The sequence below is a fragment of the Oryctolagus cuniculus genome, chromosome 9, assembly GCF_964237555.1.
Source record: "Oryctolagus cuniculus chromosome 9, mOryCun1.1, whole genome shotgun sequence".
Taxonomy (NCBI): Eukaryota; Metazoa; Chordata; class Mammalia; order Lagomorpha; family Leporidae; genus Oryctolagus; species Oryctolagus cuniculus.
Genome location: NC_091440.1, coordinates 134,802,308 through 135,084,197, shown reverse-complemented (window position 1 = coordinate 135,084,197; position 281,890 = coordinate 134,802,308). Strand labels below are relative to the sequence as shown.

Here is a 281,890-nt window from a genome sequence, read left to right as displayed (position 1 = left end):
TCCCCCTCACTCTGTGCACCCTTTCTGGAGTGTGAGTTATAAATCACACCATCTCTTCCTCCTATGCTTTCCGTGGCTATTTCTCACTCTCCCTCTTCTGTTTCTCTGCCGAGCCAAGACCATCCTGACTCCCTCACAGGTCACAGAGGCTCATTCCCGAACTCTGAACTGGGCTACCGTTCACCACTTAGATTCAACATTTCTAGTTTTCGTCTCTGCAAGCTGTGTTTTGTTCTCTTTCAATCATCATTTTCCCCATCGGCACGGGGACGGGCTGAATCGCATCTCCCTCTTCACACATTCACGTGTGCAGACAGAGAGAGAAAGAGAATCTTTCATCTGCTGGTTCACTCCCCATACGGCCACAACACTTGGGACTGGACCAGGTCGAATCCAGGAGCCAAGAACAACATCCTGGTGTCACAATCAGTGGTAGGGGCCCACGCACTTGGACCATCTTCCACTGACTTCCCAGGCACATTAGTGGGGAGCTGCATCAGAGGTAAAGCAGGTGGAACTTGAACCAGCACTCTGATATGAGACGCCAACATCACGACTGGCAGCTTAACCTGCTGTGACACAACGTTGGCCCGAGAAAACAACAGCTAATGTCTAATTCTCCATCCAGTTACATTATCATTCAAAAAAAGCAGACAAAGAAAAAAGCAATGGGATAAATTTCACCAAAAATTTAATCATGATTTCTTCTAAGTTTAATTTTAGAAATTTTATTTCTTCTTTATATTTTTCTGTATTTTCAAAAATGTTTGTAATGAATCAATGTTTTGCTTTTAACTTATAATATTTTAACATTCATTAGCATTTAAGTAAAAAAAAAAGATAAATATGTATTTGTTAAGACAATTGTAAAAATAGCTGCATAATCATTTTCTCTAGTTTAACCAAAAATCTACATTTTTTTGGTATATTTGGCGAGCCAAAGGCAGTCCTGCTGGGATCCCACACAGTGCACTTGAGAAATTACCTTCTCCTAATCACCTGTGTTTTTTAGTCTGGAGCATCTGCTCATCAACATCTTGATTATTTTTATTAACTTATCTGGTACAAGTTATAAACTAAGTGTTGTTACTAAATATTTTCCTTCCAAAACTGGCTTTATTCAACACAACAGCTGAGAGAGAACAGCATTGTGGCACAGCAGGTTAAGCTGCCGCCTGCAGCACCAGCATCCCATTTGAGTGCCAGTTCGAGTCCTGGCTGCTCCACTTCTGATTCAGCTCCCTGCTAGTGCACCTGAGAAAAGCAGCAGAAGATGGCCCATTGCTGGGCCCCTGCCACCAATGTGGGAGACAAGGATGGGATTCAGACTCCTGACTTTGGCCTGCCCAGTCTCAGCCATTGCAGCCATTTGGGGAGTGAAACCAGCAGGTCTTTCCCTCCCTCCCTCCCTCCCTCCAACTCTTTTAAATAAATAAATAAATAAATCTTTAAAAAAGAAAATCAGCAAGAAATAACCATACCAAAATTACATTTCATAAGCACTTTTAAAAAGAAAAAATATCAGAGTTAACCCCTAGAAAGTTATGCTTGTCAGTGTAATTTCTTAAATTTGGAATAATTCTCCAAAAAATCAAGATAAACAGCCCAACAATTTAGTTTTTCAGCCTTTCTTGAGAAATTGGTCCCATTTAAAAACTGTGTCATTTTTCATCCTAACATTATTTTCATACCAACGCAAAGCTTCAACCTTGCAATTGTCAAGGTGTCAGTGCATTCTGACTAGTGTGTCGGTTTTGTACAATCCTGCTGCTTCCCTGGCAATAAAACGGATTTCAAGTAACTTTGCAGCCCACACGTGGCTTGGAGAGCGGCGGATGCGTGTAAGAGACCCTGCCCCATGCATCTAGCACGCTTGAGCATCTCCTGATCCCAGTCCTCTGCCGGCAGACACAGGGCCCTGCCATTGTTCACTGTCAAAGGCTCCCTGGCTCACGGAGGCACAGTCTTCACTCATCCTGGGCACGTGAAACAACTCACCTCAAAGGACAGGCTTCCAGACAGTCCATCGTGCAGGAGTGTCTTCGGCTCAAGCACACTACCGTTGGAAATGCTCCTACTCTGATATGTCTCTGCAGGTCTCTTTCTCTACCAACATTCAATGGAATGGTTTCATTTTGCAAATAAAAGAGGACATTTCAGTCCACGTACTGACTTTAAAATGAAGATTCCATTTTGCTTGACTGAAGAAAAATGAGATTCACAGGAACACTGTGCTGGACTGTGACCTCTGCAGACACAATCTGAGCGACAGCTCTGTTCAAACCCGGGGCACAGCATCCAAACGACTTCTGTGCCTCCTGCGGTCTTCACCGGCTTCTGGGTCTATCAATAAGGGAAATTTATGTTCTCATTTCTCTCTTCCCAGAATTCACATCTCTCCCTAAGGTCATGATTTTCTTTAAGTCACAAAGAAATGCTGGTAGACGCTAATAAAAAGAGATCACCTGTGGTGGAGGTGGTCAGGTGTCCAACGCAGTCTCCGTCAGTGACGTCACAGTCAAGGTGCACCCCTCAGATCAGGCAGCAGAGGCAGGGAGTGGCAGGGGCACCCTCAGATCAGGCAGCAGAGGCAGGGAGTGGCAGGGGCACCCTCAGATCAGGCAGCAGAGGCAGGGAGTGGCAGGGGCACCCTCAGATCAGGCAGCAGAGGCAGGGAGTGGCAGGGGCACCCTCAGATCAGGCAGCAGAGGCAGGGAGTGGCAGGGGCACCCTCAGATCAGGCAGCAGAGGCAGGGAGTGGCAGGGGCACCCTCAGATCAGGCAGCAGAGGCAGGGAGTGGCAGGGGCACCCTCAGATCAGGCAGCAGAGGCAGGGAGTGGCAGGGGCACCCTCAGATCAGGCAGCAGAGGCAGGGAGTGGCAGGGGCACCCTCAGATCAGGCAGAGACAGGGAGTGGCAGGGGCACCCTCAGATCAGGCAGAGACAGGGAGTGGCAGGGGCACCCTCAGATCAGGCAGCAGAGGCAGGGAGTGGCAGGGGCACCCTCAGATCAGGCAGCAGAGGCAGGGAGTGGCAGGGGCACCCTCAGATCAGGCAGCAGAGGCAGGGAGTGGCAGGGGCACCCTCAGATCAGGCAGCAGAGGCAGGGAGTGGCAGGGGCACCCTCAGATCAGGCAGAGACAGGGAGTGGCAGGGGCACCCTCAGATCAGGCAGAGACAGGGAGTGGCAGGGCACCCTCAGATCAGGCAGCAGAGGCAGGGAGTGGCAGGGGCACCCTCAGATCAGGCAGCAGAGACAGGGAGTGGCAGGGCACCCTCAGATCAGGCAGAGACAGGGAGTGGCAGGGGTACCCTCAGATCAGGCAGCAGAGACAGGGAGTGGCAGGGCACCCTCAGATCAGGCAGCAGAGGCAGGGAGTGGCAGGGGCACCCTCAGATCAGGCAGCAGAGGCAGGGAGTGGCAGGGGCACCCTCAGATCAGGCAGAGACAGGGAGTGGCAGGGCACCCTCAGATCAGGCAGCAGAGGCAGGGAGTGGCAGGGGCTCCCTCAGATCAGGCAGACAGGGAGTGGCATATTTATTTTTTAAAAAAATATTTACTTATATATTTGAAAGCTGGAGTTACACAGACAGATGGAGAGATAGAGACAGAGATTTTCCATCCCTTGGTTCACTGCCTGCAATACTCAGGGCTTGGCCAGGCTGAAGACAAGAGCCAAGAGCTTCCTCAGGGTCTCCCAAGTGGGAGGCAGGGGCCTGAGTACTTGGGCCATTTTCCAATGCTTTTCCAAGGCCATTAGCAGAGAACTGGATTAGCAATGGAGTAGCCAGGACACGAACTGGTGTTCATATGGGATTCCAGCAACATGGGCTTTACCTGCTATGCCACAACGCTGGCCCAAAGTTGTGGCATATCTCGAATGGCCCCTGGTTCTGACCATTCTGGTTTCATATACTCACAGAAGGCCACATAGAGAAACAAAATAGCTTACAAAAAATTGTTGGAAAAAAAACAATCCAAGGCAGGAATTCTACTACACACTATGATTCAACACACTAAGTCAAATACCGTTTATGAAACAGTGACCCCCAGGCCGGCGCCATGGCTCACTTGGTTAATCCTCCACCTATGGCACTGACATCCCATACTGGGCACCAGATTCTGTCCCGGTTGCTCCTCTTCCAGTCTGGCTCTCTGCTGTGGCCCGTGAAGGCAGTGGAGGTGGCCCAAGTCCTTGGGCCCTGCACCCGCATGGGAGACCAGGAGGAAGCACCTGGCTCCTGGCTTCAGATTGGCGCAGCGCTGGCTGTGGCGGCCATTTGGAGAATGAACCAACGGAAGGAAGACCTTTCTCTCTGTCTCTCTCTCTCTCACTGTCTATAACTCTACCTATCAAAAAAAAAAAAAAATCGTGACCCCCTTCATGTGTAATCCCTGACTCGAGAACGCTGACTACAGCGTGGCCTCGCATGAGCTCCCTGCTCCCCCTCACCTGTCTTCCCCCAGGGTTTAGGCAACAAGCTCCCTGTGCAAGGTTCTTAGCACTTCTGAGCACCACTGCCTGCTGGTTCTCTCCTTTCCAGACCACTCTCTCTTCTTTATATAAAGTCAACCCTCACTTTATGTTGACCAAAACCCAAAAGTAAATGCAACAAAAAAGCAATCAACAAGTTTCCACACAAACGGTGACAGGCGGCTGTCATCACACCTTCGAGCATCACACCTCCCTGCACCCACGGTTCTCACCTAACAGACTGTTGGACAGACCATGTGATCTGCTCTGACCAATGGACTATCAGCAAACATGACAAACACAGCAACGCGTTAGTGATGCCTTATGCGCTGGGACTGTCCCCCTGGTGCTGGAGACTTTCTCTCTCACTGCTCTTGGCATACTGCCTGTGAGACACCTGTACCCAGCCAACAATCCGAACAACAGACAAGCGTGTGAGGGAGACCATCTGAGAGCAGGCCAGACCTCAGGTGCCTTTCGTGGGCAGAGGAATGCCCAGTGAGACCAGACACCGAGCAAATACAGCGGGCGGCTGCTGCTTGAACACATTAAATGTTGGCATGGATCATTACACAGTCCTTTCAATGATAGGGTTATTCTCAACATTTTAGTAGGAATTTAAAAGCAGGATTTGTTAATCAGCTTGGGAAGCTACACAGTAAGGAAAACCTTCGCTAGGGAAAACGGTTTAGCATGTGGAAAGGGCTGGAAAGACTTTATTCAGGAAAGGGATATAACTCAAGTCCCTGATGAGTGAGCTCCTAAAAAAAAAAAACAAGACAAAACTACACACAATAAATGAATACTCTATTTTCTGAGTGGGAGCATCACTGGATAAACTGAAAAGGCTCGGTCTATGTCCAGTTTCTATCCCAGGAGAGACTGTGAATGAGCAGTGGGAGGTGTGACTCTTCCCCAAAGGCGAGACACAGACAAGATGGCCTAAAGGAGCCTTTTCCCAATATGAGTGAGAGGAAAACATCAAGATTCCATCTCAAAAATTTGTCCAGCATGGATAAGGAAGTAAATTTAAAAATTAACTAAACATTAATGCAAGAAACTCAAATAAGTGGGCCATCAGTTGAAGAAAAGTGTTTCCAGATATTTTCATTACTAGACCCTTCCTGAGGATAAAGAAGTTTTAAGATATGGTTATAATATGATACTTCATGAGAAATCTGGGATATAAAACACACACAAGACACGAGGAGAATAACTAACATATGTTAAAACGAACAAGGTAGATAGAAGTCCATGGATTTGATGTCTTGGTCTACAGAGCTCTTTACTTCTCAATGTGCTCAGTGAAAAGGAAACCGTGTGGGTTTCTGGGCAGGACCCTTCTTTTCCTGCCCAATGCCACACACCAATGAGTAGGATGATCTGTGTACGGCAGTGCTTTGTGTGCAGGTGGACACACTGGATACTGACGTCATTAACACTCAATAAAGCACAGTCAGTGGTACTTCAGACTGGTCATGGGAGTGGAATTAAAAGACAAGTTTATTTTCGTGCGTGCAGAAATTCTGAAATCCATACATGCAAGGATCTTCAAAAGATTCACGGAAAACGTGTCTTATAAAAAACAGCTCATGGATGTCAAAATGTCTTGCTCATTATAAGGGGCTTCCTGATGTTTCATGCACATGACCGCAGGCCTCTCCGATCCTCTTCTGTCCCTCAGGGAGACCAAGCTGACCCAACCACCCGCCTTTCCAGACATCTACAATCCCATCCTAAAATAACAAACTCACATCTCCTTTTGGAAAGGTACCGTCTATGTGGAACTCACGTTCCTCTTCACTTAGAGTTAATTTCATGGGGTAGCATTTTGCTCCGATGAAAACATCCACATCAGGACACTAGAGAGTTCTGGAGCTGGCAGAAGTATCCCAGGTCGCAGGTGCAGGCACACACTAAAAGCAGCAACCGCTCCTCCACTCTCCCAGACTCTCAGGGGGGGCTCAGACTCTTCTCCCGGCAGCGAGCTCGGCTAAACCAAAACACAGGCACTCTGGCTTCTGATGGCTCTTGCAGTTCAAAGTTCCTGCGCATACACTAATTCCAAACCGATGCTCTGTAGCTGTGATCCACATCCCCTCTCTTTCTGCCTGGCGGCACTACGCTAGGAGTAAGTCTACTCCCAAGTGCACATGACAATTTTAAGTATCTGAAGACACCAACAATATTCCCAAGGCCAAAACTTAGGAACTCTTAACAGTTCCTCAAATAGAATTGTCAGGGCCGGCCCCGCGGCTCACTAGGCTAATCTTCCACCTTGCGGCGCCGGCACACGGGGTTCTAGTCCCGGTCAGGGCGCCGGATTCTGTCCCGGTTGCCCCTCTTCCAGGCCAGCTCTCTGCTGTGGCCCGGGAGTGCAGTGGAGGATGGCCCAAGTCCTTGGGCCCTGCACCCCATGGGAGACCAGGAGAAGCACCTGGCTCCTGCCATTGGATCAGCGCATTGCACCGGCCACAGCACGCCAGCCGCGGCAGCCATTGGAGGGTGAACCAAAGGCAAAGGAAGACCTTTCTCTCTGTCTCTCTCACTGTCCACTCTGCCTGGAAAAATAAATAAATAAAAATAAATAAATAAATAAATAAATAAAATTGTCAGGAAAACCTTTTTATCAGTGTGGCCAGATGCAAGAGAACAGACAGTGAGCCTTTGAGCACGGGTTGAGAGCTGGTCCCGGTGTGCCGGATCTGAAGGGGTGTTTCAGAATACCGTTGGTTTCCTGGTTTTGGACAACAGTGCCAGGATCGCCTAACTGCTAAGGGTTATGTCACACCAGTGGCCCCCGTTCATCTCCAGGCAACCCATGCTCTAAGAACTTTACCAAAACAAGCCGTTGTCAAGAGCACACACTCCATGTTTCTGCCAGATCTTCTCATTCAAGCATAGGATTTAAAGTCGTAATTTCAGTCTTGGTGCTTCTGACCTACTACTCACTCCTCTGGAGGTTTTCTCTACTGCTGATTCCTTTAGCTACTTCCCTCTACTTCCTCACCATCACCCAACCACGCACTGGCTGTGAGAGTCAGGACACCTTCAGAGACCGGCGGCTCCCATCAGACACCGCTCCGTGTTACTCAGCTGCCGGGGTTCCTATGTGAGCTCCTCCATGTCGTCCTAAAACCAGACATATTCTGCTTTTCCTCAGCGTCAAACAAACACCTTGGGATTCCAACAAAGACCACTTCTGTTTAATGGAGAAGGCAATGCACGCCGGGAGTTTGCTGTGTTTGGTACAAAAAGAGTGACCTTACACAGAGAGACATGTGTCTTTCGGACACTGTGTTACTCAGTCGCCAAGCTAATTCAATACGGGGGTTATCAGGCTCCTGACTTCACCACTGGCAAAGCCCACTTTGGAGAGGCAGAGTGTGCTTGATTCCCAAATCACCACCAACACAGACAGTCAAGGACGCGATGAGCCGGTTTTATGCTTCCTGCAGCAAATACAATTTGTCTTCCATATCCTCTGATACGATAAAAAAATGGAATTTTGAGACTAATAAAAGAAACAATGCAAACAGACACAGCCCACTTAGAAGCTGTAGAACACCAGCCTGAAAACCAAGCCAGGGTCAGAACTAGGTCATGGAAAGGAAGGTGGACGTTCAGGACGGGACGTGCGAGAGGCAGCAGCAGATGCCTCTGCTGTATATCTGAGGGAAAATGCCAAACGGGATTCTGACTGTCACAGGTTAAACACACTGTCCTGGTTTTGAATCCCTTCCACTTTCATAAGCAAAGGCATAACATTCAGGCAACTGGTCTACTCATTAGCATGCTTTTAGCTGACACAGCAGTACTATTAAGGATATAAACACAGCAGTAGATATATTTGTCTACTTTATGGATTTTTAATAAAAATCAATTTCCATGTTACAGCAAGGTTGAGGTTGTATTAAATATGTGATGACTGGAATAAAACAGAATGAAATCTGGAGCAAGAGAAGGTAAGATACATGGATAGACCACAAATTTACAAAGTTATTAGATAAAAGGTAGAACAGAAATGCCAGAAAGCATTTTTTTCACCATCAGGCATTAATGAATCTACAGTTTTTTTTAAGGAATAGGCCTTGGCACAGCAGCTAAGATGCCTCTTACAACACCTGCATCCCATCTGGAGTCCCTGGGTTCAAGTCTGAGCTCAGCTTCAGATTCCAGGCTCCTGCTAAGGTGCATCCTGGACAGCAGCAGCTGATGGCCCAAGTACTTGGGTCCCTGCCACCCATGTGGGAGACCCAGAATGAGCTCCAGGCTCCTGGCTTTGCCTGGCCCATCCTAGGCTTCTGCAGGCATTTAAGGAGTGAACCAGCAGATATAAGATCTCTATCTGTCTCTGCCTCTCAAATAAATAAAAACAAATAAATGATAAAGTGTGTTTAATCAGTAGGCACTCTTTAAGGATACACTGAAGAAACAAGTTCTCAGAAACACAGCAATTCTTCACACACATACTTTCTAAAGAGTACTGTCCTGCTCCACAGTCCTTAATTTTAAACATGCAATATTAATGTTCTCCTACACAATGAAAACATTCCTAAATAAAGTCAAATGTGAAATGCTGACGTTTACGAAAACGACTGGGACTCAGCCAGAGCTCAGTGTTTCTCCAGTCATGCAATTCCGGGCAATCGGGCAGTGAGAGTGCCACAACCCTAGGTCACGTGAGCCACGGGTCGACGCCAGGGACAGGACTTTCTGGCAGCCTGGCAAAGGCAGGAAACTGTTTCCTCCCACCACGGCTCACAGACAAATCACCGAGGACCGGACAGGCCTGCCTCCTCTAGTCTGAGGACTAGACAAGCCTCGTGGAGAAAGTCAAGTCAGGTGCAATTCTGGCAGACTCCCTGGGCATCCTGTTGTTAATATACCTGAGCTGACAAAATAGATGCAAAATGGTATTTTTCAGATTCTGGAAACGTCTCCCCACTCAAATAAACATCATCACTATTTTAAAAGTGAGAGGCACTAAAATCTGGTAAATGAAACTACATCATGAACTTGCTGAACGACTATGCAAAGAAGCTCACCTGCAGCTTCCTCACAACACCGGCATCTAAAGAAACAGTCCGAGAAAACTGGACGATGCCCAGGACCCAAAACTGCCCTAGCAGCTTCGAGTGGCAAACCCTGGCGCACTGAGCATCGTGACGGTCTTAGACAGATGACACTCTTGTTCTAGAATGTTCACTCAAATACACTTAAAACTAAGAACCACTTCTCAGTGTGTCAGAATGGCCACCGTCATTTCATCGCGGCGCTGCAGTGACTGGAGGCATGCAAGGTTTGACCCACTGCTGTGCCCACATTAGTACTGCTCCTGGCCGACTGAGCTACAGCAACACGGGGCCCAGAGTAGAAACCTCATTCCACCCGGACAAGTCTGCATTTCAGACTGTAGATATCAAGGCATTCACGTGAGACAGAAAGTCCTGTAACGTAAGAAGGTGTGCGTCCATCCTGTACCTCAGAGTAGCAGCTCCTGGGTGGAAAGCAGGTGCACGTCCTCTTCCTGTCCGCAAGCTCCCATCTTGGAGCAATAACGGCATAACGACGAGTGAGCTGAGTTTCGCAAGGCAAGCCAAAGAACCAACAGTGAAATGCCACAAGCCCACACGGCCACTCTACAGATGCAACCCTCCTGGCACTCATCCAACGGACACACGCCATTATCACATTATCAGCAATGCCATCTTCTCACAGACATGCTATGGCAGGGCACTCACACTGAAGTCCTGTACGATTCCCCTACAGCTGTTGGTTGTACATCCTTGGTACCAATACAGAACGATGTCAACTCAGCTCACTTCAGTTCCATTGAAAATATCTTTATGATGTGTTATGTAATCCATACACTGGAAATAAAACGCAGTGGGTCCAATCAGTCCACAGGTATTCACTGAGCACGTATTAGGTAGCAAGTGTGATACTATACTGAGTGACGGCAGCACTGAACGGAAGCAGACGCAGGCTCTGCCTACTGTGCTCAGACGAGAATCAACAATGCTGCACCAGGGAAACACCAGACACCTCAGGGCTTCCACAGAGGCGCACGGCAGTCCTGCTCCACGTTCCACACGGCCTCACTGAGCTGAGCTGATGGAAGCTGCTCAGGCGCAAGCTACGCCTTCCTCAAGAGGAGGTCTCCTCACCCCCACAGGAGGGTTAAAGAACAAGAGAAGCACGTAGGAGGGAAAGGCCTTGGGAAAGAAAACGGTGCATGGACCTGAATGTCAAACACATACATATTCTTTTTTTTAACTTTTATTTAATGAATATAAATTTCCAAAGTACAGCTTATGGATTACAATGGCTTCCCCCCCATAACATCCCTCCCACCCGCAACCCTCCCCTTTCCCACTCCCTCTCCCCTTCCATTCACATCAAGATTCATTTTCGATTCTCTTTATATACAGAAGATCAGTTTAGCATACATTAAGTAAAGATTTCAACAGTTTGCTCCCACACAGAAACATAAAGTGAAAAATACTGTTTGAGTACCCAAACAAACCCAAGATTAGGATGAAAGAAATGATTAAAATTAGAGAAGAAATATACAAAATTAAAACCAAAAAAATAAAAACTAGTGAAATGAAGAGCTGGCTTTTTGAAAAAAAAAAAGTGATAAAAAAGAAAAGACCCAAATTAATAAAATTAGAGATGAAAAAGGAGCTGTTACAATGGATACCACAGAAATAAAAAGAATCACCAGGAATTACTACAAACAGCTATATGCCAACAAATTGGAAAATCTAGAAGAAATGGATAGATTTCTGGACACATATAATCTGCCAAAATTGAGTCATGAAGATAAACAAAACCTAAATTGATCAATAACCAAAACAGAGATTGAATCAGTAACAAAGACCCTCCCATAAAACAGCCAAAAACCAGATGGCTTCACTGATGAACTCTACCAAGCCTTTAAAAAAGAACTAACCCCAGTTATTCTAAAGCTATTCAAAATAATTGAAAGGGAGAGAATCCTCCCAAACTCCTTCTATGAGGCCAAAATCAACATAATTTCAAAACCAGAAAGAGATACAACAAAGAAAAAGAACTAGAGACCAATATCCCTGATGAACATAGATGCATAAATCCTCAAGCTAATCGAATGCAAAAAACACATCAGAAAGACTCGCACACCAACTGGAATTTATCCCTCCTATGCAGTGATGGTTCAACATATGCAAATCAAGAGATGTGATACATTATATTAACAAATTGAAAAATAAAAACCATATGATTATATCCACAGACGCAGAGAAAGCATTTGATAAAATACAACATCCATTCATGATTAAAAAAAAAAAACCTAAGCAAAGCAAACTTGGTACAGAAGTAACATTCCTTAAAACAATCAAGGCAATGTATAACAATCTCACAGTCAGCATCACATTGAATGGGGAAAAGTTGGAAGCATTTCCACTAAGATCCAGAACCAGACACAGATGCCCACTTTCATTATAGCTATGCAATATGGTTCTGGAAGTTTTGGCCTGAACATTAGCAAGAAAAAGCAATCAAAGAAATACAAATTAGAAAGGAAGAAATCAAATTATCTGTGTTTGCAGATGACTTGATTCTATACATAGAGAAACCAAAATACTCCACCAAGAGACTACTGAAACTCATAAGAGAGTTTGGTAAAGTTCCAGAGTATAAAATCAACAAGCAAAAATCAATAGCCTTTGTGTGCACAGATAATGCCATGGCTAAGAAAGAACTTCTAAGATCAATCCCATTTAAAATAGCTACAAAAATAATCAAATACCTTGGGATAAATTCAACAAAGTAAGTCAAATATATCTATGATGAAAATTACAAAACATTAAAGAAAGTAATAGAGGGAGACACCAAAAAATGGGAAAATCTTCAATGCTGATGGATTGGAAGAATTAATATCATCAAAATGTCCATACAACCCAAAGCAATTTACAGATTCAATGTGATCCCAATCAAAATATCAAGGATATTCTTCTTAGATCTAGAAAAAAACAATGCTAATTCAGAGACTCTGAATAGTTAAGCCATCTTTAAAAATAAAACAAAGTCAAGACATCTTAATACTAGATTTCAAGACATACTACAGGGCAGTTATAATCAAAACAGCCTGGTACTGACACAAAAATAGACTTGTAGACCAATGGATGGGAACAGAAACCCCATAATTAATCCACACATCAGCATCCAACTAACTTTTGACAAAGGAGCTAAAATGAATCCCTGGAAAAAGTGCTGTCTCCTTAACAAATGGTGCTGGGAAAATTGGATCTATGTATGCAGAAGTATGAAACAAGACCCTACATTACACTTTAGACAAACATAAACTCAAAATGGAGCAACGATCTAGATCTACAACCTGCTACCATCAAATTACTAGAGGAGAACATTGGGAAAATTCTGCAAGACATTAGCGTAGGCAAAGAATTCTTGGAAAATACCCCAGAAGCACAGGGAATCAGAGCAAAAATAGAAAAATGGGGCCAGTGCCGTGGTTCACTTGGCTAATCCTCCTCCTGAGGTGCCCACACCCGGGTTTCCAGTCCTGGTTGGGGCACCGGATTCTGTCCCAGTTGCTCCTCTTCCAGTCCAGCTCTCTGCTGTGGCCCAGGAAGGCAGTGGAGGATGGCCCAAGTGATCGGGCCCTGCACCCACACGGGAGACCAGGAGGAAGCACCTGGATTCTGGCTACAGATCGGCGCAGCACGCTGGCTGCAGTGGCCATTTGAGGGGTGAACCAACAGAAAAGGAAGACCTTTCTCTCTGTCTCTCTCTCTCACTGTCTAACTCTGCCTGTCCAAAAAAAAAAAAAAAAAAGAAAGAAAAGAAAAGAAAAAGAAAGAAAGAAAGAAAGAAAAGAAAAATGGGATTACACCAAGCTAAGAAGCTTCTGCAATGCAAAGGAAATATTCAACAAAGTGAAGAGACAACCAACACAACAGGAAAAATCATTTGCAAACTACGCAACTGATAAAGGGTTAATATCCAGAGCTCAAGAAACTCAACAACAAAACAAACAATCCAGTTAAGAAATGGGCAAGGGACACAAGCAGACATTTTTCAAAGGATTAAATTAAAATAGCCAAAGACACATGAAGAAATGCTCGGGATCACTAGCCATCAGGGAAATGCAAATCAAAACCACAATGAGGTGTCACCTCATCCCCATTAGAATGACTTTCATACAAAAATCAATAAACAATTAATGCTGCCAAGGATATGGGGACAAGGTAACCTAATCCACTGTTGGTGGGAATGTAAAATAGCACAGCCACTGTGTAAGACAGTATGAAGATACCTCTGAAATCTGAAAACAGATCTACCATATGACCCAGTCATCCCACGCCTGGGAATTTCTCCAAATGGAATTAAATCAACAAATGATTTATTTGGACCTCCATGCACACTGCAGCTCAACTCACAATACCTAAGCTATGGAATCTAGCAGATGTACATCAACTGATGACTGGATAAAGAAAATATGGTATATATACACTATGGACTACTACTCAGCCATTAAAAAAATTAAATGCTATCTCTTGCAACAAAATGGATGCAACCGGAAACCAGAAATAAATAAGTCTCAAAAAGACAAATATCATGTTTTCTCTGATATGTGACAGGCTAATACATAATACACAAACATGCATAGGAATCAAACAAACATCGTGTGATATGTTTGTTGTCTTTAGCCCTTGTTTGTACTCCTTTGGAATTATGGACTTTATACTTTTTGTGTGTGTGTGTGTGTGTGTTTTGACAGGCAGAGTAGACAGTGAGAGAGAGAGACAGAGAGAAAGGTCCTCCTTTATGGTTGGTTCGCCCTCCAATGGCCGCCGTGGCCGGCGCGCTGCGGCTGGCGCACCGCGCTGATCTGATGGCAGGAGCCAGGTACTTATCCTGGTCTCCCATGGGGTGCAGGGCCCAAGGACTTGGGCCATCCTCCGCTGCACTCCCGGGCCACAGCAGAGAGCTGGACTGAAAGAGGGGCAACCGGGACAGAATCTGGCGCCCCGACTGGGACTAGAACCCGGTGTGCCGGCGCCACAAGGCGGAAGATTAGCCTAGCGAGCCATGGCGCCAGCGGACTTTATACTTTTCACTTGTTGAATATTATGGTTAGGGGTGAATTAAGCTTGTGATTATAGATTGGATTGAAATTCTATATTTGCAAGGATTGCTGAAGGAAAAACAGAGGAGAGAAGAAGGTGATTTGGGGGAGACAGAGGTAGAGGGAGGGAAGTATGGTTATCGTCTCGGAACTGTATCTAAGAAATACATGAAATCTGTTCTCTTTATATGAATAAAAATTTTTTAAAGGAGTAAAAGAAATTTCCTGAGACAAACAAAAGCTAAAGGAATTCATCACAACTAGCCCTGTATTACCAAAAACACTAAAAAGGAGTTCATCAAGATGAAATGAAAGGACACTAAACAATAATACAAAATATATAAAAGTGGAAAATGCCCTGGCAATAGTAAGTATATAGAAAGTAAAAACTAGTACAATACTGTAATAGTGGTTGGTAAATCATTTTTGATTCTGGTATAAAAGTTAAAAGATCAGAGTATTTAAAATAACTATAAATAGGGGTTGGCATTGTGGCACAGCAGGGTAAGCCACTGCCTGAGGTGCTGGCATTCCATACGGGCACTGGTTCAAATCCAGGCTGCTCCACTTCTGATCCAGCTCCCTGCTAATGGCCTTGGAAAGGCAGCAGCAGACGATCCAAGTGCTTCAGCACCTGCCTCCCATGTAGGAGACTTGGAAGAAACTCCTGGCTCCTGGCTGTTTTGGCTACCTGGAGAGTGAACTAGCAGATTTGGCGATCCACCTCCTCTGTCTCTTCCTCTCTCACTCTGTAACTCTTTGAAAATAAATGAATCTTAGGCCGGTGCCACAGCTCACTAGGCTAATCCTCCACCTTGCGGCGCCAGCACACCAGGTTCTAGCCCCGGTCGGGGTGCCGGATTCTGTCCCGGTTGCCCCTCTTCCAGGCCAGCTCTCTGCTGTGGCCAGGGAGTGCAGTGGAGGATGGCCCAAGTCCTTGGGCCCTGCACCCCATGGGAGACCAGGATAAGTACCTGGCTCCTGCCACTGGATCAGCGCGTTATGCCAGGCGCAGTGCACCGGCTGCGGCAGCCATTGGAGGGTGAACCAACGGCAAAAGAAAGACCTTTCTCTCTGTCTCTCTCTCTCACTGTCCACTCTGCCTGTCAAAAAAAATAAAAATAAAAGCAAATACAAAAAAGAAAATAAATGAATCTTTACAAAATAACTATAGGGGGCGGCACTGTGGCTTAGTGGGTAAAGCCATCGCCTGAAATGCTGGCATCCTATATGGGCACCAGTTCCAGTCCCTGCTGCTCCACTTCTGATCCAGTGCTCTGCTTATGGCCTGGGAAAGCAGAAGAAGATAAATCAAGTCCTTGGGCATCAGCACCCGCGTGGGAGATCTGGATGAAGTTTCTGGCTCCCGGATTTGGATAGGCTCAACTCCAGCCATTGCAGCCATTTGGGCAGTGAGCCAGCATATAGAAGACCTCTCTCCCTCTGCCTCTCTGTAATTCTGCCTTTCAAATAAGGATATCTTAAAAAAAAAAAACTATAAATAAAACACAAGCTAGCTATTATAAAACATAAAAAGATACAAATTGTGGCATCAATAAAACGAAGTTGGAGGGAACAAACAAGTAGAGTTTTCATGTGCAATTGAAGTAAAGTTTTTATCAGCTTAAAACAGACTGTTACAACTGTCCATTATTGTATGTAAGCCTCATGGCATTCCGGAGGAAAATAACCATGGATGATAGACAAAGGAAAAGGACAAATGATTCAGTCTATCAATACCAAAAACAAGGAAACACCAACAAAAGTGATGACAAAGGAATTATAAGGCAGAAAGAAAACAATTAGCAAAATGGCAACACTATATCTTTGCCAATCAATAATTATCAATGTGATAAACTCAATAAAAAAAGCTTGAAAAAATTAACAAACAAAATCCAATTCTATATTATCTATAAGACTTTGGATTCAAGGATACATATAAACTGAACATGAAAGAATGTAAAAAAAAATCATGAAAATGGCAAACAAAAGAGATCAAAGTATCTATACTTACATCAAACACAATAGATTTAAGTAGAAAATTCTCAGGGGAGATTAAGAAGGACATTATATAATAATAAAGGGGTTAATTCAGCAGTAAAATATGTTATAAATACATATGCATCAACATCAGAGCACCTAAATATATAATGCAAACACTGACAGAACTAAAAGGAGAAATGGACAGCAATTCTTTAATAGTATGAAACTTTAATATCCCACTTTCAATAGTGGAGAGAACATCCAGAGAGAAAATCAATAAAGAAAAAGTGAGCCTGAATAATATTACAGATCAAGTGAACCAACAAAACACACAGAACATTCTACCCAGCGTCAGCAGAATACATCCTCTTCAAAAGTGCACATAACTCTTTCTCCAAAATACTCCATAAAACAAGTCTTAACAAATTTAAGAAGATTAAAATCATTCTAAATGTTTTTAGCCCTAATACAATAAAGTAGAAATGAAAAACAAAGGAAAATTAAACTATCAAATGCATGAAGATTAAACAGCACACTCCTGAACAATCATTAGACCAAAGAAGAATTCAAAATGGAAACTGTAAGTATTTCGAAATAAGTGAAAATAAAAATCCAATATACCAAAATTTATGAGATGCAGCCAGCACAATTATAGGGAGGAACTTTACAGCAATGAATACTTACATTAAAAATGAAAGAAGGGCTGGCACTGTGGTGTAGTGGGTAAAGCCACCACCTGCAGTGCCAGCATCCCATATGGGCGCCGGTTCTAGTCCCGGCTGCACCACTTCCAATCCAGCTCTCTGCTATGGCCTGGGAAAACAGTGTAAGATGGCCCAAGTCCTTGGGCCCCTGCATCCAAGTGGGAAAACTGGAAGAAGCTCCAGGCTCCTGGCTTTGGATGACCCAGCTGTAGCCATTAGGGGAGTGAAACAGCAGACGGAAGACCACTTCCTCTCTCTCTGCCTCTGCCTGTCTGTAACTCTGCCTTTCAAATAAATAAATAAATAAAATCTTTAAAATAAATTGAAAGAAGAGGATTTGGAATGTTTTCACCATACAGAAATGCTAATTGCTTGAATAGATAGCTATATTTACCCGAGCACATGTTACAAAACATATACATGCATGAAACATTATGTGGTATCCCAAAGGGCACAGAATTTTATGTCAGTTAAAAATTTCTAAATTATATAAATGAAGAAAGATCTCATGGAAAAACCTAATTTTAAACTTCAAGTAACTATAAAAAATAAACTTACCCAATATTAGCAGAAGGAAAAAAAGTAAGAAAATGGAGACTATAAAAACACCACCAAAGAAACAAGCTAAGACTGTTCATCTTTGAAAGAAAAATGAAATATTTTTGCCTAAGCTGAGAAAAAAAACAGCATTCAAATACTAAAATGAGAAGTGAAAGAGAAGACATCATAACTAACATCAACAAAATAAAAGTATATGTAAGACTACTATGAAAAAGTACATACCAACACATTGGATAACCTAGAAAAAAAATCGATAAATTCTGAGAAACATACAACCTGCCAACACTGAATCAGGAAGAAACAGAGTATCTGAATAGACTTGTAACTACTAAGGAGAGGAAATGTCCATCATAAATCTCTCAAAAAGAAAATTCTAGAACCAGGCAGTGTCACTGGCGACTCCTACCAAACACTGACAGAACACTAATGTTTTCAGTTTTCTAAAAGTTAAAGAGGAGAGAATGCTTCCAGAGGGGGATGAACAGAAGATTGCAGGCCCGTGACCTGGCAAACACGTGAGGTCAGATCAGGTCTTTGCAAAAAGATCATTTTAGCTCTTCCTTCCCAATCTGGAATCTTTTATTTTTCTTACTTAGCTGCTCCAGCTGAACTATTAATATAACAAATGCAAGGGGTGAGAACGAGAATATTTGTCCTATTACTGAAAACTGAAGAAAAACTTACTGGTTTTCAACAAAGAGTATGTTGCTATTAGCTTTCACACACTCATAAGACTGCACAAAACACATCTATTAGAACTAATTAATAAATCAACGAGCAGGATACAGCAGCCAGCACATGAAAACCAGCTGGGGTTCTTTACACTAACAACAAACTATCCAAAAATGGAATTCACAATCTCAACAGCATTATTACAGAGGTAGAAAAATTCATGTAATACCACAAATGACCCTGAGTGGCCAAAACATTTTGAGAAAGAAAAATAAAGCTGGAGACATCACATCTCCTGACTTCCAAACATATTACAAAGCTACTGAAATTAGCTGGATGGACGGACATAAAGACCAAGGAACCAAACAGAAAGTCCAGAAAACAAAGAACATACATACTTGGTCAAACGATCTTCAACAAAGGTATCAAGAATATACAAGGGGGGCCGGCACCGCAGCTCAGTAGGCTAATCCTCCACCTTGCGGCGCCGGCATACCGGGTTCTAGTCCCGGTCGGGGCGCCAGATTCTGTTCCGCTTGCCCCTCTTCCAGGCCAGCTCTCTGCTGTGGCCCGGGAGTGCAGTGGAGGATGGCCCAAGTCCTTGGGTCCCTGCACCCCATGGGAGACCAGGAGAAGCACCTGGCTCCTGGCTTCGGATCAGCACGATGCGCTGGCCACGGCGGCCATTGGAGGGTGAACCAACGGCAAAAGGAAGACCTTTCTCTTTCTCTCTCTCTCACTGTCCACTCTGCCTGTCAAAAATTAAAAAAAAAAAAAAGAATATACAAGGGGAAAGAATAGCTTCTCCTTGGGGCCAGAGCTGAGGCACAGCAGGTAAAGCCGCTGCCTGCAGTGCCAGCATCCCATACAGGTGCCGGTTCAAGTCCCAGATGCTCCCTTTCTGATCCAGCTCCCACTAATGTGCCTGGAAAAGCATCGAAGATGGCCCAAGTGTTAGTGCCCCTGCACCCTTGTGGGAGACTCAAAAGAAGCTCCTGCCTCCTGGCTTTGGCCTAGCCTAGCCCAGTAGTTGTGTCCATTTGGAGACTGAACCAGTGGAAGGAGGATCTATTGATCTCTCTAACAAATAAATAAATTTTTTTTAAAATTATAAAAAAGAATAGTTTCTTCAACAAATAGCACAGGAAAACTGGATATCAGTTTATATCAGATATATGCAAAAAGATGAAATGATAAATCTATCCTACCCAATACACAAAATCCAACTAGAAATGGGCTAAGGACTCACACCTGACAGCTGAAATTGTCAAACTCCTAGACAAAGACACAGAGGGAGAGCTCTGTGGTCCCCGCCGTGGCACCAGAAGCACGGACAGCCAGGGGACCTGCAACAACCTAGAGGTTCTGCACTGGAAAAGGAAACAAGAAGCAGCAGTCTATGGGCAAGATTCCCAACCCCTTCAAGTCATTAGCAAAGAAAATGAAAAATAACCTGATTTTTAAAAGGACAAATGACTTGAATAGATATTTCTCTAAAGATGACATACATGTAGACAACAGGTATAATTAAATAAATAACAGTGAAGCATCACTAATCATCAGGCAAATGCACATCAAAACTACACTACTATGCAAAACAAAAAGATAAGAGCTGATGAGGATGCAGGGACAAGGGGACCCTTGCACACTGCTCCTGGGCATGGAAGCTAGCACCTCATCACAGGAAGCAGTATAGTGTCCCATCAGAAAACCAGGACTGCTACATGACCCAGCAGCTGTGAACTGGGTATGCATCTGAAGGAGAGAAATGCAGCACCTTAAAGAGAAGATACCTGCACTCCCGGGTGCTCCAAAGCATTTTGCACAGTGGTCAAACATGGAAACCATCTAAATTTCCATCAAGGGATGAATGAATTAAAAAAAAAAACATGGTTGGGACGCTGTTATGCACAGAAGATCAAGCCACCGTTTGTGACACCTGCATCCCATGTCTGCGCATCTGGTTCGAGTCCCAGCTACTCCACGCATCTGACCCAGCTTCCCACCAATGTGCCTAAGAGGCAGCAGACGATGGTCCAGTAGCTGGATTCCTGCTACCCACATGGGAGACCTGGATGCAGTTCTACGCTCCTGGCTTTGGCCTGTCCTGTCCCTGGCTACTGTGGGTGTGTGGGGAGTGAACCAGTAGATAAAAGATCAATCTCCATATCTATATCTATCTACTTCTCATTCTCTTTCTCCCCTCTGTCACCCTGCCTTTCAAATAAATAAATAAATTTTTTTTTTGACAGGCAGAGTGGACAGTGAGAGAGACAGACAGAGAGAAAGGTCTTCCTTTGCCGTTGGTTCACCCTCCAATGGCCGCCGCGGCCGGCGCGCTGCGGCCGGCACACCGCGCTGATCTGATGGCAGGAGCCAGGAGCCAGGTGCTTTTCCTGGTCTCCCATGGGGTGCAGGGCCCAAGCACTTGGGCCATCCTCCACTGCACTCCCTGGCCACAGCAGAGAGCTGGCCTGGAAGAGGGGCAACCGGGACAGAATCCGGCGCCCCAACCAGGACTAGAACCCGGTGTGCCAGTGCTGCTAGGTGGAGGATTAGCCTAGTGAGCCGCGGCGCCGGCCCTAAATAAATATTTTTAAAAGTAGAAGGAATGTGAGGGGCTGGCACTGTGGTACAGCAGGTAAAGTCGCTGCCTTCAGTGCCGGCATCCCGTACAGGCACCAGTTTGTGTCCTGGCTGCTCCTCTACCAATCCAGCTCTCTGCTATGACCTGAGAGAGCAGTAGAAGATGGTTCAAGTCCTTGGGCCCCTGCACCCATGTGGGAGACCCAGAAGAAACTCCTGGCTCCTGGGTTCAGATCTGTGCAGCTCCAGCCATTGCAGCCATTCGGGGAGTAAACAAGTAGAAGGAAGACCTTTTTCTCTGTCTCTTCCTCTCACTGTCTGTAACTCTACCTCTCAAATAAATAAATAAAAAATCTTAAAAAAAATAGAAGTAGAAAGAAGCATGAAATATACAGATAGATGAGTTTAGATATAAATGGAATATTATTCAATTAAAAAACAATGAGATCCTGACACCCACAGCAAAGCAAATGAACCTAGAAGTCCTACAGCAGTGACAGGACACACACAGCATGATTTCTCAGACGGGGGTGTTTCTACAAAAGCCACACAAACATGCATACGCACAACAGCAGTTGCCAGCAGCTAGAGGAATGAGGGAAGCAGATCACCAATCAACAGGTGTAAAGACGGCTCCTGTGGCCAGCGCTGTGGTGTAGCCGGTAAAGCCACCAGCTGCAGTGCTGGCATCCCATATGGGTGCTGGTTTGAGTCCCAGTTGCTCCCCTTCTGACCCAGCTCTCTGCTATGGCCTGGGAAAGCAGTAGAAGATGGTCCAAGTCCTGGGGTCCCTGTGCCTGCATAGGAGAACCAGAAGAAGCCCCTGGCTCCTGGATTCAGATCGGCGCAGCTCTGGCCATTATGGCCATCTGGGGAGTGAACCAGCAGATGGAAGACACCTCTCTCTCCTTCCCTCCCCCTCTCTCTGTAACTCTGCCTTTCAAATAAATAAATAAATATTTTAAAAAAGAAAAGACTTTAGACCAGACAGCAAAAATGCAGTCAATTCTACCGTTCACAGAATAACTTGCTAAGGGGCTAGGTCTCCTGTTGATGTTCTTAACACAGCAAGTACAATAATTTTCCTGAGAAGAGTACCAAGAGTTTTTCATCTGGGTCTAAAACGTCACGTGGTAAACGTTAGATGTGGATCACCCATGGTGCTACAGGATCATTTTACCTGACCTGGAAGTACCGGGAGAATCTTGGCAGAGGAAGGGACGTGAATGTGTGAATTCTCCAGGGGATAAGTGTGGGAGGGGTGGGGGGGAACTGGAGGGACCCAGAGGCAAGAAGGAAAATGTTCTACTCTTGGCACAGGCAATGGAAGAGCAGGACAACGAGAGGAGCTGAGCCCGTGCTGTGGCCTCACCAGCCATGGAAGAAGGTGGACTCTGCTGGGAAGACGATGGAAAGCTGAGGAGCTGGCGCAGGTGTCCAGATGTTGTACAGGAATTGCCAGCACCGAGAGATAACGAACGAGCAACAGCAGCTGCAACAGGAATCCAAGGAGGAGACAGGAAGAGCAGTGGCCGTGAGGACAGGGCTCAGCACAGCAGAAGGAGCCACAAGACGGGAACAGGTGGAATCAATGGACCTTTGTGATTTCCTGTGTACATGATACATACAGAAGGCAAGAAAGAAGCAACAGATTAAGGGTCTGGCCTTACGCGCTGGGTAGATGCTTGTGCCATTCCCTGATGTGGAATAGAAGGGCTAGTGCTCTGGCATAGTGGGTTAACCCACCACCAGCAATGCTGGCATCCCATATGAGTGCCAGTTAGAGTCCTGGCTGCTCCACTTCCAATCTAGCTCCCTGCTAACGGCCTGGGAAATCAAAGGAAGACAGCCAAAGTACTTGGGTCCCTGCCACCCAAGTAGAAGACCCAGATGAAGCTCCTGGCTCCTGGGTTCAGCCTTGCCCAGCCCCCGTCCTTGTGGCCATTTAGGGAGTAAACCAGCAGATGGAAAATCTCTGTGTCTCCACCCCCCCACCACCTTTCAAATAAAAAAAGGCATGGAACAGAGAAAGGGAAGTGGAGATAGAGCAGGTCCGATTTGGATTACTGAGGTTGGAGTATCCTAATGGATACTTCCAGTAGCTACTTTGCTATTCCACTGCAGAGAAAAAGCAGGGATGTGTCCATTTTAGAACCACCCATGTGGACACAGTCAATGAAGCCAGGGAGGTGAGCTTCAGACAGGAACCTGGACAGGGTAGGAAAAGGTGAGAGCCCTGAGCAATGACATGTGAAAGAAAACTGCAAACAAGTCCTGGAGAAGAAAGGAAGAGGAGACTAGGGTAAGAAACGAGGACACGGAGCCTCTCCAGGAGCCGGCAACGGTGAGGAATGTCAGGTGAGAGAGGGACGGTCAAGCAGGATCCAGACTGTTCTGACAAAGCAGCCGCCCAGGACAACGTCGGGACCGGCAGCAACGGCCGAGATCAGGGGGCGGCACCGCCGCCTTCCTGTGAGCGAGAGGGCTGGCAGGCAGGGGAGGAGACACGGTGGATTCCAGAGGCCGCCCCTCGGAGGGGAGGAGAAGATAACTGAGAGTGGGGTGCAGCTTTAACTTTTACTGAGATGATAAATCCGCTCTGCACGGCAACAAACATCTACCGCAAAAGATGCTGCTGCTGTCTTTTCCTGAAAGCAGCTAAAGGGCATCTTCTACTTTATCTGTAAAGCCCAGGGTAATCCCACGCCTCTGTCATGCTTTATTTGATTAGTGATGCTGGGACATTAGCAGTTGAATTGGTGTTATCGTATCATTTTATGATTCCTCCTGCAGTGTAATTCCTACCTCCTGAAGTAAAATTCAAACTCATTTCCTACTAAGAGACGTGCATATAAATCCGTGTGTCATACCAGGCCTACTAGGAAGAGCAAGTGATTTTAGTGAGAGTGATTTGTCCGTGCACAGGCTGCTCTAAAAGCTGCCAGCTCAGGAAATGGTTTTAAGCACAGGAAGTTGCTCCCGACTGATCGAAGCAGGCTTACGCTGGTCTTCCTAACTGAAGCTGGCCCACGGCAATCGTACATATCTGCCCTGGGAGAGAACGTCCTGCTGAGAACCCCAGCGAGCCCTGACGTTCACGTGACAGAAGTCACCTGGACGTCACAGTTTTCTCCAAGCTGAATACTCATCTTTCATCTCACGAATTCTGGGGGGTGGGGGGGGGGACAGAGACAACAAATCACAGAATTATTCTGCTATGGATAAAAAGGAAGATGTTACCTTCAATTCCTTTTCCCTTCCTCATGAATATAGCCATCCCCAGAAGACGGCCACCATCTGTTGACGAAATCCGACAATCTCCTGTGTTGGCGGAGAAGGGGAGATGAGCAGGACTCTCTCCTCGGGGCTGGCACTGTGGTGCAGGGGGTAAGCTGCCCCACTGGGACTGCCGGGCTGAACCCGGCTGCTCCGCTTCCAATCCAGCTCCCCGCTCCTGCCTTCCATGTGGAAGACCCAGATGGAGTTCTGACTCCTGGCTTCAGCCGGGTACATATCTGCATGATGGAGCCATCTGGCGAGTTAACCAGTGAATGGAATCCATCTCTCCCCCGCCTCATCACTCTTTCAAATGAATAAGTACCTCCTGAAAATGCAATGTTCTCCTTGGAGACTGGTAAATCCCCCTGTGTGCTGCACCGCCAGCCAGGCCAGGTCTCACACCCCAACTGAAGACCACACTGACAACTGGAAAAAAGAGAGGGGGCTGGCATTGCTGTCTACTGAAGGGTCGCGGTTGCCAGTGTCACAGGAGATGCAGTGCTTTATCTCTTACGGGGTCTGCTTTAGGGAAATCCCCCAGTTTCAACAAGAAGGGTCACTGATGCTTCCCCCAGAACCCTGCGTGTGCTAATATGAGGAGACTTCAACAGGTTCATGCAAAATAGGATTCAAAGCCAAGTTGATTTGGGTATAAAACAAATTTGAAGCCCGGGTACGGCTGTGTTGTACTCTTCCTTTTCCAAGAACATCCTGAGTGCCCTTGTGTCACCTGTGTCTTGAGTGTCCTCTCTGCTGGTCCTCTGTGGGCTGCGTTAAAGTCCCCCCAGGGTCAGCAAGGAGGAAGAGGCGCGGAAGCACCCAGAGGAGAGCGGGGCAGGGAGCAGAGGGGCGGCCGCAGCCATCCTGGGGGCCGGTGTGTGCCCGATCTTCCCTCTGCACATCTGAATCACACACAACACGGCTTTGCCTGGTTCTTACCATATACTTAACCTGTTACAAGTTATTCCTGGAAAAGGGCTTTTTTAAGAAGATAATCACATGGCCCTCATTAGATGCTGACTGTGGCGGCAGCTTAGGTTCGGCAGCCTGCAAACACTGAGTGTGCATCAGGACCAAGAGTTCCTTCCAAAAGCTTCACACAGCCTGGACATCACAGCCCACGCCTTTTCTCCTTGCCACCAACAGTTCTCCCTTTCACTGGCATGGACAGGAAGTGTACAAGCCACCTGATTTTTAGGCAGGGTTATTTGTTGTCTTTATTTGTATCCTGTTTTTTTTTTTTTTTTTTCTGGATTTGTTTGGGGTGAGGTACAGAGAGCAGAATAGAGGGAGAAACTCTGACCTCGTCTATTTCTAGTGGGCAGGGCTCAGGGAAGGAGGAAGAGGCCTGGGAAGAGAGATGTCATCACTGACTCCCTAGCGTTCATGCTCCAAGCCCTGGTGTGCATTTGACAGCTGCTTAATAAAAGCACAAAAGGTTCAGACCATCATCAAGCAGAACTGGAGCAGATATATTTGGCAAGGATAAAATACACCTAAGGACAACATTAAAGACAGTAAACAGAATTCACAGAAAAACACAGGCCAGGCTGTGTTGACCTCACCTTGGGCCTTCCTGAGCAGACGAGAACTTTCCAGCCAAGGATACGAGTAGGTAGAGCCGTGCAGACCACAGGTCATGACGTCCAGCCCAAGGTGTCTCCTGGGCTGTGACAAGAGAGCACGGCCAGAGAGCTATGCAACCACGAGACTGACCTACCTCACCCAAGATCACGGAAGAAGCAAGCCGCGTGCAGTACTGTGTCCCAGAGCGTTCAAGCTTAGGCTAAGAGCAACCTCTGCAGCCCGGTTTCTTCCCTTCATCACTCCATCCTTCTGTTTTCAGAAAGTACCTCCCTGAGTGACTTCAACACTGGGGTGTCTCGTTCCAGCGATGACCTTATACTGTGACGGTGCCACACAGGCAACCCACACGGGTGCAGCACCCACTGGGTCCTGAATTCTAACCGACCACACTCCACCCGCAGTCTTGACTCAGTTACATTCTGGAGATGTTAGAAGGTGCGATACTTTCTAATTCCTCCTATTACACGTTTCATCCATCTCTCTCACAAGGTCCTTAGACCTGGCCCTCCTCTCCTGAATTCATTAACCTCACTCATGTCCTTACACCAACCAGGGATGACATACAAAGTATGGAGAGCAAACAGAGCAGGCGAAGAGCCGGTCAGAATGGACGTTCTCACCAGATCTGAATGTGTGCTAGCTGTTGCCAAGGCCAACACAGAGCGGTGCTACCAGCCACCAGCACAGCATCCCACTAACCTTGACACCCTGCCTGTCTCCCAGAAAACAGGTCTCTCCTGTGATCAGTCATACAGCATGTCCTGTCTGGCCCTTGATGCTACCACCACTCACACTTGAGTAAGAATCGGGTTCTGACATGAAATGCACTCACACCTTGTAACCACAGATACAACGACTTTTTAAAACTTCTGAGTATTTCCTTCACAGAAACAAAGACGCTGTGTGCTGGCAAACAGCAAAGGATGTTAACCGCCTCACAGCGAGGAAGGAGAAGCAGGCTACAGGAATGGTCCTGGGATCCTCTGTCCCCGATGCTTTCCCCAGATGCTCCTGTTTCTCCCCATTGCAGGCCACTTTGCGACTCCTCCTCCCAGCTGTGTTGTGTGTGGTGGGCAGCTGGGACACGTGGTGAGTTCCAGTCTGAGCTGTGAACAGACATGACGTGTGCTCGTCCAAGTGGAGTGTGTGATCCCTGCTGGCCGCCAAGGGGCAGCTGTTACAGCTGCTGCTTCAGCCTCGACCCAGCAGGAAGTCCTTCAGCTAACACACAGCTAAAACGCAGTATGAGCGAGAAACAGACTTTTGTCTGAAGCCTTGGATTTTTGGATGTGATTGCTGCCGGGGCACAATCTGACTTATCCTGACTGATACAGTCGAGTTTTAAAACCTGTCTAGGGTCTCCTGTTTGGTGACCAATGATGATGGAGGATATAAAATCTCAATTACAAAATCCAGGAGGCTTGGGGAAGAAGGACCGCAGGGCTCATTAAATTCTCCAACGCTTCTGCCTTGAGCCATCTTGCTGCTGGTTTCTGAGTAACCCATGCATTTGGTCTACACAGACACAATGACCTTGATTCCATCCCCAACCCTGCCAACCTCTATCAGATGTCCTAATCTCAGATCTTCCCCCATCACATAACCTGTTTTCTTGTCTGGCTGTAACAGAAATCCATGGCCTGCTTCCTGAACAAGCTCTAGAAACAAGTCTGACCTCACAGACTTGTCTTTATAACTGGGATTGCTGCCCAAAGCACACACTCAAAATATAGGTGTCTTTTGTCTTTTTTTTTTTTTTTTTTTAAGTCAGCAAGGCTGAGCTCAGAGACAGCAGCACTGTCAACACCGCTGGCTCCGTCTCAGACTCTGCTCCTAAAACACAGAAGAAATAGCTCTTGTGGATTTTAAGATCCAAGAGCCTGGCAAATAAGTGAGATCTCTAGAAGTAGTTCTCCAACGTGTGCGCTCATCCAGCTCCTTTTTCAGTTCAGGTCACTGAGTTTTCTCAAACGTCTGCTAAATTGATCCCCTGGAGCTGACGCAGTGAAGTAGTAACCAGGGCTCTGTCCCTGGACACCTCAGTTCCCTAGCTCACCCCTCATACTGAGATTCGTATGAACTTGGTAGGATCCCAACTGAACTAGCACAGCTCTTAAAGACCTACTCTGTGCAATGCTGTGTACTCCTTGGTTGTATTTACAAGAAAATCCGCGTGTTCTAATAAATCTACCACCACATGGTCCAGAACATGCCTCCAAGCAGTTACTCAGTGATTTGCTTTGGATATTAGCTTTAAGTTTGTATGTTAAATACTCTAAAAACAATAAATTGCTGAAATAAACAGGGATGATTATCAAAAATGGATGTCTTACATATATGCATATAAATCTAATGTATAATACATTAAATAATATACACTATTACACACTTTAAAACACATTAAAAAAGAATATATAGAGATAATACTTTATGGCTAGTCTAGAAGCAAGCAAATGCATTAACTTTTTGCTGAAAGAACATAGGCATTGTTTGCAGGATATATACGAGTCTTCAAAATGTTCATGGAAAATGCACGGCATAAAAACGCTACTCATGGACACAAACGGCCTTGGAATTTCATTTCCCCATGAACATTTTAAAGCAGCCTCTTCGTCTCCCCTGCTACACTCAGGGGGCTGCACAGTGTAAGCAGCACGCCCCTCCTAACCTCTGCTGTAGGAAACAGATGACACAGTGCCGGCTGCAACACATCCATCACAATCCATAGCCCCTCTTCTCCTTTCTTGTTCTATGTTTATATTATTGATCTTTTATTGTGAGGGACATAGAGTGGTGTGGGCTTTTGATTAGGTAAGGGTATTCAAGTAATCAGTTGACTCAGTCAGGACTGGTCTTTGTCTCATTTCTAAACTATACAGTCCTCCAAGTACCATAATTCTCTGTCTTCTGACACTAATTTATTCAATTACATTCTCTGGAAAAAGGACACGTGGAGCTCCAGGGCACCCTGGTGGTGAAGCTGAGAGACGCCAAATGGTCCCCATGTGATTCTCACGTAGGAAGGCACGGGAGCTCCCTCAGCCTCCGCCACAAAGCCTTGATCCTCCTACGCTGGTGCCCAGTGTATCGGAGGGAACAGAACCTTCCTCACTCAGCAGCAAGGACATGGTGTAACTGTGCTGCAACTGGTGACGCCACAGCAGGAAAACCCCTGGATAATAAAACCCATGAGTAGACCGCTGGTTTTCATCAGTCCCTCAGGATTAACTATGGGGTTGACAACAGTCGGGACGACTGGTCACTAAAATGTCACTTCCTCAGCTGGTGCGAGGCCTCTTGATAACTTGTCAAATGAGACTACGCAACTTCCAGCAAAACCTGAATGTCACCACTCTCGCATGTTCATCCCTAAAAAGAAGGAACTGAGATGGAACTGAAAGATCTCCATTGTTACACGAGCTGCAGACAAAGATACACACATACGTGTACACGCAGGGACCATGTGGGATCAGTTTCTATGCTGCAATCCATAATCCCAACAACTGCCCTTTCTTGTGACGGAGTTGAGCAGCATTTGTGTCCCCAAAGCATATGCAGCTGTGTACACTCTGAGGTCTTAATGCTAGTGGTTGGTTGGCTCCATGAAGGTGGCTGAGAAGTGGGGCCAGTGGGAGGCCTTGGGGTCTCAGGGGCTTCTCCCTGGAGGGTGGTTCTTGTGGAAGGTTTGATTTCAACTCACGTTCAGCCTAGCTGCTCACTCCTTCCTGCCTCACAGGTGATCAGTCCTCTGCTCCCACCAAGACCAGCCTCCAGAGACGCTGGAATCTGGGGCCACCCAACACTGAACTATCACCTCCAAACTGCAAGCTTCAATAAACCAGTTCTTTCTCGAAGCTCTTCTCAGCTATTTTGGTTAAAGTAAGGAAAACCAGACTAACAGAACCCTTCTCAAAATCTAAGTTACCAAGCAATCATTAGTAACTCAATGTTCTTCATACTGACAGAAAACAAAGCAAGGAACAGCTTGTCTAGGGTCGTCAAGATGAGGTCCAAAGGCATTCGAGCCAAGTGACATGTAGTTCATGCATTAGTTTTGCTTCATAAGTCAAGTATATTTGTGATAATATATTGTGCTTTATGACATAAAGATTTACTAGTGCCAGCTAGTCCCTTAAGCATTTTGCATAAAAGTAATCATAATGATCATAAATGCATGATAAAAATGTAATGAGACTTTTGCCATAAATTAGATAACTTCATAAAATCGGCCAAAATACATAGTGTGTAATTATAAAAATGTATTTGCTGAGCGCTAAAGTCTCTGGCACACTAAATGTCACATTTCCTGTGACTGTAACGGCAGCTCCCATTTACAAGAACCCTATGACAAGGCCAACTGCTTTCCATACTTCGTCTTCCTTGATCCCCACCACCATCCTATGGTGGTATGAACATCCCCAGGGCACGCTTGGGGAAACGGAAACTGTTCACATGGCAGAAGGCTGTCAGGGCCAGAGCCCGTGCTGTCTCCATGACACCACGCTGCCTCCCGCGCGGAGCAATGCTGGAGGCAGCCAAGAGTCTCTGCGATGCCAGCTGAGTTTGTTTTGCACAGTGCGGCATTGCCCACAGGCACAAGGGTGAGGATGGGGATGAAGACTGATGCTACCAACGACCCTTGGACACCAGCCCTTCCTAAAGGCTGAGGAAGCCCTCTCCCTCTTCCACACGCCAGGAATGGCGTTCTCCATCCCGTACCAGAATTTTCCCCTGGAATGTTCCATGGGAGAGTGAGGGTGAGCAATGTGGAACGAGGACCACAGAAGTGTGCCAAGTCAGCATCGACCATGGCAGATGACAAAGCACTCAAACAGCAACGGGTGCAGCACTGACCACACCTAAACCAGCATTTTAAAACCTCATCAATTCAGATCACATGAACTGTACTTGTGATAACCTGGATGAGCGGCACGATTTTATCTCTGTACTGTCAAGACCAAGTAATGCAAAATGAATGGTGTTCAGAGCTACGAACTCTATCCTGCAGCTGCTTCCCCTGCTAAATAAGTCTCAGTGTCTCTCTCTGCCCCCCTCCCCCATTCCCCCTTCCCTCCCCCACCCCGCCTCGATGGGGCCTCCTGACCACACCCCACCACACATTTCCAGCTTCTCTTCCCAGCAGCCCTTGCACCACCACCAGCTCTGCCCCTTACTTCCAGCCTTGGTCATTACTTGTGCAATTACTGTGAATTAATCACACAAGCAAGGCAGTGTTTAGCGTAATTAAGAGTGAAGAGTGAGGCCAACAAATTACTCACAGCACCACTCCAGCAGAATTTGTGTGCAGCCCTGTGTCAGCAGCAGTGAGCCTGCCCAGCTACTGAGGGAAGTCCGCGAGGCTGCACTCAGCCCCACAGCTCAGCTCCGGAGCCCTCCCCAGGCCTCCACCCTCTGCCTCTCAATAAATACAGTGTTTCCTTACAAACCTCTGCAAACAACAGCATATCTCTTTTTTTTAATTTGCCACAATTCAAATCAATAGCTTTGTACTTCAGTGGTTTTGTCAGTTCAGGCCTCACCAAAATAAATTTATATTTTAACATTAGTAAAGGATGTTTAATGTTTTCTTCCCATTACTCGGAATAAATTCAGTACCTTTAAAAAGAAATAAACACATAGACCTTCCTTCCTTACAAGGCGGCTACCGGTGCCCCCCATAACAGGCCAGTGGGCACTGGCAGGCTTGCAGACCAACAGGAAACAAAAGCCCCAGCTCTCTGGTGTTGTTTGACCGACTTTTCAGAGAGGGAAAGGGAGAGAGAGAGAGATCTTCCACCCACTGGTTCACTTCCCAAAAGGTCATGGCTGGTCCAGGCCACAGCCAGGAACCAAGAGCTCCATCCAGGTCTTCCACACGGGTCAGGGGCCCACGCACTTCAGCCATCATCCGCTGCTCTCCCAGGTGCATTAGCAGGGAGCTGGATCAGATGCAGGCAGCCAGGACCTGAACCAGCGCCCATGTGGGATGCCGGCGTCACACACAGTGGATTAACCGGCTGCACAACCCTGCTGGCTCTGAAAGTCCTGGTTCCTGACAGTGCAGACCTGCACCTGGGCTCCCGCACCGAGATGGCCAGGGGTCTGCAATTCCTGAAGGCACTGAAAACCCCACCCAAAAGCAGCCACAAAGACCAGGTGGACCAAAGTTCAACCCAAATTCTGCCCATCAAAGGGTAGTTCAGCCTTGGGAAGAATGGCATGCAGGAAGCTATACCTCTGGCCACAGGCTCTGAGGCTGCCAGTCGGTCTTCTCTGACAGGACTGTGGACACAGCACAGGGTACAGGTTTAAACACAGGGGCCAACACAGACACTGAAGAGGCCAAAGCCAAGGTCAGCAATGTGCCCGGACTTCACAGAGCATCAGACCTCGTCCGGCTTCACCCCGCTCCGGGCCTGCGCTGCTTTCTCGCCAGCTCACTCCGTCCGTCCATTATGGCTCACTTTGGATGCCCCTCTGTACACAGAACCCACGTGCCTTACGTTTCTTTAAAGGTGTCTGTTTCAGACTTTTGCTCCTCTCTCCTGCCCTGATCTTAGCAGACTTGTCAGATCACTCACTGGGGTTCTCACACCCTGTGTTTCCTACACAGCCCATGAAAGGATGGGGAGAGGGGCCAGCGCTAGGGCTCAGCAGGTTAAGCCTCCACTTGCATCACCAGCATCCTATATGGGCGCCAGTTCATGTCTTGGCTGCTCGTCTTCCAATCCAGCTCTCTGTTATGGCCTGGAAAAGCAGTAGAAGATGGCCCAAGCCCTTGGGCCCCTGCACCAGCATGGAAGGCCTGGAAGAAGCTTCTGACTCCTGGCTTCAGATTAGCTCAGCCCCAGCTGTTCCAGCCATTTGGGGAGTGAACCAGCAGATGGAAGATCTCTCTCTCTCTCTCTCTCTAACTCTGCCTCTCAAATAAATACATCGTAAAAAAGAAAAGAAAGAAAGAAAGGAGGGGGAGAGACACAGCCCATTCCATTGTCCTCAGGCACACTGCTCAATCTGTCGCTTTATTGCCTGCCAATGCTAAACATTTACTTTGCAAATTGCAATTATTCCTATCTTAATTCTCAGTTCCTCTCGGTGCAATTCTTAATGCGTATTAATGTGTGTTAATTAAGATTTGCACAAATTCTCCAGGACAGCCTTTATCTCTTTGTGATGAGCACGAGAAAACCTCTGCTTCTTCCCATTCTGCCCTAAGTAGTATTCAAACTTTGGAAACTCACTCCAGTCCACAGAGAAATTCTCATCAGTGAGTCAAACATGGTGACACTGGAATAAGCCTATAAACAAGTACATGCATATGGACACATGTGAGTTTATATATACTGTTATTTAAAACTGTTTTAGAACCTAAAGTCAAAAAGGGCCCAGCACATCACAAAATAATCAGTATTTATTACAGCACTTGCTAACTAGATTTCTGCAAAAAGCCCCTTAGCAATAAGGCAGAAGAATCTCAACACCAAGTTTCAGAATTCAGAAGGGGGAAGATTCCCTTTTTTCCCAAGGAGAAAATCTGACTGCTCCTGGCAAGATGGGCAGGGAAATCATGCCTTCTGCTGCCCTCCAGTGGCTCTGCCTGGGATATTCCTGTGACTTCATCCTCAAGGATGACCCATGGCTCATCCTCTGCAGGGTTTCTCCAAAGACCAGGCAGGTCTTCCTGGGACTCAAATTTTACATCACGGACGCTATAAAAATGACATCACTAGGAAATTCTGCAGAGAGATAACTTCACAAGGCATTTGAAGTGCCCGCAAACTGCATGTCCCACTCAGTCCCGTGCAGGCTCGGCTGCACCCTGGAGCACTGCACGTGCAGAGGCCTGGGGTCTCAGAGCATGCAAAGGGAACCAGAAAAGTCACCCCGGGTCACCTTCAACCCAGTCAACCCCTCCAGGTGGAAAAACAGAGCTGCAAGGCTCCATTCAGGCCTCAAGCACCCAATGCTCTGGCCTGGTGAGCAAGGACGGCCGTAGGGCAAGGTCACCAGGAGGGCTGACCCTGATGACCACATGACCAAGAGTGCAATCGAGTCTAGTGCTCTGCCCTTTTCCTTTAAGTACCTCCCCTTTTCTTCCCAAAGAAATGGCATTAAAGGAACACGGAGAAGAGCTGCTTTGACAAAACAAAGCCAGAACGCTGTGTCAGCAGCGGCCAGGGCAGCCCTCACCTTGTGAGAAGGCAGGGACACTCATCCCAGACTGTCAGCTCTTCGGGTTAAAAAGTGCATTCGTGCGGGCTGACACCGTGGCGTGGTGGGCTAAGCTGCTGCCTGCAATACTGCAACGCCAGCATTCCACAGGCACGCCAGCTCAAGTCCAGGCTGCTCCGCTTCCCATCCAGGTCCTTGCTAATGCACCTGGGAAAGCAGCAGGAGATGGCCAAGTGCTTGGGCGACTGCACCTACATGGGAGACCTGGAGGAAGCTCCTGGCTCCTGGTGTCAACTTGGCCTGGCCCAACACCCCTGGCCATCATGACCATTTGGGGAGTGGACCAGTGAATAGAACCGCTCGCTCGCTCGCTCTCTCTCCCTCCCTCCCTCTCAGCCTTCCAAACAAAATAAATAAACCTTTTTAAAAAAAATGAAAAAGAAAAATACATTCATGTGATGGTGGTTTTACAAAGACCCAGCTAAGGCAAAGCGGACAGAAGCTGAATCCAAGTGCGCTGCACAAGAGAACAGAGGGGTGCTGCAAGTTGTGGGTGACTCCAGGGCAAAGCAAGACCCTGAAGCAGGGAGAGGAGTCCAGCCAGGGGTGTCTGGGGGTTCCTGTGTCTAAGGAAATGGATGTGCAGAGCACAGACCACCTGTGCTCATGAGGTCCCTGGGAGAAGCCAGCCGAGTTCCCGCGGTGCCGCCCTGTGCCGTTTTCCACCCATCCTTCCTTGGCTGCCCTGTGCAGGACCGGCTCCTGTGGGGACTTCTGCATCAACTCCTCACTTCACACGAGCCCAAGGCCTGTCTCGGGTCCTAGCGTGAGGGTGCAGACTCAAGTCCTAAGCCCCTGCTTCTGAGCACCTCTTCGTGGGCCAGCCAGCCTAAGTGCCAGGGCCTTCGCTATCGTCCTGGGGCGGGGGCTGGTGGGGGGGGGGTCCTTACCCTTGGGCAAGCTCCCCAATGTATGTAAGGAGAGCCCATCAGGCAGCGTTCGACTGCAGAAGTTCTAAGGATCTGAGTGAAGGGGCGGCTGCAGGCTAGCTGACGTGCCATCTGCCACCTTGTACAGGGACACATGAGCGGCCCCACCCACAGCTAGCTCCTCAGCAGTGGACAAAGCTGTGTGGAGTTCCCTGGTGGTGACTTAAAGACAGAAGCAGGCCCGACGAGGAGCAGGTCTTACACGCTGTGAGGTGCAGAACAGTGAGCAGACTCAAGCACCGGAGGAGGCTTCCCCTGGGATGCTAGCACGTGCAGACTCTCTGAGAGCCCTGGTCCCCCTTGGTCCACGCACCTAAGTCCCTCTTTCCCACCACACGGCCAGGCCCCCGGATGCCCCTGACACTGCGCGTTAGAGCAAACTTCAGGGGATTCTGTGCTGAGGTAAGCAGGACCTGGGCCACTGACTCCCCGGGTCTGTTCAGCTAAAATCCTGGAGGTGTTCAGGGCCAGATAAACCCACGGCTTCTGCCCTCTGCAACCAGGGACCACGGGGCCCTAGCTTAGCCAAAAACCATACCCCATCCAAAAACAGGCCCAAAAGACACACTGGGTGAAAGATACTGCTTCCTTCTCTGCATCCTGCAGCCACCGTGACTCAGTGGCCCAATGTCCCTGGAGAAATGGCTCTTGGCTAACACTGCCCCCAAGGAGTGCACACCAGAGTACTTGGCGCCAGTCACTCAGTGCAAACAATCAGGACCGGCCCCGCCTCCAGCTACCTCAGATGCCAAACCAGCCATGCCAGTGTATGTGCTCACCGTCCCCTCTGCAGCCTCAGCTCCAACCCCCGGCCCCGTCCCCCACAACCCCTACACACACAGGATGAAGCAATGCCTCAGAAAACACGGGTCTCCTGAGAACCCCAAAGCACAGCTGCACCCGTTTGCTCCAAGAACCAATTTTCCTCCAGGCTTGCATCCCTACTTTGAGGCGTTTGCTGGGTCCAAGGAAGGGACATGGAGGTTGGCATTGCATCTGTTACAATGTTAATGTTTTCTTCTACACACTAAACCATGTGTCCCCTACTTTGGATTAAAACAAAGTGGAACCTTACCTCTCAGAAACAGTTCTCTCCCAACAAAATGAGGCAGAATGGTGAAGGGTCCAACAGCTACATCTGTATGACGGGGCTGGTGTTGTAGCATTGTGGGTTATGCCACCAATTGTGACGCTGGTGTCTCATACAGGAGCTGGCTCGTGTCCCAGCTGCGCCACTTCTGATCCAGCTTCCTGCCCACCTGCTTGAGACAGCAGTAGAAGAGGGCCCAAGTGCTCAGGTCTCTGTATCCACATGGGAGACCTGGATGAAGTTTCTGGGCCCTGGCTTTTGTCTGGCCCAGGCCTGACCATTGCAGCTGTTTAGGGAAGTGAATCAGCAGATAAAAGATTGATTCTCTCTCTCTCTCTCTCTCTCTCTCTCTCTCTCTCCCCTTCTATGTCTTTCAAATAAATAAATAAACCTTAAAATAAAAAAGCAGCAGCTAAGTGATGCTGTACTTAGCATAAAAGAGAACCAGTCTCGATTTTAGTTATGATATTACCATAAATTCTAAACTGCTCTTATTTCCTGGACATACCTGCTGCTTCCTTCAATTTTAAAATTCAGCTTGAATGAGCAAAGGGCATACGTGGGCTTTGGTGAACGAGTACCAGCACCAGCCCTCACTCAGATCTACGCTAGCAGTGCCATAGCCGCATCACCAGAACTCACCACCGAGCGGTCCGACACCCCCTCTACTGGGGGTAAAAATGGAGATTCCATCAGCTGTCACCTTGGACTAGGGCAAACCCTCTCTGGGCCTCCATTTCTTCATCTGGGAGATGGAGATAGAAGCACGCATGGCCCAGGTTTGCTGTGAGACTTCCCCGAGATTCTTCATGACAGCTGCTAGGACTCATTAAGATTTTTTTATCATCTATTGACTGACTTGTGGAGTACAGGGATTATTTATTATTGTGTTTAATTGATAGCTTTTTGATCTGCTTTCTTCCTCAGAATAAACATTTCTGGCTACAGACTACATTCACAACATAAAAACAAGTAGAATTAAGACAGGTCAGCTCCTGAGTAGAGGGTATTTCTCATAGATGACAGAACTCACTATCTCCAGTTTCTAAACATGCCCTTTTCTCACAGTCCCTGTATTTCCCAGAGACACACCTGCTTGTGTCGGACAATTCCCACCACCACCACATCTCCAGGACAGGCGCTGAGGTGTGTGCTCCATCACGCGGCTCACAGTCTGCACCCCAACATGGAAAAACAGACTCCACATGAGTGTCGTCACGCCAAGTCCACGGAATAACTGCAGGCACAGCATTTTAGCAACTTTCTAAAGCCTGAACATTCGGTCTAACACCACATCCCTGAACGGACCACTTGTTAGCCTGGGCTGAGGCAGAAAACCCTTGGGCAGTCTCGGCTTTACCTCTGCAGTTCATGCCTTCAGTGGTGGGAGAAACTGTCTTCCTCCTGCACTGAGTGGTGGTGGCCAAAGGCTCGAGGAACATCCACACGGCTGCAGCTGATGCAGCTGCACGACGACCCTGCCCGGCCCTCGCTCAGGAGGCAGCAACACTGCCTGGATTTCCAGAAGAGACAGCAAACCTCCCTCAGTCACGACTTTGGCACACAGCAAGCATCTAAGGTAGTTTGTCATGATCACTAGGATAATTTTCTTTTTGCCCAAAGAAATCTTTCATTTAAAGAACACAAACTTCATGCATTCCATAAGTACAACTTTGGAATACAGCCATTCTTCCCACCCACACTCCCACCCCTCCTCCTCCTCCCTCTCCTATTCCCAGCCTTATTTTTTACTAGGATCTAATTCTTTTTTTTTTCAACTTTTATTTAATAAATATAAATTTCCAAAGTACAACTTTGCATTATAGCAGCTTTTCCCCCTATAACCTCCCTCCCACCTGCAACCATCCCATCTCCCACTCCCTCTCCCAACCCATTCTTCATCAAGATTCATTTTCAATTATCTTTATATACAGAAGATCAACTCAGTATATACTAAGTAAAGATTTCAACAGACTGCACCCACACAGACACACAAAATATAGAGTACTGTTTGAGTAGTTTTACTGTTAATTTGCATAGTATAACACATTAAGGACAGAGGTCCTACATGGGAAGCAGGTGCACAGTGACTCCCATTGTTGATTTAACAACTGACACTCTTATTTATGACATCAGTAATCACCCGAGGCGCTTGTCATGAGCTGCCAAGGCTATGGAAGCCTCTTGAATTCACCGACTCCGATCTTATTTGGACAAGGCCATATTCAAAGTGGAATTTCACTCCTCCCTTCAGAGAAAGGAACCTCCTTCTTTGATGGCCTGTTCTTTCTGCTGGGACCTCACTCACAGAGATCTTTCATTTAGATTGATTGATTTTTTTTTTTTTTTTTTGCCAGAGTGTCTTGGCTTTCCATGCCTGAGAAACACTCATGGGCTTTTTAGCCAGATCCGAATGCCTGAAAGGCTGATTCTGAGGCCAGAGTGCTGTCTAGGGCATTTGTCATTCTATGAGTCTGCTGCGTATCCTGCTTCCCATGTAGGATCATTCTCTCCTTTTTAATTCTATCAATTATTATTTGCAGACACTGGTCTTATGTAATCCCTTTGACATTTAATCCTATCTTTTTGATCAATTATGAACTTAAACTGATTACTTCAACAAGTAAGATGGCATTGGTACATGCCACCTTGATGGGATTGAATTGGAATCCCCTGGCACGTTTCTAGCTCTACCATTAGGGGTAAGTCCAAGTGAACATGTGCTGAACTGAACATCTCCTCCCTCTCTTATTCCCACTCTTATATTTATCAGGGATCACTTTTCAGTCAATTTAAAATGCCTAAGAATAATTATGTGTTAATTACAGAGTTCAACCAATGATATTAAGTAGAAAAAGAAAATACTAAAAGGAATAAAATAGTAAGTTGTTCCTCGACAGTCAGGACAAGGGCTGATCAAGTCATTGTTTCTCATAGTGTCCCTTTCACTTCAACAGGTTTCCTTTTATGTGCTCAGTTACTTGTCACCGATCAGGGATAACATATGATATTTGTCCCTTTGGGACTGGCTTATTTCACTCAGCATGATGTGTTCCAGATTCCTCCATTTTGTTGCAAATGAATAGATTTCATTTTTTTTACTGCTGCATAGTATTCTATAGAGTACATATCCCATAATTTCTTTATCCAGTCTACTGTTGATGGGCATTTAGGTTGATTCCATGTCTTAGCTATTGTGAATTGAGCTGCAATAAACATTAAGGGGCAGACAGCTCTTTTATTTGCCAATTTAATTTCCTTTGGGTAAATTCCAAGGAGTGGGATGGCTGGGTCATATGGTAGGGTTATATTCAGGTTTCTAAGGAATCTCCAAACTGACTTCCATAGTGCCTTTACCAGTTTGCATTCTCACCAGCAGTGGATTAGTGTCCTTTTTCCCCATATCCTCGCCAACATTTGTTGTTCGTTGATTTCTGTATGTGAGCCATTCTAACTGGGGTGAGGTGAAACCTCATTGTGATTTTGATTTGCATTTCCTTGATGGCTAGTGATGCTAGGATCTAATTCTTAATGCTGTAGGCTGAGCCACGCTCCTTAAATTCTACCCTTAGAACTTACTGAGAGCACACCAAGAGATAATCGTATGAATGAACAATCCTCATATTTGGTTATAAGGACGAAAGAACTGGAGAGAATAAAAGAATCCCACAGCCTACCTGGGAGCACACACGCATGCCATGGAGATGTGTTAACCATGGATCACAACCCTAGAATTAATACAGCATGGGACACTTTTTAAATGATCCATATATAACAAAATTCTCGGTTGGTCGAGAGAGAAAGCCAGTGTGTAATCTGTAATCGGATGCTTTGCCTGAGTCTAGCCTTAGCAGAGCACAGACTGCAGTCCTGGAGCCACCCTCACCTTGCTGGAACACTAATACCCATCAGGCGACTGTAAGCGTCAATAAGATCGCATACTCTCCTACTCCCGGGCACTACAATGAAGTGCCACCTGCCCACCAGTCACTCCACAGGAAAGTCCTAAAGAATAAAGAATGACATTTACCCATTGTGAAATGCTGTGTGCTCCCTAGGACAAAGAACCTCAAAGGTGCTATGTAGGGAAGCACAGACAGCCCTCCTTGGGCTAGAACGTCCTGAGCAGGTTTGCACGACTGAAGGGAGAAATCCTGCACCCCTTCCGCAGCTCAAACCTAACAGCAGCGGCGGAAGGGGGTGGCCACCTACCCCATGCTTCCATCCATCAGAAGAATCGTGTTGTAGATGTGGGAAAAAATGAAGAGGAAGAGGATCGTGCTGAAGAACATCGTCATCCACGACCCGTGGTCCTCCCGGAACATCTTCAGCCGCAGCAGCTGACCTGGGACAGGAGCGAGATCAGAAATCAGCGTGCGTCCTGACTCAAGACACAGGCACCTCTGCCTCCTCTCAGCGACCCCCAGCCGTGCGGGGGCCCTGGAGTGGCTGCCGCAGGACTGCCTGATGGGCTCGGCCGCCACAGCCCCTCCCGTCAGCTGTCTGTGAGTAACAAGTATGAAGGACTTCCAAAAGCACCCATCCACGTGTTTCATCCTGGAGCAGACAGGGCTAACGTGAGGATCTCACATACAGAGACGGCTCAACCCGCTGGCACGGAAAGACCAATTACAACACTACCCGCTCCCTGCTGTTTTTTATCTCATGAACATGCATTGGGTTCACACTGAAACTGTTCAAGGAAAATGGTAAAAAGGTGGCGTAAATCCCACGTCACTTCCTTGGGCTTGCACAGCCCCATTCCCAGTGTTGCCAGATGATCAAGGCCGGGCCAAGCTCCCTTACGAGATCTGTTTAAGGAAAACTAGAAGGGAGAAAAACAGGGCGTCTGCTCTGCCACACGCCCCCAGCCCAGAGCATGCACAGGCTCCAGTGCACAGGGCAGGAGGCAGGGTGCTCCGTGTGGCTGCTGGCCAAACAGTCTTCCCCTGATGCCTCAAGTTCTTTACAAAGACAAGTGCTAACACCAGGGTGTAAAAAATATAGTAAGATGAACACTAAGGCAAGCAGGACTAAAGTCCGAGTTAGACCAGAGAAACACTTTGATTTATGGTGAAGAAGAGAAATGAAGAGACACCAAATGACAAGCAAGATGAAAACACTGGGAGTCAGAAGAGAATGCAGGATACCCTGGCTCCTCACTGGATATTTGTCTATTATGCTCATTGACATACCTGGAAAGTTGTATCTAAAAAAATATTAATTAAAATAAAGTAATTAAAACATGGTAGACCTGGAGGGGACCTGTGACTGGGACAGGGATTAAGATGTCACTTGATGCCCCTATATCATGTACTGGAATGCCTCATCGAGTCACGGCTCCTCTTCTTCACATTTCAGCTTCCTATTAATGCATACCCTACAAGGCAGCAGGTTAATGCTTGAGTAATTGGGTCCCTGCAACCCACATGGGAGACACAGGCTGCGTTCCTGTCTCCTGGCCTCAGCATGGCTCAGCCCTGGTTGTTGTGGGTATTTCAGGACTGAACCAGCACACTGAATATCAATATCTGTATCTTTCTTTTTCTCTGCCTTTCAACAAAATAAAAATAAATAAGCCTCTTTTTAAGAAACAAAGTAGGGGCTGGCGCTGTGGCGTAGCAGGTAAAGCTGCCATCTGCAGTGCCAGCATCCCATATGAGTGCCAGTTCAGGTCCTGGCTGATCCACTTCCAATCCAGCTCTCTGCTATGGCCTGGGAAAGCAGTGGAAGATGGCTCAAGTCCTTGGGCCCCTGCACCCACGTGGGAAACCTAGAAGAAGCTCCTGGCTCCTGGCTTTGGAACAGCACAGCTCTGGCTGTTGCAGCCAACTGGGGAGTGAATCAGTGGATGGAAGGCCTCTCTTTTTCTCTGTCTCTCCTTCTTTTAAATAAATAAATAAATCTTTCAAAAAGGAAACAATGTAGACCTTAAATCTTACAATAAATTTTTCTCACTAAATATTTCCTCTTTTCGATGCTAGGTCAAAATTATGAAAGACAGGGCTAGGAAAGCTATCTCCTACAGCTCACTAAGCATAGGAACAAATAATGTTTTACTATTTAACTCCTAAGTTTCATCATATCTCATTTTTATAAAAATGGCACTTCAGATTTGATTTGGAAGCCAGGTTCACAGAGACATTATCCTAGCTAAATTCTGGGTGGGAGATCTGTTGCATCACCTGGAGAGAAGCTGAGGTGAGCCCAGGTCAGAGAGCACGGTTGTGCAACTGCAGGAGGAAGGGAGAGCCGGTGCTGAAGCCGTGACACCGGCCCCTCGCTGCCGACAAACCGACTCAGTAGGTACGGAAAGCCGGTCTTCTAAGCCTCCACACAACACAGTGACTAAAGCAAACAGATGCTGGGCAAGGAATGTCTGAGATTAAGAAACACAGCCCTGGGCATCTTGAAGCAACCCGTAAAGAATACCAGGTTGAGCAGGTGTCCAGTGTGGGCCTACTGCCTACATGCAGGCTCGGTGCTGGGCGCTGGGAGCCCGGTGCCGGCTGCCAGTGACTGAGCTGGCAGCACACCAGGGAGGGCTCCAGGTCAGTCCTGATACTGGGGGAGTCGCTGGGAAGGTGACCTCATCTCAGGGGCTCTTTGTTCGGGTTCCCCCTGTTGTCGCTACTTGCAACTTCAAACCAAGATCCATTTGTTGAATTAGCCAGCTGATAATGAAAAACCACAAGGACTGGCAATCAGAGTTCCTTTATGGTTGAAACGTAAATTCTCTCTTCACATTTAAACATATGCACAGGTTCAAAAAAAAAACCCACTAACGGATGCACTTCAAGAGTCAAATAATACTGCCTGTGATTTAAGAGCGCGTTGCAAATAAAACAGTGGCTTAACTGTCCACAGGCTGACAGAACACAAAGCCAGCAAAAAGGGAAATGTGACAGCGCCTAGAATGCTGTCATTACTCAACCCATTGTCTGGAACCAGTTTCAGCCGCTGGAGTCACAAGAACAAAACGACAGGTTAACAGGACTCGAAATTGACATGAAGAGCCAATAAAAGGGCTGCAGTGTATCAACACCTCTCTCTCTCCTTCTCCTCCCCCCTTCCCCTGGGCTAACGAGGACAAGACAGGGACTGAGGCTGTCTCTCTACTTCCTTCCCCATTCTTTTCCCTTCCTGGCACACTCTATCCCCAGCCATGCTCATGTGCGTGTGCGTGTGCAGGTGTGTCTCATCTTTTAAATAAACTCTGTATCGGTGGGCACCACTAAAAAGAAAAAAAAACTATAAGACCATAACTGGTGTGACCCAAGTGGTGAGTCAAATCACACTATATAAATTCCCATCCAGGGTCAGTATTGCAGCACAGTGGGTAAAGCCACCACCTGCAGCTTTAGCATCCCATATGGACCGGTTTGAGTCCTGGCTGCACCACTTCCAATCCAGCTCTCTTAATGGCCTGAGAAAGCAGCAGAAGATGGCCCAAGTGTTTGGGCCCCTGCACCCACATAGAAGGCCTGGATGAAGCTCCTGTCTCCTGCCTATGGCTCGGCTCAGCCCTGACCATTGTGGCCATGTGGGAAGTGAACAGAGGATGGAAGAGCTCTCTCTGTCTCTCCCTCTCTAACTCTAGCTCTCAAATAAATCAATATATCTTTTTTTTAGATTTAAAAATTAAGATTTATTATTTATTTATTTGAAAGACAGAATGACAAAGAATTTTTTCCATCCACTACTTCACTCCCAAAATGGCTGCAACAGCCAGGGATGGGCCAAGACAAAGAGCCTTGCACTCCATCTGGGTCTCACAGGAAGATGGCAGGACTCCAAGGACTTCCACTGCTTTCCCAGGCGCAAGAGCAGGAAGCTGACTGGGAAGCAGAGCTACAGACTGAGACCTGTGCTCCGACAAGGGATGCTGGCGTCCTGGGCAGAGGCTTAACCTCTGTGCCACATTACTGGCCCCAGTGAAAGTGTTTTGACAGTGCATTTTCCATGGGCCTTGTATATGGTTAAAACTACTTCTGTTTTTTCTTTCTTTTTTTAACTTTTATTTAGTAAATATAAATTTCCAAAGTACAGTTTATGGATTACAATGGCTTCCCCCCCATAACTTCCCTCCCACTCGCACCCCTCCCATCTCCCGCTCCCTCTCCCATTCCATTCACACCAAGATTCATTTTCAATTATCTTTATATACAGAAGATTGATTTAGTATATATTAAGTAAAGATTTCATCACTTTGCACCCACACAGAAACACAAAGTGTAAAATACTGTTTGAGTACTAGTTATAGCATTACTTCACATTGGACAACATATTAAGTACAGAGATCCCACATGAGGAGTAAGTACACAGTGACTCCTGTTGTTGACTTAACAATTTGACACTCTTGTTTATGACGTCAGTAATCTCCCTAGGCTCTAGTCATGAGTTGCCAAGGCTATGGAAGCCTCTTGAGTTCACTGACTTCGATCTTATTCAGACAAGGTCATAGTCAAAGCGGATGTTCTCTCCTCCCTTCAGAGAAAGGTACTCCTTCTTTGATGGCCCCATTCTTTCTACTGGGATCTCACTCACAGAGATCTTTCATTTAGGGTTTTTTTGTTTTGTTTTGTTTTTTGGTTTTTGGTTTTGTTTTGTTTTGTTTTGTTTTTGCCAGAGTGTCTTGGCTTCCCATGCCTAAAATACTCTCATGGGCTCTTCAGCCAGATCTGAATGCCTTAAGGGCTGATTCTGAGGCCAGAGTGCTGTTTAGGGCATCTGCCATTCTATGAGTCTGCTGTGCATCCTGCTTCCCATGTTGGATCGTTCTCTCCCTTTTTGATTCTATCAGTTAGTATTAGCAGACACTAGTCTTGTTTGTGTGATCCCTTTGACTCTTAGGCCTATCAGTGTGATCAATTGTGAACTGAATTTTTTTTATTTGAGATGTAGAGCTACAGGGAGAGGGAGAGGCAGAGAGAAAGGTCTTCCATCTGCTGGTTCACCCCTCAAATGACCATAATAATGTCGCTCCCCGTCTTCGTGGAGGAACGACACAGGACCCTGCGCTGTTCTTTTGTCTGCTCGGCCCTCCCTGGGTTTGCTGCTGGTTCTTCCACCTCCGTGGAAGGGTGGCTCCCCCTGCCACTTTCCCCACTTCCGCGGGGGAGCGGCACACCGCCGGCCGGCTCTCTCGGGGGCTGCTCAGGTGTTCCTTCAGATAGATGTTCCCTGGTGCATGTTGTCTCTCTCCTCCTTTATAGTCCTCTTCCACCAATCCCAACTCTGTTACCCACACACTGAGTACACTGCTCTCCTGCAATCAGGAGCAGGTCCTGCTGTTTATTGGTTGAACTGGAGGCAGCTGTGTAGAAGCTGTTTCCTCCTCTCCCAGCGCCATATTGTGGGAGAGCAGATGCATAGAATAAGTCTTAATTCCAGTAACTTAGTCTAGTCCGAGTTGCTCCCAGTTGCTCCCCACAAATAACTGGAGCTGAGCCAGTCAGAAGACAGGAGCCAGGAGCTTCTTCTAGGTCTCCCACATGGGTGCAGGGGCCCAAGCACTTGAGCCATCTTCTGCTGCTTTCCCAGGCCATTAGCCAAGAGCTGGATCAGAAGTGGAGCAGCCAGGACCTGAACTAGTGCCCATGTTGCATGCCAAGGCTACAGGCAGAGGCTTAGCCAACTATATCACAGCACCAGCCTCCATCAATACATCTTTTAAAAAAAAGTTGCCATCTACTGCTTAAGTGTTAACTCAATGAGTGACCTATCAAATTGCTAGAAAGAACCACACTCAGACCCACCAGTTGGTTGCTCTGGCAAATGACTTTGCCCATACTTTCTAACTAAACCACAAACCTTGGAGCTCTCTGAGGCCATCACATGGAAATCAGGTTCCTGGGGCATTCATAGGTTACCACTGCTGTTCCGACCTAAGTATTAATACTGACCCCTCTCTTGCATGAAGTGTGCTGGTTTGGACAATAAATTATACTTTACCTTTCCTATAGGTCACAGAATTCAGAATTTTATAACATTTCTTTGTTATTTTATTTTTATTTGTTTATTTTGAGACATAGAGTTACAGAGAGAGAGAGGGAGAGACAAACAGAAAGGTCTTCAACTACTGGTTCACTCCCCTAATGGCCACAGTGGCTGGAACTGGGCTGATCCAGAACCAGGAGCTTCTTCTGGGTTTCCCATGTGGGTGTAGGGGCCCAAGGACTTGAGCCATCTTCCACTGCTTTCCTAGGCCATAGCGGAGAGCTGGATCAGAAGAGGAGCAGCCAGGACTCGAACCCATACCCATATGGGATGCTGGTGCCATAGGTGGAGACTTTAGCCTACTACACCACAGCCCCAACCCCCTTATAATACTTCTTGGAGGACCTTTGGAGATAAGTGAGCACAAACATGCCTTGTAGATCCACTCAAGTAAACATTCGACATGATCAAAGTGACTTATATTTTGATGATAGATAAATCTATAAATCCCAGTGTATATTTATGTTGTTAAAAAAATCCACCTGGACTGTATAGACCATGACCCCTGACACCGCCAAGGTAACTGACAAAATCCCAGCTGAAAACATAACGGGAGATGTTTGCCAGAGGGGCAGGTGGGAGGGTCCAAGGACTGACTGACAGTTAAGAACGTTGGTGAATGTCAGCAGGAAAGGCCCAGAGCTTCAGAACTTCAGAACTTCTCTGGGAAATGCAGTAGGGTTAGGACCACTAACATGTCGTAAAAATTCTAACACAATTAATGGTCTACAGGCACGTTTAAAAGCGTGGCGAGCCCACACCGCTTGTGGGAGCGGAAGGCAGGCGGACAGAAGAGGGAGCGTTACGGAGAATCCCTCCCCAGCCCAAACCCACTCCTACCTCTGACTTTCCTACCTCCTCATCATCAACAAGCTCAAGGCAGAGCCGCGTTTACTCTTCCCTCCTGCCTACCTGCCACCTCAGCCAACAGTCCTGTCCTGTTCTTTTTCGTCCTCACATCCACACTCCCCTCACACTGGGGCCACAACCTTTGAAAAGGCTGTTTGCCACCTCCAATCCACCTTCTACCAAGCCAACAGCTGGCACTAAAACATGAACACAGTCCCATCACCCTTTCATTTAAAACACTTCAGTGGGGGTCGGCGCTGTGGTGTATCGGGTAAAGCCACCTGCAGTCCCGGCATCCCATATGGGTGCCTGTCCAAGTCCCGAATACTCCTCTTCTGATCCAGCTCTCTGTTGTGGCCTGGGAAAGCAGTGGAAGATGGCTCAAGTCCTTGGGCCCCTGCACCCACATGGGAGATGCGGAAGAAGCTCTTGACTCCTGGCTTTGGATCGGCACAGCTCCGGCTGTCGTGGTCATCTGGGGAATGAACCAGCAGATGGAAGACCTCTCTTTCTCCCTCCCTCTCTCTCTCTGCCTCTCTCTGCCTCTCAGTTACTCTGCCTTTCAAATGAATAAATAAATCTTTAAAAAATGAAACACTTCAGTGACCACTACCCCCCAACATCATAAAATCCAAGTCCACTAACACAAGCACACCAGGTATTGCATGACCTGCCCACACCGCCTCTCCCCTCTCTTCACTCTGTGTCCAGCAACACTGCCTGCATGCTAAACCCTCTGCCAGATGCTCTTCCTTCCTTCCTCACCACCGAAGTACCTCTGTCCTTCCACAAAGCTTCAAGATGCTGGTCGGAGAGGCGCTGGGTTACACTGCCCCTTGCAACACTGGCACAGGTTGGATACAGGAATCAGAACAGCGGTTTGAGTCCCAGCTGCTCCACTTCTGATCCCAGCTCTCTGCCAATGCACCTGGGAAGGCAGCAGGTGATAGCCCAAATGCCTGGACACCTGCCACCCACATGGGAGAGCTGGACGGAGTTTCTGGCTCCTGGGTTTAACCTGGCCCAGTCCTGTGAGTTGCAGGCATTTGGAGACTGAACCAGCAGGTGGAAGATCTATGTCTCTCCCTTTTTGTTACTCTTTCAAATAAACAAAACTAATCTTAAAAAACAAAACAAGATGCTAGTCACAGGTGATTCCAAAAAGTCTTCATCTTACATGTTTCATGGAAGGGAGCAATGATCCTAAGGAGTTTGTAGAACGTGTTTTCTCCAGAAGAAGTCATGGTATCATCTAAAGGGTTGGATTATTACTTTTAAGCTTCAGTCTAATTCCAGGATTGGATTACTTATTTTGACAGTGAAAGATGAGCTCAAAATCTGGGAACTCAAAATATTATTAAAAATGATATATCCTTATATATTAAAAGTGTTCCTCTTTAGAACTAGCAGATGCAAAATCTGTCTGTCTCTCTCTCTCTCTCTCTCTCTCTCTGTCTTTGCCCTTCTCTCTGATTCTGACTTTCAAAATAAATAAATGAATCTTTTTTTAAAAATTCTCCTCTTTAATGTTTTATCACTGGTTATTCTCTCTAATATATGAAATGAAGCCTGAAGTAGCACCCTGGTAATATTCTTTAAATGTCAAGATGATATTTAATATGTTAAATATTAGAACACTTGACAATAAATGTAAGCCCCATTTCTTTTGGATGGAATAAGAAACAAAGATGAAATGAAATTGGATCACAGCACTTGAAGATTAATTAAAACTTACTTCCAGCGTAAAATACATATATGAAGCACTCATTACAGTTACATGTTAATTTATAGTCTATAAAATCCTGATTTTTTTTCTTAACATTTAACAATTTTAAAATGACAACAGAAGAAAAACAGCTAAAATAGGGGAATAATTCCATGGCTGATACATCAACAGAGAACATTATTCTGCCAACCCACCGGAATATCATTAGGGAGAAAGGTCACCCTAGTTAGACAAACAAGGCTTTATTTAATAAGTATAACATCATAAAACTTCTGTGCCCCAAGGGCACCAATTCATTAATATTCACATCCAACTTTGGTAGCTCAGTGCACCGAGCAGATGGCCATGAGCAGTAACCGGGAGTAGGAGCTCCTCACAAAATGCTTGCTAGTCACTGAATGTGGCAGACCATCACACACTGAGAACTCAAATATAATCCCACCTAACACTGAAAATACTATCACAGCGTAGAAACAGAAGTGGTTCCAGAAAGAGAAAAGAGTAAACGTGCAGTCAGAAACCCAACAGCGTCGAGTTTCCAGATCTAGAGCTTACCGTCCATTTCAAAGCGGCATGAATTAAGACGAATGTCAGTGGAGCACGAGTCCACACAGAGGCCGTGAGATACATTATTCTCAGTAAAGCAGTCACAAGTCTTCATTTGTTGAGAGTATCCAAACATTCTATTTTTCCCTCATAACGTGGTTCTTCCCACTCCACCATCCTTAGGCCTAACTACTTTCAACTGCCTATTGTTGCTCAATAGGAAAAAATTACTCCAAATGTGATATAGAGGTATTGTTTATTATCACCTATTACTTTTCATTTTAAGGAAAAACTAGCCATCTAATAAAAAGAATGCTTGATTTCCTTTATAGCTTAGTGGATAGCTGAAGATGAGATTCCACGCCTCAATTTATGCAGACACATGATTTATATGCCATAATTTTGACGGAATCAACTGGTCCATATTTTAAAGATATGTGCTAAGTACAATTACATGAAACAGCATCTGAAGGTCAAAACTAATCAATTATTGAAGAATTTTGTGTTGTTCAGACTAAAAAGACATAATAAACTATCTTGAATTTTAAAAAATGATTTTAGTAACATGATTGTTTTATTATCTAATAATCAAAATTCTTTTATCTTGCATTTTGAAATGGGAAACAGGATATATAGTTCCCTATTTTTACAATACTGAAGAGAACAAAAGCAAAACGAAGAAAACAATAAATGGGTTGAAGACACTAACAAAAGGGGAAAAGATGATTACAAAAATTCACCTGCCAAGGCATTAATATCCAGAATACATACGAAACTTAACAACACAAATCCAAATAATTCTATTTTTAAAAGTTTAAATGAAGCCAAATAGGAGGCATAACCTCCCAGCTTTTGTTTTGATCTTCCCTCATTCTTAAAATCCCTGTGACAAATACCTTGTAACTGGAATATTTTCTAGTCCACTTGTATAATCACCGATATTTGGAGGTTTAAAACTACCATTTTGTTAGACTCATTTCCTTGATTTTTGTCTTTCTTTTGTTCGTTTGCCTTCTGTTTTGCTTTTCTTCAGTAACCCGAGTATTTCTGCTACACGTCCCACTCTGTCACCTGTAGTGCACATACACTTCTTTCTCCTGGTGACTGCTGCAGAGTGCAACACAGAACTGCCCAGGAAGCCCAGCGCCCGGCAGCGTCACCCTCAGTGTCCCAGAACCCGCGGGGCCTGCGAGCGTTTACCTCTGCATTTCCACCTGCTCATCGTAAACTCCTTCTAAACTTCATGAAAAGACAGCATGCTTGTGTTTTCATTCTGGCAGCTTTGTTGAGGTGTGAGTGACACACGGTAAAGTGCACACATGTGTGACCTGTGTATGTGTCTGTGAAACCATGATCACAGGGAGGATGCAGAGTGGATTCCGGCTCTTTGGTAAAATTCATACCCTTTCCACGCATGTAGTTTTACAGCACCAGTAGCTAGGATGTCACCGAACCTACTCATATCATCTATTTTCACTCTTGGTTCTCAGCGATATTTGCCTGGTGCTTTTGCCTAATTTTACTGCTGTTAGAGCTAACATGTGAAGAAAGAGAGGATCACAATGCTAAGACCAATCTTCCCTAGATAAAGTCTAGTTTTCCCCGCATGCAGACAGGAAGTGGATTCCTGGCTTTCTTCAGGCTAGTCTGTTTCTGGTCAGTCTTTACTCCTGGGACACAGCCCTTCATCCCTCACAACTCCAAGCCTGGGCTCGGCCAGAGTTCTTGTGCTCTCATGCCCCCTGAGGCCCGTGTTAGGTTCCTCCAGGTTATGAGGCTTCCCGGATCTGTGCTCAGCTTCCTCCTTGCTGTCAGCCTCTCTCTGCTGGGTCTCACTTTCCCTGATACAGCTCTGGTCACAGCAAACTCTCTGCAGAAAACGCGTTCGAATTCTGAGTCACTTTCCGAGCCTCCCTGTTATGTTATTTTGGTCCCTCGCATCGCGATTGCATTTGGAGTCCAGAATTTGAATTTCTGCCTCTGGCTACACTGCCTAAAATTCTTACCAATCTTCCACGTGGGCCCTCTGTGGCAGTGAACACCAGCAAATCTCCAAGAGCAAGAGCAGCAATGAACATGCCTCGCCTCCCTGCAGCTCCTGCTCGCAGCGATGGGGCCTCCCACGCGCTGGCTGCCTTCAGACACCTGCCTTTATTAGGACGAAGAATTTTGCTACAGGCACTGTTCTACAGGGACAGCTACTTCCTATCAGCCCTTGAAAGCACTGTCTTATGACATCCCCTGTTGCTGTTGGAACAGTCCTTGTTCCTTTCACTGTCCTGTCTTCACCACCCAACTTTAAGAGCTTCTTTCTCTTTCAGGATATGCGAGCCCTACAACTACTCCAGTGCAATTCTAGTGTCAGAGATGGGGGGAAACGAGGCAGAGGCTGGGGTCCCCCCAGGTTGAAGGGACAGAATCGGCTGAGTGGGAGGCCCAGGCAGCTGGAATCCACAGCAAGCCCCAGAGAGGAGCACAGAGAAGCAGCTCCGGAGACTGGCAGCTGTCTCCTGAGCCTCCCGCTGAGGCATGCTGGGGTGCAGCCACTCGACAGGGACCCGGGAAAAATCCCTAGAGCTCACACAGGACAGGAACTAGTTTGTGTCCCCATGGGGCAGAGAGACAAAACCTTGTCATTTCTGATGCATCGGGCTAAGTACTCAGAAGCTTGGAATGGGATCAAGTTCACACTACCTGAAAGGCTCCTCTGATCCTGCCTAACAAGGCTTGAAAGTGCGACTCAGTGAGACCCTACTGCTCCCAAGTACACAGTGCATCCAGACCAAGACTCAAGACTGCTTGAAGGAACAGAAAAAATCCAGCACCTAAAGAGGAGAAAACCCACAGTGTCTGGCATCCAATCCAAAGCTACCAGGTACACCAAGAAGAAAGAAAACATGACCCATAATAATAAAAAAAAAAAAAAAGTCAGCAATGGCACTGCTGAAATAATTACCAGGTGAAGATATCAAGAATAATAACCATATTCTGAGTGTTTAAGAGGGCAGAGAAAAGCTCAAGTGCGTTAAATTGAAACCTAGCAGATTTCAAACCCCCCCACGACCGAACAACCTTGTATTGTCTAAATTCACTGTTTGCTATTTCTGTCAACTCTCACTCAGGGCAACATGTCTATCTGTTTTGGGGGAATTTATTTGGGGATCACACATTAGTAATATGCCGAGAATCTGAATTGGGCCTGGTTTCCTGCAGAAAGCATTGGCACTGGCCAGGCTGGAACCCAGGAGAAGACACAGTTTTCGACACCTTGGATTCTTTGGAGGATCCTGACTGGCTGAGGACGACTCCGCCTCCTTGAAGCACCCCCAGACTAAGTTTTATTTTATTTTCCCAGGGTTTTTATGGACATCTGTACCCAAAGTAACACCAGGTTTTAAATTTGCTCTTTAAATTTTAGGTCACTAATCTCCTTGCCCCCTAACCCTCTATGCATGAAATTTTACATGTGTTGTCCTTTCATACTCACTACTACCTGTGTTTACCTGTGATGCTGTGCTTGTGGGTCTTTTTGAAAAAGATTGATTGATTTATTTGAGAAGAGAGGGGTCTATCATCCACTAGTTCACTCCCCAAATGGCCACAATGACCAGGGCTGGGCCAGGCTGAAGCCTTGAGTTTCATCCGGTCTTCCACATGGGTGCAGGGGCCCAAGCATTTGGGCCATCTTCTGCTGCTTTCCCAGGCCACAGCAGGGAGCTGGATCAGAAGTGAGGCAGCCAGAACTCGACCTGGTGATCATATGGGGTGCCAGTGCTGCAGACGGTGGCTTAGCCCTCTGTGTCACAAGACTGTCCCTAACTTTTGGGGTCTTACGCAAAAAAAAAAAAAAAAATACACACACACACACACGTATATAGAGAGTCTATACCAGTGTGAGAAAGGGTTCCCTCTATTTCCATCCAGGAGTCTCGCTGTTTCAGATCCTACATTTAAGTCATGGATATATGCTGAGTGTTTTGTTTTGTTTTGTTTTTTTTCTTAATCATGTCCAGGGAGTTTGATATGGCAATTCTTGTAAACATACCCTAATTCATTCCAATCCTTCACAAATTCTTTTCCCCTAACACATTGTAATTCATTCCAAATATCTATTTTAAGATGTAGATATTTAAAAGCATGACTAACACTAATTCAAATCTGAAATTCGGGCACTGCAATTTGTATTTCTCTCAAACATTTTTCAAAATTTATCAAAACATATCTCAGAAGAACTTAGGCACTGAACTCCTGAACTTCCATCTGAGGACAGCTTGGGAGGAACAGTCAGACTGGCGGTGGAGAGGTGAGGGCTGAATCCCCAGCTGCGTCTCACTCTACAGCACGTGGAGGAAGCACCAATTACCCGTAACGAGGAGGGATGTGCCAGCCAGGGCTGAGGACCGAAGCTCCCCGCTGATTCTACTGAGTTTAGCTAAGAGCTTCACACAGCCCATTCTGAGCTGATTCTTTTCCATTAATGTGGTAAATGTTCCTTGACAGATGTACGCAAAGAACATCTTCAAGATCTATGAAAACAATACTGAGCTATATTGAATTTTTCTCCACATCTATGTAATGAGTATACATAGTAACAATCTTCTAACTTCAATGTTTTTCAGCAAATATTACTTCTATAGCTAGTAAAGGTGCTGGGGCTGTATTGTTAGACATGTTCTGGTCACACGGATGTGGCGGGTGCCTGGTTTGAGCCCCACCTTGGGATTCACTCTGGTCTGATAAAATGGAAGGAAAGAATTCCAGTGATTTCAATAACATGCTTGCAAGGCCAGCGCTGTGGCACAGTGGGTAAAGCCACCACCTGCATCCCATATGGGTGCCAGTTCCAGACCTGGCTGCTCCACTTCCTATCCAGTTCTCTGCTCCATGGACATTTGTGGCCTGGGTACACAGTAGGAGATGGCCCAAGTCCTTTGGCCACTGCACCCCAACGAAGCAGACCCGAAAGAGGTTCCTGGCTCCTGGCTTCCGATCAGCCCAGCTCTGGCCATTGCAGCCATTTGGGAAGTGAACCACTGGATGGAAGATTTCTCTCTCTCTGCCTCTCCGTAACTGCTTTTCAAATCTTTAAAAAAGAAAGTGCTTTCAAGAGGGATTCTGCCTGGATGTGATACAAAGCAGGCAACACCACAGGATGTTGGCAATGCAATGGTGACATTAAGCTCCGTGGCCCAGATACGACCCCACAAGACAGGAGCATGCTTTCCTGGTACCTGGGAATACATACAAGTGTTGTTGGAAATGTCCATGGGGCAGTAGTGCGCATTTGGTGCAGCAGTTAGGACCACCTAGCACAACCACATCCCATATTGCAGCGCTTGGGTTTGAGTTCCAGCTCCTCTGCTTCCAACCCAGTTCCCTGCTGACAGGCATCAGGGAGACAGCAGGGAATGGTTCAAATGCTTAGGTTCCTGCCACCCACACAGGAGCCCCAGGCGGAGTTCTGGGCTCAGGGCTTTGGCCTGGACCCCTCCAGCTGTTGTGAATATTTAGAGAGTAAACCTACAGATGGAAGATCTCTCTCTCTTTCTCTCTTCTCTCTCTCTTTCTCTCTCACTGCCTTTCAAATAAAATGAAAATAAACAAAACTTTTAATGTTCATGGAAAATGGAATTAATAGATGAGTTTATTTTCGTACAAAGAAATTTTGAAACCCACACATCGTTTTGGCACACCATGCATTTCCCATGAACTCTTTGAAGACCCTTTATATACAGTTCAGCAGTGGGAAAAAAAAGAACATTTATTTCTACTTCTGGGTGGAAATCAGGACAGGTGTGGATCAGGACAGCTTTCATGGAATCCATCTTTACTTAGCAGCTTGAGTGTTGTACATTTGAGAACATCGGGAAGCCCACCTCTGGCACGGGTCACTTACCTGGAGGGACCCTGGAGCAGTGGCAGTGGTGAGGCATCATTCCCAAACAGCCCCAGGGCTGGACGTCAACAGAGGCATCAGAACACTATCACAAACTCCCATCAGCCCAAATGTGACGTCCCCAGGCACTGTGTGCACAGGTGACTACAGACTGGGCCTTTGGTCTAACAGCTGGGACACAGCTGGGGCACTCAAGTCCCGTTCCAGGAGCCTGGGTTCAAGTTCCAGCTCCACTCCTGAGTCCAGCCTCCTGTTACTGTGCACCTTGGGAGACAGCAGCGATTACTCAAATAGTTGGGTTCCTGGCAGGTTCTGAGTTCAAAACTCCTGCCTCTGCAGGCATCTAGGAAATGAACCATGAACTCACATTCCCTTCCTCTCTCTGATTCTCCAACAAATGATTAAATACAATTGTTATAAAGGCAATGTTTGAGCTTGGGGTAGGCTAGAAATTAAAGGTTGCAAAGAGTCGGTGAAACTGGACTATGTATATAAATGTGGCCCTCTAATTCAATTCAACATTTAACAACCAAAAAATAAAATGAAATTGTAAAGTCAACTCCTGTCCTGCACCCGCCCACACTGAGCTATTCCTGGCCCAAGTGACAATGAGTGACCCCTAAGGCAAGCTGCAAAAGGTCAGACAGTATCTTCTTTGGTCCCTGCCTCTGATGGCTTCCTCTGGAGCAAACAGCTACCATAAGACAGTCAAGGTGTCCGAGGAACAAGGGCACACGGTGAGGAACGCTCCAGCCAACTAAGCCAGCGGGATCACGTTCAGCGAAGTCCATCTCAATGAAACTGCAAGCCAAAGCCAGCCACGCTGCTCCCCATGCCTAAGCCACAAACACCTGCTGGTGAGACCCTGCTTCACGGGATCGGTGCCTGCTCTAGTTTTAGACCAGAGCTGCAGGTCGACTCTATGGAGCAACAGACAACTCTCTGCTCTGTAGTAATTCTGGACAGTAACAGAGGTCACCCGGGGATCTGAAGCAGGGGACTACTGCGATGAAAAATCTTCAGAAGGAGAGATCTGAGACCACAGACCGGAGTAAAAGTGCAGTAGTCAGAGTGGCGAGAGCTTGTTCCACCTGAATAAAATGCTTGACATGATGAATACAGAGTAAGAGAACTTGTGTGAAAATAACCTTCGTAGCTTGAGAGCCTTGAAATATTAAATAACCTCAAAGGGCAGCTTCGACGCTGCAGACAAAGTCACTAACGACGTTCTCTTGTCCCTGCTGCAATCCACAGTGTCTCTTATTTTTCTGACCCTATTTTACAGCCCTGTAGTCAGAATGCTGATACCTACATTACAATAAAACAGCAGACACAAGAGTTCCTTGCACAGTGTGTTGTCTGCGTGGACTGCGTGACTAACACAGCACTGCAATTTTGATGTCCCGGGCTCTTGGGTCAATGTGGCCTCCGAATTTTATTTATTTTTTTTTTTTTTTGACAGACAGAGTGGACAGTGAGAGAGAGAGAGACAGAGAGAAAGGTCTTCCTTTTGCCGTTGGTTCACCCTCCAATGGCTGCCGCGGCCAGCACACTGTAGCCGGCGCACCACACTGATCCGATGGCAGGAGCCAGGTGCTTCTCCTGGTCTCCCATGGGGTGCAGGGCCCAAGCACCTGGGCCATCCTCCACTGCACTCCCTGGCCACAGCAGAGAGCTGGCCTGGAAGAGGGGCAACCGGGACAGAATCCGGCACCCCGACCGGGACTAGAACCTGGTGTGCCGGCGCCGCTAGGCAGAGGATTAGCCTAGTGAGCCGTGGCGCCGGCCCCAAGTTTTATTCTACCAACGGCTGTGAGTGCCCCTCGTATGGAAATATAAAAGGAAAACCATGCCACATTCTACATAACCCACAAATGGGATTTACAGAAAACAAAGGTTTTAAAAACCTTAGTGAGATCCACGGTTCCACTGTTGCTTGAAATCCTTCTCCTATAGAATTCAGGGTTTTATTTCTTCCTCATCTATCAGACATTACACAGTACAACTATCAGGCTTTCTCATAAGTGTTTTTATTAAACTGTAAATTACTTGGCCACTATTCTAACTTATGATAGCGACAATTTAATGTTTATATTCTTATCATGTAAAAATTATATTAACTTCTTGAATTTCACAAATATATCTGTGGGGAGCAAACCGGACTAGACTGAGTTACTGGAATTAAGACTTATTCTATGCATCTGCTCTCCCACAATATGGCGCTGGGAGAGAAGTAAACAGCTTCCGCACAGCTGCCTCCAGTTCAATCAATAAACTGTAGGACTTGCTCCTGATTGGGGAGCAGCGTACTCGGCGTGTGGGCAGCCGAGTTGGGATTGGCGGAGGAGGACTATAAAGGAGGAGAGAGACGGCATGCACCAGGAACATCTAAGGGGAACATCTATCTGAAGGAACACCTGTGCAGCCCCCGAGAGAGCCGGCCGGCGGTGTGCCGCTCCCCCGCGGAAGTGGGGAATGTGGCAGGGGGAACCGCCCTTCCACGGAGGTGGAAGGGACGGTAGCCAACCCGGGAAGAACCAGCAGTAAACCCGGGGAGGGCCGAGCAGACGAAAGAACAGCGCAGGGTCCTGTGTCGTTCCTCCACAAAGACGGGGAGCGACATATATCTATGAATTAAACACTGCTAACTATCTTTTTAAAAGATTTATTTAATTATTTGGAAGTCAGAGTTACAGAGGAAGAGGGAGAGACAGAGAGAGGGAGCTTCTATCTGCTGATTCACTCTCCAGGTGAGCACGATGGCAGGGGCTATGCTGCGCCAGGCCAAAGCCGGGAGCTTCTTGCGGGTCTCCCACCTGGTGGCAGGAGCCCAAATACCTGACCATCTTCTGCTGCCTTCCCAGGTCATTAGCAGGGAGCTGGATTGGAAGTGGAGCAGCCAGGATACCATCCAGTGCACAGAAGGGATGCGGAGACGCAGATGGCAGCTTTACCCACTGCGCCCTATCGCCAGCCCCATGGGGCTTTGTTTTCTGTAAATCCCACTGTTGACTATGACTGACATTATTTTTCTCTATCTGAGAGCATGGCTGTTGACTGTCAATACTTTTAATTACAAAAACCATCTGCCTTCAATGCTGTTATATAACTATAGAAAATGAAATTATTTTTATAGTATACTAACTTGAAATTAAGACAGAAAAACTACAACTTTTATTTTATCAAGTACGTAAATCAGCAACTTTGGATTTCTCAAGATGAAAATCCTTCCAAATGTAGTACCAGTCTCACTAGCACCATGTACAGCCTGAGAAACAAGGACTTGCTGGCTCCTGGGGAACATGGACCGGCAAGGAGTTGGCAATGAAGGACATAGTGCCTGGTCGCCACTGACCCACCAAGACAGGGGGTGACAGGCATGGTGACAGGCTGGCCACTAACCCACCATGACAGGGGGTGATGGACATGGTGCCAGGCTGGCTCTGATCCACCATGACAGGGGGTGATGGACACAGTGCCAGGTCAGCCACTGACCCACCATGACAGGGGGTGATGGACACGGTGCCAGGTCAGCCACTGACCCACCATGACAGGGAGTGATGGACATGGTGCCAGGCTGGCCCTGAATCACCATGACAGGGGGTGAAGGAGATGGTGCCAGGCTGGCCTCAACTCACCACAACAGGGGGTGACAGACATGGTGCCACATTGGCCAATGACCCACCACGACAGGGGGTGACAGACATGGTGCCAGGTTGGCCAATGACCCACCATGACAGGGGGTGACAGACATGGTACCAGGTTGGCCAATGACCCACCACGACAGGGGGTGACAGACATGGTACCAGGTTGGCCAATGACCCACCACAACAGGGGGTGACAGACTTGGTGCCAGGCTGGCCCTGACCCACCACGACAGGGGGTGACAGACATGGTGCCACATTGGCCAATGACCCACCACGAGAGGAGGTGAAGAAGATGGAGCCAGGCTGTGCAATGACCCTCCAGGACCTCTGCTGTAGGAACACCTGGGTACTAGCATCACAATGTGAAACTGTCAGTGTTGTGACCAGGCTTCCCCAGGCTTGTGCATCTTCTATGTGGAAATCATTTTTTGTTTGTTGTTCAATGCAAAACATTCCTGGAAACCTCAAAACTTCCATTAGATGAATCTACGTCACCCAGCCGCGCCCTCTGCTCTGACAACCAGCGCTTCCTAAGGGATCTGCACCGCGGGGGTCACCCCCAGGTAGAGAGCCGCCCACCTGCCTGGAAGTTCAAACCTCTCTGCGCTCCCAGGGCAGAAGCAAGGATGGAAGAAGCACACCGGTGCCCTGGTGCATTGCCCTCCTGCTCGCCCCTCCTGGGGGCAACACACAAAGGCGACTGCACTCACACACCTCCAGCCACCTGTCCCCCAGACCCTCAGTGAGTGCCTTCCCCGCCTGAGCATGCGCTGCAAAGTCAGCAGAAAGGAGACGTTGTCCATGTTTCTGAAGCTTCCGAGCTAGAGAATCATCACTAGAGGCAAAGCAGGTGCTGTAACCAATGCCACGCTCAGGAAGGAAAGCGCCACGGAAACAATGCAAAGGGCTGTAGGGTGCAAAGAAGGAAATATTAAATATTGTCATTAAAAAAAATGGGGGCCGGCGCCGTGGCTCACTTGTTAATCCTCCACCTGCGGCGCAGGCATCCCATATGGGCACCAGTTCTAGTCCCGGCTGCTCCTCTTCCAGTCCAGCTCTCTGCTGTGGCCCGGGAGTGCAGTGGAGGATGGCCCAAGTGCTTGGGCCCTGCACCCCATGGGAGACCAGGAAGAAGCACCTGCCTCCTGGCTTCAGATCGGCACGGTGCTGGCTGTGGCAGCCATTTGGGGAGTGAACCAATGGAGGGAGGACCTTTCTCTCTGTCTCTCTCTGTCTGTAACTCTACCCGTCAAATAAATTTTAAAAAAAATGGATGGCAGTGGCCTTTGTGGTGTGCTGCGTTAATCTCATACCCAAGTGCCTGGGAACAAGTCCCACCTCTGCTTCCAACCCAGCTCCCTAGTAATGCGCCTGGGAAAGCAGCAAATGATGGCTCAAGTACTTGATCCCTGCCACCCGAAGGGAGATCCAGATGGAGTTCCAGGCTCCTGCTTTCGGCCTGGCCCAGCCCTGGCTGTTGCAGGCATTTGGGAAGTGAACCAGCAGACAGAAGATTTGTGTGAGTGTGTGCGTGTGTGTGTGTGCAAGCCCAACTCTTTTAAATAGATAAAAAAAATTTTAATGCAAGCATAAGCATCTTTATAAAATATGGAGCCACAGACTGCAGTTACAGAGGAGAACCAGAGGGGGAGTGTGGAGGCAGACGGCACCAGGGAGACCAGGGACTCCCAGAAGCAGGGGTGTGACGGGCTGACTGAAGCAGGTGACTCACGGAGGGCCGCGGCAGCTCAGGGAAGAAGGGCAGGACTGGGTCAGCTCAGGGAGAAACTCCGGTACCGGCCACACGTGACACTTAATCAGCTAAGACATTATATTTCATCTTGAACACAAGGAACACTGGGCAGTCTCCAAACGGTGCTTAGAGACAAGGTTGCACATAGGCACCCACACTCCCCAAGGAGGAGCTTTAAAACGAGACTGACTGCACGCAGTGAGAAGTGCTGTAGGTCTGAAGTGCTCCCACGGCAAGAAGGATTCTGCAAAGACGTGAACACGTGCAAAGTCCTTGGAGGGACTCGGTGTGAAGGCAGCCCAGGATCTGGCAGCAGGGGAGGTCAGAAGATGGGGTGGGCATTTTAGACCAGGAACGAGGGAGATGGTAACTGCAGGGGTAGGGAGGGGAGTGACAGAACAGGCTGCTAGAGGTAGGGGTGGGGCATAGGGGTATACCTGTGGTGGGCAGCGGGGGAAGACAGGGGAGGAGTCTGAATATGACGGAAGGGAATGACAGAACAGGCTGGTAGAGGCAGGGTGGGGAGTAGGGGTGCACCTGTGGTGGAGGGGGGGAGGGTAGACAGGGGAGGAGTCTGAATATGAGACCAGAGAATCCCAGAAAGCGACAAGAATATCCTGGGTGCTGCTGGGCCAAGAGATGCAAACTTAAACAGCATCAATTTAGAGCTGATTGGTGAATTCCTAAGAGTAAATAAAGTCAGCAAAAGACGCTGGCACCATGGCCTAGCAGGCTAAGCCTCTGCCTGCAGCACCAGTATCCTATATGGACACGAGTTCACGTCCCAGATGTTCCTCTTCCAATCCAGCTCTCTGCTACGGCCTGTGAAAGCAAAAGGTGGCCTAAATGCCTGTGCCTCTGCACCCACATGGGAGACCTGGAAGAAGCTCCTGGCTTCCGATGGGCCGGTCTCTGGCCGCTGCAGCCACTTCAGGAGTTAATCAGTGATTGGAAGACTTTTCTTTCTCTCTGTAACTCTGCCTCTCAAATAAATGAATAAAATCTGTTCAAAAATTAAAAAATAAAGTCACCAAAAGAGACAGTATGCAAATGAGATGGTGAGCTGTCACGTGTCAGGAGAAACGAGCAAAGCCACACGCAGCAGGTGTTGGTCAGGAGGTGGAGGACCCTGGCACACTGTTAGTGGGGACACAAAATGATGCAGTCACCATGGAAAACAGACTCGAAGCCCTCGCCTGCAGCCCGCAGGGCCTGCATCCGCAGGGAGCACGAATCAGAGTGAGACTCCATTCCTGGCACTCCAGGACGGTGTAGGGGGAGCCCAGCAGGAATCTTTACCAGTGTCTTCACTGCTGGCTCCAACGCCGGGCCCACATCTTGGAAACAGATCACTGTAATCCACCTTACGAGACAGTTAGGAAGAATAAGTGGGGGAAAAATCTGTAGCACCTGCCATTGGCCTTTAAAAAAAAATATGGCACAATGGAGGTTCCTCAAAAAACGAAAAACACACCACACATGCATGACCCAGCATCTCCACTTCTGGACACTGGGCCAAAAGAACTGAAATCAGGATCTCAGAGAGACATTCGCACCCCCATGTCCACTGCAGCACTGACCACAACAGCCAGACAGGGAAAACACCAAAGCACCCATCCGCAGGTGAAGAGATCCAGAAAGCACGGCACAGGTGCACAGGGCCCCACTGGGCAGCCTTTAACAAGAAGGAAACTCTGCAAAACAGAAAAGACAGCCGAACCCTGAGGACACCGTGCCATGTGAAATCAACCAGTCCCTGTAGGAAAACGATGCCTGGGCTCCTGCAAGACTCTAGCACAGTCAAACCACACCATCAGGGGCCAGGGGCCAGGGTGGGGAGCAGCAGTTACTTCTCTGTGGGTGCAAAGTTTCAATGTAGCAGAACACCCAGTACCCCAAACTTCATCAGGAGACTAGGCCTCACACTAGGTATTCTCCCTGCAACAACAGCAAGAAATTCTCAATAGAGAAGGAGAGCACAGAGTGAGGTGAGGAGACAGGACACAGGGCTGGAGACCAGAGAGTGGGGCCTTGTATCTGTGGAGATGGCTGTCTCGGGTGGTGCACCCAATACCTGGAGGAAATGAGAGGTAAAGAAGAACCCCTGGGGGCCGCCGTGGCACAGTGGGTTAAAGCCACTGCCTGTGGTGCAGGCATCCCATGTGGGCACCGGTTTGAGTCCCGGCTGCTCCACTTCCAATCCAGCTCTCTGCTGTGGCCTGGGAAAGCAGGAGAAGATGGTCCAAGTCCTTGGGCCCCTGCACCCACTGGGAGATCCAGAGGAGGCTCCTGGCTTCAGATCAGCTCAGCTCTGGCCATTGTGGCCATCTGGGGAGTGAACCGGTGGATGGAAGACCTCTTTTTCTCTCTGGCTCTACCTCTCTCTGTAGCTCTTTCAACTAAATAAAACAAATTTAAAAGAAGAAGAAGAACCACTATGGGGAGCCAGTGCCATGGCGCAGTGAGTAAAGCCACTGCCTGCCACACCAGCATCCCATATGGGCACCAGTTCTGGGCCTGGCTGCTCCACTTCCTATCCAGCTCCTTGCTAACAGCCTGGGAAAAGAAGCAGACAATGGCCCAAGTGTTCAGTCCCCTGTACCATATGGGAGACCTGGAAGAAGCTCCTGGCTTCCACCTGGCTCAGCCCCGGCCATGACAGCCATCTGGGGGGTGAAGCAGGAGATGAAAGTGCGTATACACCTAAGATTAATTCTGTTAAGTGAAGAGTTCAACCAATGGTATGAAGTAGAAAAAATAATAAAAAAGATAAAATAATAAACTGTTCCTTGACAGTCAAGACAAGGGTTGTTCAAGTCATTGCTTCTACAGGTTTCCTTTTAGGTGCTCTGCTAGTTGTCACAGATCAGGGAGAACATATGGTATTTGTCCCCTTGGGACTGCTTGCCTATCCTTTATCAAAAGGAATTCACTGTCCTGAGGCACTGGTCCAGCTGACCTTACAGGGTTCTAATCACTGGACTCAAGGAGTCTTTTGCTTCTCCAGTAGGTAAGAGCCTGATGGCCACTGCTGTCCTGAGGTGATCCGTGTAGAGGAACTCCAGGTCTGAGCAGAATGTAGCTGCCACTTTCACGTAACCCCCAGACCAACTGGAGTCCGCCTGGCCATCATAAACTCCCTAATGAGCATGCATCACTAAGCAATCTAAGAAGGGTCGTGAGCTCCACCGACCAACCAGAAACTTGGACACCAGCTGATCACGCACCTCTCAGCCCCAATTTCAATGTCGAAGAACCTTCAGTCCTAACTCAAGGAGCTCGGGAATTAAGCAAGAGCTGCCCAGCACCTGCTCTCTTCCACCAGCCCAGTGTCAGCAACTGGCTTTCTGCACTTCGCACAAGCGGACCCATTTCGGGTTTTTACAGCAATGTCTACAACCAGACTGGGGTCTGGTTCAGTAACAGTTGGTGACCACAGAGGGACCATAGTCCTGTGTGGAATTTTCACCCATGCCACATGGGCCCCTGGCCCACAGTCACCCTTGGGACCTGTCTTGCAGCTGCCTGAACATGTGTTTGCTCAGAGACAGCCTCAAGTAGCTGACTGTTCATGCAGTGTTGTTGCACTAAGGCGCTGGCTGGGTGGAGGAAACCAGGCATAAATTCCGCTTAAGATCTAGAGAGACATCTCTGGTGAGTGGAAATCTCAAGCACGATGATTCTCTTGGGTTCCAGGGTAACAGCTCTCAGGCTAATTTGGTTCAGCTGGGACTGAACGTTGGCTTTTAAGGGATTTCTCCCTTTTGGAGCTACAGAGGTCACTGCCTTGAGAAATCGCTTTGTAACTAACCAAACTTGTTTTGTATCTTGGTTCAACAGGCTTGGTGCTGAAACGGCAAGAGATGATCAGAGCTCTATTCTTATAGGCCACTAGGGTGTATTTTGCAAACATAAGAAATTTTGGTTTAAATCTATCAAATAACAGGATGGTGTTTTACAGCAGGACTGCCTGGCCTCTGCACTCCCTGAGAAGGAATCAGAAATGTAATTAATACATCTCTGGTTTATGTCACTGTTTTCTTACTAGACTTGGTTAATGAAGAGAAAATGAGAGTAAATTCAAATATACGGCTTTTATGCTGTTATACCAAAGTGAGCCAATACACAGTTCTGAAAAATTATGCTAATCCAAATGCCTGTGGTTCACATAACTTAAGTAAATCTTCAATTATCTGCTTTAAATTTGTAAAAAGAAAAGGATAAAGATATTTTCAGAAGTGTTAATATACATTTGTATTTGTGTTTGCTGGTCAGGAAATGTTATACTTATCCCCACTAGCTACTTAAATTGTAAAAATGTAGTTTTAAGCTAAGACAAATAATTCAGATGAAGCAATAACATTGCTTGTATTCTGTGTACTAAGTGCAATGAACTATAATTTAGAGTTTTCTTTGACAGGAAAATGGTTTTAAATGCTAGCTATGCTCATCTTGTATGTTTCTTAAGTCAACTATGTACAGTAGCTAAGTATCAATAGACAAAGGTAAATGAGATAAATGTTTCTAAATGTAAACTCAAGAAATCTTAGCATCTTAAATTCTATGAAAAAATGCTATTTGTTTCTAACAAATGTTTTCATAAATTGTCCATATATGAAAATAATTTGGGGCTGGCACTGTGGCGTAGTAGGTAAAGCCACTGCCTGCGGCACCAGCATCCCATATAGGCGCTGGTTCTAATCCTGGCTGCTCCTCTTCCAGTCCAGCTCTCTGCTATGGCCTGGGAAAGCAGTAGAAGATGGCCCAAGTCCTTGGGCCCCTGCACCCACATGGGAGACCTGGAAGAAGCTCCTGGATCTAAATAGGTGCAGTTCTGTCAGCTGCAGCCATTTGAAGGGTACACCACCAGATCGAAGACCATTCTCTCTCTCTCTCTCTCTCTGCTGTTGCCTCTTTGTAACTCTGCCTTTCAAATAAATAAAATAAATCTTATAAAAAATTCAAGACTGCTTGAAATTAATTAAGGATGCAGTTTTATCTTTCATTTAGAAAATGTTGTACCCAGGTTCTAGTCCCAGTTGGGGCACCGGGTACTTGTCCCAGTTGCTCCTCTTCCAGTCCAGCTCTCTGCTGTGGCCTGGGAAGGCAGTGGAGAATGGCCCAAGTGCTTGGGTCCCTGCACCCACATGGGAGACCAGGAGGAAGCACCCGGCTCCTGGCTTTGGATCGATGCAGCACCAGCCAGGGCCGTGGCGGCCATTAGGGGAGTGAACCAATGGAAGGAAGACTTTTCTCTCTGTCTCTCTCTCACTGTCTGTAACTCTACCTGTCTAATAAAAGACAAGAAAAGAAAATGTTGTCTTCACTTGGAGATTTTTAAAGGATTATTTCCAAAATTTAAATCAAGGAAATTAGCAGATGGGCAAAAAAAGGTTGGAAGCGTGAAAATGTGTTCTTGGTAAGGAAAGTTATGGAAGAAAGAATTTTTGTGGATAAAGAAAAATTTTTTGATTGAAAAACAATGTCCTATAAGAGAATGACTATACTATTCTAGACTGGAAAAACAAAGATAGGACAAAGTACTTAAAGGTTTAAGTAAGTTGGGGCTACCACCTGCAGTGCTGGTATCCTACATGGGTGCCGGTTCAAGTCCTGGCCACTCCACTTCCAATCCAGCTCTCTGCCATGGCCTAAGAAAGCAATGGAAGATGGCCCAAGTCCTTGGACCCCTGTACCTCCATGGGAGACCCAGAAAAAGCTCCTGGTTCCTAGCTTCAGATCAGTCCAGCTCCAGCCTCTGCAGCCATTTGGAGAATGAACCATCCTATGGAAGACTTCTCTCCCTCTCTCTGCTCTGTCTCTCTGTAACTCTGCCTTTCAAATAAATAAATAAATCTTTTTTTAAAAAAAAGGTTTAAGTAAGTTGCAGAAGGGGTTCAGGAAGTCACAGAAGACAGGAGGAATAAATCTTTTAAGATTTCTGATTGATAAAATTGATTGTTTACAGAACTTTCTAAAGTTGAGCATTAAAATCAAAGATACAGTGACATAGAATCTGATCTGTTGTTAAAGCAACAAAGCTTTGTGTTTCTGTTTTTTTTTTTTAATTCTATTTATTTATTTGAGAGGTAGATCTATAAACAGTGAGAGGGAGAGAGAGAGAGAAAAGTCTTCCATCTGCTGGTTCACTCCTCAAATGGCCACAGTGGCTGGAACTGAACTGATCCGAAGGCAGGAGCCAGCAGCTAGTTCCAGGTCTCCCAGGCGGGTTCAGGAGCCCAGGCACCTAGGTCATCTTCCACTGCTTTCCCAGGCCATGGCAGAGAGCTGGATGGGAAGAGGAGCAGCTGGGACTAGAACCAGTGCCCATATGGGATGCCAGCACTGCAGGCAGAGGATTAACCTACTGTGCCACAGCACCAGTCCTGCAACAAAGTTTTTGTAATACAGATATGTTAGTGAATATTTAGAAATAGTCTCAATCTCTAATTTTGAAATCTGTTTAAAAATTTCAATATCTCCTTTAATAGTTTTTGTTTAATTGGTGACTCTTTATCAGTTTTCTAGCCAAGTCCAGTAAACTGTCTTCTCTTCATTAGATCTGACTCTGTTACATTTTTGCACATTATGAGATGATTTTATGAGCTAATCAACATTTTTATTTTCCCTTTTGGTGACTGACCAAGAAAACACACAATTTGTATCTTAGTAAGGTAATCTGCTGTGTGCTCTACTGTATGTGTTAAGTTCTGATTACTTAGAAAGAGCTGAGTATTAATAGAGTTAAGGCTGGTTTTGGATAGGTACTTACTTTGAGACATTTCGTCAATCACTTTATAACTCTGAGTAAATCTGATCTATAACTTATTAAGGGGTCGATGACATGGTATAGCAGGTAAAGCTGCCGCCTGTGGTACCACCATCCCATTTGGGTGCCAGTTCAAGTCTCAGCTGCTCCATTTCTGATCTAGCTCCCTGCCGATAGCCTGAGAAAGCAACAGAGGGTGGCCCAAGTGCTTGGGTCCCTCCATCCACATGGGAGACCTGGAAGAAGCTAACCTGGCTCCTGGCTTGAGATTGGCCTAGCTCTGGCTATTACAGCTTTTTTGGGAGTGAACCAGCAGATGAAAGATATCTCACTCTCTCTGTATTTCTACCTTTCAAACAAATAAATAAATCTTTAAAAATTATCTTTATTATAAAATACTTAGATGTAATGTGGGGTTCACTAAGAAATTCCCATTCAGAAGACAAAGATGTTACTTGACACTAAAAACAATCACGCGCAACAACAACAAAAGTTGTATATAAGGAAACTTTACAAAATTGAGTGAACTAATGACCAAATCTTTCATTGCACGATTCTCTGGAAATCAAAAAATCATTCCTCGTTATCTGTGCAGAAGCCCAGCTGCTGATGCAAACTGATCTTCCAAAACCCAATGCTTCTTTGAAGTGATACTATCTGGCAAATCGACCACGCATCCACTTACAACCCAGGGCTGGGTGACTGTGCAATCCTTAAACAGGGTCGTGAGGACAAGGGAGAATCAGGCATTGTTTGGTTCTGAGGAGGAAAGTTCAGCCCCCACAATGAGGGTATTGGAGAATATAAAGCAGCCATTGAGGCCAAGGCCAAGTCGCCCAGCCAGCCCTTGCGGTGGTGGTAAGATTAGACAGGCAGGACTCCTGCTCAGAGAGCCAGATAACGTGAGAACCAAGGTTAGCCACGTAAATGGTCCAGGCCAAACCCAGGCGCAACAAAGACTTCTCCTTGGGCTGAACCATCCCTGAGAGAGAGAGACAAGAAAAGCCACATGGCTGCATCCGACAAGCAAGCCCATGTCTCAGACATAAATGTTCCCCTACTGCCCACTGACAGCTTCCTCTTGTCCCTCTCGAAAAAGGAATCAACCAACTTCAGTGGACTATCTTTTCAAACCTGACAATCAGGTTTAAACCAAAGAAAACGCACATTATTGCTGCAATGCACATTATTGCTGCAACACGTTGAAACCATTCTAATGACATTGCTATGCTAATGTGCTCAGGAGCTGGGAGAAGAGAGCTGACATCCTTTCAGCTACTTTGTAGTTTCTTTATTCCTATTCAAAACCTCCCTCTTCTACCTGACCGACCTCCAGTCTTCAACAATTTCCTTAAGAAATCGTTAGTTGAAAACCCACAGATGCAGTAATTAGTGGTACTTGGTAACATTTTCCTAACTAGCACTAGAAAAACCTAATTTATCTTTTCATAATTGCATGGTATCCACTTTCCTTGGCTTGTTGCCAAACCTGATAACAATAATATTAACATCTTACTGAATTTTAGGATATTTTCAGCTTGTCTAGAAAAAAATTACAAAAGCCAGAGTTTAAAAATTCATTCGATACCACATGAGGTCAACCAGAAAACACGGTCTCCAATCCTCTGGCCTGTAATTTAGAGTAAATAATTTACTCACAGCATTTGCTTCCCTCTTTAAACGTATTGTTGTGTCTCGGTCCTCACCAAGCTCTATGAGGCCTTAATCACGTACCCGGTTTTTAAGGTGATGCTGAAATCTTATTTTTTATTTAATGTCATTTGAGTAATTAATGGCTGTTTCTCATTTATCAGTCCAGCGGAAGTGTTGAATAGCACTGAATGTAGGCCTGGCTCCTGTGAGTCCCCACATATCCCTCCCACCTCTGAAACATTAATAGCCACCTCTGGCTGCTCCTACTCAGTCTGTCTGGCCCAGCATCCTCCTGCCCTACGCCTCTCTCCCCACAGTGGGAGCCACTTAATCTTCCCTGGATGTTGAGTCTTATTTCAGGTGCTGGACCACAGCACCCTCATGAGAAGGGAACTCTAGCTCAACACAGAGCACTGGGTATCAAGTCAACCTTGCTCATAGTCCAGCTCAGATACCTGACTCTTTGGCAAAGTTCTGACAACAGAGTTCTGCCCAGTTCCTGAAACTAAGTCCCAGCCAACGCTCTTTATGGGGTAACTGCTCCCTGATCCTCTCCCTCTGATATCCTGGCATGACCATTATGTTTGCCCTGCACACTGTAGAACGCCTCCCTGAATGTATTTTCCCCAGGGCCTAACAGTTACATCCTGGTCCACATCCATTCCCTCTCCAACCTCCCCACTCAGGGCAGGTCTCATCCCAACTTCCAGGCTCCCTGAATGGCCTCTGTCCCCATGGAGTTAACACTGCCATGCCTGACTCTCTCTCAAGATAAAAACAACCAGGAGTAAATTCATCAACAGAATGTGTACCTGACCAAAAAGGACATCTAGCAGATTTGCAAACTTACGTAGGCTGAGTACACGAAAGTCTTACCAAGGCCATATCTTCAAGTGCAATGAAGCACAGGCCTACCGGGCTTCTGTTCTCATCTAATGCCTTCATAAGTTAGCAGGGCTGCTCTTCCAAAAGAGGCCTTGCCACCACCCTGACTGGCCGTGCTCAGCTGGAATGCTAAGTACTGGGCTCCAGTCACTGAGCGCGGTGAGTACTGGGCTCCAGTCACTGAGCATGGTGACTGCTGGGCTCCAGTCACTGAGCGTGGTGAGTACTGGGCTTCCGTCCCTGAGCGCAGTGAGTGCTGGGCTCCAATCTGAGCATGGTGAGTACTGGGCTCCAGTCCCTGAGCACGGTGAGTACTGGGCTCCAGTACCTGAGTGTGGTGAGTACTGGGCTCCAATCACTGAGCGTGGTGAGTACTGGGCTCCAGTCCCTGAGCGCAGTGAGCAATGGAATACAATCTGAGCATGGTGAGTACTGGGCTCCAGTCCTGAGCGTGGGGAGTAATGGACTCCAATCTAAGCATGGTGAGTACTGGGCTCCAGTCCCTGAGCGTGGTGAGTACTGGGCTCCAGTCCCTGAGCGCAGTGAGTAATGGACTCCAATCTAAGCATGGTGAGTACTGGGCTCCAGTCCCTGAGCGCAGTGAGTAATGGACTCCAATCTGAGTGTGGTGAGTACTGGGCTCCAGTCACTGAGCGTGGGGAGTGCTGGGCTCCGGGCAGTGAGTATAGTAAGTAATGGGCTCCAGTCACTGAGCGTGGGGAGTACTGGGCTCCAGTCACTGAGCGCGGTGAGTACTGGGCTCCAGTCACTGAGCGTGGTGAGTACTGGGCTCCAGTCACTGAGCGTGGGGAGTGCTGGGCTCCAATCTGAGTGTGGTGAGTACTGGGCTCCAGTCACTGAGCGTGGGGAGTACTGGGCTCCAGGCAGTGAGTATAGTAAGTAATGGGGTCTGGTCACTGAGCGTGGGGAGTGCTGGGCTCCAGTCCCTGAGCGTGGGGAGTACTGGGCTCCAGGCAGTGAGTATAGTAAGTAATGGGGTCTGGTCACTGAGCGTGGGGAGTGCTGGCCTCCCCTGGGTGAGGATGCTCAGGGGCTGTGCTCCTCCTCTTGAACACACCAAGTCCCTCGCTGTCGACCACCTGACTTCACCTCTCAAAGCTCCTTTCTCACTGACGACTTCACTGGAGTGGCGTTCCTAATTAAACAGCTTGAGGACCACACTGAAAGCAACACGAGTCCACATAATGCAGCACATCACCGAGTGGGTCTCAGGAATTAGACAGCACTGTCCTGGAATCTCAGGGAATGAAAGGCTCTTGTACCAGGGAAGCGGTCTCACTGCTAAGGTCTCTCTGAACTTGGTTATCAGCATACAACACACACTGGATAGACAACTACTGACCACCAGCTGCCCCACCCAAGTGGAAAAGAACTGCCTTCCTCCCTGGAGTGAGAACCTAGAAGCTCTCTCATCAGTCAGACAGGTTACTTCTCCACCTACCCGTAAGACTGCTATTGTCCCAGAGCCGGTCCTTAGACTGCCTGGTTCTACTGCAAATGTTAACAAATCCGTGCAGGCGTTGAATTTCGAGGCAAGTGTTATGTAAGGGGAGCAGCCTATTGGAGCACAACCGACCACTGTGCTGCCCATTGTGAAGCCAGTTACTTAACACCAGCATCACATGGGGCTCTCACCCATGCAACACTGCCTAGGAGACACTGTCATTAGTAGGTCAAGGAGATCAACTCACTCCCGGGACTTCGCAGTCACTTGTGTCCTGTATCACAGACATCCAAGTGGGCTTACAGATGAGATGACCGCCTCCCACCTCACAGCCACATCTGTGTCCAAGCAGGGTCTACTATTCATCATCATTCAACGGGGTCTGTGATTAATGGTCACTAATCATAATAAATCCTGAACTTCCAGCATGACACTGAACAGACCTAGAGGCTTATAAAATGTGTGTAGCTAGGCCGGTGCTGCGGCTCACTAGGCTAATCCTCTGCCTAGCGGCGCCGGCATACCAGGTTCTAGTCCCGGTCAGGGCGCCGGATTCTGTCCCGGTTGCCCCTCTTCCAGGCCAGCTCTCTGCTGTGGCCAGGGAGTGCAGTGGAGGATGGCCCAGGTGCTTGGGCCCTGCACCCCCTGGGAGACCAGGAAAAGCACCTGGCTCCTGGCTCCTGCCATCGGATCAGCGCGGTGCGCCGGCCGCAGCGCTCCGGCCGTGGCGGCCATTGGAGGGTGAACCAACGGCAAAGGAAGACCTTTCTCTCTGTCTCTCTCTCTCACTGTCCACTCTGCCTGTCAAAAAATAAAAAAAATAAAAAAAAAAAAAACACAAAAAAAAAATGTGTGTAGCTAGATTACTAAGAGAAAAGTTAAACTTACTAACAGAAAAATAAAAAGTCAAAATAACTCAGATAAAAAGATTTTGAGTGAGAAAATACCTATAAAATCTAACCAAAGTCACCAAGCAGGGGAGGGAAGGGCAGAGATAAGTGCAATTGAATTGGCATTGACTTGTTAAATTTCAGATGCTAACATATTAGCAGAAGTAACAAAAGAAGCCAAAGCTAGGAACTCTGTGTGTGTGTGTGTGTGTGTGCTTGACATGCATAGACAGGAGTGTGTGTGAACGTGTGTGTGAGTGTGTGTATGTGTGTGTGGACTCACATGCATGGACAGGAGTATATGTATGAACAAGAGTGAGTGTGTGCGTGTGTGTGCTTGATGTGCATAGACAGGAGTATATGTGAATGTGTGTGTGTAAGTGTGTGTATGTGTGTATGTGGACTCACATGCATGGACAGGAGTGTACGTATGGACAAGAGTGAGTGTCTGTGTGTGTATGTGGACTCACATGCATGGACAGGAGTGTACGTATGGACAAGAGTGAGTGTCTGTATGTGTGTGTGTGTATGTGACATTTAACAGTTGTGCTCACAGAGAAGACAGGCAACACCATGGTAACAAACAAGAGCTGTGAGGAACAAGGGTACAAGAGAGAAAGGCCGAGAGCAAGATCTTTGGGGAAGGCCTCAGGTACTGCATATTTTATTCAACAACACTAGAATAAAAGGATTTTGCATGCTTTCACAGTAAAAAAATAATAAGTATTTGGGGGAAAAATACGTTTTCACTGATTTGAATATTACACTATGTGTGTGTGTATGTTTATGCATCTCAAAACATCACATGGTTCTCTACAAATTTTCTGTGTCAGCAATTTTACCAACAGAACAGGTTACACAAGGCGAGCACAGAAGGATCTGCCAGGTGAAACTGAACTAAAGCAAGTTATTATCATAAAGCCGAGGGAAGTAAGCATGTCAAGAAAGCCGCCCTGAGCAGGACTTTAGCATATGAGGACAAGGGGCCAATGCTGTGGCACAGCATCTGAAGCCTCTGTCTGCAGTGCCAACATCCCATGTGGGTGCCAATGTGAGTCCCAGCTGCTCCACTTCCAGTCCAGCTCCCTGCTAATGCGTATGGGAAAGCAGTGGAGGATGGCCCAAGTGCTTGGGCTCCTGCACCCACATGGGAGACCCTGAAGAAGCTCCTGGTTCCTCGTTTCAGCCTGGCCTGGCTCCGGCTGTTGCAGCCATTTGGCGAGTGAACCAACAGATAGAAGATCAAGCTCACTCACTCTCTCACTCTCTCCCCCCTTCTCCTTATGTATTTCTGATTTTCAAATAAATAAATAAAATCTTAAAATATGAGCCGAGAAGATGGAAGGTGTGGATTAAGAACAGAAGACTGAATCTGGCAATGATATGGTCAATGAATTTTGGGTTTCGAAAGTCACTCAGAGTAGTCCCGATGAAGGAGGATCCACTCACTGATCTGAGAACAACCTCACAGGACCGAGGTCGCACATGGAGTTCATGTGATCAGTTCCACCTTCTCCACATTCACCCTTCAAAAAATTACTTATTTAATTGAAAGTGAGAATTACAGAGAAAGTGAGAGAGACAAAGAAAGATCCTCCATCCGCTGGTTCACTCCCCAAATGGCCACAAGGACCAGTGTTGGGCCAGGCTGAAGCCAGCAGCCAGGAGCTTCATCTGTTCTCCCATGTGGGTACAGGAGCCCAGGTACTTGGGCCATCCTCCGCTGCTTTCCCAGGCCATCAGCAGGGAACTGGAACCGGCACCCATGCAGGATGCTGGCGCTGCAGACAATGGCTTAACCCGCTGCGCCCAGTGCCGGCCGCTCCACACGTGCCCCTGAGTGGGCTCCTCTCCACAGGCTCAGACCGGGACTGCTCGTGCACTCAAACTGCAGTAACTCTAGGGCAGGCACGACCCAGGACCGCTGGAGACGTTGAAGAGCTGGCAAGCTGCAGACTGGCAACGCGTGCTCTGCTTGGGTCATGAGCACATTCCTGTCCCACCAGGAATGTGGGACAGGGAGGGAGAGGGCACCATCGTGGCAGACAAAGCCTGCAGCAGACACTATGGACTGGAGCAGGATTCAGAAAGGGAAGGGGAGAGCCACTGAGCATTGCACACACACTCGTGTCAAGCACGCTGGCAGTGAGTCTCATGTACACAGTGTTCAGGACATGAGGGCCCCCTCCACGCCGTGCTGGGTGCTATAAAGTGAGCTCAGTTTGCTTCTTGCTGGACATCAGAAAGTAAAAGACCGGGAGAAGGTGAAAAAGATCACACAATGACAAACCAGGAGCAACAGGATAACTGCCACGTAAGAGGGGTTAGATGACCAGAAGGCGCCGGCACTGTGGCACAGCAGGTAAAGCCACTGTCTGCATTGTTGGCAACCCATGTGGGTGCTGGTTTAAAGCCCAGCTGCTCCACTTCCAATCCAGCTCTCTGCTATGGCCTGGGAAAGCAGTAGAAAACGGCCCAATTGCTTGGGCCCCTGCACCAATTTGGGAGACCTGGAAGAAGCTCTGGGCTCCTGACTCCTGGCTTCAGATCAGCCCAGCTCCAGCCATTGCCGCCATTTGGGGAGTGAACCAGCGGATATAAGTCTTCCCTCTTTCTCTCTCTCCCTCTCTCCCTGCCTCTGACTCTCTGTAACTCTCCCTTTCAAATAAATAAATAAATCTTAAAAACACACACACACACACACACACACACACAATAGAGACCTCTCCCTTTAAAGAAAAATGACCATAGGACAGAGACAACCTCAGAGGAACTACATTTCTGCTGGCCTCTCAGAAATGAACAGGATTTCAAGAAGAGACAAAGAGGAGAGGGAGAGGAGGTAACACAGTCTCCACTGCGATGCTGAGAACACCTCAAGAGCCGGGTATTTCCCGCTCACCAGTGTCTCTAGCAGCTGGCATGGTACCTGCCTCAAGTAACATTAACGCTTTCCTATCAAACACGGTGTACGTTCACAAGGGGGACAGAGAGCGAGACATGAGCCCTACTTCAGGAACAAACAGGAGCATCCACAACTCGAGACTGGAGGGAGAGAAGAGGAAAGGGAACTGCAAGGCCACGCGGTGGAGGGCCTGGGATGCCACCTAAGCACTGGACCCGTGGCACAGAGGAAGTGCCACCACGCTCATAGCCCAGACCTGCCTCCCTCATCGGCACCGACACCAGCAAACCCTGCCCCCATCTCAGAAGTGTGGGTGGCACAGAGAACCCATCCCAGGTCTATGCCCACTCAGCGGTTTAACAGCTCTCACTTACCTGCAGACTAAAACCACTCAAACGTCAGAATGCCCAACCCCTGCAATTCACAAAGCCTCTGAACTCGGTGGATATTCGATGATTACCTGTTGGACCGAGTGACCTGCTATTTTGCTGTATTGTTTCTAAGAAGACTGCCATACAAATTCTATCTGAGAGGCAGGCACTGGAATTCAGTGACGTAAGACTTGGGGGGCAGACATGAAGCAGCCATCACCCCCGGCCGAGAGAACCAACTCCATAAGGACTGGATCCCGAGTGACAGGTGGGCAAGGCAGCTGTCCCCAGAGTAGCAGACGGGAACTCCTCTCCTCCCGTGTGCCTGCCCTGCATCCTGGCCAGGAGTCCAGTCTGTTCCTCACTCTCCTGAATGTGGACTGCCCTGTCAACTCCACCATCAGCACAGAATTGTGGAAATGATGGACGCCAGTCCCAGATACAACCTATAAGAGGATGGTGCTTCCACCTTGCCCTGTGGGGCCTTCGTCCTGGAAAAAGTCGCCATGCAGGAAAAAAAAGCATAGCCCTGAAGTGCAGGAGCCGTGTGGGGGCAGGGAGCCCAGGGCGCAGCCAGGACAAGGCACCACCTGGAGAGCTGGCCCCCGCCCCGGCCCCTTCAGCGGTGATCCTTCCCATGGACCCATGGACGTGCAGCCAAGCCCCTCGTGGAATTCTGCGTCACAAAAGCACGGTCCAGTCACACTGGCATTTACAGGGGCTATGCGGGCTAGGCTTCAGGCAGCAAAGCCCAAGTGAAATGCATCAGACCACGGAAGAGAAACCAATTCCAAAACAGGAAACAGGGAAGGACGCACGAAAAGGCGGTTCTGAAGAATGAGTGACACACAGCTGGAAAAAAAAAAAAAGGCTAAAATGGATGACAGTCTTTCACAGAGAGATTTGAGTACAAAATAAATCATGAAAGAAAGTTCTAGAAACTTTAAGTCATGGCCACAGACTTGGGTTGACTTAAAAATACACCGAATAAAACAGAACGTTGAGGGTGCTGTGTGAATCTGTGTTCAAAAGCTCAAAAATCGCCCTGAAGGTCAGAGTAGCATCAGAACCACGTGCTGGAGCCAGCTGGGCAGCCCAGGCGCCGAGCAGTCACGGATCAGCACCTCCACTCTCGCCTTCCTCCTAGTCAAGACTTCTAGAACAGCCGGCATCTGCTATCCTGAAACTGACAGGATCGCCTTGGAGTCTGAATCACATCATTCATTCCATTCCCGGCTCAGAACACACAGAGAAGTTTCTATTCCACTTGGGAGAAAACCCAAACTCTGCCCAGGGCCTCCTGCGAAAGTCATGGCACCTGGTTGCTGCCTCTCTCTCCACCCTCGTCCCAGGGTCTCTTCTGGCCACCTGCCCCTCCAGGTGCCCTGGCCTCCCTGGTTCCTCTCACTGCTGGGCTCCTGTCGCAGGAACTGGGCTCTCCTCTTGCCAAGGCTCTGCCCAAACCCACCCCTCCCCCTCCGACAGGCCCGCTGGACCTCAGCCCACATGCTGCCCCCAGCTCCCCACTGCTCTTCCCCCACTGCACCTCTTTATGTCACTCAGGGTCCTGATGACCCCCTGTCAAAGTGCACACCATCTATTTCTTTCTCTTGGTAGTTGATCTTTACAGCCCAAAACACAACAAGGGGATTTTACCTGCTGGTTCACCTCTACACCCCAGTGCCTGAAACAGTGCCTGATGCCTTGTGACCTTCAACAGATACCCCAGGGGAGGGGCGGGGAGGGGAGGGGAGTAGGGAAAGGGGGGAGGCCAAAGGGGAGAGCGGAGGGGGCAGGGAAGGAGAGGAGAGGGGAAGTACAGGGATGGGGAGGGGAGGGGGAAGGGAAGAGGAGGGAGGGGGAAGGAAGGGAAGGGGAAGGAAGGGAAGGGGAGGAAGTAGAGGGGGGAAGGAGGAGGGGGAGGGAGGAAGGAGAAGACGACTTCTTGGGCCCTGGCTGGCCCTGGGCACCTGGACTGTGCGGGGTGGGGTTTCCCAGCATTCCACCCCCACTAAGGCTGGCTCCCTGCGTGGAGACTGCTCGCATTAGCAGCACAGCGTAAGCTGAGCAGCTGCCTCCCTTCCAGAGTCTGGGATTTGCTCTGGGTGGCAGCGCATCACAGGCAGCGCCAGCACCTCTCTGGGAGCAAGCGTGCAGGTCGGTGCCTGGCTTCCCAGGGATCTGCACCTTGTCCCTTGGCTGGTCCTTCATGGGTCCTTCTGCCATATAACGCGGAGCCATGCATCCTAACATACTCCAAGAACTGTGCGCGCACCCAGTAAAGTATCAGAACAGGGCGGTGCTGGCCTCCCGCTGTGACACTGCTTCCCAGCGCTCACCTTTGCCCCGGAGGCTGGAGAAGAAAAGCTAGTACAACCGCCCACGGAAGGAGCAAGGACAGCAGCAGCGCAAGCACAGCGAGGGGACAGCCTCTCGATGTCGGATGGAGACAGGCTGAGGACAGGGGAGGAGGAAGGAAGCCGAGAGCGAGAGCGGACGACTGCGGGACGATCGTGAAGGCGCGGTGGGCTCACGGGAACCTGCGCCACGGCCGGCCGGCCGGCGGGTGTGAGCACATCCGGACAAGACTCAGTTTCCACAGGGAGCGGCAGGGAAGTGAGATGAGGAGTGTGAGGCTCAGTTAGACTCGGACAGGCCCAGGGCGTCTGCGGGCTTGTTCAGCAGCCAGGCCCAGGGCTGCAAGAGCAGCTGGCACAAGCCACGCACTCAGCCGGTACTGGCCGCAGGGACAGCACGGAAGGGGTCGCACAAAACACAGACACGGCGTGGAGCATGCAGGAGCGACGCAGGCAGCAAACTGGGCAACCTCACCTATCTGTGTAAGGCAAGAAGCCCACAGGTGCAAATCTGGCCATCTCAGACCCCTCCATTAGGCAAGGAGCTCCCAGGTGCAGACAATCGACAGTGGTCCCCCAGAGGGGGAGCAGGCATGCCTGACCACCACTCTGGGGCAATCAGTGAGGAATCAATCGGCAAGGAAGAAACATAGAGAAGCACTCTCCTTCCCAGCTTTCCTTTGGGGAGGAAAAGAAAAATCCAGACGGCTGTTCCAGCCACACAGCATCTTCTTCAACGGAATTTGTAAGAAACGAAGATTTGAGTGCAGGCCTCATCTCTAGTCCTAAAATCTGATGCGAAGCGGGAGGAGGTCCTGGCACGACAGGACGTGCCGGCTATCTTCCTCTGAGGGAGGGGAGGAAGGCTCCGTGCAGCTGGCCTGGGGCAGACACACTGACAGATCTTCACATGTGGTCTTAGAATCCAGCCCCAAGCAGGGAACCAGCCAGCCTGGTGTGCACGCTGCACAGGAACTGCTAGCACTGGGAAGGAAAATCACACACACCTGGTTCATAACTGCCACAAACACTGCACACTCAAAGTGCATCCAGGGGCTGCAGTGGTGGCACAGCAGGCGCGGGCACCTGCTCACACCTCCTCTCACACTGCCCGGGGTTTCAGTCGCGCCTCCGCTTCCAGCCAAGCCTCCTGCTAATGCCAGCAGTGATGGCCCAAGCGCTTGGGCACCTGCCACTCATGTGGGAGACCCAGACTGAGTTCCTGGCTCCTGGCTTCTGTCTGGCCCAGCCCTGGCTGTCATGAGCATATGAGGAGTGAACAATGGGATGGAAAGATGTGTGTGTGTGTGCGTGTGTGTCTCAAATAAAGGCAAACATTTTTACAATAATTCTTACTCCTGCACGGTTTCTTTCCCACTGTCTCACAGAGGCTCTGCTCCACTGCCCAGGGCCGCTTCAAGACAAGACTGACTTCCTTCCATCAGCTGACCCTCTCAACCCTCCACCTTCCTGGGAACCACCCTTGTCTGTCTCTCACCCTGCCCAGAGTGGCCCTCAACCAGTGGTGTGGGGATAAAGACCACAGCCTCAAGGCAAGGGCCCAGCCAGCCTAAGGGCTGCAGTGTGCGCTGGCCGGGCCCTTGCCACGCCTGTGCCCTCCCCGGTCTCTACTCTGCTCCCTTACACTCCCCAAGAGCCCTGCCCATAGAGCTTCGGGCACCTCCATCCCAGCACTACCACGCAGGGAACATGCACAATTTGACCATCTTTCTAAGGATGAAAGGTACATGGGATTCTTTCTTTCATCATTTCAGCTAAGAGCTTACAATAGTCTATCCCTCAAAAATCCTCTGATTTAAAGATAAATGTTGGGGTCAGCATGGCAGCGCAGCAGTTAAGCCCATTTGCATCCATATGAGCGCTGGTTTCTGTCCTGGCTGTTTCCAACTTAGCTCCCTGCTTATTCACCTGGGAAAGCAGCGGAAGATGTTCCAAGTACTCGGGCCTCTGCCACCCATGTGGAAAAGCCGGTAGAGTTCCAGGCTTCTGGTTTCGACCTGGCCCAGTCCTGGGCATTGCAGCCATTTGTGGATTGAATCAGCAGATGGAAGATCTCTCTCTTTCCCTCTCTCTCTGTAACCGCCTTTCAAATAAATAAATAAATCTTGTTTTTAAAAAAATGCAATGTGAGTGCCGGCGCCGCGGCTCAATAGGCTAATCCTCCGCCTTGCGGCGCCGGCACACTGAGTTCTAGTCCCAGTCAGGGCGCCAGATTCTGTCCCGGTTGCCCCTCTTCCAGGCCAGCTCTCTGCTGTGGCCCAGGAGTGCAGTGGAGGATGGCCCAAGTCTTTGGGCCCTGCACCCGCATGGGAGACCAGGAGAAGCACCTGGCTCCTGCCTTCGGATCAGCGCGGTGCACCGGCCGCAGCGCGCCGGCTGCGGTGGCCATTGGCAGGTGAACCAACAGCAAAGGAAGACCTTTCTCTCTGTCTCTCTCTCTCACTGTCCACTCTTCCTGTCAAAAAAAAAAAAAAATGCAATGTGACATATCAAAAATGTCTAAATCCCAATCCCACACAAAACCATTCCAGTCCCACCATTATCCACATGACCTTGAGAAATTTAAGTCTTTGACCCTCAGCTTCCTAGTTACTGAAGAAAATGCCACCTATCTCATTATGTCGATGCAATGATTGACTAAGGTTATCTACAGGACCTTGAGAAAATTCCTTAACCCTCAGTTTCTTATTCATTGAAGAAAGATAACAGCACTGATATCGTGGCTGTGATACCCAACTAGGGCAACGCACACAAACACAGCAGTAAGGGTGCAGCCACGGTCACTTCTCCTCTTCCCATTCTCTATCAGCGGGGTATGGGTTCAGGGCTGCCTTCCTGTGACAGCCATGCATGTGCACTGGTGATGCAACCTCCAAAAAGGAAGAGCAAAGGTGGCTGACCGGTGGCACACCAGATCGGTAAGGTCCAAGCAGAAGTCTTCCTACCTAGAAACAAACGCAGCACAGTAACTGCCCCACCCCCAGCGGTTTCAGTACACCAAGTCCACCCTGCAGCATCCCATGGTCTGTTTAATCCTCAAACACTGTAAGGTGGGCTTTGTGCTTCGGTAGCAGACAAGAAACTGGTGACGCCCAGAGAAAGCTGAATCGCTCCCAGTCACACATCTCCTGCCTGGCAGAGCCCATGAGCTGGGCTGCTCTGCCTCTGCACTTTGGTTCCCATGCAGGCTCTGCTTTCTCCTTCTCCAACACACTTGGCCCAAAAAGGGGCTGCCTCGGACCACCAGCTCTCCAGAGACACCCGGAGCCGTCCTGGAGACACAGGGGCTGCCTCTGACCACCAGCTCCCCAGAGACACCCAGAGCCGTCCTGGAGACACAGGGGCTGCCTCTGACCACCAGCTCCCCAGAGACACCCAGAGCCGTCCTGGAGACACAGGGGCTGCCTCTGACCACCAGCTCTCCAGAGACACCTGGAGCCGTCCTGGAGACACAGGGGCTGCCTCTGACCACCAGCTCTCCAGAGACACCTGGAGCCGTCCTGGAGACACAGGGGCTGCCTCTGACCACCAGCTCCCCAGAGACACCCGGAGCTGTCCTGGAGACACAGGGGCTGCCTCTGACCACCAGCTCTCCAGAGACACCTGGAGCCGTCCTGGAGACACAGGGGCTGCCTCTGACCACCAGCTCCCCAGAGATACCTGGAGCCGTCCTGGAGACACAGGGGCTGCCCCTGACCACCAGCTCCCCAGAGACACCCGGAGCCGTCCTGGAGACACAGGGGCTGCCTCTGACCACCAGCTCCCCAGAGACACCCAGAGCCGTCCTGGAGACACAGGGGCTGCCTCTGACCACCAGCTCTCCAGAGACACCCGGAGCCGTCCTGGAGACACAGGGGCTGCCTCTGACCACCAGCTCCCCAGAGACACCCGGAGCCGTCCTGGAGACACAGGGGCTGCCTCTGACCACCAGCTCCCCAGAGACACCCGGAGCCGTCCTGGAGACACAGGGGCTGCCTCTGACCACCAGCTCTCCAGAGACACCTGGAGCCGTCCTGGAGACACAGGGGCTGCCTCAGACCACCAGCTCTCCAGAGACACCCGGAGCCGTCCTGGAGACACAGGGGCTGCCTCAGACCACCAGCTCTCCAGAGACACCCGGAGCCGTCCTGGAGACACAGGGGCTGCCTCTGACCACCAGCTCTCCAGAGACACCCGGAGCCGTCCTGGAGACACAGGGGCTGCCTCTGACCACCAGCTCTCCAGAGACACCCAGAGCTGTCCTGGAGACTGCAGCTTTCAAAGCACGGCAGAGAGAAGGAATCTGGCACCCCCAGCTTGGCAATTACTGCAAACGAAGCCACGGGCTCATCTCTAGCCAGACATGTGCACGGCAGGCCACATGCCCTCCACTTCCATGCCCAGTCGTGGACTCCATGCTGTCCTTACATAGACCACTACATGATCTTTCCCCACATAGTGAAGCCACACCAGCCCTCAGTGTGATTCTCAATGTGGGACTCTGCCGACCTTCCTGGCCCAGAGGACCTGAGGGAGAAGTGGAGCTGCTGGAGCCAGTGCATCTGTCACTCACACCACCAGGGCACTGCTTTAAGAGACAGCTCGGGTCTGCTCTGCCTGGGCAGAGTAGTGACCAAGCAGAGGGAACCCTCTGCAGACGCCAGCTGTGCCTTCTTAGAGAGCACCCTCAGCTTAGCTTCTTGTAAAAGCTCCTACATTCGCCACAAGGTTTGTCTTCCAACTGTTCAATTTTTCAGGACACTATTTTAACAACTGGCAACAATCTGTTTTAATAAGCTTTGTGTACACTGCAGGATACAGCAGGAAATAAAAAGCACACTTTTTATGCTTAATCCATGTGTATCACTGACCTCCCCAGGTTATAAAGCACAAACTCTCACCCAGGACACCTCCTCCCTCATGCATGGTCCCCAACAGGAGCAGCCATCTAACCCCTCTGTGGACACAAGTGAGGCCCTTAAACCTCTATGGAGAGGGCCAGTGCTGTGGCTCCCTTGGTTAATCCTCCGCCTGCAGTGCAGGCATCCCATATGGGTGCCGGGTTCTAGTTCCAGTTGCTCCTCTTCCGGTCCAGCTCTCTGCTGGGGCCCAGGAAGGCAGTGGAAGATGGCCCAGGTGCTTGGGCCCCTGCACCTCCATCGGAGACCAGGAGGAAGCACCTGGCTCCTGGCTTCAGATCGGCGCAGTGCACCGCCCTTAGCGGCCATTTAGGGGGTGAACCAACGGAAGGAGGACCTTTCTCTCTTTCTCTCTCTCTCTCTCTCTGTCGAACTCTGCCTGTCAAAAAAATAAATAAATTAAAAAAAATAAAAAACACCTCTATGGAGAGCCAGAGAAGAGGAGGACATGCTGTCCTCTGGGAAGTGCTCATCTGAGGACAACAAGCCTAGCTGGGCACCGGGTGCCCTACTCTTGGGATGCATCCTTCCAGCCCCTGCTTTCACCTGCACCCAGAACACAAAACTGCGCTGCCCGCACCCAGAGAGGCCAGGCAGCCACTGTGCTCTCAGGAGCCTGGGATTACTTAGAACCCAGAGCTGTTTCCTGGCTCACTGCCTCGCTCCTGCCTGTGGGATGGGACAGGAGAGAAGAGGTGAGCAGGGAGCAGGCAGATGGGAAACGGTCAAGTGAGTGGTCTGGAAGACTTCACTGGAACGGATGTTTTCCCAGCAGCAGCCATGGTTGCAGAGAGGCTACTGGGTGGGGACCCTCCTCAACAGGACCCTCAACTGCAGGCCACAAGGCAAGCATCCACTCCCGGCACCAAACACGCTTCCCACCAAAACCAACATGGCAAACCTCAAAGCTGACTTTTTAGGAAAGAGGACTTGAATGAATTTTTTTATTCCATCAACAATTACTTATTTAATAAGGAATAAGAAGAAGTCACTATATAATATTAAAAAATCTGAAAGGCTACTGCCATATAGAAACCAAGAAAGGCTTTTAATCAAAACGCAATAGACAATACTGTTTCCTTAAGAATAAAAAAAATCCCGGCTCTTTGCTGTCAATGTGCACAGATAACTGCTGCTCTCTCACTGATGGAGTAGACGCCTTCTTGTTTCCTCCTGAGGATAGATTTTGTTTGGTTGTTTCTTCATTTATTCTTTCATAAAAACAAAAACTGGTATTTGTGTTACATTTTCATATTCAGAGTGGCTGTTCACATTATCATGGAGTTCCCAGAGAATGATTATGCATAAATCAATCACAATTTCATTTTATAAGATTTATTTATTTATTTGAGAGTCAGAGTTAGAGAGAGAGGGAGGAACATAGAGGTCTTCCATCTGCTGGTTCACTCCCCAAATGGCCTCAACAGCCGGAGCTGGGACGATCCAAAGCCAGGAGCTTCTTCCAGGTCTCCCCTGTGGATGCACGGGCCCAAGTACTCGGGCCATCTTCCACTGCTTTCCCAGGCCATAGCAGAGAGCTGGATCAGAAGTGGAGCAGCCAGGACACAAAAACGGTGCCCATGTGGGATACTGACATTGCAGGCAGAGGCTTAGCCCACTCCAACCACAGTGCAGGTCACAAACACAATTTTAGAATGGGCTGCCAGGGTCTCCATGTTAGACGGGTACTGAGCAGAGCCATTCCTTTATTAAATAGCTATATTTATTAATATAGCGATTCCTGCATCAGCCTGGAAGATCAGGACATGACATGGAGACCTTGCTGAGCTCACTGGCTCCTCTCTTAACTGTGCGGCAGAATTTGGTTAACCTCATTCCTTTTGTGCTTTTGTCCTTCACATGATGATCTCGGGGACTTAGGAGTTACTTTTGGCAGGCTTGCATGTAAAAGGTGGTAGTGAGAAGACATGAACTGAATCTTTGGTCCACGTGTGTACCTGTGATACACCAAGAAGACAGACAACAAACAAAGGGCCCAGAGCCTTCCACCAATGCCTCCCTTTTTGAAATCTCCAAAGGAACTCAAATCAGCTCTTGGGAAAGGCAAGTTGGTTCATTTCTACCCCTCTTCCTCCTCCTTTATCTAAGGAAGCCGACTTGTGTGTATGAGATTGTTTAAACAGCCTTCGGTTTCACATAGAAAAAGACAAAAATGCAGAACTCTTTTTCTTTTCTGTAGTGGATACAAAGATCTCAGCTGTGAATTCTTGGAAGAAAAACAAAAATCTGAGTGAGAGCTTTGCACGTTAAACAGCGCGCCACAGCAGGACGATCTTAACCAGAGAATAAAGTCCCAGACCTGCGCTCAGGGCTCATTAGCAAAGATGCTGCAGGCAGGTGAACATACACTTGGGAAAGCAAGGGCTGTGAGACCACCACCACTCCCCCCACCGCCTCCACCCGCCACGTGGCTCAGCTCTGAGCTCAGTGCACTCCCCAGACAGTATCCCTCCCCCAGGCAGAGCCTCCTTCACACTCAGGCAGAGCCTCCTTCACACTCAGGGCTCCACTGCAGGACACCGCGCCCACCAACCTCCAGGGTATGCAGAAGTAAGTGAAGCCCCCCACAGATGTGCAAATTCTTAAGTAATCCTAATGAAACTGCTAGACCACCAGATGTGAGGGCAGGAACACTGAAGTGTCCAGAAAGTGCAGACAGCCCCAAACTGTCCTCAGCATCCGAGGTAACGTGAGGTCAGTTGGCAAAGAAGGAGGCAGGATCTGCACAGCACCTCTACTCCCAGCCTGTCCGAGCAGCTCCGAGCAGCAGGAACTCAGTGTCTGTTACATACTCCAGCAACCACATTTAAAGTTAGGAAAACAGTCTTCATTCACTTTACTTAACCCAACCTATCCAAAATACTGTGAATCCAACCTATAGCCAACATACATATTAGTAAAAGGTTTCGCACTTTCCTTGTACTCATCCTGGTGCACACTTAGCTCACGGCTACTCAACTAAACTTGGCTCCAGAATCCAACTGTTTCACCGAAACAAGCTTTGCTTTTGGATACGCAGCCTCTGTTTCTCAGGTCACATCATATGTATTGCAGAATGGATTCTTTCTTATACTTGCCACTGACACAAAGGAGTGCACAAATGCTTTTTTGCAATGCTTCATAACATAAAAATAAATGAGTCCAAGTCCCTCCATCCCTATAATTTTAAAGTTAAATGATAGCCTATAAACAAACCCTGGTCTCTTATAATAATTTTCTGTGTTACTGACACAGCCAAGCACAAAATATTAAGAAAAATTAACAACCCCCAAGTCCAAGTTCTCACATATATAAGGATAGCATACAGAAAATGGATAGTAAAAACAAGCATTAAAAAGTCTCCATATTAAGACTTCTAAAATTCCCTATTTAACCAGCTCCACTACTAGATTTTTCCAAATCACGGATACCAGAAGCATAAATGGCCTATTCATCCATCTTCTCCTTTCATAATAATTGTGCTCCCACATGAAGAATAGCAAGCTGACACAAAAGCGTTCCAAAAAAATAATAAAAAGGCTTGACTTCTGTTTGGATCAGAATTCCCACAAACAGGCTGGGTTTCATTTTCCTCATCAAGTTTAAAGAAAACCGTGTTTCTTTTGCAAGATGTGTTTATGAGAGTAGTGAAATAGGATCGCTTTGAGAACCTGCAGCAGCGCAAGGTTACACGGCACCAGCTGTGTGGGACAAGACTCAAGGGAGATGCGTCTCTGGTCCACGGCGACTCCTTGGAGATGCAGCACCCAGGGCCAGGCCCTGCTCAGTGACGCAGAGACCAACGTGACTGTCCCTGTAGGAACTGCACTCACGGAGGAGCAGCCTCCACCGGCCGTGCTGCACCCTGCCCAGACTTCTGCCGATTTTGAACCTGGACATGAGCAACAAACAAGTTGCTTTGCTTTTTATGCTGGAACAACAGAAGGGGAAACACTGCCAAGTGAATCCTAAAACTCCAAGTTCTCCAGCCACGTAGGTTGCTCGGCTTCTTGCTGTGTTCAAGTGACGGGACACAGGTGAAGAAGTAATGAAAAAAACGAAAGCCGCCGTGGTGAGAATCCAGGCCGTGCAAGGAGTGGCCCACGGGAGCTTCACCGCCCTGGCAGAACTGACGCCAGACGTGCAGCATGAGGACGGGCGTTTGCTGTCCACTTTATACCTGACAACACCAAGGCTTAGAGAACTTCCTCCTAAACGTTGATGAAGCATGGAAAACGCTAGCTGAAGTGCGAGGGCCACCCAATGGCTTGGGGAAGCTTTCCTGTGACCCACTCTCGCTTGGGGCAAACAGGTGTCCTTCCTGGGGGCCTGTTCCAGCCTCGGCCGGCTGGAATCCCTTTCACTTTCACTGCAGTGCAGGAGCCCTGGGAGGCCTCCCAGCGGCTTCTGCACAGAGCAGCTCTGTGGACCAGCAGATCTCAATTATTCACAACAGTGCAGAAAGCCTGGGGACAGATGACCCCTAACACGTAGAAACAGCTTAGCGGTGAGCCGACTCAGGTGAGGGTGAATGAATGAATGCTTTAGCTGTGCGTGCTGCCACAGCTAACACTGATGGAAACTACAGGGCTCTCCTCTAGACACGGAAATTGGGGACAACTGGTGTCTGGGAACCCAAACTCCACGCAGAAGCCACTGCCTGGATCTGGTCACAAGTGGCCCCTGTCTGGGAGTCAGCTGCCCATGCATGACTCACCCAGCAGAAAGGTGGGGTCTGTTTGCTACTTTGGGGGCTACCACAGTACAACTCAGCAAACAGCTCTCATACTGACCTCACCAGACTGGAGCAGGGATTGCCTACAGAGTTACATGCTGAAACTCTCCCATGGTGGACACCAACGACTCCCATGGTGAGCAGGGACAACCCCCGCGATGGACAGAGACGACGCCCACGGTGGGCACCAACGACCCCCACAGTGGGCATGGACGACCCCCACAGTGGGCACGGACGAACCCTCACGGTGGCACTGATGACTCCAGCAGTGGGCACAGACAACCCTCACGGTGAGCATGGATGAACCCTGTGGTGGGCACGGACGACCCTCACAGTGGGCACCAACGACTCCCATAGTGGGCAAGGACAACCCCCACAATGGACAGAGACAACCCCCACAGTGGGCATGGACAACCCCCATGGTGAACACAGAAGACTCCCACAGTGGGCACGGACAACTCTCACGGTGGGCACCGATGACTCCAGCAGTGGGCACAGACAATCCCCACGGTGGGCACCGATGACTCCAGCAGTGGGCACAGACAATCCCCACGGTGGGCATTGACAACCCCCATGGTGTGCATTGAAGACCCCCATGATGGGCACTGACGACCCCCACGGTGGGCATGGACAAACCCTGTGGTGGGCACTGATGACCACCATGGAAGCTCGTCGTCTCTATTCCAGCATTCAGTTCCACTGACCCTGAACAAATGCTTTATATATTTTTTGATGACAAAATAAAGCCTCCCTTATTCATTAACCTATCACCACTTTGACGTATGGCCTTTGTAAAAATCACAATTGAAATGAAATTCTGAAGAATTACAGGAATAATTTCAGCATATGCTGTACTTAAGACTTCTTATGCACATCCTAAATACACCCATACTAAAACAAGGTGAATATTATAGAATTTTCAGATCTCTAGTGTAAAAAAAATCCTTGACAGATTACCAGCACCTATGATTACCGCTGTAATCACTGAACTCCAACTTATTTGGGTCAAAGTAGAAAACAGATTCCCAGAATTCCTTTCCTCACATATCTCAGTACACACTTGGTACCCTTTATAAATTGGTCCCTTCCATATTTAAGCCACTGTGTCACCATCTCTGTCCAGTCTTCAAGGAACAAGGCTTTTTTTTTTTCCATGAGAAATAACCAATTTCACTTTTCTCAATACAGTCTCATTTTACTTCTGTTCTCCAAACTACTATACTTTCTCATTTTGAAGTAATTTTTTTATTAAAGATTAATTTACTCGAAAAGCAGAGTGACAAAAAAAGAAAGATACAGAGAGACCTTCCTTGCACTGGTTCACTCTCAAAATGGCCACAACAGCAGGGCTGGGCCAGGATGAGGTCAGAGCCCAGAACTCTATTCAGGTCTCCCAGTGGGTGGCAGGGGCCCAAGTGCCTGGGCCATCATCTGCTGCTCTCCCAGACCCATTAGCAGGGCTGGGACTCAAACCGGTGCTGATAGGACTGCCAGCATTGCTGGTGATGGCTTAACCCACTGCACCACAATGCCAGCTCCTAAAATGATTTTTACATACTGTTACCAGGCCTTCAAATTTCTCACAGAGTTACTGCTCTCCCTGACAAAGATAAGATTGCAGTGACGATCACTGGATGTCTGGAGACAAAAGCACACCATATGGTTTCCACCTTACTTCATTCTATCTTTTTAGCTGCCACAAAAATTGTTCCTGGCCGGCGCCGCGGCTCACTAGGCTAATCCTCCGCCTAGCGGCGCCGGCACACCGGGTTCTAGTCCTGGTCGGGGCACCGGATTCTGTCCCGGTTGCCCCTCTTCCAGGCCAGCCCTCTGCTGTGGCCCGGGAGTGCAGTGGAGGATGGCCCAAGTCCTTGGGCCCTGCACCCCATGGGAGACCAGGAGAAGTACCTGGCTCCTGGCTCCTGCCATCGGATCAGCGCGGTGCACCGGCCGCGGCAGCCATTGGAGGGTGAACCAATGGCAAAGGAAGACCTTTCTCTCTGTCTCTCTCACTGTCCACTCTGCCTGTCAAAAAAAAAAAAAAAATTGTTCCTTCCTCTTGGCAGAGAAGCGTATTTCTTCAAACGACTTTCTAAACTGGTTACATTTGCTATTCCATTCTCTATGTCCTCCTCATAAAATCTGGTTGCTTGACATGAATCGGGTCAAGATGGGAGCTGGCCACACTCCTGCAGCCTCTCTGAGAATCATTACCTCAGAGAGCATCCACAGCTGGAAGTGTAAAATAATCCAGCAACCGAGTTATCAGCCAAAGCCAGCCACTGCCTGCTGTGGAGCCCACGAGGGCAGAAAGTTAAGAGCAGCTTACTGGGGCCACGGCTATGGTGTAGAAGGTTAAGATTCTGCCTGTGATGCCAGCATCCCATAGGGTCGCCAGTTTGGAGTCCTGGCTGCTCCATTTCTGAACAAGATCTCTGCTAATACGCCTGGGAAAGCAGCAGAAAATGGTCCAAGTGCTTGGGCCCTGCTCCCATATGGGAGGCCCAGATGAAGCTCCTGGCTCCTGGATTTGCCTTGGCCTCAGCCCTGCTGTTGCAGCCATTTGGGGTGGGGTGGCGGTGAACCACGGGATGGAAGATGTTTCTTTCTCACTTTCTCTCTCTCTCTCCCTCTCTCCCTCCCTGCCCCCATATCTCTGCCTTTCAAATAAATAAACGAATCTTAAAAAGAGTGGCTTACTAAGGCCAGGAGCTCTCCTCCTTCAGCTTTGTCATTTTTTATTACAAGACTAAAACATTCTCCTTCCACCAAGAGAAGCAATACAATGCTATGGGCACACAGACTAAGATACAGTTTTAACTGGAATCTTTTCACAACCTCCTCCGTGTTCAAACACACACATATTCAAAATGTGCTTATGTGGGTGTTTTGTTTTTGTTTTGTTTTTTGCTTTTCTTTTTTATAAAACCTGAGTCATCCTACTCACATTACTCTGCAGCTGCTCCTCCCACTTAGCATCCTGGGCTAATAGATGCAGAGCCACAGCTAACGATACCTCCTGGCCCAGAGCTCATGCTTCATGCTTGTTAGTGACCATTCACGAGGGTTTCAGCTGCTTGTTCCTACATCTATGTCCAGATAAAACCACTTTTATTTCTATAGGAGTGATTCTCCCAATGAATGCGTCACTCATTATGGATTCGTTTTGTTAGAGATTTATTTGTTTACTTGAAAAGCAGAGTAGCAGAGAGAGACAGAAAGAGAGAGTCCATGTTTTGGTTCATTCCCCAAATGCCTGCCATGGTAGGGCCAGGCCAGGCCAAAGCCAGGAGCTCCACCCAGGTCTCCCACAGGACTGGGGCCGTCATCTACTGCCTCTAAGCACATTAGCAGGAAGCTGAACAGGAAGCAGGGACCAGCCAGGACTTGAACCAGGCACTCCGATAGGAGATGTGAGTGTCGCAGTGGAGGTTAGCTAGCTGCTCCACGACATCGGCCCCAAGTAACTACAGATCCTTTGTGTAACCATAGAAGTGACAAGATAACACCAGGGGAAACCAGGACCCGAGCCCACAGCCTCGCCCAATGGCAAAGCAGAGAAGGGACCCAGGTTAGGAACCCCCAGATGAATCTGAGACCCCAAGAGCACAATCAGCCAGGGAACACCAGCCCACCTGACCAATTCTCACGGAATACACTCACTGCTGCCCTTCACCCACGCACACGCCAAGAGCGACTGTCACAATGGACAGGACAAAGCCACGGGCCAGGATGAATCATTCAACGCCACCCAGATCAGGAGGCGCACTCTCCCTCACCGACACATGATATCTTGGAGGAAAGGGAGAAGAAATCCGAGATAACGAGTGTGTGACCCAAAGGGACTACGTGCATAAGCCTTTCCGTTTTGAAGACAATAAGTTTGACCCGGGGGTGGGCATTTGGCTTGTCAGCCGGGGGGCTGGTTAACACGCCCGTGTCGCAAGTTGGGGTGCCTCGGTTTGCCCCAACTCCAGCCGACCACCACTGCCACGCACAGAGGTAGTGGTGATGGCTGAAAGCCTGCGTCAAGCTCCTGGCTTCTGGCTGTCGCCTGCCCCGGCCCTGGCCTTTGTGGGCACTTGAGTAAGTGTGCAGGTGGGAGCTCTCAGTCTCTCCGTGTGTCTCTGAAACAGACAGACAAATAATTTTCAATAAAAACAAAAGTTTAAACCATTCGAAGTATTCCACATGAGTTTATCAAGTGGGACTAAAAGCAGTTTCCCAGTTACACGGTGGATGGGGCTTCTGGACTCAAATCACTCAGAAAAACAATCAGAGGGATGCATAATGGGAAGGCAGCTCGGCAGAACGGGCTCCAGTTCTTCCCCTCTGCGTGCCGACAGCCTAGCTCGGTAACTGTGATAATCTGTCATTCCGCCTCTCAACAACAAACAAAGCAGCTCAGCACCGCGCTTCTGCTCCAGGCTCCGCCCCAAACAGGACTCTGAATCTTAAGCAGCTGGATCATCAACCCAACCAGGGCCACAGGCAGGGAACAGGCAAAGAAAAGCCAGGCACCACAAAGTGAATGTGCCGATCAGAACCGCAGGGACTGACACGCTAGCCAGGTCGCTTGCGGTCCCGAGAGCGCAAAGCAGTGGCACACCTCAAATCAGAGTATGAAGCCATCCCAGACCCCCAGAGCACAGGTGCAGACCCCTAGTGAGGTCAATCAGGCCCAGGTACTGAGGGCCTGGGACTGTTGCGGTGGAAGCCACATAGCACACGGCTGCCTCCAGGACGCTTGCAGCTCAACTCTTTCTGTTTAGCCTCAGGCCTGGTCAGACTCTGACATCTCCCTGCCCCCACCCCCCCCCCCACACACACACACATCCCCTCCACTCCTTTCTGACCCCCTGCCCTGGGTTTATGCACATCATATTTCAATTTTTTTTAATTTTATTTATGTATTTATTTATTGACAGGCAGAGTTAATGAGAGAGAGACAGAGACAGAGAGAAACGTCTTCCATTTTCCGTTGGTTCACCCCCACCAAGTGGCCGCTGCGGCCGGCGCACCGCGCTGATCCGAAGCCAGGAGCCAGGTGCTTCTCCCGGTCTCCCATGGGGTGCAGGGCCCAAGCACTTGGGCCATCCTCCACTGCACTCCTGGGCCACAGCAGAGAGCTGGCCTGGAAGAGGGGCAACGGGGACAGAATCCGGCACCCCAACCGGGACTAGAACCCAGGATGCCGGCGCCGCAGGGGAGGATTAGCCTAGTGAGCCACGGCGCCGGCCTATATTTCACTTTTTAAAACCATGTAACTTACAAAATTATTTGAAACATTTTTTTTATCTGTTGCTTGCAGCCCCAAGCAATTGATGCCAATGTGTCTTTTACAAAGGAGCCTTGCTGCCGATTGTACTAACCAGGTCAGCTCCCCTGGGGGTCTCCTATTACCTGAGAAACTACAGGAAAGAGCTTCTCCAATATCAGATGTTATTTACTGGTGAGAAGTGGCATACCCACCTGCATCCCAGAGCAGCTCTGGCCTGCCTGGCCTCACTTCATCCCACTGGGTCCGATCTGGTAACACTGTTCCCCTTCCAGAAATGGAAGATTTGAGGGTGTGCTCAGAAGGTGAAGCCATCAGTACATTAGGTGTGAGTTCGCATTAACTCAGCTGACATGCACAGAGCGCTATGTGTGCCTTTCTAACAAGGGAATTATCTGAAGAACAAGTCACATTAAAAACAGCACTAAAGGTGTAGGTCAATGACCCAGGAACCTGTTTACACTGAAAACAAATCAAGGACCTAAAGCCTGGGGACAACAGACCTGATGAGGCCACCTTCAGGACTTAAGATGGCATATAAGTCTCTTGGAGCTCTGACTTCTAATTAAAAAAAAAAAAAAAAAAGATAAGTTCAAGTTCAAGTTCATTATTGCTCCCTACTTGTGATCAACAGCAGACTGTCAGCATCCTCCTTGCCCTGCCATGTCACGGAAGGGCGAGTGTGCAGGTTTACTTCGCCACAGAAAAAAGCACCAACAATCACCATAGTGGGAAACACCGGCATAGGAAAACAGGAACCAAATAAAGAAATGAAAAGGAAGAGAAGATGAGAGTAGAACAAGTGAAAACAGATATGGATTTTCAGGCTATAAAAAGCAAACTGCAACAAAAACAACCATACTCACTGCTGCAACAGTGGATGATTCCAAGGAGGTCGGAAGAGCAGAAGAAGCCAGAGAGAGACAGGCACTGCGTGTGCTTAAGCTTTAAGGTTCGGAAAACAGAAGGCAAAACGCAAACACTAAACAGTAAAAGCTTGAGTATCGATGTCAGTAAATGGCAAAAACAGAAGTCCTCAGAGTCCACCAGAAAAATAAATAAATAAAAGCCAGTTAGAAAGAAAGAAGCAGTGAAAAATAAGTAGCAACATACAAAGAGAAAACATTTAAAAGATTAAAATGAAGTTAGCAGTCTCTCTTTCTTTTGAAATCACACACAGTTACCAGGCAATGTGTTCCTGCCTCAGATTCAAGTCCATGATCATGCTGATCAGGAACCGCCAAGTCCTTAACATTATGTTTCACTATCAAGGTCCTTCCGGGCACCGTGAGCTTCTGCAGGTTGGATTCCTTGTATCACACATTAGTGTTAAGAGAACTTCAGGTTTCTTTGCACATTGTAAACACACTAGCATACACTAAAGTTTTAGATTACAGGGGATTCTCAAACGAGTAATTAATTTTAAATAATCCCTACACTGCACACGGCGCTTGTTAAATGTGCCAGCTTATACTGGACTGAGCCTGTTAACGAGAAGAAACATGAGATTGGCTTTGCTGTTTGAGCTGTGGGCTAACACTGGAGAATTCACAGCTGAACAGTGCTCTCATCCATGAGGCAGAGAAGGGAGGCGGTGCAGACTGCAAATGGTGGCCTCCCGGATCACAGGCACCGGCACCACTCTGTTCACAGCACCCCTGCGCCTCTCCTTGCACACTCGCACCCCTTCCTCACAAGCTGTTTCCCACAGCATCTGTGAGGCAATCCTCGGCCGGGCTCCTACACCTGCCTTGACTACTGCTGCTACGCAGGAGACTGAGAATCTTTTATTGGGGATATTTCCCGGCACAGTAAAATACCCCCATTTGTATAATCATTTCTTATCTTTCTCTCTTTGCCAAAAAAATAAAAAGAATAATAATTAGGGGGAGGAACGGCAAGCTATAATCTGTGGATATTACAGAAATTTAATAATGCCATTAAGGGTGTTAAGAATTCAAAGACCAGCTAAATTCTGATTTATGACACAATTTCTTCACATCACGAAGCCAGACATACTAGTTGAAGGTAGCGTGGGAAAGCACATGATGGTCGTAACCGGAAGATGAAGACTGGACACCACCCTTGCACCCGGGAGAGCATCCACACAGCGCACCCAGCCCCTGCCTTTGCGGGGTACCGTGCAATTGTTCATGATTCCACTCTTGCACAAGCTGATTTTCTGACAACACTGAGACCACACACACACACACACACACACTCTGCAATAAGCATATTTAGAATTTTTGACTAGTAGTTAGCAAATTAGAAGCCCCAAGAAAGCATCTTGAAGCAAAGTTCCCTGCTTCTTAATGCCTGCTGTGTCACTGGGGCCCACAGCAGCCAGTCAGCCACAAGGCCTTAGTCATAGGCACTCTGCAGTGAGCAGCACGGGAACTGTTGTTGTTTATTTTTAGAAAGTATTGGGGTTCATAATGGCGACTGGCGCCAACACTGCCGGCAAGCCAAGCCCTGATCACTGCAGGGGATGAGCCAAAAACAGGAGGCGAGGACTTGCTGGCAGGTGGCTCCGAAGACAGATCACCTGAAATGCCTTAGTCACAGCTCGCTCCACTGAGAGCAGGGACGACCACCCTCCGTATCAGTGACCTTTGAGCAACTGCCATCCAAGTAATGCAAGTATTCCTGTAATAATTAACCAGTGTGTTGACCAAGGAAGGAAGGAATCAAGATAAAGTTCAGCAACTGAGATGAGAGCCCTGGGGAAATATAGCAAACCTCAAACATTTACGGACAGTGGAACTGAAAGATGAGTTTATCTCAGTGCAAAACAATCTTGAAATCCATGCATGGATTTTTCTAATATACATGGTCCATGAACTTTCTGAACTCTCTCCATATATTCTTTTTTTTTTTTTTTTTTTTTTTTTTTTTGACAGGCAGAGTAGACAGTGAGAGAGAGACAGAGAGAAAGGTCTTCCTTTGCTGTTGGTTCACCCTCCAATGGCCGCCATGGCCAGCGCACCGCACCGATCCGACAGCAGGAGCCAGGTACTTATCCTGGTCTCCCATGGGGTGCAGGGCCCAAGCACTTGGGCCATCCTCCACTGCACTCCCTGGCCACAGCAGAGAGCTAGCCTGAAAGAGGGGCAACCGGGACAGAATCCGGCGCCCCGACCGGGACTAGAACCCAGTGTGCCGGCGCCGCAGGCGGAGGATTAGCCTAGTGAGCCGCAGCGCCGGCCTTCCATATATTCTTATATCCACCCCTCAACACACACAAACATACTCCTGTGTAATATATGGGTCTGTTTTCATCAGAACCATAGCTGGAAGAACTTCTGAAGACCAAACATTGCCTAGTACTGTTCTGTGTACACAAGAAAACAGATTCCTCCAAAAAGCTTGAAAACTTCCTCTAATCAATCCTTTCTGAAGTTGTAGCTTCTTGTTGGTACCCATCAATGGTCAAAACTTATAAAATCAGATCCAGGACAAACCCATCCACTCTCCAGGGGCTAGAATAGCTCTGTGGTGGCTTGCACAGCTGCACTAAACACAAATCAGTCAACAAGAATCACTCATGTGCAGAAAACCAGAGGTGGGTATTTTCTTCAAAGTTAACTCCAGCTACAACACGGATCCCAGAGAAGTCAGAACTGCAGAGAGGAGACAGCGTCTGTAGATTAAGATCCTCGTTCATGGAACCCAACCCAGGGATGTTTACTAAATCCTTAAAATGAGCAAGATAACAAAGGTTTGGGGCCAGCACTGTGGTGCAATGGGTTGAACTGCCGTCCACAATGCCAGTATCCCATATGCATGCAAGTTTGATTCCCAGTTTCTCCACCTGTGATGGAGCTCCCTGTTAATGCACCTGGGAAAGAAAGCAGAGAGAGCCAAAATCCTTGATCTCATGCCACCCACATAGGAGACCCAGGTGGAGTTCCAGACTCCTGACTTCAGCCTTGCCCAGCCCTGGTCATTGCAGCCACAGGGGAGTGAACCAGCAGAGGGGAGATGGATGTGTGTGTATGTGTGTATGTGTGTGTGCGTGTGTGTGTAACTCTGCCTCTCAAATAAGTAAATAAATCTTCTTTTCAAAAGATGATACAGATTTGTACAAAGAAAAAGGAGGGAGTAGCATGTAAGATAAATTTCAGGGCATGGATAAGATTTGAAACGTAAGAGATACAAGGGAACAGAGATGCATATGTTTAAAAGATAGAAAACTACACCAGATCAGGGAACAGAAAGTGTTCCCACTTGACCTCACATTCCAGGTTTAACAGGCAGGAAAAGAGAGTGAGGCCTTTGCTGTTAGCTCTCACCATCAGAGCCGTGTTTCAGTTGGCCAACAAACCTCCACCCCAGTGGGTAGACACCCTTTCACACACATTGTAGGAAGTTCTTACTGAAAATGCTCCTCGCCCCTTTATATCCTATGGTACTGCATCTCTGATGAGTTATTTGTGAAGCACTTAGCAGCACCAAAGTAGCATCAAATAAGAAAGTCCAGCCTGATTCTCCTTTTTGGTTGGAGAGGGAGAGAAGCTACAAGTCCCCAGGAACACAAGCTAGGAACGTTTCACACTGGAAGTTTGCAGGGAGGTTTCTGATCATGAAGTCAATTTCTTAAAGAAAAACATGGCTATTTAGATTATTCCTTCTTGGGTCAGTTTTGACAAATTATTCCTATCAAGAAGCATGTCTGGTCATTTGTGGGGACTTTGGGGTGGGTTTATTGGCATACATTAGCACTGTCCGCTCTTCCTCATTTCAGGAGTGTGAACTGTTGTAATTGCACACACACGTCTACAACGAGGTGAAGTCACCGCTTCACCACTTTGAAAGGTGCTCCCTTTGCGACTCTGTCCAAGAGTAACTCATGCACACTGCTTTTCTTAAAGTTTATAGGATATGTTCCTCGTCCAGCCTGTTGGTTCCCACTGCTGTGTGGCGGCATTTAAAACATGCATGGTCCCTGCTTGGGTGAGGATCTCTGCCTTGCAATGGACCATTCAGCTTCTCTTCATGCAATCAGGGTCCATCCCTGTGCATGTGATCCTTGGGTTTGGGGGCGCCCTCTGCATGCATTTTTATCCTGGCTTGTCTGTGTACCCTTCCTCTGATCTTTCCTACCTGCCCGCTTCTGACAATTGCAGGACTCCAATCGACTTCCCACTGAGATTTCTCATCTGTCCTCTTTAGATTACTTTTTTTTTAACAGGCAGAGTGGACAGTGAGAGAGAGAGACAGAGAGAAAGGTCTTCCTTTGCCATTGGTTCACCCTCAAATGCCCGCCGCAGCTGGCGCACTGCGGCCGGCACACCGCGCTGATCCAAAGGCAGGAGCCAGGTGCTTATTCTGGTCTCCCATGGGGTGCAGGGCCCAAGCACTTGGGCCATCCTCCACTGCACTCCCGGGCCACAGCAGAGAGCTGGCCTGGAAGAGGGGCAACCAGGACAGAATCTGGTGCCCCGACTGGGACTAGAACCTGGTGTGCCGGTGCCGCTAGGCGGAGGATTAGCCTATTGAGCCGCGACGCCAGCAGGTTACTTTTCAATGACTGTTCTAGCGATTGTGACATGGCTGCTTAGAGCGTCACCGTCTAATCAGAGTTAACGCCTGCACTTCAGAGAAAAGAATCTTACAACAGGGTAACTCCAGTTACCTCCTCCCTTGGGATCAGTCCTGCTACGGCATCCTACCTTTCCTCTAAACAACAGTGTCTTCAAGGACAGTAAAAGAAGGAAAGGACAGCCTTTGCATTTAGCCCGTATTTATGGGTTCTAGTCCTCTTCCTTCCGCGCTGTGGACCTGAGCTTCCTTCTGGTCGCCGTGACCTGAAGCCTGAAGTACTGCCTCCGGCACTCCCCAGAGAGCAGGTCTCTCGCCGACCGTCTTGGGAATGCCTGCAGAAACATCTTCACAGTGCCTTCCTCTGGAAGTGCACGCTGGCTGCACACACAGTTCCAGGCTGGAATTCTTCTTCCATGGCTTTAGGGCTGCCTGCTGGCGACACTGCCAGACACCAGCATGCATGCACTGACCCCACTCTCCGACGGCCTCAGGATGCCCTTTGAGCCCCTGCCTTGGAAGTCTGCCTACGGAAGTGCAGGTGGCATTCCAGGAACAAGCGAGCACTGCACTGAAACCCTTGTCCACTAATTCCAACAGCCGGTCATCTAAGTGTGTGTCTCTAACAACTACTTTTCCTCTGGGCCACTTTGCCCAGGGTTTATTTCAGGTGCAGTGCATTTCACTCAGAGGTGGACATTACAGATGGTACATCGTTCCTTATTTATCTTAAACTGTGTTAACCTTTTGTTTTCCCGGACACTTAACTTACTGGGTAATCACCTGCGTGGAGCTGCTGTGACTCTTGGTCAGTGTGTGTCCCTGGCAGGGCTGAGGCAAGTCTCAAAGTCCTAAGATATAAATGTTTTATTTCTAAGGAACACCTTCTGGGTCTCAATGGAAAACCCATGGTGTTCAGCAAACCTTCTACTCCCTCGGCACGACTCAGACTCCCAACCCCATGCCCCTGCAGCAAAAGCCAGGGACATCTCCTCTCCCTCCCACCAGGGCTGTCCCTAGCTTCCTGGAGACTCCCCAGAGTGAAAAGCTCGGGTCAGAGAGGGTGCAAAGAGTGTACACATGAAATTTGGGGCTCCCCACCCTGAGGGCCTGCACTTTCTGGAACTGCCATGGTCACATCCCAAAATGCTTTGTGCCAGCCCTCAGCTCTACATTCTGAGAGCCCAAATCAAGAGAACCGCAGTGTTCCACCAGAGTTGGGGCTGCCCCATTTCTAACAGGCTGTGGGGCATCCGGGGTTAAAGCAAAGGACCTCGCCACCCAGCTCCCTTAACCAAGGCCCAGTCCTTGCCTTTCCTGCCATCATTTGGGCTTTCTCCAATGCCTTAAAATAGTTTCCATTTGGCTCAGAGGTGGTCATTTTATCTCCAGGAAGCTTATTCTGATACCAGCTACTCCCATCACTTGAACTAGAATTCCCAACGTTACCCACCTTGTATGATGGGCGCAAATATGCGGACAGGCATGGCATCCCCAGCATGTCAAAACAGTAATCTCTATCATTCTCCCCAAAATCTGCTCTTCCCCCAATCTCCCTACTTCATTAAACAGCAAGCTGAAGTACCCACATGCAGACAAAAACAAAAACATGTAAGATCCACCCTTCAATCTGTGTTTCTCACCCATGTCTGATCCATCACCCAATCCTGGGGGATAAGCTGCAAAGGCACCCTAAGTCCACCCACTTGTTCCATCCCTGCTGCCACCACCCTGCATCAAACCCCCGAGCCTTCTCCAGGTCACATCTCTACAGCAGCAGCCTCTTAACTGCCAATCACGGCTGAGGCTCCCCGCCTCTCCTTCTCCCCAGGCAGCCACTGGTGAATGGTCACCACGAAAACCTAAACCAGGTCTGCCCCAACCCTGCGGTGGTGCACTCCTGAAACGAGGCAAGATGTGCTTACCGTGACCATGAAGACCTCCATCACAGTTCCTCCCGACTGCTCCTTCCTCCTCATCCTTTCAGCCCCACGAGCTCCCCTGACACTTCTCAGACCACGTCTGGGCCATCAAGGATTCTGGCTGTACTGCTCGTCCCGTAGGCAGCACACTCTTTGTGGCTGTCCCTGGGCCAGCTCCTTCTCATTGTGCAGGTCTCAGTTCCAAGGCAGCCTCCTCCAGGTAGCCAAACTGAGGACCCTGGTGAGAGCGGCCTCTGAGCTCCAGCACAGGCACAGTCTGTCCCACACTCTGTCTGGTCTTGTTTATGGATCGTCCCACTGTGTGGAAAGGCTCCCTTTAAATTCCTCCATCAGCCAAGACGAGCTACATTATGCCATGAAAACTAAAAACAGGCCAGCACTGCGGCTCAATAGGCTAATCCTCCGCCTTGCAGTGCCAGCACACCGGGTTCTAGTCCTGGTCAGGGCACCGGATTCTGTCCCGGTTGCCCCTCTTCCAGGCCAGCTCTCTGCTGTGGCCCGGGAGTGCAGTGGAGGATGGCCCAAGTGCTTGGGCCCTGTACCCCATGGGAGACCAGGATAAGTACCTGGCTCCTGCCATTGGATCAGCGTGGTGCGCCGGCTGTAGGGCGCCGGCCGCGGCGGCCATTGGAGGGTGAACCAATGGCAAAGGAAGACCTTTCTCTCTGTCTCTCTCTCTCACTGTCCACTCTGCCTGTCAAAAAATAAAAAATAAAAATAAAATAAAAATTAAAAATTAAAAAAAAACAACTCCCAGATCTCAGTGCCCTAAAACAAGGTAAGCTTGCCGAGTGCCTTCCCCCACGACAGGTCCACTGAGCACCTGTGGGGACTCCACTCCATGTCGCCTTCACCCTGGGACACGGGTAGAGGGAGCAGCAACCACTGGGAACACTCTCCATGGAGGAGAGGAAGCAACTGGAGTGACAGGTGTGTGTCACCAAACGCTCTAGCGCAGAAGGGCCGCCCTTCTGCCCCCCACCAGCCGCAGCTGGGACCAGGAAGGACAACGGTGTCGAGCAGCAGAGACAAAAAGGCACAGCTCTCTGAGGAAGTGAGTGGACAGTGGCAAGTGTGTGTTTGCTCCACCAGAAGATGCGCACAAGACCCCGAGGGGGACTGCTGCTGTCACAGGCATCACCGCTCCCTGCAGCAGCCTTCTGGAATGAGTGCAGTGCACCTCTCCCGTTAGCTGTCCGTGCCCATCTGAGGATACACTACGTCTAGACCTGCTCAGAGCACCGTGTCGAAGGTCTTCCTCCACCCACTGCTGATGGTTTTAGGAGAGGATAAAATGCTGCACTTTCACATTGAGTTCGATCTCCCATCTAGAACTCAGCTGTTAAGTCAAGGATCTGTCCTGTTTTTAAACATGAATTGTGAAGCACCTGTGTTTACAAAATTCAGTGGAGGGAATAGAGTTCAGGAATGTGTTTAGGCTTCAAACAGAAGCAGGCAAGCAGCCAAGAAATTAGCCCACGGGGTCATTTTTGTGTGCCTCCATGGACAGACCCTGGCCAGGAAAGCTGGGAGCCTCTTCCATCTCCCCCCACCAGTATAGACTGGGTGCCTACTCAAATCTGGAGGAAGGGAGGGAGAGAGGGAGGGAGAAAAGGAGGAAGAGAGGGAGGGAGAGAGGAAGGCAGGGAGGGAGAGAGGGAGGGAGGGAGAGAGGGAGGAAGAGAGGGAGGGAGGAAGGGAGAGAGGGAGGAAGAGAGGGAGGGAGGAAGGGAGGGAGGGAGGAAGAGAAGGAGGGAAAAGGTGGACAGCAAACAGGGCAATGTATTGTTGTGTGTTACATGATGACCAATCAAATAGGGGCATTTCGGGAGGCACCCTGGAGGCCGTGGGGTTTCCTCCCCGGCAGGATGACTTCTGGACGAAGACCCAAAGGGGACAAAAGGGCAGCCTGTGCAGTTCTTGGGGGAACACCCGGGAAAGGCGGGCATCACGGCCCCCAGGCCATGGCCGCAGAGCGGAGCAGGGGGAGGGAGGGAGGGAGGGAGGAAGAGAAGGAGGGAGGGAGGGAGGGAGGGAGGGATTTTTTTTTACTCCACAAGATACCCGAGAATCAGAACCTTAAAGACAAACAACTGTGATGACGCCACAACTGCCAACTCCAGCAGAGGTTTCCACCTGCACTGTGAAAAGCGCAGTTCCAGGATCAGCACGGCTCCCACCACAGCCAGCAATGGGGCCAGCACAGGGCAGAGGTGACATAAAGCTGTGGCCACTGCTGGAGACACCTGCATCCTACGTGGGATCCAGTCCCACACTTCCATTCCGATCCACCAGGGAGGGAGGCAGCAGTGACGGCTCGAAGGGCTTGGCTCCAGCCCTGGCTGTTGTGGGCATCTGGGAAGTGAACAAGGAGAAAGGAACTCGCTCTTGCTCTTTCTCTCTCTCTCTCTGTCTCTCTGTCTCTCTGTCTCTCTGTCTCCCTGTCACACTTTCTAAATTACCATAAAAACTGGTTTTCTCCACCTCCCTGTTCCACTGAAGGAGGGGGTTGGGAGGAGCAGTAACAGAGAGTCCAGAAGATGGAAAGAACTGCCGGAAAGAAAGTCACCAATCGTGCAACTGTGTGTCCCTTGGGAGCAAACTCAGATGTGTGGCTTTCCCTAAAACGCCCACTGTAAATGCACTCAGACGCATGCCTTTCCCTAAAACGCCCACTGTAAATGCACTCAGATTAGAAACTAAACAAAGTCACACAGATGTGCTCGTTTCCCTCTACTGTTTCTCCTAAACCCCGTGATCTTGCTGCCCCTCACAACCCCTGCTCCGCTCTGCGGCCATGGCCTGGGGGCCGTGATGCCCGCCTTTCCCGGGTGTTCCCCCAAGAACTGCACAGGCTGCCCTTTTGTCCCCTTTGGGTCTTCGTCCAGAAGTCATCCTGCCGGGGAGGAAACCCCACGGCCTCCAGGGTGCCTCCCGAAATGCCCCTATTTGATTGGTCATCATGTAACACACAACAATACATTGCCCTGTTTGCTGTCCACCTTTTCCCACTAGAAGGTATGCTCAGAGCCTACTGAATGAACAGAACCAAGACCTGTATCTTCAAGGCTCCCATCCTTGCAAATGAGCTGAGACCAGTCCATGTCTGTGCTCCAAGAAAGGGGACAAGTTCAGGCAAAGGCAAAGCTTCAGACAGAAGTCAGCAGGGGAAACCCTCCCAGCTTCTCTCTCTCTCTCTCTCTCTCTCTCTCTCTCTCTCTCTCTCTCACACACACACACACACACACACACACACGTGAGCAGAGGCTGCTGTTCCTCTGACTCCTCGGTGGTTACAAATCACCAGAACGATACCTTTGCTTCCTCAGCAGATTGGGAGAACAAAGTGCGATGACCCAACGGTACTGTAAGCTTCCAGTCTGGGAGACAGACTGAGATTCTTCATGCGTACAACAGGAAGGGAACAGACACAGCGGAGTCGCTGGAATGCAGCTGCTACTGGGAAGCACTGGGGGTGGGGGGAGCATGTCCCAGCACCACCAGGTCCTCCCCAACACTCCCTCCCTCCCCCTCCGTCTCCTCCACTCCATCCTCACCACCTCCACTGCAAAGCACAGCCTTGGCCACTGAGGCCAGGTGCACCCCGCTGGCCAGCCAATCCTGCATTCTGTTCCTACATGCTGCTTCAGTCTTGCCATCCTCTCGACCAAAACCTTTCCATTTTCTTCTGGGACTTTTTTCTTCCATATTTCATTTGTACTCACAATAAGCTTGCATGTTTTAAAGTGAAAAGGGGAGAGATATCTTTCCATGGCTTCCTACTGTTTTCAGGATGGATTTTAATCTCCTGAACCCAGAATTCAGGATCTTCCACAATCTGTCTCAAAGCTCTGTCCACTCAGACCCAATGTCCAGGAGAACCACCCTGGACACACTCCACTCCTCATTTCCTACTTTCTTTCCCCCCACAACTTGGAGGGTACCCTCCTTCTCCCTCCCACAGACTCTCCTGGGGCCACCGGGCGCAGCTTAGACCAGATCCAAAAGGAGCTGGGTCACGGTGGCAGGACGCTGAGCGCCCGGCGGCAGAGGTGCTCAGAGCCTGGCTGAGCATGGAGCAAGGCAGGCGCACCGCAGACTCCCGGCTCACCGTGACACTGCATCTGAGCACTTGTGCTGTGAATGACACGTGGGCCCCGTCAGAACACGTGGTCCATCTGCTGACCCAGCCTTGCAGTCCTGCCACAGCTGTGCTGTCTGCACCCATGCCTAACCTCCCTGGCTGGATGGTGACCCCCAAAGAGACAGGCTCACGGCCCTGGCACTGCCCCTTGCTAAGGATGGGTGCTCAGTCCCTTCATCAGCGATGCCGTGGTTCCAACAGGAATGAACTAAGGACAGGAAAGACTGTGGGCACACAGGTCACAGGACAGCAGGAAGCAAGAGCCTCCTAGTTTTCTGCAGAGGAGGATCAAACTCGCCGAGGAGGTTCAAACCACGTATGAGCTGCTGGCTGGCTCGCTCACCGCAATGGGCACATCCTTGAGCATACACAGAGCACCACGGCAGCACGGCCGGCGCAGAGACACCAGATGGAGAGGTGTGCCCCAGCCTCGGTCCCCAGGGTGCCGCCGAAGGCCACATGTGCTGTCCCACCAGGCTAAGGCTCAGCAGACACAGCGGCCTTGGTCCTGGACGTGGAAGACGTCTTGCTGGGTCAATGACACGACTTTCTCTAAGCCAAAGGGAGGGCTGGCCAGACGGGAGACGGCGCCAGGAGACTCCCAGATGATCAAGAGCAGTGTTGCAGGGAGGGGCCCGGCACACCACGGGCCTAAGCAGACAGGGCTCGCCGGCTGCCAGCACTTCATCTGCCAAGCCCGGGAAGGCAGCCGTCTGGCCATCGGCAAGGTGCAGCCTGTGTTCCAGTTTTACTGCCGGCTGCTGCTGTGACCTTGGAGCCAGCAGGCCGACCCTGCACACACTCCTGTCTTCCCATCAGCAGTAACTCCGCAGCACATTCACGATGAGAACACGAGTAGAAACAGCACAACTGCTTCCACCAGCACAGCTCTAAAAGCTCAGACACATGGCGCCACGGCTACCACCTAAAGCACCCAGATTGTCTCTGGGGAGCCCCTTGTTCCAGTCTGACCTTCAGTGTGCCCTAAAGTCCCTGTCCAGACCCCCGCACAGCCATGCACCCACACCCAGCCACCCTGGGGCTGCACTCCTGCCAAGGCCAGCTGGTCACATCCCAGCTGCACCGTTCCAGCCAGGCAGCGTCCCTCAGCCTGGTGACAATGACTCTACTAGCAGGAAGCAGTAGAGAACAGAAAGCAATCCCGGAACTTAAGATTCTTCAGCATTCTCTCCAGTCACGCAGGGATTATTACTTGGGCAACAAACACAAACTTCTACAGATGTGACTTCAGACAAATCAAGGTGTGAACCATTCACGTGCAGCCTGCCACACACTGTCTCCTGAGCTGCACGGCCCACCTCCCAATGACAGTGGCCCCGGAGTCATTCCTGCTGCAGTGCCACGTGACAGGTGCTAGCAGCGACTCTGACGGGCGCCCTGAGGCCACACCTCGCCCCTTGCCTCGCAGAACTGGTGTAAGGAGGGACCTAGAAAGGAAGGAGTGCCCCGGCCCTGAGTGTCTCTTCTGTGTCAGCACCATCAGAAGTGCCCGTCAGAGCCCCTGCTCACAGCTGCTTAGCTGCAATGCTCTGACCGGTGCAGGCGTCAGGCCCCTGAGCTCCCCTCACAGGGACTGCATCCTCTGGGCTACAGGAACATGGCAGCATCACAGGGCTGAGAGCTGCAGCCGACCGCCTTTCGGGGCCAAGGCGTGCATGGGTGACTGCGCTGCAGCCCACAAAGGCTCCTGGTGAGCAGGTGTGGGAGGAAACGGCCTCCCCCGTGGGAATTCCAGCCTCTCCTGCTTCCTCTCCTGCTCGCAGAGGGAAGAGCCTTAAAGGAAAGGAAAGTTTTCTGTAAATGGCTTCGGGGTTCAGTTCCTCACGCACCAAGTCCTCTGAAGAAGGCTCTCCCTGGGGAGTTCCCAGAAGCACCAAACGTCTGCAGTTTTCCAGCAAGCCTTCCCTGTCTTGTTTTTATGTTTTATGCCACAGGGCCACTGCAGGCTTTGGAATCACATCCGCTCTAACGTGAATTCTGCATTCACTTCCGGCCCTAGAGCTATTCACTCTGAAAAGGAGCTGAGTGTTGACAGTTCAAGCACATGGCAAAATGAAGACTCAAGCACCCAGGACACAGAGAAAGAAGCCGTGGCAAGACATCTAAATAACATTCTTGGTGTGTACAAGATAAATGTTGAGAGGACAAAGCCTGCTTATAAAGCATTTGTTCAGAAAATTCCCCCAAAATGAAATCCTTATGACCTTGATAATGCGATACTAAAAGTAATCAATATTGGGGCACCAGTTCAAGTTCCAGCTGCTCTGCTGCGGCCGGCACACTGCGCTGATCTGATGGCAGGATCCAGGTGCTTCTCCTGGTCTCCCATGGGGTGCAGGGCCCAAGCACTTGGGCCATCCTCCACTGCACTCCCGGGCCACAGCAGAGAGCTGGCCTGGAAGAGGGGCAACCAGGACAGAATCCGGTGCCCCAACCAGGACTGGAACCCCGTGTGCCGGCGCCACAAGGCAGAGGATTAGCCTGTTGAGCCGCGGCGCCAGCCTGCTCTGCTTCCAATCCAGGTCCCTGCAAATGGGCCTGGGAGGACAGAAGATGGCTCCAATGCTTGGGGCCCTGTACCCACACAGGAGACCCAGATGAGGCTCCTGGCTTCAGCCTGGCACAGCCCCAGACACTATGGCCATCTGGAGAGTGAACCATGAGGAATCAATCTCCCTCTCTCCCTTCCTGTTACCTGGCTTTTCAAGTAAGCGAACAAATCTTAGAACAACAACAACAACAACAACAACAACCAATCATTGACATTCACCCTGAGTAGACATAAACACACTTCTTAAAAATCAACTACTGGGGTGGGTGTTGCGGCACAGCCGGTTAAGCTGTTTCTTGGGTTGTCCTTATCCCATATCAGAGTGCCTGGTCTGAGTCTCAGCTACTCTGCTTCTGATACAGCTTCCTGCTAACAGATTCTAGAAGGCAGGAAATAATGGCTCCAGTGCTTGGGACCTTGTCACCCACATGGGACATCCAAATAAAGTTATGGGCTTTGGCCTGGCCCAGTCCGGGCTGGTACAAGCATTTGGAGAGTGAAGCAGTGAATGAAAAACCCATCTCTCTCTATCTCTCTCTCTCTCTCTCTCTCTCCCTGGCCATCTGCCTTACAAGAAGATGAAAATAAACAAACATTTTAACAGATACCAATGATAAAATAAAATATGCTATCAATAGGGCCATTTCTGCTATTTACCTATTAAGACCTCAAATGAACACAAAGTCAACTCCTTTGTATACAACCGTATTAGAACAATGGTTTGTCTTTCCTAAACATCTGATTCTCCATGTTTCCCAATTATTTATCATCAGGACTATCTCACCCATGCTTTCTGCAATGTCTGAGTCTTTCTTATTTTGAAATGACCAAAGTCATTTGCATATCTGCATATACAAAGAAGAAAAACTTCAAACTCAGCTTAAGGCAAAGATGATAGAACACAAAGAGGCATTCAGGTTTATTAAATTCATTCAGTGGGAGATAAAACAAACAAACTGGAATTTGTCTTCTCAAACCCCAAATGTCCTGAGAAGGCTTTCCCCAAAAAGCTAAAACTGATGGAGATACACAGAAGTTAGCAAACTCTTCAATACTTTGCCTAACAGAAAATTACACGTTTCTATACGTATTAGTCAGTGTTGCCATCTAGTTCTCAAACCTTTCTTTTTTTTATCTCCCCCTTTAAAAAAGAATTGTGATTTTTATGCGATGGATGATACCTGGGGTTGGGGTCGAGAATATGCACATGACAGGGTCCACAATACAGCATCTGGGATTCTGAAACGCAAAGGGCTCTGAGCTTTGGAACTCATTTACTGGCAAGAGCAGACCACCTGTGAGTTCTTCCAGCAGCATAAACTCGCCTGAACCTGCCTGTGGCTGGCTGTGGTCTTCACTTCTCCGCGTCATGTGAGTACACTCCTCTCTTCGGCTACAGAAACGGGAACACGTTTGGTGATGGGTTATTGAGCAGAGTGACCTACTAAATGCAGGCTCACTCATTCTACCCTGAAACAAGCTGGCCTCAGGGTCTTGCAAAGCTGTAAAACGCACACAGGGTGCTTTCCTGAGCAACCTCCAGGTGACTGGGCCCTCTCCTGTGTGTTGCCTGGAGTCACCACTTACTCACCCACAGCTTCTCTAACTGGGTTCACCCTCTTTTTCTCCTGCAGTAAAATAATCCCTGGGCTGTGACTCGCAGTCCCCTGCCTTGTCAGGTGCCATCTGCCGTGGAGGGACACTCTCTCAGGGATCATGGCCTCCCCCACCCCATTCTGCCGGACCTCCCACCCCCAGGAAAGACGACCCGGGACAAACTCCAGCCTGAGTTATTGCAGGTGGGCCAACATTTCTTCTGCTTTCTGCTCACTTCTCCAGTCTCTCTCCCTTCTCTACACCCCTCAGCCCCTGCTTCAAGATGAACCTCACCACTTCCCAGGCTGTTCAAATGCTTTCCTGGATTCAGAGACCGTCAGGGAAGAGACAGGATCCAGAGTCAGCATTCCAACTCAGCTCGCCTGCCCCGCACTGCCGGCTCGGGCCTCACTCACCTCTTCATGGCCTCCAGCCAACGCAGGCCTGCCGTCCTGGGTGTGTCCCCACCCTGCGGTAAGCCAGGGAGACTTGACAGGCTCTGCTCCCACCACCGCCCAGAACCTGAATTCAGAACCAGTTCCCGGCAGCATGTCTCTCTCATTCCCCTTGTGCTTTGGGCTGATCAGAGACGAAGCTTCCTTCTGCTCCCCGGCACTTACCACTCACGGCGACCCCCAGGGGGAGTCAGTCCCCCAGCACACAGTCTGCACTGTCCTGCAGACACGTGGCCTTGAATCATCAGAGCATTCATTGCCAGGTGCAGGCGCCCTGTCTGCTAACCAGACTTCAAACTCCTGGAGAGTACAGACCCTTCTTCAGCTCACCAGAAGAAGGCAGTACCCACACAGACAACACGTTAGAGGAAGAAACGCCAACGTATTTACTCAGTCAGATGCACCGAGCACACCTGTGCCAGCCATGTTGCAGGCAGAGTATTATCGATATAACCCCATCCTCACGGGTCTAAATGGCAAGGACGTCGACCTAACCCCTGCCTTCCTATCACCTACGGTGTAGCCAGGAGATGAGACGTCAGACAACCATGCAAGTAACCACGGGCTTGTGAATGTGCGTTTGGGAAGGAACTGTATGGGAGTAGCAGGGTGGGGCCACGTGCAGATGCCACGCCACTCCACTCGTCCTGAGCCCGCCTGCCTTCCAGCCTGTCTTCTAGAACTACACAGGAGACCCGCCTTGCTGGAACAGGCTCAGAGCTCCTTCCAGTGCAGTGCACCAGCCAATGCACTAAAGCAGGTACAAACAATTCTGTCACGAGCCGAGGCTCCTTGCACGCATCAGAAAACAACAAACGAGGGAAGACAAGCAAGAGAGGAGCAGTTTGAAAAACGTCTGTCATAACCTTGACGTTCTAAGATCCATCCTGGGACAATGTGATTCAACCACGAGGCACGGCTCAGATCCTGGCTGCTCCGCCCTGAGTGGAATTTCTTTCATGCAATAGAGCGTCACAGAGTTGTTCTCGTGTTTACTCTACACTTCCATGCAGTCTGCTTTAAGATACAAGAATATTAAATCCATTTCTGTTCCCATTTCATCATTCAGATTCTCCTGTACAAAGCAGCACAGAAAAACAAATTCTTTACCAAAATTTAGTGCAAGAAAATTCTAGAGCTCAGGGCAAAAAAAAAAAAAAAAAAAAAATTTCTCCTGTGGCCCTCGCAGCTGTCACTATTGTTGCACTTCCCTCACCCAGGCTCCAGGGACGTTCAAAAACCAAGCAAGGTAATGGCTCATGAATCAGAACATACCTGATTCCCCTCTTCTCTGCGGCCCTGATGTTCTATTCCTATTGTCTTATACATACATGCTGTAAATAATTCAACTCCTTTTGGAATACAAATGTACTAAATAAAAATTTGGAACAAAAACTTGCTTCAGTAAGCTCAAGAAACTGACTTCTCCTTGTCTGTAAGGCCTTATCAGCACAATAACTCTGGGTTTGTCTGTTACTGGATTTCTATGAAGGATAGTTCCCCTAAAACTAAATCACATTTGTTAAACACCTATTTATAAAAAAAAAATCCAGGCCAGCGCCGCGGCTCACTAGGCTAATCCTCCACCTTGCGGTGCCGGCACACCGGGTTCTAGTCCTGGTCGGGGCACCGGATTCTGTCCTGGTTGCCACTCTTCCAGGCCAGCTCTCTGCTATGGCCAGGGAGTGCAGTGGAGGATGGCCCAAGTGCTCGGGCCCTGCACCCTATGGGAGACCAGGAGAAGCACCTGGCTCCTGGCTTCGGATCAGCGCAGTGCGCCGGCCGCAGCGCGTCGGCCGTGGCGGCCGTTGGTGAGTGAACCAACGGCAAAAGGAAGACCTTTCTCTCTGTCTCTCTCTTTCACTGTCCACTCTGCCTGTCAAAATAAATAAATAAATAAATAAATATCCAGAGTCATCCACACAACTGGAAACCAGAAGCACAGAAGTGCAAACTGACCCTCCAGTGGAACCTAATTCGTGCAATTCTGAATCTAATACTCACCTTGTCAAGATTTAGCTTTAAAACTGAAGAAGTTATTCGGAATGCACCAATAGTTATTTCACTTGTATTCCTAAACTATGTTAACTAAATGGTCACAAAATTGCAATACTTATGTCTCGCAGGAAAATAAAATCGTTAACCACTGTAACTGAGTTTGCTGAATCAGGTGCTCCCAGGACCCGTCCCTCTCCCGCATGCGTGCCTTACGTGGGCAGCAGTGTAGCATCTTTTTGAAGCCTTCTGACGAGAGAATTCCCGTAACTGAGGAAAGACACATTACTGAAATGCAGTATCATTATGTATGCAGTATGCAGTAGCCATCCATTAATATTCATGTCTGGCATTTCATTAGGTATTTATTAAAAAACATTCAATTGATACTAGCATGTTATCCTGTTCACTTTGCAAAAGATTCCAATATCTGCTACAGAAATTCCTTTGCTTGTAATTAACAATCCCACTCCTCTCAAAACCAAACCCACCAGCTGCCACAAGTAAGCACCTACACCTTGCCCAAGGTTCAAATATGGCCCGTTAAAAATGAGCTATGTACAAACACAGACCACTTGGGAATGGGGTGCAAACACTGACGCTGAGCAACCCAACAAGAAGATGCAGCTTTGCATCCACTTTGGGATCATGCCAGAGCTGGAACTCGAAAGAAAAGGAGAAGTTAGCCCGGTGGACAAGGAGGGGAAACACAGGATGGGCTGGGAGGGTGTGTGCGCAGGGTGCAGAAGCACACGGCAGGTTTGAGAGCTAGTAAGAGGCTCCATGGTGTGGGACGTCCAGGGCCAACCTTGGACTTGGGCACAGCAGCACCAACGAAAGGAGTTTGGATTTTCTTCCCTAGGTCACAGGAGCCCTTTAGCAACACAGAGAAACCATTTCAGTGGCAACATCTATTCAAATAGGAGGAGGGAAAATGAAATGATTTAAGAGTTCATGAGCCACAGAAAGACCAATGGCCCTGGAGGAAGAAGGGAGTAGAGGCAGAAGACCAGCTTGGAGGTCCTCAGGACATGGAATCAGGAGCCCATTTATCACACACCGAGAGATCGGTTCTTCTCCGACAACCCCCACAGGTCTAGTAAGGAAAAGGGAGAAGCAAAGTGCAAAATACAAGTGACAGCATCGTAGAACCTCCTCCACTATAAGCAGAAAACAAGAAGATACACCTTTTTTCAGTATGAATTCAAAACTACCTGTACCATCACACCCCGTGAGGTCTGGAGTGCTCATACAGGAATGAGATGCACGCCCTAGCAGAAGTGCAATGCTGCACTGAAATGTGACCTCCAGGTAAGTGTGCAAAAACAACTTCATGAAGAATGGCCGTGGCAGAAGCAAATGTCTGCTGTTTGGGTTCCTACATAAACCATACAGTTCCCAATCGGTCCCTGATAAAGGCAGATACCGTTTCTCCAAATGGGATATTTTGGTCTGCTCACCTCAGCTCTAAGCTTACTGGATGGCTCATGAGCACACCTGGCCCTTGCTGCCATCGGGTCTGCTGCTCTATGTGCACCTACTCTCCCCATCTGGGGAACGGGCCCCTCTCTCTCTCCCCCTCCCCAAGCTCACGTAAGCACGCTCGGCAGACAACCCGCCTCACCTGCGGTCCTCAGGGGCACGCCCTCTGTGTCAGTGGCCATCTCTCCAGCTGCCCGAGAATCCCTGTGTCACCGGCCACGTCCACCGTCCCTTCCCTTCTCCTTACTCCCGTGTGTGCTAGCCAGCTGTATACAAACCTCCATGCCCCTGCCCACTCCTCCCAGGCCATCATCTCCCTCACCTCCTTTCCACATCCAGCCAGAATTCTTGTTAAACAACTCAAAACCCCTTTTACTAGCACTCTCCACGGCTGGTGCACCCTTTGAGCAACCCCCACCCAGATGACTCACCCTCGAATTCTGTTCCAGGTGACTGACCTCTCGGAGAGCAAACTGCTGAATGCTTCAGACTAGTGTCATTCGAAAGCACAGAGGCTCACTTCCAGTCAGCAACAATCAGCAACCCTCTGTTTTGTCCCCAGTTCGTTCACCCCACACATTCCAGGGTCACTGTGCCAACCCTTGACCCCTGACATCCCCGAGCCCCTCCTGTGTGCCTCTTCAATGCCTCTCATAGCAAAGCAAAGGTTATGGGAAGGGGAGGCACTCGCCTCCTACATACCTGGCAGGATACCCACCTGCATCTCCCCTCTGGTGCTTGCTAAAGCCACCACTTCCCAAGCCAGAGAAACCTCAGGGACGTTAACTTTCTTCTTTGTCTCTTTAACTGGTCTGCCATTCAATCCAGCCCCTTCTCCCACAGCCACAGGCAGGTCGATTAATCTCCCTCCTGAGAGTACAAGGTAGCCACCCCCACCAACACCAGCATGTCCCTTGGCCCCTCTTCCATTCGTAGCCACTTGCCCATTTCTTTCTCCTACTGCCCTCAAAACTCCTTGAAGTTACGTACATATAAGTACGTGTGTTTACTATATATACTCCCATAGACGATGACTGTAGAATATGTGCGTTCCATATACTAATGTAAGAGACAAATAGCAACGGTTTGACGAGTGAATAGACTGGAAAGAACACAGAGTAACCCTAATATTATACGTACAAGGGTACTCCAGAAAGCTTGTGGAAAACAGAACTCTAAAAAGAAGCCTGTGTTGTGCACAAGAAAATTCAATCCATATGTGCCTATGTATATGAACATGCAATTTTATTCCTTAAAACTTCGGCATTTGGTTTCTAACCCACTCCTAGACCAAAAATACCTGCACCAAGTGTGCTACCACCTTAGCACTGTTAAAGCCAGGTCCCTGTCCTGGGAGTCACGTCAGCCTGTCTGGGTGGACGGAGCCTGATCTTCAGGTTCGGAAGAATACAGCAGACACAGGATGGACACTGCCCATCTGACAGAACACAGGCCCCAGTCCCACTTCCACCCGCGTCCAAATGAGTCCATCCTTGTCCTGAAGTGTCCTAATATCCTATGGCAACTTTCCCAACCCAAACCAGTGGGCCTCCAGCGGTGTTTCATGCCACCGAGGGACCCCTTACCGATACACTCTTGTGTGGGTGAACAGACTCAAAAGGAAAACATGCTAAAGGCAACGTTCAAAACAAGACGAGAGCTCAAGGCTAGTATTCTGGTTCTAATTTCTGACACAGACCCCACACCTACGTTACAGACAGCAGTGTGATGTGGAGGCATCCTGTCCTGGTTTGCAGACTCTTAACTGTGCCACACTGACACACACATCCGTTTTACCTCAAAAGCCACTTTTTGGAAAGGAAATTTGGCTCTCATTTTGCCACATGCTGATTTTCTCAGTCTGTGGGCAAAGGGGTCCATCACACAGAGAACAGCGGGGACCCTCGGCACCGTGCTTCCCACTGGGCCACAGGGAAAAGGCAAACGCAGAGGGGCAGCAGAGCTCTGTCTCGGGGAACGGGCGTCGGACCCCGGGCAAGGCGCACTTCCTGGGCCGTGTACTCACCGAACAGACGCTGGTGGAAGAGAAATTTGCCAGCTACGAGGCCGGTGAGGATGGCCAGCAGCCACAGCAGCACCTTCAGCACCCTCCAGCCAAGCCCTCTGGGGTATTTATTGGTCACAAACGAGAAGCAGTTTCCGACCACAATGACATTGGCTTCGGTCTGGCTGTGAGAGACCGGGTCCTCCGCGAATATTAAGAAGTTGAAGAAGATCACCAGGTAAGCCACAATCATGCGCGACCAGGGATGCTGGAAGTAGTAACGGAAGTCTTTACCCATCCTTCAGAGCTTCAGGGCCGGAGCGCACCTGCACAAGAACAGAGAAGCAGGGTGAGTGCAGGAAAGCAAGCGGCAGACTCCGTCTCTCCCGTCACCTGCTCACAGTCACAACAGCTCAATAAAGGGAGCCTGTGGCCAGCAGGATGCTTCCTGTTCCTGTTTACGGCACCGAGAGCAGCCCGCGGCAGAGGAGAGTCCACGCTGTCCCTTCCCCCTCGCCTCGTCATCCCCTGATCACTCAGGGATGTAAGAAAGGAGAATAAGGGCAGAGTGGTGAGGAGGGACGGGAGGGCAGAGTGTGGGGTGGCCTGCAGAGGTCATCCCGGGAGGAATCCAGACTTCTTCTATTTGCTCACTGCTTCTGTCTTACAGTCAGAATGCAGCATCTTTTTTTTTTTTTTTAATATTTATTTATTTACTTGAAAGTCTGAGTTACACAGAGAAAGAAGCAGAAGCAGAGAGAGGGAGGTACTCCATCCGGTGGTTCACTCCCCAATTGGTGCAATGGGCGGAGGTGAGCCCATCCAAAGCCAGGAGCCAGGTGCTTCTCCTGGTCTCCCACGTGGGTGCAGGGGCCCAAGCACTTCGGCCATCCTCCACTGCACTCCTGGGCCATAGCAGAGAGCTGGATCAGAAGTGGAGCAACCGGGACTCGAACCAGAGCCCATTTGGGATGCCGGCACTGCAGGTGGGGGCTTTACCCGCTACGCCACAGTGCCAGCCTCCAAGCAGCATCTTTCAGAATTAAAACATTGCAGAAGGGAGCTGTACACACACTAAGAAACACCGCACAGCAGACATGCTCCCAGTGCCAGCCCTCAGGTCCTGGGACTCAGGGTCCTTCTTCACTTGCTGCGTGCCGTGTGAACTCTGCAAAACGGTCACCACCTCCTCACCAATCACAGTCAGCACGGGATCCACTGTACGGAGCAGTGAGTTTAGGACAGAGTTGCTGCCCCAGAAGGGCATGGGCCCTGGTGGATGGCAGAGGCTCTCCCCATGTGAGACAGGCTCCCCCTACATGGGCCAGAGCAACTGCTTTCTGGGAGAGAGGACAAGGAAAGAATTCACAGAGGAGAAGACATACAAGTTTGGGGTTCACCAGTAGGACTTTCCTCCAGTAAGGAAGGCATCACTGGACGCCCATCTAGAGGTGGGCCAGAAAAACACAAACACCCAGGCCCTGCATCCGAAGTCTGTATCTACTGGGGGAGAGTCTCCCCCATCCACCAGTGCCCCTCCCATGTTGGGAGAGCCTCCTCCATCCACCAGTGCATGCATGAATGAGTCTAATTCTGGGGCTGGCTCTGGTGAGACCATGTGGCTCTTAGTCCATGCTATAGCTATTTTTTTCCTCAGCAACAAAACTGGATAAATCTTGGATAAGACAATTCCTAAAGCCATTTGCTAATTCACTTTTCTTCTTCCTCAACTTATGCAGGACTTTCAGCGGGATGAGAGACCCTTGCAAGGTCTACAGTGCTGCATAGGCCAGGCTCCAAGCCAGACATCTACGTGCATGACTATGTCACTGATGTCACCACAGTCCCCTGAGCACTCTGAACCTCGGTCTCATCTCTGCATGCTACAGGGAGGGAACACAATTTGTGTGAGTTTCTCAAAGGCAGACAGCTGGCCAGCTCAGACCTGAGTTCCTGAGATCTGACCACAGGCGACCCCACAGGCGGTCAGAACTGCTCTGGACGGCACTGGCTTACGGGGAGCTCCAGGACCGGGTCTCAGGGACGCCATGCCCTGAGCCTTCTGGAGGCACATTCTTCTCCACAGCGTTCTGTCCGTGCCGCAGGGCTTGCTTCCACAGCCCAGGGAACAGTGACCTGTGGGAAGGAGTGCTGCAAAAATCCCAGGCATTCTGGGGAAAATGGTATCCATGGACAAACATCCTTGCTTGACACACAGCTGAGAGAGCTAGGGTCACGTGTGGGCCTGATGTCTTCCCCGTTCATGGATGGTCAGAAAAACACCTGGGGAGCTCCAAGGCTCCCAGTCCCACTCCCAGTGTGCTGGCTGATGAAGACTAACAAAGCTCACGATCAGCTGATGAAGACTTACTGTAACTATGTTAGCAAAACAACATAACCACACAAAAGGCGACAGAACTCAGCCAAACGGTCACAATGCCTCCAATTCATGAGGCTTGTCAGCAATTTCAAGTCCCTGGTGATCCTGGTGCACACTGGGAAATACTCGTTCCGCTCTGATCACATAGGAATGGTGACTGTCGCAAGACCCTTGCTTTTACGTTTGCTTGTTAGCACCAGGCTCACTGCCATTGCAGCAGCAGAGATCTGCAGGTATGGCTGTCCCAGCAGAGAGCCCAGCAAGTGAGTAAATACACACAGAGAGATGCTACACATTTGGGCGATGTTTGATGCACAAGAATGCCAGGACGGGTCTGTTGTCAATTTGGCTTCATGCAGCACCTTTGCAAGTGTCCACACACCACCAGCACTGAGAAACTCTCAAAAGGCATCTCAAGGACCAATGAGTCTTGCCTGGGACCTAGGTAGGCATGGCACTGAAGAAGCTGTCACAGTTACTAAGTTGCCGCAACCTCCCTTCCCTCCACCTACAGGAATCAAGGCAGCAGGAGGTACAGCACTGGATACACATGAGCCTGATTCTTTTTCAAATGAACGCCTGGTAGAGGACTGGCATATGCAGATTTTATTGTTGTTTTTAACTTTCACATTTTGCTCTGTGGGCTCTGGAACATCCACATACGCAAGTTAAATTAGAACATTGTGAAATTCTTGGAGACACTGGTTCCTCTCCAGCTCGGGCTATTTCAGGAGCGACAACCACAGTACTGAGTGACAGCTCCAAACCAGCACATGCTCTAAGTTAACTCCCACGGCAGTACTGAGAATGCTACTATCACACCCATGCTGCAGGTGAAAAAACGAAGGCTCAGGGCAGCTGCTGCCTGTTTAGTTCATATTTCCAGTGAGACTAACAGCAGGATTGTGGCACATCTACGCCACACCTTGTCCTTTCTAATGTGCCCCAAGTGCTTCTTCAGTAAGTCATTTCTCATTGTGCTCACAGCTCATTCCTTGTTTCCACTAACAGTTTCCATCCCTTAGACACCAGAAGGAAACAGGACCCTGTTATTGATCATTTGGTCTTTTCGTTTTAAGCTAAACACAGCTGGTATTTATTGCTGCCTCAGAATCAAGAAGCTAAAGTGCTGTCTTCAGTGAGTCCCAAATTTCTCACAGTAAGTCGAGCAGAACCCCTGCCCATCCCCACTGCCTAACCTCCTGCACAAGGCTGCCACGAGTGTGCCTGGTCATCTTGGCCCTGCTCCCTGGCCTCTTATGTGTCCTGACGCCACCCAGAATACCCGAACCATTTTTGCCACTTTTGTTCACGTGGAGTCCCTTATAGTCAACATGATCATTGCAGACTCCACTGCTAAAAAATCAGGACCAAGGTTTGAAATTTGACTCTGCCACACAACAAACACACACACCCTTTTTGACAGGCAGAGCAGACAGTAAGAGAGAGAGAGACAAAGAAAAAGGTCTTCCTTTTCCGTTGGTTCATCCCCCGGTGGCTGCTGCGGCCGACACACTGCAGCCAGCACACTGCAGTCGGCGCACCGCGCCGATCCACAGCCAGGAGCCAGGTGCTTCTCCTGGTCTCCCATGCAGGTGCAGGGCCCAAGCACTTGGGCCATCCTCCACTGCCTTCCTGGGCCACAGCAGAGAGCTGGACTGGAAGAGGAGCAACCGGGACAGAATCCAGCACCCCGACCGGGACTAGAACCCGGGGTGCCGGCGCTGCAGGTGGAGGATTAGCCTAGTGAGCCGCGGCGCCAGCCCCTTTTCAGTTTTTAAAACCCTTGGCCGGCGCCGTGGCTCATTAGGCTAATCCTCCGCCTAGCGGCGCCGGCACACCGGGTTCTAGTCCCGGTCGGGGCGCCGGATTCTGTCCCGGTTGCCCCTCTTCCAGGCCAGCCCTCTGCTGTGGCCAGGGAGTGCAGTGGAGGATGGCCCAGGTGCTTGGGCCCTGCACCCCATGGGAGACCAGGAAAAGCACCTGGCTCCTGGCTCCTGCCATCGGATCAGCGCGGTGCGCCGGCCGCAGCGCGCCGGCCGCGGCGGCCATTGGAGGGTGAACCAATGGCAAAAGGAAGACCTTTCTCTCTGTCTCTCTCTCTCACTATCCACTCTGCCTGTCAAAAAAAAAAAAAAAAAAAAACCCTAGATACGGATGTGATTTCATCCCTGCTCCCAGCTTGTAGAGTGGAATTGTGGAATCATCCACAAATCCACGTGTCTGTCTCCAGCACTGGGAGATCACAGTGCAGTGCCGAGCTCAGGGCAAGCCCACAGCAGGCATCTACTGAACACCCTGGACAGGACCCTCAGCAGGAGAAGCCCCTGTTGTCTGTGGGAGGTCAGAGGATGGACTCAGCCTCCACTAAGAAGACAGAGAGCAGCGGGTGTGTGGACTGCAACAGCCCCCCGGGCCAGGGGCAGAGCTGAGGCACACCCTCCCTGTCTCCCAGCAGCACAGTCCGCATTCCCCACGTTTTTATCGTCTAACATTTACTGAGTGCTCACCACAGACCAGACTGTACGCGAATGAGCTTTCCAAGCATCTCCTCTAAATTTTATGGCTGCCCAAAGAGGATAATACTCTATTTTCTCCATTTTAGCAATGTTGAAACTGAGACTTGTAGTTCAGCAATCTGTACAAAATAACAAAACTAGTCTGTGGCAGAGCCAGCATTCAAAACTCAGCCACCTGTCTTCAACACTCTCTGTAGTTCCCTGCCCCACCAGAGTCCAAAATCCTGCCCTGCACAGATGTCTCGAGCATTTACAATGACATCAACGACTCACAGTGCTCCCAGCATGGACAAGCCTACTACTGTTCTCTCACTGACCTCGGCCTGGGGAGACCGCGGGGTCGCCGCAAGGGCGGGCGGCTTCTCTGAGCATCAGCGTGGGCAGCTGAGTGGATCTCCTCACCTTTGCAGTGCATCCCTGACGTCCACTCAGAACTAGACTGACCCACACTGTTCAATCCCTCTCTCGGCCATGACACTATCAAGCAGATGCCACCGTCAGCCTCCTGGAAGTCTTTGTCTGGAACTAAGGCTAAGACTGCAGAGGAGCAGAGGGAAAATGGGAGGGATGGGGGACACTGCAGATGGGGGACACACTGCCCAGGACCACTGGAAGGACGTACATTTGGTTCCATGAGGAGAACATGCAGGAGCCTGGGCCTGTGTGTGAGAGGTAAAGACAACGTGGGACCAGTTCCAGGCACATTCCATAGAAGTGTCGGTTCAGGGCCTCACTGAAGGCCTCGGAGCAGAGCAGCGACACATCCGTTCCTCCACTGGCTCGCTCAGCATTTGCTGAAGGCCCATTTGTGTCCGGCCTGGCCTTCGGGGGAGGGGTACTGACAGCCAGGCCCCAGTGCCATGCATCCGACAGTCTCCTGGGAGGAAATGGACAATGAACAGGTAAAGCTACATGCACAGTGCTTTAGAAAGTGGACAGAGACGAGTAAAGCAAGGCCAAGTTAACATGGACTCGCCAGGAGCGGCCGCAGCTGAAGAAGGAAGCCTCAGTGTAAGGCAACCTTGGAAGGCAGGTGTGGAAGAAAGGAGGGAGGCAGGCACATCGCAGGGCAAAGGGTGATCCAGGCGAGGGACGGAGGTTGCAAAGCTCCGTGCTGGGTGCCTGCTGCCTGCACTGAAAAAGCTGGAGGTGGCCAGAGTGACTGGCGGTCGTGAGTTCTGGGAACCAGTTCTGTCAGGAGCAGGCCCTTGGGCAGGCAGAGGGCAAGGCACGGAAGCAGCTCGGCCTCTGAACTTCCCAGAGGCCGAGCTGACAAGCCTTGCTGGCAGATCCCAGATGGAACTCCGCTTCTTGAGACAGCTGATGTGTGTCCTGAGGGGAACAGGGCTGTGGCTGACAGACACAGCCCTCAAATAACTAACAGGCTGATGGCTTCGTGAGCTCTGGGCTCTGGGAAAGCGCTTGTCAAGGATCCCCTCAGGGAGTCCCCGTACCAAGCCTCTGCACTGACCAGGGAAGCAGCAGAGATTCCGAGAGGTCACCACCTACCCCAAGTCTACCACCACCCGGCGGCAACAGGCACAGTGACCTCTACAGAAACCCAGAGGTAGCAGTGCTCCCGACCCTGGGAAGGAGGAAGCTCCAGTTCCCAGGACAAGGAAGGAAGAGGCAGGACTAAGTGATGACACACAAGGACTATTTTCTGATGGATGGATAGAGACATGGGCACGTGAGGGACGGATGGACAACAGACCCACATAGGGTGAGAAAACACAACAGCACCAGGCTCCACTCCACAGAGTGCAGACTGGACAAGGGGACGCCCAAGTCTGTGAGAAGAGGAGAAGCCAAACGGAAGTCTGCCCGACAGGTCTTTGTCATCTGCAACCACCCGCAGCCAGATGGCCTGAGCAGAAGGCGCCAGCAAGGGCTCAGTACCTTCTAAAAACACCAACAGCAACAATGTCAGAAGTGAAGCCACAACGTCTTACCTCTGATCCGATACAAAGACCACACAGCCTTTTAAATAAAAAGCAACCTTTTAAGCCAATCAATGAAACCACTGTAGTGGCTCCCAGCTGCTGAGAGGGTCCCTCCACCTGCCAGTCACTTCCCGGGCATCCTTGTCTCCGGTTTCAACCTTTCAGTGCGGTTCTTCCCTGCTGTCCCTGGGACCACCAAGTGATGAACCCACCCACCCCCTGTTTTTAAAACAACATCCTCAAGCAACCTAACTGGGGGTCCCTGAACACAGCCAACTTTCCAAGGAAGTGACAAAGCACTCCACATGTATAAAGTGAAAATACAAGCAGCCACGAAGTATCTTCAAAGTTTAGCCCACCGCTCCAGGTTCTGATGGAGAATGGGGTGCCAGGGTCAGGCTAAATGCAGGCTGAGCGAGCAGCATGGCAGGGGTTAAAGAAAAAGCATTCACCTCCGAAGTCTGGGTGAATGACTGGCAGCTTGCAGAATAAGCCTGACCAGCCTCAGACGCAGGGTGGGGAAACCCCTCATCACCGCTGAGTGCCGAGGACTGGGGGAAAGAGAGAAGGCCTGTCCACGCTGCAAAGTCAGGGCTCCGCGGCACCGGCTCGACTACTTTTCAGGTGCAAGAAATTGGAAGGCGTCTAGAGGAACACAAACCGCCCCCCGCCCCGAGGCGCTTCCTAGAAGCCTGGCGTGGACTCGGGTAGCCTAGTCACCGGCCACTCCAGGACGCTCGCACTTGGCCCTCCGCCGTGGGTCGCCGCGCCCCTACCCACAGACAGGCGCGCAGGCAGGCAGGGCAAGGTTTCCGCCCCGCAGGCGCACAGCTCCCGGCTCCGCAGAGCGTGGAACGCGAGCCCGCGGTGGCCGCACGTGTGGGCCCCGGGCACGGTCGGGGGAAGGGAGCAGACGGTCGCGTCCACTCGCCGCCAAGTTAGCCAGCACCCCGCGCCCACGTCGCCCTGCCTCTCTGTTTAAGCAGCATATCTGTGGGCGGCAACCTGTTAGTTCAATTAACCCAAGCTAAGGGCGCCGGGGCTCCGGCCCTGCCTCGCCCAGGCCAGGAAGCCCACAGTCCGCCCGCCGCCCCTTCCCCGGGAAGCGACCCTGCCCCGGCCGCGCCGCATCCCCGGGGAGCGCAAGAGGGCGCGGGGCTGCGGGGCCGCGCACCGTACTCACCGAGGGCCGCGAGCGACGCGCGGGGGACCGGCCAGCTGGGCCTGGCGGCGGCCCTGCTGCCACCGCTATAAATACCGGGCCCGCCGCCTACGCCGCGCCCTCGGCGCCCGGCCCTGCGCGCCGGCTCCGCCGCAGGCCCGCGGCCCCGCCGGGGCAGCTTGCGCGCCTCCCGCCGCACCCGCGCCGACTCGGGCCGGGGCCGGGGCCTCCCTCCCCGCCGCGGCCGGGCCTCTGCGGAGCGGCCGCTGCGGGCCCGGAGCGCGGGCGCCCGCCTCAGCCCAGTGAGCCGGCTGCAGCCCCTCGGGTGGCCGGCGCGCCCCTCCCGCCACCAGCCATCCTGCAGCGCCCGCGACCCTGGCGGGGCTCCACGCTCCGCAAACTTTCAGGGGCGGCCTCGGCCCAGCATCGTCCTTGCCACTTTGGCATCAGAGGTGGGGGCGGGGCGGGGACACGGCCCAGCAGGACCGGGAGGTCCAGTGCATCCTCCCCAGCTGCACAGCCATCCACACACGCCTGCCTATGCACGCGTGTCCACATGCACGTTACGTACATCACACATATATGTGCGCGAATGCCTTCACATACAACCACACACACATGCACATACCTTAGGTACATAAATAGGTAGCCACACGTGCACGCAGTTTATATATACGTGTGCACAATGCACACATGCCTTTACACAGTATGTACACATACATATGTGCACACATACATCACATACAAGTGCAGACACGTGCACACTTTTAGCCTTTTTGTGGAGGAGAGGGGGTCCGTGGTTCTGCAGGGCTTCGGGATTCCTGGCTGTGACTGCATTTGACAGCGTGCTATCCCCCTGCAAGCTATGTGTGTGGCTATTTCCCTTCATATCTGAAATAAGATTGCCTCTGTCTACCTGCAGCTTGTGGTGTGCTAATTATGTACTTATTGTGCCACTGTGCAGCTGACACTGCAGGCTGACATTTCGTGTTGATGCAGGTGACCACTGTTTCGTACAAATGGGAAATGGGACCATGCATATGCCTGCTGGAGGCGGCTCTAGAAGGGAGACCCCAGGCCTCTCCTGGGCTAAGAGGGCAGAGATGTCGGCAGGTGTGCAGAGGGAATGAAGGAAGCCATTCCCAGCTCCTGCAGGGAGGCAACCTCCATGGCACAGCTAGAAGCTCTCAGTCACACCTCCCACTAGTCTGACACCTTTCTCAAGAGGACCACCTGCAGATGCACAAGATGCCGTCTGTACCTATCTTACAGAACCCTTGGTAAGACTGACGTGGCCATGTGCTGACAGGTTTCCCAGAAAGATTCCTTTCCTAGACTTGCTTGTTGCAACTTTTACCACTATACATTTCTGGTTTTTGTTTTTTGGTTTTGTTGCCACTTATTTTTCTCCCTCAAAGCTGTAAACTCTTTGAGGGCAGAGACTAAATCTCCCCCTGGCATGAGCAACACCTGATGTAGTAAAGGTACAGTCCTGGCTCAATAGACAGATCAACCTTCAGATTCTGCTAGACTTCCAAAAATCACAATCAAGACTGTTTTCCAAAGACTGTTAAACTGTGTAACTGTTTAACATGGTTCCGTGTCCCATGCATCCCTTGGATTTCTGTCTTAAAGCAAGAGTTCTTCAGTCTGTTGAGACTGGACACTATTAAAGCACAAATTATACAATAGAATACTAAAGTCTAGGGACCACATTGTGGCCTACTGGGTCAGGCAGCCACCTGTGATGCTCGCATCCTGTATGAACACCTGTTCAAGTCCCCACTGCTCCGCTTCCAATCCCGCTCCATGCTAATAGACCTGGGAAAGTGGCAGAAGATGGCCCAAATGCTTGGGTCCCTGCCCTCCATGTGGGAGTCCTGGATGGAGTCTGGCTTCAGCCTAGCCCAAGCCCCAGCCGTTGTGTCCATTTGAAGAGTGAACCAGCAAATGGAAGATCCCCCCCACCTTTCAAATAAGTTTTTTTCAAAAAAGAATACTAAAGTTTCTAGCTCATAGTCCCTCTTGCCCCAAAGCAAAACAAAGCATAAGGAGACAGAGACATCCCCATTTCACAGAGAAACATGGAAAATGCATTGTCCTGCAGCAAAGTCCTCTGTCTCCTTGAGAGACAGACCCCCCACTCCATGGTCAGTGGAAGCTCATGGGTACCTCCTAACGGGAACTTCAGTTCAGCAGGACTGAAAGGCCTGGCAGCCGTGACAGGGAGTGTGCTACCTGCCTTGCATCTCTGCATTTGCCCTCAGGAAGCCTCAGGGTCTGAGCAATTCAGGCATCCAGCACCACTGTAAGGCCCAAACATGGGCAAAGTTTGCGTCCAGTGCCACCGTCCCTTTCTGGCCACTGATTGAGGAGTTTGCGTCCTTCATTTTGTCAGCCACCCAGGGGCCCCAGCATAGCCGCATTTCAGCACGAAGCAGAGAAACGGTGTGGACGCTCAGGTGTTTGTCACAATAGCATTGAACGGTACAAGTTCAACTCACTGAAGCTCCGTGTGTGCAGCAGACCTGGAGGCTCACTGCTGCCCAGGCAATAGTCTCCCCTCCACCTGTAAGGAAGAGCTCATGAGACCAAGGAGTTCACTCAAACTCTTGCAAGAGGTAAAGGCAAGGCTGGGAGCCACACTCTGTGGCTATGGGAGGCCATATTCCAACCCTTCCATGTACCGGGACATGGATGGGGCTGTCATTCTGCTCCCACCACTTGCCAGCTATCACCTTTGACAATGGCTCCTGTAAAACCACAAAACCACAATTGGAATTCTCAGATCCTGCTTTCTTCACCAAGGAGGTGGCAAGATCTCAGATCAGGATGTGGCTGTAGGGCCAAGGTACACAACTCAGCCATCTGTTCCATCCCAGTCACTACCACACATTAGTGTGTGAAAGGACCTGGCTGTACCAGACACATACCAGGTGGTTCACAAAGGCCATGCTTTGTTCTCATCAAACTTACTCACTAAGAAAATGCTCCTCAGAGTCAGAACCTGCTGGTGCAGGACACAGGAGGTGGCTTCTTTCCCACAGAGATGGACCATTTCTCTGGAGCTGGCCAGCAATGGCTCTCCAAGTGTGCAGAGGAGTTCCAGACAGGAGACAAGTGGTGGAGTTGTGGCACGTCCACTCCTCCTGCACCTGCACTAGAACCTGGGCAGCTGCATTTCTCTTGTCCTCGGGAGATCAGCAGACCGAGTGTCAGGGTGACGAGATGGGGACACTCTCAGAAGGATGCTATAAGTCACACCAGCCAGGCACCTTCCTGCTCCACATCCACGTGCAAAGTCAACCCTGGACCGGCGTACAGCCGTCTTGTTTACATGCAATTCCTTTGCAAAACCTGGCCCAAGAGTTCAAAGTCAGCAGGAGCCACATGAGACACAATGTTTTTCTGCTCACCTCACCAGTCCCTGGAGATTAATAACACAGTTAACTCTCTCGTTTGGAAAAAGAAGAAAACAGGGTCATTACATATTTCCAAATAAATAAAAGGTGAAAACTCGATGACCAAATCACGTCCTGCTGAAGTGATCCTCGTAAAGCAAGAGGGAATCATGGCTGGAATAAGGAACCTCCTCCAGCACTTTTCTCAGGGATTTGACCAACTCTGAGCAAAACTATTCTTTACCCCTAGGTCAACAGGGACGATGCTGATGATATCTGAATATAAACAGCACGAGCTCCTCACTGCCAGGCGGGCAGGAACAGAAACCTGAGCAAGAACCTAATTTGCTTTTGGTATTTTAAGGGCAGTGACTCTACTGACAGGGTTTTCCTCCACAGTCCACATTTCCACCCTCCACTCCCATTGAACCCAATGTGCACTGACAGGTTTTAGGCCACTCGTCCTGAATTCTGCCTGGGAAGAGACAGCAGTCCCAGGTGTGCTGCCTGGAACTGAGCCTGTGCTCTGGGGTCCTGGATGAGCCCCATAGTGCCTCGTGTATCCCAGAGCCTGCTTGCCAGGCTGTTCCAGGGGTTAAGCAAAGCATGCTACGCTGTGAGCATATGGCCCAGTACAGGCTTATCTCTCCACGAGCGCTCTTTTCGTCATCACCCCTGCCCTGCTCAAGGCACTTCCCAGAGCCTCTTTAATGAAAGGACAGGTTCACTTTGCCCTCACACCATGCTACAAATGGCCATGAAAAGGTCCTTTTCTGAACAGATTTTACCTGTGTGCAGAGCGAAGAGCAGACATCTCGGCAGAGGTGGAGCTGGCCCCGCCCAGAGTCCCACTCCTGTGAGGCTGAGGGAGGTCAACCGTGGCACTGCCCACTGCCTCTTCTTGCTCTCTCCTCTGCCCCGTGCTCACCGCCCCCCCCAGCATGAACCCAGGCAGTACCTGGTGGGGGTTAGTGCTGACCTCAACCACAGCCTTGTGGATGCTGAGTTTGTAAATGGCAAATTTGCCTACAGGCAGTTTTGGACCTGGTTTGGTTTCTCCTAAAACAAATGGCCTCTTTCTTTGATAAAACTGCTTCCAACAGGCCCTGCTCAGAGCTAGCGGGCAGGAGGCTTGATTTAGGGGAATACATATACCAGCTTCTGAGAGCTCTCAATGCCACGGGAGGCACCAGACATCCCAGCCAGTCAATAAAACCTCCGCAGCAGCCAGTCTGCCAAAGCAGGGCCAGGCGCAGAGCTGTCAGTGACAAAACAGCGCAGCGTCTGCTGTCCGGGGACCTCAGGACCTTGGCAAGCAGGGAGAGTCACGTGCATCTTACTGACCATACATGTTACGGAAACCCACCCAAACAGAGACAGAAAGAGATCCTCAGGAACTGCTGGAGGAGACCAGATGGGAGAAGATGGGATACTCATGGGAAAGACATGAAGGGAGGTAGGCATCTGGTACAGTGGCTAAGACATGGCTCGAGTCGCCCACACCCATGTCAGAGGGCCTGGCTTTGAGCTGTGGCTTTGCTTTCCTGCTAATGTGCTCCCTGGGAGGCAGCAAGCAATGGCTCAAGTTGTTGGGTTCCAGCCACCCACAGGAGACATCCAGACTGAGTTCCAGGTTTCCGGTTTCAGCCTGGCCTCGCCCTGGCTACATTAGCTCAGGAGCAAATGGAGGATCTCTGTCTCTTTGTGTGTCTCTGCCTCTCAAGTAAATAAACATTTAAAACTGAAAGAAAAGAATGGAGACTTTAGAGACACAGAAAAGGGAGAAGGAAGGGATTTTAGGCCAAGTAGAACAGCACAAGGACCACACCCATTTCCCAGGGGGCTCTGGACAGACAGGGTGAATGCTGGTGCTGAGGAAAAAGACCAAGGAAGGGGAGCAGAGGAAGAAGGGGGGAAAGAGCAGGAGCTGTGGCTTGAAGCAACAAAAGCTTAATCTTCCCACAGTTCTGGGGGCCAGAAACCCTGGATGGCAGTGCCCCCTCTGCAGGCTCCTTGCCTCCCCCAGCCCCAGGGGGCTCTGGGAGCTTCTTGGCTGGCACTCACATCACTGCAGCTCTGCCTCCATCTTGACAGGGCCCTCTCTTCTGGCTGTCTGTGGGTCTGAGCCTCCAGCTCCTTTCTCTTAGAGAGATGGATCCACAATGAAAAGATGGACGGATGCGTCATGACTGACTGCATCAGCAAAGACCCTGTTTCCAAATAAGATCACGCTCTGAGGTTCTGCATGGATACGAAACTGGGGGTCCACTATTTAACCCTCTGCATTCACATTCTCAAATAAGCAACTATCTTCCTTGTAAATGTCACATAGCATCTACCAGTACCAGGTTGTATATCTAGTACAGAGTAAAAATACAAGGGAGGGGTTATTATTTAATGATAAAACTAATGTATTGTTTAAAATATCCCTGTAAGCAATGTCACTCGACTTTCCCCAGCACTCTGTGGCACCGGGCTCTCCTGTGCTTCCGCTTGCAGCAGGCATGAGGTCTCTGGACGCCAAAGCACTGCACGGGTATGGACACTTCCATCCTAAAATGTGAAGCCGCCACTTTCTGGAAGCCCTTCTGTGTCACACACTTCTCGGTCGCGGTGGTATCAGGGGGAAAGTTAAAGTCTGTGCTCATACACTGCTCATAGCACAGCGACGACTGGCGGGCAGTGCCCTCCACACATGTCACGGAGGCCCAGCTGCAACATGGACTGCGAAGAAGTAGGTGGAAGAGAAGGACACCAGCACGAGCCAGGGTCACGGTTTTAGGGAGAGTGGTCTGAGATGATGGCTATGGAAGGTGACTCAGCCAGTTCCTGCTGCCACAATTTGGGGTCTCTACTCCAGTGGATTCTGACTAGAGGAAGCCAGTGGTCCACACACTACTTCAGAGTCTCCCTATAGTTGGAGGAGATGGTTCTTACTTAACAGTACAAAAACCTTCAAAAAGTTCATTGAACATACATATTTCAGAAAACTTGAGGGTCTGGCGGTGTGGCGTAGCAGGTTAAGCCACTGTCTGTAGCACCAGCATCCCATATGGGTGCTGGTTCAAGTCCTGACTGCTCCACTTCCGATCCAACTCCCTGCTAATGTGTCTGGGAATGCAGCAGTAGACAGTGTAACTACTTGGGGCCCTGCACCCATGTGGGAGAATCAGAAGAAGCTCCTGGCTTCAGATGGGCCCAGCTCTGGCCATTGTGGCCATCTGGGGAGAGAACCAGTGGATGGATGACCTCTCTCTGTCTCCTACTCTAACTTTGCCTTTCAAATAAATATATAAAGATCTTAAGAGAAAGAGAAGAGGAGAGAGAGAAAACTGTGCATGGATTTCAAAATTCTTTTGTACCATAACAAACATCTTTCAGCTCAGTTTGCCCACAAGCATTCGCGCAACCTGGCACTTTCACAGTGCGTCACTTCCTAGAGGTGTTCTGCTCATTGCAGGGCCAGCCCACCACAGGCTGATTCATCTGTGGCTGCCCACCCACAGCCTCCTGGGTTCTAGAAACCGTCAGACGTGAGCCCTTACAGAGAAGATAGCCACAAAGTCTCTGGTGTCAAATTCATCCCGCCAGAATGGGGCCTGCCAGTGTCAGAGTGGAAGAGAAGCCTCTGTGGTGTGACCCCTACCCAGCTCTAACTGTCATTCTCTCTCCACCTTCCTCAATCACTTGATGGTTCTCGGACTCTGTCTCCAAGTCTATAAAGTAAGGAAATTAGAGTAGTAGTCCGTCTCCGAATTCCCTGCTGGCTCCCACACTCTAGTGTTTGGGGGTGACAGCGGCCTAGTGAACAACAGCTAAGGACACAGCTAATCATGCTCACAAGTGCTCCCGCATTTGTGAGCAGAATACAGCACAGGTGAGGGTCTCATCCGTGGAATAAAGCGACATTGTCTACCGGAAGCAGAGCTCTCAGCTGGCAAACGGAAATCTGGGAAGCAGATGTAGCTGCCAGGGGCAGAGCTCTCAAAAGTTGGGGCACCCAGTGGCTTCCAGAAAAGACGGGATCAACACCTGTGGAAATACCTAGGGGAGAGTGCCAGGCGGGGGAAATCTCAGACCACAAGGCAGCTGCTGCTATCAGCTGGTGCCGCACAAACTGGGTGACACGCAGAAGGCCAAGGGCAGAGTGAGCAGACATGAGACGGCATGGAGAGGAAGAGCGGGCTGAAGCTAGTCCCACCGACCAAAGGCACAAGTACGGCTTTCTGGCCTGTGCTCTAGGCCAACAATGGTGCACTTCAATGAAACAAACAGAAGTCTGTGTGCAGGCTTTGCAAGAAAACAATACCCTTGAGTTTATTTTGGAAAACGGTCAATTTGCAGGATAACAAATAGCAATCTTAGGAGGACAATAACCAATCTGAGTTACGCAGGTAGAGGTGGTGATTCCTAGTGGGCAGTTGTATGCACGGACAAGAGTCTAAAGCTGGGATACCAGCCACCCCAGCCACCATCAGCAGTGAGTCAGTGTTTCTCCAGTGTGGTCTCGGACCATCTGTGCTGCAGTCAATTACTGTGGGTGTTGGGGAACGAATTCCAGAGCCCCGCCTACTCTTGAATCAGAATCCCTGGAAAGGGAGGGGAACAATATCCATATAAGTAAGCTCCTAAGTGATTCTGATTCACCAGAATCACAGCTAGGGAGATTTATGGTTCCAGCTCAACAGGTTAAGTTACCTAAGGAGAAGGAAGAGAGAAAGCAGGCAAGCCATGCTGATATGGCAATGACAATACCACCACTCCTATACCACCTGGTGGGCAGGGCTCAACCTCAATGACATGTTAGGAGGCACCATACTTGGGACCCAGCTTAGACCACTGAAATCTGTGATTTTACCACCACATGACTGAATGAACATACAACCGAAAGCACAAATAGGGAAAACTGTTCAAAGGCATCAAGGAAGAGGAGGGTCAAGTTGCTTGGTCTCTCATTGGAGGAGTGGATTGCTCCAGAGTAGGGGACAGCTGCCAGCATGCAGGTCCAGCTCTCATTCAAAAATGGACAGTTATCACATGAGAACGGCTGCAGGCTTCTGAGCACAGGGCTGTGTCTATTTCATTCATCTTACTGCCTTAACTTCCATTTTAGTACCTGCTCATGGAAGATGTTGCGTTAAATGTTTGCCTTCATCCTTCCATGTTCTCATCTTTGCCTTCCCTATAGCAAAAATAGCTGCTGTTTTCACATTCAGAATTTCTTACTCAAGAATAACATCAGTAATGTAACTCCTAAAGAAAGTCATAAAAACTTTTTAAAATTATTGATTCATTTGAAAGAGTAATGGGGGCGGGGGAGGCAGAGAAATCTACCATCCGCTGGTTCGCTTTCTAAATATCCACATTAGGTTTGGGCCAGATCAAAGACAGGAGCCAGGAACTCCATCCAGCGCTCCCACACATGAGTGGCAGGGGCCCAACTACTTAAGCCATCCTCTGCTGCCTTCCCAGATGCATTAGCAGGAAGCTGAATCAGAACAGAATAGCCAGGGAACTGGCGTTGTGGAACAGCAGGGTAAGTGGCTGCCTGCGATGGCTGGCATCCCATATGAGCACCTGTTTAAGTCCCAGTTGCTCCAGTTCTGATCCAGCTCCCTGCTAATGTCCTGGCAAAGCAGCAAAACATGATTCAAGTACTTGGGCCCTGGCTATCCACATGACAGACCTAGATGAAGTTTCTGGCTCCTGATTTCAGCCTGGCCCAGCCCTGGCAGTTGCAGCCATTTGGAGATCAAACTAGCAGATGGAAGATCTCCCTCTCTCCCTCTCAACTTTGCCTTTCAAATAAATAAATAAATAAATAAACTTTTAAAAAAGAAAATAAATATAATAGCTGTGATGCAAGCCAGCACTCTAATATGGGATGCAGGTATCTCAAGTGGCAGCTTAACCCACTGTGCCACGATACAGGCCCAACACTCAAAATTCATAGCAAAGTGTTACACAGGAATACTTCACCAGAGTTTTAATGGAAACATCATCTTATCCTTTGGGTTCATGACTTCTATTTCATATCTGTTAAACATTTATTATGGGTTCAAATTATTGTACAACAGGTCTAATACTGTTATTATCACTATTAAATAGAATTGTCTGTATAGAAAATTACTTTCAAATTTAAATATATTGCCACTTATTTCAAACAATATTTAACTCATCCTTTTGGCAAATATTTAGTGTGCTCTCTGAACAACTATAAAGACATCATCCCTGCTCATTTTACAGAGGCAAATGACAGCTAAATAGATCACCGTTCCGCTGTGACACAGACACTGAGGCACAGTGTCTTCTGTGAGCGCTGAGCCCTGAGCCACTGGCTTTGCCTGGTGATGTGGGAGCAGTCACAAAGGCAGCCACATGCTGCAGAATCTATGAGATCAGAGCGAGACCCTGATCTGGTGCCATTTCACTTGCATACTGCTTTGCATGAATTTGCGTTCTCCTCTGTAAGTCTGTGGGCTGCTTTTTATGTGAAGGCCATATCCCAAAATAGACTCACTGCATTTAAGAGTGATACATACAGGGATCTGTGTTTGAGCTTAGAGGATAATGCCCCCACCTGTGATGCCGGCATCCCATATGGACACTGGTTCTCATCCTGGCTGCTCTACTTTCAATTCAACTCCCTGTTAATGGCCTGGGAAAAGCAGCAGAAGATGGCCCAAGAGTTTAGGACCCTACACCGTGTAGGAGACCTGGATGAAGTTCCTGGCTCCTGGCTTCTGCCTAGCCCAGTCCTGGCAGTTGCAACCACTGGGGAGGGAACCAGAGGATGGAAGATCGATTCCTCTCTCTCTCTCTCTCTAACTCTGCCTTTCAAATAAATAAAATAAGTTTTAAAAATATTTTCTACATTGAAAATTTTTAAGTATTCCTAAAGATCTTTAACGATTTTATAAACACTAAACTATGGCCATTTATAAAATTGTTAAACTTAACTGTCTCTGAGCTCAACTAGCTACAACTGCTGAAAAGCGTTGATCATGATTCACTTGAATCTGCAAAACCAAAGTTTCTAAAGCCGCCTGGGAGCTTTCCCACAAAAGTGACCAATGAGGAAAGAGAGAATTGCCTGGAGGCGGAGGTGGGGTGGGAAACAGGCCTCACACAGAGCTCAGCGACCAAAGCCGTTCTCTCATAGAAGTCAACTCCCATTTTTGCCTTGGTGAAAATACACAGAAGCCTTGGAAGCCGGCGTAATAGGTCCTCACCCACCAACATTTAGATCTACTCAAGTTTTTAAAACATGCATTGAGCCCCACCATCTTCTACCCCTTTGTAGCTATCTTTGCAGGCATCTCTGTGAAAGAGACAGACAGGACCACATCCCTAAGGGGCACACCCACACCAAGGCCATGAGACCTGGAACTCCACGCCCTCGAGACTCACCCCTCAGAGCTGCACAAAATAAGATAAACTTTTGTGAAATCTTCTCTTTGTTGAGGGTCTGTAGCGGCCAGGGTTCACCAGAGACAGAACCAACAGGACACAGCTACACAGATGACAGGGGCTTCAGCCTTCAGCGGGAACTGCTCAGGTGGCCATGGAGACAGATGTCCCTTCATAGGCCCTTCGCAGATTGGCTCAGTGCAAGCCCTAGGGCCTCAGAACCAGAGAAACTGAGGGTGTCCCTCTCAGTTTGAGACAGAATGCCTGGAACACATGGGGCTGCTGGTTCAAGTCCTGGAGCCCAAGGCCAAGGGGCACTCAGAGGGCCAAGGACAGGAGAGGCAGCACACCCCAGATCCAGAGGGAGACACACTCACCTTTACTCTGTGTGTGTATGTATTATTTTTTTTAAGATTTTATTTATTTGAGAGGCAGAGTTACAGAGAAGGAAAGACAAAAATGTCTTCCATCTCTGGTTCATTCTCCAAGTGGCCATAACGGCCAGAACTGAGCCGATCCAGAGCCAGGAGCCAGGAGCCAGGAGCTTCTGGATCTCACATGCAGGTGCAAGGACCCAAGGACTTGGGCCATGTTTTACTGCTTTCCCAACCCGTAAGCAGAGAGCTGGATTGGAATTGGAGCAGCTGGGACCCAAACCGGTACCAACCTGGGATGCCAGTACCACAGACAGAGGTTCAGCCTACTGCAACCCTGGCTAATGGTGTGGTGCCCACTCACATCGATGCCAGCTCTTCCCAGCCAGCTAATCTGCTCAGACTCGCCAACCAAATGCTCTCTCACACACACTCGAAATAAGGCTTTCCCAGGTTCCGGGGTATTCCTTAATTTGGTCAAGTTGGTACCTAAAATGAACCATCCCTATCCTTTCGCACAAAAGAAGCACAATCATTTAAGGGCTGAAGGCCTTGAAAACAATTTTGTGGGCATTGAGTTGTTATTCAGGATTTCAAGACATCTCTAGGAGCCCAAGTTTTACTCCATGCACTTGTGTGTACTTTTACTAAGGCACAATATTTCTTCCTTAAAAAATAAGGGTATTGGAAAAAAAAATCAAGTGTATTTTATGTCTGAAATTCTACAGCTCTAAGTAAATGACATCAAGTGATACTGCGTGCCTATGTTACTCATTTTATTCATCCTTACATCTCTCATAGAAAGACAGGTTTGGTGAAGATTTAAGTTTTTATTTTTGCATGTGCATTTGAGGTTAATTGATCTTGCATTTATGAACAGTTTCCCTCCTGTCTTCTGACTTTGAGACAATAAAGTGGGCAGGATGCATTAAAGTACAGATCTTCAGCCTAGAAAATGCTTGCTGTATGTTTCTCTACAGCAACGTTCAATTGTGCTCGGAAAAATGCACCTGTCATCACAGTCCATGAGACCCAGAGACCTGGAATATCTGAAAATTAACCTAAGGGAAAAATCACAAGCTTTGTTCCCTTCTTTTTCTTATGCTATTTGGCTGTCGGGGAACGGGACAGCCTGGCCAGCTGTGCCCCTCCCGACATGTACAAGCACAAGAAGTTTAGTGCTGGGCTTTTTCCACCCTGCCCGTTGCTAATTGCAAGATCCTGTTTTGACTTTAAGCATCCTGTTATTGCATGTTTCCCACACTTAGTTGGTAACATGTTTTCCGTGAATGATATCTATAAATAGGTGGACGGTGGGCGGGGGTAGTGAATGAACGCTGGTAAAAGACGGAGGAATGAATGAACGCTGGTAAAAAGACGGAGGAGTGAATGAACGCGTCTGGTGTCTCCGAGGTCTCGCCGGCGTTAACCTATCCGGAAGGTGTACGCCTGCATTTGGCCATGTTTATTCATTTGCCTTTATCTGGGTAATGTAAGTGCAGTTCTTTTCCATATGAAGAAAAAAAAAAGGCTCCAAGCACCTATTTGCTAAAATTCAGTCTCAGCCTTCAGAGTTGTGCTTTGCCATGCTGCCTGTTCCTATTGAAGCCTTGTAGCCACGGCTGTGATAACAGAGAAAGTCAATGCTGAGATGCCATAAGGGGAAACTCAACACCACTCTGAGAAACACAAGAGAAAAGATCATCTTACAGCGGAGTCTGCCAGCAACCATGCTTTAGAATAGAAGATTAGAAAATCCTACAGTTAAGAATGGGGCCATCAAAGAAGGAGGTACCTTTCTCTGAAGGGAGGAGAGAACTTCCACTTTGACTATGACCCTGTCGGAATAAGATCGAAGTCAGCGAACCCAAAAGACTTCCATAGCCTTGGCAACTCATAACTAGAGCCTAGGGAGATTACTGACACCATAAACAAGAGTGTCAAATTGTTAAGTCAACAACAGGAGTCACGGTGTACTCACTTCTCATGTGGGATCTGTCCTTAATGTGTTGTCCAATGTGAAGTAATGCTATAACTAGTACTGAAACAGTATTTTTACACTTTGTGTTTCTGTGTGGGTGCAAACTGATGAAATCTTTACTTAATATATACTGAATCGATCTTCTGTATATAAAGATAATTGAAAATGAATCTTGATGTGAATGGAATGGGAGAGGGAGCGGGAGATGGGAGGGGTGCGAGTGGGAGGAAAATTATGGGGGGGGGCAATGTAATCCATAAACTGTACTTTGGAAATTTATATTTACTAAATAAAAAAAAAGTAAAAAACAAAAAGAAAAAAGAAAATCCTACAGTACACAGGAAGGTTCAGAGGCAGGCCAACCTCTCTGTTCTTGTTGTTTTTGTTTTTGTTTTTGTTTTTTCTCTTTAGCAAAGCCACGGAGCAAGAAGAAAATACTTGGCATTGAGCGTGTCTGCAACACTCATTATCAAGTGCACCTAAGGTCCACAGACAAACCGCAGGCTCAACATCTCCCCCACACTGCTACTTCTCCCTGCAATCCTGTGTCGCTGGCTCTGAGTGAAGCCTGCTGTGCATCACAACTGTGGTGACCCAATAAGTGATGCTAGAGCTAGGAGGAGACGGGGCGTGTCAAGCCAAAAGGGTAAATTATAGGGACAGTAAAGGAGAATTACAGGAAAAGAACTAAAGGGAAATGTATGGCGGTACGCAGCTCCTTTAAAACATGGGGGATACTCAATTCCTTCTCATCTCTTTCCAATCCCATTTCAGAAGATCCCAAAATCTAAATGAACACCAAAAGGATGGTAGTAAAATGTGAAGATTGATACAAAATCAAGAAGAGAAGCAAGCTAAGGTTGGTAGTGGTGGAGCAGTGGGGATGCAGATAGCTTATAAATTAAAAAAAAAAAAAAAGTACTTGAAAGTCCATTTTATTTTCCAGCAAATAGAATGGGGGAACAGAAGAGAAAATCTGTGTGGCCTTCTCCGCAAGTTTCAAAGTGCAGTTAGGGAAAAAGCCCAGTATCTCTCCCTCTTTCAGTAACACTATGAAGGTGCACTGCCGATTCTGTGAATGACAAGACAGGCCTCCTTGCAAAGTCAAGCCTTCTCCACACACGTGTCCAGCTGCTGGTCAAGTGCAGGCCTGTGCCTGAGCCGTCACTGGGTGCACCTTCTCAAAGAAGGGAAGTTAGAAGACGACAGCATCATCACTCAGGAGGTACACAGGGAAGCAGTCTGCAAAACTACCCCGCCTGACCAGGAAAGCTCTTATGTTTGCATGGATGCAACGGATAGGGGTGAATTTTATGCAAGGAGGAAGCAGTGGAATAATTCACGGTCTTTTCTTGAGCTTAGGACTGGGCAGCGTGCTCGTTTTTTCACACTGAATGCTACGTGCCGTCACGTCATCTACTGGCTTCCCTGCAATAATGCTGCAGGACAACTGTGTTCTGACGCCAGCACAGCTCACAGTCTGAAAAAGAAGCAATGCTGCTTCTCAACCAAGGAGCGCCTCACTCTCTCACCACACTCCAGACTACTCACAGTGGCCTCTCTTCTGTGGTGGAGGAGCTTCCCAGTTGGTGTCAAAGTGTGTGAAAACCCTCAGCTCCTTGCAGGCAGTTAAGGCCATAATTCAGATCTTGCTATCGTCAAGTCAGGGCTCCAACTGGAAATAAACAAATGCATGTTTTCTTCCCAAGCCCAGAAGGGCAGCAGTTCTCCTTGCTCACCCTGTCTGCTCCCAGCAGGAACTTGTACTCCAGCACCACGCCGTTAAAAGGAAACTGGCCCCAGTGAAAACACGGGTCTGTAACCAGCCTGTTACTCCTGCAGGCTAGAGATCTGAAACGGAACTGTGAAAGTGATTCTTCCAACTGTAGATGAATAGGCACAGCTAGCACACAAACTGCATCCCCTGACATTTTAAAACCATGCACACTTTTACTCAACTCTATTACCTATTCTTGTTAGAAGGACATACAAGATTCAATATTTGTTCATTAATTTATTTGAAAAGCAAATTGAGGGGTGGCAAGGAGAAGGGGCGATACAGAAAAAGAGGGTCTCCTATCTGCTGATTCACTCCCCAAATAGCTACAATGGCCAGGGCTGAGCCAGGCCAAAGCCAGGAGCCTGGAGCTTCCTGCAGCTCTCCCACATGGGTGCAGGGCCCCAAGCACTTGGACCATCTTCCACTGCTTTCACAGGATCATCAGTAGAGAGCTGGCTAGGAAGTGGAGCAGCCAGGTGCTGAAACCAGCACCCCCATATGGGATGGCAGCATGGTAGCCGGTGGCTCTACCCACCACGCCACAGCACTGGCCCCAAGACTCAATATTTATATCCATTTCAATGTGGCCTTTTCAGAGCAGAGGTGAACGAGCCACTGGGGAGGTGAATGAGCCACTGGGGACAGCTGTATCCTGTATCAGAGAGCCTGGGCTGGAGTGCTTGCTCTGCTCCAGCTGCCTGATAATGCACACCTAGGAGGCAGCAGGTGATGGCTCAAGTAGTTGGGTCCCTTCTACCCATGTGAGGGACTGGATTCAACGAGCCACTGGGGACAGCTGTATCCTGTATCAGAGAGCCTGGGCTGGAGTGCTTGCTCTGCCCCAGCTGCCTGCTAATGCACACCTAGGAGGCAGCAGGTGACGGCTCAAGTAGTTGGGTCCCTTCTACCCATGTGAGGGACCTGGATCCAGTTCTGGGCTCCCAGCTTTGGCCTGCCCCACCCTAGCAACTGTGCGCATTTAGGGAGTGAATCAGCAGACGGAAGACCTCTGGACCTTTCAAATACATTTTAAAAATAAAGTATTTTTAGAAAGCCATGTCACATCAAAAATGTAAACAAAAATCAATACGGGCCTTTCAAAGGTCTTTCACCCACTAGAACACTGAGGAACACAGTGCACCTGCTGAGAGCTGCAAGGCCTGGAAGCTGGCTGTGTCTGTTCCCAGCGCCCAGTTCCCAGGTGCTGCAACTTAGTCTAAACTCTTAATGGACTTCAGGTGGCATGACATCTGAAGTATACCTCTTTGTGTATAGTTAATTATGTCAGCTGTCAGAGAAATTAATGCTGATATCGTATTACAGTTTGAGTTTCTAGTGGTTTGTTTTCAAGTTCAATTACTTCAACAATATTGGTTTCCCTTTAAGGAAACTTTGGCCCATGACAGATGTCATTTTTTTTTCTTCTGCAAAGATAACAAACATAGTGCAGCTGACTTTGGAAGCCTGATCAAATGGGAGGATTCTGCTTGAATCGAATCACCGAAGGGGAACACTGGCACACGATGCTAATCTTCTTTTTCTTTGCAACTAGTTTCCCAGTGTAGGGCTGACCAACACTCACTCTGCCAGCTGTGGTTTAACCTCGGCCAGCACTGCAGTGCCCTAAACTGCCACGGGCTGTAGTGAGGCGGCGAGTAAAGCAAGGTGAGGAAGCTGTGCAGTAGAAGGGACCCAAGTGACACTGACTGATGGAGCTGGAGAGACCACAGCTGCTGTCCACCTCCTCCTCAGCCTCCACACGGACAACCACAGGTGACGGATGGCTCAAAGGCCATCTGAAGTGATGGCCACAGGCATTCAGAATCCTCACAACCCACACACAGAATATTTCTAAAAGCCCTCCCTGCACATAAACACCCTGTAATAGCAGAAGGCCTGCTGAACACACCAGGACACACAAACCAGAACTTTGTTCGCAGCGCTCCAAAGCGTGACACACTGAGTGCAAAGCCATAGATGCCAGAAAAGCACAACGCGAACCTGAGTGACAAACAGAAGCCACAGTAAGCTACCCTTCCTTCCTCTGCCTTACTGCCCATGCAGAGCCAGCTGTGTGGTCCCTGGTCCTAGTGTCACGTGTGTCCACAGTGAAGCTGGCACAGCCCACCATATGTTCTGCCCATGTACACTCGCCCTGTGTGGGAGAGAAGCCATTGGGTTCACGGCTGCTATGCCAGCAGTCACAGGCAGGGACCATTCCCGGCTCTGGGCTCCTCACCAGCATGCTGCCTGGCACTGTGACTCCAGATGAGCAACCTGTCACTTCATGATCTGTGTTGCTCATTGCTGGCATCTCACAGCCAGGCTGCCCCACTTTCACAACAGCCCTGCTTCAGCTCCAACCACTCGGCTTCTGGCCCTCAGGTGGGTGACACCAGGGTCATCATCTTGTCACAATGGGAATGGTAAGGTACTGATGACTGACACCCATGGTTAAGGCATTCAAGTCCCCGTAAGTGACACATGGAATGAGTAACCAATACTACAGTAGCAGGTTGCATTTACTTAACATCAACTATGCACTACCCACTGTCTACAATTGCCCTTAAAACTCCCTCAAACTGTTCCCATTTCAGAGATGAAGAAACCAAGACTTCCAGAAGGGCCCAGTAACTTCCTGCAGTGCACATCTAGCAAACGCCAGGGTAAGGTGCAAACCAAGGATTGTCAGACCCTGAAGTCCAGGGTGGTTACACAGAACACTGAAGGCACAGCCAGACCTTGGTCAGCTGCACAGCCAGCAGAGATGCTGGGTGCTCAGTAAATGTCTGCTGAGTCAGTGAGTGAGCACCCTGCTGTGAATCCATATACCAGACTGGCTTTCAGTTACCTGGCAAGTATTCTGAGCAAGTGCAAGCCTGGGCAGGTGAGCTATGGCAAGAGAAGCGAGACGGAAGGCGTGACCCAAGCCTGAGGGCCCAACACAAGCCAGCCAGAGTGAGACATTATCCAGAGAATCCAGGGGAAGAAAATCAGAAAAACATCATCATGGTTGTCGCTCCCCATCTTCGTGGAGGAACGACACAGGACCCTGCGTTGTTCTTTCGTCTGCTCGGCCCTTCCCGGGTTTGCTGCTGGTTCTTCCCGGGTTAGCTACCGTCCCTCCACCTCCGTGGAGGGGCGGGCCCCTGCCACCTTCCCCACTTCCGCAGGGGAGCGGCACACCGCCGGCCGGCTCTCTCGGGGGCTGCTCAGATGTTCCTCAGGTGTTCCCCTTAGATGTTCCTGGTGCATGTTGTCTCTCTCCTCCTTTATAGTCCTTTTCCACCAATCCCAACTCTGCTACCCACACGCCGAGTACGCTGCTCTCCTCCAATCAGGAGCAGGTCCTACAGTTTATTGGTTGAACTGGAGGCAGCTGCGTAGAAGCTGTTTCTCCCTTCTCAGCACCATATTGTGGGAGAGCAGATGCATAGAATAAGTCTTAATTCCAGTAACTTAGTCTAGTCCGGGTTGCTCCCCACAATGGTGGGTGGGGGTGGTGGGGAAGAGACTAGGAAGAAACAATGCAGCAAAGAAGAGAAGTGGGTCACACAGCAGACTCATAGAATGATAAATGCCCTAAACAGCACTCTGACCTCAGAATCAGCCTTTAAGGAATTTGGATCTGGCTAAAAAGTCCATGAGAGCATTTCAGCCATGGAAAGCCAACATACTGTGGCAAAAAATGGCCTACATAAACGATCTTTATGAGTGAGATCCCAGTGGAAAGAAGGGGCCATCAAAGAAGGAGGTACCTTTCTCTGAAGGGAGGAGAGAACTTCCACTTTGATTATGGCCTTGTCTAAATACTGATGGAGTTTGTGGACTCAAGAAGCTTCCATAGCCCTGCCAGCTCGTGACAAGAGCCTCGGGTGATCACTGACATCATAAATAAGAGTGTCAATTGTTAAATCAACAACAGGAGTCACTGTGCACTTGCTCCCCATGTAGGACCTCTGTCTTTAATGTGTTGTCCTATAAGAATTAATGGTAAAATGTGTCTTTAAACAGTACTTTGTACTTTATGTGTCTGTGTGGGTACAAACTGTTGAAATCCTTACTTAGTATAGAGTTGATATTCTGTATATAAAGATAATTAAAAATGAATCTCAATGAAGAATGGGATGGGAAAAGGAGTAGGAGGTGGGATGGTTTCAGGGTGGGAGGATGGGTATGGGGGAAGAATCGCTATAATCCAAAAGTTGTACTTATGAAATTTATATTTATTAAATAAATGCTTTCTATTAAAAAAAAGAAGCCTCCAAGCAATCCCAGACCAACACTGCTGCTGGGGCCCCTTCTCCCCTCCTGACTCTCATCTCATGCTGCTCACCTAGGCAGTGTTGGGAGGGAACATGACCCCCTAGGAAACACTGACTCCTGCTGCACACTCAAACTTTAAATTCTAAAGAGCAATTTCAACTCACCCAGAGCTGTAATTTTCTCATGAATATTACCCATTATTTCAAATGTATTTCTGTTCTAGCCCTGTGCCATAAAACAGAAGGATACAGATCCTTCTGAACACTTTGTTCCATTCCCATCACAAAGATCTGAGCTGTGCTGTAACAAAAAACATACCTGAGAATCCACTGGGGCTCTCTCTCCCCTATTCCACTTAACTGGTAAGGAGCCAGGGAACTGATGAAAAGTTGTGGAATAAAAAGAGAAGCAGGCCGGCGCCGCGGCTCACTAGGCTAATCCTCCGCCTAGCGGCGCCGGCACACCGGGTTCTAGTCCCGGTCGGGGCGCCGGATTCTGTCCCGGTTGCCCCTCTTCCAAGCCAGCCCTCTGCTGTGGCCAGGGAGTGCAGTGGAGGATGGCCCAGGTGCTTGGGCCCTGCACCCCATGGGAGACCAGGAAAAGCACCTGGCTCCTGGCTCCTGCCATCGGATCAGCGTGGTGCGCCGGCCGCAGCGCGCCGGCCGTGGCGGCCATTGGAGGGTGAACCAACGGCAAAGGAAGACCTTTCTCTCTGTCTCTCTCTCTCTCACTGTCCACTCTGCCTGTCAAAAAAAAAAAAAAAAAAAAAGCAGAGAAGAGGGGGAAGAAAAACAGTCTTTAAAAACAAAAACTCAGAATAGAGAACTTGAAGTTATCTGGATAGAGGCAGGGAAAGCAAACTCTGAGTTAAGTGAACCCGTGGTATTTATTCTGTGAGAAAAACAATAGCTAATGAGGAAGGGCCTTAAAGGGCTTCTTGGAGTAATGTAAGGACCCCTGACAAGACAGATGGACTGACAAGAGTCAGCTGTGCTGGCCAGGCCAAAGGGCCAGACTATGAAGAAATAAACTAGAATTGATCTCAGAGAAGGGTGGTGGGCACAGAGAGAGGATGCCCAGTGTCCCGGGAAGGCGGGGCACAGAGGTACCATGACAGCAACTGGGAGAGAGACCAGGTCAGAGAGTCTGTGGCTGAATCCTGTCGTTCCACTGTAACACCCAGCAGAGAAGTGGACTTGTGAGGCAGAGTTGCTGTCTCAGATGCTTCTGACCTTTATTCATTTGAGAGGGAGAGAGGGTGCAAGAGAGAGTGCCCATTTGACATTTGCTGATCACGCCTTAAATGCTTGCAGGAGTGGAGGGTGGGGGCAGGTTTCAAAACCAGAATCAGGGGACCAGGAATTCAGTCTAGGTCTCCCTCCTGGGTGACTCAGACCAACTAATGGAGTCATTGCTACTGCTTCCCAGAATCCACATTAGCAGGAAACTGGAGTCAGGAGCTGGGAGGCAAATACAGGCCCTGGGACGCGGTATTTGGTCATTGTAACTGCTAGGCTGAAGACCTGCCCCTTAGCTTTTTAATGAGAAAGTTCAGCCTACCCCTAAGAGTAAATGCAATTGTCTGAACAGGAGTGGACAGAATTGCCAAGTGAAAGAGCCACCAATGGATGAGGCGGCAGAACAAACAAGAAGTACCTGGGAGAATCTGGTTGACTTGTAAAATTTTGCTAACCTGATAACTGAATAGCACAAAAGAAGTTGACATTTCTCTCCATATGAATACAGTCTTCACTTTGCTCTCAGTGTAGAGTAAGCAAGGCATACTACTTCTCGATAGTGAGTGAAAAGAAGCAAGGGTGGGGCGTGCTCCAAGTTTCTGTGATGTCTCTGATCTCATCAGACTCAAGCCTCTCACAGGCTGGCTGCCCAGGACAACACGTCTGAAGCTAAAAGGAACCACCAGGGAGTATGGGTTCCCAGGGGCTTTGTCTCCCGGGAGCAGTCCCTGAGACTCCTGTAAGAGGGAGCAGATAATAGCACACACCCAGGCGGTAGGTAAACAAGATCAGAGTGCACACCAGGGCTGTGAGAGCACACCAGGAAGTCACCTCTAGCTGTGCTCAGCTGCTCCACAAACCAGTATCTTAAACACTTTTTAAGACGGTGAAGACTTTGTGAATGTTTATGTATCCCTAATATTAACAAGTCAATATTCAAGAAAATATTCAGATTCAGAAAAAGATACATATTTTATGCTTTTAACTACTTTATAAATAATTTAATTAAAGTTGAAAACTGATTTTTACACAGAAAACTATGTACATGTTTTGAAAGATCTATTTCTAAATCTGATAAATACATTTATCTACTTTTGAGAAAGGACTATGTTCAGGCTCAGGTTGATTTGCTTCTCTATTTGACTAAGCTATAGGAAACAGTTGCCATTTGTATAGAGTCCTTACACAGGAACAGTTCAGGTGACATAAAATTCCTCACTTACAAAACACACTAGACTTCTAGCGACAGCAACAGGAAATAGGACAGAATTTTTTTGTTGTTGTTGTGATTTTTTTGGGGGGGTATAAAACAAGGCTGCAGGTGGCTGTGCGGGTCTCGAAAGAGGGAGCCACAGTCAACAAGCGCCAGGTTCCTTTCCATTTTTTCTCTCCTCCCATCTTAATGCGTGGTTCTTATCACTGAGCTTGTCTCAGGTAGAACACAGTAGCTAGAACTCCACCTTCACATATTCATTAGGAAATCGTAAGTCAGACAGGGAATAAAACAAACAGGTCCTCAGGTGCATCCGGCTCCACTTTAGGGAGCCCTTCAAAAAAAAAATAAGACTCAGCCAACTGTTGATTCCCATTAGTCTGAAGTTAATCACATGACCACATATAGTTGCAAGGAAGAAGAGACAAACTTTCAGCTAAGCACCTTGTGCACCAAAAAATAAAAAATAAAATCAGAGTTTTGTTGTTAAATAAGAGTATTGCATAGTTAACTGTCTATCCCACCAAAACCTATTACTGAAGCATTAAAAATACATGTGTTCCAATAGAAGTATTTTAATGACTTTGGCACAGTCCTTTTCTGAGATTCACTCTCCTACTGTTGCCATTAGTGGCATCAAAAGTCTTCACTCTGAAGCAGTAGTGAGTCAAAGGTTAATCCAGGCTGGATCCCGATCATGGGGTTGCAGTTTTCAGGCAGTTCCAAAGAGGTTAAGGAACTACAACTCTCATATCCTCACCGAGAATCTTGCTCCCCTACTCCACCAATTACTTCTTATGAATGGTTTTTTTCACTTTTTTTTAAAAAGGTTTATGTATTTATTTGAAAGGCAAAGTAGGAGGGAGAGGGAGAGACAGAGACAGAGAGAGAGAGAGAGAGAGAGAATTATCTTTCATCTCCTGGTTGACTCTCCAAGTGGCTGCAAGGGCAGGTTTGGGGCCAGGAGCTTCTCCTGGTCTCCCACTTGGGTTCAGGGGCACAAGCACTTGGACCATCTTCCACTACTTTCCCAGGTGCATTAGCAGAGATTTGGACCAGAAGTGGAGCAGCCTGGACTTGAACTGGCACACATGAGATGCTGGCATTGCAGGCCGAGGCCTAACCTACCATGCTACAATGCCAGCCCCACATCATTTTAAAAGCAACAAAGCAAACCAAACCCTGTCAGACAAAGCGTGGCTTCCCAGTTCTGCTTGCACCGTCTTCCAACCAAACTGCAGAGTCCAGCCCTGTGTCCTACTACCAAGGAAAGCTACAGCTGTCTCTGCTTTGAAGACAAAATACTTAGAGGGTATGGAAATTTGCTTCCCTTCTGGACTCAGTATTGGGGAGCATCTTTTGCACATGCCACTTAAACATCAATGAGGCTTTTTAGGTGTTGGTGAACATCAGTGAAAAGATAGATAAATAATGAGAGAAAGCACAAAGTGTTCAAGCGGTTTGTGAATATGCCTGTTAGCCATTTAAATAACCCTCCCCTACATGAGATGTTTGACTAGAGAGTAAGAGAGAGCAGCAAGCATGCGTGCCACAGCTGAGGCACTTTTCCAACCCAGACTGAAAATCCCACCATAAATAACACATTAAAATGCTGGTTGCTTTGTGCTGGTTTGTACTGTGATTTCAATATGCATCCTTATCAATTCTTTTGAGCCAAAATGTTCCCTGTTTCTTTCATTAGAAAGTACCTATCATTTATTAAGATGACTTCAGTCTGGGATCCACCAGCGAGAATAATAAAGAGATATTATTTGATGGAATTGATCTTTAACCCAAACTCTTTGTTCTGTTCCTTTGGTGACTCACTCCTTCAAGCACCACAGTCTAATGAAAATGAATCAATCTTGTTATATATTTCATTTTGTTAAATTGTTAAAGCAGTCTTGCCAGTGTTTTATTGTGGATTGTTAGGAGTTGTAATTACCTGCATATAATAAAAGTTAATTCTAGTCATCTATGTTTCTTAATTGCTTGGTCTTTTTTATGATTTGGAGTTACTTTTGTCATTTGATACTTGATAAATCTAAGGACAGTACTTCAAAATACTCATGGGGAAATGGAAACGAAAATCTTTTGGGTAAAAAAAAAAATCCATGTATATGAAGAGCCTTCAAAAAGTTTGTATAAAATGCTTATTATGAAAAACTACGCCTGGATAAAAAAAAAAAAAAAACTATGCCTGTAGATCAAATTTGAAGTGTATGTACAGTTCTTTCTTGTTTTGACAAAACACCTTGACAGCAGGTACTCCATTTTAGAGCATCTGAGCCTCCATCTTGAGAAAGCCCTCCCACTGTAAGACTCTGGTCTGAAACTATGATCTAAAAACAAGAGCAGTTCACTACATCCCACTAAGAAGAGCATACCGACCCCCTAGCATGATTGTTCAAGCTTAAAAACAGATAGGTGGCACCTGGGTTAATGATAAGATTGTGATTTGTCTATTTCCCACATGTGATTTAGGCCAATACCTGGATTAATGTCAAGATTATCAATGGAACTGTTAAGACTGTAACTGGAATCATCAAGACTGTAATTGATATTAATTTTGCATAGGCCTTAAATGGTTAGTTTGATCCCAGTAACCATTTCCCCCCTTCCTGTTTTTGCCTTTATAATTCCTATCACTTTGGGGTAGAGAGTTCTTTGGGGCATGAGCCTACTCTTGGCCACCAGCAATAAAGGACTCAAAAATGTATCAGTGCGTGGCGCTCCTCTGTCAGCACTCGCTAAGGAACAAGTTTAACACAATTTAGAGACTTCACATGAAATATCAATTTCTGATAGCACTTTAAAATCAGCAGATGAGTTACCGTGGGCTTGAGCCTGCATACTTGGTCAGCTGCAGCTGACCTGCAGTGGAAATGAGTCTCTATCTGGGTACCGGTGTCATTTCCTTCTATTATTTAACAGCCCTCGCATGAGTTTAAGTTTGTGACCCCCAACACAGGTTAGGGTTAGGGTTAGCTCCACCAAACTGTAGAGTGGGAATTCTAAGCCTGTTTTTCCAAACTCATGATCCACCTTCTTTCCTCTGTTAATTACTGCTGTTCTTTCACGGGCAGTAAGTATTGAAAAAACCAGCCAGCTTGGCCAAAGATGATTCGACAGTCAAGACAAGTAGTATAAACGGTTTTCTGCCAGTAATTTTGAATTCAGATTTAGAAAATCTATGTAACCTTTGCATATAGCTAGAACTTTGATTGCCCTTTTGGGAGGTGTAGGGTGGGCTTCTTTTGACCTCACAAGTAGATCTCGTTTGAGAAAGAGTGGGAGAGAAGCAGAGATAAAGCCAGGACCCAATACTGGGATCCGTAAGATTGTCCTGAGTCCTTACAATAAAGACACCTTAAAACAGTTTCTGTGCCTTTAACAATCGTCTGAGCCTTCAAAATCCACTGACTCCGCTTCTCTATGCCTCAGTTTCCAAATCTTTCTGAGTTAAAGAAAAAAAAAAAAACCTGATATACTTCAGCTCGTCAGTCAGAACTGTTTATGCTCAAGTCTATGTATTTTTTGAAAGCTGTAAACCATTCAAATCTAAGGCATATGTCCAACGCCTGAGAACCCAACAGATGAGAGAGTGGGGACAAAATTGTGGCAAAAGGAGAGCAATGCGCCCCAGGCTCCTGCAGCTCTGAGGCCCGGGGGTGACGAGCGCCTTCCAGGGGATGCCACCGTGGTTCCAGCTGAAGTGGACGTCGTTCTCCTCTGGGACGGATGGACGTAGGAGGGTCGTTTCCTCAGGGCCAGGGCTTTTACCAGCTTTCTGAAACTTCACGTCAGTCGGGTAAAAAGCCGCAGGAGAGCTCCGCGAGGGGCTCCGCGCTCGGCGACGCCCCCTGCCCCGCGTCTCTGAGGCGCCGTGCGGGCAACAGCACGCAGCGCTCCGGCCCCAGCGGCCAGGCCGCTGCTCGGTCACCAGCGACTTCTGTTGCTCACCGCACCTGACGCTGCGGGCCCGAGCCAAGCGCTTCCTCCTCGCCGGGCTGTCTTCTCTGCCCGTCAGTCCCCGGCCCCAACGCGGGGCTTGCTGAGGAGAAACGGCAGAAAGCAACTCCCGGAGGCCGCTCCTGAGCGAACGCAGCTCCGGCACGGCGAAGCACCGTCCCTAAGCCTTGCCAATTCGCTCGGCCGCGCTGACTGAAAACAAAAGCCCGCAGCCCGCCTGACCCGAGCTGCCGGCCTCCGGGACACGGTGGGAGGCGGCCCCGCTCTCCAGGTGCACCCGCACGGACGGCAGCGGAGGAAGCCAGGGCGGAGGCCACGCGCGCCCCACTCTGAGCCGCCATCGTGTGTTCGACGGATTGTCGTGCGGGCGTCTCATTCGCCACAGGCCGTGCGTGAGGCATGGCTGGCGCGCAGGCCCGAGGCCGAGCGCCGCGTGTCTGCGAGGCGGGACACGGCGGGGCGGGGGCGGCGTCGCCGGCGGATGACGCGTAGGGCGCCGGGCTTCGCCGGGCAGGACGGCTGCCGGTCGCAGGCGGTGACGCGTTAGGGCGGGGAGGCGGTGCGTCGTGGAGAGATGACGAACGGGGCAGGAACGCCGCGGGGCGCAGGAGGATGACGAGCAGGGCGAGGCGGGGCGGACGCCGCGGCCGCCACTTCCTGGGGCCGCCGGCCGGGGCGCTCGCCGCACTCGACGCCGGAGCTGGCAGTCCGCGGCCGTCGCCATGTCCCACCAGACCGGCATCCAAGGTAACGGCCTCCGGCTCCGCCGGCGGGGAAGGGGCTCCCCGGGGACGCTAGCGGGGCGGGCTGGCGGAGCCGGTGCCCGGGCGGGCCGGGCTTCGGCGGGCGGCGCTCGCGGCTCCCCGGCGCCCCCGGCGTGCGACCCGCGTCCCGGGCGCCGCCACGTAGCGGAGGGACCCGCGCCGGCAGGCGGAGCGGGCAAGCAGGTCCTGCGCGCGGGCCTCGCCCAGTGTCCGGCCGGCCGAAGTCGTGTCCGGATCGCGGGTCGCGCTGGACACCGCCCGGGGCGGCCCCCACACCCGCCCGGGGGCGGCGGCATCTGGCGGCGTCGGTGCCGGCCGCCGAGCAGTGGACGCGGCTCCCGAGGGCCGGCGACCCCCGCGCCGCGGCTCCGCACCTGACAGGGGTCCCGAGCGCGGGTCCTGAGGGCCGGCGACCCCCGCGCCGCGGCTCTTCACCTGACTGGGTTTCTGAGCGCGGCTCTGCACCTGACACGGGTCCCGAGCGCGGGTCCGCACCGGACAGGGGTCCCGGGGGTCGGCGACCCCCGCGCCGCGGCTCTGCACCTGACAGGGGTCCCGAGCGCGGGTCCTGAGGGCCGGCGACCCCCACGCCGCGGCTCTTCACCTGACAGGGGTCCCGAGCGCGGGTCCTGAGGGCTGGCGACCCCCGCGCCCCAGCTCCGCACCGGACAGGGGTCCTGAGGGCCGGCGACCCCCGCGCCCCGGCTCCGCACCTGTCAGGGGTCCTGAGGCCGGGCGCGGCCGGGCCAGCGGCTCGCTGGGGGTGCGCGTGTGACGCCAGGGGAGCTTTCTGGCTATGTCAGCCCAGTGCTGGCACTGTAGGTTTTTTGAGATAGAAAACTGTAACCAGGAGCATAAGACGGCTTGCATTTTATTGGCTTTGTCTTTGGAATTTACTGTTGTTTTTCATGGAAAAATACAGTCAGCTGTCGAGGGAAGTGTCTCTGTCCTAAGCTTGAACCTGAACCTGAAGAGAATCGAAGGAAGTTTGCAACATTGCAAACGAGCGTCCAGGGCGTTCTTCAGAGTTGTGATCCCGCCGATGCTGGGTGGGAGTCAGTGCAGTCCATCCACTCCGCTGTTACTTCTGCCGCAGAATTATCTAGCTCAAGCGGATTAGAATGAATATATTTTTAGAGTATACTGCTGCCTATGTGGTGACCACTGTCCTTTGTCTTTGTCATACCCCTAAGAGGATGCTACATAATCTAAATTTTTCTTTGTATTCAGTTTTCTCCCTTATGTGTGTAGCAAAAGAAAGTATTCCCAGCTAACTGTAAAACAATAGGGTTACTTTTCTTTATCTTTTCCCACAGCAAGTGAAGATGTTAAAGATATCTTTGCCAGAGCCAGAAATGGAAAGTACAGACTTCTGAAGATATCTATTGAAAATGGTTAGTTAAACATCCTAAAGTCCTGTTTGTCTCTGGGTTCTTGCGTGTTGTTTTCAAACTTTACGTGTCAGTGATTTGCAGTAGTAATTAGTGTGAAGCAAATTCAGAGTTTGTGAGAGGTAACTTGAATTCCTCATGTCTCCTGTGTTCTTAATTCTGAAGCTGACTGCCAGGAAACACAGATGTTTTTGGTGTGACACATGTCTTCCTCCTTGATTTTTTGTGTCTTGGTTTCTACACTACAATCCTTTTGTAATGTCCATGCCTACAGGACTGAAAAAAAGTAAATAGGTGATTACCAAAAGCAGCAAAACACACACATAAACTAATAGTTATTTGTGAATTATTTTTCAGTTAAAAAATTGTTTTGATGTAGAAATATAAAATTTCAGACTCTCCCATTTTGATCACCTGATTGTAGCTGTGCTCCAGAAATGATTACCTTGTTTGGGGAAGTGTTGAGAGCTTAAGGAGCTGTAATTTGATTCTTTGAGAACCAGTCTGTAAGCTGGGAAACCGGTTAAGTAGAAGAATGTTTTAAGTCAGGTAGATTTGAAGTTGAACAATTACATTATTACTACTTGATCACAAATGAATATGTGAAAATATTCCATTGGCCTCATTTCTTAAATACTGTGAAATATTTGCTTTGAGAAAGTGATTTGTTCTTTCAAAATCTAGAAGTAAATCTGTTTTCCTTTTTTTATTAAAAAAATGCCAAAATAGTTTGTAAAACATGCAATTGTCCTTCTATACAATGTTTACTAAAAAGCAGCATATTTTAGAAATACTGAGCTAATATGTTGAATGCCATACTCCCCAAGTAACTAGTTAAGTAACTCAGGTGGAAAAGTTGAAGTTGCTATTGTACCTCTGAAGAAGGAAAATGCCACTTTTACTAAATATTTTCTGGCTTTACTTTTTGTTTTAAGGGAAAATTTTAAAATAAGGAAATTCTGAGGAACAGAATAATTTGGTCAATGCTTATACCTCCCCTTAATATCATTTTGTAACAGCTGCTTCCAACCTTTTCTTAAATTTAATGTTTTTCTGATACAGTTCCATTTCCTGACCTGTTCCCCCTGAGACAGCGGTGGGAGTTTTATATTTGTGCCATCTCCTTTTTACATAAATCCCTAACTAGCTGTTGTACTGTTCGTGTTTCTAAGTTCACATAAACCACATTATCCTCTATCACTCTGAATTTTCCTTTTCCTGTAAATTTTGTAATTGGCTTTTATGGAGCACTCATTAGTTGCTGTGCACGTATTACATGTCCATGGTTTTCCTGATGAATAGTCATTCCCAGTTTTCACTGTTGTGGCATACTGCCGCAGTGAACACCTTTGTGCAAAAGTCCGACAGGTTTTCTGTGCAGGTTCAGTTACACTTTTACCTCATTCTGCCAAATATCACCACACAGTGATTGTACCAACTCAGGCTTCTGGGTAGATTTTAAAATCTATAGCATTGTGCTCAAACAGGAGCTAAACCGACTTTATGTAATACACCTTCGTATATGTAGTTAAGTGTTAATTTCAGAAATGGTGTTTTTGGCTGACAGTACAGTTTTGTTTATTAAATTTATTTGACAGGTAGAGTTATAAACAGAGAGAGACAGGTCTTCCTTCCATTGGTTCACCTCCCAAATGGCTGCTGTGGCCGGCACTGTGCCATTCCGAAGCCAGGAGCCAGGTGCTTCCTCCTGGACTCGCATGGGGTGCAGGGCCCAACACTTTGGCCATCCTCCACTGCACTCCCGGGCCCCAGCAGAGAGCTGGACTGGAAGAGGAGCAACCGGGACTAGAACCCGGCACCCACATGGGATGCCGGTGCCACAGGCGGAGGGCTAACCAAGTGTGCCATGGCGCTGGCCTCGGCAGTACAGTTATTTAAATATATCTTGTTGATAATTTATAGCCCAGACATTTTGGAAAGTAGAACTGTATTCACCCATTATTTAACCATTCAGCTTAACTGTTAGGATCGTTTTTATGTGTTCCTTTCTTGTGCTGTATATTAAATACTTCAATCATGCTGTTCGTAAAATCTTAATATCTGTTTTAATAGTACTTTATATTGTAATTATATTCTGTTACCACCTTTTTTTTTCAACTTTTGGTGTAACAGTAATTTGGAAATAACTACATATTAATTTATTCTCCTAGTGTTTATCAGACTACCACTTGGTATTTCAAACCATTTATATATCTTTAAATACTGCTTTTCACAGAGCAACTTGTGATTGGCTCCTCTCGTCAGCCTTTAGACTCTTGGGATAAGGATTATGATCCTTTTATTTTACCCCTGTTGGAGGACAAACAGCCATGCTACATATTATTCAGGTTAGATTCTCAGAATGCCCAGGGATATGAATGGATATTCATTGCCTGGTCTCCAGATCATTCTCATGTAAGTAATTTTTAAATTTGTTTATTAAATCATAGAAGGACATTTTTCTGAATGTTTCTAGGCCAAGTCAAGGTTAAGAAGCAGTAGTCATTTCCCATAGAAGGAAATGCGCATAGAGAAATTCTTTGAATTGCTTATGTAAAATCAGGATAATGTACTTAGATTCGGAAGTCTTGCCCTTGAAATCAAAATAATTAGCATTTACCTAAAATTTTTAATTTTACTGTCTGGTATATTAAATGATATGGGCCTCTGAAGAATGAAGCTATTTTGTCCTGAGAGATAATTGTATTAAATCTGAGGACTAATTGAGTATTACATTTTGTTATTATTCCCCATACATTGTTAATGGACATGTGCACAGCAAGTATTTCTTTTAGGATTGTAGACTTGGTAAATAGAACAGAAGATAAGATGAGGATATGATCCAGCACACAGAAGTGATACATGTCTTAGTGACAGCTCCACTCCTTACTGTGACCAGATCATTGCACATGTATCCCTGGGTTAAAATGCTGCCTGGTGGCTGGTGCCGCGGCTCAATAGGCTAATCCTCCACCTGCCCTGCCGGCACCCTGGGTTCTACTCCCGGTCGGGCGCCGGATTCTGTCCCGGTTGCTCCTCTTCCAGTCCAGCTCTCTGCTGTGGCCCGGGAGTGCAGTGGAGGATGGCCCAAGTCCTTGAGTCCTGCACCGCATGGGAGCACCTGGCTCCTGGCTTTGGATCGGCGTCTCAGCTGAAGCACACCAGCCGTAGCGGCTATTTGGGGGGTGAGCTAACGGAAGGAAGACCTTTCTCTAACTTTGCCTGCCCCCCCCCCCCAAAAAAAACAAAACAAAACAAAACAAAACGCTGCCTGGTGGTACCCTCTGAATGGACAAGTATTCTGTGTCAGTTAAAGAAATACAAACACTGCCCACAAAGAAATACTGCATTTGACCCTGCAGGATTATGAAATTATTTCTATTAATTGGTAGCTTTTGTTAGCAACTTGCCATAGATCTCTCCAGACTCTGTTTTATTGGTGTGTAGTATATTTCCCTTTATCCCACATCCCTGATAGAATGGTATATGCCATAAGTGAGCCCTGGATAGTTGATGCTTGACAGCCTGATTAGTAATATCTGATCTAGCTTTGAGTAAAATGTTGCCAGCAAGGTTACTTCATTTCAGTGTTTTCTCTTTAAGACCCTATTTTAAGTAGGTTGTTACTCTTGAGCTCATTTTATGCTTTGACAAATGAGGAGTTTTTAAGAATTTATATTTTTTCCATTTTAACAAAGTTACATAGATTGAAATCTACCTTAATAGTCATCGATAATGTGGAGGCTCATGTTTTTATGGTTGTTTGTACACGTTTAGCATGTTATGGTCAGTGGGCTTCAGTTTTAGCACAGTTTATTTTCAGTGTACTTGTAGATTTTTTTTTTACATTCAGAATATTCCTTTTTTAATGATGTCTTTTCATGTCTAATTGTGAATTTTCTCAACTGAATAGGTTCGTCAAAAAATGTTGTATGCAGCAACAAGAGCAACTCTGAAAAAAGAGTTTGGAGGTGGCCACATTAAAGATGAAGTATTTGGAACAGTGAAGGTACAAACCTAGGTTTTCAATGATACAATTAGAATGACTGATGAAGAACTCCTAGGTAATGCATAATTGATATGAAGCTGCATGGATGAATCTATAAACCTAAGACTAAAAGAAAATGGTGGTTTTTTTATATATCAGACAAGTTAATGCTAATATATCACTAATTTTGAATTCATTCATTTGTACCTTTGACATTGAGGATAAAAGGTATTGAAATACACTTATCCTAAAATACTTACATGGTAATGACATGTGTTTAGGTATACATACAAAAATTAAGAAAATTGAAATATTTTTGAACAGTTTGTGTGTGTTTAGAGCTTTTCTGATTCAGAACGTAATGTAATCTAGTGGGTAGGACACAATTCAAAATGGGAATGTGTTTACGATTGATTGTAAGGTGGTCTTAATTTAATTTTATAAGCCTCAGTCTCAAACTGTGGTTTTTTTGTTTTTGTTTTTTTTTTTTAATAGGCAGAGTGGACAGTGAGAGAGACAGAGAGAAAGGTCTTTCTTTTGCCGTTGGTTCACCCTCCAATGGCCGCCGTGGCCGGCGTGCTGCAACCAGCGCACCACGCTGATCCGAAGGCAGGAGCCAGGTGCTTCTCCTGGTCTCCCATGGGGTGCAGGGCCCAAGCACTTGGGCCATCCTCCACTGCACTCCCTGGCCACAGCAGAGAGCTGGCCTGGAAGGGGGGCAACCAGGACAGAATCGGGTGCCCCGACCGGGACTAGAACCTGGTGTGCCGGCGCCGCTAGTTGGAGGATTAGCCTATTGAGCCGCGGCGCCAGCCAACTGTGAAGTTTTGATAGGTAGACCACTTTTGAGTTTTTTTCTCTTTATATAAAAAGTGTGGTAATTTCCTCTGAATAATTACAGAAAAATTACTTAAATAATCATATAACTCAGAATATAAAGGTTGATTATTGATAATTATAGGGCCATTCCCCCTAAAGGCTAATTACAGTTGTTTTGTAGACTTGAGCATGACCAGGTTCATTGGCTAGCATCACCACCAACAAACTTCATACAAAAGATTTTCTGATAAAAACTTCAGCAAATGAAGAGTAGGTACTCTTCTCCCTTAAAAAGTTTTTTTTTTTTTTAAAGATTTTATTTATTTATTTGAGAGGTAGAGTTACAGACAGTGAGAGGGAGAGACAGAGAGAGAGAAAGGTCTTCTTTTAGTTGTTACCCCCCCCAAATGGCCGCTATGGCCGGAGCTACGCCAATCCAAAGCCAGGAGCCAGGAGCTTCTTCCCTGTCTCCCATGTGGGTGCAGGGGCCCAAGGACTTGGGCCATCTTCTACTGCTTTCCCAGGCTATAGCAGAGAGCTGGATTGGAAATGGAGCAGCTGGGACTAGAACCGGCGCCCATATGGGATGCTGGCGCGGCAGGTGGAGGTTAACCTGCGCCATGGCCCCGGCTCCCTTAAAAAATTTTGAAACTTTTAAGATAAATGATTAAAGAAAAGTAAGAAGAGATGGTAAATGATTTGTTTTATTTCTAGATAATAACTTATCCAATTCTGTGCTCACAGGAAGATGTATGCTTACATGGGTATAAAAAATACTTGCTGTCACAGTCTTCGCCTGCCCCACTGACTGCAGCTGAGGAGGAGTTACGGCAGATAAAAATCAATGAGGTAAATTAGAACTTTGAAGCTCTTGTAATATTTAAATGTTTGAAGATACCATATTTATATACATATGGGGTTAATAACTACAGGAATGAAATTATATAGCTTAGCTTTATTCAGTTTAGTTTAGAGACTGTTTAATGTTTTCCAGAGAGGCCGGCGCCGTGGCTCACTAGGCTAATCCTCCGCCTAGCGGCGCCGGCACACCGGATTCTAGTCCCGGTCGGGGCGCCGGATTCTGTCCCGGTTGCCCCTCTTCCAGGCCAGCCCTCTGCTGTGGCCCGGGAGTGCAGTGGAGGATGGCCCAGGTGCTTGGGCCCTGCACCCCATGGGAGACCAGGAAAAGCACCTGGCTCCTGGCTCCTGCCATCGGATCAGCGCGGTGCGCCGGCCGCATCGCGCTGGCCGCGGCGGCCATTGGAGGGTGAACCAACGGCAAAGGAAGACCTTTCTCTCTGTCTCTCTCTCTCTCACTGTCCACTCTGCCTGTCAAAAAAAAAAAGAAAATCAAATGTTTTCCAGAGAAAGCTGAAAAATGAACAACAAACTACGTACCAATTTCCAGAGTTCTAGTAATGTCTTATCAGGATAGTAAATCTTCCTACTGGAAGTATAACCGTTAACTTTATATTTTGAATAGTTTGTGAATGGGAAAAGTGTGTGTTACATATTTAGTGCAAAGAGTATGTTAAATAAGTTTACCTGAAGCAGGTTGTTTTGTTATTTCAGAAGCAGTGATGATTTAAACACAATGAAATACAAATTATATAGAGTGTTCACGTTTTCTTGAAGCTCTGTGAACACTGCTTCGATGGAGACATGTATGGAAGATAATTATTTGAGTCCAGCGTATTAGAATCAGTAACTTTCAGCCATATTATTATTACCGTATCTGTAATGTGCTTTTGGTAGCCATTCTAATTGTGCATTGGAATAACTACTATTTTTTTACTGAAATTTTGTAGAAAAGTCGCCAAAACTAACCAGGCTAATAGGAGTCAGTCTGGGAAATGGTTGACTATCATCTAATAATAAATTGGTAGCAAAGATCTGTCATTATATTATTGTAGCTCAAGTCATTTGAGTAGAGCTTTATGTGATTTTTTTTACACATTTGATAGTTTGTTTTATTCCTTGCAATCAGAGCCCAGAGGATCGTATTGGGGTATGCATTTGCATATGTTCTATGATGTTCTCATTATCCAGTATCATTTATGCTGTAGAATTTCCATTCATTTTTTTTAAAGTAAAATTTCAATTTGACTTTCTGTTGCAACACTGCAAATGACACCCTATGCCAACTATCATTTATCAAATATAAAACCTCAGACATGTGCCTTGAAAGCTTTCTTAAAGTCTCCCTCTCCTAAACCTGCACAACTATGTTCTTAGTAAAGAAAGCTCTAAGTCTGGACCTTCTGCAGTAGTATACCTTGTTAAGTTGTGTTGTGTCTTTGTATACTGTTTGTACTCCTTGCAATTCAGTGCATGTTGTTTGTGTTGCATTTTATGTCCTACAGAACAAAGTAAAAATCTATACATACTGTTTGTATATCGTAAAACTAAAGGTATAATCTAATGACACTTTGAAGAGCTTATGTAGCTCATTGAAATGTGCCAGATCAAACACACAAACCCTCAGAGCCCCACTAACCCTGCACACTAATTCAGACATTTACTCCCACATTTTCCTAAAGATGTTATCATGCACTCTGCATGCTTACACATTGCTAGCAGGACCATGAACAAATGTGAAAAATGATTTGCTTTTTAAGTTCGTAGTGTTGTAGTATTAATTTTAACGGTAGGCTGGGCAAGGGTTGAAGGATGCTCTTTTGCAGAGATCGAGTTTTCATATTTTTGCAGTTTGATGCTGCCAAATGCTAAAACTTTGCCAGTCAATTAAATCTGTTATACCCAGGTGCAGACTGATGTGAGTGTGGACACTAAGCATCAAACACTACAAGGAGTGGCATTTCCTATTTCTCGAGAAGCTTTACAGGCTCTGGAAAAGTTGAATAACAGACAGCTGAACTACGTGCAGTTGGTAAGCAGTGTGCATGACTGTTGACTTACCTTGCATAAGGTTTATTTGTAATGGGATGTAAAAAATTAAATTTGCTTCCTGATTTAATTACAAAAGCAACAAGTGTTCATTCATTATGGAAAAGTCATACATCCCGTGTCTGTTTTTTTTTATTGTGAAATTTTAACTTAATTTCTACCTGTGTCTTAATGTATTTTGTTTCTTATTGTCAGGAAATAGATATAAAAAATGAAATAATAATTTTGGCCAATACAACAAATACAGAATTAAAAGATTTGCCAAAGAGGATTCCTAAGGATTCAGCACGCTACCATTTCTTTCTGTATAAACATTCCCATGAAGGAGACTATTTAGAGTCCATAGGTAAAAGATACATGTTTAACAAGTTGTCCTCGGTTTACTTGTTGATATTTCTGCAGTATATTTGTATTTCGTTCCCAGAAGGCTTAATTGTACTTTTATGAGATTTATGAACTTGCTTTAGTTGATATGCTAATCATATGTTGGTATTTTAACTTGCAGTTTTTATTTACTCGATGCCTGGATACACATGCAGTATAAGAGAACGGATGCTGTATTCCAGCTGCAAGAGCCCTCTGCTGGAAATTGTAGAAAGACAACTACAAATGGATGTGATAAGAAAGGTAGACTTGCCTGTTTTAAATTTGTCAGTTTTTGCTAGATTTTTCTTGCCACTTACATGTAGTAGATGATGTATAATTGTGATTCATAAAAATGACAGCAAACCCTTCAGCACTCCTCGCCATGACTAAGGCTGACCTGGGAGGCTGCCACCTCTGTAGCTCTGGCCTCACTGATTCAGTAGCTACAAGCCTCTTATACTGTTTAAATTTAAATGTAAATTCACATCAAGTGTGGACTTCAGTTTCTCAGTTCTGCTAGCCACATTTCAGTGCTCCTTTAGATACGTGGCTTGTGATTGCTGTGTTGGGTCGTGCAGAGTCCTGTCCATTGCTGCTGGACCTGTTAGTAACAAGGAAGTGCAGTCTCCATTTGTAAACCTGAGTCACGGGGTGGTAAGGGATCTTTCCAGTTGTTAGGGAGGAAGGGAACAAGCATAAGAACTTGGATTTGGGGAACTAAGAAACCAGTTTCCTTAAATTTAGTTTCTTAAATTCAAATAACACATGGGAGAGATGGTTTATTCTCGATCCCCTAACTCTGAAGTACTACCATGATTTTAGGTACTGAATCCTGCAAGCCTTTGATCTTAAGAATCACTGTAGCATGGATAGAAACTTCTACAGTGGGGCACCTGACCTTTTTCTATAAAGAACAAAAGATAAATACTCTAGGCTCTGCCTAGCCACAAATGGTTGGTCATGTGTTCTTTTAGGGTCTTTTTTCTCCCCCCAATCTTTAAAAACATGAAGCACTCTTAACTTGCACTTCAGTTAACCTGTAGGCCATAGTTTGCCGACTTCTGGAGTTATTTCAGGGACACAAGTGATGAAGTGGACCATGAATAATGCTTCTGGGATACTCACATGTAGTATATCAGAATAACTGGAGAGTGAAGTGGTGCCTTCTCTTTTTAAACACTGCTTAAATTGGAACAGGAAGAAGGAGCCAAGTTGGAAGTGATAATAGCTGGGCATGTATGAAAGCAACTCAGCCTTCTCCCTCAACCCCTAGAAAAGATGCAGTATGTAAGATCATTGACCTCAGTTGTTGGAATGAGAGTTGTGTCTTGGTCAACATTCATACCTGAGAACTGGCTTACTGTGTGTGATGGGTTTAGAGTACCATGCTTGTTTATATTGTATCTCACTGCTAATCTCATCCTTACAGATGGAGATAGACAATGGGGATGAGCTGACTGCAGACTTCCTTTATGAAGAAGTGCACCCCAAGCAGCACGCACACAAGCAGAGTTTCGCAAAACCAAAAGGTCCTGCAGGAAAAAGAGGAATCCGAAGACTAATTAGGGGTCCAGCTGAAACAGAAGCCACTGCTGATTAAAATTGTTGCATTAAACATTGCAATACTAGTTTTTTAAAAGTCCAGCATTTAGTACAGGAGAACTGAAATCATTCCATGTTGCTATAGAGGAGGGAAAAATTGTACTTTTTGAAAAACGGCACTTTTCACTTCAGTGTGTTTTTAAAATTAATGTTATAGAAGACTCATGATTTCTATTTTTGAGTTCAAATTAGAAAAGCGTTCAACATAGTAATATTTAATTTTGTCACATTGTTTTCATAGAGTGTTGATTCCACACTTTCACATAATTCTTAAAGTTTGTATAGTTGAGCCAATTCCAGAAAAGTCTAATGTCTTAAAATAGAGTATACTTCTTGTTACTCTTCAGTGAGTCAGTGAGTCACTTTTTAATGGAGGAAAGACCTTAAATTGTTCACACTGCGTGATGAATGTGTTAGGGGCCAGGTTCGATGACTTTGTAACCTGGAATGTTGGTGTGCCTGTGAAGGCGGGAAGTTGCTCCCTTGAGGAGTGGTGTGGACAGGCTGGGATCACGGCTGCAGCTGTGGGGAGAGTGCTTGGTTGCAGCAGTCTTTTTCTTCTTGACTTTTTTTTTTTTTAAATGGCATTAACACTTCAGATCAGCTCACTCTGAAATTTGAAGGGTACCAGGTTTTTTCTATGCTGCAGGATTTCTGATGACAGTGAAAGACTTTGAACACAGCCTTAGGAAATTCTAGTGCTTTAAAAAAATGTCCATTTTCTAAGTCATTTTAAGTACTGTGAGGCCAAATATGTACGTTCAGATTGAAGTGTAAATTAATAGCTTTCAAAAGGAAGCAAAGAGTCTTGGACATCAAGATTGATGGTTTTCTTCATGGAAAATACATTTTTTGAAAAGCTTCCTGAAGCCCCCTTGTATTTAGAGGCAGTAGTGCTCTGTTTTGAGAAAATACTGAGATTTTAAAATGTTTTAAAGTCCTACTGTTTATCAGCCTGATATGGATAAACACTTAAGAATGTTATTTCAGTTAAAATCTTTTCAAAACACATTTAATTGTTTTCTAAAGCTTCATTTTCGGTTACAACCTAGAAAGATGTTGAGCCTCATCTTTACTTTGATACTTGAAATTGAGGGAGCAAGGGCAGTTCACAGTGAACCTGTTGAGCCTGCTGCGGGGCCATGCCTGTGTGGAGTGTGCAGAAGGAACTCTGGGTATCTGCGATTTGGACTTTCTTGATCTAAACTTTATGCTGCGTAAAACAGATCTCAAATGCACATTTTATAGTATGAAATATGAAGCACTCATTTCCAAACCTTATCATCTAAGGTAATATATGCACCTTTCAGAAATTCAGTGTGTGTTGAAGTAAAGCATATTAGAATAATTATGGGTTGACAGATTTTTTTTTATTAGAATTAAGAGTGTGTGGGGCTTTTTGTTTACAAGTAATCAGCCTAATATTTACATGTGCAAAATAACTGACAATGTTGCACTTGTTTACTACAGATAGTTGTTCCATGAGTGCAAACATGAGCGCTCTCAACACACAATCATTAGGAAAGGAGGAGCTGTGTTGCAGACGGCAGCTGCAGCTTGTCACTTCTGCCAGGAAGCCTGACTGATGAGACGGAAACAATAGTGTTTCCTGTACCATCCATGTGCAATTGTACTTTAGATCCCACTACACTACATCAAAGTAATGGACATTCCAGGATATAGATGTGATTATATAATCTTAAGTGTTACGACACCAATGATTGCTAAAATCAGTGAGTATAACTCATTGTTTACAGTATGTTTTAGCTGGCACTAGGTGGTGAATAACATATTCCCAGTACCTTTATAGCAGTGAAGAGTTAACATGCCTTCTGTGGATGTTTTATAAGTGCATTTTATATCACAATAAAATTTTTTCTCTTTAAGTTGTATATGTTTTGTTCTGCTTTTCTTCTATAACTTTAAAAAATATTTTGGATAATTTTGCATAGTTGAATATGTTGTTATAGGTTACAAATCCCTTTCATTAATTAGCCTGCTTAAGTTCAGAAAAGATTTCAATTGGGTTAAAACCTAGGTAAGAACAGTTGTGACTATAGAATGCTTAAACTGGGATTTTCCCAGCATGGTGGCAGGAATAAAAATGTCATGAATTAACTCATACTGTGATAGAAGCACCCCAGTAAGTTAGGGTGACCAGCTTACTTGACAGTAAATTCAGGTGACTTGCTGTTCTTTTGAAAAATGTTGATTGCTATCGTTTGTGTGCAGCTGAGTACCACATCATTTTTATTAGGGACACACTACAGAATAGATGTCTTTGGTAACAGTGTAGGAAGACAACATGGCTGTTGGATGAGCTGTAACAAGTGCAGGGGTTACTCACCATCTAGGGCTTGGACATCTCCACTGCAGGGTACCTGGCAATGATCAGTCTTTGAAGAATTTGTGCTTATGCTGTCAGGAGACTTTGGAATAAATTAGAGTGTGATTTATGAGCTGTACAGAGACTGCAATAGAAAGAGCTATAGAGAGTTATGTAAGTGGCAACAGACGTATCTTCTACATGGCCAATCAGGCAGAAATCAATGAAAAGAGAAGCAGAGATAGTGAAGGTGAACAGGTCAGATAACCTTACAAGCATCTTCACCCCAGTAAAAAGTACCTGATGCCTGGATGGCCAATAGAGAAAAATGTCTGTCATACACCCTTGGATGTAATACTGTGTCACCAAGACAGACGTAGAAACCCAGGAAGAACGTCTCATCTTCGGTCTATTGCTGTCTCAGAGTTAAACACAAAACATAATTTCAGTTTGTAATTTTTTTTTCTAAGTCACAGTACATGATAATTGTCACTGTACACTCGCACCCTTTCTCTGTAAGTTTGGATGTTGTCAAAACCTTTTAGCCACAAACATAATTCAGTGTGTAATACCACCACCTAGCACTGCCTTACTCATTTGTACATTTCCATCTACATTTGAACACTTTGTCCTGCAGTTTCTAGAGAACACAGACATTGTCTCCTATTCATTGTATTGTATTGCATTTGCTTTTATAAATGCTGAGCCCATAGAGAACAATCTATAAATACTTGCTCAATGAGTATTTTAGGCAAGAGTATTTCCTAAGATGAAATTCCTGATTTCCTCAGAGGAATGAAATCTCAGCATTAACTTCGGAGATTGTTGCTATTGTCTCTACCTTGACCATCTCTGAGGTGAGAATCTGAAGGATCAAAAGCCATTTCTCCATGTTCATCCTTGTAGTAGAATAGTAACCTAGCAGGTCCATATGGATCTGCGGCCATTTAAGGCCATGGAACCAAAAAGTGGGAGGAATAACCGCTTAGAAAGTCTTACACTTCTCCCAATGATGATGTCAGAAAAGCAAAACATTCACTAAATACTCCTTCTTTTTTTTTTTTTTTTTTTTTTTTTGACAGGCAGAGTGGACAGTGAGAGAGAGAGACAGAGAGAGAAAGGTCTTCCTTTGCCGTTGGTTCACCCTCCAATGGCCGCCGCTGCAGCCGGCGCACCGCGCTGATCCTGGCAGGAGCCAGGAGCCAGGTGCTTTTCCTGGTCTCCCATGGGGTGCAGGGCCCAAGCACCTGGGCCATCCTCCACTGCACTCCCTGGCCATAGCAGAGAGCTGGCCTGGAAGAGGGGCAACCGGGACAGAATCCGGCGCCCCAACCGGGACTAGAACCCGGTGTGCCGGCGCCGCAAGGTGGAGGATTAGCCTATTGAGCCACGGCGCCGGCTCTAAATACTCCTTCTAACACCTGCTTGTTCCCCACAGACTATATTGAGGGCAACTCAGAACTGTAAAGCTTTATTTGGCCAGCTGGTTAGTAATCAGTGGGTCAGAAACAGGAAGAAAAGACAGTTGTTCCCCTAGGAATGGGCTATGCCAGCGGTTCTCAACCCTGCTGTTGCAGCACAGTGTCTTGAAGGCATCAACAAGTCTCCAAGTATGCAAACCTCTATCAAAAAAGTCTTTCAAAAATCATGCTCATTTTTTTTGTTTCTATAATAGACTTTAGTAAGCATATTCCAAATGAACTTATCAATTCGATACCACCAGAGGCCCTTAATTTCTGCCTTGAGAGGAACAGTGCAAATCACACCCAGTGCAGGCTGAGGACGGCTGCTGTGCTGTTTCTTCCCACAGTGGAGAAACTCTCATAGGCTTAGGGGTCTGTGACGGAGCCGACACACCTGGTGGAGGGAAGGTGTGACAGCAAACCACAGCAGCGTCACAGTGAGTCACCCTTGGCCCACTTTGCTCACCGTAACGTTCAGGGGCTACCAGAATAACAAGTCGGGTTCTGAGCCCCAGGTCCCCTGTGATTTGCACGACTGTACAACTGTGCTGCTGCTGATCTTCTGTGCGTAGAAGCCTTGCTGCCACGTTCACGTACTCCAACTGCCCATCTGTCGTGGTCTGCAATCCCACATCTCAGTCGTCTGAACACACTCGTATTCTGCTATATTGCTTTCTGCTTCATTCGTGGGTCTAAAGTTCTCAGTTATGGGTGCAACTAGCCAAGAAGCCATGGTTAATGCCTGCTTGGGATTACTGACTTAAAAAGAGGTAAAGTTCAGTTGTACCTGAGAGTGTTGCTGAACCTAGTTTTCATAAATCTGATGTTAATTTCATTCGATGAAATGGAAACATCTACCAGATTATATATGTGCAATTTTCAAGATAGTAAAAGTTTACCTTCCTAATTTTAATACGGCTTGGTCATATACCACAAGCAGAGTTACATATATGGAACTTTACATGTAGGCTTTTTTTTTTTTTTTTTAGATTTTTTTTTTTTTTTTTTTTTTTGGACAGGCAGAGTGGATAGTGAGAGAGAGAGACAGAGAGAAAGGTCTTCCTTTGCCGTTGGTTCACCCGCCAATGGCCGCCACAGCTGGCGTGCTGTGGCCAGCGCACCGTGCTGATCCGAAGACAGGAGCCAGGTGCTTCTCCTGGTCTCCCGTGGGGTGCAGGGCACAAGCACTTGGGCCATCCTCCACTGCACTCCCTGGCCAAGCAGAGAGCTGGCCTGGAAGAGGGGCAACTGGGAAAGAATCCGGTGCCCTGACCGGGACTAGAACACGGTGTGCCAGCGCCGCTAGGCGGAGGCTTAGCCTAGTGAGCCGCGGTGCAGGCCTATATATAAGCTTTTAAGAAATAGTTAAGGGGGCCAGCACTGTGGCACAGCCCGTTAACGCCCTAGCCTAAAGTGCCGGCATCCCATGTGGGAGCCGGCTTGAGACTTGGCTGCCCCATTTCCGGCCCAGCTCTCTGCTATGGCCTGGGAAAGCAGTAGAAGATGCCCCAAGTCCTTGGGCCCCTGCACTCATGTGGGAGACCTGGAGGAAGCTCCTGGCTTCAGATCAGCGCAGCTCTGGCCGTTGCAGCCAATTGGGGAGTGAACCATTGGGTGGAGGACCCCCCCCCACCCCGCCTCTCCTCTAACTCTTTCAAACAAAAATAAATAAATCTTTAAAAAAGGAAATAGTTATCACTTTTTAAAAGACATTTATTTGAAAGAGTTACAGAGAAGGAAAGACAGAGACATAGATAAAGAAGCCTTCCATCCACTGGTTCACTCCCCAAATGGCCAGGGCTGGGCCAGACTCAAGCCAGAAGCAAGGCGTTTCATCTGAGTTTCCATGTGTGTGCCGGGGCCCAAGCAGTTGGGCCATCTTCCACTGATTTCCCAGGTGCATTAGCTGGGAGCTGGATTGGAAGTGGAGCAGCTAGGACTTGAACTGGTGCTGATATGGGATGCTGGTGCTGCAAACAGCAGTTTAACCCACTATGCCACAGTGCCGGCCCCAAATCATCATTTTAAAATAAATACTTATGTAAGCATTATCAGTGTCATAAACCATGCTGTATCCCAAATTCTGTGGGTTCCTGTTGAGATTAATTTTAATTAAGTCACTTACTTTATTTTCAATTAGCAAATGTTTCTTTTAACACTTAATTTCCAAGTGATCTAGTACTCCATTTTCTAGGAAGGCATTTTGGGAAGATCTACATGGACACTGAAGACAGTTGGCATCTATAGCCACGGCTCACCTTATCAACTTTTTTTTCCTTAAGATTTATTTATTTGAAAGGCTGAGCTATGGATAAAGAGACAGAATAACAGATCTTGAACCTGTTGGTTCCCACCCCAGCCAAGTCTGGGCCAGTCTAAAGCCAGAAGCTAGGAAATCTGAGTCTCCCACAAGAGTGGCAGGAGCCATACTTGGGCCATCATCTGCCTTCCCAGGCACATTAGCAGGAAACCAGATGAGAAGCAAGGCAGCTGGCTCTCAAACTGGCATTCTAATATGAGATGTTAGCATTGCAAGCAGCTGCTTAACTGACTATGCCACAACCTCGGCCCTTTTGTGGAACACAAAAGCCATCGTGTGGGGTCCAACGCTGTGGGTCAGCAGGTAAAGCTGCTGTCTGCAGTAATGGCATCCTGTATGAGCATGGGTTCAAGTCCCGACTGCTCACTTCCAATCCAGCTCCCTTCTAATGCACCTGGGAAAGCAGGGGAAGACAGCCCTGGCTCCTGGCTTTGGCCTGGCCCAGCCCTGGACATTGCAGCCATTTGGGGAGTGACCAGTGGATGGAAGATCTTTCTGTCTCTGCCTGTAACTCTGCCTTTCAAATAAATAAGTAAATCTAAAAAAACAAAAACAAAAACAAAAAAACCACCATGTGAATGAACAATGGCAAATACTATGTTTTCCTTCTATGTATAATTTTTCTATCAATGTTCATGCTTACATAAATCCCTTCTTTCTGTTCAAAGCTATAAAGTGAATTTTCAAAGAATATAAATGAATTACAAATTTTAAGCTTAGAACAAATAGTTGAAAATCATTTAAAAAATCAACATCACTACTTTCAAAAATTTTCTCCCTGTTTATCGTAAAATGAACTACTAGGGACTGGTGGAGTGTTCAGTGGAGACCAGTACTCTGCAACCCCCTGCCACATGAGCTCTTTAATGCCACACACTCCTTAAGCAGGGGCACAACCTGGAATGTGATGGGATTATCAAAGGAGAATAAGTACGGGCGTATCTGTACTCATTTTCTATTGCTGTATAATAAATACGGCACACTCAGTGTTTAACGTAATTCGTTTATTCTCTCACAGCTGGGTATGTCAGAAGTGGGCACAGCTGAGCCACGTTCTCATGCTGAGTCTCTCAGAGCTGAGATCCAGGTATCACCCCAAGCTCGGAGGACCCTGCTGTGCTCACTCCGGCTGTCAGCAGCCTCAGCACCTTGCTGCTGTTCAGCTGGGGTCCATTCTTCCCTCCTGGGGGCAGCTGGAGAGTGCTCAGCTTCAGAGGCCACTCAGGTTTCAGCCAGCATGGCCCTCTCACAACACGGTTCTTCCTTCTTCAAGGCCCATGAGAGAGCCTGACCCTATGTAGGGGTTCACCTGACCAGGTCAGGCCCCTCCCATAGTCTCACTTTGATAGTCCAGGTCAGCTGGGGCCTCACCTACACCTGCGAAATTCCTTCAACTTGCCTTAGCAAAGGGAAGCCTGGTTTGTGGTGAGTGACTGCTAAAATAGCACGCTGTGCACGTGATGCTATAAACATACGTCTGTAACAGCTTTCATCATTGCTCCCATAAACTTTAAATTATCACTGCAGCATTCAATTTTCATGAGTGCCTGTTCGAGAGGCACAGCAGACCAAAGTCCGACATTACAGGTAAAAACAAACAAAACCAAGGCTCAAAGCAGCTGAGTTTGTCTAAAGGTTTACAGCCTCTAGTAGTGGAATCAGCCAGGCTTCTGACCAACGTCTTTGAATCCCAGAGCTCAGTGCTCTCCTGCTGATCCTGTACCCACTGCAGGAGTTGAAGTGACACTACCCACTGAGCCCTAAGTGCTGATGACGTGGCTCTCCTCTTGGTTATTCTCAATGTTGCAGGCTCAACTCTATTTTGCACTGCACTCTGCTACCATGTTAAAGGAATCCATTTGGAAAAAAATTGGTTCAAAAACAGTTAAGGAAGCTGTATAAAAAGAAGCCAAGCATCCATTCAAGTAAAGATTTAGGAAGGTATCATCTCTTGCAGCAACTGTTGAACCTTATTAAAAAAAAAATGAAAAGAAAAACAGAAAACAAATGGCACTACATTATACTGCAGTCTGAAATATCCATAATCAAAAATGACAAATCCCACCCTTCTCACTTCTTAAACAAGTGTAAAAAATTAGTACCTTCTTAATATCTGGTCTCTTATTTTTCTTTTCATGCAGACACTGACAAGCAACAGAGTACATACTTTCAACTGAAGAGGGCTCAGCATCACTCATCTTCGTATCCACATAATCTTCAATTGTCTTTTCTTCATCTTCAATTTCTTCTTTAATGTCTAGCTTTAAAATGAGTGTTTTTTGTTAAGGGCATAAAATAAAAGTGAAAGAAGTTAGAAGACAATTTTAAATCATTTGTTTTCAACACGTACTCACATTTTCCTGCTTTTTAACAGCACTGAGAATTGAAAACACACAAGACAAACTAAATGATACTTACACATGTTTGCATTCGCATTTCTGTGTCCTTTGTGTGTCGTGTCGTGTGCTTACTTCTGGTGCTGCTGTTCATGGGAGGAGGAGTCTGTCCCCATGCTCCCTGTGTCTACTAGGCTGGCAGCACAGGTGCTTGTTTGGGATATACCTGAGAGTGCAGCTCCAGGGTCTTTACCCACAACCCCTCTCTGCTCCTGACAAACTTCTCTAAGTTTGCAGATGTTTAACCAGAGAGAAAAAAGGAAGGGGAAAGGGCAAAGGGCCATGCTGACAAAGCAATGAATAGAGGCAGGTATAGGAGGATGGGGCAGTGGGTTGAAAAGCAGATGCCAAAGCATGTCCTTCACTACTGGACCCACTAATCCAATCCACACCCAAGGTTTCAACAATATCCACACACTGACTTGTACAGACCACCTCTCTGCCCAGGCTTCTCTCCTGACCTCCAACAACCAATAGAACAGGGAATTTTATTTTGATTAAGATGAAATTTTACATTTTAATGTATCACTGTATAAATCTAAATATTTAAATAATAACTCATCCCAATATGTATCTTCTGTAAGTATACTCTAAAGTGTTTTACAACATTGCAAATGATATTGCATGATTATTTTCCCACTACATCATGGAAAATTTTATAATGCAGTTAGCTTTATGACACATACTTGTAACAGTATTCTAACATGCTGCATAAGAGTATGGCATTAGACCCTTAAGCAAATAATTATATATTTTGGCTTTTTAATCCTCATTCCAGGGAAATAATCTGGTATAAAGAAATTGTCTGAATTTGTCACAGATTTGTTTCACTAGAAAATATAAATTAGAATAAATTCAGAGTTGTTATTTAACTAATTTTAATAAAAACTGTTATACATGCTGGTATATATACCATAAATCTTCATTTATTTCCATAAATTTTAATTTTATAAAAATATTCTGTTTTTAAAATTTTTTATACAGGGGAAAAATAGGTATATTTTTATTTGTCATTCATTTCATCTATTTTATATGATTGTCAAGGAATGCCTAATACAACCAATTAAATAATGATTTCTATAATAACCTTATAAATAAAATATTCCATAACAGAAACAGATAGAGAAGGCTTATTAGGAATTACGCTCTGAGCTCTGATGCAAATTTGAATGGAAGTCAGATGGTTCCTTTCTGGACTAAAAATGCTGTTAGCAACCACCTAGAAAATAATAAACTCAAGAGGCCTACAAGAATCCTTTAGTCCATTCTCACTTTACCCACAAAGGGATCAAAAAAGATACAGTGACTCTCTGAAGTCCACTAGTCCCCACGGCAGAGCTGACATCAGAAAGGCTTACTGCTCTTTCAAGATGCCACTGTGGGACTTCCAGCAGAAATTGCTACCTCTAGATGCCAAAGTCACCCGTATACACTGAGACTGCACACGCGAAGAGAAAATGAATTTCAATTACTAGTAACTGAGGTTCACGGTGTTCATCCACAGCTGGAAGTCCAGTTATTATTTCCAGTAACACCTGTGAAGACAGAAATGGTCCATTAATAAAACACCCGAGAAAACAGAGCAATTGGAAGGAATATGGATCTTCATTAGAAACTGATGAGCTATTTGTGTACAAATCACATCTTTTAGGTATTAAAGCAGAAAGAACATGAGCTGTGGGACTGCTTCACCATCTTTCCTCAGATACCCTGCACTCCACCACGCCCACAACAGTCCTGTTCTTATTTTTTTTTTTTAAGATTTATTTTATTTATTTGAAAGACAGAGTTAAAGAGAGAGGTAGAGAAAGAGACAGAGAGAGAGAGGTCTTTTATCCGCTGGTTCACTCCCCAGATGGCCACAATAGCTGGGCGGAGCTGCGCTGATCTAAAGCCAGGAGTCAGGAGCTTCTTCCAGGTCTCCCATGTGGGTGTAGGGGACCAAGCACTTGTGCCATCTTCTACTGTTTTCTCAGGCCATAGCAGAGAGCTGGATCAAAAGATGAGCAGCTGGGACTAAAACTGGCGCCCATAGGGGATGCTGGCACTTCAGGCCAGGGCATTAACCCGCTGCACCACAACACCGGTCCCAACAGTCCTGTTCTATTAAGAGTCAGCTATGGGGGCAGCATTGTGGTGCAGAGGGTAAAGCCACAGCCTGCAACACTGGCATCCCATATGAGAGCTAGTTCAACTCCCAGATCTCTACTTCTGACCCAGTTCCTTGCTCATGTGCCTGGGAAAGCAGTGGAAGACAGACCAAGTCCTTGGACCCTGCCACCCACATGGGCAACCAAGATGGAGTTCCAGGCTCCTGGCTTTGGCTTGGCCCAGCTCCTGTCTTTGCAGCCATTTGGGGAGTGAACCAGCAGACAGAAGATCTCTTTCTGTCTCTCACTCTCTAATTTTGCTTTTCAAATATATGTGTGGGGCTGGCGCTGTGGCACAGTGGGTTAAAGCCCTGGCATGAAGTGCCGGCAGCCCATATGGCTGCCAGTTCTAGTCCTGGCTGCTCCTCTTCAGATCCAGCTCTCTGCTATGGCCTGGGAAAGCAAATGATGCCCCAAGTCTTTGGGCCCCTGTGCCTACGTGGGAGACCTGGAAGAAACTCCTGGCTCCTGGCTTCAGATTTGTGCAGCTCCAGCCGTTGCGGCCATCTGGGGAGTGAACCATCAGATGGAAGACCTCTCTCTCTCTCTCTCTCTCTCGGTCTCTATCTCTCTCTGTAACTCTGTCTTTTAAATAAATAAAATAAATCTTTAAAAAAATGTGTGTGTGTGTATATGTATATGTAGATACATATACATATATAGTCAGTTCCATCACACAGGTTTTTTTTTTTTTTTTGACAGGCAGAGTAGACAGTGAGAGAGAGAGACGAGAGACAGAGAGAAAGGTCTTCCTTTGCCGTTGATTCACCCTCCAACGGCCGCCGCGGCCGCCACACTGCGGCCAGTGCACAGTGCTGATCCGATGGCAGAAGCCAGGTGCTTCTCCTGGTCTCCCATGGGGTGCAGGGCACAAGCACTTGGGCCATCCTCCACTGCACTCCCGGGCCACAGCAGAGAGCTGGCCTGGAAGAGGGGCAACCGGGACAGAATCCGGCGCCCCGACTGGGACTAGAACCCGGTATGCCGGCGCCGCAAGCCAGAGGATTAGCTTAGTGAGCCGCGGCCGGCCTACACAGGTGTTCTAACCACTTCCTGTCCTGCAGGAGATTCTTCACAAGAATAACTTCCCCAAGCTCTTAGGAGGAGATCCATTTCTAAACACAGCATATTCTACAAACCTGTGCCTCAGCTCCACAGAGCTAAATTTCCATTTGTGAAACACAGGAACATGTAAGACAAAGAAAAAGTTCCCCTTCTCCAGCCACTCTCACTTACCCTTAATTCTCTTATTATATGACATGATTCACTTTACTTATTTAATTTAAATTTCATTCTAATTCATGAAGACAGGTGACAAACTCTTGCAGTAATTTCAAAAGGCAACTCAACGGTTTCATACAGTGGGGGATGTTGTATACACTCACAAATAACTAGAGGTTAATGTGAACAGTTTATATCTTTTTCAGAAGATAGCTGAGCAATATAGTATCTTATAGAATCCTGGAGTTTCACAACTAGAGCAGAATGAATACTATTATTAATTACATATGAGGTGGAACTCACCACTCCAAAGCTGTAGATGTCAGATTTGGGTGTTATTTCTCCTCGCAAAGCTTCAGGCGCCATGTAAGCTGTTGTTCCCACAATTCTGCTGGTCATCACTGTCTGGGCAAACTTCTCAGATGCACGTGCAAGCCCAAAGTCAGAGATTTTGGCAGTGAAGGCTTTGTCTAGTAAGATATTTGCACTGAAAAAGTTGAAGGTTTGGAGAAAAAGTGTTTTTCTTACCAGGGAAGTTAAATGGTTCCTTACACTGAAGTATGCCTGCCTACACATGTATACTGACTGAGTGTGCCATTTTGTAGAATATTTCACGTAAGCCTGAATTTATGTAAATAAATCCAGAATTCAGATTACAAAACAGGGAGATAATTATCTTTTGTTTCTTTAGGATAAATTTTTAAGAGAATAAAAATGGAATAAAACCTCCCACATTAGAGGCAAACATTTGTCTTATTCTACAAATAATTTAGGTTCCTATGGTCTTTCAAAGAACCCTTTAAAATTACTTCCTTGACATTTCTGAATTCATTTTTTAAAATATTTATTTATTTATTTGAAAGTCAGAGTTACACATAGAGAGAGAGGTGTTTCATCCCCTGGTTCACTCCTCAAATGACCACAATAGCCAGGGCTGGGCCAGGCCGAAGTCAGGAGCCAGGAGCTTTATCCAGGTCTCCTATGTGGGTGCAGGAGCCCAAGCACTTGAACCATCCTCCACTGCTTTCCCAGGTGAATTACTAGGGAGCTCCATTGGAAGTGGGGCAGCCAGGACTAGAACTGGCACTCAACTGGGATGCTGGCTTTGTAGATGGCAGTTTTATCTGCTACACCCAATGCCAGCTCCTGACATTTCTCAATTCATTTAAAAAATGAGTTTCCAGGGGGCCTGCACTGTGGCATAAAAAGGCCTGATCCAGCTCCCTCCCCATGTGCCTGCAAAATAGTGGAAAATGGCCCAAGTGCTTGGGTCTCTGTGTCCATGTGAGAGAAGCTCCTGGCTCCTGGTTGCGGCTTGGCTCACCAGCTGCTGCGGCCATTTGGGATGTAAACCAGAAGATGGAAGACCTCTCTCTTTTTCTCCCTCTCTCATTCTGTATAACTCTGCTTTCAAAAAAATCTTAAAAAAAGTTTCCAATCAAAGCATCTCAATTATTCATTTGTTTAAACTACTTTGTCTGTCCCATATGTACTCTTTTGAAGCTGAAGATTAGGGCCAAAAGCTCTTCATTCTATATATTCATAGTCTCACTAAATAAAGTCTTACTGAAAACTTCTCATCTTTCATAGTATTTAGGCTCAATGCCTGGCATGGAGCAGGCAGGAATCATAGAATCTTGTCTGTGTCAAAGGCATTTGAGTAATATTTTTAAAATCAATAAATGTTATATAATTGTAGCAGTAGGTATGAAATGCTGAGAGAACCATGTGTCAGCAAGAATTGGGGAAAATTCCAAAGAGAAGGTGAAAGCTTAGTTTGGAGGAATTCCCTGAAGCTGATGGTTGTGCAGAAAACAGAGCAGTGCATTGCAGAGTCTTGTAAAGAACGATGACATCATGAAAGCATGTGGTGTAAAGGACCAACATCAAGAAACCAGTGTCCACGGCCATGCTGGGCATTTGAACTTCATTCTGTAAGCAACAGGAACCAGCTGAAGATCTCACAGTACACATCAGACTTAACTCTTAGGAGGACACTCTGGCAAGGCTGCAGTGAACAGATGAGAACTGGTATAGACTGGCTTCAGGTTCACAAGGAAGTTTTATAGTAAAGCGAATGGAAGATAATGAGGTTCTGAACAGAGGCAGAAGACTGGGCTGGCAACCTGGAAGTGCAAAATTCGAGGCAGCTGCAGGACTGTGTAATCTGTATGACACAGGCAGTCAATCTTTAGCTTGGGGGACAGCGCCTTAGGGACTTGACTGATCAGAAAGGAAACAGGAAGGTTTTGACTGAGGGTTGCTGAAGACAATGAGTTTGATTACTGACGAGTTGATGGGAAGGCTCCGGTGGGACAACCAAGTGAGGTACTACAGACATGGGGTCCCTGAAAACACAGGACTGGAGGCTGTGTACAGACTTGAGTCTCTTTGCCTACAGAGAGAGAGTTAGAGTTAAGATAATATCATGCAGCAAGAACACGGGATAACAAGGCAAGGACATGAGGAAAAACCAGTTCCTAAGGATGAGAGTGAGATCAGACCCTCTGCTTGGGCTCCTTCCTACATTCTTAGGAACCTTACTCTGCAAGCTGTCTCATCTCTGTCTTCCACAGAATCTTTTCCTGCTTTTCTGGACCCTGAGTATAAGCATGCTTTTATCTCTGCTATCTTAAAGCATTTCCTGGGTGGTGTGTCTACTTGCACCTAACACCCATCAGCAGCCAAAGGTCTGGGAGACTTGTCCTCCCTCCTGGGCTCTCGCCTCCCACTTCCTCTGCAACCCCCAGCGGCTCTTCTGAATGCTCCCTCTTGGGACACCCCTCCGTGTTTCCAGGGACTCACTCTGGTCCTGTTATCATCTCACCTTTGTGTGCAGGTACCTTCTGAGATTACTTTTGGGGATCTCTTCCTCTTAGCCACTAATTCTTAGGGTTCCTTGGGACTTAATCCTAGGCTGTTTTCTTAATTTCTCTCTCCCTCCAGGTGAACACAATCATACAGCAACTCTTAACTAGTATCTCTACACAAGTAATAGACATATTTATGCCTTCGGCTCAGCTGTCTTTCAGCTCCACACCTGCACAGCCCACTGTCTAGTTAACACCACCACTCCCACACCTTAAGAAAACAGCAAACACAACACGCATAAAGAACTCATATTTTCCTTCCACTCCTAACTTTCTCCTCTTTCATTCCTTTCTGCACATGTCAATCAGGCCACGTGCATTCCAGACTGCAGGTCTGGAAGCTGTCATTCCAGGAGTCATTCTTAAAACACTTCTCTCATACAACCCTCCCTTCCCACAGCCAAGCTATCAGCAAGCACTGCCATCTCTCTCTCGATCTATGCACTTCTCTTCCTAGGACCTGCCCCCACCAAGACTGCTGATCGCCTACTGCCTGGCCATCTTACACACTGTTCCCCTCTCTCTAGGGCTTGTGTGGCAGCACAGCCAGCTAAGCCAACACCTGCAATACCGGCGTCCTATATTGGAGCACCTGTTTGAGTCCTAGCTGCTCTGCTTCTGATTCAGCTTCCTGCTCATGCTCCTGAGAAGGCAGCAGGTGCTGGCCCCTGCTGCCCACGTGGGAGACCAGGATGGAGTTCCTGGCTTCTGCCTACCCCAGCCCCAGCCCCTACTTCATTGAGAAATGAAGTAGTAGATGGAAAATCTTTCTCTTCCTCTCTCCCTTTCTGTCGTTTTGCCTTTCAAATATATAAATCTTTAAAAAAGAAAAGAAGTGATCTCTGCAAAGCTTGGACATGACACCACATCCCAACATAGTCTTGGGTGGTGTCTCATTACACTTCTGAGTCCCACAGCTTGCAGCTCGTGCCCACTCCCATCATCTCTCCTCACATCTCCTGCATTTTCCACATGCCAATCATGCTGATTCACTTCATGGCTTAACCCAGTATATTCCAGGATTCCCTTCACTGCTAAAATCACAAATACAGTTCCTTCAGCCTAGAATGTTCTTTTCTTCTTCTTTCATAGCTGCCCTCATGTTATGAAGACTTATTTCCTGCTCATTTTTTAAAACTCAGCTTAAATATCACTTCCTTGGGAGCCCTCCTTTATACTAACACTATTTCAATACAATAAAATTCTATAATCTTGTGAAGATCTGATGGAAGCCAATTCTGTACATGATGCTTTTGCTATCTGTTCCATGTACATTCCCTACTGTAGGGAAATACTTAACCAGAGAAAAACATCAGCAGGAGAGCTGAAAGCACTCACAGAGGATGACAGTGATTCAGAAAAGAATATTGACCCACAAACCAAGAAAGGATCAAATCTACACAAGGTGAAATGGTCAAGGACAGAGTAACACGCTCTTTTTTTTTTTTTTAACTTACAGATACTTTATTGCTCACCTTTCACACACAGCACACCTCTAACCATTTTCTTTCACAGCTTGACAATGTTTACGTACACAAAAACCCAGCAAGAAGCATCATGTCACGGAGAAGTCAGTAAGAGAGAATGTAAATCATCAACTCAGCCAGGCTTTTGTTTTCTGCAGCAATAATAAAGGCCGCCTGCACTAAGCAAAAATGTTTTACTTCGTAGCGCATTTCTTCCATTACAAAAAGTCTCCTGCCTAGAGCAAACTAACTTGTATTTGCTGATCCAGTGGTATTAGTAACACGCTCTTAAAACATAGAGCCGGCTGGCGCCGTGGCTCACTAGGCTAATCCTCCGCCTAGCGGCGCCGGCACACCGGGTTCTAGTCCCGGTCGGGGCGCCGGATTCTGTCCCGGTTGCCCCTCTTCCAGGCCAGCTCTCTGCTGTGGCCAGGGAGTGCAGTGGAGGATGGCCCAGGTGCTTGGGCCCTGCACCCCATGGGAGACCAGGATAAGTACCTGGCTCCTGCCATCGGATCAGTGCGGTGCGGGCCAGGGTGGCCATTGGAGGGTGAACCAACGGCAAAGGAAGACCTTTCTCTCTGTCTCTCTGTCTCACTGTCCACTCTGCCTGTCAAAACAAAACAAAACAAAACAAAACCAAAGAGCCAGGCTAAGTGGGGCGAGTCCTAACAGTCGGTCACTGGGTTTGTGGGAGAGGAGACTACAGAAGTCCTTCGTGGAAAGTGCTCTCCTAGACTGATGAGGAGAAGGCCCAGGGGCTCTAGGTTGGGGCACACATGTCAGCAGGGAACAGAATGACCGAGAACATATTCTCTGAAGGTGACTGTCTCTAAGCTCTTCAATAGCAGCATTTACCTTTTAATATCTCTATGAATATGATGATTTTCGTGTAAAAAGCTGATGCCAGCTGCAGCACCCTGAGCGATGTTGCATCTTGTGTGCCATGAAAGTGGTGCTGTATCATCCTTACAAAGAAACAAACCAATTAAAAAGAGGAGGAAAAAAGAAAAAAAAATTATGGAAAACATTTAACAGAGAACATAATGGCACTTTAACAGGTTCATGGAAATGGAATTATTTTTTGCACCAATGTAAATTTATGCCTTAATTCTGCTGTCCTACAAACCTGTTGACATATCCTCATATTATTTTGGCAACAATGAAAAATGATATTATTAATAAGAATTTATGATGAAAATTTTTTGAAGTTCTTAAATATCCAATGTGGTTTAGCATTTCTCATTTGAAGATCAAAATATGAAACAGAATCTTTTGAGACTGGTGCTGTGGTGCAGCGGGTTAAAGCTCCAGTCTGCAGCGCTGGCATCCAATATGGTCAATGGTTGGAGTCCTGGCTGCTCCATTTCCGATCCAGCTCTCTGCTATGGCCTGGGAAGGCAGTGAAAGACAGCTCAAGTCCTTGGGCCCCTGCACCCAAGCAGGAGACCCAGAGTAAACTCTTGGCTCCAGGCTTCAGATTGGCCCAGCTCCAGCCGTTGTGGCCATTTGGAGAGTGGGCAAGCAGATGGAAGACCTTTCTCTCTCTCTCTGCCTCTGCCTCTCTGTAACTCTGCCTTTCAAATAAATAAATAACTCTTAAAAAAAAAAAAAAAAAAAAAAAAAAAAAACAGAACCTTTAAAGTCTAGCCTCCGTGGATAATTTCACATTTTAGATCATCACCTACAGAAATGGCAACTCAGTCGTTTACATATCACTTGTACAATTTCCTACAGGAGGAGAAACACCAATTTAAATGTGGTTTAAATACCCTAGCACAGAAACAGAAATCCTCATGGCCTGATGAACAGGGATCTTACCAGGCACAACAATCTGTCCAGCAATGAGCCATTGGGCATGTAGACATACACGAGGCAGAGATCATCTCCATCCTTTGAGAAACCAAGCAGTTGTACCAAGTTTTCATGCTGGCACCTGTGACAAAGAGTTTGCAGAGAAAAATTTCTACATTATATACTTATACACTCAGCTGTAGATCAGAAGTTATTTAATTTAGAGCTTTAACAGAAGAACAGGAAAACAGTGTTCTATATCATTAACAATATGTTTATAGTATCTGTATATTTATTCTAGCTGTTCTAATTTTCTGTAGTTATTTTTTCCAGTCAATACTGATCAACAATAGAAGCAAAACCTTTCAATTTTGTAACAAAAGCTCAGTGATTCAGACCACTGGAACTTGCCACAGTTTGGCTAAGGGCTAGGTGATGGTTACCTTTGAATAGCAAAATTTTCAATGATGGCACAAACAAAAATTTCAGTTCTGTTCAAAGTTTTATGATAACACTTTCAAGAATTCACCAATGCTCTAAAAGAACGGATGTATAGATGCAGTCTTTAATTTATATATTTCTGATCTCCAATCATACCTGATTATTTAGGCCCTAGTTTGAGTTTCTTTATATAGTTGACAGTAGAGAAAAAAGAGTGTTATGGTATGACAGCACAGATCTGGGTCCAGAAGGAAGCAGACTAGGCTCAGAATGCAAAGTCCCCCAAGAGAGTCAAGCTCACGACATCCTGGATCAATCACCCTCACTGAGCCTCTTCCTTTACCTACTCTATGTAGAAAATACTATCTGTGAGAATTAGATGAGCAAATAGACATAAATGACCATTACTTATCTATACAGTCATCTGGGTATATATTTGGAAAGTCCTTTAAAAATTGTATGTATTCTGAACTACTGATTCTTCTTCTAGGAATTCATTCTCACAAAATAAACAGAATTGTGTTTAAAGACTTACATACTGGCTGGCGCCATGGCTCAACAGGCTAATCCTCTGCCTTGCGGCACCAGCACACAGGGTTCTAGTCCCGGTCGGGGCACCGGATTTTGTCCCGGTTGCCCCTCTTCCAGGCCAGCTCTCTGCTGTGGCCAGGGAGTGCAGTGGAGGATGGCCCAAGTGCTTGGGCCCTGCACCCCATGGGAGACCAGGAGAAGCACCTGGCTCCTGCCTTCGGATCAGCGCGGTACGCAAAAAAAAAAAAAAAAAAAAAAAAAAAAAAAAAAGACTTACATACCAAGAGCTTTAAAGGAGCTTTAATTTATAATACTGAAAATTAAAAACAAATAGAGTAGGGTGATGGTTACTCAAACACGACCCTCATGCTTGCTATAATACTATATGATACTTCTAAAAGTTTTCAAATTTTTATGACTAGGGAAATACAACATCATAAATAATTCATCATAAACCAAAACACTGAAATATTTGCAATGGTTCTCAATGATAAACTCAAGATGGCTTCCACTGTTGTAAAAATATTTTCCTGCCTGTATTTCCAAGATTACCTACTTTGTACAAGTTAGTTTTAGGATGGGAGAGTGAGGGTAAGGGTGAGAAGAATAAAGTCTTGGAAGAAAAAAGAGTTTTGATGGTTCCATTGTATAATATTTTACTGTGCATGAACCAACTCCATTCTATTAATTCTTCTTGCAGTTAAAGAAGCAAAACTGGTGACTTACAGACAGGACAATTATGGGTGAAATTTGGCAAATTCCATTAAGATTCAGATTAGAAACAAAGAACTGGGTGGATCTGGATTTGAATCCCATCTAGTGGCTTTGTGACCTTGGCAAGTTACTTTGCAGTCTCAATTTAAAACACAGAAAGATGGCTGGAAGAGTTTTTGTGAGGATTAAGTAAGACTATGCATATGAAGTACACAGCACAGTGTCTGAGGAACTGGATGCACTCAATTATCAACCATGTTAATTATGAGAGTAATCATCCAGATCTGTCCCTCCTCCCTTCCTGATGGTGCCAATGATATCCCACTCTACGGGGTGGACGCTTTCTCAGCAACCCTGCACCTAACCCTTCCCTAGCTCCTTTATGGCCATCAGCTTCTATCAAAGGGCCTACTCTGTAAATGGGTCTTTTAAAATTCTCCCTACAATTAGTATCTCATGAATTCTGGAAGCAGACAATATGATAATGGAAGACAGTTTGAATTCCACATAAATTCATTATGCTTTAAAACACTGCTATGTAATCTACAGGCATGGGAGCTGAGTAGTCAGAGAAATATACAGATAGAACTACTTTCCATTCTTTTCATCTCAATGCTATACTTCAATCTCATGTTCTTGCAAGATCACTAGTTCATGGCACACTCTGGGTAAGAAAGCATGTTCCTTATACGTGGTCTTGTCTTCTATGACTCCCCACTACCAAATGAACACTTACTTTGCCATTACTTTTATTTCTTGTTCAAACTGTTGTTTCAGTTCTTCAGTACTAATATCAACCATCTGAAGAAAGAAACAAATGTATGATATAATACAACACAATTATTCTTGGCTCATGGGCTCAGCTGATTAGCTCTCATTTCATAAAAAAAAAGTAGGGTTTTATTCTGCTAATTGTGTAGAACAAATGAGATAGATAAATAAATATTAGTGATTTGCCCAAGGTCTCATGGCTATGAAAAGAAAAGTAAAAATTAAAAAAAAAAGGACCTCACTGAGATGAAAAACAAAATGAGATTTAACCACATCAAAAATATGAGGAAACATTATGTTACAGAAAAAGTGCACAAGCAAATTTGAATGCAAAAGAAAACAAAACCTCCCAAAGTATTTGCCACATACGTGACAAAGTGTTGCTATCTTCATCATCTACCTTTGGATTCCACTGATATTTTTAAGATCTAACTGCAGATTTAGAATAGAACAAGTCAATAAATAACAGCAAACATTCAGTAGAAATAAGTAGAAAAGTCACAGACAAGAAACGTTTCAATCTGTTTTCCTTAATTTGTATTTTCTAAATTATTTTTAAAAGAGAAAAGTAATGCAAGCCAAGTTTTATAAATTTTTCTTTGGATCTTACCATTTTAACTTTGATTATACATGAAGAATCATTGAAAGCAGGGCTTCTCTACTAAAATTAGAAGTATGATCATATCTGTGTCCATACCCACATCTTTTCAAATATTAAGGGTTAGGAAACTGGCGCAGATGGCCGCAAGGCCCAGCTACCTGAGCCAGGCTCCACCCCCACCCTAATGTGATTTGCTGTTCCAGCTTCCCTTCCTGCCATTAGGCAAAGTTTTAAAAGGGCCTGTTCCTGAACACATGCTCTCTCTTGGCCCTTCTCTCCTGCTCTCTTGGTTCCTCTCTCCAGCCTCCTCCTCTGGGCTCTTGGCTCTGCACTCCTCTCTCCTCTTCTCTGCTTTATCTTCTCTCCTTGCTAGCTCTTCTCCTCTCTGTCTCTCTCTCTTACAGTCTCCCTCCCTTTTTTCCTTCGCCACCCCTTCACTCCAGTCTGTAGGTTGTTCCCCAATAAACCCTTTCCCTTACTCCGGTGTCCCGTGTGCTTTGCGACGGCTAACATTAATATATAACATTAAGAACTATGAGAGATCAGAGTTGTGGCTCAGGGGCTTAATTAAGCTGCTGCTTATGACACTGGCATCCTGTACTGGAGTACTGGTTCAAGTACCAGCTACTCTGCTTCCAATCCAGCTCCCTGCTAATGTGGAAAGCAGTGGATGATGGTACTTGAGGTCCAGTGCCTCATATGAAGTTCCTGGTCCTGGTTTCAGTCTGGTCCAGACCAGGCCACTGCAGCCATTTGGGGAATGAGTCAGAGAAGGGAGGCTCTCCCTCTCTCCCTGTCTCTTCCTCTCTCCCTGTCTCTTCTCTCTACTGCTCTGTCTCTTAAATTAATATTTTTCTTTAAAAAAACAAACAAGAAACTATGAGCTTAGAATGACATTATTTATAAAAATACACACTGAAATGCTGTATTTCTTAAGATCAGGTTTAAACTTGTGACACAGAGCTAGTAGAGACCCTCCTGATATTCCTGAGGATGCACTTACTGCTGCGAGCTTCTTCACTGCCACGGGAGTGTTGCGCAGGCAGCCTTTGTACACCACGCCAAAGCCCCCCTCACCCATCTTGTTACCACCACGAGCAATGGGTCGTTCGTCAAAGTCATTAGTGATGCTCCTCAATTCATAAAAGGAGAAGCTGTGAAAACCTGTAATGTCAACAGGAGAAATGTGCTTCAGTAAAAAAGAACTTGCTTTCAATAATTCCAGTATTTTCTCTACTTGCAGATTCCCCATCTTTTTGCAAATATTTTACACTTTTAGACTAGGCAAGATAGGAGAGGGTAAGCCATCATTAAAATATGAATAATGTACTCTAGCTTGAGAATTCTGTTTGCTGATCCCACTCACCAAATAACTTAGTCATGCACTGAGAATTCTAGTTCCGGGTTAGGGTGTTGTTGTTAAGAAACAACTCTTTCAAGTTGTAGATAGAAACATGTACTTACATTTTTGATATGTTCTATAGTTGTTTGCCTGCCATATTGCCCACAATCACTGATCATAGAGTAATTATAATATAATGAAGAAAGTACTTAATAAACGAGGAGGGAAAACACCCACAACAGAGCTATTGCTCCTGCCAGAATAGGAGAGACTGATTTTGAGTGATGATACTCTTTTAAAAGTATTATTTACTTACTTACTTTATTTATTTATTACTTATTTATTTTCATTTTTGTTTGAAAAGCAGAAGAGAGAAAGAGAAATGCAGAGAGAGATCTTCTGTCTACTAGTTCATTTCCTAACTACAACACACAGAACTGGGCCAGGCCAAACTCAAGAGCCTAGAACTCAGTCTGGGTCTCCCACATGGGTGGCATGGATCCAAGTACTTGAGCCATCACCTGCTGCCTCCCAGGGAGCACACTAGCAAGATGCTAGAATCAGGAGATGAGTGCGGACCCAAACCTATGTACAATGATATGCAATGTAGATATCTCAAGCATGGTCTTAACCATTGTCCCAAATTCTCCCTCTGCACCCCAGCCCCAAGAATGACAGCCTTTCAAATCCTCAAGTGGAAAGCACTACAAACATTACTTACGTGTATCACTAACTCCTAGACTTTTATTTTCTGGACTTGAGGAGTCAGGAAGTACACAGTTTTTTTCAAGATTCTGTACAGGTATCACTGATGTCTTGCCTTTGTCATGAAAAGGAATCAGTTTCTGCTGAACTGTTACAGCCTCCTTAGCAGGTAATGTGTTGACAGTTTTGGGGAGAGCGTCTGCCAGAAAAAACAAGATACAAGTTGTTCTTCCAACAGAAAAAATCATTTGTGAAAAAGTTAAACCAGTAACTCAAGTCATTTAAAATCACTCCAGTTCTCCTGGGTGGGCGCTATACTGTTACAGCACACACCAGGAACTATCTAGGAAGGGCCTGTAAGTTATGACAAAGATGGGTAGAGAGAGTAAGGCAGCATTTTCACCAAGCGGTCCATGAATCACTTGCATCAGAGGCCCTGAAGTACCTGTTTAAGAACACAGGCCTTAAACCAATCCCAAAATCCTGACTAAGTATATCTAGAATGGCACCTAGAAATAACATGTTTAACAAGAACCCCCAGTGAGTGTTACACACCACAAAGGTTGAGAACCACTAGTATAAACAGCATCCAAAAGGAAAAAGTGAGGTTCTGGTGGAAAGTAACAAGATACTAAGTTACCAGAGACACAGTAGGGAGGTAACCATCACAGAGTCCCCTCAGAGGAGAAGCCAAAGACAATAAAATGCAAGAGCTCAAAAGGAGAACTACCTTCCTACACCCTTAACTAGGTATTTGGGGACTACATCCTCCTGAACTTTCCACAGGCACAACACTACTTCATTGGTGCGACACAACTCAGTCTTGAAGCTCTCCCACCTCAACGGGAAAGTCTGCAGGGGCCGGGGTCTGCTGTGGTTCCCAGAGGTGAGGAGAGTGCCAAAAATGAAGAGAATCTGGAATGTAAGGCTTTTCTACTAGAGAAGCAGAAACGTTTCTGTTGCTGCCATTCATCTTGCCACCTGAATTGACATCCTGGTCACACTCAATTTACCTGGTAGCAAAAGACTTGCAGGAGCGAAAAACTCATTTTGGATCAAAAGATCCACAAGATCACCAACTGTGCAATTCGTCGTGCCCCAATCAAACAGTAATTCGCACGTGGGACTTTTTCCAGTTTGAAGTAATGCTTCAAATCTCCTTAAAAGCAAGTAACAAAGAAGCAAAATGAGTAAGTGAATTGAGTCCATATGAAAATGGGAGTTATGTCCCCATGCCCCTGTCTCACTCATAGCACCTGCTATGATACTCAAGGAAAGAGAGAATTAGGCAGAAATACCCAGAGACAGAAAAGGCAGAGGGAAAAGGTGCGACAAAGTTAATGACGCAGTTAACACAAACTGAGCACTCACTGAGCATTCACACAGCAGCTCCAGGATGCACACGTGGCTTTATTGGAAGCTAGCATGATCATCATGCTGACCAATGAGAAAGCCAGGCTCAGTGAGGTCAAGTAACCAGCCCATAGCCACACAGCTAAAAAGATGCAGCCAAGCTGAGATAAAGATTTGGATCTCGCTTGACATAGGATGCTCATTACTTAGCTACATTACTCCCTACTTGACTAACTCTGCAGAAAAATTTTAAATAAATCAGCCTATATACTTGAAGAAACAGACTATGCATAAACTTAAAAAAATCCCTTTGATCTTAACTGTATTCCTACTGAATTGATCTTTCATTGCATTTTAAAAAGTTAACAATTAGTTTTGAAATGCTTTAAAAACCAGCACTGTTTTTCTGTTTTTGAAGTTCACAGGAAAGCTAATAACATCATGAAAAACCATTTACCTTTCACCCAGATTTGCCACTGACTGAGTTGGTAACAGTTTGTAATTTCAACGCTCTTGGAGTTCTCTCTTTCGGTCAGTGTGCGTGTGTGTATGTGTGTGAGGAGAGTAGGCCAGATGTCCTGTGCAGCATAGGCCTGATGGCTGAGACGTATCTGAATACTTTCTCACGGTTACATTCAGGTTAAAATTCTGGCAGAGACACTGTGCAGGTGATCCATGTCCTCTCCACCTCACCATCTCCAGAGGCATTTTGTACAGTTAAGTGTGATGCTGTCCAATCACTTTTTAGGGAGAGTACCTCATACTTTGTCTTTACAAAAGTCCCTTTTCTCTCTGTAATTTATAGCCTTGGAATATTCTGCCTGTCTCATTCGCTAACAACCAAAGAAAGTTTTTGACATAGGTTTTAACTGCAATGACTAAGTAAACTCTGCATTTATATCTTACACTACAACAAGCAGAGAGGAGTGGAGAAGAAAAAAATGGAAATCATCTGAAGACAGAGTCAGATACCCAGCTAAGATCTAAGGATTCTGTTCTTGGGTATGTTCTCTTTCCAAGCAACAACTTTCAAATTCAATTAGAACAACTCCCCAAACATGCTGTCAAAACACATTAGCAATTCACAGACTTGGAAATGCAGGCTCCAGAACTTAATAGTTCCTGTAGCAATCTTCTGTTCCCTCTATCTGGAAATGAGAAGTGTGAGGCACAGTGAACTGTTCTGGGCTTACCAGCCCAAGCCCATGAGCAAAGGTGGGAATCTTGATTCTAAAACAAAACACTCATTTGCAAGATCACATTACCAGCTTAGCTGATATAGGAGAATAAGGCAGTAACTGCACACAAAAAGAGGTTTCCCATCACCACGATCTCCTCTACTGTAGAGTTTACTTTCTTCAGTACATCATCAAAAAGTATCAATATCTACAAACCTCTCTAGATCGTGATGTAAGAATTTGAGAAGAAAAAGAATCTGTCACCTGATGTGTAATTGATTGTATCTGTCATCCCCAGATGGTTTCTTAATAGCTGCGGCTAATTTCTTCCATCCTTCCTGAGGATCAATAAAATCTGACAGCTTCCGAATCAATCCAACATTGAGGCAGCGCACATACGTTGATGGTGATATGGGTTTGTTCATCTTTTATGCCTAAAACATGGAAAGTACTCACTAGGATTTCACAGTTTTAGAGACAACATTCATAAACGTACACCTCACACTGTGTTGCATCATATGAAATGCTGGCAACAGACTATACCAATGTCAACTAGCTGACATCCTAAGAAGAAATTAGAACTGTAGTTTATTTGTCTAATTGAAGGACTTTTTTCTGACACTGAGATTTTCCAATTGGATCTTAGACAAAGGAGCAAAAACTTAGATTTATCAGAAAAATTCCTATGAGCATACTCAGAAATCTATTTTTAAAAGATTTTTATTTATTTATTTGACAGATAGAGTTAGACAGTGAGAGAGAGAGACAAAAGTCTTCCTTCTGTTGGTTTACTCCCCAAATGGCTGCCACGGCCGGTGCTGCGCTGATCTGAAGCCAGGAGCCAGGTGCTTCCTCCTGGTCTCCCATGTGGGTGCAGGGGCCAAAGCACTTGGGCCAACCTCCATTGCCCTCCCGGGCCACAGTGGAGAGCTGGACTGGAAGAGGAGCAACCGGGACTAGAACCCGGCGCCCATATGGGATGCTGGTGCCGCAGGCAGAGAATTAACCAAGTGAGCCACGGCGCCGGCCCCTCAAATCTATTTAAAAAAGAGATTTGCATTTCAACTTAAAATATTTCTCTCAATCAGTACTTATTAACTACTAACAATTTATACAACATTCCTTGGTACAAGTAAACAAAAAATGTACTAGCATCCAAAGATAAGGCCTACCCACTTGCTTTTGACACAGCATGCACTCCCAGAGCCCTGAAGCTATTGCTGAGTCTGGGAAATCTGCCTGACCACCACCAGTTTTTCCTTATCACGCCCAAATCTGTGGTTCACCATGAGCTTTTCTCTCAATTTCCTTAATCCGTTTTTTTGCTATTCCACTCTGGAGAGCTGCAGCCAGGGATAAGTCTGACAACGTGACTTGTACATCAGAGCTGCTGAAAACAGCTGTAAAAGAACTTACTGTCTGAACAGACTGGGTGAATACAAATTCATGGGGATCCCTTTCCAGGGGGCCTTCCACGTGCTGTTCATACTTTCGTTCCTTCTCCCTGCCCTCAGTGACTGTGTCCTGCCTTTCCCTCTCTCCAAGTGGTCGCTACTTGTCTCCATGTTCCTCAGTCTCAGTATGTGGTGATATTTCCTTCCTATTAAAGTGGTCGCTACTTGTTCTCCATGTTCCTCAGTCTCAGTATGTGGTGATATTTTCTCCCTATTAAGACAGATTCAGACTTTTGCATTATTTCTGCCTCCTTATATGTTTTTATTTTCAAGAAAACGCTTTTTGGAGTAAATAATACATTCATATGGCACAAAATTCAAAAGCTAGAAGAGCAGAGGCAGATCTCTGTATCCTAGGTTTCCAAGTTAGTAGGTTTTCAGTCTTCTCTTTGGTCTTCCTTCTTTGGTCAACGTCCCTTCCATCCAGAGACTTCTCATCACTACACACTGTACTGTAATCCTGTATTTGCTTGCTGACACTTTAACTATCTATCTGTCTCCTCCATTAGACTTTAAGCTCCATGAGCTCAGGGATCATGCCATTACTAACAGATACATCCTGACCTGCACACTGCAGACACTGGTGTTGTTAATTATTTACTTCAGGAATGAATAGACCATTGCCAAGTATCATACTAGGTGACATATATTTCACTATATATATTTATATAGTTTTTTCCCCATTTCTATGGACTTTCTGAAGACCCCTCATGCATGCCCAGAAATTCTGAAGTAGAGAATCTAAAATTCTACTTTCAAAACACATTTCTATACCAGTCCCAACCACTTATCTGGAAAAACATAAACCAAAATATCAACAGTGGTTATCACTTAATTATTTTTATTATTTATTTATTTATTTTTTGACAAGCAGAGTTAGACAGTAAGAGAGAGAGAGAGAGAGAAAGGTCTTCCTTTTTCCGTTGGTTCACCTCCCAAGTGGCCGCCACAGCTGGTGCATTGTGGCCAGCGCGCTACGCCGATCTGAAGCCAGGAGCCAGATGCTTCCTCCTGGTCTTCCATGAGGGTGTAGGGCCCAAGGACCTGGGCCATCCTCCACTGCACTCCCGGGCCACAGCAGAGAGCTGGAATGGAAGAGGAGCAACCGGGACAGACTCCGGCTCCCCAAATGGGACTAGAACCTGGGGTACCGGCGCCACAGGCAGAGGATTAGTCTATTGAGCCGCAGCACCGGCCCACTTAATGATTTTTATGGTGGTTTTTCCCCCTCACCTTGCTCATCCTTATTTTCAACGACAAAAATACAATGCTTGTGCAGAAAAAAATAAAAAGTGTCATCTTTCAAACTGCTCCAAGTTTATTTAAGCACACTTAGGATTAACAGACATTGATTAGGACATACTGGGTACAAATACAGAGATAGCTATCTCTAGGACTGTTTTCTCACAGCATTAGCTCTTCCCACAGAAGGAAACCATACACAGTTTCAAATAAGACAACTCAGACCAGTAGGAAAGGTGGGGTGGCCTGAAACACACTAAAAGGAGTCTGCATTGGAACCCAGTGCCTTCCTCCTCATGCATGTCCTCAGACACACAACTACTGTGCCCCAAATAAGAGCTCCAACACTGCTTGTCAAACAAAACAAGGACATTTCCAGACTCCATTATCGGCTCTCCAGTCAGAGGGAGAGACAGGACAAGGAGGAGGGAAGATGTTCTTTGAGGCTGGGTCCAGGGCCATCCATGCTCTGGACCTTGGTTTCCTCATGTGGAAAGCAGAGACAGGCACACCCGAGGCACACTGTGAGAGTTAAAACCAACAAATGCAACAGACTTGCTCTGTCACATCACGGTCATCCAAAAAAGGTAGCAATCAATATTTTCTGGCAGAAGTTACTCTCACATCACAGTTAGAACTAAGAAACGTGCGGTTGTATTTAAGCCCGGCATTTAGAATGCTGGGGAGGATCCACCTGGGGTGCAAGCAGCAGGTCTGAGAATACAGCTGGGCTTCTCAGAACCGTTAACCCACCTACCACCTCTCCAACGACAGGTCCGGGATACGGCCGGGCTTCTCAGAACCGTTAACCCATTTACAACCTCTCCAACGACAGGTCCGGGATACAGCTGGGCTTCTCAGAACCGTTAACTCATCTACAGCCTCTCCAACGACAGGTCCGGGATATAGCTGGGCTTCTCAGGACCGTTAACCCACCTACCACCTCTCCAACGACAGGTCCGGGATACGGCCGGGCTTCTCAGAACCGTTAACCCATCTACAACCTCTCCAACGACAGGTCCGGGAACAGCTGGGCTTCTCAGAACTGTTAACCCACCTACAACCTCTCCAACGACAGGTCCGGGATACGGCTGGGCTTCTCAGAACCGTTAACCCGTCTACAACCTCTCCAACGACAGGTCCGGGATACGGCTGGGCTTCTCAGAACCGTTAACCCGTCTACAACCTCTCCAACGACAGGTCCGGGAACAGCTGGGCTTCCCAGAACCGTTAACCCATTTACAACCTCTCCAACGACAGGTCCGGGATACAGCTGGGCTTCTCAGAACCGTTAACCCATCTACAACCTCTCCAACGACAGGTCCGGGATACGGCCGGGCTTCTCAGAACCGTTAACCCGTCTACAACCTCTCCAACGACAGGTCCGGGATACAGCTGGGCTTCTCAGGACCGTTAACCCACCTACCACCTCTCCAACGACAGGTCCGGGATACGGCCGGGCCTCTCAGAACCGTTAACCCATCTACAACCTCTCCAACGACAGGTCCGGGATACGGCTGGGCTTCTCAGAACCGTTAACCCGTCTACAACCTCTCCAACGACAGGTCCGGGACACAGTGGGCCTCTCAGAACCGTTAACCCACCTACAACCTCTCCAACGACGGACTCGCGTCCAGGCGCTCCTCAGAATACCGGGCAGGCGCGGGCCTCCGGGGCGCACACCACACGGTCACCGGGAACGAGACCTGATGACGCCCTGAACTGAGGCGGCAGCGGACGCACTTTGGTGCGCCGCAAACGCACACCGCACGCAGCCTGGGCGAACACGGACAGAACTCAACGCTAAGTCATTTCAAAGGCTTGGGACGCGCTGCCGAAGGCAATATGGCATCACCAACTCCCTGCCGAGGGCTCCCCGCTGTGAACATGGACGGGGCCGCGCAGGTAAAGCCGGGAAGAGTTTTGTATCTGAGAGGAGGAGCGGCAGCGAGGTGAGGCACGAGCGCCCCGACCCCGCGAGGGGCCGGCCGCGTCGCCGGTGAGGAGGGTCGCGCGCGGCCCGCGGCCAGGGTGGGGTCCGCCGCGGTCCCGTCGGGACGTGCCCTGGGGCGTGGCCCCCCGCTTCCCGGGCCTCCGGCCGGCCGCGCCCGCGCACTGCCCGCCCACTCCCGGGAGCCAGCCCGCGCAGCACCCGGCGGGAGCGCGCCGTCTCAGGCCCGGTCCCCGGCGGGCGGACGTCGGGCCCCCTGCGAGCCCGGAACCGCTTACCTGCCGGGCGCGGAGGTCCGGCGCCGGCAGCCGCCACCGCCGAGGAGGCGACTCCCTGGGCGCGGGGGGCGGGGCGAGCAGGAGGCCACGCCCCGGACGCCCCGCCCCCGCGCCGCCTGCGGCTGGCCGTCACGCGGGGCCGCGAGCGCTTTCCCGGGAACCCGCCCCTTGAAGTGGGGCTCCTCGGAGGCGGCCAACGGGCAACTTCCGGGCATGCGCGGTGCGTCGTTCTGAGGCGCGCCATTCCCGGACGGTGCGTGGGCCAGGCCGAGCGGCTTCGGTAGGACAGCTGGGCCCGCCCGGGGAGGGTGACGTGGGCGAGGGGGGAGTGGCCGGTGTCGGCGCGGCTGGGCGCGAAGCCGGGAGCGGCATACGCGCGTTTCGGACACTCCGTGCCCGTGCGGGAAGGGGAGGGAGACGCCCGGGCCAGGTCCGCCCGGCTCGGCGGCGTGTTTGCCTCAGCTTAGTACAGGCGTAAAAAGCGGGGGAGCGGTTGCGCGTGTCCGAGGGCGAGGCGAGGCGGCGTGCGCGAGGGCGACGCTGGTTTCGGGAGCTGCACCGGTGGTGAAGGCCCTGCTGTTTTCTCTCGGGGTCCTCCTGCGGGGGCGCGGGGGTCCCTGGTGCTGGCGGCCGAGGCGGGGGCTCCAGGAGCTCGCTCCCCGCGTTGGCGGCCTCAGCCCTGCCTGTGAGCTCTGAGCGCAGAAGTGCAGCTGGCTGGAAGATGGGGCGCAGGCTGCGCGCCCTCGCACGGAACGGGGTGTCGCTGCGGGGAGAGCCGCGCGCACGAGACTTGCTGCTCTGCTGGGGGCCCAGCCGGGCCTTCAGGCGCCCTCTTCAGTCGAGAGCCTCCACCCCCCAGGTCCGGGCGCCCTCAGCCCACCCTGGAGCCTGGGCGAGGGGCGGGGGGCACCTGAGTGCGCGCGCAGCTGCCCGTGGCCTGCGAGGCTCCCCGCATGCCGTGGCGGGATCCGCCTCGGAGCCACGTTCCGCGGGATTTTCTGCCACCCGCCTGGCCGTCGCTCTCCACTCGCCGGAGCCGGAGCCGTGGTCGGTCAGGGCCGGGCCCGCAGCTGCGCCCGGAGCCCGCTGCTCTCCACCTCCTGCAGGTGCCCCCAGCCGCTCTGAGCGCCCCTCCAGCGCCGCCCCTCTCGGGCACGCCTGGTCCGCCTCTGCCGCGGCTTGGTTCTCCAGAAGTGGGCTACAGCCCGTTCCCGCACTGCTCCCGAACTCGCCTTTCATTTCTTCCCCCCAGCTCGGTGCGTTCGGGTGGCTCTGCCTCACTCCTTTTACCCGTTTCGAGGACGGGCACAGCCCCCTCTTGCGTTGGCCCTTCTGTTAGTGGACAAAAATGAGCCCTCTTTCTTCCTCTTCACTTTTACAGTTATTTCCCACTAATTGTTCCCTGTATTCAGCCATCAGTGTTAATCGCACCCCTACTGTGTCCTTAGCATTATACATAATCATAAATTATTCAGGTCCCTTAAGGGAATTCAGATTAAGAGTTAAATCATGCTACCCTATTCCTTTCTTGTTCATTGCTTCTCTGTGGTAACTGCCTCTGTGTTGCTTTTGTAGGGATTGTTACTTAAGAATGGAAGAGGATGCAGATTATATCCGATTTAGTTCTGTGTATTTCCTTAATGATCACATTGGATTTCACGGCACTATAAAAAACTCACCAAAGGACTTTATTGTTACTGAGATTGATGAACAGGGACAGTTAGTCAGTAAGCCCTTTGATGAGCTTACTACTAAAAGCCACATTGCTAAGCCACATAATTTTGCCAAAAAGCCAAAACTGGATCTTAAAAAAAATTCATCTGTTGATGATGGAAGTGAAGAAGTTGATACTTCGGCTAGGTGCTCTGATGGTGACCCAGGTGACCAATGTGATTCAGACCAGGAAGACAGCCTCAGTGGTGACACTTCTGAGTGTAAAGGAGAAACAGCTGATGCACTAAGCGCGTTTTTAGATGACAAAACAAATGAACTCTTGAGTCAGTTCGCCCTTGAAACCAAAGAGAAGTGGAACGCTGGCACTGAGCAAGTCGGACCACCTTCTGAATTGTTCTTAGGCGTGATTTCTGGCAAAAGGCGCAGGGCTGCTTTACATAGTGCTATTACACAGAAATTTCCTTTTTTACTGACTACAACAAAAACCTGTAAAGTTGTTGTAAGACCAAATCTTAGGTATAAAGAACTCTGTGACTTGGTGTCTGAAGAAGAAGCATCTGGGTTTTTTAAATATTTGGGTGCGAAGAAAGAAAATTCCAGGTTTGCTTTTAAGCCTGATACAAACAAAGAGCGCAGAAGAGCCGTCCACCATTTTGTAAATGAAAGGTTTGGGCGCTTGTTGGAAACCGAGTCTTCTGAATTGGGTTGCTGTGACGGAGATCAGAAATTGGTGGTGACAGTAAGGTTGCGTGAAGAAGCCCACAGCCACAGGAAGAGGTCTCGGGAGAAAGTTGCACATACAGGTAATTTACTACACCATCATCGTTTTCTTGGATAAGCTTAATTACATTGACGGTTGTGTGAAGGCTGAAGTAATTTCAAATGAATTGACTAGCCATGAGAGGAATTGGAAGATGAAGCCTCTCAACTTAGGCTAAAGGTGAAAATGATCAGCCGGCGCTGCGGCTCACTAGGCTAATCCTCCGCCTTGCGGTGCCGGCACACCGGGTTCTAGGTGCCGGATTCTGTCCCGGTTGCCCCTCTTCCAGGCCAGCTCTCTGCTGTGGCCAGGGAGTGCAGTGGAGGATGGCCCAAGTGCTTGGGCCCTGCACCCCGTGGGAGACCAGGATAAGTACCTGGCTCCTGCCATCGATAGGCGCGGTGCGCTGGCTGCAGCGCGCCGGCCGCGGCGGCCATTGAAGGGTGAACCAACGGCAAAGGAAGACGTTTCTCTCTGTCTCCCTCTCTTTCCATTCTGCCTGCCAAAAAAAAAAAAAAAAAGTAAAAATGATCCTTGTTGATGAAAGAATGGGGAACACAGACACGGGTTAGCGTAGTCACAGAGGTGTAAAGTTGAAGTAGTTATTTTGTGTGAAATAAGTTTTGTTGACAGTGAATGCCTATTTCATATTTTGAAAACCACCCAAATTAACATGAAGTACTTGGAGAGAAGAAAGGTATGTTTGCATTAATACCTTGTAGTCTGGTCTCCCCAAGATAGGAAACCTGACAGCTTGCCTCTTTCAGTCTTCTGAAAGATGAGTTCAGAGTTCAGTTTGCATTGTAAGCACTAAAGGGTCTTTGGAAAGCTGGGGTTTCTGAGTACCATTTCCAGTTTCTGATTCAGGAGGATTGAGGTGGGGCTTTCACAGATATTCAGGCATTGCTTTCTGTACTGATCTGGGGACTGCGTTTTGAGAATCACTGGTTGTGGTGCTGTGGCTCACTTGGTTAATCCTCCGCCTGCACTGCTGGCATCCCATATGGATGCCGGGTTTTAGTCCTGCTTGCCCCTCTTCCAGTCCAGCTCTCTGCTGTGGCATGGGAGGGCAGTGGAGGATGGCCCAAGTGCTGGGGCCCTGCACCCACATGGGAGACCAGGAGGATGCACCTAGCTCCTGGCTTTGGATCGGTGTAGCTGCGGTCATAGTGGCCATTTGCGGGGTGAACCAACGGAAGGAAGACCTTTCTCTCTGTCTCTCTCTCTCTAACTCTAGATGCCAAATTAAAAAAAAAAATCACTGGTTTAGTAAATCCTAGCATGGAGGGAACCGATGAACTCATACCATGCAAGTCCAGGTTTAATCGGCCTATATATGGTACTGGGAAGAATAGGAGGAGTTTCTTTAACTTTTTTTTTTTTTTAACAATTATTGTGTTTATTTGAAAGGCAGAGTGACAGAGAAAAACTTTGATCTGCTAGCTAACACTTCAGATGGCTGCAGTGACCAGGTCAGGGCCAAGCCTAAGCCAGGATCTTGGAACCCCCATCTGGATCTCCCATATGGGTGTCAAGGGGCCATGGACTTGGGCCATCTTCTGCTGCATTCCCAAGCACTTTAGCAGGGTGCTAGATTGGACACAGAGCAGCCAGGACTCAAACTGGAGGTTTTATATGGTATGCCTATGTCTCAAGTGGCGGCTTAACCTGCTGCACCTCTGTACCGGCCTGGGATGGGAATAGTTTCAGATGGCTGCTTTTGTTTACTAAGTCAGGAGAAGACCAGCAGAACACTGCACGGGGCATGTGCCATTTAAGCAGGGTAGTGCTTGTAGGTTTCTGGTGCAAATGAAAAGATTCCTGACTTTGGAGCTGTGTGAATTTATTTTGCATTTATGACTTTAGTTCATAAAAGGCTTATGAAATGTTTACTGTCTTTAAGACTTGATTTCCACAAATGCGAAAATAGGAAAAATAATACTATGGCGAATTACTTAACAATCAGTAAGCTTTTGTTGTGCTTTAAAAGTAGAGTAATAACAAAACCCAACTGATAATGAGTTCTAAAAGTTGAATGGACTAAAGAATTTTTTTAGTATATAACAATTACATTTAGCATCCTTTTCCTTCCTGGCAACTTTTGTCTCATTGTTTGACTTGCCTTTCTCCATGAGAAAGCTGTTGCTACAGGACTTGGCTCATTAGGCCTGCAATAAATGTGAGTGGAAGGCCGGTGCTGAGGCTCAATAGGCTAATCCTCCGCTTGAGGCACCGGCACACCGGGTTCTAGTCCCGGTCGGGGCGCCGGATTCTGTCCTGGTTGCCCCTCTTCCAGGCCAGCTCTCTGCTGTGGCCAGGGAGTGCAGTGGAGGATGGCCCAAGTGCTTAGGCCCTGCACCCCATGGGAGACCAGGAGAAGCACCTGGCTCCTGCCTTCGGATCAGCGCGGTGCGCCGGCCGTGATGGCCCTTGGAGGGTGAACCAACGGCAAAGGAAGACCTTTCTCTCTCACTGTCCACTCTGCCTATCAAAAAAATAAAAATAAATGTGAGTGGAGAAATGTATTAGCATTACATGCAAGGAAAAAAATCACTGCTAAGTGAGTTACGCAATTTTAGGAGGTCTTGTTATATATATATATATAATTTTTTATACATAAATATATGTATTTTTCAAAGATTTATTTATTTATTTGAAAGGCAGGGTTACAGAGAGAGGGAGAGACAGAAAGATCTTTGATCTGCTGGTTGACTGCCCAAATGGCCACAATGGCTGGGGCTGGGGCAAGCCAAAACCAGGAGCTACCATGTGGGTACAGGGGCCCAAGCACTTGGGCCATCTTCTATTGCTTTCCCAGGCCGTTAACAGGGAGCTGGATTGGAAATACAGCATATGGGATGGGCAGCTAGACCATAGCATTGGTCCCAGAATTTCCTTTTTTAAAAAAGAAAAAAAAAACCTATTTCATAGACTTAATATAGGCGCATAGAAGTACGTGCAACACACATACACAGAGGGAGAGGGAGATATCTTTCATTTGCTGATTCACTTCCCAAATGCCTGCAACAACCAGAGCTGGCCTAACTCAGAAATCTTGATTTCTCTTCTTTTCTTTTCTTTTTCTTTTTTTTTTTTTTAATTTGACAGGTAGAGTTACAGACAGAGAGAAAGGTCTTCGTTCCCTTGGTTCACTCCCCAAGTGGCCGCCACGGCTGGCGCTACGCTGATCCAAAGCCAGGTGCTTCCTCCTTGTCTCCCATGCCGGTGTAGGGGCCCAAGCACTAGGGCCATCCTCCACTGCCCTCCCATGCCACAGCAGAGAGCTGGACTAGAAGAGGGGCAGCTGGGACTAGAACCGGAGCCCATATGGGATGCCGGTGCCACAGGCGGAGGATTAACCAAGTGAATCACGGGGCCGGCCCCAGAAACCTTAATTTCCATCCAAGTCTGCCACATGGGTGTCTGGAACCCAGGCACTTGAGCTGGCATTTGCTGCCTCCCAGAAATATTAATTGTAAGCTAGATTGGTAGTGGAGTGGCCAGGACTTGAACCAGGCATTCTGATAAGGGATGTGGGGTTTCAAGCAGCGGCTTAACCCTGCTGCACCACAATTTCCACCCCTCCTTCCTTTTTACAGCTGAATAACATCCCATTGTATTTGTTTATCACTCATCTGTAGTGGACATGAGTCGCTTTCACCTTTTGGGGAATTATTCTGCTGTGAACAGAGCATACAAATATTTATGCAAGTCCGTATGTTCTTTGGGGGTATACACCGAGATGTATAATTGCTGGGTCCCATGGTTATTCGTGATATTTTTTTTTTTTTGTAGAAATTGTAATAGCATTTTCCTAGTGTTCTTTTTGAAGAGGAGTTTTATTAAAGAATTGAAGCAATCCATGACATTATCATTTTATATATTGCATTCCTAGCACTAGAAGTTTCCTTTGGCTCTATCTTTGGTCTCCCAGTTTCATTTATTACATTCATGCTTTCTTTTACTCTCTAAGATTATTTTAGTAGGTCTTTAAAAACATTTGCCTGCTGATTTCATCTGTCATTTCTGAGTCTGTGTCTGTTGACTGACATTTATGTGTGCTCTTGGTCACATTTTCCTGATTCTAAGCATGCCTAGTAATCTTTTTATTGGAGGACAGAGTGTGCATGTTGCCTTGTGAGTGTGTCTGGATTTTTTTGTATACTTTTAAGGAGTGTTGAACGTTGCTCTTGCGGGGCCATTTGAGGCTTCATTCTAAGTTTTATTAAGGGGAGTTTGGAATCGGCTTTACTCTGGCGGTTATGTATAGCTCCACTACAGTTGCAATATCCTGTGGTCTCTGCTGAACATGTTGCTGTTGAATTAGATCTTTCCTCTCTGGCTATAACCTCTTGAATTTGCAAGTGCCTTGTATTTTGTCTAGCCTGCCTGAATTTTGTAGCTAGCATCCAGATGGCTCTCAAAGATTCTTGGCTCATGGTGGTCATGCCCTTGTGAGGTCCCTACCACATTGAATCCGGGCCAGCCTGTTTACCAATAGAATACAGCGGAAGTGACATGAGTCACAACATGTTACTCAGAGGGAAGCCAGTCTCCAGCCTTGAATACACCCCAGAAGTCCTGTCAAGAGAAACCAGGGCCTCCCACCAACAGCCTGTACCAGCTGACCACGATTTGGATGGGCTGCCCTGGAAGAAGATCTCCCAGCTTCAGCTGTCCAGCTGTGACTTTGCAGTGTACCTTGACATACGTGCCCTCTCCCCAGCACCTGGTCCATAGGAATTACGGGGTAGCAGTCAGTCTGCTTGGGCTGCCGGGCCGTCTGGTTAGGCTGAGTGTCTGTGGGTCCCTCGGGCTTTAGTGGAATCTCTCTGTGTGCAGACTGGAAGCTCTGATAGGGAGGTTTGCCCTAAGACTTACTCTTACCTCTCCCCACTGTAACATCCTGTTCAGTGTATGAGCCTGTGTTTTTTTTTTTTTTTTTAATTTTATTTGGTTATTTGAGAGGTAGAGTTATAGAGAGAGGGAGAGACAGAGAGAGAAGGCTTTTAATCTGCTGGTTCACTCTTTCCAGATGATTGCAATGGCTGGAGCTGAGCTGATCTAAAGTCAGAAGCCAGGAGCTTCTGGGTCTCCGACGCGGTGCAGGGGCCCAAGCACTTGGGCCATCTTCTGCTTCCCCAGGCCATAGCAGAGAGCTGGGTCGAAAGAGGAGCAGCCAGGACACAAACTGGCGCTGCAGGCAGAAGCTTAGCCCACTGCTCCATGGGGCCAGCCCAAACCTGCAGCTTTGACTGCATCTCCAAGCTGGTTGCAGTTCTCCTCTCAGCAGAGAGGCAGAGGCCACCAAGTGAGGACACTGCCCCTTAGTGTTGGCAGAGACAGCCGGTGTTGGAAGCTGCCCCTTAGTGTTAGCAGAGACAGCTGGTGTTGGAAGCTGCCCCTTAGTGTTAGCAGAGACGGGTGCTGTAGGTTCTTGTGTTTGTGCAAGAATGAATTCAGACTGAGAGAGAACAGTGGTAAGAAAGGTAGCAGGGTTTATTGGGCATAATAAAGGGGCTTCCCTTAGAGCGGCTGTGAAGATTTTATTGCCCCGTGTTATCAGTGTTTGTTTTTTTTTTTTTTTTTTGACAGGCAGAGTGGGCAGTGAGAGAGAGACAGAGAGAAAGGTCTTCCTTTGCCGTTGGTTCACCCTCCAATGGCCGCCGCGGCCGGCGCGCTGCGGCCGGCGCACCGCGCTGATCCGATGGCAGGAGCCAGGAGCTTTTCCTGGTCTCCCATGGTGTGCAGGGCCCAAGCACCTGGGCCATCCTCCACTGCACTCCCTGGCCACAGCAGAGGGCTGGCCTGGAAGAGGGGCAACCGGGACAGAATCCGGCACCCCAACTGGGACTAGAACCCCGTGTGCCGGCGCCGCTAGGCGGAGGATTAGCCTAGTGAGCCGCGGCGCCGGCCTTGTTATCAGTGTTATCAGGTCAGGTAACCCCTTTGGTCCTGAGGGGAGAGAATTCTCCTGGGAGCTTTCCTTGGGGGGATAGCTGGGACCACCTTGGCAGGTTCTCAGGGTCTGGGCAGGACTTCGAAATGCAGATGCTGGGCTGCTATGGATGTCAGTTTCCTTAGGCCCTTCTCTCTCACATAGGCTAATTTCTAACTTCCTGCCTCACAGTTCTATGTATGACCTCATTTAATCTTTTTTTTTTTTTTTTTAAGATTTATTTATTTATTTGAAAGAGTTACGCAGAGAGAGGAGAGGCAGAGAGAGAGGTCTTACATCCGCTGGTTCACTTCCCAATTGGCTGCAGTGGCCAGAATTGCACCGATCTGAAGCCACAAGCTTCTTCCGGGTCCCCAACTCGGTTCGGGGGCCCAAGGACTTTGGCCATATTCTACCTCTTTCCCAGGCCATAGCAGGATTGGAAGTAGAGCAGCCATAACTCAAACTGGTGCCCATATGGGATGCTAGCACTGCAGGCGGAAGCCTTACCTTCTACACCACAGTACCAGCCCCATTTAATCTTTCTTACTTCTGGGGCCGGTGCTGTGGCATAGCAGGTGAAACTGCTACCTGAGGTGCTGGCATCCCACATGGCTTGAAGTGGAAGTCTCTGAAATTCAATTTTTAAGTTTGGGATAGTTGATTTTCTTTTGAATGTTTTCAATTTTTCCAAGTTATTAGGGAAGTGTTATAAACATAAACTCATAAATTAGTGATCTTGTAGTAAGTTTTTATAAATGTTCCCATATTGCTAACAACAATCAATCTGAAAAGATAAGTATAAATCAGTCGAATGTTTGTAATTGGAACAAGTCTCATTCTCTTTAAACATTCAAGAACATGACCTTCTGTGTAAATGCAAATTAATTAATGCAGCAGTGTCATGGATCTGATTCTCTTGAAATGTTTCTATTCTGAATTGTGCATTTTTGTGGGTAACAAGAAATACTTACGTACTCAGGCTAATCAGCTGCAGGCTGATATTGCAAACAAGTCTGGGATTGATTCTCTGTGTGCCGTATGTCCACAGTGTCATGCCCAAGATTATCTGGGACAGATTTGAAACACTGAGTGCTAGTTATTAACGTTAGCTGTGAGGAGACCTCTGTGTGTGAATATGGTGTAGTGTTCACATGCTGCGTTGCTGTCCTGGAACTCCCAGTCAGTGGGATGAGTGAACAGGGAGCTGAGTTGGCCTGGGTGCTGTTGGGTGTCGCGGTGCAGACTTTGATGACTTGTGGAGGTGTGTAGGTAAGTAATCAGCACCTGTCTGGGTCACCCATTTGTTCATTGCTTCAGCAGATATATGACTATTTGTTCAGATGTTCTAGAGTTAGAGGGAATAATGGTCAATAAAACAAGCATATTCCAAGTACTTGGCCTTGCAATCTGAAAATAATTTCAGGGCAAACTGCTGCTATTGTGGGTTCTTGAACACTGAGGAGAAGTATGATGGGTAATAGAACACATGCATTATTGGGACCAGATGTTCCGAAATGCAAATCTGCTGAGTGTTCTGGTTCATCTCTTCCACAGTATTGTGGGATGTATGAATGGAACTGGTACTTGGGAGACCAAAAATGCCAATTTGAGCTGGAAATAAATGTCAAATTAAGGAACTTGAATTTTAATCTTTTTTTTGAAGAAAAAATTTATTTGTATATTGAAAGGCTGTGTGGAAGGGAGAGAGACATATTGCATCAGCTGATTCCTTCCCCAAATGCCTGCAGCAGCCAGGACTGGCTCAGGCTGAAGCTTGGAGCCAGGAACTCCATCTAGATCTCCCAAATGAGTGGCAGGGACCCTAACTACTATGGCTGTCATCTGCGGCCTTCCCAGGAGCATTAGCAGGAAGCTGGATTAGAAGCAGAGTAGCCAGGACCCAAACTGGCACTCTGATACAGGATGTGGGCATCTCCAGTGACAGCTTAACCCACTGTACCTAAACACCACCCTTGTGTGACTTGAATGAGTCAACTAGCATTTTTAATATAATAGCTGAGCTCTATAATGTTTGTTTTGAATTTTGACTTAAAATATATTCTTTGTGTAAATTAGTTATTTGTGTCATTATCCTGATCTGTTAGTCTGCTAAGAATGTGATATGTGGTAACTGTAACCAATGATTAATTTTGTTTCAGCTTTTACCCTACGAAAGGAAAATGTGGACATGTTTGAAGCAATTGATCATTTAGCTGCCAAACTTGGTGTGATTCCTCCGGATTTTAGTTACACAGGCCTTAAAGACAAGAAAGCCATAACCTACCAAGCCATGGTTGTTAGAAAAGTGACTCCTGAGAGGTAATATGGTGCTGCCTTGGAAGAGAACTTCACTTCCATGCTGTACCACATAAATAAATATGAAATGAGAAACAGAATAATATTTGGAATATGTTACGCTCACAGATCACAGATTTAATATTACTAATTATCTTCTAAATAAGTTACATCTTTTTTTTTTTTAGCTTTATTTTATTTGAAAGGCAAAGTTACAAAGAGAGGGGGAGACACAGAGGTTCTGTCACTGGCTTACCCTCCAAATAGTCACAATGGACAGAACTCGGGCATGCTGAAGCCAGAAGCCAAGAGCTTCATCCAGGCCTCCCATGTTAGAGCCGGGACCAAAGCACTTGGGCCAACTTCTGTGACTCTCCCAGGGAATTAGTGAGAAGCTGGATCCGATATGGAGCAGCCAGAGCATTGCAGGTGGTGGCTTAACTCCCTATGCCACAGTGCCAGCCCCAATCTTAAATGTAAATCTAAAAAGGAAGTTTAAGGGTTGAAATTTTGAGAAGTGACATATTTTAAATTGTATTGTTTCTAAACATCCTGTACTGTTCAAGTATGCAGTTTATATTAAGAAAAAATAGGAATAGTTATTTTCTTAATTACTGTGAGACTTCTGTGCCTTTATCATGGCTCCATATATTTAAAACAAATCCTTGTTGGGAGTGGGCATTTAGTTAAGATGCCCACATCCTACATTGAAGCAGTTGGCTGTGGTTCTATCTCCAGCTTCCTGCTAGTACAGATGTTGTGAGGCAGTGAAGTGGCTCACTCAGAGTTCATTCCCCACCACAAGAGAGACCTAGATTGAGTTCCTGGTTCTTGACTCCAGCCCTGACCATTACTGGTGTTTGGGAAGTTAACTAGCGAATGGGAGCATTGTGTCTATCCCTGCTGTCTTTCAAATGAAAAATAGAAATTAAAACAGACAAACAAAAAACCCTTGTTAAATAGAATGTAAACCACTCAAATTTAGCCTCTCTCTAGCTTACTCAAATTTTAAATGCATTTTTTAATTTAAAAGAAATATATATGCATTGTAGTTGCTAAAAAGTATAAAAAAGAAATTAAAAGTCACTAATTCCACTTTTCAGAAATAACTACAATAAACATTTTGATTTATCCATTTCTTTGTCAACTTTTTTTTTGCTTTATGCCATATACATATATGGCAGAAAGACATTTATTAAATATGAAAGTCATGCAGTTTATATGTTCCTTTTTAGAATAAAATAACTGGGGCAGATGTTGTGGAGCTGCAGGTTAAGCAGGTGCGTGGGATGCCTGTGTTCTGTATTGCCGGGGATTGAGTCCCACCTCTGCTTGCTGTCCAGCTTTTGCTAATGTGTACCCTAGGAGGCAGCAGATGATGGCTCAAGTACTTAGGTCCTTGCCACTCATGGAAGACACAGATGGGAGTTCTGGGCTGCTGACTTTGGCTTGGTCCTGCTCTGGTTATTGCGAGCATTTGGGGAATGAACCAGCTGATGGAAGCGCTTCTTCTTTCTTTTTGTCTGTTTGCCTTTCAAATGAATAAACTTAAAGAATATTTAATATTGCTATGTGAAAGTTTATGTCGCAGAGTACTTCGAAGTCATGTCCATCTTGTAGACTGATATACTTCAGCCTTCTAGTTTTCTTGCTATAAATATAACTTATTAATAACCTGATATTAAAATTTGTTTCTTGTGGCTATTTCCTAAGATAAACATCAAAAAGTTGAATCATTGAACCAAAATTCAGCCTCATTTGAGGTAACCCTGGTGTACTGATTGTAAGTCATCAGGTGTTTATGTGTCCATTCTGTGTAGACTGTGTGAGCGCTGGGGATCTCTTCTAAGAAAGACAGCAGTGTGTGAGGCTTTGCCTTCATGATCAAGGACTGCAGAACAGTCAGAGAGGACATCAGCTGTTACAGGGTGTGTGTAAGACAGAAGCTATTTCTTAACTACCAAAGACATGTTAGTAGCCCTAGGAGAGATGCCTTTGATTTAGCTTATAAATAAGTAAAACAGAGTTTTACTTACCTTGTAAGTAGGAGTAGGATTTTATCAGATGCAGAAATATAGAGATCTGTAGGGGCGCTCAAGGAAAGTCTGCCCAATGGAGCAGATGATTCCTAAAACTGCAGAAAATGTGGGTGTGAAGGGGAGTTTCTGTCAGCTCTACAGGACCTTAAAAGTTATGCTTTGAAAAGTAGAATGTATCCTTCAGCTACTGGGAAAGGACTGAGGTCTGAGTGAGGAGCTGTTCAGAGCGGGATTTCAGGAACATTGTCAGGTACCAGTGATTTTCTTGGTAATGTTGCAAATACAGTCTTAGAAGGAAAGGGAAGGAGAAGGAGGTTTGCACGAGCTCCTGTCCTCTGCTGTGAGGCGACATCAGGCTCAGGGCACATGTGGAACCAGAGCACGTGCGAGGTACGTCTGAGTTCTTTGGGTAAACTGTTAATATCAGCTTATAATATTGAATAAATAGTATACACTGTTGAAATAACAAATGTATAAATAAAAATAGAAAATAAATTTTCTAGAAGTATTCTGATACAAGAGGTCACCCAGCAACTGTCTTTTAAAAGCTTAATATTAAAGAAAATTTTAAATGTAAGAGTTAACTGAATCTATGTGATATGTCACTTACAGGTTGAAAAGTATTGAAAAAGAAATTGCAAAGAAGGGAATGAATGTGTTTAATGTCCGATCTGTGAATGCAGCTCTGAGACTTGGTCAACTAAAAGGAAATCACTTTGACATTGTCATCAGGAATGTAAGAAATTGGAACGGTGATCCTGTAAACCTGAGAGAGAGGATTTTGGAGGCCATAGAAAACGTGAAGGTAGGAAGAAGTTAAAGTCCCTGTGATGCAGTGCAGGCTCCCTCCTCACACAGAGGCCAGAGGGGAGCTTTTCCTTATGCCTGTCCATGTGCATGCATAATTACATTATATTACAGTCTGAAGTGATAATTAGGGTCATTTGGCTTATTTTCCTTTTTATTATTATTATTATTATTTGAAAGAGCCACACAGAGAGAAGGAGAGGCACAGAGAAAGAGGCGGGGGAGAGAGAGAGGTGTGTTCCTTCCACTGATTCACTCCCCAGTTGGCTGCAAGGGGCAGAGCTGCGCTGATCCAAAGCCAGGAGCCAGGAACTTCTTCTGGCTGCCACAAGGGTGCAGGGGCCCAAGGACTTGGGCCATCTTCTGCTTTCCCAGGCCACAGCAGAGAGCTGGATCGGAAGTGGAGCAGCTGGGACTCAAACCGGCGCCCATATGGGATGCCGGCACTGCAGGTGGCAGCTACCTGCTACGCCACAGCACCGGCCCCTGTTGTCTTCTTTATATACTTTTGTTTAAAAAAAACACATAATGTTTAAAAAAACACAGACATAGGCACCACATGCAATCAACATAAAGGGGAAGGCACCATTGGAGCGGCATACAAATGGTGCCATACCCCTGCCATGTAGGCTCCCAGTGTTACAGAGAACTGGTGAATTGAAAAACACTCAAGCCTCATTTCAGACAGCTTAATTTTTATAAGATCAAATGTGAAACTACTTGATACCTTTTTTGCCAAAATAGCAAGTGGTTTATTGTTTAAGAAATACACGTATGGAATTTCCTAGAAAAGCAAAGGAAACTCTTCACATAAGGATTTTTTTTTTCTTTAGCATCTGCCTAGATAGAGTAGGGTCTGTTTGTAAATTTTGTTCAGTAATACTTTTCAGAAATCTTTGGTAAATAGTTACATTTCAGAATTGTACACAATCTGTTTTTAACCTAATTTTAGATTTTCTTCAGTGACTATAAATTACAGAACATACATATTTTAGGATGTCTTATCAAAAAAAAAGTTTTTTTTCTGCCTGCCATTTAAATTTGCATGCAGCCATAGGCTTAGTCTGGTCGTTCCTACTGCAAAGGGCCCTGTGATAAATGTCTGGCTTTGTAAACCTGCGGTCCCTCTGCAATTAATCAGCTGCCACTGCATGGAGGCAGCCACAGATAGCACGCAAGTGGATGGGCACAGCTGTGTTTCAATAAAACTTTATTGACAAAAACAGGTGTGGGGCTGGGTTTGACCTGTCGGCTGTAGTAGTTTGCCAACCCCTAATCTACACTAGTAATTCTCAACTCTTTGTAAAGATGTCAGCAACTTCTGCTCCCAAGCCAGTAGAAGGAGAACATGTCGGGTAGCTGCTTGGGTATTGGTATTTTATAAAAACTCTCTAAGTGATTCTGCCCTGCAGCTGACATTGAGAAACACTGGTCCCAGCTTCTGGCCACAGAGACCTGCATTCCAGTTTGCTTCCCCTGCAGGAAAACATCAATGAAAAGCAGAAAGTGTCTCCCCTGAGGTCCTTTCCTTTGAAGCCCTCTCCCCTGCATATTGATGGGCCTTCTCTGATTGTATGCTCTGCACGTGGTTTTGACCTTTTCCATAATGGACTTACCTGCAGGTCCACCTTTTTTCCCTCTGAAAAACTGTTGCTAAAATGATGTTTCTTAAAAATAGAGGGTGTTTCTCTGGACTCTGATAGCATTTATTACATTTCATTGGTACTTAGAAATATACAACTAAGAATTAGAAAACTCCTATTAGAAATAATCAGCTCTGACTGATTTCCTTGATGAGAGGAGGGAGTTGAGAAACCTGAAAATAAAGTCTGAGTTTTCTGTTAGAGGGAGATAGTGCTTTCTGTCATAAGCCTTTTTTATGGAGAGGGAGTTAAAATTATTATTGCAGGGTTTTATCTGATGTTATCTTCTCTAAATTTGGCATCCTTAAAACCCCTCAACTCTGAGACTTAGTGCAGGGAGTCCTCCAGCTGTGTATAGTTGGTGTTCGTGAACTATAGGAGGAAGCAGTGCAGTTCCTTTTGTCCCATGCCTCTGACAGATTGTCCTGGCTGGCTGTCAGCAGCGCCTGTTGACTGAGTAGACTCATGTTCCCCTCACCAAGTAAGTGTGGACGACTCCTGTCTTTCAAGAAACTGGCTGGCGCTGCTGTTCTCTTGGTGAGTCTGTGTTTAGCCACTGCACAGTTTCTTTAAAGGGTGCAGTAATGAATCCCAGCTTGCTGGGAAAGGTGGCAGATTTGTCCCCATTGAGCTGTCAAGTTTGTGTCCCTTCCCTGGAAGCCAGGTGCTGCAGCAGCCTGGCCGGCAGAGCACACATGTTGCTGCCCAAGTGACACTGTGGCATTTTCTTAGCCCTAGGCTTTCAGAAACTGCAACTAACTGATGAATGTATAAAGGAGCCATGACTTGCAGGATTTGAGAATAAGTCTGTTTCTTGTTCCCATGATCTTTAGACAGCAGGAGAATCTGAAAGTAAGAAGGAACTTCAGGGCAGGGCTGAGACTTGGTGACAGTTGGTCCCAGTGTGCTCTGCACTTTCTTGGGTTGAGCATTCAAAGTCCTCACGTCCCAGGGAACCACTTAGGAACAGGGAGGCAATGCTGATACGTGTTTAGAGCTTTCTACACTGTGCTTGTGTGCCCACTTAACTCTGTGCTCTTTAACCATTTAGCATTTATCAGACTATATAGTCCCCGTGTGCCTACTGATGATTAAAGGATTGTTTTATTACAGTGGTATGGTTACATGTTTTGATTTAACAATTACATACATTTTTTAATTTATTATGTTGTCTTTGTAGAATAATGGCTTTGTGAATTACTATGGTCCTGAGCGGTTGGAGAAGGAAAGGAATGTTCATGCTGACCAGATTGGATTGGCTTTGCTGAAGGAGGAGATGGTATGAGTTTTAAAAAACATAATCCTGTCTGTTTTGTCATTTTTACGTATGATACACAGCAACACCTTGCTTCCTTAGCCCTAGCGCATGGACACATGTAAATACACAGACACACCATGTATCACGTCACCGTGTGTTTATTAAGCAGCTGCAAGATCTGGCCCAGCCAAGGCAGCAGCAGACACTACTTCAAATTCAGTAAATCTGTAGCAGGCTAATTTTTAAGTTGATCATTCTGTGTGTCCCGTGAATGATGTTGTAAACGTCCAGATGGCACTTGGCAGAGAAACTGCTCCCCAGCCCTGGCAGACAGACTGTTGAGTGTGCTGCTGTAGCAGGTTTCTTAGGTTCTCCAGGCCTTGGTTTCCTTGTCTGTAAAATAGGGGTCACCTGTTTATCACAAGATTTTTGTGAGAAGTGATTGAAAACAACTTCTGTGAGAGAAGCTAGTGTGGTGTTAGCCCTGTAGCAGCCAGATGCTCCCAAATTTTTGGTCACACCAGCTGTACTCTACTGCACAGGGGTAGAAATTCAAGGGCCAAGTTTTGGTCTGGTGTAAAAAGGACTTTTCTTGGACTGCTGCTGTGACATGATAGGTTAAGCCTCTACCTGTGTTGCCGGCATCCCAAAAGGATGCTGATTGGAGTCCTAGCTGCTCCTCTTCTGATCTAGCTCCCTGCTTAATGGGCTGGGAAAACTGGAAGACTGGCCCAATTGCTTGGGCCCCTGCACCTGTGTGGGAAACACAGCAGACGCTCCTGGCTCCTAGCTTTGGATCGGCCCAGCTGCTGCCATTGTGGCCATTTGAGGAATGAGCCAGTGGATGGGAGACCTCTGTAACTCTGCCTTTCAGATAAATAAATCTTAAAAAAAAAAAAAAAAAAGATTTTACTAACTCTGGCCTGAAGGAATGGGATTCCTCCCCTAAAGGACTGGCATTTTCTGTTTCTCATAGCATTTAAGCAAAAGTTGGATGGCTACCCTGCTACCTCTTTCAGACTTCCTATTGCATGTTCCTGAGTTGTTCTACATTCTTCAGAGTATTTGTTATCTATTTTTTGCCGTATAACCTCAGAATTTCCTGGCTTTTAATGGGGATTGGGAAGGTTGGACTTGTGGACAGGAAAATCATTAGGTCTGGCCCTGCCAAGGCAACCACAGACAGGACTCTGAATTCAGTAAATCTGTAGCAGGCTAATTTTCAAATTGATCATTTTGTATGGCCCTTATGGCCTTGGAGGACAAAAACCACCCCACAGCCCTGGAAGATGGGCATTTACCATGGCGTCTTTTCTGAGAGTTGGGAGTCTGCGAGCAGCCTCATGTGGTACATCAGGGTCTCCAAGAGGGCCAGGCTGCTTCTTCAAGACATGGTGGTGGAGAGGGTCTGCTGCTGGCACACCACTATGCATGTTGGCTTGAGGCTTTGATTCCATAGCAGAGCTCTTCATGTGGGTGTGGAGAGGGAGAGGGAATGGAAGCCACCGTGTCTTTTAAAACTGCGTTTTGAAAACTACTTCCTCCACTTCTGCTGTGCTCCACACACCGTGAGTATGAATACTCCACCAGGCCTGAGTTCCGGGTGGTGGGGCCCTTTGGGGCCCCTCTGAGTCAGGTTCCTGGAGCTAAGCTGCTGTGTCCTTGTTTTGCTGGGAAGCACCCCTGTACCAACCTTTGCATTCTTGGACTGTCATTTTCATCCCATTCCCCAAGGAGAAGTGGAGCCCCCTTGGCCTCAGATCTGCAGAATCCCATGCTTCTCATCTAAAGTGTTAGAGCATTTTATTGTTCATTGAGCCTTTTCCAGTAGACAGCATGGTTGGATGGAAACCACGTCTCTGAGTGCGCTGTCCCTAACACCTCACACAGTGCCAGAGGCACATGACAGGTGCTCAGTAGTATTTGTTGGGCTATGTTAATTTCTCAGTGTTTGAATGAATGCATAATAAACAGGAGATTGCATGGGACACTGGGTTGAATGACCTCTTTGGAAGATCTTCCCTACTCTAACATAGATGTTTGGGAATAAATCACAGTGCTGGACACAGTAATAAAATAAAGAAACTGGGTAATGGTATCTTAAAGCACATCTGTTCATCTAGTTACGCTTTACCATAAAATGTTAAAGCTTACATCTTTTATTAAGATTTTGGCAGTTATTTTTAATTGGCAGTTATTTTTAAAAACAAAAAATTCAGGAAATTGTGAATACAAAGTTAACCTGTTACCTAATGCTTTCTTTTTGCCCTGTTTATACTTGTATGTTGAGTAAATCTGAGTGTTTAGATACTTACTTTACATTGTGTCCATAGCACGGTAATGGAGGTGAAGAATGGAAGGGATTTGGAGGACTAGTTGATGGACGTCTGGGTTGATTCCATATCTTAGTTGTTGAGAATTGTGCTGCAGTGAACATGGAGGTACAACTATTTCTTTTTTTTTTTTTTTTTTTTTTTTAATTTTTTTGACAGGCAGAGTGGACAGTGAGAGAGAGAGACAGAGAGAAAGGTCTTCCTTTGCTGTTGGTTCACCCTCCAATGGCCGCCGTGGCCAGCGCGCTGCGGCCGGCGCACCGCGCTGATCCGATGGCAGGAGCCAGGAGCCAGGTGCTTTTCCTGGTCTCCCATGGTGTGCAGGGCCCAAGCACCTGGGCCATCCTCCACTGCACTCCCTGGCCACAACAGAGAGCTGGCCTGGAAGAGGGGCAACCGGGACAGAATCCGGCGCCCCAACCGGGACTAGAACCCGGTGTGCTGGCGCCGCTAGGCGGAGGATTAGCCTAGTGAGCCGCGGCGCCGGCCGAGGTACAACTATTTCTTTCATGTGCTGATCTCTTTTGGTTTGGAATGGCTGGATCATATCGTGGGTTTTTATTCAGGTTTCTGCAGTATCTCCATACTGTCTTCATAGTGGTTGCACCAGATTACGTTCCTACCAGCAGTGGATCAGAATACCTTTTCCCCCACATCCTCCCCAGCATTTGTTGTTTACTGATTTCTGTATGCTGGCCATTTTAACTGGAATGAGGTAGAGCCTCTTGTGGTTTTGATTTGCATTTCCCTGATGGCTAGTGAACCTGTCTGTGGGCCATTTGAATTAACTCTTGAGAAATGCCTGTGTAAGTCCATTGCTCATTCCTTTACTGGATTGTTTTGTTGTTGAATTTCTTGAGCTCTCTATATATTTTGGATGTTAACCCTTTATCAGTTGCACACTTGGCAAATATTTTCTCCCATTCTGTTGGTTGCTTCTTCATTTTGCTGAGTCTTTCCTTTGCAGCGCAGAAGCTTCTCAGCTTGATGTAATCCCATTTGTTGATTTGGCTTTGATTGCCTGTGCTTCCAGGGTCTTTTCTAAGAAGTCTTTGCCTATGCCAATGTCTTGTAAGATTTCCTCCATGTTCTCTAATAATTTGATGGAATTGAGTTGTAGATTGAGGTCCTTGATTCATTTTGAGTGGATTTTTGTGCAGGGTGTAAGGTAGGGGGTCTAATTTCATAGTTCTCCACCTAGAGATCCAGTTTTTCTAGTACCACTTGTTAAAGAGACTATCTCTGCTCCACGGATTAATTTTAGCTCCTTTATCAAATATAAATTGGCTGTAGGTGCATGGATTGATTTCTGGAGTTTATGTTCTGTCCCATTGGTCTATGAGTGTTTTTGTGCCAGTACCAGGCTGTTTAGATTATAACTGTCCTGTAGTATGTCTTGAAATCAGGTATCCTGATGCTTCCAGCTTTGTTTTTGTTGTATATGGTTGCTTTAGCTATTTGGGGTCTCTTGTGTTTCCATATGAATTTCAGCTTTGTTTTCTCTAGATCTATGAAGAATGTCATTGGTATTTTGATTGGGATCTCATTGAATCTGTAAACTGCTTTTGGTAGTTTGGACATTTTGGTGTTGGTTCTTTCAGCCCATGAACGTGGAAGATTTTTTTCATCTTTTAATATCTTCTGTTTCTTTCTTTAGTGTTTTGTAATTTTCGTTGTAGAGATCTTTGAGTTCCTTGGTTAAATTTATTCCAAGGTGTTTATTTTTGCTGTTATTGTGAATGGTACTGATCTTACAAGTTCTTTCTCAGCCATGGCATTGTCTGTGTATACAAAGGCTATTGATTTTTCTGTGTTGAGTAATCCTATTATTAATTTTATAAATTCCATTTCTAGCATTTCCTCAGTCTGTTCATCTTCACATTCTAATATTGAAATTTTGTTGTGTTCCTCGGGGGGGGGGGGGGTGGTCATGGTGACTTCCTTATTATTTCTTGAATTTAGGCTCTTACTTTTGGCATTTATGGAGTTGATTTTTGATTTTTTCTTCTGTTGGTTTTTTTTTTTTTTGACAGGCAGAGTGGACAGTGAGAGAGAGAGACAGAGAGAAAGGTCTTCCTTTTGCCGTTGGTTCACCCTCCAATGGCCGCCACGGCCGGCGCACTGCCGCTGGCGCACCGCGCTGATCCGATGGCAGGAGCCAGGAGCCAGGAGCCAGGTGCTTTTCCTGGTCTCCCATGGTGTGCAGGGCCCAAGCACCTGGGCCATCCTCCACTGCACTCCCTGGCCACAGCAGAGGGCTGGCCTGGAAGAGGGGCAACCGGGACAGAATCCGGCACCCCAACCAGGACTAGAACCCGGTGTGCTGGCGCCGCTAGGCGGAGGATTAGCCTAGTGAGCCGCGGCGCCGGCTCTTCTGTTGGTTTTTATCTTTGGGATTATGGTTCTGTGGCTGCCCTTTCAGTGAATACCAGGAGGTATGTGATGGGAGTGGCCAGGGGACTCTGGTCAATGCTGTGGGGTGGGGCGAGGTTCCAGGCAACACTCAAGTTGGAAGTGGTAGAGCCCCGGTCCCAGCTACTCCCTACACCTTCTCATGTAGCCTCAGAGGCCTCAAGGTCTCACCATGGAGAGCTCCCACAGACGCCCAGACCAGAGGGCACTGTTGGCACGGGTGCCCCTTTCCACTTCCACTAGCTCCCCAGGCTGCAGTCTGGACCCATGCCACGCTGTCTCCAGCTCTGTCCCCACGGATTGGTGCAGACCAACCTCCCCCTACCTCCTCAAAAATGCCAGTGGCTCCAGTTCTCAGAGTTCTGTGGGTTCACATTAGCACTCAGCATGCAAGTTCCAGCCGTTTCCCTCCTCTTCTGCAGCTCCCCTGGAGGTTTTCTCTCCACGTCTCCTGCAAGCTTGTACCTCCTGCACTGTCCACTGCATTGTTTCTTCCTAGCCTTGCAAAGCGTGCCGTTCCTAATCTGCTCTTTTTTAGAAGGTTTATTTCTACCTTTAATGCTGTTTAGTTTTTGAAAGCCTATTGAGAAAATTACAGCATCAAATATTTATTTGATGACTATCGTTTTAAAATGTCAGAATTTACATCTTTTTTTTTTTTTAAATTGGTATCTTGCTTTATTTCTCAAGGTGAAGTCTGTAAAACTGTTTCTTACTCCAGAAGATGTGGATGATCCTGTAAACAGAGCAAAGAAATATTTTCTTCAAACCGGTATGTCGTCTAACTTCTTTAACCCATACATAATCTGGCAGACATATAATGTAAATGTTAAACCAGCAAGAGCCACGCACTGAGGCATAACTCTGAGAAGACACAGGTGTTGTGTGTTGTACGTTGAATCATTCCATCACCCTGGCACTTTGTTGTCATCAGATCTCTGGAATTTTGTCTCTTCTGACTGCTGTGTTGCCAGAAGTGAGAGGAGAAATAATTTCTTAGGGTTTCTTGGCCAACATCCCCTGGGAAGAAGGGAGTTGCAGATTCTAAACTGGCACTGATGGAGGTGTATACACAACTGGCACTGATGGCGATGTATAAGTCAGTACCAGTGGCAGTGTGATTCCTTACAGCTGGAGGAGACACCAGCCTTAGCGAACGGAGGATGTGCCTTACCCGTAGCGGGGGTTTTGGTCCTTTGACTATTCAGCCCTGACTGTGGATTTTGAAGACTTTGATCGAATGCAGTGTTAGGTGAGTGCTCAGCGGGAAGCCCTGAGGAGAGCAGGTGTCCGTGTGTATGCATGCGGACTGTGCGCGCTTGTCCTTGGCAGGCCCACCTGCACAGGTGTGTGACCTGATAGTTGGTTTCCTGGTGCATAAATTGAAGCTGGTGATTCTTCCTGCATGAGCAGCACCTGGTATGCGTAATCCAGTCCAATCCAAGGCCCTACTTGAGTGGGCTTCTGTGGCAAGTGCAGCGGGCTGCATTTTAGAAAGCATCCTGTTGGCAGGTGGCAGTGAGCTGCTGGATCCGGAGCACAACCTTTTCTTACTCTAGAGATTCTGTGTACCTGACCATATGATTCCTTACACGTCTTCAGCTCCTGGGATGAGCATTTGACTGCACTGTAATGAGAGCTTATGTCCCCCCTCATGATTCTAACTTCCTGCCAGTGGGCATCCTGGGAAATATCAAGTGTTGGCTCAAGTAGCTAGGTCCTTGCCACTCATGTAGGAGACCTGGATGGAATTCCTGGCTCTTAACTTCATCCTGGTCCAGCTTGGCTGGTGGTGTCATTTGGGTAGTAAAAATGTCTTTGTAATTTACCTACCTGCCTATCATCCATCTGCCCACCTGCCTATCTCTGAAATATATGTGTGTATATATACACTGCAATCTCCAGCCCCTATCAGCTCAGCAGTTTATTTAATTTGTGGCCATTTTGTTTGTAGCTTATTCTAAAGTGAGGAGCTCTGGCAAGGCATTCTTAATGTTTTTTTTTCTTTTCTTTTCTATGTTTTGTTTGCTTATTTGAAAGGCAGAGCGACAGAGAAAAGGGGATACAGAGAGATACCTCTCTTTGCTGGTTTACTCCTCAAATGCCAGCAATAGTCAGAGTTGGACTAGGCCAAAGCCAGGAGCCAGCAACTCTGTCCAGGTCTCTCCCATGGGAGGCAGAGACCCAAGTACTTGGGTGTGCCTTTCCGGGTGTGCATTGGCAGGGAGCTGGATCTGAAGTGGAACAGCCAGCATGCACTGACACATGGGATGCAGATGTGTGCCACAATACCTTCCCCACCTGCTTTTTTTTTTTTTAAAGCAGAGCGAGTGAACGGAGCGCCGTTGCACAAGTAACCTGTTGCGAGTGTAGCTGGCATTAGCCTCATGCTGAGCATGGTGTTTGTGTTTGTGTTCACTGCCGCTTATTTGTAGAGCATGCAATACACGGGCCTTCAGTGCTGGCCTCTGAATTAAAGTGGCTGACTCTGATTTGCCCTTTCAGAGGATGCCAAGGGCACACTTGAGCTGATGCCTGAGTTCAGAGTTCGGGAGAGAGAGCTGTTGGAGTTGCTTCATCGCTTCAGCCTGACAGAGGAAGGCTGTACCAATGTGTGGTACTGTCTTCCCCACCACGTGCGCACGGTGTATGTCCACGCTTACCTCAGCCAAGTCTGGAACGAGGCCACGTCCTACAGGCTTGAGGCCTATGGAACCCGTGTGGTGGAGGGCGACCTGGTGTGTCTGGACGACGTCCTTGACCAGGAGCATTGCCCAAACAGTAAAGTACGTATGGGGAGATCTGGTGTCCCAGGGTGGATCCACACCAGCGACACTTTGCTTTAAACACACTTTTTGTTTTATTTTTACTTCTATTTTCTCATCACCCTCTTATCTGCTGTCAACCAAGGCTTAGCACCTACCAGTAAATGGAAAAGTAAGATAGTGGTGTGGAGTGAGAGGCAGTAAAGCTTTGAAGAAATTTCCACAAATAATGCACAAAACAGTCCCCTTAAAAGTAGGAGTCCATACACTACAAGTGGGCCCTTGTCCCTCCACACTAGGGGATTTTCTCCTCCTGCTCTGGAGAAGCAGCCTCTGTTGTTTGGCTGAGTTCTTCCAGAACTTGCGTGTGCTTTCGTGTCTGTGCAATCAGAAACTGTACCCTGTTAGGTAGCAGAGGAAAGAAAAGGCAGGACTCAGGCTTAAAACTCGGACTATGGAAAGCTGGGGAAAAGGTTTTCTACAGTGTGAAACTGCATGTAATGATGTATTTTCAGTGAGTGTGATTTTTTGGTAGATGGGATGTTTTCCTCTCAGTGTCTTGGAAGCATTTCCTTCAGTGAAGTTGTATAGCTTATCTGTCTTATGCAGAGGGTTTCTCCTCCTGTCCCACTGGTGTCTTCACCTCTGTGGGCCTAAACTAGGTGATGAAGTTGGAAATACATTCCATGACTGTAATGCAGAAAGAGCCAAGTGCTGTGTTCCAGCATGGTCACGTCTGTCTCAGTGGAAGGATTTGCGTAGTGCACTCATATATGTGACACCATGAAGTCACTGAATGTTAAAGCAGGACAGGGTATTAGAGACCCTTTTTCCTGTGTGTGTGTGTGTGTGTGTACATACATATGTATATGAAATTTGAAAGGTAGAGATAGAGATCTCCCATTTGCTGGTTCACTCCCTCACTGCCTATAATGGTGCTGGGTTTGGCCGGGAGCCAGGAACTCAGTCTTGATCTCCCACATGGGTGCCAGGGGCCCACATACTGGCATCATCACCTGCTGCCTTCCAGGGTGCACATCAGCAGGAAGCTGGAATGAGAAGCGGAGCCAAGACATGACCTCAGGTGTTCCTAAATGGATTGTTGGTGTCCCACACAAAGTCTTAATCCCTGGGCCAAATGCCCACCCCTAGAGACTCTCTTTTCTAACTGCCATTTTATAGAAGTGGGAATTAAAATTTAGATTGAAGAGGTGAGAGGTTCAGAGTCACATGGGCAGCAAGACTAGAGATACCCAGGGGCTGGCCCACACCCTGTATGATCTCCACAGAAAATCCCTGGTTCCTGGAGAAAGGTCCACATCTAGGACTAGGATGGAGCCCCATTTTCCCCAAAATACAGAACAAGGACACTGTGACTGCTGCCGTATCCAGGTGAATGAGAATGTTTTCTGTGTGTGAATTGAGGTGCTTGGTTTCAAGGAGTGGAACCCAGCTCAGAAATGTCAGAAAGGCATGTGCAGGCCCATGCTGGCTCAGGAACAGCTGTGTCCCGTGGCTGGGCAGTGTCCTCGAATAGCAAATGGTATCTCCTTTTTCATTTTTCAATTCTGCCTGTGTCTGTGAGATCCATTCCCACTGTGGCCCATACCTGGGAGACATGGTCTGTTGGTGGCCCCTAAGCCTTGTAAGAGCCATGAAATCATCTGGTGTGGCCCTGCAAGGCAGGACTGAAGTTCCATAACTCTACAGCTGGCTAGTTTTTAAGTTGATTGTTTTGTGTGGCCCATGGTTGGTGTTATAAATAGCCACATGGCCCTGAGCAGAGAATTGGCTTCCACCCCTGCTACAGGGCAAAGGGCCCTTCTTCCTCAGCGATGTCAACAGGAGCTGTGGAGTTGGGTCTCAGTGGCCCAGAACCAAATCCATCTGTATGTACTGGAGTTTGTGACTGTCCGCTGTGAGAGTCTAGGGCCCTGCCTGGAGCCATCCACCTGACCCGCATCTGAAAGCTGGGAGGGTTTTCTGGGAAAGGCAAGTACTGCTCTTGGAAGAGGGGATGGTCACAGCCAGGACAGCAGCTGTCTGCTCTGCTGTTCGCATGTGGATGGCTTCTGGGTGGGCAGCAAAGTGACTCACAGGAAGCTGCGCTGAATGCCAGGAGCAGTTGCTGTTGCTGAGAAGGGACAGTCAGACTGTGTGAGAGGATCCAAGAGCACCCTAGGTTTGACCCCCAGCCCCACCCCCCGCGAGGCAGGGCCAGCACGGCACAGCTGGTGCTCCAGGAACATGTGGCTGCACGGCTTTGCAGGCGAGTCTTGACTGCTGTCATACCCGAGATTTCATGTATTTTTTGGAACAACAGTCTTCAGGCTTTATCACACACCTCCTTTTTGTCTTCCCACGTAGTCCTTTTTTTTTTTTTTTTTTTTTTTTTTTTTAAGATTTGTTATTTATTTGAGAGGGAAAGACAGAGAGAAATGTCTTCTGTCCGTTGGTTCACTCTCCAGTGACTGCAACAGCTGGAGGTGCGCCGATCTGAAGCCAGGAGCCAGGTGCTTCTTCCAGGTCTCCCATGTGGGTGCAGGGGCCCAAGGACTTGGGCCATCTTCTACTGCTTTCCTAGGCTATAGCAAAGAGCTGGATTGGAAGATGAGCAGCTGGGACTAGAACTAGCACCCATGTGGGATGCCAACTCCACAGGCGGAGAATTAACCTACTGCCACAGCGCTGGCCCTGTCTTCCCACATACTCTGTGAAACAAGTGTGGGGAAACCCCTCTCCTGCCTGGAGCATGACAATGTGTGTTGGAGACGGTTGGGGTAAGGGGTTGGTTTTTCAGGTGCAGATTTTAAATTTTTAAATTTTGTTTATCTACAAGGCAGAGAGTCCAAGAGAGACCCATCCACTGGTTGGTTCGCTCCCAAAATTCCTATAAGGGTTAAGGCTGTGCTGGAGCCAGGAGCCGAAAACCCCATCCAGATCTCCCACATGAGTGGGAGAGACCCAAGTGCTTGAGCTATTACCTGCTGCCCCCCAGGGTCTGCATTAGCAGGAAGCTGGAGTCAAGAGTTGGAGTCAGGAGTCAGATCCAGGCACTCCAGTGTGGGATGTGGGCATCTTAATCACTAGGCGAAATCACCCTGCAAAAGCAGATATTTGAGCATAATGAAGAGAAACCGTCTCACTTGGAAGAGGATTGTGAGGGACTGAGGTGGAAGGAGTAGCTTGCTGTTCTCTGTGTTTCTCAACTTCAGGAAAAACCAGTCTCATGTCTGTGCAGGCCTGTGCTGCAGACACAGCTCTAGGAAGACCCTGTCTGGATGTGAGTGCTCTCAGCCCAGGAATCAGATCAGGCAGAATGGGGCTGGACACATTGAGGGAAGCGGGAACATTTGGGAGTTGCCTGTCTTTGCACCTTTTTGTTTGTTTCTTTGAAAATAGGTTCATCTGGTATCCAAGGAAGAGGAATTGGCTAACACATATACAATATATCAGGTAAATATGCCTAAAACTCAGTCATTTGGATTTGTTTGTGAACATTGTCCCTAAAAGAAAAATATTGTCCCTCCTTTTTTTAAAAATAGTTTTCTTAGAAAACATTTTTTTATGTATTTGAAAGGCATAGAAAGAGAATCTTCCTTCCACTGGTTCACCCCCCAAAATGTCCACAACAGCCAGAGCAGGGCCAGGCTGAAGCTGAAGGCAAGAGCTCCATCGCAGTCTTCCACATGGATAGCAGGGGCCCAAGTACTTGGGCCATCGTCCACTGATTTCCCAGGCTGTGAGCATGGAGCTGGATCAGAAGCAGAGCAATAGCAACTAAAACGTGTGCTTCGATGTGTGTGGAGCAGTAGCTTAACCTGCCGCACCTCAACTCCTGCCTGTAACCCTCATTTTTGAAAGATGAATATATATATATATATATATATATATTTACAGTGGTTCAAGCTTGGTAAACTCTGATTGACCACCACAAAAATCAATATCTGGAGCAGTTCTCTCTCTCCCAGATTTGTGGTGTTTCTTTGTAGTTAACCTCTGCCTTGTCCCCAGCCCTTGGCATCCACCAGTCTATTTTCCATGACTCTGGCTTTGCCGATGAAAGAGGTCATGTGACTACAATCATTCCGTGTGTGTTCTTTGTGCCTCGCTTTACCCACTTCATGTCATGACTGTGAGAGTCATCCGTGTATCCTCCTTTGCTGCCTTTTGGTGCTGTTCAAGAAAACTGTCGAAGTCGTCCAGTGAGGGAGTGAAGACCCACAGAAGACAGTGATCACTTACAAAATGATGCTTTCTCAGTACTCGTGTGCTTTCTAATTTTTTAGTAGCTAAGAGAATTGTAAAATTTGTCACCCTTTGAGCAGTAGAACTAATGTGTGTTAAAGAATGGCCTTTGGGGATTGTGAGATTTCATAGAATTTCACTCTCTTGGGTCATGAAATGTACCTGCACTTTGTGAATAATAGTGGTTTGTGTAATCTGAGTTGAGTTGGCCACCTTGATTATATTTCTTTATCTGATAGATGAAAAAAATATCACAGCATGGTGTTCAGAGGCTGCTTTGGGCTGATTGTGATGTTTATGTCATAAGAGCCATGACAGAGCTGGGTCCCAGGCGTAAAAGACTTAAAATGCAGAAAACTGTGATCGCCTCTCTTTGCAAAGGCTGTGTCATGTGTGTTTTATTCCTCCCTTTCACAGGTGGTTCTACCAGTGCTTGGCCACAGTACTCAGTATCCAGGGAACCTGGTGGGGCAATGGTACCAGGAACTGCTCAGCAGAGACGGGCTGCAGACATGCGGCTTCAGAGTGCCCGCTCTGAATCTGAATATGCCAGGGTGCTACCGGCAGATCCTGAAGCAGCCCCACAACCTCTGCCACCAGCTCCTGGAGGACCCCAGCTCTGGGGTCAGCAGGGAAGACCCTGCCGGCAGTGCAGTGCCTTTATGTCTGTGCATTTCTTTTGACCTTGACGCTTCCTGTTGTGCTACAGTCTTCCTGAAGGAAATGATGAAGCATGACATTTGAAACTGACACCCTGGATGCTGTCCTGTCTGTGTCCGCTCTGTTGCAACCTTGACCACATAGCATCTTCAGGGGCTGACCTTAGGCACCACAGCTTCCGGAGCCCTAGGAACCCATGAGTGTCCATGCCTGGATCTGAGAGTCATCTCTCACCACAACTTGTGCTCTCTGTTAAGTGGTGCTTCCATGGCCTTTATTTGCTGTTAGGAGAATTACACTCTTTAGAAATCCTTAGGAACATCCAAAACCACGAGATAACGTTTAAGGGGAAGTGAGAGAAAGTAAAGTTGGTGTCCTGTAGCTTGTTACTTAGAATCCTGGTGTACCTAGGTGGCGGTGCAAGCAAGCATCTTGCTAGGGAGAAGGAAGAGGCAGCAGTCTGCTCATTCCTGTGTCCTCACCTGGGTCTGTAGGGCAGGGCCATCCCAATATTTGCGATGGCCACCCCAAGATAGGTATCATCCCTTTGAGACAAAGACTGAAATAAAATTTTTCATATTGTTCTGCGTCTTGACATAGACTGGCTCTGTTTACTTCTGTTGTTTCTAGTTTGTAAGACAGACAGACTTTGCTTAAACAGGTCTGTGCTCAGACCCTGACTCATGACTTTAGGTGTGTTAGTTTCAGAAGCCAGAGGACTCTACCTTCATAAGCCACAAGTGGTAGGATTGTCTCCACCTGCGAAGTTGCTAAGGTAATAAAACATTCTGCTTATTTAACAGTTTGAGTGTTTGGTGATTTAACTATCATCCTTAACCATTTGGTGTCTGTTGAACTTGGGAGAGCAGTGACTGGTGTGCATGGTGGGAAGACTGAGTGTTCTTCCATTGCTGGTGGTATGATGCCATCATACAGAGTGGTACCCATCAGCAGTGTGGCACTTGCATAGGCTTAGGTCAGCCAAGCCAGTGGGGATATTCACATGAGGAAATAAAATTCAAAAGAAGAACCAAAAACTATCTTTAGTGCAAAATTGCCTATTGCAGCATTTTAATATATAATGAAAGAAATTAGAAATGGTTTCCAAGACCTTATAAAATAACCAGAGGAAGTGAAGTGAGATGCATCAGAGCGTGATAACAGACGTGTCATTTAAAGTGGTTGTTACGCTAGGCTAAGACACTGCTTCAATACCAACAGCATCCCATATTAGAGCTCCTGTTCAAGTCTTGGCTGCTCCCATCCAGTCCAGCTCCCTGCTGAGGTTCCTGGGAAGACAGCCTGTAATGGCCCAAGTACTTGGGCCCCTCCTACGTACAAAGGAGCCCAGGATGGAGTTCCTGGCTTCTGCCTTTAATGTGGCCACTTGGGGATTGAATCAGCAGATGGAAGATGCCTCCCTGTCTTTCTCTCTCCCTCTTTCTCTGCTTTATAAATAAATAAATGATTTTTTGAAATGATGACGAAGGATTTAATTACATGAGAAAATGTTGCCCTCCCAAAACAACACATGTGTTAAAAACAGCAACATACTGAATTCATCCTTGACACATGGGAGACACATTGGCAGAGTGATGGAATTAGAGACAAGCTACCCTGGCTTAAACCCTGGTCATGCTGTTGTTAGCACTATGGACTCAGGCAGGTTCCTCAAAGCTTCCATTACTGGGTCTTGAAAGCAGAGTGTTGCTCCATTCTGCCTAGGACCATCAGTGTGAGGCCTTACTGGGTGAATGCAAATCGGCTTTAAAAAGTGCCTGGCAGTTAGTCACTGTTAAATGCATTTTGGCAGATGCAAGTTTGGAAGGGAAAAGGAGAAAAAATGAAAACATGTTAAAATGATGGGGTAATTTAATTTTTTAGTATTAAAAGTACCTTGTGTGTCACTATATGTTTTACAAGCAAATCTCAACATAAATGAGAAGTGTGGGGCCAGTGCCATGGCATAGAAGATTAAGTCTCCACCTGCAGAGCTGGCCTTCCATATGGGCACTTGTTCAAGTCCTAGAAGCTCCATTTCCAATCCAGCTCCCTGCTAATGACCTGGGAAAGTAGTAGAGGGTAGCCCAAGTGCTTGGGGCCCTGCACCCACATGGGAGACCCAGAAAAAGCTCCTGGCTGTGGATCAGCCCAGTTCCAGCCATTGAAGTCATTGGGGGTGGGGGTGGGGGTGAACCAGTGAATAGAACATCTCTCTCTAACTCTGCCTTCAAGTAAAACTGAAAAAAATTGCAGAATATACTGTTGAGTTTTAATTTTTATTTATTTAATATATCTGAAAGAGAAACAGATCCTCCATCTGCTCGTTCACTCTCCACATGCTTGCAACAACCTAGGCTTGGTCACGCGGAAGTCAGGAACCTGGAATTCTATTCAGGTCTTCTACATGGACGTCAGGGACCCAAATCCTTGAGCTGTCACCTGCTGCCTCCCAGTGTGCGCATTAGCAGGAACCTGAAATCAGGAATGGAGCGAGGACTTGAGCCCAGCACTCTGTGTATGAAATGTGGGTATCCCTCCTGAGGTGTGTCTAAATGACTAGGCCAAGCACTCACCTCATTACCATTGATTTTTTTAAAAGTACCTTCACAAAAGTTTCAGTATGTATTGAGAATAAAGTGATGTTCTACATAGTAGGTAATACAGTTTTTAGGGAAGAAATTTAACTTCATTTCATGATATAAATTGTATCCTGTCCCAGTAATCAGAAAATTTTTAAGATTTACTTATTCATTTGGAAGTCAGAGAGGAGGAGACAGAGTTTCTATCTTCTGGCTCACTCTCCAGATGACAGCATAGCCAAGGCTGGCGCAGGCCGAAGCTGAGAGTTTTATCAGTCTCCCTAACTGGTGATGCAGACCCAAGCACTTGAGTTAGCTTCCACTACTTTCCTGGGCTGTTAGCAAGGAGCTGAATCCGAAGTGGAGTGTCCAGGAATGAACCGGCACCCGTATGGGATGGCGTTGGCTTTACCCACTATGCCACAATGCTGGCCCCAATTATATAAATTACTAAATCCCAGTTTTCAATTTTGAGTAGCACTTAGAAAATGTGAATGCTCCAAAGTGTGCTGTTACTGATGTTATTTTCTTTGCCAGTAGATGGCACTATAATTTTACATATTCATTTAGTGAATGTTGTGGCCACAAGTACAGAGTCACTACATTTCAAGTCTCCATAAGATGTATTTATGTATTGTTCATGTGAAAAATTATTTTATTCACCAATAATACTTGCCATGCTAATTGTTTTTCGATCTAAAAACTTAGTGGACTTTGGACCACCCAGTGGCCATTCACCTGTGTTCTGTAGCTTTCCTTGGACATTTCATACCTTCATTCCATCTCTGAATTAGTTTGTCAGGCGTGCATTTGACACTAAGCAAGAGTTCCTGAGGAACAGTAAGTGAAACAAATTGAGTTTTTAAGTTGTAATAAGCCAGAAATCTCTTAACTTTTGATTACACTAACATTTATTGAGTGTCTGCTGTGCTGGTGTGTTAGGTTTTAATGTGTGTGCCAATTCTGTGGGGAGGAGTGGGTTGAACTCGAGTGTGAACTGATGCCAGGTCAATGCTGTTTCCATCTACCTAATATTTGCCTTCTGAAAACAAGTTTTTTGGATAAAACATCCATTTCTTTCTTTTTAAAGATTTATTTATTTTGAAACTCTGGAGTTACAGAGAGAGAAGGGGTCTTCCTTCTGCTGGTTTACTACCCAGGTGGCCATAACACCCAGGGCTGGACCAGGATGAAGTCAGGAGCCAGGAGCTTCTTTTCAGTCTTCCACTTGGGTTCAAGGGCCCAAACACATCCACCATCATATGCTGCTTTTCCCAGGCCATCAGCAGCCAGGACATGGACCAGTGCCCATATAGGATGCTGGAATCCCAAGTGACAGCTTTAGCTAGTACGCCACAATGCAGACGCCGAAGACATCCATTTCTATCAACTTGTTCACCATTGATTAATATGCATATTGGGGCATGTCTTGAGAGAAACAGGATTCCTTTTGAGAACCCGAGTCCAAAAAAGAAGTAAAAGAACCTTCTGAGAGGGTTCTTACCGAAAAGACATGGTACTGCTGCTGTGTTGTGAGTGATTCTGTTTGAGAGAGGAGGCCTGGTTGCGGAAGATTGTGAGTGTCTCTGATGTTGGCTGACATGCCTTTTAGACAGAAGCAGTATAGATCTCAGGTTCAGAATATTAGGCAACAATATCCAGTTGGAACATACGAGGATGGCTTTTTTGTTGAATTTATTTTTCTAATTTTTATTTATGGAAAGCAATTTGTTTTCTTATTTATGTAATAATACAATATTTCCTATAAAACCAAATTTTTAATTTTAAAAAAGGGGAGTTAGTTTGAAGGCGTTAAGCAAGTACCAGTATAGGCAGAGAAATGATGGTGATGGCTGGCCCTTAGTGGCTGGAGTTTGGGGAATCTGGAGCCCTGGACAGTTCCTGGACCCAGAAGTGGCTCCACCACTGCCTGGCTTCATAACCCAAGGGATTTCTCTGAAGTCATCTCGGATTTGAAGTAGTGGTAGTTGTCACTTTCCAGGATGGGACTTACCAAACAGAATTGTGAGAAACTGCAGATTGAAGAGAAGAACAGGGCTGCTGCTGATCACATCACTGTCTTCCGGTTTGACTGCTAAGGACTTGATTTTAGAAAGTCTTAGAAATCATGAAGAGCAGTGTCAGGTGCTTGGTTAATTCCCGCTTCGTTCCGTCTAGTGTTAGAGTTCATAGTACTTTGCTGGGGAAACTTGGACAGTAAAATGGTGACTGACGTTCTGCTGGGGTCCTCCATCTGTCATGGCATAAAGTGATTGGAATTCACACTTTTGGAGGTTTTCTTTCCTTTTTGATAAGTGGAAATAACCATTGCTAAGCCTGGAAATTCAGCAATTGTACAAACTAGGATCTTGAACTATCTGGCTCAGTGTCCCTCAGCATTTTGTACCTGGAAACAACCATTAAGAAACCGAAGGGAAAATGAAGCCGCGTGTTAACTTAAGGCACACTTTTCTTGGATTCATACAGGAGTAAGAAAAGGGTTGTGGGGAGGCAGGAGAATGGGACATTGCTTCCTTTACTTCTGTTTTACTTTGTCAACAAGAATGTGCTTGTTAACATTGTAGTTCAGAGCTGGGAAGCCTCCTTAAGGTTCGGGGAGAGAGGCAGGAGGGCGGGTTGTGATGGCTTGCCCCTGCCAGCGCCTTGCAGAGAAGAGCTTGTGCCCTGTATGATTCTCCCAGCAGGGGGCGTAGCAGCTCATGCCAGGGCTGTGGTTTAAAGCAGTGCACTTGTGCTACACAGTTTGCTTTTAAATTTCCCAAGAATTCTGTCTTACAATTTCTGCTTGACAATTTTTGTTACTGTTTTAATGTTTTTCTAATATTTAATGTTTTCTTATAAAAGGGCATGAATGGAGATGAGATCCACTGCTAATTCACTGTACTATGTTGGAAATGGCTCTCTTTTTTTTTTTTTTTTTTTTTTTTTGAAGATTTATTTTATTAGCCGGCGCCGCGGCTCACTAGACTAATCCTCCGCCTTGCGGCACCGGCACACCGGGCACCGGGTTCTAGTCCCAGTCGGGGCGCCGGATTCTGTCCCGGTTGCCCCTCTTCCAGGCCAGCTCTCTGCTGTAGCCAGGGAGTGTAGTGGAGGATGGCCCAAGTGCTTGGGCTCTGCACCTCATGGGAGACCAGGATAAGCACCTGGCTCCTGCCGTCGGATCCGCGTGGTGCACTGGCCGCAGCGCACCAGCCGTGGTGGCCATTGGAGGGTGAACCAACGGCAAAGGAAGACCTTTCTCTCTGTCTCTCTCTCTCACTGTCTCACTGTCCACTCTGCCTGTCAAAATAAAAAAAAAAGATTTGTTTTATTTATTTGACAGGCAGAGTTACAGAGAGAAGTAGAGACAGAGAGAGGTCTTCCATCTGCTGGTTCACTCTCCAGATGGCCACAATGGCCAGAGCTGCACTGATCTGAAGCCAGGAGTCAGGAGCTTCTTCCGGGTCTCCCACATGGGTGCAAGGGCCCAAGGACTTGGGTCATCTTCCACTGCTTTCCCAGGCCTTAGCAGAGAGCTGGATCGGAAGTGGAGCAGCCAGGACTGGAACTGGCACTTCCGGCCAGGGCGTTAACCCACTGAGCCACAGCGCCGGCCCCAAATATTTAATGTTTTTTAAACCTTCATTTTTATGTGTTTTTGATAAGTAAGAAAGCAATGCCAAAGGTACAACACAATAATCAAAAAACACTGGAGTGGCCTATATGCTGTGCCTTGCATTTACAGGCACTCCGCCAGATGCTAAGGGAAAGGCAGAGATAGGTCAGCTAACCTTTGAGGGTTAGCAGTGTTACACCGTTTTTAAAGTTTTTGTTTGATTTGAAATGCCACTGCAGAAAGCACATGGCAGAGGGAGTGATCGTGAAAAGCAGGCAGCATCTTCCTGTTTCGCTCGGGGCTCACCCTAGGATTGGAATCCAGTGCTTGACCCCTTAGCGGCTGCCTCGGTCCTCCATGATTCTTGTACCAGAAGCGCTAAGCATGCTCAGATCTCTTGAATATGCGTTGACAAACCTAGTGGTTTAAAGGATGGGAAACAGAGTTAGTCTGTGTAATCTCAGTAAAGAAAGGGACTCTAGTCTCCTTAAGCAACTCATGTTGAGGCCGGGGTTAACTCATTCCACTCCTAGATGCCGGCCCTGTCTTACTGAAGAAATCTATGTTTAGGGGAGAAATCGGGATGGTAGTGAAAGTTTTCGAGTGCAGGCTCTGGAACATGTTACTGAATGTCAGATACGTCAGTTTTTTCTGACGTGTTTCCTAAGTAAACACTGAGCTATAGGTATAAAAAAGAAAATCCCTGCTAGAGGAAGCAGTTCAGCTGTGGACCTGAAACTCCACGTGATTGGTTGATTTACAGAGCAGGGACCAGAGAGCTCTTCCCTGGGGGGTGAGGGGTGGGGGTGACGCGTGGACACCAGGAAGGGCAGAGGGGAGGGCGCAGGGGTGTGGTTCTCTGTACTTCGATACAGAGGTGGCCTTGCTGGTGTCTTCTCAGGTGGGCTGAGTCAGCTCTGAGTGTCAGGCTCCAGTGAGGTCTCAGACTTAGCTGATTTTTGTCTGTACCCCCTATCGCGAAGGACTAGACAGAAGAGGTGAAGATTCTCCCAGGAAAGCCTTCTTACTCTCGTTCCCTTAGGTTTTAATTTAAAATGCAGGGTAGGAATGCTGATTGTATTTTCTATGAGGCATCTTGAGAGAATCCAGTCATTTTGTGTTACGTGAATAATATTACAATACCTACGTTTAGAAGCCCATGCAAATCTGCGAAGCAGTTCCAAAGGCATTTTCCACGCATGGAGAGGGGAAGCTTTGACTTCGCAGGGGCACTGCTGCCTGTGTGCCCCAAGCTCCCGGCTCCACGGCCGTCGTTTGTCACTGGGTAGCTTCTGTTCCTCTCTCCAGCCAGCCAATCCCGCACACTTACGTAGTTCTGCTGAACCTGGAACCCCAGTCCTGTCCTTGTTTTTAGGCCATAGAACATTCCAGTGGTGTCCTTGTGCTGAAGGAGTGAACGTACAGAGCCTTCACAGTCAATCTTCTGGCATCGTCTGTCTTTTCTCCCCTATCTCTCTGTGCCAGCTCTGTCTGCTGTTTCCCAAACACAGCTCATCTGCCTCATGCACCTCGAGCTCCCATTTTTTTTAAGATATATTTATTTATTTATTTGAAAGGCAGAGAACAGAGAGAGTCTTCCATCCACTGGTTCACTCCCCAAATGACTGTATCAGCCAGAGCTGCACTGATCTGAAGCCAGGAGCCAGGAGCTTCCTCTAGGTCTCCCATGTGGGTGCATGGGCCATCTTCTGCTTTCCCAGGCCATAGCAGAGAGATGGATTGGAAGTGGAGCAGCCAGATCTCAAACTAGCATCCATATGGGATGCCAGCACTGCAGGCAGTGGCTCTACCCTCTACGGCACTGTGCTGGCCCCTTGAGCTCCCATTACTATCCCTCTGCTTATGTTGTGTCTTGTCTGAAAACTGTGTTCGCACGGCATTTTGTGTATGTCCCGCTCTGACTGCTCATGTTCCAGTATATTGACTAAATGTCTGGACCTTCTCCGATGTGTACTCGAGAGCCCTTGCTTTTATGTCAGGCACCCACTGGAGCCTGACGTGTGATAGGCTTACAAACAGTGAGTGCATGCCACAGACATGCCTTACCAAATGTTAAAAGAATTTTTATGTATTTTATACACAGACCGACACACGTATACACACACACATACAAACATACAACTACCAACTACTCATTCACTGGCCAAATGCCTGTAACAACCAGGGCTGGCCCAGGCTAAACCAAGGAACAGGAAACTCAGTTGAGGTCTCCCATGTGGGTAGCAAGAACCTAACTACTTGAACCATCACCTGTTAGCTCCCAGCATGTGCTTTGGCCAGAGTTGGATTTGAGTCCAAATAGTCCAGTAAGGGATGCAGGGATTCAGCGCCCACTCCTGTGCCTTAGTATCTCCATTTGGTGAATAGATGTGATGAGAAACCCGGAATAATCCTCTACCCTCCCAGACAGCGTATGGAGCACTAGAGTGAGTGCCATGGCTGCGCTCTTTCCCTGGGACGGGGGTTGCCAGAGCAGTTTTAGTAGTTTCATCCTGCCTTCGGTTGAAATAGTAAATGCGCTGTAGAATTTCCACGTAGACTCGGAGCAATCAGATGAGTAACTTCCCATTTTACAGCCAAGGGCTCTGGTCCTGGAAGCAGTGATGTGGCTGACTCCTGGTGTGAGGAGAGTGCCTGACCAGACTCTGCTTGATGTCGTGGCCAGTGTGAAACTCACTTTGCTTGCTGATTGCTAATGAAAGTGGCTCACTTTCCTACTATCCTACCCAGTGATGTTGCCCATCTGGATGTGTCTGAATATTCCTACTACATTGTGTCAGGAAGGCGCCCTGAGGGAAGGCTGACTGGGAGTGCTGAAGTGACAGTGGCAATCATTCCCTGAGCACTGTGCTGAGAGCTTTCTGTGTCACCCACGAGGACTCTCCCAGAGAGGAAGTACCGCTACTGCTCTTATGGGAGGACACGGAATTATCCCCGACTAGTGAGACTACAACATACAGTTACATAGTCCAGTAAATCCCAAGTAATACAAGTGAAAAAGCATGCTGCAATAACATCACAATTAACATACAGAGCAACAGTAATAAAAGAGAAGAATCTTACAGGCAGCCGGAGAAAAAGATTTATCAAGGAGTGACCATAGTGATTGCTGATTAACTGCAGAGCAACTTGGAATTAATTAAAATAACCAGGAAGTTTGCGACTCACCACTGACTCCTTGGAGACTAAGCAGAAAAGGCAGAGGCTGGCCAGAGGGTCTGGGTCCTAGGGCAAAAGCCTGAGGCAGAGAAGTGGGGGCAGGAGAGCGCAAAGACCAAATGGAAACATGGATGTTTATCGGATGGTGCTGTCTGCAGTGTCTTCTGGATTAAAGAAAGGGAAGGAAATCAAAATACAGGGGTTGGGAAGAGGACCAATAGGAACTAATGATCTACTGTTAGTTTATCTGTAAAAAGTGAATGTATTGGTTAACTTTGGTCTTTGGTAAGTTAGAGATGTGTGTTGTAGAATCTGTCATTGAAAGTGAGACAGGTATAACATCCAGACTAGTAGAAGGAAATAATAATACAAAAAAAATCCAGCAAAAGGAAAAAATGAAAGAGACAAAACATTGTAAGGCAGAGAACGATGCAACAGAGAAATTGGTAGATTTAAATCCAAGCTTGTGATGACTTGAATTATTACAGGATCAGCGGAGCCAAGTGAGAAAAACAGAACTGTCATCTTTAAACCCTTTATTAATGGAGGTTAACAACAGATACATTTCTGCCCTACACAATATAAAGGTTGACAGTAAAAGAAGGAAAGATTCCCCATCAAATACTGTTGGGGAAAATGCCGGCATAGCCATCTGAAGAAGATAGAAAAACAACGAGGACGGGAAGCAGCTAGGAACGAAGAGAGCCACTTGCTCATGGTTAGCATTTCCGGTCACAAGGAGCATAGAACAGCAACGTCCCTTTAAAACATCAAAGCAGAAATGGAAGGACCTGTCAGAACTAGAGATCTGTAAAGACGCGACTCTCCTAGGAACCACAGAAGACTGGTCAGTGAGGTCCCACGAGACATGAGCACAGAAGTAATAAATTGGCCCAGTAGGCATCTGTGGAGCAGCCCAAGTGCGCTGGACGTGCACAACCTAGATTCTTCTAGAAAGTGTGCAGATGATTGACAGAAGCCAACCGCACGCTGGGCCGTGAGTGTACAGTGAGTTCCCACAGGAGCGGAACCACATGGGGTATGTTCTGTTGGCATCAGTCAGTTCTGCTAGAAATGAAGAACAGAGATAAATAGAAGATCCCTGTCATTGGAAATTAAGAGGTACACTCCTACAGAACCCATGGGTCCTACAGAACCCAAGTAAAGCATGGTGAGGTAATAATGTGTTTTGAACCGAATGTCACTAAACCATTCTACAAACCAGAACTGTGTGCACTTGGAGCAGCTGCAGTAGAGCTTGCACTCCCAGCAGGAAAGAAGCAAGGCTGTGTCGTAGGTAAGTCGCTATGCATCCATCTGAAAGTGTTAGGAAAAGAACACTAAAATGCCAAATACAAGGGAAGGAAGGAAGGAAGAACTTAAAACAGAAACTACTGACAAAAATATTAGAATACAAAGGTTCTATGAGTCACCACTTTGGTTTGTTGAAAACACTAATAGAATTCACATACCTTTGGTGAGATTGATGAAAATAGTACCATCACAGAAAGCCAAAACTGCAGACTAAAAAGGAAATTCACTACAGATGCTGTAACAGTTAAAAAGGTGATAGAATAAATTTGAGTAACCTTAAGCCAATAAAATTAAAGCTTTAGGTAAGTAGAAAATTCATTTTAAGAATGTAATTTAACAGTATTGTCACCTGAAGAATATATCCCCAAATAATTCTGTAGCCATTCAATGAATTGAACCAGTAACCTAAGATTTTCTCATATACAAGAAGTTGAGGCCCCAGTGACTTTGGCCATCCTGTTGCACATCTCTACCCCAAGGTCACCTTTGCTCCAAGTTTTGTAGCAATTCCCTCGCTTTGCTTTACATCTGTACCACCTGTGTATCCATTCCAAATAACAGTGTGCCTGTTTTTGAGATGGATATAAATGCAATTTTATATGTCTGTATTTGTGTCTTGCCCCTTTCACTCAATACTGTTTTTGAGATAATATGTACTTGTTATTAATATTTTGTTTAGGACTTTGCAGTATATTTCCCTTCTTAGACTGTCTTGTGGATGGGTTTGGGTGAAAGAGTAGAATATTCCCTAAAATTCTCATATTTTATGGACTTCCAAATTATATAAGATTAAAATTTTAAGGGGAATTTATAAAACATTTTGGGAATACTGATAAATATGTTAATAACCTTTTACTTCATGAGATAATTTATTTTTAAAAGCTACCTTATTTTTTCTTAGGAGAACAATAAGCACACAGACTTAGTTTGCATTATTTAGAAAAAAATTTGAGTAGAGCAGCAGAGACAGAGCTGTCGTCTGCAAGTTCTGTCTCCAGATGTCCATAGTGGTCAGGCCAAACCCAGGAGCTGGGAACTCCATCCCGGTCTCCTGTGTGCCTAGCAGGAACACAACCACTTGAGCAGTCCCTGTTGCCTCCCAGGGTCTGTATTAGGAGGGAGCAGATATTGGATGACAGAGCAAGGGATCACACCCAGGCACCTGAAATGGCACGGCATCCTGTTAACTTAGCTGCTAGGCCCAATGCCTGACACTGACTTGCATTTTAAAGGGGAAGGAGAGTAGTTTATGAGAAAACCTATGAACATAACACAAGAAACAGTCAACAGTGAAAAGACAGCTGATAAAATAGGAGAAAAAACCCTACAAACTATGTTTAAATATTTGGTTAAGTGTCAATATCTAGAATATGTAAGGAACTCAAACCTCCTGGTAGTGAGAAAATAATCTTTAAAATGGACAAAGGACATTAATAGACATTTCTTAAAAGAAGACAAATGACCAACAGGTATGTGAAAAGAAAGCTCATCATAACTGATCAGGGAAATGTGATATCACCTCACACCAGTTAGTGTGGCTGTTATCAGACAGACTGTGAGTGTTGCTGGGCATGAAGGGAAAAGGGAGGTCGTGCATACTGGTGGAGGGAATGCAGGCTCCTCAAAAGAGAAGAAAAACGGAATGATTGCATCACCCAGCAGGCCCATTACTGAGTATATATCCACAGGAGAGGAAAGAAGCGTGTTAAAGAGATCCCAATCTGCTGTGTTCATGGTGACGTTATTCACCATAACCAAAGTGAACAGTCACCCTCAGTGCCCATCAGCAGGTGAGAGGGTAAAGAAAGTACAATAATGGAATACTGTTCAACCTTCAAACATCATGGGATCCTGTCACTTCTGACAATTGGGTGATCCTGCAGGACATCGTATTAAGTGAAATGAACCAGGCACGGAAAGACACATACCATGTGTTATTCCTCACATGTGGATTCTGAAAAAGTTGAACTCCTTGAAGCAGAGAATAGATTGATGGCTTCCTGAGGCCAAGTGATGGTGCCACTGGGGAGATACTGGTCAAAGCATTCAGAATCTCAGGGGTGGGGGTTGGGGGTGTCAGTGCAAGAGATCCATCGTATGATGTGATGCCTGTGGTTAATAACAATGTGTTGTATGCTTAGAAATTGCTCTACAAAAGAGAAGTGCCTATTTTAATTAGCTTGATTTAACCATTCCCCAGTTGAATACATATTTCAAAACATGTTGAACACCATAAATATATTCAATATTTATTCGTTAATTAAAAGAATAAAGAAAACCCATGAAAAATGTTTTGTAAATGGAATAGTAGTTTTTAACTTCAGTTTCTTGTTAACACTGAAATGTGTTGTCTTAAGAGGAGCCCCACATTGAGAAAGAATTTCTCTCTGATTCCACTGAATAAAATTCTGTTCAATTTGGTTCATTAACTCATCAGTCAATGCCTCTTGGAAGCGTTTTGTTTAGATCTGTCTTGGCATGTTTGCTGTAAACCAAGCGTTCCTTATTGCAGACCCAGAGTGTGTACCGAAGACAGGGAACGGCTTTACTTGAAACACATTCACATTCTTCCAGAGGCACTGTCCAGAGACCCTATTAAACCCTCACTACAGGCCCAGTCAGTGGTATCTGGGAATGCTGTCACCACTCTGGCCCCAGCAGCCAGTGGTAAGCCAGGCAGTGGCAGGTCCTCACTTCTGGGAGGTGGATACCTGTTCTGCTGAGACGCTGCCAGGGAGTGCGTGAGGGCGAAGCTGCTTCCTATGCCACTCCTGCCCTCATTCCCCTGAGTCTGCAGACGTTGCCTGCGGTGTGTATTGGCCCTGAAGCTGAAGAAACGTACCAAAGTGCAGAACAAAGCCATTCTTTTCACTAGGTTTTTTTAATTAGAAATTTTTATTTTTCCTAAATATGTCATGTGTTTTAACACATGAAGGGTTGTTCATTGCTATTTCAGTCAATGAATTGGTGCTTGTAAGCATTTGTCAGTTTCCATTCTCTGGCAGTAAATTCTGATAGACACAGCTCACACGGAATCGTCCTTTGATGTCTGTGCTGATGCTTAAGAGGGTCACGGGTCACGGGATGAAAAGTGTGAGACACGCTGGTATAGAATGGGGTGCATTTCTTAATGTGTTGTGTATATTAAGAACTGTGGGTAGGGAGTTGTGGCACAAAAACGAGAACATTTGGTCTTTATGCCACTAAGATTTATAAGCACAGCTGAGTCCTGATTTTGAAATTTGAGCTATGACTCCCTCCAGTTGTCTGCATTCTCTAGACCACTCCAGATTTTTCCCAGGATCACCAAAAGTATCCCTCTGTGTGGCTTCTGTTAGTTGCTGCTGTCATTACTCCTTCCATTGGGTAAGGAATTGAAAGTCTGGGTTGAACTGAAATCATAGTACCTGAAGGGCAGTATATTGTGTAAGAGCTTCCCAGCTAGTGTGCTAGAATACACTAGCAGCAGGAGCCTGCAGGACGGTCCCTGTCACCATGAGCATCCTCACTCAGGACTCATGGAAGTCACAGCCCAAGCAGTGTCTAATGGTAGTGTTTTGAAATCACCAAAGGTGACTGTTAACTGCACTGGGTGCATTTCCTTGGTGTGCTAAGCACGGACGTAGATTTGCTGTCCCCTGTGAATGTCTGCCTCAGTAGGAAATTGCTTGATGTGCCCCTGGGTCAGGGACCCATGCCATCCAGGAGAGACAGATGGAAGGGCTGTATCTCCAGGTGGAACCCCCCATCTCTGACATTGTGTCCAATTAGAGCTTCATTTGACATAGCAAGAGTTGATTAAATAGGAGAATAATTCTCTTTATAATGAGGAAGTTTTAACCTTACATTTTTCAAGAGTACGAACATTTGTTAGCTTCTCCAGACATAATCTCAACTGTTGTAAATGGAATGACTATAAAGAAGATTTTTTAAAACTTGCCCACAAAATACTACATTGAGTAACATTTACTGTGTGCTAAGCACTGTTGTGTACACTGCCTGTTACTGCAGGAAGTGTATGGCCATTTCACAGAGAACTCTGAAAGGGTGATGGTCAGAACAGCAGTCTCACACTAAAATATAAAAAAAAAATTACATAAAGGGAATAAATGTCATGTACTTCCATATATATGGTTTTTTTTTTTTTTAATTTTTGACAGGCAGAGTGGACAGTGAGAGAGACAGACAGAAAGCTCTTCCTTTGCTGTTGGTTCACCCTCCAATGGCTGCCGCAGCTGGCTCGCTGTGGCCGGCGCACCGCGCTGATCCTAAGCCAGGAGCCAGGTGCTTCTCCTGATCTCCCATGCGGGTGCAGGGCCCAAGCACTTGGGCCATCCACTGCCCTCCCTGGCCACAGCAGAGAGCTGCCTGGAAGAGGAGCAACTAGGACAGAATTCGGTGCCCCGACCAGGACTAGAACTTGGTGTGCTGGCACCGCAGGTGGAGGATTTGCCTATTGAGCCACGGCACCAGCCCCATATATATGGTTTTAAAACCATAATGACTCTTCCCATGCCACCCTCCCTCCCCCTTCCTTATTTTTCTTTTTCGTTTTTACAATGACATACTTTTAATTTGCTTTAAGCACAGCTTAGCTATCCACTAAATGAAGAATTCAATAAGTAGTAAGTAGGAAAGCCACTGTGCCTCCAGAGTGTAGAAAGGCTATATACCATAATGAAATCTCAAAATATCAAAGGTTAATAAAATTTTAAATGCTTTGAAGCCTACCAAAATCCAACCTTTAATAACTTCCCTGGTGGTTGTATTTTCCTTTATTGTAATCATACACATTCAGTGAGACTCAAGTGGGTTTTTTTTTAAAAGATTTTATTTATTTATTTGAGATGTAGAGCTACAGACAGTGAGAGGGAGAAACAGAGAGAAAGGACTTCCGTCTGCTGGCTCACTCCCCAAATGGCTGCAACGGCTGGAGCTGCACCAATCCAAAGCCAGGAGCCAGGAGCTTCTTCCCAGTCTCCCACATGGTACATGGGCCCAAGGACTTCAGCCATCTTCTGCTGTTTTCCCAGGCCACAGCAGAGAGCTGGATAGGAAGAGGAGCAGCCAGGACTAGAACCAGCACCCATATGGGATGCCAGCGCCGCAGGTAGAAGATTAACCTACTGCACCACAGCGCTGGCCCCGAGACTCTGTTTTATACCTGTGAGGAAAAGAAGTTGGGGAGCCACAAGGCATCGTGGGAAGAGGTAAAGATCGAACTCCTCATTATCCTTAGTTATTCTGCACTTTATAGTATATTAAAAGTGATACTTCTTATATGTATGTAAGCGTAACTGTTGGTATTGATTTCCTTGTGTATTTCTCCTGTTTTTTTTTTTTTTTTTTTTTTTTCTCTCCCTTTTTTTGGTTCATGGCTGCGTGCTCTCCATCTTTATTGGCAGCTCAGTTGTTAGCCCCATGGCTTCAGAGAGTCCTCTGTGGTTAGTTTCCTAAGATGCTTCTCTGACCTTTGTACTGATGATGTCTTCATGTTCCCCAAAGAAGATCCACTTTGAGCCAGCCTCTGAATTCAGTGCCTGCTCTAATTTCACAATGAGACTTATCCTTGCCCTTATAACCCCTGCATATCTCATGTACTTCTATCCCCCCCTTCATACCTCAGTGCTGTAAGGAAAGCCAAGGGTAACACGGAAATTCTCTGAGCCTATTGCTGGGGTTATAGGGTGCTTATTTTTGTTATGCCTTTGCTTTCTAAGTGATACAGCAAAGAAAATATTTTGATGGTCAGCTGAATTGCACAGGTAAGTATCGTTGAATAGTTTCTCCTAGCAGGGGCTGTTGAAAAATAGTCTGTACATGTTCTTTGGTAAGACACATTAGTGAACTTAACATTTCCAGTCCTCGATGGCCGCGTGTTATGTTTCATGTTATCCAGAGGGTGGATACAACAGTATGTGTGTTTTGTAAGATGTGAGCTAGGACACAGGTCTCTGCAAACATCTTCAAGTGACTTCTGATACATGCAAGTGGGCATCCCACCTTCTAGAAATCACACAAAAATAGTAAGGAAAAATGGCAATTTAAAAACCCTACAAACAATACCATGAGCAAACCTAGAGCCCATGTGAGAGCTACCAAGAGTAGCTGAGACCTGCAGCAAAAACAGTGGCTAGACTGTTCAGTAGCAGCAGGTCTGAGCACAGCATCAATTGCTGTCTCTAAAGTGGAAGTTGCCATTGCATGCTTTCACAGTGGTAAAACTGAGCGAGCAAGACCGGTGCCAAGAAACCCTGCGAGGTGTGACATGAGGCCACACAAAGCATCACCAACGATGTGCTGTATTTGTATCAAGAAGAGGAAAGGGGAATCTGTGGCTTACAAGGCTTGGGGCTCTTATCCAGGAATTCTCTGCAAAGATCCTGCCAAGGAAACCCATTCAGTCATGACAAGCAAGGGGCACTGGCGCCACCTCAGCATAAGACAGTGTAAGCAAAGCCCAAGGAGGAGAGGGGCCGAGTTTAGCAAGAGATTGCAAAAGGCTTCTCCAAAAAGACGGCAGTGCAGACCAACACTGCTGATTTTGTTATTCTATGAAGGAAGACTATAAGAAATGGGGCCAGCAAGACAAGAACACAAAGGGCAGCAGGGGACCTGGGAGAACAGATCTGAGCAGTGACCCACATGGCCAAGGCAAACTCGTCAGAGAAATGACAGTGAACTGCGGGCAACAGAGGTGACAACAGGACAGAAGTGGGTGAAAGCAAACTCTGGCCAGTATCTGAAGTTTACACACACACACAGGACAGTAAACCAAAATCTTCACAAAAGACCTTCATGTTTGGGGTCACAGAATGTGAGGGACAAAGTGAAAATGCCACCATCTGTGGAACCGGCAGCCTGATGGGTGCTGAGCTGGGCTGGGAGGAATTCTTGGGAGCTGCCTTTGAGGGGGGCAAGCAGCCCAACCAGAGCAAAAAGCATTAGAATAAACAGCCCTTCCAGTCACAGCAGAATGAGGAAAGAGCTCCTGGTGCTTGGGAAACAGCACAACACAGCAGCACTGGTATTGCACACCTAATGTCAGGATCGGGATTTCTTTTTCTTTTTTTTTTTTTTTTACAGGCAGAGTGGACAGTGAGAGAGAGAGACAGAGAGAAAGGTCTTCCTTTGCCGTTGGTTCACCCTCCAATGGCCGCCGCGGCCGGCGCTCTGCGGCCGGCGCACCGCGCTGATCCGATGGCAGGAGCCAGGAGCCAGGTGCTTTTCCTGGTCTCCCATGGGGTGCAGGGCCCAAGCACCTGGGCCATCCTCCACTGCACTCCCTGGCCACAGCAGAGAGCTGGCCTGGAAGAGGGGCAGCCCGGACAGAATCCGGCGCCCCAACCGGGACTAGAACCTGGTGTGCCGGCGCCGCTAGGCGGAGGATTAGCCTAGTGAGCCGCGGCGCCGGCCCAGGATCGGGATTTCTAAACCTAGCCTTTGATGAGTCAGGACGGTGTGGTCTGCGTGGGAAACACTGGACAGTCTCTCCAAGATTAGAAACAAAGCCATGGAGTCTGCTCACATCCCTCCTGATACATGGGAAATCTGGGCTGGTGAGACAAACCAAGGGGAAGAAATTGAGTGCCTAAAGTTTGGAAAGGAAGAGTCTGAGCTTTTGTGTTTGAAAGACAACATGATGGTGTACACAGAAAAGAATCTACAGACATTTGGCACAGAAGATGCCAGTTGGGATGCCTGGGTTCACGTCCCAGCTCTGGCTCCTAATTCCAGCTTCCTGCTATTTCATACCCTAGGAGGCAGCAGGTACTTGAGCCCCTGCCACTGATGTGGGCACCTGGCCTAGCCCCAACTGTTGTGGGCATTTGGGAGCGAGACAGCAGATGGGAGGTTTCTCTTTCTCTCTCCCCAAATAATTTTAGACAATTCACAGATTATAAAGTCAGTATACAAAAGCTAGTTTTATTTTCATATAATAACAATGAATGAGCAACAAGAAAATTTAAAACAACATTTGCAGTAGTGTAAGTCAGTGAAACATTTAGGTATGTCATTTAAACAAGCGTTAACATGTCCTGTACTGTGTTAACGAAACATTTCTAGGAGAAAATTCAAGACCTGAATAAATGGAGAGAGATGAGACGTTCACTGCAAGACTCTATGCTGTAATGCTGTCAGCTAACTCCAGATCTCAATAAAGGTTCAATTAAATAACAATAAAGTCATGGCTTGCTGTTTGAGTGAAAAGGGCATACATGATTTAGGAAAATATTTGTCAGTTTCTTGTGAGTTTAATGTAGACTCAATGTATGACTCAGCAGTCCCACTCCTGGGTCTTTCCCAAAGACTCAAGAAATATCTAGCCACACAAATACTCATAGGAAAAACGTTCACATAAATCGTCTTTACCACAGTCAACTTAAACAGCCAAATGTCCATAAATGGATAAACAAGTGGTGAAAATATTCATACAATTGAATAAAACATTTAAATCTGATAACTGCAACAATAGCATGTATGAATATCAAAAATAAGATACTGTATGAGAAGCCAGAAACAAAACAGCATGTACTATGATTCTATGTCTATGAAGTTCAAAGCAGGCAAAACAAATGTTGGTAATGAAACTCAGAACAGTGGTTGCCTCGGTGTGTGTGTGGGTGGGTGGGGAGGTGGGTGGGCAGCGGGTTGCATCCAAGGCCCGAGGCACCTTTTTTGTGTGAAGGAATATTTTATACCCTGTACGGGAGGGGTAAGTGGATTGATGAATCTGTCAAGACAGGTTACACTGTGTGCACTGAGGGGCTGTGCAGTTCTGCATGTGGACTGTTTTTGGGTAAAAACACTATCAACTGTGTGTGGCAGACGTGGAGGTCCTTCGCTGAGATGCTCCTTCAGTAGTGAGCCTTCGGGCAGTTGTGCAGTGAGGTGTTGCCTCACGGAGGAGGCAGACACGCCTTCCTGCAGCGCCCGGGAGGACTGCATGGGAGGGGTGTTTTTGCTTCATGTGAGGCTGCTGTAAAGCACCCTGTTTGACTGGACCTCCCTGTAGGATTGGCCATGGTCTCTTCCTTGGCTCTGCATCTGTGTTCTTGCCGCCCAGTTGTCCCCTCAGCCCCAGACCACAGTCTAAAGCCTTTTCCTTCCCACAGGCATTATTCCCAATAAATCTCTTCTGTGTCTGATTCCATCTTGGCTTCTGGCACAAGCCATCAGTTTAAAACAAAAGTGTGATGGAAAGGAGATGAAGTTGCTGTCATATTGATGCATTTATTTTCATTTTTTCCAGGAAGCAAGTCTTACATGATGTCCTATGCCAGACACTCATCTAAAGCAAACAGCTTCAACGCGATTGAATATAAGGTGGTGACCAAAAGCCTGTGCACACAGAAGAGATCGTGACCTTAATATCAGGTGAAGAAGAATGGATTCAAGCAAAAGCACACTGAGTGAGACTAGAGGATGCTTTATAAAGCTGAAGTTTTCAAATCATGGACTTAAATGGGTTTGAATTTGCACAGAACACAGTAGTTGCATCAATCAAAAAATAGATTCTGTGTAGATAGGAGACACGAATATACCACTCATAGGTCACTTTACTCCCCTTCATCTCTGACAGATTAAGTGAAAAAAAAGCATTTGGATGTAGAAGAATTATGTCAGTTAATGAAGTGGATAATCTGTTGACATAAAATGTCCGATATACGCGGAGAATAGATCAGACGCCCCAGCAACATAGCATTCATTATACAGAACTGCGCTGTCATCTATTGAGTAACAAAAAGCCAGTAAATCTGTAAACATTAAAAGAATGAAATCATTCTAAGTTACAATTCAATAAGTACATGTAATGAGTAATGAGCAAATGAACACTGCAGAAATGTGCACTAGAAGTAAGGGAGAAGTAACCACAAAAGGAAAAATAATGACTTGTTCTTTTGCCCAACTCTCAGCATATGTATAAATTTGAAAACCTGGATGAAACGTGGTTTCCTAGGAAAATCTAAAAACTGACTCCAAAAGAAATAGAAAATCTAGTCAGGATTTCAAAAAATCGGAGTTTCCAGATATATGCACAAGTTCCAGGATCTGATGACTTTACAGCAAATCTAACATTCCTTAAATTCTAACAAGCCTTCAAAATACTTAAAACCCTAATGCTGCTTAATTTTATTTCAGAACATAGAAAAGGAGGAATATGATCAGAGTGTTTTTCTGAAGCAGAGCTAACGATGAAACCTGCAACCAAGGCTGCCAATTGCCTTCCTGCGTCTTTTCCTCCATCCTTCATGGCGAAAGTCTTGCTCTGGGGCTCCTAGCTGCCCAGCCAGAGGTTCCTTGTTGAGGTAGGGCCATGGGGCTAGGCTCTTGCTAACAAAATATAAGGGAGGGAATGTGGCACCTGTGGCTCTGGGCCTCAGGCATTGAATGTCCTCCCAGTACTCTCCCCTGCTGTACAAGCTGGAGCTTGATGCCTCACATAGGTTTTTTTTTTTTTGGACAGGCAGAGTTAGAAGGTGTGAGAGAGAGACGGAGAAAAAGGTCTTCCTTTTTCCATTGGTTCACCCCCAAAATGGCCGACACGGCCGGCGTGCTACGCTGAACCGAAGCCAGGAACCAGGTGCCTCCTCCTGGTCTCCCGTGCAGGTGCAGGGCCCAAGCACTTGGGCCATCCTCCACTGCCTTCTTGGGCCACAGCAGAGAGCTGGACTGGAAGAGGAGCAACCGGGACACAATCCAGCGCCCCAACCGGGACTAGAACCCTGTGTGCCGGCGCCGCAGGCAGAGGATTAGCCAAGTGAGCCACAGCAGCAGCCCACCTCACACAGATTCTACCACAGTCAGAGTAACATCCAACAGGTTAGTTTTGTTTTTCAATTTTTATTTATTTGAAAAGGAGAGAGACAAAGACAGAGACAGCTCGCATCTGGAGGTTCACTCCTCAAATGCCTACAACAGCTGATGCTGGGTCAGACTAAAACCAGGAGCCTAGACTTCAATCTGGGTCTCCCACATGGGTGGCAGGAACTCAGGTGCTTGAGCCATCATCTGCTGTACCCCACAGTAAGCATTAGCAGGAAGCTAGAATAAGATGTAGAAGTAGTACTCAAACCGGGGCTGGCGCTGCGGCTCAGTAGGCTAATCCTCTGCCTTGCGGCGCCGGCACACTGGGTTCTAGTCCCGGTTGGGGCACCGGATTGTGTCCCGGTTGCCCCTCTTCCAGGCCAGCTCTCTGCTGTGGCCAGGGAGTGCGGTGGAGGATGGCCCAAGTCCTTGGGCCCTGCACCCCATGGGAGACCAGGAGAAGCACCTGGCTCCTGCCATCGGATCAGCGTAGTGCGCCGGCTGTAGGGCGCCGGCCGCGGCGGCCATTGGAGGGTGAACCAACGGCAAAGGAAGACCTTTCTCTCTGTCTCTCTCTCTCACTGTCCACTCTGCCTGTCAAAAAAAAAAAAAAAAAAAGAAGTAGTACTCAAACCTAGACATTCCTATATGGATGCAGGTGCCCCAAGTGGTGTCTTCACACCGTACCAAATGCCAGCCCCCAAGAGTTGAAGTAACAATGGAATGAGCTTATGTTCATGCATAACCACATCAAACAGAGGCTGCCTGTGAACTGGACTGCTTGTCTTAGAATTGTGATATGAGAGACACATAAGCTTCCCATTGTATATTCAATGTTAGGAATGTCTTCCTTAAAAAAATACAGTACCAAAACTGGAAATGGGCTAAATATAAACAGTAAAAGTACAGATCAATCTTAGAATAATTACCTAAAAATGCTCCTGTATAGGTGCATGTGTCTGTCCATCATCTATCATCGTATTACCAAACGGAATCCAGAAGCATAGTGTGAAGTATGGGCATTTGATATTGTGGTGAAGACGTTGCTTTGTTCACAATCCCGTATTGGAGTGTGTGGATTCAAGTCCCAGTTCTGCTCTTGATTCCAGCTTCCTGCTGGAATTCCTGCTGGATTCCAGCTTCCTGGAATGCTGTGGATCCTGGAAGGCAGCTGGTGATGGCTCAAGTGCTTGGGTCCCTGCCAGGATTGAGTTGCTGACTCTTGGCTTTGGCCTGGTCCTGACCATTATGGGCATTTGGGGGAGTGAATCACCATATGAGATCTCTCTCTCTCTGCCTTCCAAATAAAATAAAAATTTAAAACAAAATGGTTTTAGAACTCCCTTGACAAAAAATAATTAGCACATTATGTCCACATTCTTAACTTTGAAGAGTAAAAAGATGGTTTTGGGTGTGTACACCAGCACAAGCCATTCTGCTAATCGGCTGTTGAGAATGGTGGTATATGGGCAACCACAGATCCTAAGAAGGAACCTGGCAAGACTCAATGCCTATTCTTGGTTTCACAACCAACAGAGGAAACACCAAGAGTAGATCAACACTTTCTTCCCACGACAAAGTATGCCTGATTCTAAAAGGCGGTGTCATGATCAGTGGGGACGCCTTAGACATGTTCTCAGGGTCCTGATGAAACAAGAGCTCTCTGTCAGCCCTGTCACCCAGTGCTGGACTGGGGATGTTGGCCAGCACCCTAAAATGAAGAGATGAAACTGTCAGTCTTTGAGAAAACTAGGCAAGGGATCTTCAAAAAGTTTATGTAAAATCTGTATTATAAAAAAAAGTGTGTTTCAAAAAATTTGAAAGACATCTGTTAATTCCATGAACTTTTTGAGGTATCCTGGTGTACTTGGAAAACCCAACAGAATTAACTGAAAAACTGACTTGTTTCACAAGACAGTAGGGTCAACAATTGAAAAGTTTTATCTAATAAAGCTCTAGATGATAGTTTACACACACACACATGCACACACATACACAGTATATGTGTAGATGATAGTTTACACACACAGACGTGCACACACATGCACAATATATGCTCACAAATGGAGTTTATAACTCTTGGCATAGCAGTGTGGGAGATACTCCAATTGTAGGAGTAAGCTGTAAACTATATAAAATAGCTTAGTGATTTACTTGTAACCCAGATCAAAGTCAGACTTTCTGTGGTTTCCATTCCCATATATTTTTTCAAGAACATGTAACATTTGCATAGTATACATTTTGCATTATCTACTTGTAATCAGGGCTTAACTTGCAGGAGGGGAAAAACACAAACTAATGCTCTTATATTAAACAGAAAGGGTACCATCAGGTTTATGTAACCATATCCACAATGGATGTGCTTTCTCAAAGGCTGGTCTGATTCAAGAATTTCTTGGGGGCTTTATAGATTTGGTGGAGATTATTGACTGAACATTCGAGACATAGAGATGAAAGTCAACAGAAGTCACTAGTTCCACAACAACATTGGAATCACCTGGACAAACTCCTAATGGACCAGGTAAGGAAACTATTTCCGTCTGTAAAAGCAACAGTACCTCTTGTAGGGTGATGTTTGAGTTCCTAAACCAGGTTGTTGACCAGTGTCTCTAGCATCAGAGGGTCAGTGAGAGCAGATAATTCAGAAGAGGCAGCACTGCTTGTGACAGCCTGAGAGACATTGCATGGAGGGAGCCTGCAGGGCAGCTGATACCCTTAGAAAAGGAGGGAGTTGGAGGGAATTTCCCCAAAAACAAATATTTGAATGTATGAATTGCTCTGTGGTTAATATAATTTAGTAAACCTGTATGAATGAGCCAAAAGTACAAGTTTATTTTGTCTTTCTCTAGATCCAGCTATCTCTTCAGAATATTTTCTTTAATGACCGTAACATGTGTTTTATCCAAGAGACTTGGTAACATCTGGTTTAAATAGTTGTGCTCTATAATTTTCAAGTAATTCAGATCCTTTCCCTCACACTCATCTCTTCTGTAACTGTGTAAGTTTAATTCTATGATCATTTCCGTCTTGTCTTTTCAATATGCTGTAATAGCCCGTGAGGGCAGGGACCTGGCTGGCTGCTTGATTGATTTGTTGGGTGGATGGGTGAGTGGCTAGTTTTCCTCATTATATCCTCACCATCCCACACCATGCCTGTCATACAGTAGGTACTCAGTAATTCTTAGGAATGAATAAATGAATACAAGTTAATAAGGTTGATGGAGCTCTTTACTAAAGTCTGCAAGTGACTCTGTTCCTTCTACATGGAATTTTTCTGGAGGTAGAGAGATGGATGGATTGATTGATTGATTGATTGATAGAACAAGCATTTATTTACAAGGTAGACACTATTCTGAGCATTGTGATGAAAGGAATGGGCATAGTTTCTGCTCTTAAAGAGCTCACAGTCCTGGGGTAGATGCTCAATAACTTGCCAACTGTGTATTTCCAGCATCTGAGGGAGAAGTGCAGTTCTGTACGTGTGCAGTGCTGCACCAGGGGTTCTTCTGGGCTGTTTGTTTCTAAGTATGGTTATCATATCTGTGTCTTAAAGAAATAGAGACATAAAAGTCATGATTTGTATTTCATCCTGTCTGCCAGGAGCTGGAGACTCAGAAACAAACCAGACAGAGACAGAGATGGTCCCTGCTAGCAGGGATGGCAAAGTAAACAGGCGAACAAGAGACATTTAATAGCAGTGTAAGTACTGCACATGAAATCAGTGTAGGGGTGCAGCCAGGGAGGGAAGAGCCAAGAGAGACTCAGGGAGGGACTCCTTTGAGTTGGTGACACTGCACCGAGAAGGGAAGTAGGGGTTGGAACCAACGTGGTAAGTCTTCTGGGGAAGCGTCAGGGCCAGGCGTAGCTCAGGAAACAAGCTTGGCTGCATCAGGGAAGGCCGGCAGTGGATGTGACCTGGCCTTGGCTTCCATGGGGTGAGACAAGACCCGGGAAACCCACAGCTACATTCAGCACCTGTGGGTTCTCGTCCGCATTGCAACCAGGAGTTAATGGTGAATTCACACAGCTCACAGGATGGCCACTCACAGACGAGGGCTGTGTGGTGCTGAGCACAGAAGCAGCACAGTTGTGTAGCTGGATTTCAGAGACAGGTCAATGAGACCCTGGATGCAATTAGCTTGCCATCCTCTGGGGAGTTCCCTTCCGCCAGCGCGTCACCTTGGCCAGCCCAGCACTGGTGTCCGTCAGGGTGGGGTGTGTGTACCGGGGTCATGCCCAGGACACAGAGGGTTTGTTCCCTAGGAAGTGTTTGAGAAGCCCACCTGTCAGGAGGAAAAGGATTGGGTTTGCGGAGGGATTAAAAGCAAAACAATTTCAGATCTTTCGGGGTGTGGGGGGAAGAGTGATTCTGGTCTTCAGTCTGTAAAGTGAAGAAGAATGGGGAACAGTCCTGTGGCCTTAGGATGACCCGAGTGCGGCCATTACTCAGTGGGTGACCCTTTGCTGCCTATAGGCCCCAGGGCTGAGCCCCAGGGAAGCAAGGGCAGGGCAGGGTCTCTGCACAGGTGTTGAAGACAGGGCCGACCTCTTTTCCTCTGTGTCCGGCCAGGGATTAGGGGGAATCGAGGGAAGCATCGAGCTCAGAGGAAGAAGCTGAACCTAATGCTGAAGTGGTTGGTGTGGGTGGGGTAGAAGTGATTGGTTCAGCAGTGTGTGAGTTGTGTGAATAGGTCATAGGAGTGCTGGTCTGTCCGTGGAATGAAAGTATTTGTGGCACACACAGTTCCATGACTGGCACCAGTTGGTGCTCCGACCCTCTGCTGTTAGGGTTTTTTTTTTTTTTTTTTTTGGTATTTTTTAAATTCATATGAATTAGTAAATACCCCTGTCCTTATTTGGCATGTGGTTTTTCTTGACTTTTGGTTTCGGGGCAGTGGATTCCACGTTCATGGTTTTCGTCCCTGCTCAAGCAGCAGCTAACGGCTCTCACAGCTCATGGTCTGTATCTTGGGTGAATTTGCAGGTGCATTCGTCCTCCTGCACTGTTGCCTCCTGGTGTCAGGGTGCTTCACTTGAGAACCTTCCAGAAGGACCCTCTACTGCAGTGGTTTGGGTTTTCCCTCTTGACTCTGCTTCATCGTGGGTAACCTTGGCCTTGATTTGCTCCCCAGAAAACAAAGAAGAGCTCTGTTTCTTTGCCAGCCCTGTCACTAGAAAGGGGAGCAACTCAAATGTAGCCCACCAGCTGCTCTCCAGGAAGACTGCAAAAACGCAGAGATAGGAGCAAGTGCGGCTCCTGACCAAGCAGAGTCGCCGTGTGCATGGGGCAGGCTTCCAGTGGCCTGGCTTCACCTTTCCCTTGCATGCTCATCCCTTCCTTGGGTCCTGTGAGCTGCCATATTGTGCTTGCTTTGACTTAAGGTAGCCAGGTTTGGTTTCTGCTGCTTGTTACCAAAGAATCCTAAATGACACCTGAGCCATGCCAGGTGCCTCCTTAGTTCCCATGCCCATAAATAAGTCCTTGAGAGAAATAACTCCTACCAGGAAAATATGTAACTTAGCCAGCAAAGGGTATTAACCATGGATTCCGTGGTGGAATGTGCTGTTCCTGCCAGGTATTGTACACGTCTTCCTAAGGAATGCTTTAGGGGAGGACGTATTTTGGTCATGATACATTGCGGTCTTACCCAGAAGTTGTCCAGAGACTGGCCCGAGCAAAGCTGCTCACTCTCAAAGGACAACACCTGTGGCTTTCATAGCCTGCAGCTTTGTCAGGAACCCAAAGAGCAGAGCAGATACAGGGAGCAGGAATTCATCCCCAATCTTTGCTCCCTGAAAGCATCCGAAAGCTTCGACAACTGAGTTTTACATGAAACACAGATTTTGTACTCTTATTTGTTAATCATTGTATTTCTGGTTTTAGTTTCAACTTTGTGTTTTCAAAATTCCCACAAAGTATAGATTATAGAATGCAGTTTTTGGCCGGCGTCCTGGCTCAATAGGCTAATCATCCGCCTGTGGTGCCGGCACACTGGGTTCTAGTCCCTGTCGGGGCGCCGGATTCTGTCCCAGTTGCCCCTCTTCCAGGTCAGCCCTCTGCTATGGCCCAAGTACTTGGGCCCTGCACCCCAAGGGAGACCAGGAGAAGTACCTGGCTCCTGCCATCGGATCAGCGCGGTGCGCCGGCTGCGGCGGCCATTGGAGGGTGAACCAATGGCAAAGGAAGACCTTTCTCTCTGTCTCTCTCTCTGTCCACTCTGCCTGTCAGAAAAAAAAAAAAAAAGAATGCAGTTTTTATGCTTTCAAAACCATGTTACAGTGAAATTTAACAAGGTTTTTTGTTAATACCATAAAAATGTTACAAGTATTAGTCATAACTCCTTTCAAGACTAATTGAAATCAGCATTTTTAAAACTGGATATAATTTTTAACAGATTTATTTATTTGAAAGGTTCAGTTATAGAGAAACAGGGAGAGAAAGAGAAATAAAGAGGAAGAGAGAGAGAGAAAAAGATCTTCCATCTGATGGTTCACTCCCCACATGGCTGCAATGGTCAGGGCTGGACCAGGCCAAAGCCAGGAGCCAGGAGCTTCATCCAGTTCTCCCACATGAGTGCAGGGCCCCAAGTACTTGAGTCATCTTCCACTGCTCTCCCAGGCGCATTACTAGAGAGCAGGATTGAAGTAGAGCAGCCAGGACTTGAACTGGCGCCTGTATGGGATGCTAGTGACTCAGGCAGAGACCTTACCCACTACACCATAACAATGGCCCCAATTCTTTTAAACCTTGAATCTGAAAATAGGCATTAAAATTAGAAAGTAATATTTTAAAATAAGGTTCCTTTCTTGTTTTTTTTTGAAGAATTATTTTTATTTACTTGAAAGGCAGAGTTACAGAAAGAGAGAAGGAGAGACAGAGAGAGAAAGGTGTTCCATTCATTGGTTTACTCCCCAAATGGCTGTAACAGCTAGGGCTGGGCATTCCAAAGCCTGGAGCCAAGAGCTCCTTTCAGGTGTCCCATGTGGGTACAGGCCCTCAAGCACTTGGGCCATCCTCTGCTGCTTTCCCAGGCACATTAGCAGCGAGCTGGATTGGATGTGGAGCAGCTGGGTCTTGAACCCACACCCATATGGGATGCTGGTGTTGCCGGCAGGCAACGAATTTACCTGCTACACCACACCATCCATTCAAGTAAGGTTATTTTCTAGTGGTATTACTTTGTCTAAATAAAAGATATTTTTGAAAGTTTGTAGTTGTGTTTATTTTGGTTTAGATTTTCTTTCTTTCTTTTTTTTTTTTTTTTTTGGTTTCTGGTTGGTGTACCCCATAATCATTTATTTTAAAACATTTCTTAAATAGTAAATACGATGCGAGCTCTTAAAAGTTCATGGAAAATGTGTATCATGAAAAAAATCATGCATGAATTTAAACACTTTTTTGCCTGAAGATAATTCCATTTTCCGTATACTGCTTTGAAGTGCCATCGTAAATTGCTGAGGTCTGTACTCTGTGCTGGAATTGAATCATTGCTTGCAGCAAAAAGTACACGGGGTTCACGTTTGTGTTGCGTTTCATTTTTAGCTCTCTCTTGAAATGCAGCTAAGAGATCTCAATGTCTGCGCTTTACGTTGTTAGCCTCATTACTTTGTGCTTCCTTCTGCCCTCATTGCTCATCTTTGTTCACTGCGTCCAACTGTGTGCATAATCACAGTCCAGTCTTCCGTCTTCCAGGAGGTCTTCCACATTCACTTCCTTTAAACCTCCCTTCCCAAATGCCCATCTCACCTGAGGTTCCTTTGTGATATGCTTTTGGTTGCCTTATTATTCAGCATTCTACATAACTTGTACTCAATTGGATTCTGTATTTGCTGAAATCATGCATTGAGACGTATAGCCAAGAATTTTTTTTAACTAAAAAAAAAAATGGAATAGTGATGTAAAGAAAATTGGACATATCTGTTGGGTACTATTTGATGCTTCAACACATGTATACGTTGGATGGTGTCCAGTGAGGGTAAATATAGCTGTCCATCCAAACATTTAACATTTCCTTATGGTGAAAACACCCAGAATCGTACATCCTAGTTCTATTTGTTTGTACCGAGAGTGACTGCAGATAAGCTCTAAGTGGTTTAGAATCCTGGCCTCTTGCTGGCTTGCACTAGGCAAATGTTTGTCGGTCCCCATTGTCCTCTGAGCGCACGACTCAACTTTTCTAGGTGGTTTCCTCTTCTGGTAAAAGCAAGTATCTGTCTGTATTTTTCAGTAATACCAAGTATCGTTTATGCAGGTAGTTAGCACAGTTAACTGGATATAGTCCTGATAATGATACAGTTAAACTTATGCTATTCTCCCCCTTTGCCCAAAGGAAGTAGTAGATGATGTTGTAGAAGATGGAGCCAAGACTCAGACAGAAGACCACTCTCAGAGTGCTCTGCATCCTGCAGAAACTGAATGAGGGGACCAAGGAGTTGTCCCTTGCCTGAGATCTTTTCCTACTCAGGTTTCGTCGTGTGGTTCCCCGTTCACGTCTTTGAGTTCCTCCCCTGGTCATCTCTCTGCAGGTTCCTCTTTGCTCACCTCAAGAACATTAGAGTGGAGAGAGTGGTTACAGATCAGCTTCCCTTTGCGGTGTGCAGCTGGGCTCTGACCTGAAGCCCCTGCTGGGCTTGCAGAGTCCGTCTGTGTGCGTCCAGGTTGTGTTCAGCCGCTGCTCTCCGCCTCGCTCCCTGCCACCGCGTAGCTGGGCCGCTCTTGTCCTGTTCACTGCTCCTTTGCCTATTTCCCTTCTTCCCCTCAAGCTTTTACATCTGCCTTCCTCACCAAATATGTTTCTTGTTGGTCGAATGTGTTTTTAATTTGAGTCTTCAAATCGTCTCCCATTGCCTGGAGTACTGACAGCTCGTCTGAAACCCCATTTGTAATTGTATCCTGTTACATTAGATTTCATCTGCTTTTTTTTTTTTTTTTTCCTCTCAGGAATCTTGTTCTCCTGATTTTCTTATGATATGATCTCTCTATCTGCTGCTTTGTTCAGACTTCACCATTTTTCTGTGCTGACAACAGCAGAACAAGTTAAAGTTGATCTGATAGTAATCACATACGTATCATTAGAGTCCATTCTATAGTTATATAATGGGATAAACTCTGCTTCTTTCTATCAATCTTAATAAACTAAGATTTTTCATATATATTTAAAGATTTATTTTATTTGAAAGACAGACTTACAGGGAGGGAGAGAAAGAGAGATCCATCTTCAACTGCTGGTTCACTCCCCAGATGGCTACAACACCCAAGTTTTGGTCAGGCCGAAGCCAGGAGCTGGGAACTCCATCCTGGTCTCCCACATGGGTGACAGGGTCCCAAGCACCTAGGCCTTTCTCTGCTGCCTCCCCAGGTACATTAGCAGGGAGCTGGGTTGGGAGTGGAGCAGCTAGGACTCAAACCAGTGCTCTGAGTACAAGTGGCAGCGTAACCCACTGTACCACAATACTGACCCCAAATTTTATGTTTTTAAATAATTATAGAATTTCAGGAGTCTGTAAAATTTGGATAAGAAAGGGGTCATTGTTACTGCACAGTGGGTTAAGCTGCTGCCTGCAACACCAGCATCCCGTGTCAGAGTGCCCGTTCAGCCTTGGCTGTACCACTTCAGATCCAGCTCCCTACTAAGCAGAAGAAGATGGCCCAATTACTTGGATCCCTGATAGCCATATGGGAGACTCAGGTGGAGTGCCAGGTTCTTGGCCTCAGCCTGGCCTAGCCCTGGCCGTTGCAGCAGTTTGGGGAGTAAACCAGCAGTTGGAAGATCGCTTTCACTCTATGCCTTTCTAATAAATAAAACAAACCTTTAAAAACATTTGGATAGTGCTCGTTTTGGCAGCACCTATACTAATAAAACTGGAGTGCTACGGAGATTGGCATGGCCTCTGCACAAGGATGAAATGCAAATTCCTGATAAATCAGTATATATGAATTACTTGAAATTTGTTTACTTTAAATTAAAAAATCAAAAATAAAAACATTTGGATAAGATAGAAATTTCTATGAAAACTCTGGGAGATAAGTAAGCAGATTTTGGTGAAAGTGAGTGACTCAGTGTGTTAAAAGACTTGAGCATCTCTGTGTCAGTTTTGGGGGTTCAGCCCCTGTGTCCTGCCTGTCCCTGTGTTCTGACCACTTTTCTTCTGTTAGGACTCCACGTGACAACCTGTTGGTTAAGGAGTTTTCACTCAGACCTAGAGTCTACAGAGCAAAACTCCATACTCTCACATTTGAAACAAAATGTCTTATTTATAGTTTGCAGAAATAATTTAGGTTATTCCTTATCCTTTTGAAGACACAGACTAGTCAGCAGTACTTAGTTCTGTCCACTAGGAACATGGTCTCAGAGTCTCCAGGAAACTGACCCACCTCCTGATTTTAAAGGATCCTAATTGGACAACTTCATCATTAGTTTGGTGTTGGATGAAACTCTTACCATGCCCATAAATTAGCTCAAGGAAGTCTAACATACCTACAGTTTGAATCCCTTTATCAAGAACTGCCCTGTTCTCCATTGTGTCACTCCTTCTTCCCAGCCGAGGCTATGTGAAATCTAACTCTAGTCTCTTCTATCCCTGGGCTAAATGCATAGAGAGGCCCAGGTTGACTTAATATTTTTTTAAGATTTATATATCTATTTGAAAGTCAGAGTTATACACAGAGAGAAGGAGAAGCAGAGAGAGAGGGAGAGGGAGAGGGGGGAGAGAGAGAGAGAGAGAGCTATTCCATCCATTGGTTCACTCCCTAGTTGGCCGCAACAGCTGGAGCTGTGCCGATCTGAAGCCAGGAGCCAGGAGCTTCTTCTGGGTCTCCCACACGGGTGTAGGGGCCCAAGGAGTTGGGCCATCTTCTACTGCTATCCCAGGCCATAGCAGAGAGCTGGATCGGAAGAGGAGTAGCCGGGATTCGAACTGGTGCCGATATGGGATGCTGGCACTGCAGGCAGCGACTTTACCCACTACGCCACAGCGCCAGCCCCGGACTCAATCTTCAATCCCAACAATAGCTCCGTTTCTGCTGCTCGGTTTTCTACTGGGGAATGAGCTCTTTGGCTTGAGTTTCTGACCTCGTGCAGCCAGAGCCCGACCACCCAGTGCTCCCCATCACTTCTCCTCCTTCCAGACGGTTAACCCCCAAGTGCCGGCCAGGTCCAGCCAATCCTATTTCTCAGCTTGAATCTCTGCCTACAAAGGCCATCTTTAGTCATGGCCTTAGCATAGGCTCTCTCAGAACCAGAGTGTTTGATCTGCTCCTGTAGCCTCCATCTTTTCTGTTTTAATCAAAGTTGTGTGAAACACCCTTGTCGTTGTATAATGTAAGTGTTACGTGTCAGAGAAGGAGTATTGTGTTCTCAGGGCACGGCCCTGTAATCTAATCAGATGCAGCACTGAGTAGTGAACCGAGAGTCATGACTGCACACATGCCAGCACCCTTGTGAAATCCACCCTTTGCATTCAGTAATCTGAATAGTTGTGATAGCCTCAGCACACCCATACTTCAGGTTTTCAACAGATTTTGACGAAGCTGGCTCACTTTAGTTATGAGTTATAAAGGGCAAGCTGCAGTAATTTCTGGTACGATAGTGGAGCAGTTACTTCTCTGTAGATATAAAAGTGAGATATTCTGACAGAATTGTCTTGTGTGCTGATTTGTGTGAGTAAGTCAGCAGAGGAAATAATGTGAGATCTAATAAATGTTCACTCAATGAATGAATGCGTTGACTAACCATTCTATTTATTTTTCAGAGCATGTTTTTGAACCTGATTATTTTATTGATTCGTATATGTATGGTTTGTCTCCTTGAAGGTTATGATAGAGCTAAATCATTGGGCCAGTTGATAACTAAGTGATTTTAAACCTGTCGCTTGATTTGGATGACAGATATAGAGTTTACATTCCCATGTGTCACATCCAAGGGAATTTTTCCATTGATTATGTTTGCTACTTTTTCTATACCTACCAGAAGTAACTAAAGATATGTATTATTTGATATCAGACATAAATATCCACTCCTTGCAGCTGTAAGCTTGTAGGTAGTGTGCACGAGGTCTCTTGCACTGGAACGTGGGGCAGGACATCTGCCTGGACAGTGTTAGCATGGGTGCTCACGGTCAGAGTAACATGTAGCAGTGTAGCAGTACTTGTTTCCGGGCATGGACAGCTTAAGAGGGAGATCCATTCACTTACACGGATGGACGCGGAAGGGGAGCCATTCTGCAACCAGATTCCTCCAGCTGCTTTTTTTTTTTTTTTTAAGAATTTATTTACTTGGAAGGCAGACAGAGATACAGAGAGAGAAGGAGAGTGGGAGAGAGGGAGAGAGAGAGAAATATCTTCCATTCACTGGTTCACTTCCCAAATGGCTGAAATGGCTGGGGCTGGGCCAGGTTGCAGCCAGGAACCAGGAGCTTCTTCCAGGCTGCCCATGTGGGTGCTGGGGCCCAAGTACTTGGACCATCTTCTGCGGCTTTGTGAGACACATTAGCAGAGAGCTGGGTCAGAAGTGGAGCAGCCAGGACTTGAAGTGATCCCCATATGGGATGCTGGCGCTGCAGGAGGACCCTTAACCTTCTGTACCACTAAGGCCTACTGCTGCTTGTCTTGCAGTGTGTAGGTTTTCCATTCCTGACACTTGCTCCATCCACATTCCGCCAGACAGGAGAGGAAAACAGACCAACTAAAGGGCAGAAAGTGTGGCCCACCTGTGTTTAAAGAGAGGCTTTGTTTGCGTGTTCTTGCAGAGCTGTCACATGCTACATGGAACTGCGTTGGAGGCGGGGAAGTCACTCCTGCTGCGGCAGTCCAGGAGGCCGTGAGTGTGACTGTGAGTCAGGGAGTTCTGTACTCACTGGAGAGGGAAGGGCTGCTGGTGACAGTGAGCACTCTGCCCCCACAGGTGAGTTAGTTCAGGCTGAAGATGCTCTGAAAGTAAGACTGGAAATAGTGTAGTCATTGGGGAACACCTCAGGGCAGTCACTGCAGTTTTTAAATATAAAAACTCACAATGTATTTACAATGTATCTTATCAACTACCAAATTAAGTATATCTAGAATGAGGCATAGAAATAAAATAACATCTACAAGCATATTTCTGGTATTTTTCTTGAAAAATTTTTGCACCAAAATAAACGTACTATTAATTGCATTTCCCATGAACCTTTCAAAGTACCCTCATGTTAAATCAACGATAGCATATGGTAGGTCCTGCTGTTAATCCTATTATACAGGTGAGAAATCTACAGCACAGTGACGCTGCTGATAAGCAGTGGTAATGAAAACAAAAGAAACAAAGCTAAATAGATAATTTATCATCAAAAGGTAAGGGGTTAAATGTGTCCATCAAAAAGCAAAGGCCTCTGGGCCTGTGGCATAGCAGGTAAAGCCACCACCTGCAGTGCCAGCATCCCTTATGGGCTCCCATTCAGGTCTGGGCTGCTCCACTTCCGATCCAGCTCTTTGCTATGGCCTGGGAAAGCAGTAGAAGGTGGCCCTAGTCCTTGGGCCCTCTAGCCATGTGGGAGACCTGGAAGAAGTTGCTGGCTTTGGATTGTCCCAGCTCTGCCCGTTGCAGCCATTTGGCCAGCAAACCAGCAGATGGAAGACCTCTTTCTGTGAGTGTCTCTACCTCTCTCTGTAACTCAAATAAAATCTAAAAAAAAAAAATAAAAAATAAGACTTCAGCAATTAACATATCATAAGGACATGTACAATGTTGCACCAATGTCAGGCTGGGACAATGGGAAATCAGCCAAAAGTCTGCTGTGACTTAGTATATGGATAGAGTGGTCGGGTGTGTGAGTACTCACTGTGCGCCAGCTGCTGCTGTCATCACTTGCACACACTGAGTCATCCCAGTGTCCCTGTGAGGCTGTGTTGTTGCTGTGGCCGCTGAGACGCAGAGAGATCGTGAAGGCTGTGTTAATGCACCTCCTCCGCCCCAGCCGTGCTCTTTGCCACCAAGAGTCGTCACTGTTCACAGCGTCACTGGCCAATTTTGGATGCTGATTCTCTTGAAGCATTGTCAGTGTAATAGGCAGGATTTTTTTTTTAAGTTTTAACATTAAAAAAGTTGTGTTTGCGTCCAGCACTGTGCCGTGGTAGGTTAAGCCTCTGCCTGTGGTGCCTGCATCCTAGATGGCTGCCAGTTCATGTCCCAGCTGCTCCTCTTCTGATCTAGCTCTCTGCTATGGCCTGGGAAGGCAGTGGAAGATGGCCCAAGTGCTTGGGCCCCTGCACCCGCTTGGGAGACCTGGAGGAAGCTCCGGGCTCCTGGCTTCAGGTTGGCCCAGATCTGGCTATTGTGGCTATTTGAACAACAGTAAACCAACAGATGGAAGTCTCTCTCTCTCTCTCTCTCTCTCTCTCTCTCTCTCTCTATATATATATATATATATATATATATATATATAACTCTACCTCTCAAATCAACAAATCTTTTTTTAAAAAATTGGGTTCTTTAATTACAAATGAGATCACAATTTTAAACTGTTACATATGTGTGTGTGTGTGAAATTTCCTTACTGAGCTGGTAGACTAACTCTTTGTCTACACTCACATGTGACTCCCACCAAACCGAGACGCCTGTGTCCCTCCTGGCTCGCCTGCTGCACATGCGCTCTCTGCTGGAAGCCGTTTCCCTGTGTCACTGCTGCTCTTTAGGGGCTTTTTTTTTTTTTTTAAAGATTTATTTTATTTATTTGAAAGGCAGAGTTACAGAGAGGCAGAGACAGAGAAAGGTCTTCCATCCGCTGGTTCACTCCCACAGTGGCAGCAACAGTCGGAGCTGCGCTGATCTGAAGCCAGGAGCCTGGAGATTTCACTGGGTCTCCCTTACAGGGAAGGAGCCCAAAAACCTGGGCTTCTTCAACTGCTTTCCCAGGCCACAGCAGAGAGCTGGATAGGAAGTGGAGCAGCCAGGGCTTGAACCAGCACCCATATGGGATGCGGCACTGCAGACCAGGACTTTGACCGACTGTGCTACAGTGCTGGCCCCGCTATTTAGGATCTTAATCTCAGTATGTCTCAGCACAGCACTCCCTGAGCCCCTGCTCCAAGGGCTCTCTCTTCACCACCCAACCACCGTGTTTTTACCCTCACACAAACCCTTACTCATTATTCCCAACTCACCCCTCATGGTGGAAGGCCAATCACTGACCTGGTCAACCTCTAGGACAATGGTGGCCATAGCCCCCAGGACTGGGGCTAAGATACGTGGGCATCCAGCCTTTAACTGAGCAATTTTAGTTCCACAAACATTTGTGAAGGAAATGATTGGAGAAATGTAAAGAGTTGCCTATGAGGTGGCTTGTGGCATCATTATGGTAGTAGTAGAAGAATTTCTCTACCATGCTAATTTCTCAAAACAAGGAAAAGACAGAATAAGTTGTGGTAAAACTATTGCTGCAATTTTATGCATATATCCATTAATATGTATACATTTTCATGACATAGTTTTAAGTGAAAAGATCAATTATAATAGTAGTAACAGCAAAAATTGCTTATACGTCAGTAACGTTGACTTAATATTGTATAATATATTATTATAAAATATATAATATGTAATGCATAATAATAATGATAATGTTTGTAAGCATGAACTTGGACAGGACAGTGAAAATGTATGCCAAATTATTCTGGACATAATTATTAAGATATTGGTTGATTTTCCTTTTTGCTTTTTCTTTCCCAAAATACATACAACCAGCAGGGCTTATACAATACCAGATGGATTTAATCTTTTCAAGGAACTGGAAATTCTCTGGGGCTAATTCTGTTGGGTGAGGTGAATAATCCTGTATTATGGGCAACTGTACAACAATAAGGCGGGTTTTCTTGGTGATTTACAAAGAGGATCTGGGGACATGACCAACAGTAGGGTCCTAAAAGCACATTGGGCAAGAGCCATGTCATGGTAATGAGTGTATTGGCTCAGGAACACCACTGTAACAGAGAGCACTTCCTTGATTAAGTACATTTTGCTGTGTTTGATTGAAAAGATTCATTTTCACATAAGCAATGCCTGTACATATTCAATGGTTGTATTATATTATGCTCATATAGTAAAATGTGTCTCGTTGGCAAGGGGCTTGAGGTAGGATGAATGAGAGCTTCCAGATATATCAACTACTAAACGCTGTAACATGGAAATGCTACCTGATTTGGAAAAAGTGTTTGTAGGTGTGATTAAGTTAAGGATCTTGGAGATGATCCTGGATTTTCTTGCTGCTCAGGAAATGCAGGTTTGACCCAGGAGGAGAGCAGGCCATGGGACCATGGAGGCGGAGACTGGAGCAGGGCAGCCACAGAGCTCCTGGACGCTCCACTGGCATCTGCACCTCGACACTCTGGCCTCCAGAGCCGTATGAGACTACGTGTGTGATTTGTTAAAGCCGCCATGAGAAACTAATACAGCCCAGCTAGATACCATGCTCATTGGAATCTGGTCTATTTTCATACTTGTGAATAGCATTGTAAAGAAAAATGAAACAGAGCTAATGCAGATTTGCAGTATCCTAATGTTGATAGTTCGGTAGTAGATATGCCTTAAATTGAGGTATAATTCACATTTCTTAAAATCTACCCTTTAAAAATGTAATTCAGAAGTTTTAGTAATTCACAAAGTCGTGCAGCCATCGCCACCAATTCCATATCCTTTTGATCATCCCCCAGAGAAGCCCTGAACCTCTGTACTCTTGTGTTCCGTTCCCACCTTATTCCTGCCCCTGACATCTCCTCCACTGTCTGAGTCTCAGGGTTTGCCCTTTCTGTACACTGCATGTATAAAATCACACACAAAGTGGCCTTTCTTCATGCAGCGTGATGAACCCAGGGTTCACTCAAGTCGTCAGATATGTCAGCTCCTTACTCCTTCTCATGGGTACAGTCCTCCTACAGCACCTCAGGAGGCTTGGTTCCAGCACCCCTAGGGATACCAAAATCCATAGATGCTCAAGTTCCTTATATAAAATGGCACGATATTTTCCTAGACCGTATATTTTATATTACCTGCTGCACCTCACACAGTGTACCTGCTATGCACATAGTTATTACACTGTATTACTGATGGAATAATGATGAGAAAAAGACGTGCATATTCAGGGCAGACCCCCCTCTGTTTCTGAACATTCTCTGTGGTCAGTCTAATCGCTAGATGCAGAACTCAGATACAAAGGGCTGACTGTATGTGATACTCTGTTGTTCAGAATCTTGTTTATCCATTCATCAGCTGATGCACTTTTGGGTGGTTTCTACTTTGTGACTATTCTGAGTAATGCTGTTGTAACTATTTTCCTACATCTTTTTGGGTGGACATGAGCTCTACTGTCTCAGGGATATATTAAACTCTACATTTAACGTTTTGAGGAAATGCCCAACTGTTTTCCAGAGTGGTTGTACCATTTGATGTCCTCATCATCACTGTATTGGGCTTCCATTTCTCTGCAGCCTTGTCAGTACCTGTTGTGTCTGTCTCTTAGTTTGAGCTCTTCTGGCTGTGTGCAGTGACATTTCATCGTTGTGTTTGCATTTCACTTGCGATCAGTGACAAATGTTCCCAAGCTGCATTATCTTTTTTTCAACATTGATGGTCCTTGTTATATCTGCATGCCATTTAATATATTTTACATAAAAGGATCGCCTTTTAAATTCAAATAAATCGATCCAGAAGGAAATACATTTAAGGAGATAATACACTACCATCTTTGACTAGGTAACTGTTACAGTTAAAAACGAAATTCTCTCACCACGTGACGTTGTTTTATGGCACTGAGGCGTTTACAGCCGTTCTGTTAGCTGCGCTGTACACAGCCTCGGAAACTGGATGAAATGGAGATCTCATTGAAACTGGTTCCATGGAGCACACGGATCTCCATCAGAAGAGCTGTGCGAGGGCAGAAGCAGCCCCTGAAGGCTTCTCTGGAGGCCCTGAGAGCCGGGCCGGAGCCCGTGATGTCGCAGGAGTGTGTCTGCTCTCTCCGTGCTGCGCGGATGACATCATGCTGCCATGTGAGAAAGGCGAGCGCTTCCCTTCTTCACTTGCCGCACGCAGCATACCATGGTGTTCATCTGGGGCCTGGTAAATGCAAGTGGATGAGAGAGTGCGTTTGTTAATCACCAATCATCCTGAAAAATAATGATGTCCGCAGAGCTGACGGTGCGCCCCGGAGCTGTCGGCTGTGGGTTGAGGCCTCCGTAAAAAGAAAACACAGTGGAAAATTGTTCAGCTTTTCAACAAAAAGAGGGAGCCTTTGTCCTGGATAATCGAATTCCTTTTAAAGCTAAGAATTACCTGGATGTCTATTTTTATGTGGGGGAAAAACAGAATTTATTTAAATAACAAAAAAATTCATCTAGAACAGAAAACAGTTCTTGTCTGAAGTTTTAAACCTTTTGATGAAAATCAGGCCCTAGGAACCATGTCAGGAAGTTAATGGTTAGGTGGTAGGCACCACAGACTCGTGGAGTATCTCTAGATAGTAGGGCTTGGAGACATTTAGAGAAATACCCAAACTGGCCACGTTCCAGTCCCCTGCCACTGCCGCCTGGAATTCTGGGCCCAGCGTCTGTGCGACAAGGGGTGGCCTCTGGGAGTAGAAGGGCAGGAGTTCCGTGTTCTAACGAGGAGCTGCTGCAGAGAAGCTGGGCCATTTGATGCTGAACATGAATTTTCCAGATAGGGCACCTCGGAGACAAAGGATCTACACAGCCAGTGACAGTGTGCCGCGTGGGGCATCGTCCGTACACACACAGGGGTGTTTACAAAGCTTCCAAGCCTGACGTTAGGGGACCTGGGTTCTGGGTGGGCACTGTGCTGTCGCAGTCCCGAAAGGCACACGACAATGAAGTGCAGGGAGGTCTTCAGCTTGCACCTCCTCCCACCAAGAACATAGAGCGCATTGTGCGTTGGAACATGTGTCATCCCTGTCTGCGAGCTGCAGGTTCCTCTTTATTCTGGGTTGCACTGTCACCCTCACTGAAGATGAAGAAGGTGGCAGGGCCTCCATCTGACTGGTCACCCAAATGGAAACTCCTGCCCCAAGGTGACAGGCAGTGCCTTCATGGAACCTCCAGACCCAAAGTGATGCATCTGCCCGTCTGCCCTTCTTAATTCACGACTTTTCTGTACTTGAATGGAGCCTTTAAGATAAGTGAAGAATTCCCAGACCCTCCGATCAAGCACCTGTAAGGCTGTACATTTGACCTACTCACTTTCCGACGTGACTCTCGCGGGAGCGCGTTGCTGTGTGGCTGCACGTGTGGCCCTGTCTGACACAGTGGAGACTGTGGGAGTGATTTCCTTGCCTTGCTTGTGTCTCCCTGGTGTTGGACACTCACCTGGCCTCCCCCTGGGCCTCTCCTCCCTGTCCCCTGCACCACACCCCACCTGGCCCTAAAGGTGGCCGCTTTTGGTTAAGGCTCCCTGTTGACAGGCCCGCAGTCAGAGGAGCACCCTTACACATGCCTTTGTCACAAAGCCATGTGGAATTAAGTTAAAAAATAGAGTTTCTGAGCTGATGTAATTGTGAGTACGTGAATAATAACAGCAGGCACATATGAGGCATTTTGATAAAGGAGTTTTATGGGTGACATGGCACCTGATGAGGTAGGAGTGGCACAGTTTCCTGTCATTCGCTTGTGCCCAGGGATGGCATGGCCCATGAGATCAGGGTGGGTGAACAGGGCCCCCATGGGAGGGGAAGTGTACCTCGTGGCAGGGATTGGGGGCAGGGGGAAGCATGCTGTTTAGCAAAGGCCCTGGCTCCATCAGCAGCTTAGGACACTTTAGGGTCCTTATAAAAATTGATTACTTGGAGCCGGCGCCGCGGCTCACTAGGCTAATCCTCCGCCTAGCGGCGCCGGCACACCGGGTTCTAGTCCCGGTCGGGGCGCCGGATTCTGTCCCGGTTGCCCCTCTTCCAGGCCAGCTCTCTGCTGTGGCCAGGGAGTGCAGTGGAGGATGGCCCAGGTGCTTGGGCCCTGCACCCCATGGGAGACCAGGAAAAGCACCTGGCTCCTGGCTCCTGCCATCGGATCAGCGCGGTGCGCCGGTCGCATCGCGCTGGCCGCGGCGGCCATTGGAGGGTGAACCAACGGCAAAGGAAGACCTTTCTCTCTGTCTCTCTCTCTCTCACTGTCCACTCTGCCTGTCAAAAAAAAAAAAAAAAAATTTGATTACTTGGGGCCGGGGCTGTGGCACAGCAGGTAAAGCTACTGCCTGTAACCTGGTCATCCCAAACGGGTGCTGGTGTGTGTCCTGGCTGCTCCACTTCCTATCCAGTTCCTTGCTAAAGCACCTGGGAAAAGCAGCAGAGGATGGATCAAGAGCTTGGCCCTCTGCTACCCTTTGGGAGAAACTTCTTTGGAGTTCCTGGCTCCTGGCTTTGGCCTTGCCTAATTCTAGCTGTTACAGCCATCTGGGGGAATGAACCAGTGTAGGGAAGAACACACTCTCTCTCTCTCTCTCTCTCTCTCTCTCTCTCTCTCTGTCACATTGATTTTCAAATAAACAGATAATTTTTTTTTGGACAGGCAGAGTTAGTGAGAGAGAGAGAGAAAATAGATAATTAAAATTCAGCTCCAGTGTGAAACTGTGTGAGGCTCTCATGTGTCCCAGCTGCTTAGAGGGAGTCTCGGCCCCATATTTGTGGTGTCTTTTTGTTTTGAATTGAGAAAAATCCTGAATAGGAAGAAATTCAAGCTGTGTATTTTGGCCTTTCTGCTTTTGTCTCTTCTCTGTGTGTGTTCTTTTCAACAATTGCGTAAGTAATATATTTCGTTAGTGTCCTGTGACTGCTGTCAGAAACTCATAAACTGGGTGACCTAGCACAACAGCCATTTGTCCTGTCCTGGTGCTGGGGCCCCCACGTGGAGGTCAGACTCCCAGGGCCCCGGCCAGCTCTGGGCTGCTGTGTGGTGGCTCAGCTTTCTGGGTCTGCGTCTCCACATCCCCCTCCTCTGTGTGTCGGAGTCAAGGCCTCAGTCCCGGCCAGATAGTTCAGGATACTGTTTTCATCCAGATCTCTAAAAGGATCATCCTGTAGAGGCTTTGCCACACATGAGAATGGCGAAGCATTCTAGGAACAGAACCTGACCCTGCTGCTTGTGTGAATTACAGTCAGCTCCAGTTAGGAGCCAGGCTGTCACAGTTGAAGCCGACATCCTCTCTGACCTCTGCGCCCAGTGTGGCCCTCTCCACATTCCCCAGGGGTCACTCTCACGTTGAGGGGACTGTCCTTTCCTTACCTCTGTGGTACACACGCTTTGTGTGCCCCCCAAAAGTCACTTTGCAAGTTGTCTTCTTTTTAGTTAAAATGTTCTTGGGATTAAATTGCATTGATACATTTAACTGTACTTTTTATTTTAGTTGTGAATTCCATCTTAACTGTGTGCCACATTGTATCCATGTTGGGCATTTGAACTATTACTAATAAATTGTTGCTATTACACATGTTCCTCAACTTGTGATGGGGTCATCCGCCCAGTAAAAACCGTTGTGAGTTGAAAATATCATGAAAAAAGAAAACAATTTAATACAAGTAACCTAGTGAATATGATAGTGCATCCTATCCCAGTTTATCATGCTCAGAATACTTCCAATGACCTACAGTTGAGCAAAATCATCTAACACACATCCTGTTTTATATTAAAGCAACGAATGTCTCAGTAATACACAGAATGGCTGTTCCATGTCGCAAGCCCAGGAAGACATCCACATCAGAAATTCTCAGTATAGAGCTGGCATCGTGGCTTAGAGGGTTAAGCTGCCACCTGTGACACCGGATCCCATATGGGCACTGGTTGGAGACCTGGCTGCTCCACTTCTGAGCCAGCTCCCTGCTAATGTGCCTGGGAAAATAGCAGAACATGACCCAAGTGCTTGGGTCCCTGCAACCATGTGGGAGGCCTGAAAGAAGCTCTGGGCTCCTGGCTTCGGCCTGGCACAGCCCTGGCCATTGTGGCCTTTTGGGGAGTAAACTAGCAGATGGAAAATCTATCTCTTCGAGTCTCCCTCTCTCTCTCTAACTCTACCTTTCAAAAAAAATAAAAAATAAATCTTTTTTTTTTTTAAATAAGTTACCAATATGGTCATGTGCCTTTTTGCTTTTGCACCATCAGGAAGTTGAAAAATTCCAAGTTGAGCCACCATTAAGTTGGGGACTTTGCGTCTGAACAGTGCTGTTCATACAAACAACCTCCTGGCACAGGTGCACTCTGTGGGCATGTGTGTTGCTGGCAGAGTGTGTGGAAGGAGATGGAGTCCCCCACAGCCAGAACTGCACTTCCTGTTCTCATCTATGTATTTCTATATTTTGGGGGGTTACTGATTCATCTAGATTTTATTTGTGTATATTATGTGAGAAAAAGACAAGATTGTGTTCGCCTGTTTTGAAACGCTAACTGTGGAACCTTCCAGCCCCTCCCGATCTGCGTCGCCTGTGAAGTGCCTGTGTAGCTCTTCTGCCAGAGTCATGTGTCAACTGTGTCCCTGTTCCATGCTGCGAGCAGTTTGTATGTAACGTCATCCCTGTACCTTCCTACACAGCACACGTCTACGTTTCACTCTCTCTTCTGTTCGTGTTCACTTGGCTGCCACCACAGTGTGCAGCACTTCGCATCTGCAGCACATAGAATAAGACCCGACATACAGTAGAGGGCCCATAAACCTTGAATGAATACATACAACTTAATATGCACATTATACACAGTCGTTTTAAATGACACTTTCCCTGATGTGTGATTAACTGTGTGTGTATATTGCTAGCTATGTAATTTATGTAAAACACTTGGCCTTTTTCCAAATGCTTATTTATTTATTTATTTGAAAGTCAGAATGACACACAAAGAGACAGAGAGAAATTGTCCACCAGCTAGTTCACTCCCTCACATGCCCACAACTGCCAGGGAAGGGTCAGGCCAAAGGCAGGAGCCTGGAACTCCACCCAAGTCTCCCATGTCGTCGATGACAGAACCCCAACTGCTTAGGCCATCACCTGCTGCCTCCTAGGGTGTGCATTAGCAGGAAGCTGGGTCAGAAGTGGAGACAGGACTCAAACCCAGGTACTCTGATGGGGCGTGCAGACGTCCCACGTGGATGCTTAACTCCCTGCGCCACACCCCTGCCCCAGCACCTTGCCTTCTGTTGGAGCTGGAAGGTGCCTCGTCACGTTGAGAGACAGTCCCTGTGGTCTCCCGGCCTTCTGTGCGTCTTGGGAGCAGACAGAGTGCCTGCCTCACAGAACACTTCCAGCGATGCAGGTGGCCGTGGTCAGTCCATCTCGCCATCTGTTGCTCTGGACCACTCTGTTCATTTGTTCACATGCTGTTTATACCTGCTTTTTTTTTTTTTTTAATGTTTCTTGTTTTATTTCTTTGAAAGGCAGAGTTAGAAAGAGAGAGAGAGATCTTATAGCCGATGGCTCACTCCCCGAATGGCCAAAACTGCCAAGGCTGGGCCAGGCCGAAGCCAGGAGCTAGGAGTTTCTTTCGGGTCTCCTACATAAGTGCACACTTGGGCCATCTGCTGCTGCTTTCCCAGCTGCATTAGCAGGGAGCCGGATCAGAAGTGGATCAGCCGGGACTCAAACCAGCACCCATATGGGATGCCGGTGTTGCAGGTGGAGGCTTAACATGCTTCACCATAACCCTGGCCCCTACACCTGCTTTTGTACCACCACGGCAAAGCGGCACAGCAGAACCCCCATGCCTACCAGGTCAACAAGTTTGCCATCTGTCCTCTCACAGGATACTTTGCTGAGCCCCGGCACCACCGATGAGCAGGTCTGCGTATTGTCCAGTGTAACGACCCCGAAACCTTACTGCCCGCAGTGAAAACATTCGCGTTCCTCTCCCGCAGTGCAGCTCCCGACTCATGCAGACGTCGGTGTAGTTTGGCCATTAAAATTAGAACAAAGCTTAGAGCAGAACAAACCGCAGAGAAGGGAAGGGGCCTGCCGTGGTCTGGATGACGGTGTCTCCCCACACTCAGCTGTGGAGACCTCACTCCCAGGGTGATGGTGTCAGGAGGTGGGGATGCACGCTGGCCTGTGGTGCCGCTGAGAGGGGCGGGATGAGCAGCCTCGCGGGCGGCACTGTCTGTGGGGAGCAGACGACACCAGGTCTGCTGGTGCCTTCACCTTCAACCCCCCAGCCTCCAGAACTGCGAGCAGCACGTGTTTGTCTTTCATAAATTTACAAACCAAGGTTCGTGATGTGTCAAGGTGAGCGATTCGGTCATAGAAATAAAGAGTAGCAAAGGAGATCTCATTTCAAGAATAAATTTCCACCTTTTAATACTTTGACATTTTAGTGGAATAATGTTGCTGTGCGGGGCATCTTGTGGCCCTCCGTCTCTCTCTAGCCGGTGAAGGCAGAGCTGACCCTCGGCCCCTCTACCGAGCACGGGTGCGTGGTGGCTGGCAGCGCATCTGTCCTGCCTCAGCACTTGGCAGTCCTTCCTTCCCTCCACATTGCCGAACTCTCGTGGTCGCCGCCCTGCAAAGCAGTGGGGCCGCTGCCCTTCTTCCTCCGGCCCACAGCTGTGCCGACAGCTTGCCGTCATAGCACCATGTCCGTGTTTCTTTGCCGCCTCTTGGCCTAGGAACAGTGTGTTTCTGCTCCTGGATAATCTGGAGATCTACCCGGCCCCTCCTCACACAAGCCAGACCGGCTTCCACAGTGACAGCTTGGCCACACGCCACGGACTTGCTGTGAGCTGTGCTTGCCTGACTGTTTATCATATGCAGTGCATCACACATGGTTTACTGGCCACACATTCCCCGTTGTGTGGCGTTAAAGCTGGGCTCAATTTTAAAATATGGCAGTTACTCAAACAAGAGATAGTTGCAATGACTGGTGAGTTAGAGCCACATGATGGACATGTAGCGCCAACGAAATTACTAAGGGGGAGTCTCTGCTTTTAAAGTCCTTTTCACATTTGTAAGATGTCAGTGTGACCTATACAGCAACCCTGCGAGTCACACATTTGTAGGAGTCCCACCAGCGACTGACAGCCCCAAGACTGAGGAAGCTCAGGGGTGTCCTGGGAAGTAGTCCAGGGTGTGGCAGGGAGGCCCTGGAGCCCTGGGCTGGCCCCTACTGGGGCAGTGCTGGTCTGGGCGGGACAGAGATCTGAGGGACATTTCCAGGGTGGGGAGCTCCTGGAGGCAGCAGGGCTCAGCGTGGCCCCTTGTCTTTTTCTTTGGCCAGAAAAGTTATCCAAACTGTTGCTAAAATGTGCTTCTTTCCTTGGGCGGGGGCGTGGTGGCGTAGGACCACTTGAGGCTTCTCTGCCCATCTCCATGCGAATGGGCTAATTGGTGCAGTGCCACTTGGGAAGAACTGAGGAAGGTCGATTCTAACAGGAGCCAGGGGTTTGCCTGGGAGGGGCTGAGGCAGCAGAGAGCCCGAGGGTGGAAAGGCTGTGAAAAAGACCCCTAGACGAATTTAGATGTGAAATCTGGCATGCAAGGCGGCATCAGCAAAATGCTGCCAGATCCAGCTCTCCTTCCTGCCTCCCTCACCTACCCTGGCTTCTGCCGGCTTCTCAGAAAGTCCCCATCCAAAGCGAGGGTGAGGAGCAGCGTGGGGCCCTTGTGCCCGGGTCGATTAGGACGAGAGCAGGGGGTGAAGATTGACAGGGTGAGCCGGGCTGGGTAGGGAGGCCCGGGGGTAGCGGCCTGGGTGCTTTGTTGTGTCCTTAATGGGAAGCAGACGGGGAGGCTTCTGCAGTCAGCGACAGTGCCGCCCTTGTTGCATCCCAGAGTCTGTCCGTGTGCTGGGAGCAGGCGGCTCTTCCCGCACACCCCGCTTCAGAATGAAACCAGTGACCTCCTTCTTAGATTGGGTTACATCTATGACCCCAGGGCGGGTCGCCTTGGATGTGCAAGAGAGAGCGCATTGTGAGGACGGCCTCATGTTCGATGAACAAGCCTTACCTAAAGCTGAGACACAGTGGGGTCGCAGACTGTCTGAATCCAGTGATTTCATGCCTTTAACACATGGAACGGTGTCTGAGAACCTGGCCTGGGCCTTTTCAAGTAGCGTAGCCGTTTGGCACACATTCCTCCTCGTCCGCTGAGGCCTGCCTGCTTGTACTCCTCACTAAGAGAAGGGAGCTCAGAGAGCTAAAGCCAAGCTGAAGAGAAAGGACACAGGTTTTTGTTTTGTTTGTTTTTGTTTTTGAGACAGTGTTTTAAAGCTACTTTTAGAAAGACTTAAAAATTTAAGATAAGCTTCCTGACTGTTGGTGGACCAGATTATTAATCAGCAGGCTATAACTGAAGAGTCGCCGACTGCCCACATGACACTGTGGTCAGCAGGCTAAAACGAGTTGTTGGGGTGAATTCAACATTAATTTGCCACTGTGTAAGTGCGCCCAGCTTGATTATAAATACCACTCTCGGGGAACTCACCAAGACCCTAATACTTGGTTTGCAGGTGGTATTTCCATGTGGCTTTCGCTCCTGAACCTGGGGCTGTGTCCGGGCTTCTGCGTACACTGGCAGCTCATAGCCAAGTGAGCCGTTCTTGTTCCTCTGATCCAGTACAAGTGCTGGGCAGATGCAAGACACTGCTCCTCAACCTTCTTATTATTACTTTTTAAACCAGAGAGCACATTAATCTGAGTAATTTCTGGCTTGTCAAAAAGTTGTCATCTTGCAGCATCTCAGCCAGGAATCTCTTGGCCAGTACCCTGCGCTCTCCCTTGTAATTGCGGACATGTATATTCAGGTGCCATTTAACTCAGTTCTGGGCGTCCACCGGAGAAAGGCTTTGGGCTGTAGGGTGGCGATCACAGCCGTGTTCTTGTTTCCCAGCAGGAAGGGCTCATTGTGCCGGGCCCCTCAGAAGAACTGGCTCCAGTATCTGCTGTGCGTGAGGTTGGGCCCCCAGTACACTATGTCTTGCCGTTGAGAGCAAGAGAGTAATCTATATCTTGTTAACCTTGCCATCTGTCTTCTGGACTCTGAACATTCCAATTTATCTTTAAAAAATAAAACAGTGTTCTAAATTATCAGAGGATGGCCAAGATAGCAGGTTAAACATGTGGTGATGTCCTCTTCCAGGTACTGTTAATTTTAAGAGAGACACGCAGCTCATCACCATGCATTTAAAATGCTTCCATCAGTGGGAGATGGAATCGGCAGCACTCCTAATTCATTCATTTAGTCAGGATTTCTTTTTTTTTTTTTTTTTTAAGATTTATTTATTTATTTGAAAGTCAGAGCCCCACAGAGAGAGAAGGAAAGAGAGAGAAAGAGAGAGAGGGAGAGGTCCTCCATTCTCTGGTTTACTCCCCAGTTGGCCGCAATGGCCAGAGCTGCGCCAATCCGAAGCCAGTAGCCAGGAGCTTCCTCAGGGTCTCCCTATGCAGGTGCAAGGGCCCAAGGACTTGGGCCATCTTATACTGCTTTCCCAGGCCATAGCAGAGAGCTGGATGGAAAGTGGAGCAGCCGGGACTTGAACCAGTGCCCATATGGGATGCCGGCCCCAAGGATTTCTGATAGTATACTAGTATATGTTAAATTTATTTCTAGACTGAATTTTTGATAAAAAGCAAATTGCAACAGAACAATAGACAACATTTAACCAAGTCAGCTATAAAATGCCTTTGTCGAGCTTTAGCAATTAGGGACGTTCAATTCACACAACATCCACTTAGAAATATGTGCAAGTGGATAAGCAGCACATGTGCGTTCCTTGTGCAGATGGAGCCTTGGCACCCCTGCAGTGCATGAAGGAAAGCCGTGAACCAGTGAGAGGAGGAGGGACCCACACACCCCCCTGTGATTAGGAAGCCAGGAGGAGGCTGGCCGGAGAGCAGCTCCCAAGGCGGTGCCTGTGAGCAGTGGTGACTGCACAGGAGGGCCAGGGAGCCGAGGACCAAAGCGCTCACGCTGCATGCTGCAACTTGGGGCCCTGGGCGCCCTCCCTGGCAGCACCTGAAGTGGAATGGTCAGGCCGGAAATGAGATTGCCGAGGCACCAAGAAAACATGAGAATGTTCAGAGACAGAAAGATGGGGTTAATGCTCAAGTGCTGATAGTTGAGGGAGGCAGTGTGCTGGCAGGGGGGCTTGCAGGGTCGGGCGATAGTTGAGGGAGGCAGTGTGCTGGCAGGGGGCTTGCAGGGTCGGGCGATAGTTGAGGGAGGCAGTGTGCTGGCAGGGGGGCTTGCAGGGTTGGGCGATAGTTGAGGGAGGCAGTGTGCTGGCAGGGGGCTTGCAGGGTCGGGCGATAGTTGAGGAGAGGCACCGCTAGGCACAGAGTCCACAGAGGTGCAGAGTATGAAACATGTGCAGGGGTTTTACAACTTTTTTCACACCAAATATAGTTATATTTTTAAAAAATGATTTATTTATTTATTTATTTGAAAGGCAAAATCACAGAGAGGCAGAGAGAGAAAGAGAGGGACAGAGAGAGAGAGAGAGAGAGAGAGAGAATCTTCCATCCGCCGGTTCACTCTCCAGATGGTCGCTACGGTTGAAACTGTGCTGATGTCGATCTGAAGCCAGGAGCTTCCTCCTGGTATCCAGTGTGGGTGCAGGAGCCCAAGCAGCTGGGCCATCTTCTACTGCTTTCCCAGGCCATAGCAGAGAGCTGGATAGGAAGTGGAGCGGCTGGGACCCAAACCTGCGCCCATATGGGATGCCGGCACTACAGGTGGTGGCTTTACCCACTATGCCACAACCCTGCCCCCAATGTGCATGAATTTTTAAGTATTCCTGTACATGAATTTCTTGATTCTTTAGTGAAAAATGAGTCACATCAAGAAGCAATTTTGTTGAATTCTAAGATTCAAACTCAGTACAAGGTAAAAAGAATTTCTAAAAGTTGCACAGTTGTATGTGTTTCTGGTCTACATATGATGTGTAATTACCCAGAGTGTTCCAAAACACCTACAGTCATTATTTTTTCTCCTTACCAAATTTCATCCCATTGGGAAGTACTTCCTGAATAGTTCTTGTTCTTTGGAATAGTTTGGGTAAAATCAATATTAGTTTTTATTATCTGATAAAATTCACCAGCACCTCCCATGTGGTTAGATTTTTTTTAGGACCAATTTTTCTTATTCAATTCAATTCATTTAATATTTAGAGATGTACATTCAACAGACATGGGACTATTCAAAGTTTATATTTCTTTTCTGTCAGTGTTTATAAGTTGCATTTTTTCTAGAAATGTGTCTGTTTCATCTAAAATTTCAAATTTATTGACATAAAAATTTTAAGAGAATTTTAGAATCTTTAGTTGGAACTATACAATCACTCCTTATATGCTGTATTGTATTTTCTCTCCTCTTTTTTTAGTTAATCTTTTTAGGGATTTGTCATTATTTTTGGTCTTCTTAAACAATAAATTTCTGTGCTGATTTTTTTATTATAAGTTTATTTTATATTTCATTGATTTCTGTTCTTTATTGTTTCTTTTCTTCTACTCTGTTTAGTAGTCTTTTTCTAACATACTGAGATGAATATTTACATAATCTGTTTTCGAATTAATGATATCAGTGCCGTCTGTGTGCCTACATCGCTCTACTATGTTTGCTCATTGTCGCCTAGTGACACCTTTCCCAGGAGGTATCCTGATCATTAAGTGACTCATGGCTGTACAAGCATTTAAAAATATAATTTTTTGAAAGATTTATTCATTTATTTGAAAGGCAGAGTGATAGAAAGGCAGAGGCAGAGAGAGAGGTCTTCCATCCGCTGGTTCACTCCCCAGATGGCTGCAATGGCCGGAGCTGCGCCGATCTGAAGCCAGGAGCCAGGAGCTTTTTCCAGGTCTCCTACGTGAGTTCAGGAGCCCAAGGACCTGGGCCATCTTCTACTGCTTTTCTAGGCCACATAAGAGAGCTGAATCTGAAGTGGAGCAGCCGGGACTAGAACCAGCACCCATATGGGATGCTGGCACTGCAGACGGCGTTACCCGCTACGCCACAGCACCGACCCCTAAAGATATAAATTTTCCTGTCAGTACAGCTCTACTTGCATCTTACAAGTCTTTCTTCTATTTTTATTTAAGTTCTACAAGTCTCATGTATTTTACATATACAGATTGAGGAACATAGTGCACTTCCCACCCTACACAAGTTTTTATATATCATAATTTCTTTATGATCCAACTGCAAATATTTTGTAGTTTGTCTGTTCTCCTTTGCCCCTTGTGTTCTCTAGAAGTATACTGCTAAGTTTCAACATTGTGTCTTTGATTTGTTAGTAATCTGTTTGTAGACAACCCTGCTCTGCCACCATCTGCCCCGTCGACTGTGGCCCACACTGAGTGCTCTGGGTGGTGGTGGAGAGGTCCCTCTTCTGGGCTGAAGAGATCACTGTGTGCGGGAGACCTGCACTTACCCCGCGCTTCGTGGTTCTGTCTGTGCAGGCTCTCTCGTTGCTCCTGCTGGGAGGAGGGAAGCCAGCGACCTCCTGTCCACCTCTGGTTGTCTTCCCTGCCCAAATAGGGTTTCTCCCAAACAGCAGCGTAGCAAGGGTGGGGGTGGGCCAGTGGAGACTCATGCATCAAAGGTTTGTCATCCCTGTGACCCTCACAGCAGAAGGCTGTGTATCATCTAACCCCACTCCTGCCACCCCAGGGAGATGTTTGTGTCTTCTCATATCTCTTGTCTGCTTTTGGAAAGATGGCATTAGCTTTTCCCTCCAAGATGTTACCACTTTAACTCACAGTGTCTGTCAGCTGTCACCCCTCGCATCCAAGTGGAACAGAGTTGGAGCCCAGGGCCAGAGCAGAGACCAAGAAAGTGCTGACTCGGAATAGATAACTAATTGGAGGAGAAGATAATTAATACGTCTTACTACCTATTTTCAAATTTGAAAGAATGCCTGTTGTGTTGACTTTTAAAAAAAAAAGATTTATTAGGCAGAATTAAAGAGAGAGAGAGAGAAAGACAGAACTTCCATCCACTGGTTCACTTCCCAAATGACCATAACAGCTAGAACTGGGCCAGGCAGAAGTCAGGAGCCAGAAGCTTCATCCTGGTCTCTCACATGGGTGCAGGGACCCAAGCAGTTGGGCCATCCCCCGCTGCCTTTCCAGGCCATTAGCAGGGAGCTGGATTGGAAGTGGAGCAGCTGGGACTCCAGCCTGCCCTCATATGGGATGCCAGCGTCACAGGCAGTGGCTTAAACCATTTTTTTTAAGCATATGACTTGGATGTTTTTTAAGTGCTATTTTGGGTATTGATTTCCAGCTCATTCATACAATGCTTACAAATTCTTTATGTAACTTTCATATTTTGCAGTTTGTTGAGATTTGCAGTTTGTTTGAAATTTAACATATTGTCCATTTTTGTAAGTATCTTATGTAGACTTAATATATATTCTGAAGTTCAGGATGTAGTGTTCTGTATATGTCAACTAGGCCACTTTGGACTTTTGTTATTGAGTTGTTGATGTCTTCGTTCTCTTTGTTGTGTGCACCCTTGTTCTGTTACCCACGAGAGAAGCGTGTTAAAAATCTCCCACTCCACTTTTCCTTCTTTTTTTTTTTTTTTTTTTTTTTTTTTTTTTTTTTTGACAGGCAGAGTGGACAGTGAGAGAGAGAGACAGAGAGAAAGGTCTTCCTTTGCCGTTGGTTCACCCTCCAATGGCCGCCGCGGCCGGCGCGCTGTGGCTGGCGCACTGCGCTGATCCGATCAAACGTTGCTTTATCTCCTTGGAATCTGTGTCCCTGTGTGCACATAGATTGGAACTGTGCTTCTCCCTGATGGTCTGACACTCCTTCCCTAGTGAAATGCACCCTTATGCCCGCAGTGCTTCTAACACAGCTGCATGTGGGGCCTGTGGGTGCTCTCTGACTGTTGTCTGTGCACAGCCTACCTCATCTACCACATGTGTCCCTGGTAAGCATGCAACTGTTATTGAAGTCAGTTTAATTCACATAGCTGTTGTATATTTCAGTTTTAACTAAGGTATACAGTAATTTTATGTTCAGATAATCATTGGGGTGTTTCACTTCAATTTGTTTTGTATTTACTGTGTTTTGTTTACGATTTGTTATTGGATATTTATTTTACTTTTTATATCCTTCTTTCTTTAGGATTAATCAGGTAGTTTTTATTTTTTCACTGGCTTTTTTTTTTTAACCTTACTTTATACTTGGTGATTTTGCACTTTCACAGAGTCACTTTTTCTTGTTCTTGTAAATTTTTTTAATTTATTTGACAGATAGATTTAGACAGTGAGAGGTAGAGACAGAGAGAAAGGTCTTCCCTCCATTGGTTCACTCCCTAAATGGCCGCAATGGCTGGAGCTATGCTGATCCGAAGCCAGGAGCCAGGTGCTTCCTCCTGGTCTCCCATGTGGGTGCAGGGTCCAAGCACTTGGGCCATCCTTCACTGCCCTCCCGGGCCACAGCAGAGAGCTGGACTGGAAGAGGAGCAACTGGGATTAGAACCTGGCACCATATGGGATGCCAGTGCCGCAGGTGGAGGATTAAACAAGTGAGCCATGGCGCCGGCCCCTCTTGTTTTTGTATTTTTAATAGATATTGCAAAAGATACATTTAGCAGATGTTATAAAATACGGCTGTCTAACTTGCTCATTCACTGAGACATAATCTTAGTAACTGGAGTGTTTTCTAGTATCTTGAAGTGAGCCAGTGAAGGCTGTTATTGGATGGGTTTCCAAAAGTCATTTCCAAACAGGCAGGGGGTCATAACAGAGGGAAAGCAGCAGTGTTAACCTTTGACCCCTCGTGCAGGTAGGAGGCAGTGATGGCTGCGGGTGAATCATTAAGATCCTGGGTCCACTTGTAGGAACGTCTTCGCAGATCAGTAGGGTGAAAGGGAAGAGAAGAGGAGGTGAAGGAGCCTGTCTGTCGTTTCAGGAAAATAACTACAGACTGATGTGCATGCAGCACCGTCGGTGTGCACGGGGCGCCTGCTGCCCTGAACATGCAGGACTGGCAGACACCTAACTAGCACATGTCTTGGTTCTTACGTTCTCCGCTGGGTTAGTTGAAGGCACCACAAAGACAGAAAGTGTCCTTGTGCGCCGGCACTCTCCCCTCTCGGAATTGAGGCAATCACCGCATGCTAGCATTTCCGTGGATCCTGTCCACTTCTGGGCCGCAGAGGCCAGCTGTGCGGTGGCGGCCACTTCACGGCTGCTACATGCGTGAGCCCCTGGCACTTCCCGGTTGTGTTGATGGTGCCCTGATTTGACTGAGGCATTCTGAACTTGGGTTACAACTAAAGCCTGTTCCACAGACTTTAAAGTCGGCTTTCCTGTCCTCACCTGTGGCTCGGGATTCGTAAAACGTTCGCCCGTGCTTGTTTGTGTGAGGGGAAGTCACCCCGCAGTGATGCAGTTTTCTGTGCACCCGGAAGGAAGCGTTCCTTCTACAGGTGGTGCGGGAAAGCCATGATAACAGGAGACAGAATTTTCCCTCCTGTTGCTCCCCGTCTTCGTGGAGGAACGACACAGGACTCTGCGTTGTTCTTTCGTCTGCTCGGCCCTCCCCGGGTTTGCTGCTGGTTCTTCCCGGGTTGGCTGCTGGTCCTTCCCGGGTTGGCTACCGTCCCTTCCACCTCCGTGGAAGGGCGGTTCCCCCTGCCACCTTCCCCACTTCCGCGGGGGAGCGGCACACCGCCGGCCGGCTCTCTCGGGGGCTGCACAGGTGTTCCTCTTAGATGTTCCCCTTAGATGTTCCTGGTGCATGTTGTCTCTCCTCCTTTATAGTCCTTCCACCAATCCCAACTCTGCTACCCACACGCTGAGTACGCTGCTCTCCTCCAATCAGGAGCAGGTCCTACAGTTTATTGGTTGAACTGGAGGCAGCTGCGTAGAAGCTGTTTCCCTTCTCAGCGCCATATTGTGGGAGAGCAGATGCATAGAATAAGTCTTAATTCCAGTAACTTAGTCTAGTCCGGGTTGCTCCCCACACCCTCCTCCGTTTTTCTTTTGTCCCAACTTCAAACGAGGCTGAACAACATCAACTGGCTCAAGTCCTCCTGAGGTCTGAGACGTATTAAGGATGATAAAGGAGTCCGGATAGCAACAACAAGGCACTGGACGTTACCTGTAAGTACCACGGCTCCCTTCCCAGCACTCCTGTGTCTCCTACTGCACTGGAGACCTTGGCTAAACACACGCAAATGTGGGCTCATTTTCCCCTAGGGGGTGGATGCTACGATTAGATTATCAGCCATGTTTTACACACAAGCAGTGTAGGTGATGTGAGGTTGAGTAGCATGGCTTCTCCCAGGGGAGCTAAAGTGCCCAGGTGCTCTGCCTCCCGGTAAACGTTGATTTTACTGCTCTGTTGTTAGTAAGAAATGAAGTCCTGCTACATTTCAGTTTTCTAGTGAGTTCTTTGCATTTTCGTCCCTGTGCAGCTCAAGACCCATCTCCCTCATTAGATGGTAAATATGAGGGTAGGAACCTTATCCGATCTATCTTTGCGTATTCTGAGTTTCTTGACAAACTGCCACAGGAACGCTCAGCCATGAGTGTTTCACGGGGACTCTGGACAGATGAGCAGCCTCAGCTGTAGACCCTGTTTGTCGGGGCATGAGGCCTTTGACTTCTCGGATTGCCTACTCGCCCCCACTTAGGGAAAGGCCGCTCCTTGGCACCACGAGGAGGTGCCGCTGCGCGGGGCGTTGGCCCTGCTGGACAGGCTGGCATGCCTGGTGTAAACCGTACCCGCAGTGGTGCTTTGCTACAGCAGAGGGTACAGAGGGTGGAGCCTGGAGATAAGGTGCAAGCTTGCAGGTGACTCCCCTGCGGAGTCACAGACAGCAGACAGGCTGAATCCCCCCAGCAGCAGTGTGTGACAGCAGGCGTGGCCAGCCTGGAAGCTCGCTGGAGCCTGCGTGTCCAGGGTCAGTACTGGGGATCAGCCATGCACGCAGGGAGCCTAGCTCCTCAATCTCTAATCGCTCCCAGGGGCAGGCCCAGAGTCCCAGACAAACAGAACAGTCACCATAGATCACCAGAAATCCCAGTGTTGTCGGAAACTGACATGGCCCAAGGCCCAGGTATACTAAGATGCTTGTATCAGGCAGGATATTCCGAGGGCTCAGATTCCCTGGGGGAGCCAGTCCAGGTCAGTCCTGAAGATCTGAGCAACAGATAGGATGTGGACATCCCAGATCTGAGTTACCCTTTAACTGCACGTACGTAGATACAGACGTGTGTAGGTGTTGCCGGGTTTGACTGTGTTCCTCCACAATCCAGGCTGAAACCCACTCCCCATTGTGGGGGTGTTGAGGGCTGGGGTCTTTGGAAGTGATTAGGCGCTAGTGCCCTTACGGAAAAGGTCGGAGAGAGCTGCCTGGACCCTTCCTCCATGTGAGGACACAACGAAAGACGCTGTCTCTGTGGCAGACACTGCTGGTGCCTTGGCCCTGGACTTCTCGGGCTCCGGAACTGTGAGCAGTAGATTCCTGTTGTTTATAGATTACCCAACCTATGTGGTAATTGTGTCCTAGCAACCCAAATGGACTGGGGTACATATACACAGATATGTGGATCTAATGCTTGGGTGTAGGAGGGTACAGGGTAATTGATTGGGCAATTAAAGCTTTTAAAGGAACAGCTGCATTCTTCCCCACCATCATTTCATGCAGCAGAGGTCATTTTCCATGCAAATTGGTAGGAGGACTTGTTGCAGAATAAGGGTGTCCTTACCAAGAAGTGACATTCACACACGCAGGTGCACACATGCATGCAAAAGTGAGTGTTACTGAAATGCATACACTTATGATATGAAGGCTCCTTTTATGGCATTCATACATGTAATTATTTCCTCAAACAACTGTAATTTGGAACTCTGTATTTGATTATATGCCACAAAATAGAGCTTATTCATCCAGCTTTTTCCTATGCTTTTTCATTATTTTTTCACAGCTGAACACAGGACATGCTATTTCATTTGGAAGTGTTGACCAGAAATAGAAAGAAACCCTATTGTGTTTTGTTTGGAATGTTCTGGCAAAGCTGCGAAGGTCCGGGCCATGGCTGCCCCATGCCTTTGTGTGCAGCAGTGGAGGCTGCTGGATGCCTGCAAAAGGGCTCCCTCCACACGGAGCCCTCTGACCTTGTGGACCGGGAGGGCTGGGCACCAGCTGGCTCAACAGGAACGCAGTCCAGAATCCACCCAAGGGTGGGATTTCAACACCATTGAAAACGTGTTTGGAAGCCATTGGGCTGGGTGAAGTTCTTTTTAAAAAAAAAATAATTTTTAAAGTTTGTTTATTTATTTGAAAGGCAGAGTGACAGAGAGCTTCCACCCTCTGGTCTACTCCCAGGGCTGGAACAGGCCAAAACCAGGAGCCAGGAACTCCATCCTGGTCTCGCCTGGGGGTGACAAGGACCCAAGTACTTGGGCCATCTTCCATTGCTTTCCCAGGTGTGTTAGCAGAGAGCTGGGTCAGAAGTTGGGTAGCTGGGACTCGAACCGGTGCACTCATATGGGGTGCTGGAGTTGTAAGCTGTTGCTTAACCCTCTACCGCTATGCCGGCGTCTGGGAGAACTTGTTGAGTTCTCATGTAGGTTATCTGATTTGTGGAAATGCAAATAAGAGAAAAAGTTGATGTTGCTTTTAAGGAGTTTGTAGAATAGTGACCTGAAGAACAGAGAGTAATGAAATGCTAGGTCAGGGCACCGACTGGACATCAGATGGGAGCTCTGGGCCAGTGTGAAATTCAGTCTAGGCCACAAAGAAGGGGTACGCTTTGGACAAGAAGATGAAGAGGGAGGATTCCAGGCAGGACACAGGCATGCGGTGAGGTGGGGAGTGGAAGGGCGTGGGTCCCAGATTGGTGCCAGCACTGGCCCGGGTGACACTGAGCTGACGGGAAGGGAAGGACAGTGTGGACGAAGGGGGCTAGCGAGTGAGTGGGCAGAGTTGGGCTGTGCGCCATGGTGAGCTGGCTGGTGTCTTGTGAAGAGGCCCGTCCTGTGCCGCACAGCACAGACCCAGGAGGGCTGAGCGTGAGGGATGAGGCCAGCGCAGCTAATGATTAACAGCGGGCTTGCTGGGGAAGATAAGCCCCAGCTCGCGGGGTTGGCTGATTTCTGCGGTATTAGCACACCCATAGAGGATGGCTTCTAGCTACCAGCTCACAAACATCACCAAGCTCCGTGTCCCAGAAGACGGGCACGCAGCCCACTTTCCCTACAGCACCAGGCCTTGAGTGAGCAGGGGGCACGGGGAGAAGAGTGTGCACACAGCAGCCGTCTGAGGGGAGAAATCGTGGGGTTTGGGGAAGTGGTTTTGGCTGATGAAGGAACATCGAAGATCGGCTGCAGCATCATCGAATGCAGTCCCAGGGCCGGGCAGGGGGCTCTGAGGAGGAAGAGAGAGGGCTGTCCTGGCCGCCCCCATGCGCCCCTCCCACGACCTTTCACCCAGAAGCTGAGTTTCTTTTTCTGTTGTTTTTTTTTTTTTTCTTTTTTTCTTTTTTTGGTCTTAATCCTATCCCAGGCCCCAGGACTAAGCCTGGCCTATGCACAGGAGCCCTTAGGAAGTTTATGAGAGGCAGCTGTGAGATAAAATGAACAGGCTCCAGGGCTTCCCCAAGGGACAGTTTGGTTGCAAGCCCCAGCTGTGCAGCTTGCTAGGCAAATGATGCGAGGTTTGCTTCCTCCTCGGACACGGGAGGGTCGTTGGGGGGTACCTGCACCTTCTCGCGGTGAGTCCTCACGACAGCTCTGCACGGGAGACCCCGGCTGTCGCTGCCGCCGCCGCCACACATCTCACTGGGACAGTGCCTGGCTGCCCGGCCTGGGACTCCCGAGTCCCAGAGGCTTCGATGGCAAATGCCAGTGACAGCCCTGGGCGTTCGCGGCCTGCTGGGAGAAGGAGCCTGGGAGCGCACCCCTGCGGAGAGCCTCACCTGTGCCACCGCCCGCATGCCCCCTCACAGTGCCAGCCGCTCTCACGACTTGAAACCTGCGCTTTCTGCGGGGTGCACCGCTCGCATCTCTCTCTCTTTCTCTCTCTCTCTCTCTCTCACAAACACACACACACACACATCACAGTCACAGCTGAAGTCAAAACACTTGGTAAAGTCAACTCTGCTGTGGATTCCTTTTCATTATTGCTTTTGTATTGTTTGACTTTTAAGTTAAATCACCAATCCTTTGATCTCATTTGGAACTAATCACACATAACTTTTACACAGTCTAAAAAAAGTACATAAAGTATAAAATATTTGTGTGAAGTGCAAGTGGAGCTCCATCCATTCATGTTTCAATCAAGCCACGAGTCAAGGGGTCCAAAAACAGAGTCTTGGATCATTTTTATTCAGGGCACATTTTAATCAGGTTCTTTGAATTAAGAGAATGAATGCAGAAGTAGAATTGAAATTAAATAGATAACGTAGTTGTGATTTTTTTAAGGGTGTGACTTTTTTGCATTTTAAAATGTGTATTGCAACCAGAATTTCACATTACATAAAAGTATTTCTGTGTTTCTGTTGATATCACTTTAGAAACTTTGGAAAACCCCTTCTAAACACCAACTAAATTTCAAAGACGCTGTTCCTTTCAAAGAAACTCTGGGCGGTGCGTGAGGAGGACGCTGCACCCTCTAGGGTACAAGGACCAGCCTGTTACTTCCGGAAGTTGTGTCTGAGCTGCCTAATCATCAGTTTTCCCTGTAACTCCATGTAAACATGAATCCACAATAACCCTATAACTCAATAACCCTGTAACTCTATGTAAACACAAATCCACCCATAATCATGGGGTATATAATTAGAAGTTTAATTGTAACAAATGATTGGATATAATTAGGGAAGCTAGGCAAATTTTTTCCTTTTCTTGGGATATTGGACATAATTGCTGTATAGTATAAAGTCAAAATTAAAATATATGCTCTGAGAATTCAACTTAGATACTATTGTGCTCATGTCTTTACTTAGAAATGTTGTTTTCAGCATGACACCAGATAGCTCCCCTATGTCTACTTGGCCTGACTGAAAACGTTGATGGATAAATGGAAAAATGTTAATTCATAGTGTTTTTTTTTATTTTTTTAAATTTTTTTTGATAGGCAGAGTGGACAGTGAGAGAGAGAGACACACAGAGAAAGGTCTTCCTTTTCTATTGGTTCACCCTCCAATGGCCGCCGTGGCTGGCGCGCTGCGGCTGGTGCACCGTGATGATCCGAAGCCAGGAGCCTGGTGCTTCTCTTGGTCTCCCATGCGGGTGCAGGGCCCAAGCACTTGGGCCATCCTCCACTGCCCTCCCAGGCCACAGCAGAGAGCTGGCCTGGAAGAGAGGCAACCGGGACAGAATCCGGCACCCCGACCGGGACTAGAACCTGGGGTGCTGGCGCCGCTAGGCGGAGGATTAGCCTAGTGAGCCGCGGTGTCAGCCGAATTCATAGTGTTTTACTCCTTTGATAACTCCAGCAAAATGTTATTAGAAAATGTCACTCCACTATGTTTTCAGGGCTTCCTAACTGAGCAACTAGGGAAATGTTGAGTGGAACTGCTTTCCATTTACTTGAGAACACATCGTTGTTGCGGCACGTGTGCTCAGTTGTCCACCCGGCAGGACGCACGTGGAGGCCGAACTCCGTGCTCTGTGCCTGGGACAGGAGGAGAGCAGGCAACGTTGTTCAGTGGAGAACTTTGGAGAGTGGAGGCTGTGTGCGTTGCTGACTCCTCTCCTGTATAAAGGCGTGCCTCTTCCATGGAGCCGGACCCTGGGAAAATATGCACGAAAGAGCCATTGCTGTACACGTAGCCATCTCCGCGGCCTTGTGTGTGCCTGGGTCCCGCGAGGCTGAGTCTCTCCGTGCCATGCCTGCCCTCTCTTCTGAGCCAGCATCGGATGTTCTTCTTTTTCTACCAGCAAATAACCCCCGACTTACATATCTCTGTGTTATCTTTGGGAAAAAACACACAGATAGTATCTTAGCAACAACAATTATAGAAATCACACAGAATGTTATTAAAATCATCAGTTTTTTCCATTTTCCACAGTTGCTCTTGAGATTGTTTAAACCTAAGGCAAATATATTCTTCACACCCTAAAACCAACTTCTAAAATTGTTCTGTTTACTTAAATTCTAACATATTTCTGTAAATAACGTTTTCTTGGGAATTTAAACAGAAGAACCTGTGAAAGCTGGAGACTGGTGTAACGTGACGTGGCCTCATGTCCTTGCTCCCCCAGCAGCTGAGTGGGGAGGAGGAGGAGGGACTGGGCAGAGGGAGTGTGGCCGTGATGCGGTCACAGAGCAGTGCCCAGCCCAGCCTCAGGGGCTCCGCAGTACCCTGAGTTACAGTGCGGAGGCTGTAACTGGGCTTAGCACCCCCTGAAGGCACATCACTCGAACTGGGCTGGCCTTGGAAGGAGACAGTCCTGGGGGAGTCAGTTTTCCCAGACCCCGCCATTCCATCCGCAGATGGCTGCTGGAGGACGCTGTGTTCAGGACACCTCCCAGTGGCTGGGGGATCAGTCTTTCCACTGAAGATGGACTGACATGTCCGCCTGAGGCCGTGATCATGTGTTGCCTGTGTCCCCCTGCCCACCCCAGGTGTCTCCTGTGAGTGAAGCGACTCTGCACAAGCGGCCTCTGACTCTGCACATTTTTCTGGTAATGAGAGATTGGAGGCAGCTTTTCTCTAACAACACTGATCTGTCATCAGAGCTGGACTGACACCACGAACTAAAGGAAAAATACAGACTCCTACAGCTGATCACCAAAAATCCCATACTTCCACAGATTGGTGAAGAATGGAATGAGATGGAAACACTTTTTTTTTTTTTTAAATAAGGTGAGCTCTTCCTTTGGCGTGCCCAGTGATAGGTTCCTGTTTTCCTCAAGTTTCTGCTGCAGTCCAACACTGAGAAGAAATTTCCTAATTTCTCTGAAGGAGCTTTCGGATGTCAGATCCGTTGCTGCAGGTCTTCATG

At 47.3% G+C, this 281,890-nt stretch overlaps 4 protein-coding genes and 1 non-coding gene across 37 annotated transcripts in view; 3 read left to right on the top strand and 2 right to left on the bottom strand.

Moving 5' to 3' along the window:
- Positions 1-123,037, bottom strand: part of TMEM117 (transmembrane protein 117) — a 477,223-nt gene extending 354,186 nt beyond the window's left edge. Inside the window, exons 1-3 of one of the 5 annotated variants that reach the window (XM_051850978.2) lie at positions 122,633-123,037; positions 114,629-114,933; positions 40,444-40,576 (exon numbers count right to left, since the gene is read on the bottom strand). In XM_051850978.2, the coding sequence (XP_051706938.1) occupies positions 40,444-40,576; positions 114,629-114,905 (410 nt within the window). In that variant the 5' untranslated portion in view covers positions 114,906-114,933; positions 122,633-123,037. Of the gene's footprint in view, positions 1-40,443; positions 40,577-103,673; positions 103,862-114,628; positions 114,934-120,128; positions 120,385-122,632 lie in introns of those variants that run through there. The other 4 variants (XM_070049710.1, XM_070049713.1, XM_070049709.1 and 1 more) reach the window with 4 other exon arrangements.
- Positions 123,038-148,859: 25,822 nt separating this feature from the next.
- TWF1 (twinfilin actin binding protein 1) lies at positions 148,860-161,975 on the top strand. 2 transcript variants are annotated; one of them, XM_051839308.2, is made up of 10 exons: positions 148,860-148,993; positions 150,327-150,404; positions 152,638-152,816; positions 154,315-154,410; positions 155,953-156,057; positions 157,196-157,216; positions 157,973-158,098; positions 158,311-158,461; positions 158,621-158,742; positions 159,911-161,975. In XM_051839308.2, the coding sequence occupies exons 1-10, from the start codon at positions 148,969-148,971 to the stop codon at positions 160,079-160,081; spliced, it is 1,074 nt and encodes a 357-aa protein (XP_051695268.1). In that variant the 5' UTR covers positions 148,860-148,968; the 3' UTR covers positions 160,082-161,975. The 2 variants fall into 2 exon arrangements, with proteins under 2 accessions (XP_051695268.1, XP_051695267.1); XM_051839307.2 differs by lacking the exon at positions 157,196-157,216.
- A 5,206-nt stretch (positions 161,976-167,181) lies between these two features.
- IRAK4 (interleukin 1 receptor associated kinase 4) lies at positions 167,182-190,788 on the bottom strand. Of its 15 annotated transcripts, none has more exons than XR_011379105.1 (12): positions 190,651-190,788; positions 185,990-186,159; positions 184,208-184,353; positions 183,211-183,393; positions 182,151-182,311; positions 180,512-180,576; positions 178,117-178,231; positions 177,154-177,263; positions 172,263-172,446; positions 169,890-170,123; positions 168,295-168,453; positions 167,182-168,161 (listed from the first exon to the last, which is right to left on the bottom strand). XR_011379105.1 is itself a non-coding variant. In XM_070049703.1 (12 exons), exons 2-12 carry the CDS (start codon positions 186,148-186,150, stop codon positions 168,126-168,128), a joined length of 1,428 nt encoding a protein of 475 aa, XP_069905804.1. In that variant the 5' UTR covers positions 186,151-186,159; positions 190,651-190,788; the 3' UTR covers positions 167,182-168,125. The 15 variants fall into 15 exon arrangements, 12 of the variants coding, with proteins under 12 accessions (XP_069905804.1, XP_069905800.1, XP_069905805.1 ...); XR_011379106.1 differs by having other exon boundaries at positions 168,360-168,453; XR_011379107.1 differs by having other exon boundaries at positions 168,295-168,449; positions 170,061-170,123.
- On the top strand, positions 190,187-281,642 carry PUS7L (pseudouridine synthase 7 like). Of its 14 annotated transcripts, none has more exons than XR_011379097.1 (16): positions 190,240-190,373; positions 192,226-193,127; positions 201,185-201,344; positions 203,972-204,164; positions 206,990-207,088; positions 212,503-212,584; positions 214,318-214,598; positions 217,980-218,033; positions 235,214-235,390; positions 239,434-239,558; positions 240,324-240,490; positions 240,649-241,004; positions 243,400-243,510; positions 253,737-253,891; positions 272,253-275,034; positions 281,511-281,642. XR_011379097.1 is itself a non-coding variant. In XM_051850976.2 (9 exons), the coding sequence occupies exons 2-9, from the start codon at positions 192,242-192,244 to the stop codon at positions 219,567-219,569; spliced, it is 2,082 nt and encodes a 693-aa protein (XP_051706936.2). In that variant the 5' UTR covers positions 190,187-190,326; positions 192,226-192,241; the 3' UTR covers positions 219,570-220,080. The 14 variants fall into 14 exon arrangements, 6 of the variants coding, with proteins under 6 accessions (XP_051706936.2, XP_051706934.2, XP_008257599.3 ...); XR_011379099.1 differs by lacking the exon at positions 240,649-241,004 and adding an exon at positions 220,179-220,260; XR_011379101.1 differs by lacking the exon at positions 190,240-190,373 and adding an exon at positions 190,783-190,930 and having other exon boundaries at positions 243,363-243,510.
- LOC127492204 (U6 spliceosomal RNA) lies at positions 250,819-250,925 on the top strand. The gene has a single exon (XR_007921364.1). It is a non-coding gene; the product is annotated as a U6 spliceosomal RNA (small nuclear RNA).
- Positions 281,643-281,890: the final 248 nt, after the last annotated feature.

Bases quoted from the DNA above. Each gene is read 5' to 3' on its own strand.
- IRAK4 (XM_070049699.1), bottom strand. From the start codon at position 186,150: ATGAACAAACCCATATCACCATCAACGTATGTGCGCTGCCTCAATGTT. The intron at 172,447-177,153 runs GTAAATGCTGCT...CAACTTTTTCAG, and splicing joins ATTCATAGAGATATTAAAAG to TGCAAATATCTTACTAGACA. The intron at 168,450-170,011 runs GTGACTTTGGCA...TTTTAAAGCTAG, and splicing joins TGCAGTCTCAGTGTATACGG to ACATTAAAGAAGAAATTGAA.
- PUS7L (XM_051850974.2), top strand. From the start codon at position 190,267: ATGGCATCACCAACTCCCTGCCGAGGGCTCCCCGCTGTGAACATGGAC. The intron at 212,585-214,317 runs GTATGTCGTCTA...TTGCCCTTTCAG, and splicing joins GAAATATTTTCTTCAAACCG to AGGATGCCAAGGGCACACTT. The intron at 218,034-219,242 runs GTAAATATGCCT...TCCCTTTCACAG, and splicing joins ACACATATACAATATATCAG to GTGGTTCTACCAGTGCTTGG.
- TWF1 (XM_051839308.2), top strand. From the start codon at position 148,969: ATGTCCCACCAGACCGGCATCCAAG. The intron at 150,405-152,637 runs GTTAGTTAAACA...TGCTTTTCACAG, and splicing joins GAAGATATCTATTGAAAATG to AGCAACTTGTGATTGGCTCC. The intron at 154,411-155,952 runs GTACAAACCTAG...CTGTGCTCACAG, and splicing joins AAGTATTTGGAACAGTGAAG to GAAGATGTATGCTTACATGG.